This window comes from Nannobrachium achirus (assembly GCF_963921795.1).
Source record: "Nannobrachium achirus genome assembly, chromosome: 20".
Taxonomy (NCBI): Eukaryota; Metazoa; Chordata; class Actinopteri; order Myctophiformes; family Myctophidae; genus Nannobrachium; species Nannobrachium achirus.
The window spans coordinates 14,326,423-14,614,780 of NC_137827.1; the positions used below are offsets into that span (position 1 = coordinate 14,326,423).

Genomic DNA, 288,358 nt, shown 5'->3' on the forward strand with positions numbered 1-288,358 from the left:
AGATAACTATAACTATTAGATCGTTCACCACGGTATTTGTTTTATAGTCGGTGTGAACACTTCCATCCACTTGACTCATACTTATTATTATTATTGAAATGTCCATGAAAATGCCTGAATGTTCTGCTCAGAATGGTGTCGTGTTCAGGCTAAAACTGTATACAGTCATCTGTTATCTGAATATGAAATGAGTGGCGAGACATTGAAAACCTAGCAACATCACTGTGTGAGTACTTTTTCCACCACTGGCGTTTAGTTTATCCACTGAAGCCTCAGTTATACTTACGGTTGCGTGCCGGTTCCGTGCTCAGTATGTAGCAGTTCTACAAGCTCACGACGCGACGCAAACAAGACGCGTTGTGAACTTGTATAATATCAGCTATTTACAGCATGCAACACCAGAGTGCAACTAAGTATACATCAGGCGTAAGTAACAGGTGGTGGTTCACTTGGGTCGATAGAGCGAAATGAAAACAAACAGCATGATTGGCTCGAGTTTTATTGCCCTCCAGGGTGTTTGAATAAAATATTAAAGTGTGCTGGCAGTAGACCTGTACAGTAGCCTATAAACCCCGCCCGGCCAGATATGCAAACTGTAACGGATCAAGAAGGTGTTGTTGGGATTTTTATCCAGAAGTTCCTGTTTGTCACAGGAATTTATGATCAGGAAGGGAGGTCAGGGCAGTTGGCCTGCAGTCATTCAGAGGGGTTTGGACTTTTGAATGTTTTTGAATATAATAGATTATACAGTCAGTGTCATTTATTTTCCTGTCGGTGGGATGCTCAAAAACATGTAACAAAAAATGTGACTGTATTTCAGTAGTTGCACCGCACGTGTATATCGTCGTTGTCGGGTGAAAACCTTGTATGTACAAAACTGTTCGTTTTTTATAATTAAAAAATGTACTAAATCTACAAGCACACAATGGCTTGTGGTGCGAGGCATTGTGTGCTTGTAGATCTGCTGTTTTCACTACTTTTGTGCGACGGCCTTGTCTGAAGAAGTAGGGCTTTACTTCGCGAAAAAACGTACACATTTGAAACTTGGAGATACAAGGTTCTTGCCCGACAGTGACGATATGTTTTGTTTAACTCAAAATCAGTGTACTTCTAAAGTCAGTCACCTGACCAATGATGCTGTTAGTACTCAGTATTCTATTTATACATGTTATCATCATGACTATGGCCATGACTAACGACTCCGGTTGGCCAGGTATTCTACACAGTAAAATCCTTTAACTGATCCTTAAATCTTTGAATTATCCTTAAATCCTTGAATGAAAAAGCAGAGCTATTAATAGCACTGAGATTTAACACTTGTGAGAAAGATTGATATTTTTTTGTCCCTTTGACGTGTGTGAGTATAATTCCAACATGCTCATGTACACGTGTGTGTGTGTGTGTGTGTGTGTGTGTGTGTGTGTGTGTGCGTGTGCGTGCGTGTGCGTGTGCGTGTGTGTGTGTGTGCGTGTGCGTGTGTGCGTGTGTGTGTGTCCTATGTAGCACATCAATGCGACCATCAGCTCTCTTGGTGCGGGCTGGGAGGTTTCACGGGACAGGTTCGAGGCGCAAACGCCCTACGGTCCCAAGACCTTCACCAACATCATCGCCACGCTGGACCCCACGGCCCGGCGGCGCCTGGTACTAGCCTGTCACTTTGACTCCAAGTACTACCCGCCACAGTGGCACGGCAGAGAGTTCCAGGGTGCCACCGACTCCGCCGTGCCCTGTGCCATGATGCTGGAGCTGGCACGAGCCCTGGACGAGCAGCTCAAAGCTATGAAGGTATGAATATATAGTACAAAGGTTCCCAAACAGGTAAATATTGTGAAAATAGGCGATCTACGAGCTCACAACGCCTCGCGTTGTGACAAGCTGGCCTATTTGGTATTGGTACAGTATTAGTATTACAAAGGTGTTTGGTATTACACAGGTCTTTAAAGTAATTAACTGTAACTTTACAAATGTGCACATTTAACTCACTCACAGAGGATTTTGCTGTGTCTGTGTGTGTGTGTGTGTGTGTGTGTGTGCGTGCGTGCGTGCGTGCGTGCGTGCGTGCGTGCGTGCGTGCGTGCGTGCGTGCGTGCGTGTGTGTGTGTGTTGTTTGTGCATGTATGTCAAAATCCTGTGTCAAAGGTTATTTTCAGGCATTTTACTTTATTTGAGACATGCTTTTTATTACATGGTAAAGCCACTAGGTGGCAGCAGAAGTCCTAGAATAAAAGACAGAGAGTTTATTGATCCCATGGGGGAAATGCCCTATTTTAAACCTTGGCTATTTGAAAATAGCCGATCTACTGTACAAGCTCACAACACGTTGTCATCTAGATAGATAGATAGATAGGTAGATCTGCTATTTTCAAACATTTTTATACTTTTACTTTTGGTAGGCTACTTTAAGTATATTTTTGATGCCAATACTTTTGTACTTTCAAGTGTCATTTTGAACAAAGGCTTTTTACTTGTTAGGGTGCCCTCACACCAAAATACCTAAGAGAGTGGAATCCGCGTTCCGCCAATGCATTTCAATGATAAGGGAGCGTTTTTACTTAAGTATTTAAGTAAAACATTTGAATACTTTTTCCACCACTGTGTGTGTGCGTACGTGCCATGCAGAACTCCAGTCCACATCCAGACCTGACCCTGCAGCTGCTGTTCTTCGACGGTGAGGAGGCTCTGTTCCAGTGGACGGACACGGACTCCCTCTACGGCTCGCGCCACCTGGCCCACAAGATGGAGCTCACCCCCCACCCGCCCGGAGCCACCGACACCAACGAGCTGCACGCCATTGTGCGTAGGCCTGTCACGATTATGATAATTTATATGACGATTAATTGTCACTCAAATAATTGCGATTAACGATTTAATTGTGTTTTCGTCGTTGACAATTACATTTTGGCGGATATGACACATAACCTAAATATACAAATACATCAATGACATATTTGACAACTTTATACTTAACTTAAAGAACATTGATAGTGGAAATAGCCGATCTACAAGCTTCGCAGAAATCAGATGTTTGCCCCGGAGACCCAAACTAGACTTAAAATCTACCAGCCATATGAAAATTGGAGATCTAATATAGAAATAGCAGATCGATATTAAATTGGTAGAAAATGTATATGAAATCTATGAGAAAACGATATTAAATCTATAAGAAAATAGCAGCTCTAGAAGCTCACAACTCGTTGCAGAGTATAGATCTGCTATTTAGGACATGTAAAAGAGAAAAAACTGTGATCTACACTCCTCGTTCTCAGTCCCCTCAAGCCTCAACGTCCCATCTGATTTACACAGATTACAATAATCCCTTTACTGAGTCTCATAACGTTCATCCCCTTTGTTAAAGTCTCTGTGAGTTGGCTGCCCTCAAGCCACAGTAGTGGTTGTTGAGTAGTTGAAGTCATTAACCACTTACACCTAGGGGTGCATTAGTCCTCTTCTCACGCGCCACCACAGCGCTCAACCAGTCTTTTGAGTAGGAGCGTGCTCCGGCCTGACCGGCGTGCATGTGCGTGCACGTGCGTGCCCGCGAGATTGCGTTCCCATAGTGCTGTACTGTCACACTGTTACATGTATAACGCTGTGACAGCCTGCATGCAGATTAGCTGTTGGTAAGGCTACTTAAGGAAAACAAATGGCCAGCAGTTAAAGGCACTTATTCACACCCCATCAGATGCACAACCCATCTCCCATCTGGTCCCTCCATTCAGTACAATGCGTTGGTCTAGCCAGGGCAATGGCCTATGCATTCTATTGTCCTACTGTATATACGTGTCTTTCATAGCTTCAACTGTGGGGCATTTCTTAGAAAAGTTACAAAGACTAAAAAGTTTAAACGAAGCAAAAAATACGCCCCAATTCAAATGAATCAAGCATCAAACGAAAAATGAATATTTCATTATGCCGATCGGAGCGTGCATGTGCAGGCGTTTGCACGTGGCGTCATTAAAATAGCGTACCCCATTTAAAAGAAATCGAAAATCCACACTGCTTAAACCCCGGGGTCCCCCAGGGCTCTATACTAAGCCCCCTCCTAAAACATCACTAAAATATCTTCACCGAAAATATAGCTGACAAGCTGTTGTTCACCCCAGAATCGCTAGGGTTCATGTGGTTGGCTTATTTTATTGCCTACCATTTCTTGCCTCAACTCAAAGCATAAATAACCCCTCCCACCACATTCTCATGTGGGAAACTTAGTAGCTATACTGTCAGAATAAGTCATACATTTTGGCACTGTATTTTTCTGTATCCTAGCTATGGAGAGATAGCAACTAAAGTGTTTTTCAATGTATGGAGACATCGCTGTCAGGATGGAGATAAAGCAGAGACATTACGCATTCATGCGTGCGTTCGTGCGTGCGTGCGTGGTGGTGGTACTGTTATCAGGGAAAACAGACATGTTTTGTGTTGCACTGAGCAGTGCTGTCAGTGTGTTACACCGTGGGACACAATAATGATGTCACCAGCATGATGTCATGTCATCATCACCACACCTCACCACAGTGAATGGTAGTGATGCTCCCCGGCCTCCAGAAACGCATCTTCTCATGAGATCAATCTGTGTGTCTCTGTGTGTCTCTGTGTCTCTGTGTGTCTCTGTGTGGGCAAAGTTGGTAGGCTACACTGAATATGATATTTAGCACAAATTAAGGGAATAGTAAGGTTGATAACATACATTTTGTCTACATTTATTTTATCATCATTTGAAAGGCCAAATAATATATTCCAAATATTTAATCTAAGAGTCTGTATCTGTGTCTGTCTGTCTGTCTGTCTGTCTGTCTGTCTGTCTGTCTGTCTGTCTGTCTGTCTGTCTGTCTGTCTGTCCATCTGCCTGTCTGCCTGTCTGTCTGTCTGTCTGTCTGTCTGTCTGTCTGTCTGTCTGTCTGTCTGTCTGACTGAATGTCTCACTCTCTCTCTCTCTCTTTCTCTCTCTCTCTCCCTCTCCCAGGATCTCTTTGTGCTGTTGGACCTCATCGGGGCCCCCGGCCCTCGGTTTGGAAGTCAGTTCCCCAGCACTGCCCGCTGGCTCACCAGCATGCAGAACATTGGTGAATCAAATGTCTTGTAATGTAATACTGTACAAGTCTGTTACTGATGAGTATTGATTAAACCCCAACCTCTAGGTTTAACCGCTTAAACCCTTATACGCTAGACTGGAATCCCACAGTAGTCAGTACTAGCCACTGGCATTTATATATTTCCTCTATACCAAATCTCTTGAAAACAGACAAGCTCAGAGCACACACACACACACACACACACACACACACACACACACACACACACACACACACACACACACACACACACACACACACACACACACACACACACACACACACTTACTGTTTGTGTTGTATTGTTCCCAGAGCGTCGTCTTCACTCCATGCGTCAGCTGGTAGATCATCAAAACGAGATACAGTACTTCTGGCCAAACCTACCTGTTGGTTACGTGCAGGATGACCATGTGCCCTTCCTCGCCAGAGGTAAACACACACACACACACACACACACACACACACACACACACACACACACACACACACACACACACGACACACACACACACACACACACACACACACACACACACACACACACACACACACACACACACACACACACACACACACACACATACACACACACACACATACACACACTACTTCCGGCTTCCGGATGCTTCAAATGCCTCTGAGCAACTTTCATTGGCAGTCCACTCTCTTGTATGTATTACCTCTATGGTGGTACCAGATCACGGTGGCTCCCTTTAATGCAGTGGTTCTCAACCTGAGTTGAGTGAGAAAAAAATGTTGCACATTAGGTTAATCATCTTGGGACCCCCCAGACTAATATGGGGACCCCCCTGGGGGTCCCAACCCACAGGTTGAGAACCACTGCTCTAATGTTGTGGGTGTGTGTGTGTCACTCTCACTGGCTTTGTGTTTTTGTGTGGCCCTGCCAGGTGTGCGCATCCTCCATCTCATCCCCACCCCCTTCCCGTCCGTGTGGCACACGTTTGACGACAACGAGGCCAACCTGTGCCGCTCCACCATCGAGAACCTCAACAAGATCCTGCAGATCTTCGTCCTGGAGTACATCCACGCCCGGCCCGTGGACCCCACAAACCCACAGCATGCCCCATAGGCTTATATAGGCCATAGGCCCCACAGCAGTGGTGCCGCGACCACCAAAATAATCATATTTGAACTGGGGACCCCTCCAACCCGACGAGCACTAAGAGTTGCGGGATTGCATTTTGTATAACACGGTTCTATTGTGGAAATAGCTGATCTACATGTAGATCGGCTATTTTCTCAATTTTTGCCTGACAATTTGGCCAAAGTTTAATATATCATTTTAGAGGTATTAAAAAGTCCTTAAATTGTCACTTTAGAAATGTTAATCATCATTAAGTTAATCATCTGGGGACCCACCCAAAGTAATTAGGGGACCCCATTGGGGTTGAGAACCAATGCTACTGTATGGAGCAGTGTTCCATTTGTGGTCCCATGGGTGTCCTTGGGAGGGGGGGTCCCCAGCAAAATGTGTTAATATATAGCATCACATTCATTTTAACCACCACAGTCCCTTTATATTTTGGCTATTCAAAGATAGCAGATCCACAAGCTCGAAGCACGGCACAAAGTGATGTGCTTCAAGCTTTTTACATCAGATTTTTTGTAATATATATCTATATATAAATAAAATATATAAATAAAGTACTGGTCTGGAAAATGTTTGGATAATTTTGACATATTCTAAGATACATATTCTGGAGGTCCCTCTGGCACAAACCATTTTCACATGCGAGGGTCCGTGGCCAGATTTATATCATTTTGGGTGTCTTTAACTTGAAAAGGTTTGAGAACCACTGCTCCGCAGAACCTTCAAATACACAGAATACCCTCGTAGACCCTCCATATGGAGGTACTTTTACTTTACTGTCATCTAAATGACACTATGAAAGTTACAACTGCTCAGAATATTGAACCTGATGTTTTTAGTTGTTTTGAGCCTGTGTTTCACTTCAAATTGAATTGTTTTGCTTTCAAATGTTTTTTTAAATTGCATTGTTTGTTTTTAGTATATATATATATGTATATGTATATATATAAAAAGTACAATGTGGCCCCCAACCCAAAATGAGTTTGACACCCCTGATATAGACCCTCAGAACCTACAGAAGAACGCCCATACAGATGCCCAGCCATGTGGCCTTGAATTACTTCGACATTTCTACTTTTTTCACTGCATAGTTCATCTGTCGTTGTTATTCTATACGGTCTGAGGATATAATCTATGCTGGATTCAAGATGCGTGACAGTATACCAACAAATGACACACACACACACCGTTTCTCATTAAAAATGTATACACTTTGATCCATTGATTTATTTTGTTTTGTTTTCTTATGACATCATCTCGACTTCTGACCGCTCTTCTTCATTTCGCCCCCTGAGCCTCCTGCCCCCCCCCCCCCCCCCCCCAGGAACCACATCAGTACACTGGATACTCTGTTCTTTTCTCCTGTCACAGTGGTCTCTTTATGTAACCCCCCTTTATCACACACTAGCCTAGTCTGGAGGACACGTCGCCGTACCAATGCTAATGGTCCATGCAGTCTCATCCGATTAATCAAAACGATAAACCTTGATTGACTCTAGTGCTATTTTCCTCTTTTGTATGCAACCGAATCTCCTTCTATCTCTCTCTCTCCCTCTCTCTCTCTCTCTATTCGAGGACACATCATTGACATGCATCTCATATAGCATTTCCAGTCTAGATAGATAGAGAAACCATTTTAACAATACCAATTGAGTACCTGAGACGAATAACAGTCCAAGTCCATATATATATTTTTTTAATATATATATTTTTTGATTTAGCAGACTGTAAACCACAAACTAGTCATTTTTAATCTGTTAAATTGTTAATGCACTCACCCCTCATTTTGTTCAATTGTCTGTTTTAATGTTATCTGCTCCCTTTGTCTGCTGAATATTGCTTGTAGGCCTACAGACCTTTTTCCACTGTTTTTCCACTTTCCATAAGTATTATGTCTTATAATTCCTAATATATATATATATATATATATATATATATATATATATATATATATATATATATATATATATATATATATATATATGAGTTAAGTAAAAAAATCTAATTCAGCAAAATGAATTAAGAATTAACAGATTCAAAACTTCTAGTTTGTGGTTTACAGTCTGGTAAATGAAAAAGATATCTATATTCAAAATGTTAAAATATGGACTTTCTGTTTTTCGTCTCTGGTACTCATATTGCTTTTGGAAACAGTCAGAACCTGAAGAAAGTGGCCCCCCCATGCTCTCGCCTTAATGTCCAGAAAGAATCGTATATCTATCTCTCTTAATAATGTGGAATTCAACATAGAAATATTTATATATAAATATATACAGTATATACTGTATGTCATGGTGTTTAACGATGTGCTTGTGAACGTACAGCAAAGAGACATTTCCGTTTCTCACTGTAAAACTATCCATAATATTTGTAGAACGAGATCTGTCCAGAGCAGGAAGCGGGGTTGTTTGTATTATAACAACAATCTCTAATTCCTCATATCCTGTCAACATAGATGGCAGGATGGATAGCGTCCCGTGTTGATGTTTGGTGTAGCGACCAGTGTTTGTTTATATGGCATTATTATCCTGATACAGTAACAGGTCATAGAATAATACACACTGCCAAAAAGAAACTGACTTCCTCTATTTGGAGTCTGAAATAAATGTTGGTTGAAAACACGAGGATCACACAGTTCCTTATTTTCTTTGTTGTTATCTTTAAAAATGGCTTTGATGTTCTCTTGTTATCACAGTGGTGGTATTTCAGGGACCTGGGAAGAAGATAAAAGATTACTTTTATTAGTCTACAAGGGGAAATTATTTTCTCACACTCAGTTTTACACACTGAAACAGGGACGTGCTGGCCATTGGGAAAAGCGAGACAATTCCCGAACGGCCGGTTCATTCCCGGCCGGTCCAGGCCGGCCATTAGGAAAAAATTTAAAATAAAATGTCGGCTTTCGTTCCATTTTGGGGGCTGGGCGGCCAACTATAGTGCGCAATGAGGGCCTCTCCAACTCTTTTTCCCGGGCTGAATCAGGGGCCCAGCACGTCCCTGGACTGAAATATAGAGAAGTAAACGTGAAGAGATGGTGAAGAGTGATGGGCTGTTTGGGGGTTCGGTGCTTTGCTCAAGGACACCTCGGAGCGAGTAACTAAAGGCCTGTCCATAGTATCTCCGAAATGTTCGGTGATTTTGAATCTCCGACGTGCAAATTTCCAAACTCTAAATTCGGTGTAAAGGCCTGCCCATACTTTGACCGAAACCGCCCTTTTCGGTCAAAAGGTCCGGTTCGACTACAAAATGACGTCACTCGCGACTTCTGAAAAGCATTAGACCGAATGAGAGTTCGGAAATGTGCACGTCGGAAAGTCCAACTCACCGAACATTTTGGAGATACTATGGACAGGCCTTTTATGCTTTTTCAGAAGTGCGAGTGACGTCATTGTGTAGTCAAACCGGACCTTTTGACCGAAAAGTTAGTTTTCGGTCAAAGTATGGACAGGCCTTATTAAGAAGGCTACAAAATTTGAGTACTTTTCCCACCACTGCCTTTGAGTCAGCTGAGGTCTGCTATTTTCGGTGCTTCCACCAAAAGGCCCTTTTGGAAATTTCAGCCCCTGCCTCTCTAACATTCTCTGCACGTCCCTGGTTTGTAGTGTCGGTCAGAACCGCTCCAGAGGAGGGCCTCTGGGTGATGCACTGCTGCTGCAGGGCTTCCTCAACCTGCGGGTCGGGGTCCCCACATGTTTTTTGGAGGTTGGTCCTCAGATGACAGTGAAGTGACAATTTAAGGACTTTTAAGACCTTTTTAATACCTCAACAAAAAAGGAGAATTCTTGTGCAGAATTTCCACTTTTGTCAACAGAAGTGCCCTCAGGAGTGGACTCTTGCAGGGGCCCTCATTCAGTCCCTCTTTGACTAGCACTTCCTGGTACTCCAACATCAAAATGGCACTAAAAACTAAGCTCCAAACCTCCCAAAACAAACTGATTCGACTACTTCTCGACCTTGGGCCCATAAGCCACCTTTTTCCCCACACATTTTGCTAGCCTAAAATGGCTCAGGGTAGGGTTAAACAACAAAAAATGGGACTGGCTTTCAAAATAGTCAATGTGACTATGCCCTCTATACCCGCATATCTGACTATCAGAGGGTATGCGTGTGACATAATCATCATACCCGGAAGTTATGTGGGAACGCCTACTGAGTGGCAAAAAACTACTTTCTGGCAAAAAACTACTTTCTGGCCTTGACAGCCCATACATCCAAACAGAAAAGTCCTATCCGATTGCATTAAACAACATTGAACATTAAACTCACTTTGCCACTCGATTTGCCATTCATTTTATGCACACGCATACCCTCTATTTTGGGGGGGTCGCTGCCTGAAAAGTTTGGGAACCATTGCATTATTATTGCACTTCTCGAAATCCTGGCTTTTGAACAGCAAGGGAACACACATCAAACAGGTTGTGTTATCCTCCACACCTCTGAACGAGGAACACATATCTGTTAATGGGAGATCAGCATTCCTCTATACTCTCTCATCAGGCCGGGCCAGGCCACCCTCCCTCCACCAACCACCACCACGCCTCGACAACAATCCCATGATTCACTAATCCCACTAGAGCGTGCGGGGAGGGGTGCCCGCCCGGGCGCGGGGGGTCCTCCTCCCCTGAATTCCACACAACTCCAAATCCCCCTGCGATTCACCACACTCCCCCTTTGCACTCCCCTGGGAACCAGAATGTTGGGATATGCGACTCGACTCCCCCACTCCTCGCTTTCATTCAGACGGTGTTTATTATAGGACGCCTGGCAACAACACATCCCCATAACACATACTGTGTTCTGGAGGAGATTCAAGTATAGAGCTTGTTTAACCCTTAAGTTCTGTTCAGATTCACTACACCTTCGTTCTGTTCGGGTCATTTTGACCCGGGGGATATTTGGTTTAAAAGAAACAACACTAATATAAATTTTAACTTAACAAATCATCATGATACATTGACTTTGACTCAATACCAAACAATTCATATTATATATATGGTAAATGTTTGCATTTCTGCTTTGCTATATCACATTAAACACTGAAAGAGCTAGGCGTTTTTTACTGATTTAGCTAAAATTCATGTAAAAAAAAATACTTTATTTAATACTGGGCAATATTGCTCATGCTTATAGGAAAAAAATAAAATCAGAATGGGGCTTCGGAAGGGGGGTGTTAGACGTGGGGGTGACTGTGTGTCTGTGTTTTGGATTAATACTGTGTATATCTGTGCTTCCGGGTCAAAATGACCCGAACAGCACTTAAGGTTCAAAAAATATGAGGGGGGTGTAGCATGGGTGTAGTGCAAAAATATTTGTTTTACATGTTCATCTCAGAGGAATCTTTAAGGCCAGCGAGTTTCAGGTGGAAAAAAAATAAACTTCTACCTTTTTTTCCCAAATAAAAATGTAAACCGGGTCAAAATGACCCGAACAGCACTTAAGGGTTAAAATGCCATTTGTCAAACCACCATATCTACGCCTCTGACATGTTAATATTATACCATCAGATATGATTAGGAGACTCTTCCAGTTCTTGGAATCAGAAGTTCCCTCCAAACAGAGTCAAACAAAACCATACTATGTGACAGATTTGCAGTTTTTCCTTTGTTTTTGCTTAACTCATGCTCATTGATTACGCATGCCATAGAGACTTGAGTTAAATAATAATTTTAGTTTTTTGTCACATTCCTATTAAGACAATAATTTGATTACAACAAATTTACACCCATTGATTCCGGATGGGGACCCACACGCATTTGGGTCCACATCCGGAATCAGTGGGGGTAAATTTACTACAATACATTTTTGGTCTTAGGAATGTGACAAATACAAAAAAATATATTATTGAAATATATATAAATATATATATTATTGAACTCAAGTCTCCATGGCATGAGTAATCAATGGAAAAAATACATTTTGGGGTTGAACTACTCCTTTCTTTAATGTCTTCAGTTTATCCAGTGTCAATCATCCTCGAAACCTTCCTCTTTTATTTTGTTCTGTCTTTAGTTTGGTTCTTATTTATCTACTTCTTCTACACCAAGGCTTCCCAAACAGTTCAGGCCGCGACCCCCCAAAGTAATCATAATCTGAACTGGGGACCCCCCACCCTGACAAGCACTCCCCAGACCTGGGAACCACTGTTCTACACAAAACACAACAATCTTGGCCATACTAGACCACAGATCTGTTCATTTTGGAGAGGGATCCAACAGAAATATCACCACAATCCCACTCACCAATATTTCTCTGCAGTTTCTCAGTATACAGCAGGGACGTGCTGGCTATTGGGAAAAGCGGGACAACTCCCGAACGGCCGGTTCATTCCCTGCTGGTCCAGGACGGCCATTAGGAAAAAATTAAAAATTAAATGTCTGCGTTCGTTCCATTTTGGGGGCTGGGCGGCCAACAAAGTAAATCGTTACTGTCGGGCAGAAACCTCGTATCTCCAAGTTTCAAATGTATACATTTTTTTGCAAAGCCAAAGCCCTGCTTCATCATACAAGGCCATTGCACAAAAGTAGTGAAAACAGCAGATCTACAAGCACACAACGCCTCGCACCGCCGGCTGTTTTCACTAGTTTAAATCATTTTTAAAATGATAAATACAAAACAAACGGTTTTGGACATGCAAGGTTTCCAGTTCCACCCGACAACGACAAAATATAACTCATGTACTGTAATTGGCCCACTGGCTTGTCACTTGTCATGATCTGAAATGGCAAATCTTTGAGTAGCAGCAGCGCGCGCAATGAGGGCCTCTCCAACTCTTTTTCCCGGGCTGAATCAGGGGCCCAGCACGTCCCTGGCTGGTATACAGAGTGGTTCGGCTCAAGAATTTACTCAATATAAAAGTCTGAATGCACACACTGTCATTGTTGAGACCACCGTTCAAAGAGGTTCAGCGTGCTCAAACAAGAAAGAGAGAACGCAGAGGTAATTCTATAGCTTCACTGGTGCATTGTGTGGCCTCTACTACTTTATTGGCTGCCAGCAAATTGATGTGTGCCCAGCCAGGTGTAATAAGAGAGTAAAGCATAATTTGCGGCTGATTACAGTGCAGAGAGAGAGAGAGAGGAGAGAGAGAGAGAGAGAGAGAGAGAGAGAGAGAGAGAGAGAGAGAGAGAGAGAGAGCATGCAGAGCACAGTGGCTTCCAGCAGTCAGTGGTGTAAAGTAACTAAGTACATTACTTACTACCATTTTGAGGTATTTGTACTTTACTTGAGTATTTCCAATTTCCAATACTTTTACTTCTAAGTTCTACTCCACTACATCTCGGATCCAACTATTGTAATTTTACTCCACTAAATTAACTTGAAAACTTTAGCTACTAATTACTTTGTAGAATTGATTATTATTACAAAACATACCACTTCAACCCTATACATTACATTTTGGCCATTTGAAAATAGACGATCCAGCTATTTTCAAAAGATTTGTATACATTTGAAAACTTCAAATGGGACAATTGGGACATTCTGCATAAGGTCGGAGCACTTTCTTACTTTTGTACTTTTTTCAAGTACATTTTGAAATCCAGACTTTTACTTAACAGAGTAACAGAGTATTTCTACGATGCTTTTTCCACCATTGCCAGCAGTGATGGTGGGATGGGAGAGGCTGGGTGGGTGTCTCTGAACACAGGACACAATATGAGTCAGAGAAGTTCATTTTGGGTCAGGAAGTTCTGCAGCTTAAACAGTAAACCACCTGTAATAATAGACTATACTATTAATAAGGCACGTGCACACGTTGACATCAAAGGGTTAGGGCCCTTTTATCCGTCTGTAAAAAAGGGCCATCTCTACCTCTCCAGACCATGAACGCAGTTTTTACTATGGTGAAAGAAATGCAAATGCCCTCTTTCCATGCCATACCTGAAAGCAGCATTCAAGAGCTGTCCAAACTCTCCTGAACTTGAATAGGCCTACAGCATCTTATGTTGAAAGAATTGCCTTCTCTGTGTAGAAATCCATGCCATATGCCACATCTCCAGCATTGATAATGCTTAGTTCAGTGTGGTATCAATCAAGCACCGAAAATAGCCAACCTCCAAGCTGCACGACGCGTTGTGAGCTTGGAGGTCTGCTATTTTCTATATTTTCACCAAAGGGCCTTTTTAAAAGTTTCAGCCCCTGCCTCTCTAACATTCTCTGCACTTCCTGCTATTAATCTAAGGTAGTTTTTTTTTTTTTTTAGGCCAAGGACCCCTTAGCTGAAAGAGAGATGAAGCAGGGACCCGAATGAAGGGAATGTTCACGCTTTCTGCCGGAAGTGAACACATTAGCCTATTTTTGTTACATATTTCTTCCACTAATGCCATGGAGACTAGAGTTCAATAATATTTTTTGGTTTTTGTCACATTCCTAAGACAAAAATTTGATTCAAGTACATTTACCCCCTTTGATTCTGGATGGGGACCCGTTTTGAAACGGGTCCCCATCCGGAACGAATGGGGGTAAATGTATTGTTATCACAATTCTGTCTTAGGAATGCGACAAAAAACTAAAAATATTATTGAACTCTAGTCTCCATGGCATGAGCAATCAATAGAAAAAAAGTCATTTTGGGGGTGAACTACTCCTTTAACATTTTCAATGATATTACCTTATTGGATTAAGCCTGGTAGGCCTACCTAAATGAATGTGATACAACTGCACACATGAATTTCAGCCATGTGTGTGTGAAACTGAAGTTCCCAGAAGTTCTTTATTTCGCCACTAGAGTGTCAAACAGAGTGATTGAGACAGAGACAGACAGACTGACTGACTGAATCTCAGTCCTGCTGTCATAATAGTAGCCTAGTGTAGAATTGGGTTAGAGTAGGCTACCTGTAACACGGGCCGGTTAGCTCAGTTGGTTAGAGCGTGGTGCTAATAACGCCAAGGTCGCGGGTTCGATCCCCGTACTGGCCACAGTCGTTTTGAGCTGAGAAATGTTGACAATATTGAAGGACAGTGGCACGCGGACCCACAGGAAAGTTCATTCGAGCACGCACGCACACACACACACACGCACACACACACACACACACACACACACACACACAGGATTTCTACAATTCCATTTGCAACAACTCGCCAGCAGAGAGCACTAGTGAGTCACATTCAGATACGCAACACGAAATGTTGTGAACTGAAGTTTTATCAAAAATACGCCTGCCAAGTTGATAAGGAAAAAATATAGACCTATTGGCTAATAATAATAATAACAATAATAATAAAGGCACAACACCACAGGCCACTTTAAAATCCATGTAGTAACTTTAGGGGACCCAGTGGCAAAACATTTATTGATATATATAGCCTATATGTTGTAGGCTAGCTATGAGAAGAATTTTAGAACTAAAAGAAAACACAGAAAGCCCAACTTTAACCGTTGTCTAACTAATGCAAACACAGACCTAAACATATATAATATTAGTAAACCATTATCGTAGCTTTGTGTGTGACTGCCTGGGATCCCACAGATCTCGTTGCTCCTCCTCTCTTCAGTAGTTTCAGCTGAAACCGCACTTCTGCAACCTGATCCTCCACACACAGCTCCCCGAGCCCTGCCTCTCTCTCTCTCCAGAGCCCAGATCAGATCCATTCACTCCACTGTGTTAATGCTCCCACCATGTGTGCGTGTGTGAAGTGAATGTGTGTGAACCAGCCTATAGAGCACAGTTGTGAAGAGAGAGAGAGAGCAGCAGTGTATGGACTGGAGAAAGACACGACAAGAGTCTACTACAGGAGAACACAACACCGGGCTCAAGTACATGGATCTGCTGTCTGTTTGATAAATAATAATCCCACAGCAGTTGTGGGCATAATAATAACCCTCTTGCCAGACCGTGTGTGATATTGTTGTGCTTTGAACATGCAAGCTATGGATCCGATCACCAAGTGGACACCAAAGCAAGTTGTCGACTGGATGAAAGGTAAGTCCTCACACTTGGATATGTATTATTTTCAGTATATTTACTCAAGTACTGTACTTATTTTTCACTTTACTGGAGTAGCCTAGCTCCTATCTCCAATTTTCAATACTTTTTGAGCGGTGGTAGCCGCTCCTGTGATTCGCTTTCAAGATGTTACTGGCCGTGTATGTCTGTCGCCTGCCGTGTATGTCTGTCGCCGGCCATACCTCTCCTGACCACACACACAGACCACACACACACACACACACGTTAAAGGAGGGGCGCTATTGAGCAGGGCAGGCAGACAACACACACTCTCTCTCTCTCTCCCTCTCTCTCTCTCTCTCTCTCTCTCTCTCTCACACACACACACACACACACACACACACACACACACACACACACACAGCGCAACGGTGGGGGCTTGAGTGTGGGGAACACGCACCACTGAGGCAGACAACACACTCTCTCTCTCTCTCTCTCTCTCTCTCTCTCTCTCTCTCTCTCTCTCTCTCACGCGTTGGTCAGGGACCGCGTTGGTCAGGGACGTGCAGAGAATGTTAAGAGAGGCAGGGGCTGACATTTCTAAAAGGGACCTTTGGTGGACAATTCTCTCTTAAAAGGGCAGGGGCTCAAGCCCCGTTTGATGTCTGTGTGCACGTGCCTGACGACTGGCGTTGGTAAAAGCAAGAGCAGTATCATCGCATCGTCTATGCGAAGCGTGGAACAACCACGATGTGAAACGAGCAATTATAATCACACCAATGGATTATGTTTTCGTTTGAACCAAATTAGGTAGTCTACAGAGGGACGGAGGGAGTTTTACCGTGAACGTGGCTGCGTGCAGGCAGACTCGTGAGAGAAGAAATCCATGCTTTACACAGTGTTTTCGGTGGAGAAGTCTCGTAAACAGTCTGCCTTCCCGTCCCTACCAAATGAGTCGCCCGTTTCAGCTTGACTATTCTGAATCAATTAAAGTTACATTGTGTGAAACGTGAGCACGTTTAACTCAAGAGGCAAAGCACTGTCTGCTAGGCGGAGGACGGTCAGTGTAGGGAAAGTTCAGTAGCTGGAGGTTTATTCTTCGCTGTATGTCGGTGTCGCTAAACAAGCACCCTTTTAATTAATCTACAAGCCCACAACCTATTGGATCAGTGACGCATTGTGGACTTGTAGATCAGCCCACTTTTGCAGCGGCGAATGGAGACTTCTGCCTCGCGAGACCAGCCACATTTTAACGTTACACGCGAGAAGTGCTGCAGATTTGTTGTTTTAATTAAATATAAATTAATTCGAAGCTCTAGGGGTTGGTGGGTAAACCACCGCTCAGTTCACACGGGTGTGATTTTTTATTTCTACTCCACTACATCTTCGAGGCAAATATTATTATCTTTTACTCCACTACAATTATTTGAAAACTTTTACTACTGTTAGTTGTTGTTACTTACTAGTTACTTTGTAGATATACTATTACAAAACATACATTACACACGTGAACCCTACATATATTTCGGCCATTTGTAGCAGATCTACAAGCTCACAATGAGTCGAGCTTGTAGATCTCCTATTTTCAAAATATTTTTAATGCGTTTTGAACTTGACTATATGACTACTTTTAATTTTGGTACTTTAAGTAGGCTACTTTATACTTTTACTTGTAACAGTATTTAAGTAGGCTACTTTATACTTTTACTTGTAACAGTATTTCATTGATACTTTTACTTGAGTAAAACATTTGAGTCCTACTTTTCCCACCACTGTTTATGAACAAAATGCCGGGTTGGTTAGTCTACTAGCTGCTGCTGGTTGCCTTTTATCTCCAGTATCGTAGAAACTCGTCGTGTGACAACTTGCCTGACGTGTATTGGAAACAATGGGCACACAGCAACATTTCTGTTCACCTCTACCTATAATTTCATTATCTACTCTACTCCTCGACAAGTGACAACGACCGTTTACTACTTTCTTTGATACATTTGATACATCGTTGTTGAATGTTGCTACTTTTCTTGGTTGCCTGAAGGGAGCGCTGCACAGTCTGCTGTTGTGACAACAAGTGATGGATTTGATTCATTTTAGATTCCCTCTTCCTGCAACGACCTGCTGCAGGGCTCAAATCACTGATCACTTTGAAAACGTTTAGCCTAACAAAACAAATAATCTATTCTTTCATGGACCAATGATGCTCACAGCAAACGTTGAAGTAAAGTCTCTCTTTGACATTAAGGTGACTTTATTTCAACATTTGATTGTGTAGACTTTATTTCACCTTTGATTGTGTAGACTTTATTTCAACCTTTGATTGTGTAGACTTTATTTCAACCCTTGGTTTTGTTGGACTTTATTTCAACGTTTGATGGAAAGTGCTGACTGTATTGATGGAAAGTGCTGACTGTATTGAAAGCTTTTGATTGTGTTCACTTTATTTCAACTTCTGATGGTGAAGGGATGAAAGTATTTTAAGCTTTTGATTGCATGCACGGTTCTGTTGTGTAAGGGAAAATACCTAAAATAATGATAGTCCCAAGTAGGAATTGCGGGTTATGGGGATGGATGACAGCATCAAATAGCTATTGTTCTTTGAACCTGGGTGCAGTCATAGCTTTGGCATGTGCAGAGAGAGAGAGAGAGAGAGAGAGAGAGAGAGAGAGAGAGAGAGAGAGAGAGAGAGAGAGAGAGAGAGAGAGACCTCAGTGGTATTGGTATGCAAGCTATGGACGGAAATGACATCTCTACATTCAAACTGTGTGTAGACTAGACAATGGCTGAATGACAACATTCAAAACAAAACACCTAAAAAGTAAAAAGGAAGAAAAATGCCTGTTTACATGGCTACACCAGTGGTCACAGAGTAAGCAGTTTCCCATGGGCTTTAAAAGTCAAAGGGACACATTTCAAAACATCCCCCAAAAAAGAAGTCGTGCATGACTTGGACATCTAAAAGCTGTTATTACATATCTTTGGGGGCTTTGATCGTTCAGGGATAAAACGAAAAAAGAACCCTCTTTGATCATTATTTGACACCATAATCGCTTCACAGTACAACAAACTGCTGATTGAGGGCGATGAGCCCAAACTCTTCTCGCCGTTGCCTTGTGCTTGTGTGTGTGTGTGTGTGTGTGTGTGTGTAGTCGGTTGGTTGGTTGGTGTGGGGCTAAAAGGGGATTGTGGAGGGGTTAGTGCAGTGAAAAGCACCCAGCCAGGGGCATGTATAGGTGGGAGGATTAGCTGTGTGCACTGGCCCCTTCACCCAGCAGTCTTCTGAAACATCCTGACTCAGCATTACAGTATGTGTGTGCAGACAGAGAGCTGGTCTTAACCAGTGGCTTTGTGTGGCTGGGGCAGGGCAGCCAGCGACAGCCGCCTGGTGCAACAAGTGGACTAGTCTGAAATGACAACAGACCAGTGTTGCCAGATTTCGAGAGAGAAAGAAGCATGAACCACCAGGTAAAGGAAAACAAGCCCACAAGAAGCGACACATGAGCACTTTCCTGTGCCTTTTGTGGATATACATTGGCTGTTTGAAAATGGCTCACAGTCACAACGCGCAGTGATGGGTTGTGACCTGTCATTCGTTGTTATATGAGATACTTCAATGGTTTCCTATGGAAATAAGCTTAGTATTTTCTAGGATCTCCTTTTAGTTGACCTTGTACCAGTGAACTGTACCGTCATGAAACTGTACTTTTTCTCTATGCAAACTTCTAATAAAGTCTTCAATCAATCAATCAAACCTTGTAGACCTGCTTGGGTGGATTTATTTTTACTTTATTGAAACAAATCTTGTATGGGGGACCCTGACACTAGATATTTTCAGATGGGGGTCCGCGGACAAATACTCATTGATTTGGCGGTCCTTGACATGAAAATGTTTGAGAAACACTGGTTCAAGCAACATTAGAAAGCAAGCCAAAATAAGCAACTACAAGTTGAGAAACAAGCCCCAAAAATCGCAAACTGCAAGCTGCAACAACTATCAACATTTAGTACAAGCGACTTAACAGAAGAACAAGCCCAGCTTAAAATAAGCAGACTTGGCAACGCTGCTGACCATTCACGCGGACGTATCAACTCCAAAAACATGACATCTCTCTCTTTTGCTCTAGTAGTCGCCTGCCCCAGGCTGTTTCTCTCTCCCAGTCCTTTGTGTATTGAGGCACTTTGCTAATCAGCTGCTTTGTTTAGAGGGGGAAACAGGCAGCGGCCGCATGGATGTTTACTACCACCAGTGAAAGGGGGTTTTGGGTTCCATAACAATTCAAATGCTGTAGTTAATGTTTAGTGTGTGAGGCATGGTGATGGTGATGATGATCATGCTGCCCCCAGGCACCTTTCCTATGCTACAGTGGTCGGTCCAGGTTGTCGAGCTCGACCTGAAAGGTCATATACGCTGTGGTTTATACTTTAGAGTGCCATATGTCACACGTGGAGCTGCTTAACCTCGAGGGAAATGATGCACTTTAATTTGTAATGGCAGGGTATAGTTGGCTTCCTTTTCCACAACAAATGCCCAGAGTTACATGTTTAAGCTGTTCAAGCCCTTGAATTTGAAATGACTTGCAATTCATTACTTGAAAACCTAGCGTCCCCATTCTGGGCATGTCATAATAGGTCACCATTTGGCAAAATGAGGCGACCATTATCCGAAAACAGCAGAACGATCTACAAGACGCATCTTGGAGATCACTATTTTAACCAAAGAGATTTGGTGAAGACGTAAAAACAGTGCTCTAGGACCAAGAATAGCCCCCTGAGTGTCACAGGTCAATGAAGTACATATAGGGTCTAAGAGGTTGATCAGAATCGCAATGATTTTTATTGCCAGGTATGTTTTGCACATACAAGGAATTTGTCTCAATGAGGTATAGCAGGCCCAGGGCCAGGAAGCAATGGCTTAGAAGGTTGCTACCATATGCAAATGTGTGTTTCAAGCAAGTCTCTGACGATTTGCAACTCGGTAAAAACCGGTTTGGCTGATGCGCGAGGGAGGGGCAAGGTGGTCCGCGTGAGGGGGCCCGACTCTCCTGTGCCACCGGGCGTGAGGTACAGTAAATAAACCTCTCAGTTATTTATAACTATTGACTCAGAAATATTAATATAAGCGACACTATTATAAAGAATAAATGTAAGCAGGGACAGCTAGAAAAAATAATCGAAGATCTTAACATCGAATGTAACAGGTGACATAAATAGAGTATATGTGCCCACACATTCACGTTTATGTTGTGCTCGATTAGTCATGTTCCAAACATAGTCCTAAAACCCACAGCTTTCAGGGAATGTTTAACACAACACAACTTATCCTTGTCTTCCTCCTGCATTTGCACAAGACCACTAGGATCTACACACCGACAGACCTTTATTGCTCTCACAATCTAATCTAATCTAATCTTATCTTATCTTATTGTGAGGGAGTCACGTTTTACAGAGGCATCCCAAACATGCAAACTTGCAGAACCATTGGTTCAACAGTTGAAACAAGACACCTTTTTGGAGCGGTGAAAGCGCTCCCAATAGACAGGTATGTCCGTGGGTATGTCCGTGGGTGGGTGGGTGGGTGGCTGGGTGGCTGGGTGGCTGGCTGGCCGTGTCCGTAGCCTGTCAATACCTTAAGTGGCCACACACAACACACTAGTTAAAGGAGGGGCGCTGTTTTGTGCAGGCCAGGCACACTCACCACTCACTCACAGGCACAGTTTACTCACTCACTCACTCACTCACTCACATAGGGTACAGCTGCTCAAATTCACCGCTCCACTTCGAACCGAGGTTTGATTTTTTTTCATGCTTGGACTTTGGATGTAGGTTGATCTACGCAGCTTGAGTGTTCCATGTTCCATCCAGGGGCGGCAATGGCTCAGGAGGTAGAGCGGCCGTCTGGGAACTGGAAGGTTGCCAGTTCGATCCCGGGCTCCCCCAGAGTTGGTGTCGAAGTGTCCTTGAGCACTGAACCCCTAATTGCTCCCGATGAGCAGGTTGTTTCCTTGCATGGTTTCCTCCGCCTTTGGTGTATGAATATCTGTCTGAATGGGTGAATGAATCAATCATTGTAAAGCCAAGGAAGGAATAAACACACCATTTATGCACCATTATCCTTTTATATACTCGTCATGTAGTCGAGTTACAAAGCCCTCCTTAGGTTGGTGAAGAGTGGTGTATGAGGCAAGCAAATGATGGGGTTATTTTAAACAACGGGTCACAATTAGACCTGCTGCTCTAGTGGCCTGCATGCATATCAACAAGGTCACAGCAGTGATGATGCAGATCAGAAATCAAGTGGGTGCTGGTGGTTGTGTCTCACCTCTCAAGTAGCACAAAGGTGCCAAAGTGGTGATTAGTTTGTGTGTGGCCTGTGTGTGTGTGTGTGTACATGCTTAGTGACATCACCTGATGGGGACCCTCCTCAGTCTTATCAGTGGAGGTGATATTGAGGTGTGAGCGGTGACGGCCCCCCCTGATTCTTATCTGGCTCCAGCGGAGTGGAGGCTTCCTAAAAGTGGAGTGTGAACAGACATGAGCTCAGACAGCTCACCCTTATTAAGGCAAACACTGCCTCTGTCTGCTGTGCTGGAGAATGCTGCCTCTGGGCTGGCTGGCTGGCTCCACCGGCCCAGCGTAGCATAGCTCTCTATGTTTGGACTTCACGAATCCCCTGTAACACCCCTCATACTGTCTGCGTAGGCACCGAGGCATAGAACTGAGATTAGAATGTTGGGATATATCAGAACTAATGCAGTGCACGTTTGGGGTGGGGGGTGTGGTCGGCATTCGGAACATGTGTCCGTTCAGAGCACGGGACAGTTCTTAAGAAGCCATTTGATTGGCTCCAGTCTACCTAAGCAATCTACCTGCCTCGAAGTGTGAAGTCGGTTCATTGGACGAGCGGTTCTCCAGATATGCGAAGGGATGGTCATTGGTCAGACAGACGCACAATGCGGAGATTCCTGGAGTTAACCAGTAACCACTTCTTGAACCCCAGCATCCATATTCTGGGTGGGAGAACATCAGCCAAAAATAGATTGCATGCATGCATCTTCTCTTCTGGGGGGTCCCTGGCCAAATACGTATATCAGTTTGGGGGTCCTTGAGAACCACTGGTTTAAGTGGTGTATAAACGGATACAGGACAAGGTGGCTGTGCTCCCGCTGCAGCCAAATAGACTCATCAGTCCTGAACACTGACAGTCCTGTAAGTAGCCTGTGGTGAATTCTTCCCCCTTCCTGTGGCCTCAATCACACACAAGGAAGTAACGATGGGGCAGCGATTAGCATTCCATTGAAGATCTATTCCATTAAAGTTAAAACTTTACTCTTTTGTTGCCTGTTAGTTCCCAATCTTCCCATTCTATCCGGCTATTGCTGATCCATTGTGCTCCGGTGACGGGGCAGATCACTTTGCCATAGAAATGGGACCTTTTTGGAGTGGAGGAGAGGAGAGGCACTGTAAGAGGATTCTCCCCTGGAGAGGGGAGGTTGAAAGGGATCGCGGCGGTTTTGGTCCCTGATGGCTGTGCCACGGCCTGTTTCTCACAGGGCCCGGTGTCGCCGGCCCGATACCCCACACTGCTCCACCATATGGACGCCTCATCAATCGTTAATGCTCAATGTCACCGTTCCCATGCAGTGAAGATGACAGTGACGTTCAACTAAAGGGGGTTGTTGCGACCAAGACGGCAGTCAATATTGACAACCACTGCATTGCACAGTGATCACGTCTCACGTTGGAACTTCTGGGAAGCTTATGTTTACGTGCATTAGGGCTGTCAAGATTATGACATTTTACATAACGAGTCACTCAAATAATTCCCATTAACGATTTAATTGTGTTTTTGGCGTTGACAATTGTCGTTAGGCTTGTAGGCTTTGAAGTTGTACATGGCAGATATGACACATAACCTAAAGATACAAAGAAATGACTGACATATTTGGCAACTTTATACTTAAAAAAGAACATTGATAGTGGAAATAGCCAATTGAAAATGTTTGGAATAATTCTTCAACATGGAGACAATTATGACAAAATAATTGCGATTATGTCAAATAATTGCCATTAGACAATTGTGTTTATGTATAATTCGCCCATTGTCCCGCACCTCTTCACACCCATTGGTTGCTGTGTCTTGCGGAACACTCAGTGGGACACTCCATCCTCCTTAATTCAGTTGCTTCGTATTGTTATTCTGTGTGTTCAATTCTAATTTCGAACTTGGTTTCAGTAAACTGGAGCTGCTCAGTGGCAGTATAGTGACTCAGCATGTTTTTAAATGTTTTTATTTCTCCTAAAATTTTGTTTTAGCAAAAAAAGGCGGAACCAGGGCGGGACAAGGCAGATAGAGCCTGCTGGTTGGTCAGTCAGTGACCAAATAGAAGGCTAACAAAGGGTTAATTATTTGTGACAGGCCTACCTACACGGCTGTAAACAAAACAAAAAATCACACCCGTGTGAAGTGGAGCTCTGTGTGTGTGTGTGTGTGTGTGTGTGTGTGTGTGTGTGTGTGTGTGTGTGTGTGTGTGTGTGTGTGTGTGTGTGTGTGTGTGTGTGTGTGTGTGTGTGTGTGTGTGTGTGTGTGTGTGTGTGTGTGTGTGTGTGTGTGTGTGTGTGTGTGTGTGTGTGTTGTGTGTGGATCATGTGTACCGATTTTTGTGACATTTGAAGAAAATATGTAGGAAAAGGAGCAAAAAGTGTGTTTTGGAGAAAATTCAAGATGGCGTAAAATCTATCATGGCGCAAATGGGCGTGGCCTATATGGGGAGATGCGTCATGGCCCAAGGAATCCAGGGAAAACATATTTTTAATTTTCCGACCTACGGTTCAAGAGTTACAGGCCAAAACGTAAAGTGGGGTGTTATGGCGCCACCATGCGGCCAAATGACACAATTATTTTTTATTTAATCCTTGAAATCATTATGAACCTCCTCTCCAAGTCTTGAAACTCTAGCCCCTATGGTTTGCGAGAGACAAATAATTGAATGTGAGTTTTTGCGATTCCCATTATAAGTCAATGGGGAAAATTAATTCACTAATAAATTAATATCAATTAAACTATAGAACCTTTCTCTTAGAAAAGTAATAGCCCACGATTCCCGAGTAAGCCGGTCGATTTGACATATGGCGCGAGTGTGTGGTGGCAAAACTGTGGGACTAGTGGCGTGCCGAAGTTTAGGAAGTTCAGGCTACATACAGACAGACACACACACACACACACAGACAGACCCACACAGCCACGTATAGGGAGCCTGTGCTTCACACAGCTCCAAAAAACGGTTGATATTTGCATACAGCCAACGCCTATTTTCAATGCAATGAGAGTTGACCGCAGCAGTGGGTGGTGGTGGTGGTGGTTGGATGGGTGACTGTGTAACCATGCCAACCCGTGCCATGCAGACCAGTTTGCTTACACGTTCGCAAATCTCCCCCAGATGATCTGAGCTTAGTGGGGGCCTGCGAGCTATGTGGCCCCAGGCTGCCCCTAGGGAGAGAGAGAGAGAGAGAGCACTGGCCTGTAAAGGACCAGGCTTAACCCCACTGCGGGAATGAAAAGCACCGACTTGGGGTGGCACTGCGGGTGCTTATAGTGCAGACACGGGTCACATGCTGGCCTGGCCGGCCCGGCCCGCCTCCACAGTGTGCCGGCGCTGCCTCTGCCCACACTCACACTTATGTTTGCAATGCCATGATTATTGGCTGGAGGCTCGACGTGCTCCGAGTCGCGCGAACGGTCTGTTCATAAACACGAAGCCATGAGAGCAGAGCAGACTGCCACAAATATAACGTTTCCCCTCCACAGTCAACTGGTCAGAAGCTTTCTCTACACACTGCTGTCCGGGTGTGGAACGGACAGCCTACCTAGAGCGTGCAGTTGACTCCGTCACAGACGATGCATGGTCTTCATTCTTCAAGCCTTTAAATTCAGTTCATAGAGTTCATAGACATCTCCTCCCGACTACCCCTCATACTAACTGTTGAGCTGGATACATTAAATCTGACTTGGCTACTGTTCACAATTGCATCCAATTAAAACAAACCAAAAATGTCCTTAGTGTTAATTCAACCTGGAGAATGTTTTTTTTTTTTACTTTGTAGGATTCTGCCGTGTATATGAGTCGCGAGTATCAATGCCAACGTTCAAGGCACTGTGCTTGAATCGTTAACGCAAATACCAAAAACCTGTGGGGGGTGGTAGGATTGGGATGGGGGGGGGGGGGGGGGGGTAGTAGCTAGCCATGGCGTTATCAAAGCACAGCTAACGTGGCTGCGCTCCGATGACCGCGGAATATGTTAGGAATGCAGTCAGCAGGTCTCTTCCTTCCTGCTACCGAACCAAACCAAACCAGACACTGTGGGCGAATCAGCGTTCAAAACAAACAGGCCACACGTGATCCTTTGATCACTATGGGACATCCTTTTAAAAGCAAATGGTTGCTTTTAAAAGGATTTAAACGCCTTGAACCTTCAACGCGGTGACTGTCCCTGTCCCTCTCTACTAAATACACACAAATATCATCCTGCCTGTGCAGCGTGATGGACTATTAACTCATTCTGAGCCCAGGACATTAACGGATTAGGGGGTCCAGAGTGCCCCCTCCCGGCCCCATTAACGGCCGCTGTCTTATTTTGAAGGCCAGAAGTCTAGACCGGAAGTACTTCCGGTCTGACGTCATCGGATCGTGCGCCGGAACCGATGCGTGTCCACGTGGAGTTGTGTAATGGCCGACCGGGAGCTTTTATAACTGTGTAAAATAAGCGAGCATCTGCCTCCATCCTAGCTTCTAAAGTGTAGTTTTGAGATAATGGACATTAAAGATGAGATCGGCCGTCCACCTCAATGTTATGGGATGACTATTGTGTGCTCGTGGAGCCGTGATGATGACAAATCAGCGCGGATTTCGTCTCCGGAGCGTCGGCCATTGTACTAGGTATTTTTACTCGCCGTTACAGTAATATATTACTTTTCCCGCGACATCGCGTGGATGGCACTATAGATACTCTATTACTTTTCCCGCGACATCGCGGGGTTGGCTTTTAATGAGTTAATTATATAAGGCTGTGGCTCTCAAAGTGGAGTCTTTTTTTTGGGGGGGGGGGGGGGTACAGATATACTGTACAAGCTCACAGCGCATCACTTTGTGCCACGCTGCAAGCTTGTACAGCTGCTGTTTCAGATTTTTTAAAATATAATCTTTTTGGGGAAATTGTTCTTAAAAGACATATTTAGCCACTTGTAAGCATGCCCCCACCCACTGAAATTAAAATCTCTAAAACGATAGAAAGCAGTAAATGAAAACATTTGAACACTCATCTTTTCTTTTCTCTAATTACAATCTTAAAAAAAAGTTGTCTTTTAAGGAACCCTTAACAATTCTGGGTTCAGATAGAGGGTGCAGGGGGGGGGGGGATGTGTTTAGAACATGTCCAGACTAGTCCATATTTCACAGGGAGTCCCCACTAAGACAGGGCTCCTTTGTACGGCTAGTCTTCAGTCATTGTGTGTACAATGGCTGCTCCAGTGAAGGCATACAATATTATAGTTAACTATATACCATCATGTCATCATTAGCTACTTGTATTCTTTATGTATCTCAGTGTAATGAGACGGTGTCGCTGCTAAATGAGTGTTTGCTTGGTTGCTATCATTGTTTGTGGACTAGTCTGTCTGGTGGTGTCTGTCTCTCTCTTCCCCTGTTGATCAGGTCCATTTCAGTGTGTTGATGATGGATGGATGGATGGATGGATGGATGGATGGATGTAACAGCTGTAATGACCCAGGTTGTTGTGTCCCCTACCAGCATGGCTCTTTGTACTGTTCCCCCTGGGGATGTGATGTGAGGGGGTGTGACGGGATGAATGGCATGATTTACTTTGAACAAGGATACAGAAAACACCTGGAACTCCCACACACATGCAGTCTCTCTGGAAATTATTGTGTGCGTGTGCAGTTGGGATCCGGAACCGCATAGGAACCGGTTCCGACATCAAGGGACTGGAATCGGTCACATCACATTTGGAACTAGTTTTATCACACACTTAGAGAAAGAGCTGCTATGTGGACTTCATATCTGCTATACAATTACATTTCAAGGACACCCATAACTCTGAGAGTGTACAAATGGTACCAAATGGACCCACTTGGTCGTTAAATGGAACCGTTAATGAATCGGACCGTTAAGAGGCAATCGTCAAGGAACCGGAATCATTAAATTGGATTAAACGTGTGGCCTGTGCGTGCATTTGTGCGTGTGTGTATTTTTGTGACTGCCTCTGTTATTATGGCAGGGTGATAAAAGAATGTCTGATATGGTGCTGCTACTACAGCTCTGCCGAGCCTCAGTTCTTGCTTTAGTTTGAAGCTGTACAGTGCCAGACGGCAAGTCACGACTTACCAGGAGTCACACGAGGACACGAGTGAAGACCTCTGTTTCTCTTGTCTCTCTTCCAACACTAGTTCTTCCACTATCTAGCAAAAACAACACTGTCCCTTGTCCACAAGGTTGTGTGTATGAAATGCCCCTAGGGTCCTAACAGTTACATGCGGGTAATATCTTACTGTTCACCCGTGACTGAACCACCATGCTGCCAGCTGCTGTGTCCAAACTTGATCTTCTTCTCTTTAAAGCTACAATCTTGGGTCTTATTTGAATGAATACAAATATGATAGTATACTATATTATTACAATACAGCTAAGCATCTGGAATAGACCATATTCACCGGGCGGTACGTTAATGAATTGCCACCCCGGTTTTTCAATGCAAAATGCAAAACATGGTCGACCGGTGAATATGGTCTATGATCGGAGGTGGTGGCCTGGTCTCCCTACTCTTCCGTTAAGGAGATGGAAGAGTAGGGTTGACAATGTTAATAACGTTATTTGAAACAGAAGCTGCAGGACACTAGGGCCAGATTTACCCTGCAGCCAAATCCAGCCTGAATCAGATCTGACCCACATCCAGATTGGAATCTGATTCTTTAAACAGGTCACGTGACTCATTTACACCAATCAGATTCACATCTGGATGTGGCTCAGATCTGATTCAGGCTGGATTTGGCTGCAGTGTAAATCTGGCCCTAGATGTGCTGCCATCTTTGTTGTAGTTCTGACATTGTGTGCAGTTAATCTCTCTATGTTGGGAGAGAGAGCGAGAGATGCTCTTTCTTTCCAAACCTCACATCTTATTTTGAGCTCAAACTGCAGCCCACGTTTACACAAAACATCAGTTCACCTTTTAACTCTGAACAACGCTTCCTTTCTCCCTTTGATCCGGGGTCTCAATGGTCTCAGGCACAAAGGAGACGGGAGAGAAAGTTGCTGGCTTTAAGAGATCACAGGAGGAGAACTGTGTGCACCAACCAACCAGGAGCACCTGTGTTTGTTTGAGAAGGGAGGGGAGAGAGGTTGGTTGGTTCTGGAGCATAAGAGTGAATAATGGGAAACGGAATACTGTATAACGTACGTCTCCGCCGGGGGGGAAACCTCATACGTCCAAAACTGTTACTTTTCAGGATTCAAATTAAAAAAACGGCAGAAGTTGCAGATCTACAAGCTTGAAACACGTTGCTTTGCTCCGCGGTTCAAGCTTGTAGATCTGCAACTTTTGATGCTTTTGTGTGACACTGTCGTATGATGAAGTAGGTCGTTAAGGTATTAAATATGGAGATACGAGGTTCCTGCCCGACCGTACGTAATAAAGTACATGAAATATCCTGGAGTTTTTCCATTGGCCCCCTGGGGACAGCTTTGCACCTGTCCTTTTCTCTCTGTGTGTTTATTGGGTCTCGTTTTAACGTCACTTGGCAGCCAGTCAGCAGCTCAGCAACGTCTCTTTGTCGATGTCATGTGACTTGTCCCTTTCTTAATCTGTCATTACGGCAGAGATGGGGAAACCCATAGCAGGTGCACAGATGTGCAAACATAGTTCACCTGTAGCTCAACATTGGGTTTTTTCTTTATGGCCCTGAGTGTGTGTGAGCGAGCGTGTGGACTATATTTCTGAGGGCCAAATGTCCCCAGAATAAATACCAGTAAGACTCCCTAAATCGCGAGATAAGCGACCACCAGGTCGCATACCCAAACTTTAGAAGGCAATGGTAGCCAATGGAATATGTGAAATGGGACAGATCCATGTTGATGACATGACTTTAGAGATACTGTGTAACAGAAATGGCACTGTGAGGACATCGAGTGCTGCGCTGCGAGCTTGTAGAGCTGCTATTTTTTTGAAAAATCATGAACATTTGTGCAAATCTAAATATATATATAAATCTTTGCTTCTGGAAGAGGGGAGGGAGACATTCTTTAGGTATTTCTGTGGCCTAAGATTCGGTTAATGACATTCCCCCGCAAGATGACTCTCACTAATCTCCACACATGCACCCACACATACAGGGAGAACAGGACTGACAGCCCACCGCAGCCTCCTGTGTGATGTCTGACTAACACATTACTTTTGAATTTGAATCCTGAACAGTAACCGGTTTTGGACATTAGAGGTTTCCAGGGACGATATGAACATTCAAATATTAGTAGTGCTTCTATTCACATCTGCTGTGTCGCCAAATAAGAAATAAACGAGCAGTTACTGGGACTTCAAAGAAAACCACAACCATCACCGTTATCCACTGTTTGTTCTGTGCTGTTGTGGCGGAGAGAGTCGCAGCCCCAGCCTGAAGCCTCAAAAAGTTTAGTATCTCCCTCGTTCCATAGGAATATCCCTTTGGAGTAATGGTTATGATATTAGACTTTCACGCGGGAGGCCTGGGTTCAAAGCCCGGGTGGGGAGGGTTTGCAACACCTCCGTTACACTGTGAAGACCTTACTGTCTGTGTGTGTGTGCAGGGCATGACATTAAGGCTTGTGCTGTTGTCCGGGACAAGTAATAAAGTTGTCCTTTTGACAAGTGGCTCTTTATTTCACTTTTTCTGTGGACATGTGACTTTTGTGCCCAGACAAGTAAATCGGAAATGTGCCTCAAAAAGTTAAGATCAAGCCCTTAAGTGTGTGTGTGTGTGTGTGTGTGTGTGTGTGTGTGTGTGTGTGTGTGTGTGTGTGTGTGTGTGTGTGTGTGCGTGTGCGTGTGTGTGTGTTTTTGAGTTGGTTTTATGGTGCTCTTAGAAGCGTGGAGGATTCACAAATGATGCTCTCTCTGTCTCATTGACCCTCCCATGTCTTCTCCTTCACTGACCTGCATGGGCACAAGTTAGCTGTAAATCCATGTGTGTGCCCTTCTGTTCCACGGCTGGCTTTCCTCTTTTTTAGCCCCCTCCTCTTTCTGCTTTGACATTCCCATCCCATCCCCCACCTTGTTACAATCCCCCCCCCCCCCCCTTCTAGCCCTGACTCCTCACCCAATAGGCTATATGCGCAGCAGCCATATTGAAGAGAAGTTGGGTCTCTTCTCACTTCCTTCACAGGTGTTACCAATGGTACTAATGAAGGCTCTGTTCCATTTCATGTAGCACCGTGGTTCTCAAACCGTTTATTTCAAGGACTCTCATAACTCTGAGAGCATACAAATGGAACCAAATGGACCTGTAATTACAGGTCCATTTGGTTCCATTTGTATGCTCTCAGAGTTACACACAGCTTTTTAAGGGGTAATTTGGAACCCCCAAGTTACCCTGGACCACACTTTGGGTCCCACCGGTGTAGCAGAGTGTTTCCAGTGAGCCAACATGCTCAATATCATCACCCTGACTCTGTCTGACCAGAATGTAACAGAGCCTTCATTAGTATCATTAGTAACACCTGTGAAGGAAGTGAGAAGAGATCCAACTTCTCTCAAAAATGGCTGCTGTGCATAGAGCCTATTCAAATTTCAATTCAAGGAGGTTTATTGGCATGAGAAAACATACGTTTAACATTGCCAAAGCAAGTGTCAAAGTGTCACCCAAGTTCTCTCCTCTCCTCTCCTCATCTCCCTGGTCCTCCTGCTCCATATTTGAACTTTTTGTGTTTTGTTCGTAAATCAACGCCATACTTGATCACACTACAGCGTCACACAAAAGCACCAAGAGTTTTGAGCTTGTCGGCCTGCTGGTATCTTTGATACTTTTTCAAAATTGGAATCCTGGAAAGTTTGTACATACAAGGTTTCCACCCGGATACGCCAGCTCTCCTCTCTCACTCTCTCTCTCTCTCTCTCTCTCACGCCTTATTCTTTTGTCCCCCTTCCTCAAAAACCCTTCAACTTCCTCTAACTCCCCCCCCTGGCTGTTCCTATAGCAACCTGTGACTATAGCTGGTGCAGCCAGCCTCGGTACGTCAGCTCTCATGCCAGAAGGGTCCCGGAACGGACGTGGCGCAGATCATTACCAAGGCTGTGTGTGTGTGGGGTCGAGCTGGGTTCAGCCCGGTTCAGCTGCGGTACAATGCAGTGGCAGGCAGCAGGTTTAATAAATGCATGTGTCGGTAGGGTGGGAGACCAAAACAAAAGCCTTACTTTTCGGGAAATGTGGGAAAAAAGAGCCTGTGCGTACCACCACGGTATATCCAATGCAGTTGTCATTTACTCACAGAAGCTCTTGTTCGTGCTTTTCATTGCTTCAATATTTATAAATCAAAAATGTTTCAAAAATAACAAAAAATATAGCAGATCTACATGCTCACAATGCGTAAAAAAAAAAAGTAAAAGGTTGAAATATGGGGGGGCGGCGATGACCTGGTGGTTAAGGCGCATACTTAAGGCATATAATTAAGGCGTAATTAATGCACCCTATATTTTGTGTGTTACTCACTCCTCATCTCACTCGGATAGAAGGTTTCTGCCCAAACAGCAATAAAATGCTTCAAAACTCCAGTTATGGTGAGAAATGAACTCTGTGAACTTTTTGTCTGGTTACTTGGGTAAATCTTCTACTTACATTTGACCGGGATCAAGTCGCTTTGCAAGTTGCCGATCCGGTCTGGGTCTACTATAGGGCGGACACGGCACGTACGGAAGCGGCGCACGCATTTATGAGTCAGTGGAAATGACCGGATACAGAATGGATGGAGGCCCTTGATCAGAATCACACCGGTCAACCTGCTGGGAAATCACTCGACACCGTCGGCTGGACATCCAGCTGTTGTGAAGATTCTTTGGCGGTGGGTGGAAAATGTTCTTTTTAAGGTTTCTGGAGGAATGGCAGGTCCTGGACTCCTTACCGCAAGAGACCAATGAACTGCACCTACAACCGAAGGAACCGGGGAATGCGTCTCAAGCCTAATTTATACTCTGTAGTCCGTAGCATATAGGGTTGGGATCTGAATCCCTAGGAACCGGAATAGGTTCCAGCTCATTTGGAACCGTTTCCGAAACCGGGTTTTCAGTGGTGTAAAGTAACTAAGTACATTTACTTTACACTTTGGAGGTATTTGCACTTGGATCCATTTGTACCATCTCAGATTTACAGTACCCACGGTAAGGGTCCATTTGGAACCCCCTATATAGGAATCGTTAAAGGGAACCGATAGGGAATCGGATCGTTAAGAGGGAATCATTAAGGAACCGTTTGTTACAATTGTTACAATCCTGAAAGGTGGTGCATTGTTGTTGTTGTGATGGGGTACAACAGTTAAAATTAATTCTGGAGGAGGCGTCCGTGCTATAACCACCACGACACCATGAATGAACACCCTCTCCTGTCATTGTTTCATATTTTTAGAACGTCTGCGTCGTGACTCGCGAACAAGGCATTCTCAACATCTCAGTGACAATAGATATGCTATTTTCGACTTTACAAGGGCGATATGCTCGCCGCCGTAGACGAGTCTTTTGTTTTCGGGGGTTTCGAACCACCACACTTCTCCCACGTGAAATTATGGCTTGTGTTTTATAACAAACTAAATGAGTGGGACACATAACCCTGTTGTTTTTCTTTTCTTGTGGTGGTTTCCATCCAGGCATCCATTATGGTCCTATTAAACTCGCTCTATAATCAGCGAAGCCGGGGCCACCGTGATCATAAACGTGTAGAGAGAGGCAGGGGCGTCACAAGGGGTAGGAAAGTGGGACTGAGTTACTGGGGCCCAAGGTGGAGGGGCCCTAGTAACTTTATCTATTGAAAAATAGCAGATATACAAGCTCACAGCGCGGCACCGAGTGCCGCTCTGCGAGCATGTAGATCTGCTATTTTTGAAAAGTCGTGAAAATGTGTGAAAATCTTTGAATATTATGTATTTTTTAAGCGAACATTTCTAACTCAAATTTTGCTTCTGGGGGGTCCCTGGAACTAAATATTTTGAGATCGGGGTCCATGGCCAAATACATATCATCTTGGGGGTCCTTAATTAACATAGGTTTCTAGCACACATTTTCACGATTTTTCAAAAATAGCAGATATACAAGCTCGCAGCGCGGCACTCGGTGCCGCGCTGTGAGCTTGTATATCTGCTATTTTTCAATAGTTAACATTCATGGGGGGCCCCGCAGTGAATCCTTGTACCCAGGGCCCAGAATTTGGTGTGACGCCCCTGGAGAGAGGAGACCAGCTCTCGTTCACTGTGTGTAGACAGCGTGTCTCGCGGTGGCTAGCACTTTGAACCCAGGGTCACGTTTGATGATGGTTGTTACCTTTTGAAATATGGCAATTTTCTTTATTTATCACTATCTCATTCTCTCCCTCTCTCTCTGCCTCTCTCTCTCCCTCCCTCTGTCTTTGTTAAGAGAGGCAGTCTGTAATTATAGTTTAGCTCGAGGGACGCCTTGTGTAGGTGCCAGTAGAGTGGTCGCTGGTCCCTTTGGAAGTTCTGTTGTCCCCAAGCCTCTGGAAATTTACTGTATGAAGATGTAACATATGGGTGGTCCCCCCTCTCCCCAAACCTTTATGATCAAGATTTACAAAAATAGTTGACCAATTGCAAACCCCCCCCCCCCTCCCCCAACACACACACAACGTCTTTCAAGTGTGCATCAGGCACGCGCAAACATAGACATCAAAGGGGGCTTGAGCCTCTGCCCTTTTTTCCATCTGTAAAAAGTGCCCTCTCTCCAGACCGTGAATGCAGTTTTTACTGTAGTGAAAGAAATGCAAATGCCCCTCTTTCCATGCCATACCTGATGGCAGCATTCAAGAGAAATTGCCTTGGCTAAACTCTCCTGAACTTGAATGCAGCGTCGTATGTTGAATGAATTGCCATCTCTGTGTCGACATCAAGCATCTGCGACGCGTTGTGAGTTTGGAGGTCTGCTATTTTCGATATTTTCACCAAAAGGCCCTTTTAGAAATGTTAGCCCCTGCCTCTCTAACATTCTCTGCGCGTCCCTGGTATGCATTGTATCGCTCGCTTTCAAGAAAGCCCGGCTGTGGCTATCTTGGGACATTTTACTTGTGAGCAGACAGACTGAACCACAACAATATGAGCGTTGAGGGTTCAGGGAAGAGGACATTTTGTGGCGGGTTGGCGGGTGGAGGGACACAAACCAACGGGACTGGTGGTGTTTGGGTGGGAGGCGGGGGGTTTCTTCTAGATGTTTTTTTGCGGTCCTCTCTTGCTTTCTTTAGCTGCTGTTTATGCTCGACGCAGCGAGATGAGCAGCAGAAGCAGCAGCGCGGCCCGATCCTGAGCGATGGCTGTTTACGTTGGGGTGAGAGAGGCTCTCCTCCATCTCCATGCCCACAGCGCCTCCAAATCCCCATGCACACCGTCAGTGTTGCCATGTCTGCTTATTATAAGCGATATTGTTTTTTGGGGGGCTTGTAGTTGCTTATTCCTTTTTAATGTTGTTTGAAGCAGTGGTTTTTAAACATTTTTAGTTTGGCAAAGACCCCAAATTAATATGTATTCGTCTGCAGACCCCTCCATCTGAAAATATTTTGTGCCAGGGACAAGATGCAAGATTTGTGTTTTTTTTTTCAAAAATACTTCAAGATCTACAAGCTCACAACGGCAGATCTACAAGCTATAGATCATCTATTTCCAAACAACCCTAGCCTAGTAGTCGCTTCTTTTGGGCTTGTTTTCATGGACCATGGTTGCTTATCTCTCTAGTCTCAAAATCTGGCAACACTGCTCCCCGTTGTCTCTTTCTACGCAAATCGTGTGTATCTATTCTGCATCTAGCTTAAGGCAAGACCCAATTTTTAACTAAAATATTTGCTTTTGGGGCTCCCTGCCCTGGAACAATATATTTTGAGATGGGGGTCCGCAGCCAAATATATACCATTTTGGGGGTCCTTGACATGACAAAGTTTGAGAACTACTCATATAGCACCATCATTTTTTCAGAAAAAAGAAATAAAATTATTTAGAATACATTAAATAGAATCGGTTTATATCATTGGTTCTCAAACTTTGTGATGTCAAGGACCCCCAAAAAGATGTGTATTTGGCCGCGGACCCCCCATCTCAAAGTTTTTTCTGAATTTGGATTCTTGCCTAAAGCTATATGCAGAATAGATAACACGCATGCAAACCAAGTGTCGTTGTACTGACTGACAGACAGCAGTGTGTGGTGCTGGAGGAGGAGGCGGAGGAGGAAACAGAATGACACTCCAGGTGTAAACCGTTATCGTTATTATTCTGTTTCTCTCTCTGCCACGGCCATAACTCACACCACAACTGTTTGGGCTTCCGCTGCCTGGCCTGGGCTGAACTGAAGACACTTTGACTAATGTACCTGCTGCAGCCTGCTGCTTCCTCTCACTTCCTCTCCCCTCCCCCACCTCTCTATCTCTCTCTGTGTTCCACTAGAACAGGGGTTATCAAACCTTTTTAGGCCGTGACCCCTAAAATGAACATATTTGAACTGGGGACCCACCCTGACAAGCACTTGGAATTGTAGCTATTACATGTGACTCGGTTCCACAGATAAATATTGTGAAAACAGCAGATCTACAGAGCTCTACAGAGCTCACAACGCCTCACGTTGCGAGGCGTTGTGAGCATGTAGATCGGCTATGTTCACAATGCTCACCTCTTGCTTACTTGACAGCAAATATTTGGCAGTTTGGGTCCAGACCCCAAGTTTGAGAATTACTGCATGCGAGACCAGGCTTTTCTGTTGTTGTTTGGAGAGAACAATTGAAAAGAGTTAAAAGCATTAGTGCAGAGTTCATTAAAACCTCTGCTCTGTCGGCATCTCTCTATCTCTCTCTGTCCATCTCGTTTCCTCTTTTATCTGTGCCGATCAGCCTGTCCAGCAGGTCGTCATGTGTGTGACAGGACGGCCGTGTGACGGATCATGTGACGGGCCTCAAAATGCCTTCCTGTAACTCCTGCAACCTCTGCACTCCTCTGCTGTGACCTCCCTCACCCTCAGGGGGGCTCGCCTTTCATCTCTGCCTGCCTGCCCCCCTTCCCCTTTACCTACTCAGCGGTGGAGAAAGTACTCACATTTTTGAGCGGTGGTCACACCGTCTCCTTAGCGTGTGTGTGGCTATGTGTGTGTCTGCGTCTGTGTGTCTGTAGCCTGGCCTGCAATACCGCTGGGTGACCAGAGAGGTGCTGTTGAGCAGCCTTGAAATGTACTTACTCACACACACACACACACACACACACACACACACACACACACACACACACACACACACACACACACATACAGAGCCTTGAAATAAATGGATACCACTGCCCAGTTCACGCTGGTGTGATTTTTTTACTTATGTAAAAGTATCAATAATGCAACAGTCTTTTATTCAAAATGTACTTGAGTAAAAGTGTGAAAGTGTTGGCATCAAAATGCCAAAGTTTGTTGGCAAAAAAAAAAAGGAAAAAAAACCGCCTTGCGACGCATTGTGAGAGCTTGTAGTTCTGCTATTTTAAATTCTGGACTACTGTTGTAACAGAGTATTTCTACAATGCAGTATTGATACTTTTACTTTTAGTAGAACATGTGAGTACCTTTTCCACCACTGTCTTTAGGAACCAAACAGAGAGGGTCCTTGAAATAAGAAATGTTTTAGAGCCCCAGGGGCCCGGAGGTGGTGGTTGGGTGGGGGTTAGGTGGGGGTGCAGGAGCTTGAGGGTGCACTTCAGCCAAGACCCGTCGTGAACCCTGACCCCTCCCCCCCCCTCTCCTCATCCGTCATCGTCCATCATTCCGCCGACACGCTGACAAGGGATGCTTTTGTCCCGCCGGTGAAGTAGCAGTGTGTCGGTGGCTGGCACCTCGGCTGCCTCTTCTCGCTTAACGACCCACTGTGGAAGCGTCACATCAGTGGAGTGACGTCCACGATTCAAATGAGGGTTCATGCGCTTTGTTCGCGGCGAGGAAGTGTTGTTGATGAGATTAAAAAACACAGGCAAGGCTATAGGCCGGGGTCCTGCAGGGTTATAAGGCAGCCAGATGCAGTTAGGCTGTATACATGTAAGATAAGCCAGTGGTTCTCAACCTGTGGGTCGGGACCCCCAGGGGGGTCCCCAAATTATTTTGGGGGGTCCCCAGATGTTTAGCTAAATCATGTTAACATTGTGTTCCTACTCAACAGTAAACAGACCAACATGCAGTATAAATGTATCTGCACATTTCTAAAGTGACAATCTTCAGGACTTTAAAGACCTTTTCAGTACCTCTGGTGAAACATTGGTCAAATTGTCAAATATTATAGGCAGAAATTGTGAAAATAGCAGATCTACATGCTCACAACGCCTCGCGTTGCGAGGCGTTGTGAGCATGTAGATCGGCTATTTTCACAATGGAATAGATCGAATCAAACTAAATGTAATGCCAACTCCTAAAATTCCAAGTGCTTATGCAGGGTGGGGGGGTCCCCAGTTCAAATATGATTATTTTATTTTTAGGGGTCGCAGCCTGAAAAGGTTGAGAACCACTGAGATAAACAATAGTTCAGCATGAATAATACACATAGGTAAATGATCACAGGAATCAGTTGTCTAGTCTATTATGAACCAAGACTGGACTAGACTGACTGTCTGTTGTAAACCATAATCAATCTTAATAAAAACAACGACTGTATTGGGTGGGGAATTGGGGTTTCATTTACTCAAGCATAATAGATATTGATTGATTGAATACTTTATTAGTCAGAAATGTAAACGGCACGTGGTACAGTCAGACATAAAAAAAAAAAAAAAAAAAAAAAATCCAGGGGACTCGTTTCCATTGTGGTCCTACAGTATGTATTCAATTCACCAACATAGCATAAAGGAGGAAGAATAAAGGAAACATGGTGGCAGTGAATGACGCCACCTTTCTCCTTTCTATTTCCATGCTTATAGACAACATGCCTGGCCACCCCCCTACTTCCGACCGGAAGCCCTTTTTTGGGCTTGATCGTAGCGCGATTTCCTGTTTACGTTCATCTGATCTGATTCTCCTCTTAACTAATGAGACGGGATTGTTTTACTTTGTAATTTTACTTTGTAACTTATGTTAACAATGTCACTTAATGGCAACACTCATCCACTCTGCTGATAAATAAATGAGTTGTGACGATACACACCTGTTCTGCCATCATTCAATGTTATGAGTTGGAGGGAAAAAAAAAGAGATCTCAATTGAAACAATTGCCATAGGCTTTCTTGGGCGTATGCTTTTAGTTGACCTTGTACTAGTGTACTGTCATGAAACTACCTTTTTTCATATGCAAACTTCTTAAAAAATAACGCTATTTAAATTGTTTCAAAAGCTTTATACCCTGTATATATATATATAAAATGTCACAATGCGACATAGCTTTTTACACAATGCTGTACTCCCTCCAACTGCATGTCATATTATATGTTCGCCATTTTAAACTGTTTTTATTTTATTTGACACTTGCTTTGGCAATATAAACATGTCTTCTCATGCCAATAAAGCTCCTTTGAATTGAATTGATATAGGCCTACAAATAAACAGATTTGTGTATTTGAAAGCAAGCATTGAACCTAATCAGTATTTCATGGAAGCGAATGTTGTATGATTTCTAGCTAGCAAACCTTTTCCCTTCAGAACGCTGGTTGATCATGTCAAACGTTGTCATCTCCATTCTCCTCTGTTCTGGGATGAAGTCACAGTTGGCTTGTGTTGTGTGATATGCATTAATGTTTTTACAAATAGGCCTGTCAACAACTCAACCCACTCCAGAATAGACATAATACACATTAGCCCACCTATTATGTGCATCCTATGCTGTGTTCATTTCACTATATCACTGTAAATCATCGATTTAATCCTAATCAAGGCAATATAAATATCCATTCATATTTAATGCTCATTTAATCATTAAATCCTAAACTGTCACGTCAAAACAATGAATACATTTGGCTTTAATAGATACAAAAACAAACTGGATTAATTGAAAATGACAAGTGTTTAAAAGCATTCCTTCAAAGCATCATTGGGAACATTCCTTATCTCAATAACACAATATACAGTACAACATTTGAAACCCTCAACAGTAAAAAAAAAAAGGCATGGACAAGTCAAAGAAAAGTGTGTATAAATATTTTATTGCAATAAATATGATGAGGAGACCCTCACATCTGGCTTCATTGGTCCTGGACGTACAGTACAGGTCTGAAAGACAGAAAACAATTGCATTCACAGATACAACACAACAGCGAAGAGCTTGTATTTCAATTATAATCAATGTTGTGTTGTCACAAGTGAAAATAACTTGTACTTAGTTGTAACAAGAGTAGTCCCCATACAGTAAAAGATCGTAGCTAACAAGGCTAATTAGCTAGCATGAGAGTTTTACCTTGTTGTTGTTGTTGTTGTTGTTGTGAGTCGTGCTGCTTCTCTGGGGAGTTTGCTGAGTTTAGGATATGTTAAGGATGTCATCAATACTATTAACTGGTGTAGATAGAATAAAAACATCGAAGATAGCGGTGCGCTTGCATATCAAGAGACCATGACCGCAGTCACCGCACCATCTGACAGCTGGAAAAAAAACCTCCGTTGGTTTAACCCTTTCAGTTCATTGTCATAATCTTTTACTGCAGCGCTGGGCAGTGTTGCCAAAATTTGTGAGAGAAATAAGCCAAACAAGCCAACTCTTGCAATATAAATAAGCAAAAAAAACAAGATAGTTTAGGTAAATAAATTGACTTGGCAACACGTTTATATGCATGCCTGACAGAGAGAACCCGGAAGTTCCCTTTCGACTTGGGGGCGGGGCGTCCCTCCTGCAATCGGCCAGGAATGTTGTCTATAGTCATGCTTACTATTGTGCAGAGTCATCCCCCCCCCCCCCCCCCAAAAAAAAAAGAATACCCATTTGAACCAGGAAAAACCATGACAATGGCGGCCGTTAGAATTCGTACAGGCAGATGCAAATGCATAACGTAACTAGAAATCATTTATATGTAAAGCGGATTTCTTTAAAAAACGCGCACGCACGCACGCACGCGCACACACACACACACACACACACACACACACACACACGCGCACGCACACACTTGCCCTGAGTAGCTTGACTGCATACCCCACCATAATACTGTATTTAGATCCTATTTAGAAATGCATTATAATTAATTACAGCTTTAATGTTAGTACGTCTTGACTTCTGAAGCCATAATGACTAGTCTATGGTTCAACTTCAGGTGGATTCAAGCAGCCTCAAGGCTGTGAGCTACCTACCACTGGCTATATGAGCAATGAGCATGTTGTCACAATACCCTGCACGGGACGTCCCACTAGTCTAACCTCATCCTGTGTGTCCACTGACAGGACAGCATGAAGAGTGGCTGTTATTGTGGGCTCGCTGAAAGGCGAGACCAGTATGTTATACCAAAACTTTATAGGACAAGTTTATTGTCTTCAAAAAAATGACCAACAATACAAAGGCAGGGCCTTTGGCCAATGATAAGCAGCGTTCTTGATCACCACCACTATGCTGAAAGCGTATGTTCTCCCAGGCCAGTATGTTCTCCTGAATCTTTATATACTCAGGTTATTCTCCTCAATAAACTGGCCGACAGTACTAAGGCAGGGCCTTTAGCCAATGAGGGAGCAGCTAGCCCACACTGTTTCGTAGGAACAGTATTTCTAGTTCTATACTAGTGTCTTTATATCTCGTTACTTACGCCAGCAGAGCGCGCAAGTACCGCATTCGGTGCCGTCTGTTTCCGGCCGACAGCACAAAGGCAGGGCCTTTAGCCAATGAGGGAGCAGCATTCTCCGGTGACATCACCACCAACAAGTGCGACCTGATATAAATAACTGTCACTCTAGATGTGAGGTCACTGAGACGTAACCACCAACCAACCAAGTGTCGTCACATAATACCCACACATACCCACACATACCCACACATACCCAGCACCAATTGAAGTGCTTGCACGCTCAATGGCTCTCAGGTGCATTCACCTACTTTTATTCACACCCTCCAACCGACTGATGTCTGATCTTCATTGGACTGCCAGCCTGTCTGCACTCTGAAGTAGTCTGTTTGGTGGAGAGCTACCTTAATTGTTAAAAACAGATTCATATTTTTTTCGCACGCCAGTGTCGCACATCGAAAACAAGCAGACCTTCAATCGTCACAACACGTCTGCTAGTTTCGAAGTGCGATGCCGTCGAGCGGCGAAGCATAAATGAAGGCATTAGACTCGCCCATCCCTGTTCCCACTGTATGGTGCCCTTTCTCTCTCTCTCACTGTGTGTGTGTGTGTGTGCGTGTGCGTGTGCGTGTGCGTGTGCGTGCGTGCGTGCGTGCGTGCGTGCGTGCGTGCGCGCGCGTGCGCGTGTGTTCAGTCCTTTTGTTTTCATTCTGTGAAGTCATGCATCAGAGACCACAGCTTAGCGCTGTGTTTGTCTTTTTTTCCCCCTTCTCTCCCGTTCGTTCTAATTACAACTCAGCCCTGGCCCTGTGTCCCTGTGTCCCTGCCCTGGCCCGTCCCAGCCAGAGAGCCATTGTGAGGGAATGCAGAGAATTCCCACAGTGGAAGCTCCCCTCCGGAGAACAATGAGTGGAATTCCTCGTCGGTTCCCCACAGGTTCAGAGCCAGGGGAGAGTTACAACAGCCACTGCTGTTCTGTTCTGTCTACACCCTGTGTAGAATCCCCACTGGCCACTAAACCCCAGCGGGGATGTGTTGTGTACTTGTTATTGCACAAACAGCACACCGAGTGCCGCGCTGCAAGCTTGTAACTCAAAATTTCCTTCTTGGGGTCCATGGAACTAAATATTTTGAGAATTTTGGGGGTCCTTGACATGAAAAGGTTTGAGAACTACTGATTTAGAAGAAGGATTTAGAAGACATTTATAGAATCGGGTCAAAAATATATCAAAGACAAGAAAGGCGTGAGTGTGACTGACTGACTGACTGACTGACTGACTGACACGAGGCGGAGGTTTTCATACTAACTGCCCTCTGCGGTCGAAATACAAAATGTGTTATGAATATATTATATTCATGACATTTTCATTTATATTTTCATATATGATATGAAAATATATTTGAAAATGGCAGATCTACAAGCTCACAAGCTATAATATCGTGACCGGCTGTGCGCTTGCAGATCTATTCTATTTTCAAATATCCGATGCATATATTCATAGGTTTAAAGTGCTGCTCATGTGGCCTATTATAGTCGCTTCTTTTGGGTTCGTTTTCACGGACCTGGTTTGCCTATTTCTCTAGCAAAATCTGGCAACACAGCCAGAGCTCCCAGTTGGCGGACCGGGGAGGGGTGAAGGAGGTGGGTGGAGGCAGGCACGTGCACACATAGACATCAAAGGGGGCTTGAGCCCCTGCCCTTTTACCTCTCTGTAAAAAAGTGCACTCTCCAGACCATGAATGCTGTTTTTTTATTTTACTATGGTGAAAGAAACGCAGATGCCCTCTTTCCATGTCATACCTGAAGGCAGCATTCAATATCCAAACTCTCCTGAACTTGAATGCAACATCTTATGTTGAAAGAATTGCCCTCACTGTGTAGAAATCCATGCCATAAGCCACATCTCCAGTATTGCCTTTTTTAAGCTTAATGTGTTGTATCAAGCACCAAAAATAGCCGACATCCAAGGAGGTCGATATTTTCACCTAAAGGCCCTTTTAGAAATGTCAGCCCCTGCCCCTCTAACATTCTCTGCACGTCCCTGGGTGGAGGTGCGGAGGAGGGGGGGGGGGACTTTTTTTCCTTTCTTTCCGTCTGGGGGAGGAGGAGGTGAGGGACGGTTCAGTCTTTCTCTGGTGTAATCGAACCCCTGAGAACAGGCTGGCAGCACTGGAGCTGCATTCACACCGCTGATAATCACACACGTTTTTCTTTTCAACGGGACAGAACACGGACTGACTTTTGTCACACACCACTGTTGTTCCTAATTCTCTTCCAGTCTACCGTACCGTACCGGCGGCTATTCCTCCTCCGCGACCCCTCCCTCCCTCCCTCCCACACACAAACACACATGCGTATAGGATACAAGACTAGCTATCGTCATGACCCTGGTAAAAGCCCAAGTGTGTGTGCGTGTGTTTTGTGTTTTACTAATTCTGTACGGATGTGAAGCAGGAAATGTTTGAGATTATGACAAGAATAGCTGGGACCGTTTGAAAAAGGAAGGACCCGGCTGCTCACGGGGCCAAAAATGCACGCCTACTTGACTTATAAGTTATAAGTAGACCTGACGAACATAAAGCAACACTTTGACCCCTTTCTTGTGACCGCAGGGAGTAGTTTAGTGTGAAACCTGCAGCAGTTGTGTCACGCTGTCACTCTAAACTGTTACCCTTACTTGTCACCCTGTGTTACTCTAAGATCAGCTCAATTGATGTCCAGCACACCTGAAACTCTGATGAGTTTGTCTGAGTGTCTCAAAGTGTACAGATCTCCTCTGCCTTTTTTCCTCCTCACATGTGCTTTGAAGAGCCTTTGCTTGTAAGTTTACATGCAATTATGCTCGCCTGCACGCAATATTTATCGTCAACTAGAAATACTGTGGCTACGAAACAGTGTGGGCTCGCTCGTGACTATACTCTGCAGCGTGTTAACTGTCACGTGAAGCTCAACCAATACTCCAGCTAACACCACTCCGAGATCTTTTTCCACCAATTGCACCTCATTGGCTAATGGAACACGATATGCGGCGAAAAAAATGACGAAACCATAGTGTTTTCGCCTTTGAACTGTCTGCGGCGGAACTCACTATATAAACTAGACCAGGTCAACCTGGTTGTGCCAGACCCCCTGTCTGTCATCATCATTTATGACATCATGCCTTTTGTAGGCATGTCATCATCATGTCATCATCATATATACCCTTTATATAGAAAACCCGGACAGACCGACATTTGCTTATGTAGGCCTACCCATTTCATGGGTCTGGCAATAATGAGGATAACATAGTGTTCTCGCCTTTCAGGCGAGCCCACAATTAATGTCCACCCCCACCATGTCCCATATGCATATGTATATGTTGATGTGTTTCCTTTTTGCCATTTCCTGCGCTCGAGCTTAGGGAGTGTTACTTGTCTTCATATAATTAGTCCTCACTAATGTTTATCTTATAATGAGCATTAATCAGGACCAATTACACAAAGATCGAAGGTTAAAGGCTGTATACTCTGCGTCTCAGAGGTTAGTGGGCCGTCTGTGGACGTTTTCAGAAACCTTGACTACCAATGACGTAATCGGTGGCGGGGATTCCAAGCTAATGGCAAATGCAGCCCTTTTTCTCTTCCTGGAAGGTTTAGCGGGCTGAAATAGAAGCCATTGTTCTTGCATCGTTAAGAAAAATAAAACCTTTGAAATCTTGTTTGAAATGACCACCAATGATGTCATTGGTGCTATAGGCACATGTTCAAACCAGCCACAGTACACTCTGGAGACACAGAGCGCATAGACAGACATGGTACCGCAACACAGTGCATATTAGTGAGGACCCATATAGGGATGGGACGATACGCGATATTATCGTTTATCGTGATAAAAAAACACTCACGATAATTGTATCGTGGAGATTTAATTTATCGTGCTATCGTCCTCCGTCATACACTGGGATCAATTCACCTTTTATTTGCCGAGCTGCATATCACTTAAACCCTCTGCAACTGGTAAAAGGTACTTATAATATACATACTTGATACAGTCATTTTTTTTCACTCTATCAAATGTCTTTGCCAAAAAATAGCCGATCTACAAGCTCACAACGCGTCATGTTGTGACGCGTTGTGACGCGTTGTGGGCAATTCTTTGGCAAATGTTCCGCTCCAGGATAATGGATTTTGATTATCGCGATAATATCGTAAATCGCGATTTCTTTTGTCACAATAATCGTGATATGAAATGTTCATATCGTCCCATCCCTAGACCCATATATGGTCTCTGTCGGGTGGAAGCCTCTCCAGAACTGTTACTTTCCATGGATTCAAACACAAAAGTAGCAATAGTAGCAGATTTGCAAGCTGGGAAAGTTTCGAGCTTGTAGATCTTCCTACTCGTGAAGCCTGACAGCATATGGAAATAACGTAAAAAAAAAGACAAAGATTTTTCCTTTAAACCAGTGGGGGCGGAAAGCATTTGAACAGGCCATGGCTCTCTGGAGGAGGCCATCGCTTTCCCCTGTGCGCGTGTGGACATGGACTGTAGCTGTTGTGTTGTTCACGTACTGATTTATTTAGATCACATGGGTGTTGGTGGGTGGGTGGCGGGGTGGGTGGGGGGAACCCACAGTGAACAGCAGGGGCCCCACCCCTGAACATCCCCATAAACACACACACACACACACACGCACGCACGCACGCACGCACGCACGCACGCACGCACTTGCAGGCGAGCTTCCTACGTTCATTGATTATCCACTGAAGTGCTCTGATGCTCTTTCACTCTTAGAGGAGTCCTGTTCTCCTACCATATGTGGGGCTATCGCGTTGCGTTTTAGTCAATTGGATCAGCTTGAAGACATATGTGCGCACGTGCACAGACAAACATACACACATGTCATCAGCGCCCACACCCTAGGTGGGGTTGGCGATAGGGCCTTTCTGTGTGTGTGGAGTTTGCATGTTCTCCCCGTGTCTCCTAGGGTTGATACCCTCACAGAAATGCAGTAATCTGGTCTCTATAATGCCTCCCCCTGGCCAGCCGGGGCGCCTGATGGAGGCGAAAGGAACTGGTTGGAATAACGTGTTCCTTCCACACGTTACGTCCAAACCGGGGAAATCCCCCCCTGTCAGGTGAAAAGAAGCAACCTGGACTCCTCATGCATAGAAGGAAGCATGAGGTCAGTCCGTTGTCTCTCCAGGCGCGGCAGAGGGAGAGCAGAGCCCAGGATTACATAGGCAATTGGCACTTGGTGAAAATGGGTTACAAAATCGTGGGATAAAAATGATAGGAAAAAAAACACATGCACACGCACACACACACACACACACACACACACACACACACACACACACACACACACACCATTGTTGTCAATATTTTGTAGAGTACGGTATGTTTGTTAAGGTAGTCAGCGGCCTCAGCATTGTGTTTGACATTGTTGTCGTGCTACACAGTCACACCCCGGCGTCGAGGTCGGAGTGTATTTGCTAAGTGCTTAACAGAGACCATAAAGCTCTTGCAAAGCGTTTCATCCCGTCGTTGTTGGCCTTTTAGAATGCCTTCACACACAGTCCAGTCTACCGACGCCCCTCTGTCTCGAGTCCACACACACGCACACGCACACGCACACAGTCACGCACACAGTCACGCACTGTCACACACAGTCACACATGCACACACTTCACACTGACGTGACGTTCAGTGCAGTCTCCTTCTGTGATTTTGTGTTCCCTTTAGTGGAAATTGATAGTTCAGTAAATACACCCGACCACCATTGATCTCGACCCAGTAAATCTTTCATGAGCCCATAGTGTTGTTTTATAGGCCTGCGTGCCGTCGAGGAGGTGACAGTGATGCGTGGTCTAGTCTGTGTGCGTTGGTAGGGTGACGGGGGGCACGGATTGCCACAGGAGTGTGATTTTGACTGGAGGACACATTCCCCCAATCATTAGTTTCCCAAACAGTGGGTAGGGACCCATTTGTGGGTCATGGACCAATTTCTTATGGGTCACGAATCACGACTCGAGTAAAATTCCCATTTTCTTTTCCTGCATTTAAAAAAATATGTACCGGTATATTTCAAAAGTTTTTTTTTATATAATAAAATAAACATACAATATACATTTTAAAACAAACAAACAAACAAATCTAAGAAATCCAATGAATAAAAAATTATAATAATCTCAGACCCCTTGGATGGTAAATCACAACCTCCAGCCCTGATTTCTCACATGGTGCCACCATCAGGCAGATTTTTGCAAAACAAATTTTTGGACACTGCTGCTACAGATTTCAGCCTAAAATCACGCTAAGCGGTACACAGTATCGTGTCATCAACACGGATCTGTCCCATTTCCCATATTCCCTCCTGATTGACTACGATTGCCTTCTAAATTTTGTGTATGCCAAGTGACGGTCGCTTATCTCCCAATCAGGGAGTCTTACTGGTAATAATTAATTTGGTCTATTTGGTTCCTATTACATATTTTAGCTGGGGACCCCCAGGACCCACTTTGACTACCACCGGTTTAGGCCTAGATAAATGTTTGTCCACGTAATGCTAAGAATGTGATTTAGATAACATGCTGTTTAGAAAGATGCTAGGTTTGATGTTTGTTTACCTGGTATCCTAGTTACTTAGTGACCCTTCTTTGTTTTCCTTGTTTGCCCTCAATTTACCTGACCATTCACCAGAGGGGTAACTAAGTACATTTACTTAAGTACTGTACTTAAGTAAAATGTTGAGGTATTTGTACTTTCCTTGAGTATTTCCAATTTCCAATACTTTTACTTCTACTCCACTACACCTTGGACCCAAATATTGAAGATATTTGAAAACAGATCTACAAGCTCACAACATGTCTGCTATTTTCAGACATTTTGTAGTTTTACTTGTAGTACTTTAAGTACATTTTGATGCCACCACTTTAATAATTTTACTCAAGTTTGAATTCCGGACTATTACTTTACAGATTACTGATTATTTCTATATTGCAGTACAGCATATTGATACTTTTACTTATAAGTATAAAATATGTGAGTAGTTTTTCCACCACTGCCATTAGCCCTGTTGTTTGACAGAGTTCACGACATTCACTCCAATCTTGCACTTTGTAAGACGATAAGACTGCTAAAGACCTAAAGATAAGATAAAACGAGCATTTATTGATGTGTGTTGGATGGGTGCAGGTGTAGTTAGTACTGTAGTAGCAACAGCAGTGAGAACTATCGAAAGGGGTGCTCCACGGAGTGCATATCTCAACCAGGCTGGGTTGCCTAGCAGCCAGTGCTGTGTAAGTTATGGGTTGCAACTTACGGCGGTTTTGGAGGTGGTGTTGTGTTCATAATATATGGATTATTTTTGGCCTGCAGACATTATGAAACATAGTTTAAGTGCAGGTAAGAGTATAAAGATAAACATTTTATTTGAATTAATACATTTATCAATCTCCCCAAAAGCTGAAAAGAACGTAATGGGTATCTGGCTCAGATCCTCATACATTCTCTCTCTCTCTCTCTCACTCACTCACTCACTCACTCACTCACTCACTCACTCACACACACACACACACACACACACACACACACACACACACACACACACACACACACACACACACACACACACACACACACACACACACACACACACACACACACACAGAGCTGACAGTCTCTCTGTCTCTCACACATTTCAAAAATGTACCAATTAAATGCCGATGCAGATCATTTAGAACCCTGGAATTCCAGAGTCGAGGTGGTGAGTGAACTCAAGCATTAAGAGACACTGAATGAAAGTAAGAAGGGGATTGGTCCTCCATTCATCTATTGGAAAAAGACTCCTTCCTTCCTTCTTTCCTTAAATCCTCTCTTCCCAGAACCTCTGCCCAGGATCCAGTCTACAACAAAGGGAGAAAAAACAAAAAAACAAAACACAATTTACCCCTCAGCAAGTCCCGTTGTTGTAACCCGAACCTCCAGTTTCCCTTGTGCCCCATTCTTTCTTTTTCCTGGTCCACAATGATTCGGGACTTGGGAGCTTTGGGCTCCGTTCCACAGGAAATGCCTTCTTAGCGCCGCAGGATGGCGCGGACTTCACCTCTCTTTGGATCCAACTCCTTTTGTTTCCATCTAATCCCATTAACTAAGCGACGGGCCCGTTCTGGCCCGCCGGTACCAGGCACGTGCACACAGATATAAAAGGGGGCTTGAGCCCCTGCCCTTTTACCCGTCTGTAAAAAGTGCCCTCTCCAGACCATGAATATGCAGTTTTCACTACGGTGAAAGACGTGCAAACGCCCTCTTTCCATGCCATACCAAGGCGGCATTTAAGAGAATTGCCTTGTCCAAACTCTCCTGAACTTGAATGCAGCATCTTATGTTGAAAGAATTGCCCTCTTTGTGTAGAAATCCATGCCGTTACGCCACATCTCCAGAATTGACTTGATGCTTAGTTCAGTGTAAGAAGCACAGAAAATAGCCGACCTCCAAGCTCACAACGCATTCACCAAAAGGCCCTTTTAAGAAATGTCAGCCCCTGCCTCTCTAACATTCTCTGCACATCCCTGGCCGGTACACAGGCTGTAGCAGCGCTGTGTTTGTGTTGGTCTGGTACCAGGCCAACACAGAATCCCCCCTCTTAACGCACTTTAAAAGTGAATTCCCCTGCGTTCTGCTGGAATTGATTCTAATCAAGGAGGGTAAGCTTTAAAATTGTGTCAAGTCTAGTCTGGGAATTGTCATGCCAAAGAAACGAGGGAAAAAAATCCCCCTGGAGCCTAAGTGGACTTGACTTGTGTGAAGACTAATGGTTAAGGAGTCACGTTAGAATGTTCACGTTGGATTCGGCCGGAGATGCCTTGAGCTCACGTACGTCTCGGCCTGGCATTCTCGCATTTCTCAGGGTTCTGGAGGGGGTCGCTATGAGTGGAATTCCATGCAATTAACACATGTTAATGGTCTGCTACAGGAGAGGGTTTTTTTACGTGCGTGTGTGTGTGTGTGTGTGTGTGTGTGTGTGTGAGAGAGAGAGAGAGCGAGAGAGGGACAGAGAGAGACACAGACATGAAGACCCTATTCTTTCTACAGGGCACACCGATTAATAGTCTGCTCTGGTGTCTGCAATTCAATCTCCTGCTGGGAGCCTTTTACTAGCATGATTCACCCACGCACGCACGTATGCGCACGCACGCACGCACACAGACAAAGTTTCATCATGCATTGCAAGCACGATTCCATGAAGGCTTGATGAGGTGCCATTCACAAAGATATGGGCTCGCTGACCTTAGAACACACCCAGACTGGGCAGGTGGACACGGACACTCAAAACTATATGTTGTAATGAATACTATATGGATATAGATGGATAGATATCTATCTGTGTCTGGTCTTCATTCAGACGCCACCCACGACTAGAAAGAATGTGACAAAGTAAAAGACTCTTCTTCCAACCTTGGCTGCCGCTGGGGAAATGGATCCAGAGAGCCTGCCAAGGGCTGCCAGCCCCTGTTTCATCCGTGTGTGTGTGTCTGTGTGTGTGTCTGGATGTGTGTGTGCATGCACTTGCCTGTGTGGTATTGTTGGAAGGAGGGGGGGGGGGGGTGGTATTGCAGCTGACAAGTCTTTCAGAGATTCAGGGCATGGGTCCATATAGCTGCAGCTGCCCCTCACTGTGCCCTCTTTGACGGAGAGAGATGCCGTTTACTCCCACCGCCACGCACGCACGCACGCACGCACGCACGCACGCACGCACGCACGCACGCACGCACGCACGCACACACACACACACACACACACACACACACACACACAAACACAAAGGCCCGTTCTTCACCCTGTTGTCACAACACTACTTGAGGGTCCACTGAGAGACACATTGTTTGCAGACGTGTTTTTTTTTTCGCACAGAAAAAACAGACAATTTAATTTTTTAAAAGAAAACAGTGATTCTCTATGACCTCATGCACACCGGCTCCAATTTGCCATGCGGCAGGTGGCTGCGGCAGTGCGTTTTTTTTGTTTTCAGTTCGATTCGTGCGTCTTGTCGGTAAAAACTCATTGACTCCTTTTATGACTCCTTTTCGGATCCGCAGTGTGGATTCCGCAGAGCCTTGCACACCAAATCCAATGTGTTTTAATCATGCAGCAAAGGGAAAAAACGCAATGGTTGAAAACCATTGTATCGCGCCTGTGTGCAAAGCCCTTAACTGCAGCATCAACCCTGGCCTGCACCAAGCTGAGCTAATTGGATGTACATACATTTTAGCCTTAAAACACAAACACATGTCACTGGTTGACTGGCTGGGTCAGTCACTGATGTAAATTGGTTGGTTTGGCTGATTGGCCTAACGACGAACTAACCAGTACCACACATGCCGGAAAAAGGACTTAGGAAGCTTGCCGAAAGTTTTCGATCACCGAAACTGCCGCCATACTAAGATCAGTGCCCGTGTTCATACAGTATAAGATGGATTTCAAAATATCCAATGTTTGGCTATGTGAAAACGCGGTCATATTGCAATTGTACTTCCAGACTATGTAATGTAGTCTTATCCTTATGGCATGGCCTGCTTGGGAACCGGAAGGTTCACAGTTCGATTCCGGGCTCCCCCAGAGTTAGAGTTGAAGTGTCCTTGAGCAAGACACTGAACCCCCAATTGTCTTCTGCAAACCTTGTATGTCCAAAAGTGTTAATTTTTTTATTTATCATTTGAAAAATAAACTAAACTAGTGAAAACAGACGATCTACAAGCACACAACACCTCATGCCGCGAGGTGTACTTGTACATCAAGCTGCCTCACACTACAGAAACAGGAGATAGGCTCATGCCCTATGGGCCACATGTCTCGGCAAGGCTTACTTATACTGGAAAAGCACCATTTACCATAATTTGCCTAAAAGAATCGCTGTGTGTGTGTGCAAAGTTTGGCATTCAGATATGGCCAACGGTGGCAGAGATATGACTAGGGCAAAAGTGTGATGTGATGGACGGACAGACAGACTGACTGACAGACTGACTGACTGACAGACAGCTGATGGAGCTTTTCATAGTAACTGCGACTTGACGGTCGCAATAAAAGTGTATGCGGAAACAATAATTGGGGATTGAATAATACATAATAATAATAATGTAATTTGATTTGATCTGATCTGCATGTGTTGTGTGAGCTATTTTGGGTGCGAGACTCCAAAGCTAAACCAAGTACAAATTAGGCTTTAGACATCAGTGTGTAGTCCACCCTTGAATGGGCGCCTAGGCACAGCAGATCGTAACGCGAGCCAAACACAGTTCATCAGATGTTGGAGCCACAAATAGCAGCAAAGGGACACCCCCCCCCCCCCGACACATACACACACTCACACGCACACACACTCACACACAGACACCCGCACAAATTAATAATACCAGCCAGCAATTGTTTAACCGTTTTAACCGGCCCTCTGTTTATGGTATGTTTATTTAGCAAAGATAGTGGTCACACCTGTTCTCTATCTGAACTGTACTTGCGTGCACAAGCGCCTGCACACACACACGCAGCAGACACACGCAGAGACGCACGCGCGCGCACGCACGCACGCACGCACGCACGCACGCACAAAACACAAATGCTTGCCAAAAGGATGATAGACACAGGATTACATTTTCCAATGGGACTTGGTCTTCTGTATTTCCTCTCTGTGCAAAATCCAATAATAGATGAGACATTTCCCTGCTGAATAACAAAGTTAACTTAACAAAAAAAATGTCTTCGCCAGTATTAAAACTTAATGGATCCCCTGTTGTTGCTTCTTCCCCGTTCCTCTCCCAGGTCTGGACGACAGCCTCCAGCAGTACGTGACCAACTTCGAGCGGGAGAAGATCAGCGGAGAGCAGCTGCTGAAGATCTCCCACCAGGACCTGGAGGAGCTGGGCGTGGCGCGCATCGGACACCAAGAGCTGGTGCTGGAGGCCGTGGACCTGCTCTGTGCCCTGGTGAGTACCCTCACTGTACCCTCACTGTACCCTGCTCTGTGCCCTGGTGAGTACCCTCACTGTACCCTGCTCTGTGCCCTGGTTAGTACCCTCACTGTACCCTGCTCTGTGCCCTGGTTGGTACCCTCACTGTACCCTGCTCTGTAGGGCTGCAAGCGAACCTTCGGGGATTCGAACGTTCGTTCGTTACGTTGGCAATCGAAGTTCGAAATTAATGGGTTCAGGTTTTTTTTTTTTTTTTAAACGAAAAATAATTATCAGAATGTGATAGGCCTATTCAGAATATCACAGTAGTAGAGATAGCCAAATACGAAATAAGTTAGGCCTACCGGTAAACACTAACAGTTACTAATGGTGACCGTTATAGTAGTTATAAAATGCACCAGAACAGCTTGGAGCGATCAAGGACCGTGCTTCGCTCCAATTACGCTCCTGTTTGGGGCCGCGAACCACGCTGTGTGAACCTCGCTGACACACGCTTGATGACAGTAGAGTGAGAGCAGCCGAGCTGGGCATAGACAGACGTGTGTGCTCTGAACAGCGAACACCCATCCATGCACCCAAATATTAAACAGCCTTTCTCCTAAGCATGAGCAAAGATGGATTTTATTGCAACCCCCTAAAGGATCTTACTATAATGCGATTTCTGGGGTTGTTAGTCTTGTTACATCGAGACCAGTTCAGCCCGAACGCGACGCGCTCCGACGCTGTCACCAAGTCTAATCATCATCTGTGCAACTCCGCCATACATTGAGCCTGTTGGTCAACAAACTGCGCAACATTTTCTCCGATTGGGTTGGATTTTCCAAGTGTTAGCCTACGTGTTAATGCGGCCACGCATCCACGCGTTTTCAATGGTTAAAACAGCGCATTTAAAACATTTCCTACACTGTTTTAGCTGGTTAAAGGTACAGTACGTTCGATGGTTCGATTGTCCGAACGTTCGGTTTATATTCAATTGAACGAACCATCTAAGGTTCGATGGTTCGTTCGGAAAATCCCCCCGAAGTTCGAATCCCTAAAACAGGGCTAGATTACAGCCCTACTGCTCTGTGCCCTGGTTAGTACCCTCACTGTACCCTCACTGTACCCTGCTCTGTGCCCTGGTGAGTACCCTCACTGTACCCTGCTCTGTGCCCTGGTTAGTACCCTCACTGTACCCTGCTCTGTGCCCTGGTTGGTACCCTCACTGTACCCTGCTCTGTGCCCTGGTTAGTACCCTCACTGTACCCTGCTCTGTGCCCTGGTTAGTACCCTCACTGTACCCTCACTGTACCCTGCTCTGTGCCCTGGTTAGTACCCTCACTGTACCCTCACTGTACCCTGCTCTGTGCCCTGGTTAGTACCCTCACAGTACCCTGCTCTGTGCCCTGGTTAGTACCCTCACTGTACCCTGCTCTGTGCCCTGGTGAGTACCCTCACTGTACCCTCACTGTACCCTGCTCTGTGCCCTGGTTAGTACCCTCACTGTACCCTCACTGTACCCTGCTCTGTGCCCTGGTTAGTACCCTCACTGTACCCTCGCTGTACCCTGCTCTGTGCCCTGGTGAGTACCCTCACTGTACCCTCACTGTACCCTGCTCTGTGCCCTGGTGAGTACCCTCACTGTACCCTCACTGTACCCTGCTCTGTGCCCTGGTTAGTACCCTCACTGTACCCTCACTGTACCCTGCTCTGTGCCCTGGTTAGTACCCTCACTGTACCCTCACTGTACCCTGCTCTGTGCCCTGGTGAGTACCCTCACTGTGTGTGACACACAGCATGGGTCGTCGGGATCGTGACTCAAACCCACAACACGCTGTCAGGCATCAGAGCCTATGTGGTTTGCGCCGGGCTATCTTTTGGCTACAAGAATTGCTGTAGAGGGAAAAAAGGAGTGGGACAAAGTAATTTAGTTCAAAGGTCTTACACAGGGGGTCCGGGACCCCTAGGGGGGGTCCTCAGAGTTACTACAGGGGGGCTGCCAAATCTTTGTGTGATAGGATCATGTTTTTCACATTAATCACTTGAACATCCCTATTCTTAGTGGAACATTAGCCAAAGAATAGCAGATCTACAAGCTTGTAGAACGGCTATTTTTTGCATAGAGTTTTGGTTTAGAGGGAAAAGAGGTATTCAACCGATGATAGTGCTGTTGTATAAGAAATCCATGAACATTTTAAATCTACAACACAATTTTCTACGTTGTGTAGTGGGGGTCCCTGCTTCATCTCTTTCTCAGCTAAGGGGTCCTTGGCCTGAAAACGTCGAAGACCCCTGATTTAGTTCATAATTTAGGCATTGAGCAGATGCTATAAGTGTGAGATTGGACTGAGCAGAGTAACCGTGGTGTGAACTCTAGACGCTAGTCAACAAACAACAAGGTAAGCAGTCACATAGGTAGAGTGCAGCAGAGAGAACAATGCTGTGCCTCAAATAGACTAGGGATACCAGGTAAACAATAGACCTCTGGTGGACTCCGGTCAATGAAGTATATAGGTTTAAGAAGTTGATCATTGGAGATGAACAGGTTCTCCTGTGAAGTCTTTGAACAAAGCACAGGTTCTCTCTCTCTCTCTCTCTCTCTCTCTCTCTCTCTCTCTCTCTCTCTCTCTCTCTCTCTCTCGGTGAACCAAGCCCTCATTGTTTGTAAGAAGGGCGAGACTGTAGTTTCTGGTCCGGCAGTTAAAGGAAGCAGCAGGGCAGAACCATCCATCCATCGTCTCTCTCCCCCTGAGGACGTCAGTATCAAAGGAACAGAGAGGATATACGGGATGGAGGGCCTGGGGTTTGAACACTGATTGATTGATTGAAGAATTTAGATAGATAGATAGATACCTTTATTATCCCAAGGGGGAAAATTAGTTGCCCAGAGGCAGCACAGCAGTATAAGCCAGGTTATTTACAAAGTTACAGAGAAGTGAAAAAGATAAAAGAAAGAAATATTTGAAGTTTGCATAGGAAAAGGTACAGTTTTGTGACGGCACAGTCCACTGGTACGAGGTCAACTAAAACGCCCAAGAAAGCCTATGGCTTGTTTCAATTGAGATGCTTTTTTTTAAACTCGGATAACATTGAATGACAGACAAATAGAACACAGTACTATGCAGAAGATATCATCAGAAAAAACACAATGCAAAATAAATACAAAATGGTATTTACAATAGAAAGGTCAGGTGAGGTAAGGATAGACAATGCAAAATAAATGGTATTTACAATAGAAAGGTCAGGGGAGAAGTAAGATAGGCTTTGTTTTCATTTACAGAGTTTCGAGTAGCAGCCTCCTCTAAGTGGCTTTTCAGTGCCGTTTTAAAGGAAGGTAGGAATTTACATTCCTTTAGGCTCCTAAAATTCACATTTTAGGGGCATTGCAGGAGAACACATTTGATTCTTTTTTTTTGTGCCAAATCTGGGTTGGACATGATCTGTGGAGCGGCCTCTGGTGTTGTAATTGTGAACATCCTTGACATTTTGGAAGTATTTTGTCAGGTACAAAAAAAATTGGTTGTTTTTGAGATTACGTCCCTTTACCGCTGCATAATATTTGCATTCTATTTTGATGTAAGCTCTGAGAGTGTAACGGACATTAAAATACGCAATGGACGTAACGTCGGTGCATCAGAGCTCCCAGAAGCATTGTCAAACATTGTATGTAAACAATTGTCAAAAGTCTTCTTCGGGGAGCAAGGGAAAAGAGCTTGGATGAAGGGACGAGAGAGGGGCTCCAAGTGAAAGAGAACCAGGTTTTCCAGCAGATGGGATTGATTTTGGAGTTTTATCACTTCCTGTGTCATAAAGAGCCAGATTGTGGGGCCGTCGGCATTTTGATCGGTGTCAGCATTTCTCTTTGTGAAATCTTTAACGCTCTTTTAAAACGTGTTACATTACTATGGTAGGATGGTTTCTGTTGAGGAAGAAATGACCCCAACGGCCACAGGTTGTTTATCATCTATCTGGCTGTGCTCATGTGAAAAACCTGCTAGGAGGTCAAATATTATCTTCTGGGTCGGACCAGTACATCTTGTTGACCTTAATAGACGTAATTTAAGCACTGACTGCTGCCATCTCATCAAGGCCTGAAGGCCACAGAGGGGTTTTCTAGGATCCCTGTTGGCAGCAAGCACACATGTGAGTGTTTTGGTCTGTGGTTAGCAACCAGCTCCCATCACGTCTGTCTGTATAGCTTAGGGTTGGGGTAAAGGGAGTGTTAGGCCTGTATATGTGATGTCTGGATTGAGGGCAGCTACTTTGCCACAAGCCCCAAAGTGAGTCCCACGCTCGTGAGTATCTTTTGATGCCTAAGCCCTTACCTTTTATACTGTTGTGTTAATAATTGATTGTACAACTTAAAGACAGTTGGGACCGGGGTGTTCAGATTGAGCCGAAACCCCCCACCTCCTTTCGGTCTCCCCCGACATTACGTTCGCTTTCTACAGCTCACGTTCTCTGACTGTCAGCCCCTCCTTTCCGTTTCTTTTCATTATTTATGGGCCCACAACAAAGTGGAGTTGACTGTTTATCCCCGGGGCGGCTGTACGTTTAAACACTGTCTGGCTGCGTTGCAGACCACTGGCCACACCAACCCTGCATGGAATGTTGTGCAACCACTTCTATGCATCATGTCTTTGACTTCTATCTATGCATCATGTCTTTGACTTCTATGCATCATGTCTTTGACTTCTATGCATCATGTCTTCGTGATGTAAAAAAAAAAAAAAACACTGTTTCACCTAGGAGTGAAACCTACAGTCTATGGGTGAAATGGTTAATTGAAATACATATAAATATATTGATTTGAAGAAAATAATCAATTTTGGGGGAATGTCTTTTATTTTTTTTATTTTTTATTATAATATAATTGTAATGACTGGAAGCTGGGCGGCCAAGCGTCTATATATATGGAGATATCTGTATATGTCTGTCTTCGTCCATTTTATGCCCATATATGGAGATCTCTGTATCTGTCTGGCGGCCGAGCGTCTAGTCGGGGACCGGCCTACTCGGGAACGATGTTGTGTATTGGCTGTATTGCTTGCCTGTCCAGCAATGACCATTGTTGCTGGCGGTAGTGGCTTCGTAACTCGATCAACCAGGTGCCCAACAAGCTAGGATAATACACAACAAATCGTTGATTTGTTTGATTGTTTTGTGGTTCCCGTTCTGAACCAACTTTTACGGTTCGGAACCAACTCCGGTTCCCGGTGGAAAAGCTCACCTCTGGTTCATCCCATAGGCGGGAGAAAGAACCAGAACCGTTTCTTTGCCGGTGGAAAAGGCCCTATTATGTCCCCCGAACTTTTCTCTCCTGCCGGCGCTCTTGTACTTCACGATTCACCCATTCTCACACCGATGGTTCAGTGTCTTGCTCAAGGACACTTCCGAGAAGTTCTGACACTTAGCCACTAGCCAGGAGGAGCGGGGAATCAAACCTGGAACCTTCGCATTCCAAGGCGGCCGCTATTATACCTCCTGAGCCACTGCCGCCCATCATCACACACAAAAAGGACCGCTGCAGCCCCTGCCCGCTGCACATCTCTTCATGTCGTTCTCACTGCTTTTGAACGAAAACAGGGATGTTCTCCATGGGAATATTTTCCGACACATGGAATCCATGAGCACCAGGAGGGTGCATGAGGATCTACGTCTCAGCACTTTGATAGATCTGGTTGTCATAGCATAAATGTACCATACCGTGCTATACGTCCTATGGCCTGTATCATCTCTCTCTTACCGTCACGGTAATTGGGCCCAGATTTCCTGTCTCTTCTCACCCCTGGAACCATGGGATCCTGGCAGTGAGGCGAGGCCCCGAGTCGTTTCCCCCGGCCCTTACGACGGGGCTTCATAAATTTGGGCCTGCGTTCCTCTCTCCCAGTGTGGGTTGTTATGTTTAATAAAACCCTCCCAGGGCTGGAACTTTGTTGTTTCTTGTTCTAAAAAATGTGCGATCACTTTGGTGTGTAAGCGCACGCATGTTTATCATAATGTGTTTACGCACGTGCCGAGTGTGTCTGTGCGCGTTGTTCTGCAGTTATGCAACATAAGCAGGTTTCCGAATTGATTGCTGTTTTTATATTGCTGTTTTATCGCTATTTTTAACCACATCCACATGAATCCCCGTTCTTGGGTGAATATTTGTCAGAAATAGTGGATCTACAAGCTACACGATGGCTAAGAGATTTGTTGTAGTGGGGGAAAAAGTAGTGGACTGAGTATAACTATTGAGCCCTCAATGGATTGAAGTGGAGAAGTAATTTTTTCCATGCAGCGTGCACTTCTTTTCATCAGTCGAGAGTGAGGCAAAGACAACCGGAATCGTGGGCTCAGCTGAAGAAAACTGCCCAAAACAGACACCGATGGTGGGGTGTGATTGTGGCCCTATGCACCATCTAGGAGCCTACAGGAATAAGTCAAGTGCACACTTTATTCAACATTGCTTGTACTATATAGGGATGGGACGATAAGCGATATTATCGTTTATCGTGATAAACACTTGCGATAATCGTATCGTGGAGATTTATATTTAAATTCATCGTGATATCGTCCTCTGTCATGCATATCGTCCTCTGTCATCGTCCTCTGTCATGCATTTCTTTTGTCACAATAATCGTGATATGAAATTCTCATATCGTCCCATCCCTAGTACTATATCATATTTGACAAATTTGACCAGTTTATTTCCTTGTTCCTTTCTTCCTTTACTAATTCTCTAATCCTTGGCTCTTCTTAAAAGTTCAAACTGCATTTCACCCACTTTGTTACGTCTGGTAAAAGCTGCGAGGCGACGGCAACGTTGAACCAGAAGAATGTGAACGTAATCCACCACACTCAACCTCGTGCATGTTCTTCTTAACACCTTAAGGACCGAGGCAGCTCAACTAAATGAGTTTCGTCCGTCAGGGCTTTTCCTTATTAGAAGCGAGGCCTCCTCAACCCTCGGGCCCCGCGGGAGGAAGTGAGGCCCCTCCATTCAATTAGTTTTAACTGATGCAAGGTCACTGCTACTGAGTGAAGCCAGTCCCCCCCCCCCCCCCCAACACCCAACCCCTCTCCCCCTTCCCTCTCACACACACTTGCTCTTATGGGGTCAAAGTTCCTGTTGATGATGAACTAGTGGTTCTCAAAGTGGGGTCTGCATGGGGACCCCAGGTGTCCTCGAGGGGGTTCCAGGTGGTCCCCCTGCCCCCCCCCCAGCAACACAAGGAACTGTTTAAACCAGTGTTTTCCCAAACACTGGGTCGGGACCCATTTGTGGGTCACGGACCAGTTTTTATGGGTCGCATCACAACGTGTGGTGAGCTTGTAGATTGGCTATTTCCACTTGGGGTTTGGGTCCCGGGCAGAAATCTAATGGGTTTCGAGCAGTGGTGGAAAGTGAATGTAGATTTACTTACTGTATATAAGTTCACTTTTGAGGCATTTTGTCACACGCGTTGTGAGCTTGTAGATCGTTTATTTTTGGGCAAAGACATTTGATAGAGAGTGAAAAAAAGACTATATCAAGTACGTATATAAGTACATTTTACCAATTATAGAGGGTTTAAGTGGTACCGGATATGCAGCTCGGCAAATAAAAGGTGAATTGATCCCCCCGATATCGCGATAAATAAAATCTCCACAATACGATTATCGTGAGTGTTTATCTCGATATATGACAATATCGCTTATCGTCCCACTCCTAAAACATTCATGTGATTGACAGTTAAACATACAGTGACATGCAGAATCGTAAGACGATGATTGACTGCCTGACAGTTAGGAGAAACATTAACAGTCCTGTTCCCGCCAACCGGCCAGAAGCTATCAAGCTGGAAGAAACGGCTGTCCAGGGGCACAAAGGAAGAACATTTCAATTTAATCTAAGATGGGGCTTCCATAACCGTTGATGGTTTCTGCAGAATCCATCCCGGAAGCCGACACCTCTGTATTTCTCTCCACGGTTCCCAGCGGCCCAATGGTGGTTCTCTGCACGGTCTCAAACAACCGTAGAATAAAATGGAAAGATCATATGACCACAGTTGACATCCTTCATGTGAATGTGATTTACTGTCCCAGGGTGAAATGTACAGTGGATATACCCTTAAAGGACAATTCTAAACATATGCCCCCCTTGAGACGCCTATTGGTCACATCATTCTACAGGTCAAAGGTTTCAGCGTGGTTTCTTGACATTTTCGTGCTGTTGAATGAGCCTTAGCTACGTAGCTATGTTATGTGGCGGCGTAGTAGCTACTTAAAGTAGCTACGTAGCTAAGGCTCGCTGCAAAGGCGTGGTAGCCTGGTCGTTGGCACCTCCCTCCAGCAACAGCAGCTGGTCGGCCGACCTTAGAGCTCTGGGTGGAGAGGGAGTTGGAAAACGAGCTCTGCAAGCGACGGGGGAGCCAGCCCCGTTCGAATTTTAAAAACATTAAAATCTTAAAATCACTTCGGAAGTGGACAGGAAGCCAACAGAGCTGTTACAGCCATGTCAGCTGATACAGTGAAACCCCTTGGAGAGAGGGGTAGGAAACCCTGTGTTGTGACAGCCCCATTCTTTATCTCCGAGGACACTAAATCCTACAGTATATAGTTACTCTCCTAGAGCAGTGGTTCTTAACCTGTTGGTCGGGACCCCCAGGGGGGTCCCCGCATTATTTTGGGGGGTCCCCGGATGATTAACTTAATGTGAAACATTGTGTTCTCACTCAACAGTAAACAAACCAGTGTAGAGAGGGTATCTGCACATTTCTAAAGTGACAATTTAAGGACTTTTTAATACCTCTAAAATGACAAATTAAACATTGGCCAAATTGTCAAATATTAGAGGCAGAAATTGTGAAAATAGCCGACCTATGCTCACAGCGCCTCGAGGTGTTGTGAGCATGTAGATCTAGCAGCTATTTGTGTTATACAAAACGTAACGCCTCAACTGGCGTTTAACTGGGGTCCCCCAGTTAAAATATGATTATATTATGAAAAGGTTGAGAACAAACAGACCTACACGAAAATACACAAAACCAACTGCCCCTTCTACCATCTTGATTCCAGATCAGCTTATAAAAAAACTCCATTGAAAGAATGAACATTTGGCTTTAAATTGTATTGAGATGAAGTGCACTTGATTGGAAACACAGACTTTCCTCAGCTTTTTAGCTTAGCGGGCGGTGTGGGAGCACGTCCCTGTGGACATCTGGAGACCGGTGTGTGAAGCTGCTATAGTTGTGTGATTACCAAAGTACTAAAAGCTTAATTGAAACTCCATCGCACAACAATGTGTCGCGGTGCCGTGCAACACATTGTTACATTGTAGATCGGCAACACTGTCACTATAATCTCAGAGTATTGGTTACGCATTAGCCCAGTGGTTTTTAAAGTGGGGGTCCTTGGGGAGGGAGATGATTGGGGGGTTCCAGGTTGTCCCCAGAAAAAGTAGTTAATCAGAGCACAATCATTTTAACCACTTTATCCATACGTTGGCCATACAAAAATAGCAGATGTAGGCTACAAGTTCACAACACGTCACTGTGACTCGCTGCTGCCAGCTTAAATTGCATGCCAGGCCCGATAGTCCCGAGATTATTTCAATGTCTTTCCCTGCCAGGCCCGATAGTCCCGAGAATTTCCGCCATTTTGGGAAAAAAAAAAAAAAAAAAAAAAAAAACAATTTTTTTTTGGACCCCAAAAAATGTAGTAGGCATGATAGAAATCGTGAAATTGCATGTTTAACCCCCATAGCAACCCCATCTATCAAACATGGCAGCCATCTTTGTTTACATTTTAGGAAAACATAATGGCTTGTATCTCATGAATGCCTGAACGGATTTCCATTCGGATTTTTTTGTTTGAAAGCTGTGAGCAATGTGGACACACGTGGTGCATTATCTAGGCATGGGTGTGCATGATCCGTGCACTATGAATTACATGGAAGTCTATGGAGACCAGAGGCACCATAGAGTACGAAGGTATTGTTAAATGGCGGGGAATGTGTTAATATCTGCTATATATATATATATTTTGTAATCTTAAAAGTATCGAAACGTTCTGAGTAATTTCAATTTTTCAGATGGATGTCCGCGCCCAAATGCACATCAATTTGTGGGTCCTTCACGTGAGAAAGTATGAGAACCACTGTTCTTATCTACAGGGTATGTGTTAGGGCCGATGCATACTCCACTTTTAGAGCCAGGTTTATTTCTGTTCGGTTCGGGGGATTCACAAAAATAGCCAAATTAATGATGATTGAATGAAATTATGTTCAGATTCTTTCATAAAACCCCATATAGTCTCTCTGAGTTTTCATATACAGTAAGTAAATGTAAGACCTTAGCCTCAATCTTCAGTTTGTAGAACAGCAAGAACAATCATCATCATCATTTTGACATGTTATTAATGGTAAATGTTTAGGAAACGGCACTAGTTGTCATACTGTTTCACAATTAGGTCGTGAGCTTTATTATTTTTTGCTTTAATCCATGCGTTCATTTTCTTCACGTACCGTTGAGGACCAGGAACAATAACCATGAATAACCAGTTTATTGGATACAGTAAGCGGTTGCTGGCAGCTGTGCGTCACAGCTCTGCCATGACAGGAGTGAAGAAAGTTTAACACTTCCTCTCTGCACCTTTAAACTATCACTGTATTCCGCACATTCCTCCTAACACAGTGAATAATGAGCCTGTGTGTGTGCGTGCGTGCGTGCGTGCGTGACAGAACAGACACGTTGAAATTATGACTGACAGGGTAATTGTTATGTTTGATGAGAACATTACAGTGTACGTGAAGTCGTGAACCTCGACTGTGACAGAGTTCAGCTTAAAGGTGTATTCCGGGATTGTTGTATGTAACGTAAATGACTTTCATGTATATTTCTGAAGGCGTATGCTTATGCCCCGTCGTAAAGGAAAATGTAGGTATGTTTTACACCAATGTTAAACAAACATTTCCCAATGTAAACATGTGTATGACAGCACCAATATACAGTAAACACAAGTGTTAGAAAAAGTGTGTTTTTGGAAGAGATATGAAAATCCAACAAGCTGCTGTTTGGTACAAGGGTGATGAGGTTGATGAAAATAAAAATAAAAAGCCTGGTGCCCCTGCTGGCCTACTGGTCCAGGCGCATATCCCATAGGCTCTGATGCCTGACAGCATGTCGCAGGTTCGAGTCCCGATCCCGACAACCTTTGCTGTGTGTCACTTCCTATCTCTCTCCCCATTTCCTTTCTGTCTAAGAACACCCTTTAGATAGGAGTAATACTACTGTATACACAAAATACCTGTAGCGGTAATGCGTCTATGATTCTATTGGAGATGTCACAAAAGGGACCTAAAATCAGACAGCCCGTTCTGAGACCTGCTTACATAGATCTGCCCATAAACTGAGAAAGACTCAATGGTCAGAAATAGGACTTTGTGAGGATAGAACGTGCTGGTGGGACACCAACAAATACATAAAAATAGGAAAAATGGAAAATCATGGTGTAGTCCCTTTAAAAAAGTCGTAGAGTCCGAACGTGCAGCTTTCTGAACTCAAATTCGGGGTAATGCTTTTCAGAAGTTGCGAGTGACGTCATTTTGTAGTTGAACCGGACCTTTCCGACGAAAGAAAGGAGACCGTACGGACAGCCCTGTGAGTTTACTACAGCAGTGGTTCTCAAAGTGGATTCCAGGGACTCTGTGGGTTCCTTTAGGGGGGGTCTAAATTGACCCATACAAGTCTGTAACTCTTGACAAACCAAATGGAACCAAACCAAATGGAACCAAATCCATTTGGTTCCATTTGTACACTGTCAGAGTTAAGGAGAGACCTTGACATTTGTAAGTTTGAGAAACACTGTACTACATTACATCTCTTCACAGCTTGCCTGCACGGATCCTTGCTGCTTTTGAGCATTATCGTCTCTGCTGGGTGGAAACCTCATATGTCCAAAACTGTCATTGTTCAGGATTCACATTATTCAAACATAGCAGCGAAAAGCACAAAAGGTTAAATATGGAGATACATATGCGTTTCTGCCCGACACAACAACGTTATGGACCCTAGCACGAGTCTTTTGGGGGCGTGAACCAAGTGACAGCTAGCATCCTTGTTCCAAGTAGCCTATCATATTATTTATAGGCAAACTTTCAGCAAAATGAATGAACACTAGACCAATAATTTAACATTTAGCAAAAACTGGATAGACCTTCTGCTATTAACTCTCCCCACGCTTTGAACGTTAACGTTCGCCCCATTTTTTACAGAACCTCGATGCCAATGCGGCGCTCGTTCGTTCGTTCGTCTGATGACTGTAAGCTGATGAGGGGTCGCGCGGCCGTGTACTGTAAACACATTTTCCGCGGTGATGGTGTAAAAAATCCATTATGCGTTACATCAACGGAGACAATTTCACTTCCTTGTTGATTTCCTCTGGCCCGGAGCTCTGTAGCCAGTGACTGGTCTGAATCTACGGCAACACATAACAGGCACATTCACATTCATTCTCGCATGATGCCGCCCTCTGCTGCCTGGCAGACCAAAGTGCACTATTGCACAAGAAAAAAAAGGAAAAAAAAGAAAAAAGAAATGTGTCTATCTATCTACTATAACGTCGCAAAGGTAAGCCGCTTTTTGATGGCACCAGACCCAATAAATAAATAAATAATCTGGCAGTAGGAGAGTTAAGTACATTTTAAAGACTCACTGTGTGTGTACGCGTGTGCTTGCGCGCTAAAAACCTATAAAATAGAGGGGCGCTCCAGCAGGAAATCACACAGGCACAAGAATGCAAACTTTGCTCCCGTTCATAGGCGTCACGTGCACGCCCTGTGCGTCACGTGCACAGTTCATGCCGTCTTCACACCAGTGCAAGACTTCATGAACAGCAGAGAGGGGAATCTCCCCTCAGAGACAGACGGACGGACAGACAGACAGACAGACAGACAGACAGACAGACAGACAGACAGACAGACAGACAGACAGACAGACAGACAGACAGACAGACAGACAAGACAAACACGGCACACTTAAATCATGTCTTGTCAAACCATGTTAACAGTGATTACATCCATTCACGGTGCAGGAAACAACACGTTACCCCCTTCAGAATGAGACCGCAGCAGCGTTGTAAAACTCTCACACAACTAGGACTAGCATTATTATTATTGAGTGATAGCGGTCTTGGCGGATGTTTGACAGCTCTGACTCAAGGTGAGTCAAGGTGTTCACGTACCATTTAAACCTGTAAGACAGGGGTTTTCAGAGCTACTACAGGGGTCCTCCAGTCTTTGAGTGATAGAAACTTTTTTTCTCCTTTTTTGGAGCCGTGGGCGGAGCCCATGGTCTCCCTCTGAGTGGCAATGTGTGTCCTGTCTCACCAGTGAGAACTGTCTCGTTGAGTTCGAACAGTACCTTTTATGACCACACATGTTAAGGGAGGGGCGCTGTTTTCAGGCCAGGCACACACACGCACACACACACACACACACAGGGGGGAACACATAGAATCAAAAACATAGATCTGGAAGTGCTCAATTTCACGGCTCCACTTCGAACCAAGGTTTGATTTTTATATTGACTACTGACTACGGCAAAGAGCTTTCGTGTAGCAGACGAAGTACAGAGTCAAAGGTCAAGTTTATTAAGTATTGACCGTTCAAGTGGTTAAATGTCTGAAAACACAAATTGACATGAATCCAAAATACACTGATGATCATGCTGTCAAACAATGAAACTATATGGAATCTATGAGAAGATTGTGGGGGTCCCTGCTTCATCTCTCTCTCAACTAAGGGGTCCTTGGCCTGAAAACGTTGAAGACCCCTGCTGTAAGACCTGGGACGCGTCTGTGTCGGGTTAGACGTGAACCACTTTAACCGCTATTTTATGCTTTAGCTATTAAAAAAATAGCAGATATACAAGCTCACTGCGAGCTTGTACATCAGCTTGTACAATTTTTTGCAAATGCCTGGCACGATTTCTTTCTTCTTCTTTGAATATATCTTTTTTAAAGTGAACGTTTGTGAATATTTGCTTCTTGGGAGGTCCCTGGTACATACATCGAGATGGGGGTCTGCGGCCAAATACATATAATTCTAGGGGTCCTTGACATGAAAAGTTTTGAGAACCACTGACGTAGAAACATTCGACATTTATAGAATCGGGTCAACATAATTATTCAAAGGCTTTCACGATTTTTCAAAAATAGCAGATCTGCAAGCTCGCAGCTTGTAGATCTTGTAGATTATTATTATTTGCTTATATTGACATGCCCAAAATGGGGACACCAGGTTGAAAGTGGTTGATGTAGCAATGAAGAAAAATCATCAGCGTGAAGCAAACGTTGAGCACGTGCGTGAGAGAGTTAATTAAATGTAATCATGTGATGTCTGTCTTCTTAATTCATTGTTTGGGTGCGTTTTCCTCTTTCTGAAGATCAGACTAAGCTCCCCTGGCCCTTATGACAGCCCCTCTGGCCGTTGAAGACTAAACATAGACTCTGGAACAACCTGCCCGAGGATGTTGGGATGATCTTACTGTACAAACACTTGTACAGACTTGCTCTTCTCATCATGATTTTTAGGTTTCTCTTGTTGTGTATTCCCCCGCAGCGCACCCATCTCTTTTCTCTTTCCTCACATTGATTGATCAGTAACGCTGGAAGCATAACACAAAAAGCCCTGAGGGCTGGTTTCCAATGCGGTCCTGTATATTCAATTCATCAAGACATAAAGACATAATACTATACAAGAGATCATCAATACTAGGAGCAGTAAAAGGGGTTTTGCTCTTTCATGGCAGTTTTGAAAGAAGGGGGTCCGCGGCCAAATACAAATCTTTTTTGGGATCCTTGACTTGGCAAAGTTTGAGAACCACTGATGTAGCAACATAGGTTTTTCAGAAAACTGTTAGGATTTTGAAGACATTTGTAGAATCGGTCTATTGCGGTTCTGAAACTTTGTCATGTCAAGGACACCCAAAATGATATGTATTTGGCCGCGGACCCTCGTATCAAAATATTTTGTTCCGGGGACCCCCAGAAGCAAAGAATTGAGTTAAAAATGTTCACTCTGAATGCGGGTCTTGCCTCATGCTAGATGCAGATTAGATACACGCGGACATTCCACATTTTGGTGGCAGAGTAAAATAAATGTCTGGGTTTCCGAGGCTAGTGGTAGAGTAGCAGAATGAATTCATTCCCATATTTGTGCCTAATCCTGAGGGAAATGAGATCAACACGATAAACTAGAACAGGGGTCTTCAACAGGGGGTCCGGGACCCCTAGGGGGTCCTCAGAGATACTACAGGGGGGCCGCCAAATCTTTGTGTGATAGGATCATGTTTTTTACATTAACCACTTGAACCCTAGCATCCTTATTCTGAGTGGAACATTACCCAAAAATAGCAAATCTACAAGCTTACAACGCCTCGCAACGCAAGGCGTTGTAAGCTTGCAGATCGTCTATTTTTGTCAAAGAAGAGCAGTATTTGATGGTTCAACTGGTTAAGTGTCTGAAAATACACCTTACTCCAACATGATGACAATGCAAGTCAAACAAGTCTAAGCTGCCTTAGAAATCTATGAAAATCTTTCTTCTGCAACACAATTTTATACAATATGTAGTGGGGGTCCCTGCTTCATCTCTCTCTTAGCTAAGGGTTCCTAGGCCTGAAAACGTTGAAGACCCCTGCCCTAGAAGTCCAACACAAATCGAGGTTAAATTAACGCCATTCACCTTTTTTTCATTCCAGAACTACGGGGTGGAGACGGACAACCTGAAGAACCTGGTGGTGAGGATGAGGGCCGCCACCAACAGCCTCCACATGTCCACGTCGGACCGCAGGAAGAGCCCCTCGTACGACGGCAGCACGTCCCACAAGCCCCCCAACGACTTCCTGACCTCGGTGGTGGAGCTCATCGGAGCTGCCAAGAGCCTCCTGGCGTGGCTCGACAGGTAAACACAACCACTGCTATATCGTCTCTGTCAGGTGGGAACCTCATAAACTATGCACAAAAATGTAGGAAACATAACTTCGGTCCATTATACTGTATCTCCCCTTTAATAATACCAATTGGTATTGTGTTTTATATCATTTTTATCGTTGACCGTTACGAGGTATAGCTTGTAATCATCGGGTATTTTTGGAATGAGCACCACAGCTAAACGTGTGAGTAGCGCCCCCCAAGAAATCGACAGAATGGCCTGCAATAATGTTCTGCTGGCATTCTCGTCACTCTCGTTGTGGGCTTCCCTGACACAGAGTGTCGGCCAATATGTGTTGTTTTTTCTTTTCCTTATTAGTGTGGGAGAGTGCAATCATTCAATGCACCAAGCAACAAAAGTAAATACCAATCTAGAACAATACAGGACAGTAACATGCCATTTTGACACATTCTTTGGGGGCGCTACCCACACATTTGGCTGTGTTGCTCATTCCACGAATGCCCTGTGCATACAAGCTGTACCTCATTGTAAAGGTGATAAAAAATGATATCAAACACAATACCAATTAGTGTTATTAAAGGGGAGATATAATGGACCGAAGTCAAATTCAAAAGCAGTGAAATTAGTAGATCTACAAGCTCAAAACGCATCGCTTCACGCTGCGTTTTGAGCATGTGGATCTGCTACTTTTGAGTGACTCTGTAGTGGGATGAAGTAGGCTATTCCTTTTACCCTAAGTAAGTTATGGAGATGAGCGGTTTCTGCCCGACAGCAACGATATGCTATAACTACGTTTACTGTGACAGATTTATTTCCGGCATGCCCCCCCAGTGCAGGATGCCATGGGGTCAGTCACTAGGTCACTATAGTACACCATCAGGCTGCATTGGTTGGTGTGTTAACGACATAGACGTGAGAAATGCTTTATCTACATCCTTATCTTCATGCCGATCTACAAGTTAATAGCGTGATTAGAGCTTGGTGCAATACCGCCATACCGCGGTTAAAGCATACCGGTGTCTGTGTTGAGTTAATTAAAGCAATATATCCCTAACCCTATTTTAATATCTTTTTATTTTCCTTATTTTTAACTTTTTGGGGGAGATAACGCAATGCCGTCGGTAAGCAGTGATTACCGTGATAGCTAAAAATCCACACCACCCCAGACCTAATCGTGATTATTTTATAGTATAAATTAGGTTTTAGAGTCAGACTGTCCAGACTGAGACTTATTTTTAGAAATCAGATTTGAAACGCATTTCAAATCACCTGGGAATGATGTGGTTAAAATCAGATTCCGTTTGTAGGCAGGCCTATGTGTTTTTTTTGTTGTTCAGACTAAATCCAATCTGATTACAATCTGGAGATCAAAAATCTGGTTTGGTCTGCCAGTCTGAAAATAGAGAAGAACGACTCCCCTTTGCTCTCTAGTGACCATAGACACATTCCACTAGCGAGTGTCTCATGCTAAGATTATAAGTGTAAGCTACATTTTATGCTTTGGATTTTGTGGCTCAGAGATGTCATGATATGCAGAGTGGTTTTGATTTTAAACTACTCTTACATTGTATGTTACGCAAACATGACTGACAACAAAAGTATAAATTAGTTCTCAGAAGAGTTCTCAGAATTAGAGCGTTGAAACCTAGCGTCTGGGTTTTGTCGAAGATTTAGTGCAACACGATGAGTCTATCACATATTTCCGACATATTTGGGGCTGCATGGTGGTTTAGGAGCTAATGTTTTTGTTCTATTTTGGGGAATTGTCTGCTTTATTTATATAGGCCTGTGGAGAGCAAGAGGGAGGGAGGGAGGGAGGGAGGGAGAGACAGACAAGACGGGAGTCAGTCAGATTTAAACTTGCAACGCGCACAGAATATGTGGGAGAATCACTAACTCAGGGGTTCCCAACACAAGCACACAACGCCTCGCATCGCTGTTTTCACTAGTTTTGTGCGACAGTCTTGTATGATGAAGCAGGGCAAAAGACGTACACATTTGAAACTTGGAGATACAAGGTTTCTGCCCGACAGTGACGATATCTTAGTGATTATGTTGCGAGGAAAACGTTGAGATAATAGCCATTTTGGTTAGAACTGACTGAAAATAACTTTGTACTTCAAGTTTAAAATGATACTAAATATTTGTTCAAGTGTCCAGAAAAATTCCAAATATTATCAAATGATCTCGTGGCACCCCTGGACTGCCGTCGCGGGTGCCCCGTCACCCACTTTGAAAACCCCTGCCATAGTGTATAGCAGATGAAATAGTAGATATACAAGCTCAAGCTGTGAGCTTGTAGATCTGCTATTTTTGGCGGGCATGGAGTCCCAAGTTAACATTTAGCATTCAGTCACCAACAAACACGGCATCTAAATAGACTTGAAGACCTAGCAGCAACAGATCTGTCACAGTAAATGTAAAGTAGTCCTGCAAAGCCAATGATGCCGTAAAAGAAAATCACAATAATGTAGTGGGATAAACACTCCAATGCGCTCAAAGTAAAACAAAGTACATGTATACTTTGTCCGCACAGAACTTCTTCTGTTCCAGAAAGCCGGAAAAAACGAAAAACGTCTTTTGAAGTGTGCTGACCCACTTTTTGTCCTAATGTGAAATTAATTGCTGCATTCCACATTGGTAGCTACAGCTTGACAGGTTTTTGGGGGATATATACCAAGTGGGTTTGTTATTATATTTACAAAAGGGTTTTGCTGTTATTATGTGAAAGACCAACGGCATTCAGTCTGGCCGTAGTGTCCACATGCTTTGTGGTTGTTGTCACTGACTCTCTGTGTGTGTGTGTGCGTGTGCGTGTGCGTGTGTGCGTGTGCGTGTGCGTGTGCGTGTGCGTGTGCGTGTGTGTGTGTGTGTGTGTGTGTGTGTGTGTGCGTACGTAGGACTCCGCTGACAGGGATCAGCGACTTCACAGCCACCAAGAACAAGATCATTCAACTGTGTTTGGATCTCACCACCACAGTTCAACAGGTCTGCACGCTTGTTAGCTCCACCAACACACACACACACACACACACACACACACACACACACACACACACACACACACACACGCACACACGCACACACGCACACACACGCACGCACACACACTCTTTTCCACTGGAAGGCAGAACGGCCTGAGGTCATAGACACATGGGATTGTGGAAAAGTGAAGTCTGAAGCCAAGAGTCTAAAAGCTAAACACATTACAGCCTGTTGTTGATGTTTGGTTTGGGACTTCTTTTTTTCTCTTGCTTCTGTTAGCTAATGAGGAGACCTCCTCCTTAGCGAGGAGGAGACCCCCCTTAGCGCCCGCCTGCCTGGAGGGGGGAGAACGTTTAGCCATAATCAGCAGCTTTGCTTTTACGGTTTCATAAAAACCCCTGGTGTTCTTTCAAAGTGTTGCCTGCTAACATTCCGCGAGGCTCCCCTCTGGACCACGTACGCGCTAAGCTACGAGATATTTCACGTTGATGGGACACATGCACACCGACCGACCGGTCTGAAGCGCTCTGGCCAGATTTCGCGAGAGCAACAAGCAACGAGGTCGATAAAAAACAAACCGAAAAGAAGCGAGACCTATAATGGGCCACGTGAGCACTTTAAACATACACGTTGGCTTTTTGCAAATAGACGATCCACAAGCTCACGACGCATCGCCACGTGACGCGTTGTGAGCTTGTAGGTCTGCTATTTTCAAAAGAAAATCTTGGAAAAAAGTGAGTATATGAATATTATTTGGAAACATTTTAACATGAACATCAACAGAAATATGGTACAAACTATTTTTCTATTGGGTGAGGGTTATCAGACAAATATCTGAAAATGTTGGAGAACCACTGGTAATCAGGAACCCCCTCTCCCATAAAAAAAAAAAAAAAAAAGTCTCAACTATCAAAAAAACCCTCAAATATCAATATTTACAAGCAACTTTACAGCAAAACAAGCCCAAAGTCGCTTATAATAATAAGCAGACATGGCAACACTCACTGGTCTGAAAGCACTTCCTATGTGTTGGGGTTTGAATGTGTGGTTGAGGAGGCGGTCCTCCATCTGACTCTCAGAGCATCAGCACGTATCCACATTCCAACGTCTTCTCCATCTGTTGCCTTCTGGCATTATGTTCAGAGACACAGCCTGCAGTAGTGCAGTGCAGTCTATTCTCGTCAAGTTATAGAATTAGTTATGCGTGGTAATGTGTGTGTGTGTCTGTGTGTCACACACATATATCGTTGTTGTCGGGTGAAAACCTTGTATGTCCAAAACCGTTCGTTTTGCATTTATCATTTTAAAAATGATTTAAACTAGTGAAAACAGCCGATCTACAAGCACACAACGCCTCGCGTTGCGAGGCGTTGATAAAACCCTAACCCACAGACAGACGTAACCGCTTTCACTTACAAAATGAACAATCTCGTACGACGAAGAAGGGCATTAATTTATGAAATACCAGTAACACTCCCTAATCGGGAGATAAGCGACCGTAGGTCACTTATCTCCACAAATAGGGCAAAAATTTGTTTTGCCAAAATCTTCCTGATCCATGTTGATGACATGAGTGTAGACATACTGTGTAGTGATTTTCGTGATTTTAGGGCAAAATCTGTAGGAGCAGTGTCCAAAAATGTGTTTTTAAAAATCGGCCTGGAGGTGGCGCTATATGGGAGAGATTCATGTTGATGGGATGAGTGTAGACATACTGTGTACCGATTTGCGTGATTTTAGGGCAAAAATTGTAGGAGCAGTGTCCAAAAATGTGTTTTGCAAGAATCGGCCTCATGGTGGCGCTAGAAGTTGGCCATGTGAGAAATGAGGGGTGGGGTCTCCGCGCCGGCAAGGCGGACGAATAGGTACCGGGCCCGGCTGTCCCGGTCGCTCCTAGCCGGAGTTACGGCATTTTATGTGAGCTGCAGTGTAGGGGGTCCTCCACTGGGGGCGCCACCACTTTTGCATCCGTTCTGGAGCACCAGGAGTGGGTGGTCCCCGGGAATTCTCCGTGAGCAGCCCCGTGGGGGTGGTCATTTGGTCAGTTTAGCACATTTGGTCATTTTTTACATCTGGGGGTCCTCCAGGGACCTGGGGGTCCCTGGAGCTCCGGGGGTCCTTGGAGGTTGTAGTTTGGCAGGTAAGGAAGGTGTGTGCAAAATTTGGCATGGATCGGGGCAACGGTTGCGGAGATATGAGCAGGGCAAGAGTGTGACGTGTGAGGTGTGACAGACAGACTGACTGACTGACTGACTGACTGACTGACGGACTTACACTTTGTGCAGGGTTTGATAGTAAATGCGACCTACGGTCGCAATAATTCACACCGGTGTGAAGTGAGCCTTGCTTATGATCATGATGATAGACCCACATGACATCTCACCATTATATTGTCCAGTCAGAAAAGGGACATACGGTTACGTAATCACTAAATCAGTATTTGATACACTGTCCATTTTTGCATGGACATACATACATCCAAAGTCACATATATTGGAGCTGGCTTGCGCCGCTCAAAAACATTAAAAAATTTGGAATATGGAGATTTCTGCCCGACGACATGCTCGGCCTGGAAACAAACAACGCAGTGTAGAGGCCTCGCCTCCTGGAACTTTGTGTGATGGGAACCTTTTTTTCCTTAAAAATATACATTTTTTGAAGCGGTGAAAGCCGCTTCCAAGGAGTGGCTTTGTGTGTCCCATGTCCATATATGGTCATTTCAGTCCAGAATTAACAAGTTTTATCAAAAACTAAATGTGTGTCCCATGTCCATATATGGTCATTTCAGTCCAGAATGAACAGGTTTTATCAAAAACAAAATGTCTGTCACCTCATGTCCATATATGGTAATTTCAGTCCAGAATGAACAGGTTTTATCTGTCCTGTAAGTCCAGAATATGTGTGTAGTGTCCGTCCCGGTCTGATGATTGGATACTTTGAGGATTGGTCAAGCTTCACATGACAATTCATTCATTCATTCAGAATAAAGAATGTATCTATGTGTTCCAGAGTTCATAACTCTGGAACACATGTAATAAAAGTTCACCGCTTCAAATCGAACCGAGGTTTGATTTTTAAATTAACCTGAACCCTAGCATCCTTTATGCCGAAAAATAGCCGATCTACAATCTCACAACGCATTGCGCTGCGATGCGTTGTGAGCTTGTAGATCGGCTATTTTCGGCCAAGGGTCAAGTACTGAAGGTTTAAGTGGTTAAATGTCTGGAAATACACATCATCAAAGTTCAATAGTGGGGGGTCCCTGCTTCATCTCTCTCTCTCTCTCAGCCAAGGGGTCCTTGGCCTGAAAAAAACGTTGAAGAGCCCTGCTATAGTTTATTTATTAAGAATGGTGACCAGGATGCACCTGGGTTTGAGAGGTACAGTGTTTCACACCGGCAGTGAACGAGGGTTATTGCATCAAAATTAATTCCTCTCCCAGCAGCGGTACGGAGCCTGTTGCTTCACCGATGTCTGGGATTTCATCGACTCTGGTGATTTACTGCCGGGGTCTCGGCCCTGGTAGTCCTCCTGGGGAAGTGGGGGGTGTGTATTTCTCACGCTCGGCGTTTGATGTGGAGACGTTGCTGTGCGGCGCCGAGCAGAGCGAGCTCCTGCGCGAGGTGACCGCGCTGGAGCAGCTTTTCGTCGTTGTCGGCTGGAAACCTTGTATGTCCAAAACCGTTCGTTTTGTATTTATCATTTTAAAAATGATTTAAACTAGTTAAAATAGCCGATCTACAAGCACACAACGCCTCGCACCGCGAGGCGTTGTGTGCTTGTAGATCTGCTATTTTCACTAGTTTTGTGCGACAGTCTTGTATGATGAAGCAGGGCTTTACTTTACGAAAAAACATACACATTTGAAACTTGGAGATACAAGGTTTCTGCCCGCCAGTGACATTTTGCAGAAGTGTAAAGCGGTCACTTTAGCCCAGCAGCAGCTGTGAGTGGGGGGCCTCTCTCCGTTGGGATTACCTTAACCTCTCATTGGAATGACCATAAAACTTTACAGCCGGATTACACCGCAAAAACCTGAAAATATAACCGCCGAAATAGTGATGATGTGTCTCTCCTCTGTTATCAGTGAAATAATCACTTCCAGATTGAACTTCCAGTATAGGGATTTATGTCTAAAAGAGCGTCAGTGGCTCAGGAGGGAGAGCGATTGCCTATACGAACCAGAAGGTTCTCCGGTTCGAGCCTCCCTGACTCCTCCACTCCGGAAGTGTCCTTGGGCAAGGCACCGAACCCCCTAACAGCTCCCGATGAGCTGGTTGTTGCCTCTTCCTGACCTGTCAGTGTGTGAATGTAACGCATACAGTATGTGCAGCTCAATGGCCTTGTGGTTAGAGCAGGGGTCTTCAGGCGGCTGTATCTCAGGAGGTAGAGTGGGTTGTCCAATGATCCATGGGTCGGCGGTTCAAATCCCAGCTTCTCCTGTCTACATGTCGAAGTGTCCTTGGGCAAGACACTGAACCCCAAGTTGCCTCCGGTGAGCTGGTTGGTGCCTTGCATGGTTTCCACCGCCACCGGTGTATGAATGTGTGTGTGAATGGGTGAATGAAATGCACATTGTAAAGCGCTTTGTTTGGATAAAAGCGCTATATAAATGCACCATTTACCATTTTCAACATTTTCAGGCCAAGGACCCCTTAGCTGAGAGACAGATGAAGCAGGGACCCCCTCTACATGTTGTATAAAACAGTTTTAAACATTTAAACACTTAAATTGCTGATACTTTGTAAACTTGACCTAATACTCGGTACTTGGTCTGCTCTTTTTTTTACCTCCACCCCCAACCTATTTGCCAGAAATAGCAGATCTACAAGCTCTCAACACCTCACGCTGCGAGGCGTTGAGAGCTTGTAGATCTGCTATTTTCGGCCAAAGTTCTCCTCAGAAAAGGGATGCGAGGGTTCAAGTTAATAATCTAAAATAATTTTCCTATCACACAAAGATTTGGAGCACCCCCTGTAGTAACTCTGCAGACCTCCTAGGGGTCCCGGACCCACTGTTGAAGACCCCTGGGTTAGAGTGTCCCTGAGATTGGGAGGTCAGGGTCATACCAAAGACTTCCGGTGCCTCCCTGCTTGGCACTCAGCATCAAGGGTTGGAGTGGGGGTAAAGTCCCTTTGACATACTAGCGTCACGTCCGTGGGGGTGTACGCGGTACTTGTACATCAAGCTGCCTCAAGCTACAAAACAGATAGGCCCATTGGGCTCTCGTCCAATGGGCCACATGGCTTAGCAAGGCTTACTTCACTTAACTTGTAAAGATTGCGGATAAAAGGCGCTATAGAAACGCTGGCCCGTTTCATAGCTTTTGTGCCGCTGCACGGCGAAATCTAATCATGTATGAAAAATACATGCTAATTCGCATACCAGTGTCAAGACTAGTCACGCCTTTCCTTAATCCTTCTCACGATTACATTGATGAATGAGAGAGCGCTGCGGTGGGCAGGTCACTGAGGAGGGGGGGGGGGGAGAGGGGGGGCGTGCCACAGCCATTCGTTTTAACGACGGGGGAGGGCCGGCGTCGGGTCACGAGCTTCCTTCATGAACTCCGGCCAAGAATCTGCGCTTTTAGGAACAACTTAAGATTTATGTTTGCCGCTCTGAATGCGGCTTGTGTTGCGAGCACACAATGACATGGCGGCCATAAAAAGCTCGACGCGGCGGCCATCGCGGATGACTTGTTGAGGTGAGGGGTCATCCGTCCTCTGTATTTTGTTCGGGATAGAGAGAGGGGGGGGGGGGGGGGGGCGTTTCAAAGAGCGCAGTTTTCCCTTGATCCCCCCTGCTGTGTGCTGCGCTCTGTACTGTGTCTTCACTTCCTCTTCATGGAACTTTTTTTAAAATCTTTTTCAATGTCACATCATCACTCAAACAGTGGAGCTGGAATGGAGTGACGTGCTCATATATATCGTCTCTGGGGTGGAAACTGGATACCCATACCAGATTTGTTTTGTTTTAAGTTTTATTTTAGAGTGCTCATGTTGGCCTATTAGTCGCTTCCTTTGGGCTTCCTTGTTTTTCATAGACCAGGGGTCTTCAACGTTTTCAGGCCGAGGAGCCCTTCGTTGAGAGAGAGATGAAGCAGGGACCCCCACAACCCTTTTATAGATTCCATATAGCTTCATTGTTTGACAGCACAATCATTAGTGTATTTTGTATTCATTTCAATTTGTGTTTTCAGATATTTAACCACTTGAACTGTCAAGACTTAATAAACTTGACCTTTCACTCTGTACTTAGTCTGCTTTTTGCCGAAAATAGCCAACCTACAAGCACAACGCCCTGCAGCGCGAGGCGTTGTGAGCTTGTAGGACTGCTATTTTTTTCTAAAGTTCTCAGAATATGTAGTGGTTAATATAAAAAAGGAGAAAAAAAGGTTTCTATCACACAAAGATTTGGAGGTCCCCCTGTAGTAACTCTGAGGACCCCCTAGGGGTCCCGGACCCCCTGTTGAAGACCCCTATCATAGATTCTTCTCGCTAAAATAGGGCAGCGCTGTCCTCTTCTGGTGTCGCGCCAGAGGCCGCATGGCGTGCTGCACAGGGGGTCACGTGACCTCCCTCTGGTCGTGGGATCCAGTCCGTGGGCCTTAAAGGAGTAGTTCACCCCCAAAATGACTTTTTTCTATTGATTATTCACGCCATGAAGAGTAGAGTTCAATAATATTTTTAGTTTTTTGTCACATTCCTAAGACAAAAAATGTATTCGAGTAAATTTACCCCCATTGATTCCGGATGGGGACCCGTTTCAAAACGGGTCCCCATCCGAAACAAATGGGGGTACATTTATTGTTATCACATTTTTGTCTTAGGAATGCGACAAAAAACTAAAAATATTATTGAACTCTAGTCTCCATGGCGTGAATAATCAATAGAAAAAAAGTCATTTTGGGAGTGAACTACTCCTTTAAGGGATCCGAACGGTCTCTGTTCCTACTTCCTCACAGACATGAGCCAGATCCACTCTGACACTGAGTGACAGAGATGGGATCAACAGGTACCAGATGACCGCATATGAATTATGGTTAGCTTCATAGTATAATTGCCAAGTCATATTTCTTAGGTTTTCAGGAAAGAAGTAAGAATTGAATCACTTTCTGTGTAATTCATATACAGTAGGTGACTTGGGCCATCATGAGTAAGAAGCTAATTTTGCCTAAGTCATGTTCATCTCCCTTTACTTATACAGTATCTGCTTAACTCTACTCTCTTAACACTGCTTCACCCTGCCTTATTGCTTGTTACATTAATATATATATAACATACATTAATATATATATAGCTCTGAGCGCACTGGCCAATACAAACCAATATATGAGTGCGCTCCCGGACTGGTGCGCATATCCGAACGAACCCATTAAGTCAAAAACATTTTCTGCCCAAGTCAGTTTTGAATGTAACAAGCAATTCTGATTGGCTGAGGACATGGGCAATAAGGCACAATGAAGCAGCAGTGTTAGAGCAGAGTTAGGCAGAAATGTCAATTTGGCCAAAAAATTACTTAGGCAATTGTGCTAAGATATGTTCACATCATTTGAAGGTTTGGCAGGACATTATGGGATTTTTACACGTGCGTGTTTTGTAAAATAGGTTACATGGGTTTGTTGTTTCTCAGCCTCTACACAAAACAATATACTATATTTTTAGCTCTTTTTTTGTTTTTTGTTTTGCATAGTCGACAAATGTAGTCATCCACACACCAGAGATCTATTTCCAAAGAAATATGCAGTGGTGGTGTGTGTTTATGAAAGCTGTGCCAGAATTCTTTCCAAAACCACCATACCATCCTAGGTCCTTGGCTGACTTTTTTTTGGAAAAGTATCAAAAGGAGTGTGTTATGTATTATTATATATTTTTTGAATCACCATTATTAAGTCATCTGAGACTTTTAATAGTTTTTTTCTCCCATCATTAGCTCATTCTCAACGTTTACATTGGCGTCCCATTTTGCGCACAGGAAATGTCACATACATTATTATTATTATTACTCAAAAAGAGCTTAAGACACACACACACACGCACGCGCGCGCATGCATACGCGCCCACACACACACACATTGAAACCGATCTTTTCAACTGCACTGTCGTAAATATAATTTTGAGCTGGAGGAGGATGAACTCTTGTTTTGAAGTGGAGCCATTCCTCACGGCTGTGTGTGTGTGGACACGGCAGCTAAATCTAAATCTTTCTCGACGCAAACACGCAGCTATGGCGTGACGGTGGGGGCCAAGTCTGTTGTGTGAACACAGCAACACCAGACAGACACTCCTCACGGGTTGGAATGCGTGCGAGATCATCATGGAACTATGAATTTGGTTTTGCTATAACTGGCACGGCCCCCACCACGGAGTCTGCACAATGGATTTAAAAAAGAGCACCACACAACAGCAGGCTCCATCCATTAGACAGACACGTCTCCACATGCATGTTGTCACCACTGTGACGAGGGTTTTAGAGACAGATTCTATGAGAGAAATATAAGCAACCAGGTCTAGGGAAACAAGCCCAGAAGAAGCAGCTATACAGTAGTGTTGATTTCGTCGACTAAAACTATGACGAAAAATGTTCGTCGACTACCTTTTTTCACGGACGAAAACGAAATAGAAACTAATTAAAAACTAGGATATGGTGACTAAAACTATGACTAAATATATTGACAATTTTGTCAACAAATAAAAACTAGACTAACATTTCACGGTAGGGACTAGTGGAGAAGAGATCCAGTAGAACTAAAAGACAAGTCATCTTATGTTTGGTTGCACTCGGGTGTTGCGCTCTGAAAATAGCCGATCTACAATCTCACAACGCGTTGTGAGCTTGTAGATCGGCTATTTTCAGAGTGCAACCAAATGTAAAATCAGCCATCACGACGCCATCAAATGTTTTGGCGACAAAATCAACGGTACATTTAGTCGACTAAAATATTATGAAATTTAGTCGACTAAAACTAGGCTAAAACTAAAACATTTCAGATTTGCTGCCAAAATTAACACTGCTATACAGTAGGCCACATGAACACTTTGAATCGGCTATTTGCTCACAAAAACAAAACAAAAACAAAAAAAAAACTATCTGCAACTGCCAATATTTACTAGCAACTTTACTGGATAAACAAGCCCAAAGTCGCTTAAAATAAGCAGAAACACACTAGATACAGCTCTGTTTCTCCTTTTGCCTCCTGTGACAGTGAGTTAGTGACTCGTTAGTTAGGAGTTAGGACCCTCTGGGGGTTAATAGACTAGTTTAACCACTTTCAACCTGGCTATTTTGGGCATGTCATTCAAGGCCTTGGAAGATTTTCTAAAAGTTACAAGGACAACTCTTTTTTTTTTTGCAACAAGGGTTCATATTTTAGATTGTTTTCAGAGAAAAGAAAAGATGAGCGTTGAAATGTTTTCATATAGGACTACTGCTTTCTATAGTTTTTTATGATTTTGATTTCAGTGGGTGGGGCCAGCGTACAATAAGCCCATTCCCAATATGCACCGCAATCTTTCAGGGGCAGATGTGACTTAGTAATGTTACTGTAAATAGTAATAAAGAAATCGCTGGCTTATTGTGTCTAAAAATACATATTTAGTATGCATGCCCCCAGCCACTGAAATCAAAATCACAAATATTTCTAAGACGATAGAAAGCAGTAAATGAAAACATTTTAAAACTCATCTTTTCTTTTCTCTAATTACAATCTAAAATATGAAACTTTGTTGTAAAAAAAACAAAGTTGAATAAGTGAATATTGCCAACCTACACACTTGAAAAAACGTCGTTGTGATGAGGCCAAGATAGGGCTCAAGTGGTTTAGCGGCTTTCTTTTGTTGTTGGCAGATCTGTATCAGCCTGTGTTTTGATTGATGGTGGCCCTTTGGGGCATGCACAGCATACATACAGCCCATATACCACACAGCCAGGCACTAGGGGGGGGGGGGGGGGGGGGGGGGCCTCGAGAAGGCCCCCAAGGGGCCCCACTGCAGCAGCAGCAGCAGTAGTGTGCGTTAGGGATGGGACGATAAGCGATATTATCGTTTATCGTGATAAAAAACACTCACGATAATCGTATCGTGGAGATTTAATACATCGTGATATCGTCCTCCGTCATGCACTGGGATCAATTCACCTTTAATTTGCCGAGCTGTATATGTGATACCACTTAAACCCACTATAATTGGTAAAAGTTACTTATAAAATACATACTTGACACAGTCTTTTTTTCACTCTCTATCAAATGTCTCGTCCAAAAAATAGCCGATCTACAAGCTCACAACGCGTCGCAACGCGAAGCGTTGTGAGCTTGTAGATCGTAATTTCTTTGGCAACTGTTCCGCCCCAGGATAATGGATTTTGATTATCGCGATGATATCGTAAATCGCGATTTCTTTTGTCACAATAATCGTGATATGAAATATTCATATCGTCCCATCCCTAGTGTGCGTCCCCCTCCAGAGCCCACCCAGAGCCCCCCACCCCACCCCTCCTCTCACCACCACCAACAACACAGTTGTCAAAGGGAAGGCTGTTATTGCCTCAGCTGTGTACAGACCAGCTGTGTGGGGGACCCGTGCAGGAAGCCAGGGGCCGAGCCCTCCCTCCCAGCTGACACAGCCAGGTCCAGTGTTGGCTGTTCCCCTCCGCTTCATAACAACCATAGAACCAAACAGAACTGTTGCTGCTGCTGCTGTGTTCAGCCCCTTTTCCACTGACATGGCCCTACACCACACCACACCACTCCACACTGCCCACTTGTGCCAGGTTTTCCACTACAAGGACCTGGGTAGAGTGGTGTGAAAGTGGCACTAAACGTGGTACTAAAAAGTTTCCAATCCAGAGTAGGTCTGAGCTAGGCCAAACGGGGCCAAACGCTTCATAATGACTGATCACTCACAGACTTTTCATTTAGACCACCGGGATATAGTTGTAATACATGATAATAGATTATATTGTGTTATAATCAATGTTATAATCTATTATAATGTATTATAATTATCATAGTAATATATTCATCCATTATAGTGCATCATAATTAGGATAGTTGTAATACAAATTTATATTGTATTATAATCACAGTTAAAAGGGTCAATTTGTTTCTTACCGATAGGTTTTCTTTTGTGTAATGGAAAATGTAGATATTTGTATGTGGTGCGGTGTGGTGCGGTGTAGTGTCGTGTAGTGTCGTATAGTGTGGTGCTAAAGCTGCAGTCGAAAAGGGGCTTTTGTGTCTGACCTCCAGGAGAACCCCCGGAGACGTACTCGCAGTATCCCCAGTACAGCTCCTCTCCTCCAGCTGGAGAGAGATGTGGGTTGAATGTCTCTCTGTCTTCAGATCACATTCCTGGCTCTCTATACAGTATTTAAACCAAAAGGATAAGTACAGTACATTGTTGCTCTTTTATCGTAGATTATTACCCGGCTTGGTTGAACGCTTGATTCTGATTGGTCGAGCGCTGAAATCAGCGGTGAATTATGAGCGTATAATGACCGCTCCGCTCTATAATTCACCGCTGTCTAATCAAAGGCTCAGAGCAGCTGCTGTATTCAGGCTGCACTGCGTGGATTTCGTGCCGTATCCAACATGTCTACCATGTAAACAAACACACAGCGACATTTACAACCAAACGTTGCTCTGAAGAATGTTTTAAAAAACATTTGAGGCGAGAAATAGACGACGCAGTAACAGAAATGGATTCTATTTGATCAGCACTTCCTTGTTTTCCAAGGCGAGCGTGTTGCGCTCGGGGGGACGCACTTTCAGCCGTCTGTAAACAAGGAAACATTTTGTTTTGATTTTAGTTTTGAGTCAAATTATTAATTTTATGTATAGCCGTATAGCCTGGTAATAAGTGCTATAAGGTCTTGCTGCTTGGTCATTACGGCTTATATGGACACTTCGGGCTGATAATTCCCCTCGGCTCCGCCTCGGGGAATTATCACCCCGTCGTGTCCATATAAGCCGTAATGACCGCGCAGCAAGACCTTATCGCATACTTAACGCCCTACTTGATCATCATGCTACAGCGTCACGCTGAAGTATCAGCAAGTCCACAAGATTCACAAGCAGATCAACAGGCTCAAAATGTGTCACTTCGATTTAATCCTGGCACTCTTTAGGCGCCAGAGTGAAAACATTGTCTATAGCTGCACTTGCCAGCAAATCTGAGCGTTGTCACGTACCTTTGAAAAAATCATAGTTTACATAATATTATGTGTTGTCTCAAAATACTGAGGGTCTCAAAAGACAAAAAAAAAATTGTCCGGACGCGATAATCCGTTGGAGACATATAGGCAGTTGAATGTAGCTTGTTTTCGCCAAAAAGGATCACAAAGCATATAAAATGGAAATTAAAATTGTTGAGATCACTGGATTTGCTGGGATCATTGACCGACTGCAGACAAGCGCCCTCTATCTATACTATAATTTTGCGAATGTCTGAGTGAGTGTCTGAGTGAGTGTCTGAGTGAGTGTCTGAGTGTCTGTCACAGCGTTTCTCCTCAGTGGCTGGAGCAATTGATCTGAAATCGCATCACCATAAGCATATGAACACACCTGACATAACTGTGAAGCCCGTTTGTCACTTTCACAAATCGTATGCTGTATATTAGCATTTTTATGGTGTATCTACTATCTATTCTGCATCTAGCATGAGGCACATCTATTCTGCATCTAGCTTGAGGCAAAATGTTTAACCAGCTCTGTGTGTGTGTGTGTGTGTGTGTGTGTGTGTGTGTGTGCGTGTGTGTGTGTGTGTGTGTGTGTGTGTGTGTGTGTGTGTGTGTGTGTGTGTGTGTGTGTGTGTGTGTGTGCAGGCAGGCAGGCAGGCAGGCAGGCAGGCGGGTGTGTGTGCAGGCGGGTGGGCTGGGGGGGGGGGGGGAGGGGGGGTCGGACAGTATCTCTGTAGCCATTAAACGAAACGGGTTTCTTACATTGATGCTCCTACATCATGCAAGCACCAGTTAAAGTTACTTTCCATCCCTCATATACTGTGTGCACAGTGCACATCCCATAACCCACACACTGCACATCATTTCGGAGCTCATATCTTTGAACGGGTAAGGGCTAGTTATAGTAAACCAACGAAGTTACGCTTTGACGAGTGACTCGTCAATGGCAGTGTGAGCCTTGGGTCAATTGATGAGTATACTCGTCATTGGCATTAAGAGTTAACTTACAGATTGGTTAAAATGTACGTTTGGTTCATTAAAATAGGTTTCCCGGATTGCAACTTTATCACAATCCAGCCCCCACCACCACAACGTGTGATGCAGCGTTCTGTTGTTTACACACCCGTATGAGTTGACAGTAACTCCATGTTATCATAATTACCATCTGTCAGCATCCGAGAGGCAGAGTTGTACTTTGAATCTGGAAGCTGTTGCTTTGTGGTTTAAAAACCTTCACCTCTTCTGTGGAAAAGCTTCATTCCATCTTTATTTAGCCGGCAGCCCCCTGTATAATTCCCATGTCCGCTTATTATATTAAGCGACTTGGGGCTTGTTTTTCTGTAAAGTCGCTTGTAAATATTGCTATAGTTTTTTTAGGGATTCACATGTTTCTAAAGTGTAGTTATTTTGGGCTTGTTTCCTAAATGTTGTTTAAAACCAGTGGTTCTCAAACATTTTCATGTGAAGGACCCCTTATGTATTGTCCGCGTATCCCCATCTGAAAACATTTTGTGCCAGGACCCGTGTAACAGATTTGTGTTCCACTTTTTTCCTCCAAGACAATTTTGAAAATAGCAGATCTACAAGCTCACAACGCGTCGCGACGCGACTCGTTGTGAGCTTGTTAATCCGCTAATTTCAAATAGCCGATGTGTCTACAGGTTTACAGTGCCCACGTGTTAGTCGCTATACTTCTGGGCTTGTTTTCATAGAAATGGTTGCTTATTTCTCTCGCGAAATCTGGCAACGCCGACACTTCACTGTGTGTGTACTGTATATACTGTACTTCCTGCTCGGTGCCGTTATCTGACCCAGGGCTGTCATTCATTTGTGACTCAACAGGACTGCACTGTTTATGAGATGGAGGAGAAGATTCTGGAGGTGGTGAGTACCGTACACGTTCTGTTCACTCTCTATGTAAACATCACATCTCATGAGGGCCTATACATTGGAGTGAGGGTCTTTTAACCGCCTGAACCTTAGCATCCCTGATGTTCTGCGGGTTATAAACATTCTGCAAGCTCTGCTGTTAGGGCATTGCTGTGGCGGCCATTTTGTTGTGCCACAGATAGAAACCCCATTTGTTTTTTGGAGCGGTGAAAGCGCTCCCAATAGACAGGTATGTCCGTGGCTGGCTATGTGGCTGGCTGGCTGGCTGGGTATGTCTGTAGCCTGGCAATACCTTGAGTGGCCACACAAGTTAAAGGAGGGGCGCTGTTGTGCAGGCACAAACACACACACACACACACACACACACACACACACACACACACACACACACACACACAGATTCACCGCTCCACTTCGAACCGAGGTTTGATTTTTTCTTAGAGGTTTTGCTTAGACTTAGACTATTTCCAAAGAATATTGATATCATTCTTTTGGAACCAAGCCACCCAGGCTCCTATTGAATCATAACCATAAAATATTTGATTCTGTGTAAAAAATATGTAATTATATTATGTACTATATTGAATAAATACCCTTTTTTCTGTGGTTCTCAAATATGTATAACACAGAATCGAATGTTTCAGGGTCATGATTCACCAGGAGCATGGATGGTTTGGTTCCAGGCTTACAATAATGTATACATTATACATATTTTCAGAATTGCTAAATGATCTGTGGAACCACAAAATGGGCACCACTGCTATGCCCTATAGATCTTCTATTTTCGCCGAAGAGTTTTAAGAGGGAAATAGGAGCAGGTCAATTATACTGTATAGAGCCATGGGAACCCTAGTCAACTAAGTAGTATATACAGTACTACTTACTACTACCTACTTACCCTATATATCATGTATATATATATATGTCACCTGGATTTTCATCGTAAAAAAAATTGGTCCCCTGAAAAAAGTTTGGGAAACACTGCTCTATATTATAGAGGGTTTAACCACTTAAACCCCGGAAAACCTTTCGAAGAAAAATAGCAGATCTATCGTCTGTTTTTCTCTGCATAAGCTTTCCCCACAATAACGGAAAACTGAGAATACACCAGCGTAGAGCCCTGTGGGACTCCCCTACTACAACCACATGGGGTTTCAGTAACATGGACATTGTGTGACACGTGTGCATGGATGGAGTGAATGGAATGTGCGTGTGCGCACAACATGCACACATGCACATCAATCACTGCTTCCTGTTTCCTGTTTGACACTCTCCAGACTCCTCAGACTCGCCCTGGATTTCCTCTCTCTCTCTCTCTCTCTCTCTCTCTCTCTCTCTCTCTCTCTCTCTCTCTCTCTCTCACTCTCTCTCTGCCTGCATGACGTTTCTAGATATAGATAGATAGATACCTTTATTATCCCAAGGGGGAAATTTAGTTGTCCAGTTGTAGCACAGCAGTATACAGTTATTTACAAAGTTACAGAGAAGTAGGAAAAAATAGATAAGAGTAAAAAACAAGAGCAGTACAGTACCAAAAAAGAGAAGGTGCATCAAATAGAGGGGGCGAATTAAATATAAGTATATATACATAAAGTGTCTTACAAAAAGAGACCAAAGCAGTCAATGCTAGTTAGTGCAACAAGTATCTCACTGTCATTGTTAAACAAGACACATACTCAGAAACTACCAACACAACCCAATAGTGCAATGTCGAAAAACAGTGCGAAAAAAACAGAAAAACTAGGCAGCGTGTCACCGCAAGACGCACATGAGCACTCTCCCTGGAAGGTCCTTAGAGGTCAAAGTCAATACAGCAATAGTTCCAACTTAATAGTGCAAAGTAAAAAAAAAAAAAAAAAAAAAAGTGCGAAAAAAACAAAACAATAACAGCTCAGAGAAGAAGAAACTAGGAAGCATGTCACCGCAAGACGCACATGAGCACTTTCCCTGGAAGGTCCTTAGAGGTCAAAGTCAATACAGCAATAGTTCCGTCAGTCTAAGTTAGGAAGGAAGTCCTTTTCATTCGTCCGTTATGTGTCTCGTTGTACAGCTTAAGGGCAGCCGGTACAAAAGATTTTCCTAATCTCTCGCATCTCCGTCCTGGGTAGGCAAAGCGGTTTCTCCTCCTTCTGCTCTCCCTCTTATCAACTCTACCTTTATAGTCAGGGAAAATTAGCCTGTCAAATCTGGGAATAAATTCCTCACCAAACAATTTCTTCACCAATGTGTTCGTAAAGGTGTCTAGTAACATATCTAACAAAGATTGAAATTCAACATCCCTAGCAAAATGTTTGACAGCTAGGGTAATTCTGGGTCTCATTCACTTACTATACACTGTACTATAGGGGAAAAAAATCACTCCCAAAAATATGCTTTAAGTGGGATGTGAGGGGTCTAACTAGGTGTTTTTAATTATTATTGCAAGCATTTGTTTTGCACGAAAAACATTCCTTGGGCCAAAAATGGACCCCATACACCTTGTGAAAAGTGATGACTCATCACTAAACCATAGTTTTTTGTGTCTGTGAATGAGACTGAGAATTACCCTAGCTGTCAAATATTTTGCTAGGGATGTTGAATTTCAATCTTTGTTAGATATGTTATTTGACACCTTTACAAACACGGCCAAATACATGTAATTTTGGGGGTCCTTGACATGACGAAGTTTGAGAACCACTGATTTAGAAGAAGGATTTAGAATACATTTATAGAATCGGGTCAAAAATATTCAAAGACTTGCACAAATGGCAGATCTACAAGCTCGCAGCGCGGCACTCTGTGCGTGCTTGTGTGTGCCTGGTACAGTAGTAGCTGCATTAACATCGTTCACATAACATTTTATTCGTTAAAATACTTCTGGATTGCCGTTCCTTACGGTGCAGAGAATCCTAGAAGGGGGACGGACACAGGGGGTGATATGGGGGTCAGGTTCACCAACAGCTTGTGTGTCTCACTTTCAGTTCTTTAAACCCCCTTCCTCCCCCCCCCCCCCCCCTCTCCCCTCCTGTGTTTTCAGTCTAAGGTCTTAAACAGCATCTGCGACCAAACCGTGAGAACCACCTCGGACCCGCTGATGAGCCAATCGGCTTGCCTGGACGAAGTCCAGCTGAACAACATCAAGCCAGGGGAGGGTCTGGTGAGTGGTGGATATCTTATTATTCTGTTTTCATTCTTAAAACCTTTTTTTCCTTTTGTTTTCTAACTCTAAATCCACCATGTGTACAGTAGCGGCTCGGAATGGCCCAACAAAAATGCACGTCAAATCGTGAACCTCCAATTCTCCGCATGTTCGCCAGCCGTTGTTCTCCGATGTAACTGTGAGAATATCGTGTTTCTTTTTGGAGAGGGGGATAGGGTGATATAATGTCTGTTTCTTTTCTGTCTGCAGGGCATGTACATTAAGTCTACCTACGACGGGCTACATGTCATCACAGGAACCACAGAACATGTAAGTGTGTTGCATTGCATGCTGGTTTATTTGATTCTAAAACCATTATTTCGTTGTTGTCGGGTGGAAACCTTGTCCAAACTGTTCGTTTTGTATATATCATTTTAAAAATGATTCAAACTAGTGAAAACAGCCGATCTACAAGCACACAACGCAACGCCTCACATGTAAGTGTGTCGCATTGCATGCTGGTCAGTTGATTCTAAAACCCTCGTTTCGTTGTTGTCGGGTGGAAACCTTGTATGTCCAAAACTGTTCGTTTTGTATATATCATTTTAAAAATGATTCAAACTAGTGAAAACAGCCGATCTACAAGCACACAACGCCTCGCGGTGCGAGGCGTTGTGTGCTTGTAGATCGGCTGTTTTCACTACTTTTGTGTGACCGTCTTGTATGATGAAGCAGGGCTTTACTTTGCGAAAAAAGGTTTCTGCCCGACAGTGACGATTTACTCCCCCTTTACGTTTGAGCAGAACAGGATTGATAAAATCTCAGCTCCGCTGCTCGACAAGTGCAATTACACAATTTATCATTCACAATGTTGACATTTAGCAGACAGCTCTCGTCCAGAGAGGCTTGCAAAGTGCTCAAGGTTAGAGTAAATGTCATGAACTCTAGTCGTCAACAAACGACAGGGTTAAATTGTCATGTACTGTAAATGGAGTGAAAAGAGAAAACAACAAGAAGGGATGCGAGGAATGAGGAGTGCTAGGAGGCGATGTGAGTTTTGAGATTGTAGCAGATGTAGTTTTTTCTCGGTTCTGTTCAGCTAAATCTAAACGTTTCAGTTTTAAAGGACAACTTTGTTCTTTTACAACAAGGGTTCATATTTTAGTTTGTAATTAGAGAAAAGAAAATATGAGAGTTCAAATGTTTTCACTTACTGCTTTCCATCGTTTTAGCAATTTTAGCGATTTTGATTTCAGTGGGTGGGGGGGCATGCGTACAAGTGGCTAAATATGTATTTTTAGACACAATAAGCCGGCTATTTCTTTATTACTATTAACAGTAACTTTAACAGTAAATGGAAACATTTTAACACTCATCTTTTCTTTTCTCCAATTACAATCTAAAATATGAACCCTTGTTGTAAAAAAACTAAGTTATCCTTTAAGAGGTTTGAAATAACTCAATGTCTATGTAACTTTACTCTTCTTCCTGCTTGCTCAGGGGATAAATGTAAACTAAAATTCGCATCAGATCCTGTGTCTAAAGGTGAGACATGACCTTTGACACAATCTAAATGTCTCAATAGACGAGCAGGGAGACGAAATACAACCACCCCAAAAGTTATATTGTATAAACTTACTCTACCGTACAGATAATACAGTGATGCAACAACAACAATCTTGATCTAAATGTGAACATGAATGTTTATGTTGAAATTGTGGATAGCTTTAAATACTTAGGAGTGCAAATCTCTAACGATCTCTTAATGGTCTCTTAACTGCACCTCAGTTATAAAAAAGGCACAACAACGCCTGTATTTCCTGAGATGTCTAAAGAAAGCTGGAGTGTCCACAACAACACTGATTAACTTATATAGATCTACTGTTGAGAGCCTTCTCACAGGAAACATAACGGCTTGGTATGGAAGCTGCTCTGCAGAAGACCGTAACAGGAAACATAACAGCTTGGTATGGAAGCTGCTCTGCAGAAGACCGTACCCTTATTGACAGAGTTGTAAGAACAGCCAAGAGGATCATTGGTGCTGATCTTCCCACAGTAAGGAATATCGATAATAAAAGGTGCCTTGACAGGACCCTGAAAATAATCAGGGACCCCAGCCACCCCGGCAACGGTCTTATAACCATGTTACCTTCAGGCAGACGCTACCGTTGGGAGCGCTGCCCTGACAGGAAGACGAAGCATAAGGTTCGCACTAGTAGGCTGGTAAACAGCTTCTTTCCAGAAGCGGTACGATTTTTGAATAAGCAGCACTAATGCACTTTATTATTTATTATAGTATTGTTAAAGTAGCAGCATACCTACCTTTTATACTTTTTTTATACAACTGATACACTGAGCCGCTATGCTGATTGTACCCTTGTCTTTTTCTGAACTGTCTTGTATATGTTTGTTTTTGCTTCTGTGTGGCTTGTGAACAAGAATTCCAATGCATTTTAACTCATACAGTGCCTATCCCGGACTAGTTCGGGATATTCGGGATCAAAAACAATTTTTTATTTGCTATTTTACTTACCCCGAGCTGCTTGGAGCAACTTGGGTGGTCCCGGCTCGCTAGCCGCTAGCCAGCAAGCCATTCTACTCTGTCCGACGATATATTCCATTGAAAATGGTTTAAAATAAAGTTTAGACCCCCCCAATGTTCACCCAATGTTCATTGTAGGCGGCGCGACGTATTCCAGGGTGCCTATCCCGAACTAGTCCGGGATATTTAATGAAATGAATAAAAATGATAAGAGGCCTTCTGAAGCCTGGCCTGATTTTTGTAGCTACTAGCCGAAAGATAGCAACGTCCCGGCCGGACATTATTTGCGAACGCAATCGCCAATCTCCGCCTAATCCAATGAAAGACCACATCTTTAAAGGCTTATATCTCTGGATTGTGTCATAGGGAAGCGGCGCGAGGTTTATTTACGGCGAAATCGCCCAAAAATGATCTTTTAGATGACAAAATGGGAATAGCCATTCTGTTAGCATCTTCATCCGGGACATTTCCATGCCGTGCATGAACGTGAGCACGTCAGGTCCTGGAAGGTGAAGTCCTGGAAGCTAAAGCGCTTGCCTATGAGAGATGCGCTGGCATTCTTTGGCCCCTAGAGGGCGCTGGCACTCAATGAGTTAACACTTTGCAAGCCGGCCGTACTTGCCCGTACTTGTCCGGTCGGCTCAATTAGCCGCCCGTCTTTTCCCGTACTAGGTCATTAAAAATGAAATTAATGATATATTTTTTTTTTAAGTCGCCGGTCGTGCTCTGTCTCTTTAAGAAACCATCTGAAGGGTTAACGTGTCAGCGACGTCATGACGTCATGTGCATCTCACTGCCTGAAGAATGCATACCAGCTGTTGCGTCTCTCTGTATGCATGCAGGGTCCGTTAGTGTAGCCTTCCTCTGAGTCTTTTTCGATCAGACGAAAGACGAAATCAAGGCTTCACAATGAGTGGATTACATGTGTTTAGATCGCTGTGCGTGCATCGAAGACGGAATGTACTTTCGGGCGCTGTTTTTTATCGCCGTTTCCCCCGTTTGGCTCAACGCAAATGAATGGAGGAAATCAGCCTACTGCACCATGAATGTAAGTCGCCGGCCCTAAATAGCACTCTATACACGGATCGCTCGCTCGCACCGGGCGGCGGGCGCTACACTACGTGCTGTTAGCATTTGGTGCATTGTTTTTTTTAAACATGTTTATAAATAAATAGAAGATTGAGCGGCAGTACCTCTGTTCAGGGTTTTTTAACACATTGGCCGCCATTTTAACATTGACTGTATGGCTCTCCTGCCATTTTGTTTAATAAAAAAATTGATATATTTTTTTTATATTGACATTTTTCCTAAATTCTGTATTTTTTCGACAATGTCATACAGAACCTCAAATGAAACAGGACAAACTCTAGTCTCACCGAAAAATAAAATAAATAAATAAAAAGCTTTTTTTTCTATAGTTGCAGCCATCTCAAAATAGCCATTTTTGACCAAAATCCAGCTATAATTGAAAGAACTGGAGATATTGACCTTTTTGTGATTGATGGCTTTTCGAGCGAATAACTCAGTTGATATTTGTATTTATGGCGTCAGGCACTTATCAGATAAGTGTACTAATGTAATTATGTAATAGGAATTATTTTTAGAATTTTCTGTTTAGAAAAATGCAGAGAAAAATATTTTTATATGCTATGTCTGACCAAAAACAGCAAGTTCACATTGATATACTATTACTGCTACAGTATTCTACAAGTCTGCTACAAGTCACTTGGGGGCGCTGTCTCTCTGTTTCTGTGTGTAAATGCTAGTTGCGCTCTGTAGGCCTACAGGTGCACACACACACATTGACATCAAAGGGGGCATGAGTCTTTACAACCAGTAAGACTCCCTAATCGGGAGATAAGCGACCGTTGGTCGCTTATCTCCACAAATATCACAACCTCCACCTCTCACGTCATACGGGTAGCCATAGTTACACCTGGAATGTTGAATCTCCATATATGGAGATAACCTACGCATCACACAAAGTCTGACCTCACCAGCCCATACTTGGGCATGGACGACTTATATCTCCATATACGGAGATGGCCATATATGGAGATACGATGACATCACAGAGTCCACAGCTGATGATGTGGCGTGATGTCATACAATACACAAACAAGCCCTATATAAAGGGGCAATTCTCACCAGGGAAGAGAGCATTGCCTGGAATGTTGAATCTCCATATATTGAGATAACCTACGCATCACACAAAGTCTGACCTCACCAGCCCATACTTGGGCATGGACGACTTATATCTCCATATACGGAGATGGCCATATATGGAGATACGATGACATCACAGAGTCCACAGCTGATGATGTGGCGTGATATCATACAATAAACAAACAAGCCCTATATACTGATGCGATACGATGACATCACAGAGTCCACAGCTGATGATGTGGCGTGATGTCATACAATAAACAAACAAGCCCTATATACTGATGCGGAGATATGAGCAGGGCAAAGGTGTGACGTGTGACGTGTGACCGACCGACGGACGGCCGGTGGAGGTTTTCATAGTAAACTGCTCCCTGACGGTCGCAATAACACTTCTAGAATACACCTCTAGAATGGATTGCTATGACATTTGTTCAACAAGGTGATCAGCAATCTCTCAACACGTCGCTCTGCGACACTTTGAGAGCTTGTAGAGCTTGTAGATCTGCTATTTTCACATTCTAGCACATGTTAGAAAATGTCTCCCCCTGCCCCTAAAAAATCCTCTGCACTGCCCTGGCTAGAGCAGGGCAGACGCAGTTTGCTAACGAGGCGAGGCTGTAGTTGATCGATCGCTTGTTGGCTGTAGTTGATGCTTGTTTTGGTGGAGCGTGGGCCAGGGACCCCCACGCCCACCTGGTTCCCTAAGTGTTGGCTGGAGACCAGGGGACCCCCTTTGTGAGACCCCATCGACAGGGACCACTTGTCCCTGCAACTGGATCATGTGAACTTTATGTAACAAATGATCGGCTTATTGATTGATTTTACAATGTTATGTAACTCCGCACTGCTCTGGGAGGTCGGCGAAGCGTTGGACCCGCGGACCCCTTATTGGTTCCGTTAGAAAGGCGACCAGGGACCCCCACCTTTGCAAAGGCGATCATGGCTTGTTTGTGGACTAAATACCATTACAAAACTAATATTATAGCCTGGATATATGGATTATAACCCAGGGTGTGGATTCAAATCAACCATCATCATTATCAGGTACGTTTTAGAAGCATTTATATGGCGAATTGGCGATAATTGTGTGTTTTGTGTCTTGAGAGAGAGAGAGAGAGAGAGAGGCAGATCTCACTGATAGCACTGTTTTTTTATGGGACTGAACACCATCAGGGGGTCCAACAGGGACCACTGAAACAGAGATATAGTGGTCCTGGAGGGAAGCACACACACACACACACACACACACACACACACACACACACACACACACACACACACACACACACACACACACACACACACAGCTGTTCTCACACTTTTTTTTCTTCTCTTTTTTTTTCCGGCAGCCAGCCTTTTGAGCTCAAATGCGTCTTTTGCCAGTTCACTGTGGGTTATGGGGAGATTTATACATTTGTATTGCAATTTATACATTATTACAGTATTTTTTTCAAACACACTTACTTTGATGTGTGATATTTTAGGTTCCCTTTAAGATAAAAGGCTCAGACTTTGTGACGGGCTGTGGAAGAATGTAATTAAACATTACATTATATAAAAGCAAATTCTCGGGACTATCGGGCCTGGCGGGGAACGACATTGGGATTTTCTCAGGACTATCGGGGGAGGCGGGGAATGAGTTAAGGGGCTCCCTGTGGCTATGGAAGGGTTGTTAAAGTACAATATTTTCCTCTTAGATGTAATGTTAGAAGTAAAAATATAGAAATACTGAAGTAAAAATTACTTAAAGGTTTTACTTACCCTTAAGTACATGTACCTGGGGACCCCTGGACTGCAAGTTGAGAAGCACCGCATTAGTTCAGTGGTCCTCAAACATTGTATTAATGTTAAATGTATATTTGGCTTCGGATCCCCCATCTAAAAAGGTTTTGGGCCAGAAGAAACGATGAATGTGAAAAAAAGATTGTAGTCTTGTAATCTGCTGTTTTTAAATAGCCAACATACAGTAAATGAGTTAAATGTACATACAGTATTTTCATCTCTTCATAAAAAACAAACCCACTCATATCTCAAACTTTGTTATGACAAACAGAGAGAGAGGGACAGACAGACGGACGGACGGACGGACGAGGTTACCATGCATTTTTGAAAAGCTCTATATCTGTAGATTATATTTTGGTATGATAACCCTTTCTGAACTCAGCTAAATTGCTGTTATCAGCCACTAGAGTTGGTGTCCCATTGACTTTACTATACAGGGAAAAAATAATCTGCTTTAAGTAACATATGAGGGGTCTAACTAGGGGGTTTTCATGATTTTGAAATCAATTGCAAGCATTTGTTTTGCACTAAATACATTCCTTGGGCTAAAAACGTGGGGGCCGTTGTAGCCCAAGGAATGTTTTTCGTGCAAAACAAATGGGACACCAACTCTAGTGGCTGATAACAGCAATTTAGCTGAGTTCAGGGTTATCATACCAAAATATAATCTACAGATATAGAGCTTTTCAAAAATGCATGGTAACCTTTGCCACCTTTCGGATACCGACATCTCGTATGGCCCATGGACCCATGGACTAAAGTAGTCCATGTTACATTTCGTCGTTGTCGGGTGGAAACCTTGCATGTCCAAAACCGTTCGTTTTGTATTTATCATTTTAAAAATAATTTAGAATAGTGAAAATAGCCGATCTACAAGCACACAACGCATCGCATCGCGAGGCGTTGTGTGCTTGTAGATCGGCTATTTTCACTAGTTTTGCGCGACAGTCTTGTATGATGAAGCAGGGCTTTACTTTTCCAAAAAAACATACACATTTAAAACTTGGAGATATGAGGTTTCTGCCCGACAGTGACGATTTGCTGGTCACATGATCCAGGGATCAATCAGTTCTGTTGTCGTGCGTGCGTGTGTGTGCGTGTGTAGAGGGATTTGGGGACTCTATTTCTCTCTCTCACCCAGAGAAATGTGTGCTGTAATAAATGGAAACTGTTTCCATTAACCGTTGATAATCACAGCATATTAAACCTCCCAACAACCGGCTTCACCCGGCCCACCCCGCCCCCGGCCCTGGGGACAGAGACAGACTGGCGGTGAATAACAGTCGCCCGCCTGATTCTTCAAACCTCCGGGCATCGCCGTGGTTATGAATCACTGTCTGATTCATCATCAGCAGTGACTGGTGGTTGATCCTGTTTGACGTCTGTGCACACAGACATTTCAGTGCCACTCGTATTCATGATTTGTGTCTTATGATTTATGATTTCGTAGGAAAACACCTGTTCAGAAAACAAGTGTTTACGTACGGGAAGCCGGTCGGTTCGGTATAGGGGGTGGGCGATGATTTTGGTGGACCTCAGATGATTGACTTAATATGAAACACTCTTTTCTCACTCTACAGTAAACAAAGCAACATAAAGTTTAAGTGTATAGAGGGTATATCTGCACATTTCTACAGTGACAATTTAAATACTTTTTAATCATTCTAAAATGACAAATTAAACTTTGGCCAAATTGTCAAAGATTAGAGACGTTTTGAGCATGTAGATCGTCTATTTTCACAATAGAATCATGTTATACAAAATGTAATGCCTCAACTCAAGAACGCTCGCCACCAAAACACGTTCGCCCTGGGTCAAATCCGGCGGCCACCATGTATAAAGTGAATGGCAAATCGAGTGGCAAATCGTTTAAAGTCGTTAAATGCAATCTTATAGGACTTTTCTGTTTGGATGTATGGGCTGTCAAGGCCAGAAAGTCGTTTTTTGCCATTCAGTAGGCGTACCCTCTATTCCTTAAACGTAACCTCAGTAAAGCAAATAGAATAATACAAGAACTGCTCGGGGTGAGTGGTTTTTGGGCGAGTGCTCTGGTTAACACGTAAAGGAGTCATGTGTGTTTCTGGTTCAAACCTTTTGATGCCGAGAGCATGAGGTCTCTTCCTGTCTCTCTCCCCCGTCTTATCTAAAGATCATGTGGGTTTGTCTCGTACTGACCTATACCTCTGTTGTTCTGCAGTCCCCGGCTGACCTGACCAGGAAGATCCACGCTGGTGACGAGGTGATCCAGGTCAACCAACAGACTGTGGTGAGCAGCTCTCTCCACTCCTGGGACATGCAGAGAATGTTAGAGAGGCAGGGGCTGACAATTCTAAAAGGGCCTTTTGGTGAAAATATCGAAAATAGCCGACCTCCAAGCTCACAACACATTGTGAGCTTGGAGGCCTGCCATTTTCGGTACTTGATGCCACACTGAACTAAGCATTGCTTGACTGTACTCTGTGTGTGTGTGTGTGTGTGTGTGTGTGTGTGTGTGTGTGTGTGTGTGTGTGTGTGTGTGTGTGTGTGTGTGTGTGTGTGTGTGTGTGTGTGTGTGTGTGTGTGTGTGTGTGTGTGTGTGTGTGTGTGTGTGTGTGTGTGTGTGTGTGTAGAACATGTGTGTGTGTGTGTGTGTGTGTGTGTGTGTGTGTGTGTGTGTGTGTTTACGTGTTTCAGGTGGGCTGGCAGTTGAAGTACCTGGTAGGCAAACTGAGGGAGGACCCCAAAGGTGTCGTTCTGCTCCTCAAAAAGAGACCCACGGGCACCACGGGGTTCACTCCTGCCCCTCTGAAGAACATGCGCTGGAAGCCCCCAGTACCACAGGTAAACACAGTCACACACTCTCACTCTCAGGCCGCAATCACACAGATGCGTGAGACATCTTCTCCGTATCGTCTGAGAATGAGGGGGGGAGGGGAGTGTTCAATGCATTGTCAATGGAAGGTTGTTTGGTTTTTTGTCGTTGCCGTGTCTCTTGCTCAACCGAAAGCTGTCTTTTGGCCAAGAGACACGGCAACGACAAAAAACCAAACAACCTTCCATTGACAATGCATTGGACCTCCCCCTCATTCTCAAACGATACGGACACGATAGCTGTCGCAACTGTGTGTAGCCGGCCTCACTCTCTCTCTCACTCTCGCTCTCGCTCTCTCTCTCTCTCTCTCTCTCTCTCTCTCTCTCTCTCTCTCTCTCTCTCGCACAACATACCATGTTTGTTTAAGTTTCAACTGAAGGCAGTGTTGTCTGTATTATCCAACAATTATCAGCCTTTTTGGAGGGAGTTGGGTCCAAGACGAGTTGGGACATGCCTGAGACAAACAACACTCTGGTAGAGAGGCTGCTCATGGGAGTTTGTTGCTTGTCATCGTGTTGTTTGTCACGTTGAGAACACAAACAAACAGGATACAGTGGTGTGGTTCAGCGTGTGAGGTCAGATAGATCGGTGGTTCCCAAACTGATGGGTCGGTACCCTCAGGGGGTCCCCAGATTATTCAACAGTAAACACAGTCACACATACTGTATAACTAACATACGGCATAAGTGTATACTAGGGATATCTGCACATTTCTAAAGTTACAATTTAATGAGTTTTAGTAAGTAAGTAAGAAAGAGGCAAGCGTTGTGAACAATGCCTTGAGACGTTGTAGATTGGCTATTGTCACAATATTTATCTGAGGAAAAGAACTGGAGTGAAATCAAATGTAATGCCTACAATTCCAAGTGCTTGTCAGCATGTGAGTTCCCAGTTCAAATAGGACTATTTGGGGGGGGTTGCGGCCTGAAAAGGTTGAGACCCACGGAGATAGATGGCCGTGTTGTGGCAGACAGAGTGGTATTATCATCAGGAGGGAATTCCCTCTGTGGTTAGGAAGATTTTTTCTTTTTTTTTTTTGGTTTTAAATTCAATCATGTAAACTCCATTCAAGACAAAGAGAATTTGGAATAATTCACACAGGGTCTAAAACAAGTTGACCTTCTTTGAAAGGGTCAAAACCTCTTCCCCCACCCCATGACTTTTATTCAAATGGAAATAAAGTCTCGAACAGTGGCCAGCAGGATAAATGTGCGTGTTAATAAAGTTATGTAACTGTAATCCAATTTGCCGCCTCTCCCTGGTGTGAACAAATTACACTTGGCTTTTAGCCGCTTTCCTCCGGCACCTGAGTCCCGTCGTTAACAGGGCGCTGCTCCGCAGGGGGAAACAATAGCGCCGTAACCCGAGACAGGCTCTGACACGGCCCTGTCATGCCTTAGAGAGACCACTTAATAGCGTCTGAGAAGCAGCAGCGAGATCGGGAGATATCAGATCTGGACAGGGGCGTCACACCAAATTCTGGGCCCTGGGTACAAGGATTCACTGCGGGCCCCCCCATGAATGTTCTTCATAGGGGGAGGGGGTTTAACCCATTTAGACTGGGAACACATTATTACGCCTTATTTTGTGCTTTAACTATTGAAAAATAGCAGATATACAAGCTCACAGCGCAGCACAGAGGGCCGTGCTGCGAGCTTGTAGATCTGCTATTTTTGAAAAAGCTTGAACATTTGTGCAAGTATTTGAAAAACCTATGTTTCCCATCTCAAAATATTTAGTTCCAGGGACCCCCCTCAGAAGCAAAATTTGAGTTACAAGTGTTCGCTTAAAAAATACATGTATTCAAAGATTTGCACACATTTTTGTGACTTTTCAAAAATAGCAGATCTACATGCTCTTGTATATCTGCTATTTTTCAATAGCTAAAGTATAAAATAATTAAGGCCTGTCCACCTTGGGCCCTAGTAAATCGGTCCCACTCCCCCCCCCCCCCCCCCCCCCCCTTGTGACGCCCCTGGATCTGGAGTGGGGGTTTTCTGGGAGATAAACAAAGAGTGCTCTCTTCAACAAAGGTGGCCAATGTCAACCTGCTACTCGAGCAGTTTGTTTTGAAACAAGGGCGTCGAGGATATCAGAGCTCTCCATCTCAGTTTGGGCACGATAAGACGCTACCGGGGGGAGGCTGAACGCAGACAGATCACACACCGTGATTCAGGGGGGCCGTGTGATATGATATAGAGATAGTCCTGTAGTTATGTTAGTCAGGGGGCTGGAGACAGGAAAGGTTAGATCATCGAGCCCTCTTAATGTCTGGATGAATGGGATGTGTCATCGATATTATGTTGGCATTCTGTGCCGTCTATAAACACATAGCCCCCATCGGTATGTAGTAGTTTAGCACTTATCTTGAGGTCTGAACTGAACTGAATGGCAGTGGATTTTAGACCATCGCACAATGTTCACCAGAGTGTGGGGAGTGGGAAGCACAACGTTGGAAAATGAGTGTGGTTTTAAATATATGGTTTTTAGGGGGTTATTTTAGAATATTTCCATATATATGGTTTAGGGGGTTATTTTAGAATATTTCCATATATATGGTTTAGGGGCTTATTTTAGAATATTTCCATACCCCCAAACCAGGGGGGGTGACAGTATAATCAAGGAGACACACATGCACTTGTGTGTTATGTGTTTTATGAAGTCGCATTTTCTCCTCCTCGCACAGTTCTGTTGGGGTAGTTTCACAAGATAATGCTCAGCAATCAACTCCGCCCCTCCCGCCATATTACCCAATCAAATTAATTCATTTCAGTTACTGTACAGAAAGTACTACTTTCAGTACAGTAACTACAATAAATTAATTTGATTGGGTAATTTAACATGGGGGTACATGACATCATCAAACAATTATGCTAATTTGATAGCCTTAATTAGCTGTTTTGGCCGTGTAACGCTCACTTTAAGAAGCCAAACTGTGGGTAGAATATCTTGCACTCGTTGTTGTTGTTGTTGTTGTTGTTGTGGACGACTTTCGAGGTTGACAGGCGCGATTTTCTTCCCTTTTAACGTGGAGTTTTTGCGTGTTTATCATGCACGACTGTGCACGTCGCGGTCCGTCGTGGCCCAATTTCCAATACTTTTACTTAAACTTGACTACATCTCAGAGGCAAATATTGTACTTTTACTACACTACATTTATTTGACAACTTTAGCTGTTAGTTACTTAGATGTTTTTTTTACTAAACATACATTAGCCACTTCAGCCCTATATACGCTTTGGCCGTTTGAAAATAGACGATCTACAAGCTCACAATGCGTCGCATCTGCTATTTTCAAAAGAGATTTATACATTTTATACCTTTGAAACCACCACTGAATGTCTCGTCTTTGTGCTTCGTAGAACAACAACAGCTCTCTGATCAAAACCCAGTCTCCCTGCGGTTCGGCCAACGGATCCACCAAGAGAGAGAAGCCGGCCATCCTAGACCTCTACATCCCCCCTCCTCCCTCCATCCCCTACACCCCACGGTGAGTGTCTAAAGGGCCGTTTATAGTTCTGTATGCTGAATGTTGTGTACGTTTTGGGTGCGAGAGCACATACGTTAATTATGTCGGAATGCATAGTCCCTCTACGTTATGTGCAGGCCGACCCGCCCTCCGCTCCAATTCCACTCCCGTTGTACCTTTATTGCAACTCACAGCACAGAGCACACGAGAGATTCTCAGCACGCCCCGACCAGGATTTCACTCTAATGTCTCTGTCATCCACACAAGTCTTTTTATATTATACTTTTTGTCAGTTAACGTTATATCACCACTGCCAGTCAAAGATTTAAGATTCAAAACGCAAGTTGGCTGAATAAACCACACTCAGCTCAAGTATCCCCCATCTCTCGAATCTGGTGATTAATCAAACAGCGTTCAAGCCACAGAGCTTTCCATGTTGCTATCATGGAGGTATAAGAACGACATCTTTTCACTATTTTTGCAGAGGAAAAGTTATTTTCCCCACGGTGAGTGTCTTAGCAAGGTTTTATGTTTACCTTATTTCCTTCCTATTCCACTTCTTTAAAAGTTCCATTTTCGGTTTTCAAAAAGTGCTGCCTCAACAAACAAAAAAAACATCTTTATTAGCTCACTTGGGTCCATTAAACCTCCCCTTTAAAAATCTTACCATAAACCAGAGACCAACTCGGGCAACAAATGAGCTTGAGGCCAACTCCTACCCTCCAGCCTCCACGTGCGCTTTTTGGCATATCTATGATTCTATATAGGCTGAAGGCAACAATATGGAAATAGTCACTGGAGCCTATTGGAGCCTCTGCCATATCTTTGGTTCCGATCCTGATTTTTGGACAATCCTAGACCAACGATTACAGATGTTTTGATCAATGTTTTGTAAAAAAGAATAATAATAATTTGGGGTTACCGAACCACACATCTGCTGGGGTTCAAAAAAGAACCCTTTTTAGCTTTCTCTGTAAACCTGTGATGTGACATTGAAGGGGGACTGCCCATAAATTCGACATGATCTCAGAAGTCCGACTTAGGGTTGTTAGGGTTAGGCATACTGTAGTTTTACTGAGGTTAGGATTAGGCATAGTTTTACTGAGGTCAGGGTTATTGTTAAGGTTAGGTTTAGGTGGTCGAACCAATGCCATGTCACCACAGTGAGGTTGATTGTGTGACTGTGACTGTGTGTGTGTCCAATTGCAGGGAGTCGCGGACGAGCTCTTTCTCCAGCATCAACAAACGACCAAATAAGGGCAGCGAGTCGCCCAACTCCTACCTGGACCAGGAGTCGAGCCGGAAACGCTTCACCATCACCGACTACGACAAGATGGCCGCCGGCTACCCCATCGAGGCCAACGTGATTCAGCCCCGCATGAGGGAGCACAAGCCGTCCCGTGGTCAGTGCACTACCCTCAGGGGTTCTCAGCCTTCTCAGGCCCACCCTGACGAGCACTAAGATTTGATGCATTACATTTTGTATAACACAGTTCTATTGTGAAAATCGCGAGGCGTTGTGAGCATGTAGATTGGCTATTTTCGCAATTTCTGCCTCTAATATTTGACAATTTGGCCAATGTTTAATTTGTCATTTTAGAGGTATTAAAAAGTCCTTAAATTGTCACTTTAGAAATGTGCATATACCCTCTATACTAGTATACACTTAAACTTTATGTTGGTTTGTTTGCTGTTGAGTGAGAAAACAATGTTGCACATTAAGTTAACCATCTGGGGACCCCCCAAAATAATGTGGGGACCTGAGAACCACTGCAGTACCCCAACTAGAACGTTGCCATGTCTGCTTATTAGAAGCTACTTTGGGCTTGTTTTTCTGTAAATATTGGTAGTTGGCCCTGGCAGTTGCAAATTGCAGACAGGTGCTCTTTTATGGTGGTTTTGAAGCACTTCGTTTTTGATCTAAATAAAATAATAATAATATTAATATTAGTTATTATTGTTGTTATTATCATCATCATTAATCATAGTTGTTGTTTTTTTTACAGGTAAACCCCGACCTCTCTCCATGCCAGTGGACACGTGTCTTGGTGTGATCGATCCTTACGCCAAACCCTGGGCACAAGGGAGGAAAGGTACGTTGCTTCCGGTGCCGGTCGCACATCGTGATTCTTGTGTGTTTGTTTGGTGCTTTTGCTTTTGAGAAGTTTTTTGCCTATTCACTGAATATTCATCGACACTGCTCTTAACCTGTTTGGTGCCAATCCCGAGTTTCTGAGTTTGTATTGGTACCCTACCTGTGCCAACCCAGAGTTTCCCGAGTTTGGGACGTTTTTGAAGTTTATTTTTCAAAAATGTTTTTTTGACGTCAAAAACATTATTAGGCATGATCGCGATCGCGAAATTGCATGTTTAACCCCCATACCAACCCCATCTTTCAAACATGGCAGCCATGTTTGTTTACATAATTTAAAAACATAATGGCTGATATCTCATGAATGCCTGAACGGATTTCCAAGCGGATTGTTTTGTTTGATTTAATTGATAGCAACAAAAGTTTTAACACGGTCAATATTATGCTTGGTTTGAGACCTCCGGGATCAAACGTTACGGACGGAAGGCTGGTGGCTGAAAATAGGCAGTTAGCCGACAAGCTGCGTTACTTGTAGCTATTATCTGTGGACGTTTGTGCTGTGTGGCTGCAACTAGGCCTGTCACAATTATTACATATTACATTACATCGTCTAATCGCAATTATGTGACATAATCGCAATTATTTGGTCATAATCGTCCCCATGTTGAAAAATGTTCATATCTTTTCAAACATTTTCAAAAATTGTGGAAATAGCAGATCTGTGACGCGTTGTGTGCTTGTAGATGGGCTATTTCCACTATCAATGTTATTCTTAAAGTATAAAGTTGTCAAATATGTCAGTAATGTCTTTCTATATTTAGATGTGTCATATCTGCCATGTGCAACTTCAAAGCCTAAAAGCCAAACAGAGATGTAATTGTCAACGACAAAAACACAATTAAATCATTAATCGCGATTATTTGAGTGACGATTAATCGCGCCATGTAAAATGTCATAACCGTGGCAGCTCTAGCTGCAGCACAAACCCAGTGGTAGTGACCAGTAGGGATGGGTATCGTCTGCGATACTTTTAATGGTATCGATCACATGACGTCGATACTCTCGGGTATCGGTTCACGTAAAAACGAACGATACCTCGTTTCGATACTCTGGAACGCACCCCTGGTCGGTCGCATCTGTAACAGTTGGGCTACTGAGAGTTTAATGACTGCTTTAGTAGGCTACACTCGTTACTGTGGAAAATAGCCGACAATAGCCTATAATGTTTATTATTATGATGATTATCCAACATCTATACTCTCCGCTCCGCCACACTGTGTGATCATCATCATCACCTCTGCTCTACCGCAGCAGCGACTCACCACTCTTTCCGTGTTGAAGTTAAACTTAAATAAAAAGTATCGAAAATGGTATCAAAAAGAGTATCGTATCGATTCCCAGGTATCGAAAAAGGTATCGTATCGATTCAAAGGTGAACGATACCCATCCCTAGTGACCAGCATGGCTACCAAGAAGAACAAGGAGGGCATTGATGACATTAGTTTGACAAAGATTTCGTGCCAGGGGGCCCAATGTTTTTGATCTATTATAATTGAATAATAATATTAACCCATTTAGGCCTAGAATTATTGAATGCTTTAACCAGTGAAAAATAGCAGATATACAAGCTCACAGCGCGGCACCGAGTGCCGCGCTGCGAGCTTGTAGATCTGCTATTTTTGAAAAAGTCGTGAACATGTGTGCAAATCCTTGAATATATGTATTTTCAAAGTGAACGTTTGTAACTCAAAATTTTGCTTCTGTGGGTTGTCCCTGATACAATATTTTGAGATGGGGGTCCGTGGCCGAGGTTTGAGAACCACTGACATAGTAGTCTCTCAAGAACAGACTAACTGAGCTCCAGTTAAGTGAAAAGGACCTTTTCTTTGACAATGGCTGGCCAGATTGCTGACATAGAAACATAGGTTTTTCAAAAAGTCTTGGAAGGATTCAAAAGACACTTATAGAATCGGGGTAAAAATTCTAATTTTCAGGATTTTTCCAAAAATAGCAGATCTACAAGCTCGCAGCGCGGCACTCGGTGCCGCGCTGTGAGCTTGTATATCTGCTATTTTTCAATAGTTAAATCATAAAATAATGATACACAAAATGACGACGAACCTCTCCTCTGTGCTTCCTTCCAGGCGAAGACCTGCTGTACAGATACCTCAGCAACGAGCGGATCCCCACCATCGCGGAGGAGGCGCCGTGCGTGGCGCCGCCCTACAGGCCGGCGGGGGAGCGGCACCACCACAACCTGATCCGAGGGGTGGACCACATCCGGGGCAGCCGCTACTACTCCAACTCGGACCTGCACAACAGCGCCACCATCCCCTACCAGGAGGACGTGAAAAAGACCCCGCCCGTAGCCCCGCCCAGCTCCAAGCGCAACCCGGCAGAACGCTCGCTACTGGTCAGTTGGATTGCGCGGCTTAAGCTATTGACTCACTGATGATGCGCTTCCTGTTCCGGGGCTTACTTGTTCCTGTCTTTTGTCCTTCCTCAGACCTCTGTGAAGTTGGCACCCCATATGATGAAAACATATATACAAATTGTGTCATTCTTTAGTGCTGAATTTGTGCTGAATTGTGCCGTAAATTTTACAATTTGTGCTGGTATCACTTTTTAGTTATTCTACATAACACCACTGTTCTGCTCCTATGTTCTACTATTAAGCACTCTCCATCGACCTCTGCAGGCCACACCACTGTAATGCTGATAAATCTGCTAATTCATAACATATAAATATTTATATATATAAATATTTATAAAAACACAATTGATGATTTCAACGGCACAAATTAGAGCACATCCAGCACTAAAGAATGAGACCCTTTTTTCCCAATTTGGAACCAAACAATTGGGGGTGCAAGGCTCAGCAAAACTATAACTTGAAATATCTCAAAAATGATAGCAGCACAAATTATAACATTTATGGCACAATTGAGCACAAATTCAGCACTAAAGAATGACACCATTTTTATATATGTTTTCATCATATGGGGTGCCAACTTCACGGAGGTCTTCCTCAGTGCCTTTAAAACGTTTTTTTATACGTCTGGCTGTATTTTGCAGTTTGGGGCTCTCTCACACTCCTCTCTCCCCTTACCTCCATACCTCCCTGGTGTTTACTAGCACTACTACTACTATACTCCTCAACAGAACCTGCTTTTAGTAGTACTCACTGCGTTTTACATCAACCCTTTAACATTACCCACAACCCCCCCTCCCCCACACACCCTCTGTGACTACCAGCACCATCGCAAACCTCTCGGCGTTTCCTGGAGGAACGTCTCTGAACAATGTAGGAACACTCAGTGAGTTGTCGACTGAGGTGCCAAGGAGGAACATGGGAAATGAAGTCTTCAAGTCAGAGGTGCTAAGAAGAGTTTGTATTAATGTATGAGTGAGGACGCATTCAGGTTTTGGACACTTTAGCTTAATTTATACTCGATCGCACAACAGTGTTGCCTAGCCGACAAGAACTCACCTTCAAGACTCACGCGGTGCGTGATTGGCCATGCTTGCGGGTGGGAAGCCAGGTGGGGAGGGTGATCTCTGTTGCACTAGGAGGAACTCTCAACTCTGCAGCGCCTGTTGGGAGGAATAGTGCAGTGGTTTCTTTCTTTCAAGACCCAAATGAGAAATTTGGGTCTCGAGATTCTCCCCGGGACCCAAACATTGTGAGCTTGTAGATATGCTATTTTCACGACATATTAAACTTTTTTTTTATTCATTTAGAGAAATCTTTAACAATACAAATAATAATGATAATCTGGTGTTCTCTGGAAAAAAGTTTGAACTTCTTTTTTTTACTTTTTGAAAATGCTTTGAAATAATAATTTTAGTCAAAGTTAAACTTTTGTTGTCCCAAAAAAATAAATAAAAAATAAATAAAAGAAGGCCCGGCGACACGCAAATGTGTCCCGACCCACTGTTTGGGAAACAGAGGAATAGCGTGTTACTCTGCATGCCTTAACATCCTCACAGTGAGACGATTCATTGTCGGGTGGAAAGAAACGGCTGTGGACTCCCTGTTTATCAAAGGAGACACACAGGGGTTAAAGTTCTCAGTCCTGGGGACTGATTTCAGTCTTGAGGATTCCATAGGGGCTTTTTCTGAGATCAGTGCAGATCTGCAAAAAAGAAAATAATAAAAAGAATAATGCCTCCCCCTTGTAGCAATGGCCGCGGCTTGAACGACGTCAAAACGCTAATCAAGTGATCTACAAACTAAAAAGCAGTTATAATTTCAAGATATGAGTATTTGAATTTGCCAAACTAGCATAGAATACAACAGAACTTCAGAAGATACTTCTATAAAATGAAGCATGGATTGGCACACACACATTCAGTGAAGGCAGTTCAGAACTTCAGGGAAACACCCCAAATATTGGTGTGTGCTGCGCACGCCATGTTTCAAAAATCACATATTGGGACATGGTCTGAAAATAAATGTCAGCCTTGGGATTTCTTTTGGCTTTAACCCCTGGACACATGCTTGTCTACACCCTCACTAACCAACCAACTAGTAGGGGTCACCAAAGACAGACAGGGGACTACACAGCACATGGAGGAATTGGAAATTGAAGTTCAGTTCTTGTCGGCAGAGTATAAATTAAGCTTTTGGCCTTGTGTGATTGATGTCTGTCAGTGGACTCCTTTGTGTATATTTAATTTAAATCGGTTTCAGTCGAGAATGATAGTCTCTGGTACCATTGTTTAATATTTCACTTTACTCGCTGAGGTCTCTCGAGAAATTGATATCACTCCAGTCATGTGTGCTTTTTTCTTTTGGTTTCATTTGTGTACATACTTTTTAAAACTAACTAAAAGAAAAAGGAATATGTTCATGTTAGTGTAACTGTGCATTTATTTGACATGTTACTTTTTATATACTTTTTGTGATCGGTTTAACCAATGGTTGCCTCTTGTAAACTATGCATATGTACTGACAGCAGGGTATGGAAAAGGGCATTTTTGTTGTCATCAGCAAATATTTGCTATGGCTTTCAAAGCTTTGCACTGCACTCTACTTTCTACAGTATCCTGTCTTTCAGTGCCCTCTCTAATTAACCAGCTAAAAGGCTTTAAATACACAGCTGGTTACGCAGCCAATAACTGGGCCTTTTCAAAGAGTCCCATCTTTTTTGGAGACACTTGAGGTCAAATGGTCCTCAGTTAGTGGCACCATCGGTCAGTGTTGTGGAAAATGTGTGGGACACACAGGAGCTAGAATGACAGTATTGAAACACGTAAAAAAAAATAATGAATACAACTGTTCCTTGACCTGATTTTTGTACGTTTTGAATAGTATTGGATTAAAATGTGCAGTACATTTCAGTACCATTTTGTATTGTCTTCTTTTTATCGTTTTCATTTTTCCCCCACGGGTTTACTGCTGATATAATTAATCCATCAGTGCCAATCAATCAGTTATATATGATGATTTGATTTGATGCTTGTGAGTGTTTGGAAATCTCATCAGCATTTGAATGCAGATTGATAAACTTGAGCCCAGTTTATACTCGTACTGTAATACGACTGTATTAGCAGAATAGCTGATCTACAGGCCCACGCGGATCTACCATTTACACAGAACGTGAAACGCTGAAATGGTTCATGTAGTTGACATTGATTGATTGATTTAATACTTTATTAGTCAGAAATGTAAACAGCACATGGTACAGTAAGGCATTAAGGCTAAAAGTGTGTGAGTGTCTGGGAGGGTTGTAAAAAATATGTTTTTTAGAGCATGATTTCTGTCCGGGGACACAAACACTTCCAAGTCTTTCAAACCTGTGTAATGTAAATAAACGTCCACCTGTGTATATAGCTATATGGTCAGGTATTGGCCATGGCCCTCACCCTATCTGTGTGGAAGGGAGAAGGGAACACCTACGTACAAGAAACCTCCTTCCACCTTGGAGACGAAGAGCTGACCTCTGATCACCTAACATCACCCCCACTCCTTCTCCACCTGCCCCTCCTCTGTGCATGATGTTAACCTCTTTTATAACCTCTCTTCTTCTTCTTCTTGTTCCAATCCTTCGTCTACTTCACTCTGCTTTCCGCCTGCCAAGCTACGGACGCTTGCGGTCCGCACTAATTTGCACTTGCACGTACTTGAAAGTCCTGTGGTTCACCTAAAATGCTACCTGCATTCTTGCTTTAACCCGCTGCTATGTTTGCTCGCCTCCCACTAACATGCTACCTACGCCTGCATGACACGAAGATGAGTAACGACGTAAAACTTGGCATGCTGACTTGATGCTGAAACGCACGTGTCAATTGATTTGGCGTGTGTCACAAAATCAAGTGTGAATGAAAGGTGTGTGTGTAGGGTGAGTGGCAGTCGATTAGACTCTGATATGGTGTGAAGACACCCCTTCTGTGCATTGAGTTAATCCAGTGGTTCTCAAAGTGGGGTCCGAGGAGGACCCTCGGGTTTCCAAATGGACCGCTACTGGTCTCTAACGCTGAGTGTACAAATGGAACCACATTTGGTTCCATTTGTATTTGTTATGTGGGGTCCTTCTAGCCTCGCCTTTCTGGGGGAAAGCCTGGTGTTCGTTTACAACGGGCCGTTGATCCGGTTCTAGGCGGAAACCACAAGCAGAATAAGCGGCGATGCTTTGTTTTGATAGTTCGGCCAAAGTGTAGTCCGTCTAGGACTACAACATGACGTAAAGTGGTTTCAGCTCCCGACCGTATCAAACCCCGAAAAGACCCTAGGCTAGGGTCCTTCAAATGGTGACGTTTGAGAACCACTGACGATGCACACAGACGGGATCAGTCCAACATCCTCACTCCCTACAGGCACATACTGAACGATCCGCTCGCCTTTTACTCTTAAATGTTTCTGTTCTTGACAGAAGTTGTTGTGTTAACCCCATTTTATACTTCATTGTATGATGGTGTTGTGCAAAGAGTTCTTGCTATTTTTGCTATTTTTCGAAGTCTTAATACTAATAGCAATAATAGTAATTATGTACCAAACCTTGAACTCACCAAGAATAACATTTCTAATCGTGAGACAATGTTGAAGCAATAGCTGAAGGGTCTAAAGAAATATGCATGTATATTAGATGCACCAACACTGAATATTATTTGCAGCACAACTAGATCAAACAACTGCACAGCAATATGCCACGGTTGGACAGACAGAATCGGTGTGAGAGTGTGTTAAAGGGGGTTTGCTTTTGTTTAAAGAAAAAAAGGATGAAGTTCTATATTCCTTCCGATAGATACAGTAGATAGTAGTATCAGAGTGTTTATTCACTGTTCAGTAACAGGAGTCTCCCAGTCTCGCCGGCTCTAGTGACAGAAAATACATTTTCAGGCATTTTATGCAATCAGGAGAGAACCAATTTCAGTTCAGATTTAGTTTGTGTCGTCACTTCCAATTTCACTTGTTTATCCTGGATCATTTATGACTTCTCTCTCTTGATTGGATAACATCGGTATCCTGACCTTTAAATGTATTTTCTGTTTACTAAAAGAGCTGGAGACACAGGGAGACCCCTGTTGCTGGAAATATGGGTCATTAGCAGGGGGTCCCTGCTTCATCTCTCCCTCAGCTAAAGGGTCCTTGGCCTGAAAAATGTTGAAGACCCGGTAGACCCCTGCTCTACAGCAGTGGTTCTCAAAGTTTGGTCCGGGGAGTCGGGGACCCCCATGGGTCCTTGAGAGGGTTCCAGGTGGGGGGGGCTCCCCAGCAAAAGTAGCAATACAATCTGGCACGAAACATGTTCAGTCTGCGGCACGAAAACGTTTGAGAACCACAGTGCTATAGTATACAGCAATGATCACTATCAGAACGTATTGATTTTATTTTATTTTATTTTATTTTAATGCATGAATGGAGGCTCTCAGGTCTGCGACGTCCTGAAAGCAGCTGAGTGTGTTAACATGTTTATATGTATCACAGGGCTCCAACTGGCGCTCTAGCAGCGACTTTCTCAACAGGTCAGTAACCTTGTTCACACACACGCACGCACACACACACACACACACACACACACACACATACACACACACACACACACACACACACACACACACACACACACACACACACACACACACACTCTCTGTTATTAAGTCCACAGGTCGTCAGAAACTAGAGTAAGACATCTGACTGGGTTGGTTTCATCTACACACTATGTCATGAAGGCAGTGGCGTCAGTTCAGCAAAAGCTAAGGTATGGCAACATGACTGGTGTCTTGCAGTCATGTTGCCATACGTCATGTTGCCATACCTTAGCAACAGGCACGATGAAAAGTACATTTTATTATTTCCCCCTGTAGCCAAGGTATGGCAGCTGCCATAGCTTGCCATACCCAATTGACGCCTCTGCATGAAGGGTGTGGTGGAGACAGGAGGTCCGTGGGTTTTGGAATCTGGGTGTGCTTGAGAGGAGGGGGAGGGGGGGGGGTTGCTTTTTACTACCAGGGAAGACAAGCCAAGGGAACTACAAAACCAGCCATCGCGTTCAAGGAATTTGATACTGAATGAAATGAAACACTAGACGCCTGACTGTATATAATATACACACAGGCAACTTGCAGTTTCTTTGAGTAGGAGCCCTTAAGTAGGTTCAAGTAGGTTCAATTTCCCCGTCCCTGGTGTCGCGTAGGACACTGACTTGTTGACAATGTCAACAAAGTTATTTGACGCCGATGAACAACGGATTGTAGCATTAGGGTTTTGCTGAATCTTTAGAGATGTCACTATGCTCAAAGTGGATTTCCAGGGACTCTGTGGGTTCCTTTGGGGCAGGGGTTTTCAAAGTGGGTAACGGGGCACCCTGGGGTGCCGTGACAGCAGTCCAGACCAGGGGTGCCGCGAGATCATTTGATAATAGTTGGGATTTATTTGGACATTTAAAAAATATATTTAGTATCATATTAAACATGAAATACAACGTTATTTTCAGTCAGTTCTCACCAAAATGTCTAGTGACATGACGTGAAAATTATGAATATAATGTAGGGATGCCTCGGATGAAAGGGGTGCCTTGAGCCCCAAAAGTTTGGGAACCTCTGCTTTAGGGGGTGTCTAAATTGACCCATACAAGTCTGTAACTCTGGCAGTGTACAAATGGAACCAAATGAACCCTGAGTTTGAGAACAATGGTTTTTATATTAGGAAGTATAGCAGAAGGGTTCCCGGGTTCAATCCCGGCCGTTCCAGCCAGTCATCGCATCAAAGTATCTTTGAACAGGACACACACTGATGCACCACCTCACATGACCGAGTCCCGCCATCCGTGTTTATGAATGGCTGAACGGGGGGGGCATACATTCATTGTAAAGCACTTCGAATAGCGTGAAGATTACAAAGTCACGCTCTATGAATGCAGTCCATTTTACCATCACGATTCTCTCTCTCTCTCTCTCACTCACTCTACCCGATTCATAAATAGCACCACCCCTACATCCATAATGATTCATAAATAGCACCACCCCCCACATCCATAATGCGATGATGACGTTACAAACATCCGTGCATCCACAGGGGCGTCACACGGGGGGGGGGGGGGGGGGGGGGGGGAGTGGGACTGAGTTACTAGGGCCCAAGATGGAGGGGCCTATTTTATGCTTTAACTATTGAAAAATAGCAGATCTACAAGCTCACTGCGAGCTTGTAGATCTGCTATTTTTGAAAAGTCGTGAAAATGTGTGCAAATCACTGAATATATGCATTTTTTCAGCAAACATTTGTAACTCAAATTTTGCTTCTGGGGGGTCCTGGAACTAAATATTTTGAGATGCGGGTCTGGTTTGAGCACCACTGACATAGAAACATAGTTTTTTTTTCAAAAAACCTTTAGGATTTAGCACAAATGTTCATGATTTTTCAATAATAGCAGATCTACAAGCTCGCAGCGTGGCACTCGGTGCCTCGCTGTGAACTTTTACTGTATATCTGCTATGTTTCAATAGTTAAAGCACAAAATAATGCGTTCCCAGTCTAAATGGCTTAAACCCCCTCCCCTATGAAGAACATTCATGGGAGGCCCACAGTGAATCCTCCTTGTACCCAGGGCCCAGAATTTGGTGCGACGCCCCTGTGCATCCATACCGTGGCCCCTCCGGCGTCAATGCTGTTGGAAGTCTGGGCCCGGGGAGGAGTGACTCTCCACATTAACACTGTGATGGATGAGTAATCACAACCACGCGCCACGCAACACCCCTGCTCTCCCCGCACGGTTCTATTCTAAGACATAAGGCCTGGCACGTAAGACAACGTCACGGCCTGGCTGCTCACGCACACTTGGGACATACCGTACATACACATACTTCCGCCAGTAAATCTTTATCGTTTGCAGAGAAAAAGAAAAAGAAAAAACAGAGGCCAACCGGGTGCTCGAAGGAGATAAAAATGTCTTAAAAGCATATCGTCACTGTCGGGCAGAAACCTCGTATCTCCAAGTTTCAAATGTGTATGTTCTTTCGTAAAGTAAAGCCCTGCTTCATCATACGTAGACTGTCGCACGAGACTAGTGAAAATAGCAGATCTACAAGCACACAACGCCTCTGTCAGAAGTAATGTTGGAGAACCCAGAAGTATCAGTGATGTCAGTCATCTCCAAATTTGGGCACTGTTTCAGCATGCGGCTGTTACCATGGCGGGGACGGATGCGCAGTACAGGCAGCGTTATCAGTGATCTCAGTCACTTATCTCCAAATTTGGGCACTGGCCATGCCTTTTTTGCAAATATAACACATATAACACATGCAAAGATCTCATGAGGGTGAGATTATAACTATAAATCTGTCATAACACACTCTCTCTTTCTCTCGAGAGTATGCATTTGGACAGCTATTTATTCTGGGTGTGCATCGATTAGTTCGATGCCCAACGCCAACAGGTGTTTCGTCACACCCAGCTTCAAGTCGAATTAGTTTGACTTGGGGCAGGTGTGACTGCTTAAATCCGCCATCACCCACCCCTACAGATGTCAACTTCTGTTCTATGACAATTCTGTCCTCTAGAGAAAATGCCAGAGGCAGAACACAGACTATCATCTGCAAAGGTGTTACCCGCGCAAATGTGATCAGTATCTCCTCAACAAACCAGCACTTGTCTATAAAAGAAGAGGCAAAAATTTTAAATATTTATTGCTGTGGGAGAGAAGGAAAAACCTGTAGGGAACAGGCAGGAAAAACAGGCCCCAGACAAGTTTCTTTCCCCTGAAATTGCAGGGCGACGCCTTCTGCCATCAGTTGACGTAAATCTGAAGTATTTTCAGCGCCGCATGGGGGCTAGCATGTCGTCTGACTCGACCAATGCCGCTGCGCTGTGGCTGGTTGCCAGATATATTTATCAGATCCACTGACACACACACAGCCAAAAAAAAGAAAACGCCAGCCCACAGACCTGCCCGCAGGAGCTGTTTTGCCAGAGCCAAATCACAGTTGAGCCCCACTTGGAACGTAGATAAAGATAATGAGTGGTTATGAATAAGCTTGGGGAAGCGCTAAGTATGTGTTGGGAGATTTTCTTCCAGCCATTTTTGTCAGAACCAAAGTATGATGGTTAGCTGAAGCTTCAAGGACACACACAGGAGGAGGGGGTAATGTCTAATTTATGCTCCGTTGTGTGGCGTTGTCACGCTCCGTATATTGCGGAGCTGCAAGCTCACAACTTGTCTCCGTTGCAGCGCATTGAGAGCTTGTAGGTCTTCTGTTTTTGGTGCGTGGCACCGCCTTACGACAAAGTATAAATCGGGCAAGAAATGAATAATAGGTAACTCTGTGTTTAATGTAAATACTGTGAGGAACCATAATAACCTCTTACTGACATATTGTCACTGGTGGTCTGATTCAGACCAAACGCATGTTGTACATATTGTTCTCACTTCTTCCTTTTGATTTTTTACAGATATAGCCAGCCAAATATACGATCCTGGTCCTTCTCTCAAGCGGTAAGAATGTTTTGTTTGATCATGCCGACCCCTGAATAGTATGAGTCCCAGTGTGCGTGCGTGTGTGTGCGTGTGTGTGTGTGTTTGAGAGAGAGAGATAGATACGCACACAGACAAATGTTCAAGAGATATGTAAATGCTGTTTCATGTAACGGATCTATCACTAAAGTCCTGTGTCTAAAGGTTTTGTTTGGTGGTCAAGAAGCATTTTTATTATCTTTACAAGGCAGGTGTATTCATACAAACATGCGCACTGCACACATTCCCGTGCACGTGTTGTGATTGAGACGTTCCCCACCACAGTGCTGAGTAACTTCTCTACCCTTCACCTCTGACCCGTAGACAAAGGAATCCCATAGAATCACGCACACACACACACACACACACACACACACACACACACACACACACACACACACACACACACACACACACACACACACACACACACACACACACACACACACATTCCTCCGCAGGGGTCAGATGGACAGTCGGTCAGTAGTGACACGACAGTCGTGTGATCTTTGACAAGGCATTCTCACTCGTCAAAGGGGTGACTTCATGGCACAGACATCCCAAGAAGTCAAATGTTTGACCGGAAGGTGGTGGGTGGGGTGCAAATCCGGCACATGTTGACTAGGGGGGGATATGAGTTACGATCCTGTCCATATCGGGGCATTAACTTGAGCGGGGCTGAGTCGGCTGAAGTGGAATTCGCAACGCTCAGCACGGTGACTCGCTCACCTGGCGGCTAGCTCGGTGGTGCCTCTGGTGGCTCAAGTTCGCTTTAAACGGCGTGCCTCCGTCGTTTTAGCGTGTTTTTTTTTTAACCGACTTCCGCATTCCTGAAGAGCAGAGGTTTCCCGGGACGGCACCATTTGACGTTTTGACGTCACATTTGTCCTGAGATTATCAAAGTATGCATTTTGGGGAGTGAGAGCTGTGTTGTCTTTGATGGTCTTATTTGTTATTGTGACAAACAAGAAAACCTTGAACCTTCTGTCAACATTTGATGGACAGATGGATAGATGAGTGGGTGGGTGGGTGGGTGGACTGAGCAGTGAGCACCTGCAGTAAATATGTGTCATCAGTGCATACAGTAGCTCAACAGACCTCCTCAGCTCTGTTGTAGCAACCATAAAACCAGCACTCAAAGACATAATATGACACGTATATCGTCGCTGTCGGATCAGACTACAGCGTCGCACAAAAGCATAAAAAGTAACAGATACTGTAGATCTGCTGCTGTTGCTACTTTTTCATTTGAATCCTGAAAAGTAACGGTTTTGAACATGCGAGGTTTCCACGTGACAGAGACGATATATACACTCATTGTCGGGTGGAAACTTAGTATGTACAAAACCGTTCTTATTGTATTTATCATTTCAAAAACGACTTAAAATAGTGAAAATAGACGATCTACAAGCACACAACGCCTCGCGTCGCGAGGCGTTGTGTGCTTGTAGATCTGCTATTATCACTAGTTTTGTGCGACAGTCTTGTATGATAAAGTCTTGCCTTACTTTACAAAAAAAAAAACATACACATTTGAAACTTGGAGATACGAGGTTTCTGCGCGACAGGGACGATATGCACAGCATATACAGTATATAGTCATGCTTCATTATAGCAGGACCTCAACTGGGGTGGTGCCCAGTGTCCACTCCACTGCCAGCAGGGCAACCAGGCAATTACCCCAAACAGGATCTCATACTGTGGGCAGGGGGCCAGTGCCAATCTCCTTTTAGACCCACAACTGGACTGAGTGAGCAGGGGTAAAACCCGATACCGTCTCCACCCTCCCCCCCTTTACACAGCGTGAGACTGCCCCGGTGAAGAATGACCACTCTGTGACATCACCCCCCCCCCCCCCCACCCCCCACCCCACACACCCCACACACACACACAAACACACATGCATGCATTCTCTCTCTCTCTCTCACACATATTCTCACACACTCAACATGGCAGTACAAGTCTCGGGGGGATATTAGCTAAGTGCCGTGACAATTCCCAGCATGGATGGCGATGGGGGCATTGAGCCCCTCAGTGTGGCCGTGACCAATCCACACTCCCCCGAACCCGTCAGGCCTTTTGACATCACCCCCGTCCCCCCTCCTCTTTAACTGTCCCTTTACATGTACCCATAACACCCCTCTGAAATCATCCTAGGTTGCCGTGTTTGGACTTTTGCTTTTTTATCACAGAGAGACGAGCAAGAAAGACGTCTCCATTTGACATGCTAAGGATGCTTGTGCATCACGTTTGTAGGATCTTTTTTAAAAGGAGCGGCAACGTTTCTCAAGACAAATAGAAGTTTGGAAATCAGAGGGGATATACTGGAAGATGTAGTGTGTGTAAATGATAAATGGTGCATTTATATAGCGCCTTTATCCAAGGCGCCTTTTGGTGTGGAGAGGCCTTTACATACTGTAGGTTGTGCATTACATTCACCCATTCATACACCGATGGCGGAGGAAACCATGCAAGGCACCGACCAACCTGCTCACCGGGAGCAACTAGGGGTTCAGAGTCTTGCTCATGGACTCTTCGACACTAACTCTGGGGGAGCCCGGGATCGAACCGGGAACCCATCGGGAACCCTCCGTGTTCAACTCTACCCCTGAGCCACTGCCGCCCCTGTGTGTGTGTGTGTGCACGCGTGTGCGTTTAGCTAAATGACAGGGAGAAGGCGCTATTCATAATAATCAGTAATCACTGGAAGGAAGACAGCATTTTTGTGCTTGTGTGAAAACAGCGAAAGAGGGACCGGCTGTTAAGGCTGTACAAACCGTAGTAGTGCAGTAGTGCAGGAATTTGGTGTACTGGCTGGTTGAACCACGGTTGGTTCCAACCTTAGACGGGCTGACAGGCAAAGCCGACCACCGGCACCACATCCGACCCGCCTGCAGAGATAGATCTTCCTTCCATCCACACAAACAGGCCATGGCTGTGCCAATGTTATGGCTACACACACCCCACTGGCTCCCCACAGAGACTGAAGGCTGCTGATCGACTGCTGCTGCTGCTACACACTCTATCCCCCAAAACTATAATTTCAAACTCAAAGACCCCCAGTTTGATATGCAAAAGGACACAGACAGTCCCCTTCTGCAGTTATGGGGCTGTTAAGTCTGACATCATTTTGTAGGCAGAGGAGAACTTTTGGGGCCAAAAGGCCCCAGCGCCCGTGAATCTTTTTACTTTTTACTAATTTTTCTTCTCTTTGTTGTTGAAAGGAAAGTGGTAGAATTATACTTTAGTCGTTATTTTTGTCTCGGATCTGTTGAAATAGCGATGGGACAGACAATAAATCTGCTTGGAGCTCTGACTACAAAATTATGTCACAGCTTAAAAGCCCCATCTCTCTCTTACCCAATCTACACCGTAGAATCCTGGTTCCTAACTATTAGAGGCCCCTGGAACTCCATAAAGCAGTGTTTCCGTAGACTTTTTCATGCCAAGGGAGCCCCTAAATTGATATTTATTTGGCCACGGACAGGAAAAGAGAAGATTTATGTAAAAAGAAAAGAAAAGAAAAAAAAAATCTAAATAATAATAATAATAATATACAAATGTTCAAGTGACACGCTGTGAGCTTGTACTATTTTTTTATAGCCATTGTATAAATGGTAGTGGTTAAAATAATTGTGATGCTATATTAACTCATTTTACTGGGGACCCCCTGGTACCCCCCATGGACCCCTTTGATTACTACTGCCCCCAGAGGAACCAGTCTGGAATCTGAAACAAATAAGAAATAAATATAACCTCCTTAAAGAATTGACCTTATGGCAGCCACACTGACATGAAATGTGTAGGACAAACTACAGGACTGTTATTTGCATTCCATTCAAACAAAGTCCAGTGCTGCTATATGGCTAGCGCAGTAGTTATAAATTAGACTTTTGCCCAGGACCCAAACTAGTGAAAACAGCAGATCTACAAGCTCACAATGTCTGCTGTTTTCACTTTGTTTTCTAATTATTGATGGAATGTATTCGATTATTCTTTTATTTATTAATGAAATTACTTCATTCATCATTGCATCCTGTTCTTATATTTTTGGGGAATGTATTTTGAAAATATTTTTTAAGTGATAATTATTAAAAAACAAAATGCAGGAAACCAATAATTAAGGGACCCATAAAAATGGGTCCGCGACCCACACATGGGTCCCGACCCAGTGCTTGGGAACCAGTGGGCTAGTGCATGTTGGCTCATTCCCCATTTTCTCTTCGGAGATGAGTAAGCCTGGCTACGCGAGGCTGCTCATTCCCTGGAAAGAGCTGCCTGTTAGAGCTATCATTGCTAACACCTGTGTCTATTATGTCATGTCAATATGGCGGCTGTGGAAAAAGGTCTGTAGATTTTCTGTTTCAATATTTGTATTTGACAAAGTACAGGCTATGACACCACCAACGTACATGACAACACAGAAGTAATGATCTGTCTATCGTCCTTTCACATGTTAAGTGTTGATGCCAATTAAGCCAAAAATCTAATCTTCTCGACAGCAACAAGCTGTTACAGTTAGTATAGGTGGCCCCCTAGTGGGCATATAATATATGCAATGGTCATATTATGACCATTGCAACTTCAGACTAAACTAGTATGGCAATAGAAATGCAATAGAATACATATGTTAATCTTCTTGCACGTGGGATGTAGTGAAATGGACAACCGAAAACAGCTGCAGCATTGATTGGATGTCATTGCTCCTCTGAGTGGAGATGTTCACCAAGGTTCTGTCAGGTTTCCGGCAGAACATTAGTGCCAAACTACTAGTAGTAGGGCAGGAGAGAGGGGTCTACCAGCACCCCAATGACATGTTTTCGAAACCTGTTTTTTTTGGACCGTTATGATGTCTAGTTATGATTTCTGCTTGTTGCCGTCGCCAACTAATGTCCCATGGGGTTCATTTTTAACCTTTTCTCACAACTATTCCCAATCTGAACCATACAATGGTCATAACAGAAAATGCCATAACGCTTGATGTAAACAACCTACAGGGACAAATGAACACACTTTTCTATATGATTTTGACCCAGGGAATTCATTAAAGTGGTTATTTTTTACATTTAAGCACATCTTGACCCTATTTCAGGACAGAAACGGCGAAGAATAACCCAAAAATGTTCAAAACACGTCTATACTTCTCTTTGTACAGATGAATTAAGGTGTATTCTTTTGATACCACAGGTTTTTTAGGACCCTTATGATGTCTAGTTATGATTTCTGCTTGTTGCCGTGGTCAACTAATGTCCCATGGGGTAAATTTTTAACCTTTTCTCACATATCCCCAATTAGTGTGGGGATTTAGGGGAGCAAATGCTAAATTCGTGCAATTTTGACTTAAAGCGCGAAATTTTGCACAGATGTAGCCCAGGGCTTGCTCTAATGATTTAGCTAGGGCGCCCGAGTCTGCGACCTTCGGGGTCTCCACAGCGGTCAAATCAAGTTGGGCTTCCATTGACTTTCTATACAGGAGGAAAATACCCAGAAAAAAAATCTTTTTCACAGCGGCCAAATCAAGTTGGGCTCCCATCGACTTTAGTGATGAAAAGTGATGAGTCATCACTTTTCAGAGTTGTGTGGGTGCTGTGGCGACCCCGAAGGTCGCAGACTCGGGCGCCCTAGCTAAATCATTAGAACATGCCCTGAGCTACATCTGTGCAAAATTTTGAACTTTTAGACTGATTAGCACAAGAAAAAAAAACCCTAAGGCCTCCGACTAACATGAATACTCACCCATACGTGTATTGTTTTCTGAGGCCATTTCTAGCCCACAGAATGTTTTTTGTGCAAAACAAATGCCTGCAATGGATTCAGCATCATGACAAACCCCTAGTTAGACCCCTCAGATCCTCCTTAAATACCCAGAAAAAAAATCTTTTTCTGGGTATTTTCCTCCTGTATAGAAAGTCAATGGAAGCCCAACTTGATTTGACCGCTGTGACGACCCCGAAGGTCGCAGACTCGGGCGCCCTAGCTAAATCATTAGAGCAAGCCCTGGGCTACATCTGTGCAAAATTTCGCGCTTTAAGTCAAAATTGCACGAAATTAGCATTTGCTCCCCTAAATCCCCACACTAATTGGGGATATGTGAGAAAAGGTTAAAAATGAACCCCATGGGACATTAGTTGACCACGGCAACAAGCAGAAATCATAACTAGACATCATAAGGGTCCTAAAAAACCTGTGGTATCAAAAGAATACACCTTAATGTATCTGTACAAAGAGAAGTATAGACGTGTTTGAACATTTTTGGGTTATTTTTCACCGTTTCTGTCCTGAAATAGGGTCAAGATGTGCATAAATGTTAAAAATAACCACTTTAATGAATTCCCTGGGTCAAAATCATTTAGAAAAGTGTGTTCATTTGTCCCTGTAGGTTGTTTACATCAAGCGTTATGGCATTTTCTGTTATGACCATTGTATGGTTCAGATCGGGAATAGTTGTGAGAAAAGGTTAAAAATGAACCCCATGGGACATTAGTTGGCGACGGCAACAAGCAGAAATCATAACTAGACATCATAACGGTCCAAAAAAAACAGGTTTCGAAAACATGTCATTGGGGTGCTGGTAGACCCCTCTCTCCTGCCCTACTATAGTGTTAACATCATGGTGGCAGGTAGGTAGGCCTGTCCTAGATTCACTTCACCTGGACACCCTGCTTATTTAGGCCTAGAATTATTGAATGCTTTAACCAGTGAAAAATAGCAGATATACAAGCTCACAGCGCAGCACCGAGTGCTGCGCTGCGAGCTTGTAGATCTGCTATTTTTTTTAAAGTTGTGAAAATGTGTGCAAATCATTGAATATATGTATTTTTAAAGCGAACGTTTGTAACTCAAATTTTGCTTCTGGGTGGCCCCTGGAACTAGATATTTTGAGATGGGGGGTCCGTAGCCAAATACATATCAGTTTGGGGGTCCTTCACATGAGAAGGTTTGAGAACCACTGACATACTGAGCTCCAGTTAAGTGAAAAGGACCTTTTCTTTGACGATGGCTGGCCAGATTGCTGACATAGAAACATAGGTTTTTCAAAAAAACATAGAAGGATTCAAAAGACACTTATAGAATTGGGTCAAAATTCTAATTTTCACGATTTTTCAAAAATAGCAGATCTACAAGCTCGCTGTGAGCTTGTAGATCTGCTATTTTTTAATAGTTAAAGCATAAAATAATAATACACCATAATGTGTACCCGTTCTAATGAATAATTATAGACTACACCACTGTTTCTCAAAATGTCTCCCCTTAACTTAACTCTGACAGTGTACAAATGGAACAACTAACCCTAATGGGTTAATTTGGTTCCATTTGTACACTGTCAGACAGAGTTAGAGACTTGTATGGGTAAATTACAGACTTGTGTGGGTTCCTTAAAGGAGTAGTTCACCCCCAAAATGACTTTTTTTCTATTGATTACTCAGGCCATGGAGAGTAGAGTTCAATAATATTTTTTGGTTTTTGTCACATTCCTAAGACAAAATTTTGATTCGAGTAAATTTACCCCCATTGATTCCGGATGGTGACCCGTTTCGAAACGGGTCACCATCCGGAATCAATGGGGGTAAATTTATTGTTATCACATTTTTGTCTTAGGAATGTGACAAAAAACAAAAAATATTATTGAACTCTACTCTCCATGGCCTGAGTAATCAATAGAAAAAAAGTCATTTTGGGGGTGAACTACTCCTTTAAGTCCCTGGAATCCACTTTGAGAACCACTGGACTACACTTTAGTGTTACTTATCAAACATGATGAGACAACCAAGATTAGCCAAACTGTCCATTTCTTTACCCCATTTCAAGGTTAAAAACGCAAGGCATTTTGTCTAATTTTTTTATAGTTCCAAAAAGAGCTGAGTCAGTTCTCTACTGTTCTATGTCACAGAATAGCATAACACTTTATGAAGGGATGGTGCAGGGTGTTTGAAGCAACACATAATTTGAAAGAGAGAAAAAAGGATGTATATCCGTGTGTGTGTGTGTGTGTGTGTGTGTGTGTGTGTGTGTGTGTGTGTGTGTGTGTGTGTGTGTGTGTGTGTGTGTGTGTGTGTGTGTGTGTGTGTGTGTGTGTGTGTGTGTGTGTGTGTGTGTGTGTGTGTGTGTGTGTGTGTGTGTGTGTGTGTGCGCATTTGGGGCCAAATGTAGAATTTACAATTACACATCAGTGTGGAAAATGTCCTGGTCCCTCCCTCACAGGAGTTGTATTGTGTTTGCAGATTTGGGGAAAGATTCAGTTTGCTGTTGGGGCAAGGCATTTTGACGTTGGGTTTTATTTGGTCGATCTACAAGCTCACATTTTATGTGCTGCAACGCATTGTGAGCTTAGTATCTGATATTTTCGGTGCATGATGCCACGACAACACAACTTTTTTTTAAAACTCAGACTTTGGGGTTAGGCTTAATATAGGCAGGCCTATGTTAGTATTGGTATTGATTGATTGATTGATTGATTGATTACCGTATTTTCCGGACGATAAGGCACACCGGACTATAAGGCGCACTGTCAATGAATGGTCTATTTTCAAACTGTTTTCATAGATAAGGCGCACCGGACTATAAGGCGCACATAATAGACGCTACCGTTGTGTTATGCATCCAACAGATGGAGCTGTGCTAAAGGGAATGTCAATGTCAATGAATGATCCATATATAAGGCGCACTGGACTATAAGGCGCACTGTAATTTTTTGAGAAATTTAAAGGCTTTTAAGTACGCCTTATAGTCCGGAAAATATGGTACTTTATTAGAACTTCACAGGAAATTAAAAGCACATTCAGTACAGTTCAGATAGGATTTAAACCCAAGAAAGCACAATGGCTTGTTTACATGGTGGTCTTTTATTTGTACTCAATTCATAGATTTCATTGCAGTGTCAATGTTACCACTTAAACCCACACATCCGTATGCTATCGTAGGGAAAGCTTTTGCAGAAAATAGCAGATCGACAAAGCGTTGTAAGCTTGCCAATCGCCTTTTTTCTGAGAAAGCTTTCCCCGCAATAACAGAAAACAGAAAAGACACTAGTATAAAGCCCTGAGGGACTCCGGTTTAAGTCGTTGGTTTAAGTGGTTAATGTCCTCACAAGTAGACCTACAGTAAATGACGTTTGACACACATTGTGACACCATTGTGACATAGGTGGCACGGTACTATTTCACATGTCATTAGCACTCAGAGAGCTGTATACTCTTTCTTCACACTCACAGGCAGAAATACATGGCTTTCAAACACCCACTTAATCCATCACCCCCCTGCTTAGTGTTGTGGTGGTATGCAATGTTGTCCAACACCCAGTCAACAGACTCTGGAGTGGAACAGTCACCAGGTTGACAGCCTCGGCGGAAACCATAATGCTGCTGTGGTTGAGAGAGAGAGAGCCTTGTGTGTGCGGATAATAATAGCTTTTGGTAAATGGGTTGTAGTTAAATTATTTGAGCGAGCTGTGAGGAGGTTATTCCACTGACTTGAAGCACTGCGTGGAACTATTATTGTCTTCGGTATAAGGACCTTGATAGAAAACAGGTATGGATATAAACAAGCTACTTCCTTTTGTTCATGGGTTTCTTGCGTGGGTTGTTGTAGAGTTCAAATGGTGTTGAATGACTGAACGTGAACAGCTGGAGGAGGGCTTGAAACTGGCTCACATAACCTCTGTGGTTATGGTGCGTTCACCACCTACGAGCTACTGCAGAGGAGAGGGGGGGCCCTGACTCAGACTCAGACTAGGGCTCTGGTTGTAGTGCAGAACCCCCAGCCAGCCCCAGTTTCCCCCAAAGTTTGGGGGCTGGGATATCGTTGCTGTCGGGCAGAAACCTCTTACTGTATCTCTCCATATTCTAAGCCAGTGTTTCTTAATCTCTCAAATGTCAAGGTCTCCCCTTAACTCTGGCAATGTACAAATGGAACCAAATGAACCTATTAGGGTTCATTTGGTTCCATTTGTACACTGTCAGAGTTACAGACTTGTATGGGTCAATTTGGACCCCCCCCCCCTAAAGGAACCCATAGAGTCCCTGGAATCCACTTTGAGAACCACTGTTCTAAGCTTTTCTGTTTTTGTGAATTAACGTCCTGCTTGATCCTACTATGGTGTCACACGAAAGTATCAAAGATAGCAGATCTGCATGCTTGGACAGAGAGGATCTTGGTGAGATAGATGGTCTGACATTTTGAGAGTAGGGCTGCAATTATATTCTATTTTCGAGGTGATTATGACATTGATTATTTTTCTGATAAATCAAATGATACTTTGTCGTACAATACTGTCATGCACTAATACCTTTTGGCTTGAAGATCAGCAAACTTTGCAACTCGATAGTAAAAATTATAAAAAATTGATTAGTAAATGGTGGTCAAAATGAGTTTTTTTGTTTGGTCTTATGTGAGTTCAGTTACACAGGAGTGTTTTATGTCAGGATTGTTGACTACGGTTAATGGTTGATATTTGGTTTAGTGTGTCTGATACTTTCATATGGTCTTTAGAAATCAGGAACTCAGACAATGCAGGGAGGGGAAGTTGGTCAATAATGGCATGCTGGATTTCTCAATGTCACTGACGTCACTCAGTCTTCATTTAGAAACATTTAGAAAAAGAAAAAAAAAATCGAACCTCTGTTCGAAGTGGAGCTGTGTGTGTGTGTGTGTGTGTGTGTGTGTGTGTGTGTGTGTGTGTGTGTGTGTGTGTGTGTGTGTGTGTGTGTGTGTGTGTGTGTGTGTGTGTGTGTGCGTGCAACAGCGCCCCTCCCTTAACATGTGTGGTCAGAAAAGGTTACTGCAGGCTACAGACAGACACGGAGACAGACCCACACACACGGCCACGTATAGGGAGCTCCACACAGCTCCAAAAACACTCTGTCGAGGTGCACTGGCCATATATGGCCTACTTGTGCGCCAGCAGAGTGTGCAAGTGCTGCGATTGGTGCTGTTCGCTGCTGTCTGTATGTATGTGGGTGGTCAAGTTGGCACTTGCATAGCTGCATGTGCTATGTGCATGCATATATCTGTTAATTCATTTGACACAACTCATTTCAAGCCGTCTTCGTCGATATGTATACCTCGCATATACCTCGATATCGATAATATTTCGATATATTGCCCAGCCTTACCGAACATAGTACTTCCACGCTCTGGTGGCGGCAAGTAATAATCTTATATATTCTTTGGTTGCCAAATATCTTTTGAATGATATTTAGGTCATGGGCAACGTCAGCCTAAAAGTGAACCGCCTATTCAAACAAACAAAACTGCTGACGTACAGCAGCCTTTAGGCACGGGACTTGTGACTAATATGATCCATCACACGAATCAACATTTATCTCTTGAACACACGTACACTATCATCACCATTCGTTTGTAGGAGCCAATCTGTTTGGATGCTGTTTTGTCTTTCTTTCAAAAGTATGTCTGAGATGATGTTGCTGAAATTTGTCATTGTTGGGAATTGTTTTGGATAAAGTTGTGGTATGAAAAGGAAATGACAGTGACGTCACAGTCCCCAGTAGCTACACAAGTGTGACATCACTTCCCTCCGAGAAAAGGCTGGCTGTAGAACATTTCGTGGTTAATGCCAGTGTGTGGCTGTGCTGTGGCCCATAGCGTCATCCCCAACTTGTTAATTCATGGATACTACTAAATACTAATTTATTGTATCTTCTAACAGGCTGCGTTCCCCATATCTCTGTCCTCCTCCATGGCTGCAGATGATTACAATCCGGTAAGTGAACCTTTTTATTCATTACAGGGGGGGGAAAGGGTTATATTGAATGGACACTTTCATATTATGGGCAGAACTTTATCTAGTTGGCTACCAATGAAACACTGACACAAATCCTGTTTTATTAATAGTAACTTCTGCTTCTGTTATTTTATGGTCAAACAAGTGAAACATGCATTGTAACAATAGGACTGTACAACACCACTAGCTCGCTAACTGGCTAGTGTCTAATTTGGTTTCACAAAATGTAAGTACACATATAAGTGAAGAGGAGAGACAGACACTGAGGGTTGGGGGAACGAAAAAATAGAGAGATACTGAAGGAAGACTGAAAGTGAAGTGGTTGATGAGGTTGCTTGTGTGTGTACGTACGTACGTACGTACGTGTGTGTGTTGTGTGTACACAGAAAAAGAGAGAGTGCGCATAGCAGAGAGAATGCATGTGACACTTGCTGTGAGAAACAGGATGTTCCACAGCGAGTATTCGGGCTGTGGTGGTGTGTGAGATGAGCCGTTTGTCTTCTGTTCTCTTGTCCTGCTCTGACAAGATTGTTTCTTGTTCTTCTCCAAGGTGTCACTGAGGACCAAGTCTAAGAAGAAGAGTCGAGGAGGTAAGTTATCACCACTGTGTCGTGACCCGGGTCATGCCTTTTTGCTGTCTCTATGTCTGTGCCCTCGGCTGTAATTTGTGCCCCCTCTGTGGGCGTGTGTGAATGACATGGTAATTGGTGTGCATTGCAACTGGCAGAGAATGCACACAGTTACCGGACACTTTATACTTCTGGTTTATGTGGTGCCTCTGTGCACTGCCATGTACGTAGTGTTCACATGTTATCAGGAGTCAGTAATTTTGCCACTTTGTTGAGGTCTGTTTTTTCGAGGTCTATTTTTGTTGAGTGAAAGAGGTATAGGGCTGAACTTCTGGTCTGGTCAGGGGGCGTCATTTTCTCAGAAGTTCCTGTATTTTAGGGTTTTGTTGTTTTATATTTGTTTTATTAAAGCACTATGTTAAAATTACAAAGTACATTTGAAAGTTACAGTGTAATATGAATAAATATTTAAATTAAAATACAATTAGCTCATTTGCATTTGCATTTTCACATATTCGTCTGGGCGTTCTATGACCACATATTAACATTTTAATGGAAACACTATTTCACAGTTTGACATTTGAAGTTTTACCCCGCTATACAGTGGAACATATTCAAATTAAAACAATGTCACCTGATTTGCAATTCATACAAGCAATATTGAAATTAATATGGAATTTGTCTAACAAAATGAAAATGGCATTTGACATTTAATTTTCAAAGACGTACCTGTACCGTACTGACTGACTGACTGGCTATTGTGCATGGTGCACAACAGGCAGGCAGGCAGTCAGTCAGTCAGTCAGTCAGTCAGTCAGTCAGTCAGTCAGTCAGGTGTTATTGTCACAACACAATTATAGGTAACAGTGAGGTGAAACTCTTGTTTATGCAGGCTTCCACATTTGCAGCTCAGAGCAAGAAGAAAATACACATAATTAGCAGTAAGGAATGAAAAAAGCATGATAAAATCAGTATCTTGTAATAAAAGAGGTCCTAAAGTACATGAAGTGCAATCGGTACAGTGCAGTCAGTATATCATAGCTTTAAAGTTTATGCAGGCTTTCACAGTCAGTCTTTCATATTCAAGGTCCATGGCATTTACACACATGTGGACTTAGCCTTCTGTCTGTGTACTGTGAGCACATTTTGTCCATCTTTGTGCACATTCTCTGAAAGCTTACAGCTATGCACAAATCGGGGCAGTTGGTGGCTACCACCATCGTTGAGGCAGTGTAGCAACCCTGAAGTTCAAGCAAGACAATGTACCCTTAATTAATGGCACATGCCATTCTTGTCAGTAAACCTTTGACTCTTAGGTGCCCTCTTGTGGTGGATGTATTGCTTCACGTCCATGCCAACATAAAGGAGGCATGGAAGTATGTGATGGAATTGCAATTTATCAGTCCTCTCTCATTGAGGCGGGTGGACCTCATTACGTGATGGTGAAGTCTGTAGTGCTGCCTCTCAGAGAGGCACATGCATATGACCAGCTCAGTGGCCTTGTGGTTAGAGTGTCCGCCCCGAGACTGGGAGGTCGGGGTTCGTTCCCCGGCCGGGTCATACCAAAGACTCTGGGGAAAAATGAGACCCAGTGCCTCCCTGCTTGGCACTCAGCATCAAGGGTCCCCGAGACATACTAGCGTCATGTCCAGTGGGTGCACTTTTACATCAAGCTGCCTCACGCTACAGAAACGGGAGATAGGCTCCTGCCCTATGGGCCTCATGGCTCGGCAAAGCTTACTTACATGCACATGTCTGGTCAAAAGATTTGGAAGCGGTTCATTCTTTTGTCAGTTTTAGTGGTAGGGAAGTTATGGTACCTACTGTAGTAATTGCAAGTTTAACATCCTACATAAGTGAAGGCTACAAAAACAACAACAGCAACAACACAATTGTTTTAAACACTTTTCAAAAATGGTATCCTTTACAATGTTCGAATAAATGGCACTACACCAATGTATGTCTCATGGAAGGCCCATACAAGTATGTGAAAGTGAAAATGCAAATTGTATTATTCATTTTCATTTCACGTTTTTAATCAAATGACGTGCACGTACGCCACATAATTATTATGAGGAAACCTATCATGCTAATGTGGAATTAGATTACCTTATCAATAGTGCTCGGCCTGTTAGACCTCGATACTTGTCTGTTTAGTTCCACTTTGTAGTCGCTTTATGCTCTAGTCTACTTTAGTTGACAGGAAACTGAGGGCAGAGAGAGGTAATGATTTGCAACACAGGTCGTCTTCAGCCGATGTTGCAATGATGTGGTCCATGCTCAAACCGTTCACCTCGCAGGGTGCATCTCAGTCGGTTAGATTTGATATGGTTTCCTGTGTTGGTCACTGTCCTTAATGGTGGGTGCTTTCTCTTCTCTTTGCATTGTGTTCCGTTATTAGTTTGTATTCTGGGGCTGTAAGATTTAAGGAGTTTTAACATGTGTTTTCAATGCCACTTAGAGTTAACATTTCTCCTAAACAACCAACACTCTACCATTCTGCCTCAGGCAAATCCTTTGTTGTTCGTCTAGGCATCTACTTTGTTCAGTATAAGGCTGTTTAGTCGTGCGTGTGTTCATGTCCAGTAGGGATGTGACGATAATCGTTATTATTGTTTATCGTGATAAAAAACCATTCACAGTAATCGTATCGTGGAGATTTGAAATTATCTTGAAATGATCCTCTGCCATGCACTGGGATAAATTCACTTTTATTTAACGAGCTGCATATCCGGTACCATTAAACCCTCTCATTGGTAAGATGGACCTGGAAATAATACAGGTTTTTTTTTTCACTCTAGACCAAATCTCTTTGCCAAAAAAATAGGCGATCTACAAGCCCACAACGCGTTGTGTTTGCGACAAGTTTTGAGCTTGTAGATTGGCTATTTTTAGGCAAATGTTCCGCCCCTGGATAATGGATGTTGGGGGTTATTTTGATTATCGCGATAATATCGTAAATCAAAATTTCTTTGGTCACAATAATCGTGACATGATGAAACATTCATATTGTCCTATCCCTGATGTCCAGGCAATGTAACAATGAGCCGGAGGAGGATCTCAGTGAAAGAGCTGGGCCACCCAGACCACCAGGGCTGGCTGTACAGGAAGAAAGAGGGCAAAGGCTTCCTGGGCATCAAGTGGAAGAAGTACTGGTTTGTCCTGAAGAAGCAGTCTCTCTACTGGTACACCAACCACATGGTCAGTTCCCTTTTGACTCTATATGTCCTCTTACATTTGGTACATAAAAGGAAAAGTCGTATTTGTGTAATGTTAGAATTGCAAGAGGCTGAGCTTTTAAAGTTTTGTCAGATGTTAGGCAGAATTCACCCTTTGTTAAGTCCCCGCCCCTCTTCACACCCATTGGTTGCTGTGTCTTGGTGGGACACTCGGTGGGACACTCCATCCACTACCATTTTAATTCAATTGCTTCGTGTTGTTATTCTGTGTTCAATTTTAATTTCAAACTTGGTTTCAGTCAAATGGAGCAGCTCAGTGGCAGTATAGTGACTCAGCATGTTTTTATTTCTCCAAAAATTATGTTTTAGCAAATTCAACATAAAATAGGTGGGAACAGGGCAGGACAAGGCAGATAGAGCCTGCTGGTTGGTCAACCAGAATTGTTGACCCCATTGGGCAAAATTCTTATGAACTCATGACAACATTGCAAAACAGGGCAAACCACTGTATGATTAAATTCTGTGCCCAGTTTTTCATATAAAAGGAAAGGGCTGTTTAAACAGTGAAAACAGCCGATCTACAAGCACACAACGCCTCGTGATGCGAGGCGTTGTGTGCTTGTAGATCTGTTGTTTTCACTAGTTTAGTACATTTCATAGATGATAAATACAAAACGAACGGTTTTGGACATACAAGGTTTCCACCCGACAACGACGATATGCTATAAATATAAGGTGCTGGGAGTGAAAATTATAATGCAGGGGTGCCTCGGATTCAGATTAAAAAAAAAGATTCATGGGGTGCCCTGAGACAAAAAAGTTTGGGAACCCCTGTGCTACTGTATACATAGAGTATAGCAACAATTTTAAAAACAGCAAATCCATTCAGGCTAATGGATACTAATGTTATTCAATCAGGACAGAGAACTCAGACAGGATAGAGTTTAAACAAGTGAAACTAGAAGTGATGACACCAAGAAATGAGCAGACACAATTGGAACTGGAACACTATAAAAATGAAGCAGATAAATGTGTCCTCTCTCCTGATTGGCTGAAATGTTCTAAACGTAAATTAACCACGAATCTAATGTCATTGTACCGTTTTCAGATTCTATAAGTCGAGGCTTTTCCTCATAATACCTTAGAAACTAAATAAAACTAAATAAAAACTAAACTGAAATCAAACGTCAAACCACATCGAAAGCAATGATCTGTAATTGTACTGCAATCTAAATGATGGTAAGGGACGCGGAGAGAATGTTAGAGAAGGCCCTTTCTAAAAGGGCCTTTTGGTGAAAATATCGAAAATAGCAGACCTCCAAGCTCACAACGTGTCACAGCGGTGTGAGCTCTTGTGATTCTCTTGTGATTTGTGATTCTCTTGAATGGTATGGCATGGAATGAGGGCATTTGCATTTCTTTCACCATAGTAAAAACTGCAATCATGGTCTGGAGAGGGCACTTTGTTACACACGGATAAAGGGGCAGGGGCTCAAGCCCCCTTTAATGTCTACGTGTGCATGTGCCTGATGATGGTCAACTAGGTTTGGAAGGTGTTCTTTGTTGTCGTTGGAGAAGAAATGTCTTTAGAGCTGACAGTTGTTCAATCTGTGTGTTTCAGTCAGAAAAAGCAGAGGGCTTCATCAACCTCACCGACTTCATGATCGACCGGGCCATCGAGTGCAAGAAGAAATAGTAAGCTCTCTTTCACACTAGGTTCAGGGTTGTGCTTTGTTGTTACAGCTTGTGCGCTTAAGGTACATAAGAGAAACATGTAGCCTATATTTGTTCGGCTTCCTTCAGAAAATGCAGCAGCAGAGGCAATAATAATAATAATAAACACTATTCTCAAGAGTGAATTTTCCATCATTACATAAATAACCACTTTTTGAATTAGAAATGTATTGCTTTCATTTGGAACTGCATTACAAAGACATGGACAGGAAATAATTTGCTCAGACATTTGTAACTTCCTGTGAACATGAAATGTTTGTTCATTAAACCTGTCCAACTGTCTGCTGTGGTCTCTACCTTGATTTACCACATGAACCCTAGCCGCTAGCCTAGCATACCTACTCTGGGGGCCAACGTTAAGTGGAAATAGCAAATCAGCAAGTTCACACGTGGAGTTGGAATGTGTTATGAGCGATTGTGCAAGAAAGAGGTTAATATTGTGAAAATAGACAAGCTCTACAAGCTTGCAGTTTGGCTATTTTCAAGTTATCTTTTGGAACTATATGTAATGCCTACAATTCCATGTGCTTGTCAGGGTGGGTCAGATTATTTTGGGGGGTCACAGCCTGAATAATTTGGGAGACCTTGCTATAGAGCCCTGGGGGACCCTAGGTCAACTTTAAGATGAGTGTTAAAATGTTTTCATTTTCTGCTTTCTATCGTTTTAGTGATTACGATTTCGGGCGGTGGTGGCATGCGTGGAGGTGGCTAAATATGTCTTTTTAGACACAATAAGCCCATTCCCAAGATGCACTGCAAGTTTTCATGGGCAGATGTGACTCATGGGGGCTAGTAGTGTTACTGTAAATAGTAATAAAGAAATCGCCGGCTTACACTCATCTTTTCTTTTCTCTAAGAATATGAACCCTTGTAAAAGAAACTACCTTTAAGTCCTTTAACCCGTTGCTTGTCGTCCTCCTCTGCAGTGCGATCAAAGCCTGCCACCCGCAAGTCATGATGTTCTACTTTGCAGCCGAGAGCCAACTGGACATGAATGTGTAAGTCACATGACACGCCAAAGCTGGGGTTCCTTCCCAAGTTAAAAGGCATTGAAGAAACCGAGCAAAATATAAGCCATAATTCTACGATGATGCATGATGAATGATTGAATGTTTCCGTTTGGTTGTAGTTGGTTGAATAAGCTTGGACTGGCTTCCATTCAGTATGATTCTTCAGACAGGACAGCCGTTGCTGGTAAGTACTGTTACATATAGGCCCCATATACTGTAGGTTAATTACGGCCATCTGAGTAGCCATTAGCTGGGGGAAACTGAAACTGAATTTCTCACAAGATTAACAAAGTTCTCCCCTCATTGCTATCTTAATTTAAAGGAGTAGTTCACTCCCAAAATGACTTTTTTTCTATTGATTACTCACGCCATGGAGGCATTCCTAAGACAATAATTTGATTACAATAAACGTACCCCCATTGGTTCCGGATGGGGATCCAAATGCATTTGGAAAAAGATCATGTTGGGCGTGAACTACTCCTTTAAACAGCCAAACAGAAAGTTCCTTTGAGGAGAAACAGAGAAATTATTAGGCTTTAGTCAGCAAATTGAGGAACAGGGAAACTTAAGCCCGCGCCCCACAACACTGATGTTGACAATAATGTTGTAATGTTGGAAAAATCCCTATCACAATTTATTTTTCGATTGGGAATCCACACCCAAAATGCCTATTTTGTGTGTGTGTGCGTGTGTGTGTGAGAGAGACAGACAGACAGACAGACAGACAGACAGACAAACAGACAGAGAAGTGAGTCAGGAGACAAATGTTCAGTTCTGCTTGATTACAGTATATGTCATTGTGTGTGTGTGTGTGTGTGTGTGTGTGTGTGTGTGTGTGTGTGTGTGTGTGTGTGTGTGTGTGTGTGTGTGTGTGTGTGTGTGTGTGTGTGTGTGTGTGTGTGTGTGTGTGTGTGTGTGTGTGTGTGTGTGTGTGTGTGTGTGTGTGTGTGTGTGTGTGTGTGTGTGTGTGTGTGTTCAGAGTGTTACAGTGAAGCCAGTGACCATGAGGATGCTGAGACCACTGATGCGCCCCCGCCATACTGTGAACAGACCATACTGGGAGTGGCTGCGTTAGCTGACAATGACCAGCAGGTACAGTGGAGGCACCAAACCAGAATCACAGAAAATTTGTGATTATTCTTGTCGCTGTCGTTGATCTGTAGTTAAAATTGGTCATGCACAAATGTTTATTCTATCGTGTGTCAAAGTACCTGCCCACTTGAGGATGGCATGTCTTCGGGATTCCAGTGGGTCCTGTGGGATCCCTGCAGGATGGGAGTCGATTTTTTGTATTAATCCCGGGATTGGGACTGGACGGGAACGAAAAGTTAACGGGAGTGGACAGGAGCGGGAATCATGACAACCGACCCGTTTTTATATAATAAAAAGGAAATCTGCATGATACTTTTTTTGTTTTGCCATTTCTCTTAGCCCTACTAAAATGACAGGGTGAACATACATTTTAATTAATTCAATCAACCCCCCATGGGAGCGGGATGGGCGCGGGAGTCATTGTACCGGGAGTGGGACGGGATGGGATTCTTTTTCCTACTCTGGCCCGGGATTGGGATGGGACAGGATTCTTTTCTTTTCTGCGGCAGTGGCTACTGCCCACCACTGCAGAGTCTAGGGCAGGGGTCTTCAACAGGGGGTCTTCACAGCGCGAGGCGTTGTGAGCTTGTAGATCGTCTATTTTCGGCAAAGAGCTTTGGTGTAGAGGGGAAAAAGAGCAGACTAAGTACAGAGTGAAAGGTCACGTTTATTAAGTATTGACAGTTCAAGTGGTTAAATATCTGAAAACACAAATTGACATGAATCCAAAATACACTGATGTTTGTGCTGTCAAATGATTAAACTATATGGAATCTATGAAAAGGTTGTGTGGGTCCCTGCTTCATCTCTCTCTCAACTAAGGGGTCCTTGGCCTGAGAACGTTGAAGACCCCTGGTCTAGGGGATTGAATCCACCGCGGTGCATTTGGGTTGGCCCGGGTGGACGATTTCAGAGGATGCCAAGGCGGGGATGGTTATATTTAACACTGTGTGTACAGTGCAGGGCTGTCAACAGGGAATTGTTCCATGGGAGGAGTAGGATGGTAGGATGGAGGTGCTACGTGCTGTATGTGTCCTCCCCATGGGGGCTGACAGACAGAGTAGGCCAGTAAGGGGAAAACAGCAGTGAAATGTGTGGCTAAGGTTAAACGGCATAACAAATAAATTGGAAGAGGGGCACAAAAAAATTAAACCAAAAACAAATGTATGACTCCATGTCATGTTCCATGTCATTCGGTCATCAAAATGTTGCGCAGCTTGTAGATAGACTACTTTCGGTTATTTTTTTAAGATTGGAGCATTTGAAACGACATGTTCAGAGGCATTCCATAAAATCCCAATGGTCTGGGATATTTCATTAAAGCTGTGATTTCTTCACCTGGTTGGCAATGTTAATTGTTTAGGATAGGAAACAACTGCTAGTGTTGAGTTACAAATGTTCACTTAAAAAATGCATACATTCAAAGATTTGCGATTTTGCGCACATTTTCACGACTTTTTTACAAATCCATATGTATGTCCTCTTTGTCTCAGGAGGACACTCTTCCTCCGCCCTACGCCTCCCCGCTGCCCGGCGGCGAGGCTAACGGCTCGCTGTCGTCGCCCGTCAGCACCATGACGTCACAGAGCTCGGCCTCCTCGCTCGCCAAGCACCGGCAGTCCTGGTTGGACCTGGTGTCTCAGGCGGCGCCCGCCGCCGGCGCTGGCCCTGGGGAGACCACGACGACCGTGGTGTGTGTGTCGGCGCAGGTTCACACGCAGCATCATAATCAGCCCCCGCAGGTAGGGATGGAGCTTGAAACACGAGCCTGTTACAAACTCGATATAACACATTTATTAGAGTACCCGGAATAAATAAGCTTTGGGCTTATCAAGCCTGCTATCGAGCATATAGCGTCCCATGACATAATTTTTTAAACAATCAAGATAAGAGGCGATCAAGATATTATTACAGTACTATTCCTAACATAAAGCCATTTAACTCTTATTGCACATTAATGAATGGTTGTTTTAATGATGGGAAAAATAATTTTGGGCTGGCAAGGCTGGTGTCTCACTGGGCTGCCCCTCCCCCGGCACCCATGTTGGGAGGACCGGGGGATATATACTAGCTATAGTAGCAGGGCTTGACATTAACATTTTGAGGCACAGTGTCCTCTGGACAAGTACATTTTCCCATTCACTTGTCCAGGCACAAAAGTCACTGGTCAATTTGCCATTTCATTCTTTTTTTTTCTTTTTTTCCCCCTTTATTTATTATTATTATTATTTTTTTGGACAAATAAATAAGACCCCCTTGGCCCCCTCCACTCCACAGTCCATAGTCTGCATACAGCATAAAGCTGCTAGGAGCATCACAGAAAAAGTGAAACCAAATGCCACAAGTATATTTAATTATTTTTCCTTAAATCTTGATCCCATGATTTTGTAACCCATTTTTCACCCAGTGTCAAGTACATTTTTAATTAACTTGTTCATAAGGATTTATTAGTTGTCCCGGTCAACAGGACAAGCCTAATGTATATGAGCTTTTCTGCAGCGAAAAATAAAGTTGAGCCTCAATGCATGCGTGCAGCGTACTAGCTATAAGGAAAGATGTTAAATGTACTTGTGGCTTTTGGTTTCACTTTTTCTGTGACGCTCCTAGCAGCTTTGTGCTGTATGTAGACTGTGGAGTGGAGGGGGCCAAGGGGGTCTTATTTATTTGTCCAAAGAAATAAGGAAAAAATTTAATAAAAAAGACTGTGAAATGGCAAATTAACAGGTAACTTTTGTGCCTGGACAAGTGAATGGGAAATGTACTTGTCCAGAGGACACCGTGCCTCCAAAAGTTAATGTCAAGCCCTGCCTTGCAAGCCCCATTGTCACCTATTGGTCAGCCACAAACACAGTCACAACAACGGGCCAATAATAAAGGATACCACTGGCCAACAATAGAAGATTCTGTTCAGAATTTGTCATCTCTTCCCACAAGATTTTAGAAAACGCTAAATAGTGGGCTCCATAAAATCCCGGTTCAATAGGCATTATCAATAAAAAATGAACGAGCTCCATTCCTACCCGCAGGAGGAAGAGGACGAGACCCAGGCGTCGTTGTCACAGGAGACCTCCTCCCCCGCTCCCCTGGACCCCTCCTCCTCAGAGCCCCCCACTGCCAGGGAACAGCCCCCCACCACCGCCGAGGGACAGACGCACACGGAGGGCTCAGACACTGGCAATGAGGGTAAGGAGAGGCCGCTTGGTTCCGTTTTGTTAACCCCGTGAAAATATATCGTCGTTGTCGGGTGAAAACCTTGTATGTCCAAAACCGTTCGTTTTGTATTTATCATTTAAAAAATGATCTAAACAAGTGAAAATAGCCGATCTACATGCACACAACGCCTCGCACCGCGAGGCGTTGTGTGCTTGTAGATCTCCTGCTGGAGATAGTAGCAGGAAAACCTATAGGATTGCACAGCCATCCAGAATAGTACAGTCCATCTGGTCAGCATTCCTCAAAGACACCTCAACCCTTGTTTTGGTCCTTTGGACTTGCATAATCCTCATTTCCCCCCCGAGTCATCAAACAGAGATGTTGGGATGGGTGCTAGACTAGTTTCTAAGAGACATCATCTAAAAAAACCGATTTAAATATTTTCATTTTCCTAACCAGAAATCAGAGTTTTCACAATTACCCAATTAATAGCTAATAAATGCCCACTCAACCCTCCAATACAGTTCATATTTTGTTGTATTTCAGTAAAAACAAATAAATAAAATAAAATAAAATAAATGTATGCTGACATACATTTTTTTTGTAACTATTCACTGAAATACAACAAAATAGGAAATGTGTTGGAGGGTTGAGTGGACTTTTATTAGCTATTAATTGGGTAATTGTGAACAATTCTCAACTTTAAATGTTTTGCAACAATTTTATATTTCATACAATGTGGATTACATTTCAGTAATGAAAGTTACAGAAAACTATTTCTTTCCAGTAGTGTATAAAGAAAATTGCTCAAAGCTATGCCTAACCCTAACCCTAACCTTAACCTCAGTAAAACTATGCCTAACTCTAACCCTAACCCTAACTCATACAGTGCCAAACGACTTTTAGATCAACTTTCTCACTATGGACTTCCCTGCCAAGCGACTTTGGGCGACTTTTACTTTTTTTTTTGAATATTATTTTTTTTTTGGACCCCATTAAATCTAGTAAACATGATTTCAATCGCGATTTTGCATGTTCCACCCCCCATACAACCCCATCTTTCAAACATGGCAGCCATGTTTGTTTACATCTGAAGAAAACATAATGGCTATTTTCAGTAACTGAGACTATGCCTAACTCTAACCCTAACCCTAACCTCAGCAAAACTATGCCTAACCCTAACCCTAACCTTAACCTCAGTAAAACTATGCCTAACTCTAACCCTAACCCTAACCTCAGTAAAAATATGCCTAACTCTAACCCTAACCCTAACCTCAGTAAAACTATGCCTAAACCTAACCCTAACCTCTGCGCGCGTGATCGGAAAAGATGCGCTCCTTCAACCACCGTCTCCTACGTTTGGAATAATAGCCCACTGCGCGGGGGTCCGTCAACCCTCCACCGGGGTGTCTCTCGCGGACCGCCGGTCCTCAGGGGGGATCCCTCGCCGCTAATATTTATTAAGTTATTTAGGAAACGTTTTCTTTTTTTGTAATGTTATTTTCTAGTGTTGAATAATGGTTTGAAGAGTAAATTTCGGCAATAAGAATGAATGCAATACAGTTATTTATTATTAAAAGTTACTTTTCATTATTAAAACACTTTTTATTTTTTGGGAATGTTAGTTTCCGTGTTCAATAAAGGTTTGAAGAGGAATTCAAAGCCCACCTTTGGGACAGAGCAGCGTGCACGTGACATTACTGCCATGATTCTATTGGATAGTATGAACCTTCTGAATCCGCCTCCCGCGTTTGAATCCAGCCCCTATGAGCCGAAGTCCGCCCACCACTGGCCAACCCCCTTAGCCTGACACTCAGCCTGAATTGACATTTCGTTTCACTTAATTAAAGGGGTGTGGCTAGCGATTCAGTGTCTGGAACTAGGCTACAACCCCCTGGGTTCTGCGTACTGTCTCTATAGAGGGAGGTAGGTCGGTCGGTAGGTCGGTCGGTCGATATGGAAGGTCAATACGGTAGGTCGAAATAGCCATATGTTTTTCAGAAGAGTCTTTGGATTTAGAACAATGGTTTTTGAGAACACTGTTTCACAGAAATAGCAGATATACAAGCTTGAGCTTAGGCCTATGTATCTGAAAAATGGAAGAGGATGGAATCATAAGAGATTATATTATATTTCAAATCAAATTCATAAGATTGTTGGCTTTCCAATTTATCTATTTTCATTATCATGAGCTTGTAGATCGGCTGGCTATTTCATCTATTTCCACAGGGTTTTGAAAAGCCATTTTCACAGCCTGAGGCTGTTTAGGGAAAAGTTTGAGAACCATTATCAGATATTTGGAGGCATATTTAGAGCGTCAGATTCCTAATGAGCGTCAGTTGTGAATTTCTGTTTGCCTTCAAGGAAACCGAGCTGCATTTTTCATGCTGCCATTTCCACTTTCATCAAGACAGGGCATCTTTCCTCTTTTTGTGTTCTTGTGTAACAGTCTGTCTGGATTGACCAACACTCCGTGTGACAAAAGTTTGCAGTCTTTTAAGGGGGGGAGGGGAGGGGGATGTGTAAGTGACATTTGGATTAAAATACTGTGTTTAATAGCTATATTCCAATAACAATCATTGTCATACATGGCGTGTTTGTTCAGCAACAGGGGTTTCCCAGCTGAAAATACATTTGGGTAGGATATCCATTTAATCTAATCAGGAGAGAGAACACAAGTATACAGAATAAACAAGTTAAATTGGAAGTGATGAAACAAACAAACAATTATATTCTCCGGGCCTTTGGTGTTCCTGAGAAGATGGTGCAGATGGTAGCGGCAAGATATAGTCAGACTCGGGCCACGACGGAGAGGCTAAAGAGTTCTGAGATTCTTGCGGGCGTTCACGCTGGTCCCAACACAAACTAAGCGAGTTCATTCCATCACAATCACTGACCGACCTTGGCTGTGCAGATGCAGATGCCGTTGCCCTTGTCCAGTCCCTGAGGCTTTTGAAAACCACTGATTTAAAACGGTGGCGTCAGTTCAGCAAAAGTTAGGGTATGGCAAAGAGATATGGAAAAAAATCTGGTTTTGTCTGTTTTTTTTTACCCGGGTTTCTACGGTTTCTTGGGCTGGATATGGCAGCCTGGAACAGTTGTTCAAGTGCAGCTAAACTTGGCATGTTAGTAAACGTGCCACAATTAACAATAATGCATTGCACCTGTGCAGCTGACCTGCGGAACCTGGGAATATACCATTTTGTCAGGATGGGGAGAATACAAGTGTCGAGAATATAATTATAATAACTGGTAAAAGTGACCATTGTGTTAAGCACTTAGCATTTGTAGTTGTTTTACTATAATTTAACAATATAATAACCAGCACAAAGAGACATTCATGGATTTATATTTAAAAGTAACTTTTATTTCCCCCCCCTTGAACCAGGGTATGGCAGCTGCATACCCCTGTCATACCCAATTGACGCCCATGCTTTAAAACATTTCTGGAGATCGACTTTTTAATATGCAGTCAGTTTACATGAACGTATATTGCCCATTTCTTCCATTAGACGGGGACAGCTGCTCAGATGAAATGGAGAGGTTGTACATCCACCTGAAGCAGGCCAGCCTCTCACCCATAGGAGACCGGAAACCCTCCACTAAGAGAGACTTCAGAGCCTCCTTCATAAAACGCTGCAAAAACCAGACCATCAACGACAAGCTGCATCTTGTCAGGACCCTCAATAGCACGCTAAAGGTAGAGCATTACCCTTTTGTCTCTAAATCACCTAAAGATTTTAAAACCTGAATCAACTGTTCTTGGGATTACTGTAATGTCATATTATCCCATTATATTATCAAGTCTAAAGCTACAATGCCGGACTTGCTTTAATGAATAAAACTTAAAAGCTTAAAAAAATAAAAGTTTGATGGTTTGCTGTTTGGGTGGTGTTCTTTGTAGTTCTCTATTGTGAGAGGAAGACAATGTACAGAATGTGTATGTCCTATGTAGCAGTATCACAATGAAAATGTATTTTTCAAGGTTTTAAAGAACATATATTTGAAATTGTATTTAATAGTATAACAATAATACTGTTATATTATGTTATCAACGATGTCTTAGTATTTTGCCAATTACTTGAAATATCCTCACGGACCACCGGTTGGGTATGGCTGCAATAGCAGTATGTGGATTCTGTTGGATTTTACTTTTACCATCATCATCATTTACCTATTTAGACCGGGTACGCATATCTGTGTCACCACTTGAACCATTGAAAATTGCAGATATACAAGCTCACTGTGAGCTTTGAGAACCACTGACAGAGAAACAGGCAGGGTTTTTCCAGAAAACTGTTAGGATCTAGAAGACTTTTTTTGCAGGACTAAATGGGTTAATCTGACTCTTCTGTGCTCCTCTTCTCTTCTCTCTCGTGCTCTTGGCCAGTCTAAAGAGGCGGACCTACTGGTGCTGGAGCAGGTGCTGTCAGATCCAGAGCTGACCTCAGACAAGTTCAGAGAGTGGAAGGAGGCCAACTCACCCCTGCACCAAGAGATCTGTCTCAAACACGGCCAGGAGGGGGCAGCAGAGGAGCTGCCAGCCACCACCACCACCACCACAACAGCAACAGCAGCAGCCATGGCTGCCCCAGTGGTGGAGACCAGTTTATAAGGACTACTGAGCCCGACCGATGCCCGTCCTGATTTAGGAGCTTCCTAGACCTCCGATTACCCACGTTTTGACCGATCTTTATTACGGAAAAAAAGTGCAAAATCAGTTTAAAAAACGGATTAAACTCAAGTTTCTATTTGAGAACATTTATAACATATAATCAAACAAGTAAATGAACAATACATTCTTTATTTGGACACATACATTTGGTGGGGTGGGGGGGGGAGGGACTGAATCATCAAGAGAAATAAATAAATTCAGTCCTCCTCAAAAGTAACAATTCCTCGTCCTCTGCCAATACTAAATCTGGTACAGTGACATAATCCTAAACAAGGAAAGAATCATTTTCTGCATTAAAGGGATACATCACTTTTGCTTTTATTTCTGGGTTCATTTTCACATCTACTCCAACTCACTTGTGGCTGTTTAGACACCAGACATATTGCTTTATTCAATATTTAGATATTTGATATTCACTTGATTAGACACACCTCCTGTCCGATTTAAACAAACCCATTTACATTTCAATTGTGGTCGAGTGGTTATTGGTTAAAAAGTGGTAAAAACACGGACAATACAAACGTTAAAAAAACATCGGTCGGGCTCTCATAAGTACTGACTGTTTTTACTTTGTCTGGACCACTGGACTGCGTATGAATCTTCTGGACCTAAAAGAGAAAAAAGGCTGTACGCTTTTTCTTATGCCGTGCATGTGTATACACATTACACAACGATGCGTACGCACGTGCACTGCTCTGATCACACGTCTACGACGTCAGTGAAGATGGAAGTGCTACCCATGAAATGGACAAAGTCGGATGAAGAAGTTGTGCGAGCGTATTAATAATGTAAACACATTTTATGATTAGGTGGTCACAAGTAAAATGTGAAGTGACTGATTAGTATTACTTTTGACTGTATGTATGTATGACAAAATGTACACATTTTATTTTATTGTTATTTTATTGTACAGCTATTCTGTGGACGTTACATTTTAAAGATTTGGAATGATGAAGCGTGTCGGGGGGAAAACCAATGCATGGCTGGAAAAAACTCCTTTTTACAGTACAGTATGCATTGGTCATTAGTGATCCATGTTTTTTTTTTTAGCAGTTTTTACTCGTATATTGGTGCTATGCACTACCGCTGGCTTTCATCTTGGTTTCTCAGCGTTGTCTGGAAGCATTTTGTTTGTATGACGCTGTATGGTATTTATGTCATGATGAGACTTCCCATTTGGAAAGTCCATGGTGAATTATTTACCACAGGTCTATGCTAATAACAATAAATGTTTGACTCAGATTGTTAGGCTGGTATGCTGCATTTTAAGTGATTATTTAAGTGATATTTGTTTGGTTTAAAAAAAAAACTGAGCTCTATATTCTGATAGCAATCGTAATTGTATGGAGCAGTGGTTCTCAAAGTGGGGTCCAGGCCAGGGACGCGCAGGCTTCATTTAGGGCAGTGGTAACCAACCTTTTCAAGAGAGCATGTTTTATTCCAATGTGTAAGCCGAGATCTACCACTACAATTTGTATAAAAACTAGACCAGGTCAACCTGGTTGTGCCAGACCCCCTGTCTGTCATCATCATTTATGACATCATGCCTTTTGTAGGCATGTCATCATCATGTCATCATCATATATACCCTTTATATAGAAAACCCGGACAGACCGACATTTGCTTATGTAGGCCTACCCATTTCATGGGTCTGGCAAAAAAGAAAAAAGAAAAGAAAAAGAAAAACACAATAGAAAGACATCATATTTACTTTAGCTTTTTCTCACAGGCTCAATCTATTTGCATACATCAACACATAGGCCAGTAGTGTAAATACTACTAGCCTATGGGTAGTGTTCCATTGGTCATTGACTTGGCCACTGCCACGCAGAAAGAAGACGAAAAGAAATGTCTATACTGTAGGCTTGAGGAAAGGGCTGTAAATGTGAATCACTGGTTGTCGATGTTGAACCACTGGCCTCCTGGACACCAGGGTGAAAGCTGACACTGTCCCAAACCAGCACAAACAGGACGCAATACCTGCTGATGATCTGGGTCTTCCTGCTGCTCACGCTCAAACAAAGAAAAGAATAAATGTTTTGATTCGTCCTCCGCCGATGAGCCCAATGAATTCAAGGCTTTATAAAGCATCTTACTAGAAAGTAAGTAGAGTTAAGGGCAGCTTTATTATTATGACAATAAAAAAGGTTTGTGGTATCAAAGAGGTATAGTCATTTGTATATCATCAACGCAAAGGATGGTTACATCTACGGACAATGAATTGCTCCTCAAGGTATGGAGCCTCAAAGAGCGCAGCATCTTGGGCACAGTTAGTAGGCTACAACACTTTGGCACATGGACTGATTGGACTCCTATATCAAATTGAATCCATATGGTTCAAGGTGGTCTTTAATGTTACAACATGTGTACAGATACATATGAGTAACGAAACAAAAGACTACGTAAAAAAGAATCTACATGACAACATGCATACACTGGACAGGAGGGAAGGGGATGAGTTGGCGTTAATCCCAAGCCTTGCTTATCCTCTGTCTAATGCTTCTGCCTTGGTCAGCATGTTCACATGTCCAATGTCTGAGAAAAAAAACTCTCTTTAGCAGTCTGCTGTCTGTGGTCACGCACCACATAGCTATGTCCCATGTTGGGGTGGCTAATTGGCCCTTGGATGATTATGTGAGCTTTGCTGACACAGCGTTCAACTTCATCGAAGAAGGCATGAGCTGATGCACACGGCTATCCTCACAACCCTTTGTATTGCCAGTACAGAACCAGGCAAAGAAGCAACCAGTCATGCAGGATGCTTCTCGTTGGTGCCTCTGTGGAGGGCATTGGGGCCCCTGCTGGCCATATTCAGTCACCTGAGAAAGTAGACTGAGGATGCAGGCTTTTCATAGAATTCCCCACCAGGGTTCAAGTGCGTTTGATTTTTCTGACTTGTGCATTTGCGATTTTATATTTTTATCTCCATAATGTTTTGACTGTAATATGTCATTTAAGGGCTGCTATAATTTGTAATAATAATGCAAAATAGGAGTTATTTTATGAAATGGCTTATTATTTTATGAAATGGCTTATTTTAAAATTGGCTTTTACTCTGAAATACCACTGAAGTACCTTCCGTATATTCAGAAGATGTTTAACTTGTATATGCATGTATGCATGCATTTCATGTGTATGTATATTTGAAGCCATTTACACACAAGGTATATGCCATGTATACTGCACATTTTATGAAATATATGTTTTATATACAAACATACATATATTTATGGAGTGTTTCACTAGGGAGTGTGAGTGTGTCAAAAGCATCAAAAGCTAAATGCAATCATGGGAGACCCATAGCCCTACAAGGTGGTGGACATGACATCCTTTAGGAATCATTAGGATTGATTTCCTTGAATGCAGACTTCTTAGTGAGCTGGGCACTCATCTGGGAAGATGGAAATCTCTTCCCCTTGATAAGACGGTTGTCCTTGTTTCTTCTTTCTCCTGGATGTGAAGGAATCTCATCATCATGGAACGGGGTCGCTCTGCATGGCTGCTGGTTCTCTCAACACGTGTACGATTTCCAGCTCTGGGGGGGTCATGAACATGTTGCCTGCAAATGTGTCTACCAGCAGTTTGGACATGAACTCGAGGCCAAATCATTCCTCACGGCCCTCAGGTATTCCCACCAGTTGTTGTGACGGAAGCAACTGTCAAGGTCATCTAGCCGAGGATTCTATTTTCTCGTCCAAGGTCAGCTACATTGGGATGGTAAGTCTGTCACCATGATCCAACTTGGCGGTCTCTACCTCCAGCCTCCACCACTTTAGCTTGGCCTGTCTTGATTAGTCTTCCCTCTAAAACTACTCTTTATTTGGTTGACAGACATTATACAGCTGTTTCTAAAATGGTATCATCTTTCTGTGGAATTGAAATCAACTTGGGAGCTCTCCGTCTGATATCTTCCTCAGTCCTGTCATATTGGAATCTCCAGCCTCTTGCCTTGCAAAACTTTGGTAAGGTATAGGTAGAAGAAGTCACAGTAGAGGACGGTCTGGATCACACCGGCCACGATGGCGTTCATTTCAGCGAAGCCCTCAGAATGGTAACGCCAGATCCAATTGAGGATATAGAGGGCTCTGTAGAGACCCAGGCAGAACAGGTAGTGGCTCGTAATGGTCTCGGCCTCGCCTGACTTACTGATCATAAAGAGTTGGGGCAGGATCGCCACGGACTCCATGTAGACGGAGAACGTCCACAAGACCTCGATCAGAGTAAAGTGAGGACTCGTGAGAACGGCGAGGACTGCTACGGGACCAATGAGGAACTCCACTCTGAAGCAGTCGTGGTTGTCATCGTATGTCTTCTTGAACTTGTTGTAGATCAGGTAGACCGTCGCGTAGGAACAGACCACGTAAATGATCTTCATGCTGGTGTTGTACAGGGAGTGGAAGCGGCTGAAGAGATCCAGGTAGCGAGTGGTGAACACCAAAGCGAACAGGATCTGGCTTCTTCCGGATATACCTGCACACGACCTGCTCGTCCATATTTTGAGCAGCAGGGTGATGATGGCAGCAAGATGAGACAGATCTCCCGTTAGCCTGAACACGTTCATCGTCGCAAAGCAGTAAGTTATGAACGAACAGCTGTGTACGGAGATAGATGTCGATGCTTTAAGGCCTCCCCATGGATAGGTGACGTCATCGTCGACGTCACCCGCTTCTGATTGGCTGCGTTGCCACCCCATGTGGTCATGTGATTCAAGATGGCCACGGTGTGAATAAGGTCAGTGGTGTCACATACGTCATAGTACAACACCATATCCTATATAAGGTCGCTACACTACAACTGTGTCATTTGAACATTATGACTCACAGTCATAGTTTAAGATGATGTGCTATGTTGGTGCTGCTGCTGTTGCAACTGTTTCATTTGTAGCAGGTTATCTTTACAAGTGGTCAAGAGAATCCACGGGACGGGAACTTCTTGTGGCTGAAACAGACTTTTCCACCACCTTCAAAGCTCTCCAGAAGATCAACCTGGTGTTCATACCAGAGTTTGAGAAAGCCGCAAAGGAGAGAATGGCACTGATTGGCCAAATTCGGGCCATGGCCGAAAGGTTCGTCGCTGATGACCAGACGATGACAGAGATGAACATCAAGAGGACAGATGAGGATTTGAGGCTGATCGAGTTTGAGCCCGACATTCTTCCCAGCCAGGAGCTGCTGGAGAAATACAGGCGGTTCAGAGACGAAACAGATGAAATAGCACAGACGCTGACGAACATTTGGACTGAGAAGGAAAGGAAGTGGCAGGAGCAGAGAGAGTTGTGGTACAAAGAATGCAATGACAAAATACAGGTGATTGCAGACCTTCGGAAGAAGCAGAGTCTGGGCCAAGGAAAACTGGATTACTCCTGGAATAGGCTAATATCCTATGCCAAAAAGAGATGATTGAGAGAAAATGGATATTTTCTTTAATCCACCCATAGAACACTACTGAGTCAAAGTATCATGCAACATGTCCTTTTTTCAATCGATTTTACAGCGTAGAAGTAGATCCTTAAAGGCATCTAATCTAGAAGGGTCTGACTGTCTGTGGCTAATCTTGGAATCCCACCAATTAGCACCAAAGGGTTTGTACTGTATGTTTTTTTGTATGTGAAAACTATTCAGATTTTGTGAATTCATAATCTCAGATCCACCATCCTGCCATCCCACATATTTAGTCAGAACTGATCAATATGATGTCATCAACATGAAGTCAGATCCACATTGAAGCCAAGCTTATTATTTGACTCATCTTGTTTTTGTCAGACGTTGCTTGTTATGGACATTTCCGACTGAAAATTACTGGATATATTTGCTGGAAGAACGGTGGGTCTGAGATTAGAACTACACTAAGCTATAACTAGAAATGCACTCTATCGAGGTGCCAACTTGCGCAGGACAAGCAGAGTGCGCCATGAGGTGCGCCCACCATTGGCATCACCGCTTCCAAATAAGAACTGATATATTATGACCAATGACATCACCTGGAATACTGGTCCCTCATTGCCTGTTAATGATGACGTTGCCAGAGATGCTGCTCCCTGATTGGGCTATGGTCTTAAACAAGAGAGGACACCGACATGCATGCAAGCATACATACATACATACATACATACATACATACATACAATTCAATTCAAAGGAGCTTTATTGGCATGAGAAAACATACGTTTACATTGCCATAGCAAGTGTCATAAATAAAATAAAAGTCACACCCAATGTGAAGTGAGCGGTGGTCGTGCTTGCATAACGTCTTCAATTGGTAATTGGTGATGTAATACAGACTACACACACACACACACACACACACACACACACACACACACATTGCTGTGGCAAAGCGCTGAGGAAAACACATTGATATGACAAAATGCTGAGGAAAAAGACTAGGATATAAGTCTAGGATGTAAATGGTGATGTATTATGGCTACACACACACACATATTGCTATGGCAAAACGCTGAGGAAAACACATTGCTATGGCAAAACGCTGAGAAGTGGCTACAGATAGGTCTAGGGTGTAATTGGTGATGTAATATGACGTAATATGGCTACACACACACACACACACACACACACACACACACACACACATATTGCTATGGCAAAACGCTGAGGAAAACACAAATTGCTATGGCAAAATGCTGAGGAAAAGTGGCTACAGACACACGCACAGCCACACCGCTCAAAAACAGCTGAGAATGGGGAACATATATACATTTGGAGGGGGTACAGCATTGTGTTAACAGAGCTATGTCGCATTGTGACATTTTATATATACAGGGTATAAAGATTTTGCAACAAATAGCAGCATTATCTTTTCTCAAAATGCATTTAAAGGTAGCAGCTCTGTTTCATACTATACAGTATGTGCAGTATAGGTCTAGATGTCAATCCATGGTTTGTAGTCCTTAGGGTGGTTGTGTTTCTACCCTTCTTTTGTCGCAACAGTTCACAAATCTTGCTGTTGTATTTCTCCCAGTAGGTATGTGAGTTTTCCATCATTGGTCATGTTTTCAAACCCACTTCGGGTGTTTGTAATCTGTGGGAAGTATGTGTCTCTGATGTCTTGGTATAGTGGGCAGGAGTCTGTACCTAATCAAGGCTTTCCTAAGTTTTGGGTTGTTTACTGTGCTCAGATATTACATACATACATGCATACATGCATACATACATACATACATACATACATACATACATACTCAGCCGATTGCAGTACTTGCGCGCTCTGCTTGTGCAAGTAACTAGAAAGATGCAATTGGAAATTGCAAGTGGTTGCTGTTGTCCGTATTATATGCCTTGATATTATGATCTCACTTTGATTCATCATCACCTTTATTTATCCTCGGAAGTACAGTTGAGGGCAAGCCCTCATTTTCAATGTAGCCGAGGTTACAATACAGAGCAATCAAAAACACAATATCAAAACATTATAAATTAGACAAAGTAAATTACAAAAGAACAGCAATCAAGTGAAACATGTACAATCATGATTAAAAGGGTTAAGGATCAATCCTTTGAACTTGCCAAGAGATGGCAGGGAGGACAGTTTGTTTCCAGTTCCAGGTTGTTGGGCAGCTGATGAAAGCTGCCTCGCCCAGTACTGTGTGCGCTAGAGGAGCCTTCATTATAAGAAGATCACTGGATATGTACTATCACACGGTTCTAGCATGGAACAAATATATGAGGGGAGCATACATGAAATACTTTTAAATAGAAACAAGTACCAGTGTTTATCTCGCCTCTCGGTCAGAGAGTAGGCCTATATGCCTGCGCTCTCATAGAGTGCACAGTGGTGGGTACCAAAGGAATCACCACCAGTAATCCACCTTACGGCAGAGTGGTAGACAATGTCTCGGATTGGCAACCACAGCCAATATGATACACATTAAAAACTCATGAGTTAGATAATATTTCTTGGTTACTTTTCTGGGGGTAACCCATTTTTTGGGTTAGTGGTAACCCATACTTGGGTTAGGGGTCTAGCTTTGGGCCAATCAGGGGACAGACACCGCCCATAAACCTGTTTGAACATGGTTTGAACACTTTGATGTTTGTAGCCATCTGCAGTGCAGAGAGAGAGACAGAAAGAGACTGATATGGCTGATATATGTATCAGAAAACGGAGTGAAAGATCAAATCAGAGTCGGAGATGTCAGAAGATCAAACCATCATTAATGACTCCAGCTGTTGTGAGGAGCAACATTAGTTTTACTGCAAGCCTTGGTGAGTTCCAACTGTGTTATGATAACTTAGCAGCTAAGTGGCTAATGTTTGTATTATGCTGTGCTGGTATTCCTGTCAGTGGTGTAAAAAAAGTAGGCTAGAGTTTACAGAGTAAAGTATCAATATTGCAACTTAGAAATTATTTTGTAAAAAAAAAAAGAGAGAATTCAATTTTTGTAACCTGGGAGGGATCCTTGAAGGATGGGGTTCACAGTGAGTGAACCCATCACTATTGTTTACTCACAAAGCAGGTAGGTACTCATGTACTGACCAGCCTGTATACAGTAGTATAATCAACACAATAGCATTTAACATCAACTAAATAAAGGTTCAGAATTCTATCTAAAAAACCGATGCAGTCAATGCAAATACACCATCTTTAAATTTAGGAATGTGGACTATACTATCAACACTTATCACAAGTAAGCCTAATATATGTTTAATTATATCTATGTTAATCAAACATACAGAAGCACTATATGTTTGCTTGTCTTCTCTCTAAATCCTCCATGGTTGTCTTCATTTTACCAAAAGGTGGCGACAAAGCACTTTTACTACTTTAGGGATTTAGTATGTACTGTAACTTTATATAGAGAGTGTTGAAGTAATACCATAATTTTAGCACAGTAACTAACTAGAGAGATTATATTCATCATCATATCATAGTTGCCTATTTGTTCCACAGTTGGCTGTGAAATCCAGTGCAATTTCACAGTCAATCATATCACTCCCAAGCTCACTCAATCACTTAAGCCCTGTTTTATACATCTTTGTAGGATGGTGTCTTGTGGTGAAAATAGAAGATTTGCAATTTTTTTTCCTACCTGACTTGCCTTGGTAGGCCTACTACAGTGGCCTACGGTAAAAAGAATGTCTCATGAAATCCAGGATATATGATATAAATACTGCTATTAAACATAATGCTATATTTAAAGAAGTGCCTGTAGCGCTTTTATAATTACTTCACATACCTGCAGCTAAGGTATGAGCTGCCTTGTTTAATTGTTCTGGTAATATATTACAGCCAATAACAGTCCTATAGGACTGTTATTGGCAATGCGTAGCTGCTGCCATTGAAGGCCCCAGTCCGTTGTGTGTGAGGCCCTATGCATGGCAGCCTAACAACGTATCTATTTCATCAAAAATACCTTTACTGTTACCTGCTCTCCCTATGTTTCAAGTTCAACTTTGCCACTGTCAATGCTATGACACATGAATTTCCATCCGGAAATCAATAAAAGCTTATCTTATCTAATCCGAGAGATAAGAGAGGAACTTTGGAACTTGCTTGTGTCACGGGACAAAGCTACTCTAAACAGTAGATACCAGGCCTGCTACTGTGCCATGGCCTCTTGCTCTATGATATTCAAATGGTAAGCTGATGGTTAGGTGGGATAACAGCATTTGTTTCATGGGAAACGAAACTAAAAGCCAGATGAATGGAACAGTGTTCCATTAAAAAAAAAGAAGAAAGGTGTTATAGCAACAAGAGCCGTTTCATGCAAAACAAAACCAAGTCTAATGTCAGAATACAATCCAGATGCATCCAAACAATGTGCCAGTAGGAGCACAAACTAGTTTGTCAAGGTAGCTTCCTTCAATAGCGGTGGTTGCCATGAATGTGAACAGATACTGTAGTCTTTGTTGATGAGCAGGTACTCTAAGGTATGCCAACAATGGAAAAGACTTGAGTCAAAACAGATCGTTATGATTAGTGAATAATGAAGGGAATGCAGTGTCACAATAGTTTAGGTAGGTCTGATGGTGCTCCTTCTCAACAGATGACATGCCATGCTGTGGTCATACCGTTTACTTGACTCACATACCATACGCGTACGACGTGCATGGTACAGCAGTGGTGTATCACTGGTGTGGCTGTTTTTAGCTTGTCTATAAACGGACAATATCAACTACAAAGAGCCTCTACCCCAAATCTATTTGCCAAAAATAGCCGATCTACATGCTTGTAGATCGGCTATTTTTGGCTAAAGTTCTCCTCAGAATAGGGATGAGAGGGTTCAAGTTGTTCATTTATTTTAAAAGAATGGTCCTATCACACATAGATTTGGTGCCTCCCCCTGTAGTAATTCTGAGGACCCCCTAGGGGTCCCGGACCCCCTGTTGAAGACCCCTGGTGTAGAAACATACAAGGTTTAGAAGTGTTTTAATGATTAGGTGCGTGGTCTACCTATGTATTAAGTACATTTTGATGCCAATACTTTCGTACCTTTTGAATTCTGGACTTTTACTTGTAACAGAGTATTTCTACATTGCAGTATTGATACTTTTACTCTTTTCCACCAATGCAGGAGGACCCCCCAAATTGACACTTATTAGCCCACGGACCCCCATTTAAATTAAGAGAAGATGTTTACGGCTCTAGTCCAAAGGACCCTCAGTTTGACCCCCATGTAATGGTATTTCTCTGAGACTCCAATTCATATTGTTAAACCAATGTTAATTTAACTCTGTACACTCCATTTGTACACTGAGTTACATACCCGTAAGGGTCCATTTGGTTTCTGACTGTCATTTAGCTGGGGACCCCCTGGAACTCCCTCAAGGACCCCTGGGGGTCCCCGGACCCAATATGCAATACATATGTGTCAAGAAATAATTTCACAGTGAGCAAATAAGAACAAATATGAAAGTGCCATAGTGCGAAAAGTGTGGTCAACAAAATATGTCTCTCCCAGCTCACCCTGCCTCCAATGTGATCAAAACCAGCCTTGAGAGTGAGTAGGTGCGAGGCATCATTTTATAACCGCTGAGACACACCCATCCACGAGGTGCCTCCACCGATCACCATCTGTTACCCAGTAAATACCGATAATATAAGTAAGTAATATAATTAACTCAGAACTCCCTTCAGTCAAAAGGAGCCAGTTCTTCATTATAGCACCTACTGGTGGATTGTGTTGCAGCACTATTGCAGGCAAAAACAATCCAATGTTGAAGGTAACAACACAAATAAACACTGTTGAATAAACATAACGTAAATATGATAAAGAATAAACCAAGGGAATGAGATCAGTCACTGGTGCCCATGAAGACAACAGCGCACAAACTGAAATAGCCTAGAAATAAGAAATTAATAAATCACATTTATAGCATTAAAGAACTGATGGCAGCCAAAGTCAAAGACTCCCAAAATAATGTATTCGATTGATTGAAGACTTTATTAGATGTTTACATAGGAAAAGGTACAGTTTCATGACAGTACTGTTCACTGGTACAAGGTCAATGTACATGTTGACCTTGTACCAGGTTTCCCTTTCTTAGATGTTTTTAATGGTGTCTTCAATCAATGATTCTTTTTATGCAACTGTCCAGTTATTATTATGACTCATGTAGAAGTTAATGTAGGATTGAATATGTACGTGTGTTAGTGTGTGTGCTTGTATGCTTGCGTGCACAAACAATGTAGATTGGTTAAAAAAATGCTTAATATATATAGGCCTAGTGATATGAACATTCCAATGTCCTCATTTTTATTGTTAACTTACATCCCATATATTAAGTATACGAGAGTACTATTCTTGAATGTTCCTTTGTGGAGAGATCGTTGCTTCATTAAATTGTGAAGAGATTGTTGTTGCTTCAGAGGTTCATGTTGCTACTCAGACGAAGCGAGCAACCAACCCAGCCACAGCTCCAACCACAGTTGCTCCAGCGCTGGCTGCAGCTGCAGTGCCTGCCGCACCCATGCCAGCCATTCCTTTAAAAAACATGACATGGGTTTGTTAGTATTCTCAAGAGATGAGCTGAGTATCAATCCTGGTTGAGATTCTGTTTTTAATTTGAAGAGGCAGTGCCATAGTTTAGTACTTTTTCTGGTTTTCATGTGTCTAGGAGGTTGACAGTACTTCATTAGACCCCCTGGTGTGGTTGTTATGAGCAATGATGTATTCACTTTGTTTTTTGGGGTTTCTTCCTGGAGGCTGACACCTTGTGGGTCAAAAGTGCCGATCCAAAAACACAGGAAAAAATGACATCATATAATCATCCCCTCCCCTTTTACCTTTCACCCAACACTGTGGGTGTGGCTAACTTCAGCTGGGTCACCACCCACCATGACAACCAGGCATACTTAATGAACTGGTGGGTGTGGCCACATAAAAAACGAATTTTAACTCTTTCTGTTGGAAAAAAGAATCTTCCTTCTAGTTTAATCATAATACCTGATAATCATGGTTTGGGGGTGGGGGGGGGGGGGTGCACTGCATCTTTAACACACTCATATCGAGCTTGGTGTCACTGTCAGCTGTGCCTAGTTGGCACAGCTGGCTGCTATCTGTGCCGAATCATTGCCTTGTTATTGTTATTCAGGGTATCCATGTTCCTGCACTTTGCCCTGTGAGGCGTACCTTGTTTTAATTATTTTAAGTTAAGTCGGAGTTAAACTGTCCTCCTTGGTTTCCTGCATTTGGGTCCAAATACACCCAGGTCCCTGACAGTTTGCACTTTGTAGACTGATTTCTGTTTTGTTGTAGGTGGTAGAGGTTAAATAAAATAAAAACATAATCACCTGTTGATGTTAAAACCGAGATTGCAGACCCTGCCGCCACTGCCCCTCCATTTGCAAGGGCAGTTGCTGACATCCAAGACGCAGCGTAGGATCCAGCAGCGATTCCAACTGAAGTGAAACCCATGGTCCCCAGTACAACAGGGGCCAAGACCACACCACCTTAAAATGTATTGAACAGAATTTTGTAATGAGTTGTTGCGTAATAGCTATACTGGAATAAGCCAACATGCATTGAGCAATAATACAGAAATTAAGGATTTGATATTTTAAAATATGTCCATAGCAAAATGTGATAAACCTAAAATTTAAAATCTTACCTGCTGCACCCCCTGCGATAGCTAGTCCTGTGACTGGAAAGTAATAGAAACAAATGATTTCGTCATCATATGCATGCATGTGCAACAGTGTTGCCAAATGTACGATATATATTTTATTTGTACGATAATTTTACGCTCTGTACGATCAATAATTCCGAAAATCCCCAAATGTACAATAATGTTGCCATACCACTGAAAAGTGTGTGAATTTACTAAATTCCCTGTCTGATGATTCGGGATCCGGTTTGTCTTTTCAAAATAAAAATAAATCTGACCCTCGATCTGTACTTGGAGGCATTAAAAACACTGGTTGCGTCTTTCCAGTCCAGTTCTAGGGTTTTATTTGTGTAAGGTCCAGGAAATTCACCGCCTCCACGCAGCATATCGATGGCCAAAACACAAAACCTATCTGAAAATAGGTATTTGTTGGAAAAATGAAAAAGAAAATGTGTGTAAAAACGCAAAACCTCCTATCTACTATTTATAGGTAAAAGCCTATCTGCAGTTGACAACATGCAGATATGAGGTTTTTACCTAGACATAGTTAGGCATTTATTTTTGTGAAATAACACTTTTTACAGCACATTCTACAGGTCTGTTTCAAGTATTACCATTAACATTTTTTTTATCAAAGGTTTCACCACCTGACACCAATCATTAGCAATCAACAAGGCAATGCAGATAGGAGGTTTTGAGCTTCATCATTTTGCCACTTTTGCAAACCTGGTCATGTTCTAGTCACATGACATTTTTGGCAAAGTGAGGGGCAGAACGATCTTGCAGACAGACTGACCATGTGCAGCATAGCCTGTTGTCATCATTTCAAGTGAAATTTGCAGATAGGAGGTTTTGCGTTTTGGCCACTGATATGTGATGCGTGGAGTCTCAAACCAGGTTGTTTCTTTCTTACACTGATTTTTTGTGGACTTTTTTGTGAAATTACATATTTACACATGTGATTTATCTTTTTTGGCTGTGTACGATGGTTTTCTTTCAAATACGTTCATTTTAAGCCTTCGGTATGATAATTCAACATTTCTCATCTGACAACACTGATGTGCATTGAAGTTAAATAGGCTACATTAAGTTAATTAAGGTAATAAAAGGGTAACAAGATAGCTTGGCACCAATATGGAAGAGTGGGCACCTTGGTGTTAAATTGGCTATTCTTTTCCTAAATGTAAAAATAATAGAAGTAAATGTAAGTAGCCTATAGCCTAAATGATTAGAACGTGCTTTAACATTTGACAGTTAAGGTCTAATATTTCTACAATTGCATTATGGGGCATAATAAGTTGAAGGATTAAGATAAGTCGGATAATGATGTATCTTGCAGCATGTTCATATCATGTATACTTACTTTACATTACTTATTTGCCCTAGAAAAAGTTAAAAAAAAATATATATAGGCCTATATGCGTATATATCGAGGTGCCATATGTCCCTAGTGCCCACCAATCCAATAAAAGGGAAAAGGTGATGACTTAAGTGAAGTGGCAAGCTGGTGAAGAAGGCTAGCTTTGTAGTGTAATGTAAGTTGTGGACAATAGACGTGGTTGCGGGGGGAGGATGCGGAGAATGCTGGAAACCATCCAAACAAACCCAGGCCAGATCCCACTCAGGCTCAAGACTAGGGTGACCAGATGTCCCCCTTTGCATTGGGACAGTCCCACATTTCCATGACTTCAGGCGTCCCACAAATTGAGACCCTGTCCCACATTGAGACTGGCAGGCTCCAGTAATAATCAATGCGCAGGTGTTCATAGGTGAGCAGCAAGCTAGAGCTAGACACGTACAGCATTGCTTTCTCACAAATAAATTATAGGGTTGGGTATCCTCCTAATAATTGGATGCTTTAAGCCTGTTAAAATAACGTGAGAAATATCCCCTATAGGCTACAGCAGGTTACAAACAAAACGATAGGCAGTATCAAATGACCTTAAAGCATTTAACTTAAGTAGCCTAAGTTGCTATTAACCACCCCGCCTGCCCGTTCAACATTGTCCCATTTGTTGTTTGGATCTGGTCACCCTACTCAAGACTCTTCGAGCTATAGCAAGATTCTGCCCCTATGGGCAGTTCTTCCTGCTGGTGGCCATATTTGGGCTTTATAACACTCTTTATTGACTTCTCCGTCTTCTCACTCACTATTTGTACACTGTCAGAGTTACAGACCCCATAAGGGTCCATTTGGTTCCAATTACTAGACTATAGCTGGGTGGAACCCCTGAAACACCTTCAAGGACCCCTTCCCTCCTCTTTGAGAACCACTCGTGTAGAGAACGACCATAGGCTGACACAGACTGAATTTTCATTTCGTACCACATTTATGTTTTTAATGTGCGTGGCTAGCGATTCAGGCCAGGGTCTGGAATCTGGATCCAGGCTAGAATGAGTCAATGACCATTAGTCAAGGAATTTTAGCAGAATACCTGTCAAAGCTGGGAATAAATTCCTTACCAAACAATTTCTTCACCAATGTGTTTGTAAAAGTGTCTAGTAACATATCTAACAAAGCTTGAAATTCAACATCCCTAGGAGAATGTTTGACAGCTAGGGTAATTCTGGGTCTCATTCACTTACTATACACTATAGCCTACTATAAGGGAAAAAATTACTCCCAAAAATATGCTTCAAGTGGGATGTGAGGGGTCTAACTAGGTGTTTTTAATTATTCTGAATCCATTGCAAGCATTTGTTTTGCACAAAAAACATTCATTGGGACAAAAACAGAGTAATCACTTTTCACAGTTGTATGGGGTCCATTTCCGGCCCAAGGAATGTTTTTCGTGCAAAACAAATGCTTGCAATGGATTCAGAATAATTAAAAACACCTAGTTAGACCCCTCACATGCTACTTAAAGCATATTTTTGGGAGTCATTTTTTCCCTTATAGACCAGAATTACCCTAGCTGTCAAAGATTCTCCTAGGGATGTTGAATTTCAATCTTTGTTAGATATGTTAGTAGACATCTTTACAAACACATCGGTGAAGGGATCGTTTGGTAACAAATTTATTCCCAGGGTTTTATTAAAATTCCCTGACTACATAGATAGATTACAATTTAGAATTGCACCTTCTCTCTGTGTTGTGATGTTACGTAAGTTTAGGGGGGACTGCCCCATAGGTCGAACTCCCGTTGTGTCGAACATCGTCGGCAGGTTAGATAAATAAGATAATCACCCGCGTCACGGTTACTGAGGTTAGGGTTAGGGTTAGGCATAGTTTTACTGGGGTTTAATGGGGATTTTCCCGTTTAATGATGTTAAGGTTAGGTTTTGTGGATCGGACCAAAGGGTGTATTTATGTGGCGGAGAGAGTCGCAGCCCCAGACTGAAGCCTCTGTCTAGCCTGGCTCCAGCCAATAGACCCGCCCACTCTCTGAGTGAACTGCTTAGAGTCTGAAATCAGGCTACCTCTGTCTAGTATCTGCCCTCATTCCATAAGGAATCGGATATCCCTTTGGAGTAATGGTTAAATATTGGACTTTCACGTGGGAAACCCGGTTTCGAAGCCGGGTGGGGAGGTTCGGATCACCTCTGTTACATAACGCATAGCCTAGCTCCTAGCCCTGAATGTATTCAGGGCTAGCCTAGCTCCGTGAGTAAATATAAAACAGGGGGGAAAATGTTGGGCGGGGTCTATGGTCTGGAAGCAGGCTAGGAAAATGTAGTGGACTATCCAGCTAGACAAAACAAGAAAGGTCTTTCAAAAATGATTATGTTAAAAGAGACATATGTAAATAAAGTCAGGTATAATTGCAGCCTTTGTACTCACGCAGTCCCATCACTCTGGACCCAGTTTCAACTTTTGCGTATTCCACCTAAACACGTAACGTATCCGTTTGGACGTGGCTTATTTCTTTGTCTGAGCACAGTGAGCAGTCTGAGCACTGCTGTCTGAGCAGCTGAGGGTTAAGCTGCTACAGCTGTCAGCATCATTTCATGGGAAAATGAAACTTTGAACATCTGAACACAAGAGGGCACTGAAAGTACTCTTTTATGATACACAATGATGACACCTGTCTACAATGATGATCATGTTTGCACATTAATACATGGTTGATATCAGTTTTAAATCCATCCCGAAGTGTAAAATATTACCTATTTATTCTGAGGAGGCTTACTTTAGGTCTTTAGCTAACATGTTTGACCGATGTCAGAAGAAAAGGCAGTGTCTATGAAATGTGACCAAGTTATCAAATCATACCCCTTTCACAATACAAACCTGATTCGAACAGAAGATGGGAGGAGACGAGGAGTCAGTTTACTAGGCTAAGAAGTACTTGGGCAGGCGCAAATGACAACAACTATGTGCCATCATGTCCAAGGGGCATTGTATTCATTATATAATTATACTGTAAACATAGTATAGTACCTTAATACGTTTCACTATCACTACTACTCGATACATTTGATGTCTCCCTGGGCCCAAACTAGTGAAAATAGTTGATCGACAAGCTCACAACATGTTGCGATATGAAAAGGTACAAATATGAAATGTCATATATTGAAATACTCTCAAAGTAGAATTTCATGTTACTTTTAAAAAGTGCACAAATACAAAAACAATAAGGTTGTTTTTGTATTTGTGTGTGGTAATTTAAATAAAAGTTTAGAACCGCTGCTCCTTGACTTGAAAAGGAGCCAGTATAGTTGGTTCGGGCAGCTATTACGGATGCCTCCCGAGCGTAGCCCTATAGAGAGGTTCTATCTGCACGTCCCACTGGGAAGAGACCCCCTGGCAGACCAAGGACCAGATTGGGGGACATCTCACTCCACACTGGCCTTTTTAAACTACAAACTATTCTTATTTGTGCCCCCATGTTTTTAAATATTTTGTTTCACTTTCTTAGTTGTTTTTAATGGTGTGACGATTCTTTTTCATGCAACTGCCTATAGTTATGGTATTATGACTCATGTAGAAGTAAAAGTATCATTGAATATGTGTGAATGTGTGAACAATTGGTTACAATAATGCATAAAATACACAATGATAGGAACATTCCTCATCATGCAAGTCGACTTTTAATACTGAAACCAAATAGTAAATGAGCTAATTGATGAAATAACATTCAGATTCCAGATTTGTTTTTATTGTTAAATTACATCCCATATATTAAGTATACAAGAGTACTATTCTTGAATGTTCCTTTGTGGAGAGATCGTTGCTTCAGAGGTTCATGTTGCCTCTCAGACGATGAGTGCAACCAACCCGGCCAAAGTTGCTCCAGTGCTGGCTGCAGCTGCAGTGCCTGCCGCACCCATGCCCGCCATACCTTTAAAAAACATGACATAGGTTTGTTAGTATTCTCAACAGATGAGCAGAGTATCAAGCTAAATGTAATACTAATCAAATTAATCAATGAAATAACATAGAGACTAGAGGCCCACTGCACTGGAAATCAGAAGGTCACTGGACCCTTAGTCCTGACTGAACTCTTGATGTATTTTTTTAACGAACAGACGTCTACATACTGTATGGTACATATTGATAACTGCACTTGTTTAAATAATATCCTTCTCTTTCATCTGTTTGTGTCACATCTTGTGCTTGTCCCCTTTCCTCCCCTCTCCTCTTTTGGTTCCCTGGAGCAGACTCACCTGCGGGTAACGAGCACCAGAGACTATTTAACACCGTCTGTGGCTACTCTCTGTGCCGAATCATTGTATTGTTGTTTGTCATTCCAGTGTTCTGTGTTCCTGTATTTCGCCCTGTGAGGTTTTACCTTGTTTTGTTATTATTTAAGTAAAAAATATAGGTAAACTGTCCTCCTTTGTTTTCTGCCTTTACTTTGAGTTGAGTCGCTGCGTTTGGGTCCAAATACACCCGGGTCCCTGACAGTTGGCTCTTTGTAGACTTATTTATTTGTTGTAAGGTGGTAGAGGTTAAATAAAATGAAATAAAAACATAATCACCGGTTGACGTTAAAACTGCGACTGTGGACCCTGCCGCCACTCCTCCTCCACTTGCAATGGCAGTTGCTGACATCATAGACGCAGCGACCGAACTAGCAGCGATTCCAACTGAAGTGAAACCTATGGCCCCCAGTACAAAAGGGGCCGCGACCACGCCACCTTAAAATTAATAGAACAGAATTACATTTTGTAATGAGTTGTTGTTGGGTAATAGCTACTGGAATAAACCAACATGCATTAAGCTTAAAAATACATTGAGGATTATATAGGCCTAAAATTATTGAATGCTTTAACTAGTGAAAAATAGCAGATATACAAGCTCACGGTGCCGCGCTGCAAGCTTGTAGATATGTATTTTCAAAGCGAACATTTGTAACTCAAATTTTGCTTCTGGGGGTCCCTGGAACTAAATATTTTGAGATGGGGGTCGTGGCCAAATACATATCATTTTGGGGGTCCTTCACATGAAAAAGTTTGAGAACCACTGACATAGTAGTCTCTCAAGAACAGACCAACTGAGCTCCAGTTAAGTGAAAAGGACCTTTTCTTTGACGATGGCTGGCCAGATTGCTGACATAGAAACATAGGTTTTTCAAAACATCTTAGAAGGATTCAAAAGACACTTATAGAATCGGGTCAAAATTCTAATTTTCACGATTTTTCAAAAATAGCAGATCTACAAGCTTGCAGCACGCTGTGAGCTTGTATATCTGCCATTTTTCAATAGTTAAAGCATTCAATAATGATACACAATAATGTGTACCCGTTCTAAATGGGTTAAATACATTTGATATTTTAAGATATGTCCATATCAAAATGGGAAACCTAAAATAAAGTCTTACCTGCTGCACCCGCTGCCACAGCTAGTCCAGTTACTGGAAAGTAAGAGAAACAAAAATACTTATGCTCATACATGTGCAGTGACCCCACCAGACTGAGCCAACATGACTCCAACATATAAGTAAAATACAAGTAAGGTCATAAAAGTAATGACAAGTGAAGTGGCAGGCTGGTGAAGAAGGCTTTGTAGTGGAAAGTAATCCGGACAATCTGGAGGGGGGGTAACAGGAAAAGCCGACCTAAAACAAAGTCGAACCAAACTCGTTTCCCAACGGGTCGGTGGCCTTAATAGACAAAAATCTGATCTTTACTTCTGGGGGTCCCTGGAACAAAATATTTTGCGATGGGGGTCTGTGGCCAAATACATATCATTATGAGAGTCCTTGACATGACGAAGTTTGAGAAACAATGATAGCAGCATAAGTTTTTTCAGGAAAACTGTTAGAAGACATTTTTTGGAATATGCCTATCAGTGGTTAAGGACCGCCAAATTGTGTTTTTGGCCGCGGACCCCCCATCTCAAAATATTTTGTTCCACGGATGGACCCCTATCGCAAAATATTTTGTTCCAGGGACCACCAGAAGCAAAGATTAGATTAAGGTCTATTCTGCATCTAGCTTAAGGCCACAGACCCGTTGGGAAACGAGTTTAGGTCGACTTTGTTTTAGGTCGACCTTTCATGTATTCGGAGGGGGAGGATGAGGAGAAAGCTGGAAACAATCCAAACACAAACGCTCCCCATCCACTGACTGTACGATGAGCCAGCAACATGCAGGAGCACTGGGAGTGACTGACTCACTGCTCCTGTTCTTCCTGCTGGTGGCCATTAGGATTTATAACACTCTTTAGTCTTTAGTGACTTCTCCCTCACTATTTGTAAACGGCCAGAGTTACAGGGTCCATTTGGTTCCTACTAGCAATACTTTAGCTGAACCCCCTAAGTCAAGGGCCCCTGCTCTCCACTTTGAGGACCACTGGTGTAGAGAATGACCATAGACTACAATATAACACAATTTAGATTTGCACCTTCTCTGGGATACTGAGCCGGTAAAGCCTGGTAGGCGAGGTTACTGAGCCGGTAAGGTGTAAAGTGGTAAAAGTTCAAGAACTTTTGGATCTAGGCTACAATTATAAATTATGCTACTGCCTAAATTGATAAATACAGCAGAATACCACTACATGATATAAATTGACGAATAAAGATATATAAATTGGCAAATAAAGATAACAGAAAATGAAGCAGAAGGAAGTGCAAACAGCAGTAGAACTAAATAATATTATGTGGTGGACTGATCCTGATCTAGACATAATCTCGGAGCTGCGTAGCAGTGGATGAGGGGTTCCGAAAGGAGTTAACATAAAAGCTTACAAAATAATGGTCTTTCAAAACTAATTCAAGTCTTTTTTTGCAGATTTTGCAGCATTTGCAGCATTTGTACTCACGGAGACCCATGTTAGTTGTTTCTTCTTCTTCTATCTTTCGTGTCGATAGCTTGGAATTAGCAGTTCTCCAAAGAAAAGCAGAGGACTAATGAAATGCAGCTGATGATGGTTAGATGGGTTTTATATAGCAGCAGTGTGACGTCAGCATCATTTCTTGGGAAACGAAAACGAAACTTACTCTGAACACAATATACACAACAATGACACAGTAACCCTATTATAGTCTAATGACGCCATGACAAAACGCTATTTGTCCCAAAGTGACTCAAAACATTTCTGCTTTTTGTGTTCCCCATTTATAATAGTTTTTATAATATTTTGACACTCTCTGGCAATGTACACAGCAGGTATATGTTTTCTGATGCCAAAAGCTCTTTTGAATTGAAATGATACCATGCACTTTTTAAATGATGATTGAGATATACAAAACAAAAGTGCTTCAATAGCCCACTTGATCTAAATGAAGACATTTCACTACAACTGCAAGTTCTGCATGCATTCCTTGGGTAATTTTATCGTCTACTCAGTCTCAGGCTTTTGTGAGCCCTCCAAACAGTTTTTAAGTTTTGATTCAGTATAGATAATTCATTGTATCAGACACGCCTCCTTCCTATACAAACCCGATACAAACCCATTGTAAAGGGTAAACTTGTATTGGTGCTGATATAAAGGATGTGAACAAGCAGCACAGTACCTTCTGTTTACACCAGAGGGAGCCAAAGACCGACATGCTGTTTGAGCTGAGTTTCATGGAGTTGATACCGTGGTTGATGTGGTTCTGAAGAATGCCTACATTCTAAGTCAGCATGGCATATTTCAAGCTATGTTGAATACTCCTGCAGGCCAAGGCATATGTTTAAAAAACAACCAGAGATCTTATGCAAATCCTAGTCTTCTATCAAGTAGGCTAACATTATGCTCTTACTGGAGCAGCTAACAGAGTTACTTTTCCCTGAGCCCCTACATTCACGGATAGGTATCTCATATTTACCTCCCTGGGGATAAACTAGTACGACACCTGAGGGTGGAATGCGACCTCAGGGTGACATGCAACCTCGCCCTAAAGGGCAAGGTCGCGCCAATTCTTGACCATCTGGCCAACCACAGCGTTTCTCTGATGATTCTAGTTGTTGTCATTCTGGGGGGAGTTTGTTCATGTTTTTGTGAGGGTATCAACCCTAGGAGACACGGGGAGAACATGCAAACTCCACACAGAAAGGCCCTATCGCTCACACCCTAGGTTGGGTTGGCGATAGGGCCTTTCTGTGTGGAGTTTGCCTAAACATGGAGATGTGGTACAGAAGGACTCATATATGGGCATAAAAAGTATGTCATGTGACATCACTTCCTGTACAGACAGTCAGACAGACAGCCATTGACTCCGACCTAACAATGGCTACTGTCTATGACGGTAGTTCCATATGACATATTGGACTAGACTATCTCCATATATAGTGTTATCCACATCTCCATGTTAGGACTCATATATGGGCATAAAAAGTATGTCATGTGACATCACTTCCTGTACAGACAGTCAGCCATTGACTCCGGATTAACAATGGCTACTGTCTATGACGGTAGTCCCATATGACATATTGGACTAGACTATCTCCATATATAGTGTTATCCACATCTCCATGTTTAGACAGCCATTGACTCCGGCCTAACAATGGCTACTTTCTATGACGGTAGTCCCATATGACATGATGGACTGGACTATCTCAATATATAGTGTTATCCACATTTCGTGTAGCCGCCCTGTACAGGAAGTGATGTCACAACTCGCTGACATCACACTGACATCACAGAGGATACGGAAGGACGGTCACGAGGATACGGAAGGTCACTCAAGCGACATGGTTCTTCAGAGTATATGCGACCTTCGGTCGCAATAAAAAGGAGCCTTTTCCCAGCAAACGCATCTATTTGTTTTGCCAAGTAGCCTAGCTATATAATATTTCCACTCATACATATGGAATTTGACTTGGTAAAGGTTGGTGCATTGTAATAAACAGGAAGTGTGTGTGTGTGTGTGTGTGTGTGTGTGTGTGTGTGTGTGTGTGTGTGTGTGTGTGTGTGTGTGTGTGTGTGTGTGTGTGTGTGTGTGTGTGTGTGTGTGTGTGTTTCCAAAGTCATTTAGCCATATTGACATGATAATGATAAGAACATGAACCTTTTTTGCCAGACCCAGGGGGTCGGCCTACATAAGGCTTTGTCGGTCTGTCGGTCTGTCGGTCTGTCGGTCCCTCTTTTCCTCAGTGTGCCTGTGTTTGCCTCTGACTGCTCATCTGCCCCTCCCTTCCCTTGCTCGGCTGATTGCCTTGAGTGCCGTCACCTGTACGGGACCAGCTGAGTTGAGTTGGCTGACGAGCTGCTGAGACTATAAATTCCTGTGTGTTCATGTGTTAGTTCAGTGCTGCAAAACATTTGCCCCACAGCCATACTAGTGAAAACAGCCCATCTACAAGCTCACAAACATTTCCAGCTGCTCAGCCTATAAAATCCTGTGTGTTCATGTGTTAGTTCAGTGCCATACTAGTGAAAACAGCCGATCTACAAGCTCACTACGCTTTGTTGCTGAGACTATAAAATCCTGTGTGTTCATGTGTTAGTTCAGTGCCATACTAGTTTTCATTGCGGGTCTGGCACAACCAGGTGACCTGGTCTAGTTTCTATTGATTAGTCACGCCATGGAGACTAGAGTTCAATAATATTTTTAGTTTTTTGTCACATTCCTAAGACAAAAATAAATTTACCCCCGGATGGGGACCCGTTTCGAAACGGGTCCCCATCCGGAATCAATGGGGGTAAATTTACTCGAATCAGATTTTTGTCTTAGGAATGTTATGTGACAAAAACCAAAAAATATTATTGAACTCTACTCTCCATGGCGTGACTAATCAATAGAAAAAAAGTCATTTTGGGGGTGAACTACTCCTTTAAGTCTGTGGGGAAATTCAGATGTTATATTAGCAGTAAGAACACAGGATAACGGTACAGGTAAAAGTAAAGATGTATGAATATGTGAAAATAAAATAGACTTGGAGTGTGTCACCATGTGCACTGAGTCTGCCTGAGTTAATGTAGGTCTAACCTACAGTATATTTTACTAGTAAGATGCCTCGGTGCGACAAGCGACATCGCCCCTTTAGGGAGAGGTCGCACCATGTCTTAGCCATCTGGTCAGTGATGTATACTGGACCAGTTACCCATATATGGAGACCCCTGGTACCCATTTATGGAGATCCATGGAGATATACTGTGAGACCCCAAACATGCTTACTCGTTATGTGAAAATCCTATGATGTCTATCACATCTGACATCATAAACATAATCCTGACATCATACATACAATCCCTTTTATGCCCAGACATCGAGATCCCTGTCTGAACCAGCCGCACAGATATGGGCTATCTTCCACCATATATGGGCATTCCCATATTAAGTCCTGTTAGATATGGGCTTAATATTGATGACATCAGGGATCTCGATCCATATGGGCATAAAAGGGATTCTGTTAGAGTGGTTCCCATGACATCACAACATACAATCCCTTTTATGCCATCTGGCCAGTGATGTATATCGATGTCTCCATATATGGGCATAAAGGGGATTCTGGGGAATACCCATATATGGACTTTTACATTTATGGTGATGGTAGTCAGCTCCACCAAGGCCAGAGAGCAGAAGTGCATGCGAAAGCAACGGCACCAGGAGGAATGGCTGTGATGACACATATGATGTCACAGTGATGTGTCAGGGGAACCACAATGTCAGACGTTATAGACAGATACGGGCAAGCTGTGACCGTTCACATACTAAACTGAGACCTACGATCACAAACAATAAGTATATGTATAAGTATAAGTATAAATGTATGAGTGAATATAGGCCCATGCGTGAATGTACTGCACATCTATCGCCAATGGATATATGAACGGTTATGTCAAAAACATGTTAAGGCAGTCATTATATGTAAAAGTCTGATATATTTGCAGCCTGTAAACTGATTGATTCATTCCCATGTGGGGTTTCTAATAGCAGCAGCAGCATTTTGTTTGACGGAAAACAAAACCAAAATGTAACATGCTGACACAATCAGGATGGATTGCGGATGATGTGGTCCTGATGGCACCATCGGTCCGAGACCTTCAACTCTCACTGGATCTCACATAGTTGTTTTCCCATCTCCAGCCACAATGTTGGCATAGCTTGGAGCAACAGAGGTGTACGGTATGTGCCAATGTACCCCCATTTTGATAGCACCAGGTTCAACATCTATACTATAATTTTGCGAATGTCTGACTGACTGAGTGAGTGAGTGAGTGAGTGTCTGTCTGTCCCGGCGTTTCTCCTCGGTGGCTGGAGCAATTGATCTGAAATCGCATCACCATCAGCATATGAACACACCTGACATAACTGTGAAGCCCGTTTGTCACTTTCACAAATCGTATGCTGTATAATAGCATTTTTATGGTGTATCTATATCTATTTAGCCTACAGTACCTTTTGTGACCACACATGTTAAGGGAGGGGCGCTGTTGTTCAGGCCATGCACAATCACACACAAACCCACACACACACACACACACACACACACACGGGGGGGGGGGGGGGGGGGGGGGGGGGGGTTCTGGCCCTGTTACAGATGTTGTCCAAAATCATGCAGATCGGTACACAGTATCTCTGTAGCCGTTAAATGGAATGGGTATTTCTTACATTGATGCTCCTACATATTAGCATGCAAGCACCAGTTAAAGTTACTTTCCATCCCTCATATACTGTGTGCACAGTGCACATCCCATAATCCACACACTGCACATCATTTCGGAGCTCATATCTTTGAACGGGTAAGGGCTAGTTTTACAAATACAGTAATAGAGAAATGGTATAAAACTTTGTTTTAAACAATGAAAATGGCATATTGATGACATTAGGCAAGGCAATGCAACTTTATTTATACAGCTCCTTTCATACACAGAGGAGATTCAAAGGGGCTTTACAGAATAAAAACGAATACATTCAGAGTGCAACAATGCACTTAAAAAGATATACAAAAAATATATAATACATACAATTAAAAGTATATAAAATCAAATTTACAGTAGTTGGAAGCCCTACATCTGTTAGTTTCCTTGACAATCTCCATGGAGTACGACAACAGAATCCAAACCACAATTCATCAACACCTTCTAGCACTGTAAATGGTTATTTCACTTTAAAGCACTTCTGGTGTCATTTTCATGTCTAATCTGCAGTTTGTGTGAACCCCAGACAGTTTTTAAGTTGTTTGATTCAATATTTTCATTTTTCATAATATTCTTTTGATCAGAACTAGCCAAGTCACCTTCAAACTTTAACCTCATTGAAATAACACCTGAGAAGATCTATGTGATCGTCAATGTACAAACTGATGTGTAATGATCTATTTGGCTAGGATCGTTTTTCTTTAAGGATATAATGAGGTCTGGATGATGATTGCTCCATAACAAAAAGGGTCCAGCCAAAACAATAAAATAAAAAAGAAATTCTTGGAGCCACTATTCACACCCTTTTGGGTACAAGATTAAATATGTCTCACTAGAAGGGTTTGCAGATGAGTTCAGTCTGGGAGTAGTGTTGATACAGTAGATGAAATGTGTGTGTGTGTGTGTGTGTGTGTGTGTGTGTGTGTGTGTGTGTGTGTGTGTGTGTGTGTGTGTGTGTGTGTGCGCGCGCGCGTTGGTGCGTTCATTGGTGCGTGCGTGCGTGCACAATATAGATTGGTTACAATAATACTCTCAAAGTAGAATTTCATGTTACTTTTAAAAAGTGCACAAATACAAAAACAACAAGGTTGTTTAAATTGTATGTGTTTGGTAATTTAAATAAACGTTTAGAACTGCTGCTCCTTGACTTGAAAAGGAGCCAGTATAGTTGGTTCGGGCAGCTATTACGGATGCCTCCTGAGCGTAGCCCTATAGAGAGGTTCTATCTGCACGTCCCACTGGGAAGAGACTCCCTGGCAGACCAAGGACCAGATTGGGGGACATCTCCACACTCTACACTGGCCTTTTTAAACTACAAACGTGGTTTTACCACTATTCTTATTTGTGCCCCCATGTTTTTAAATATTTTGTTTCACTTTCTTAGTTGTTTTTAATGGTGTGACGATTCTTTTTTTATGCAACTGCCTATAGTTATGGTATTATGACTCATGTAGAAGTAAAAGTAGAATTGAATATGTGTGAATGCGTGAACAATTGGTTACAATAATGCATAAAATACACAATGATAGGAACAGTCCTCATCATGCAAGTCGACTTTTAATACTGAAACCAAATAGTAAATGAGCTAATTGATGAAATATCCAGATTTGTTTGTATTGTTAAATTACATCCCATATATTAAGTATACAAGAGTACTATTCTTGAATGTTCCTTTGTGGAGAGATCGTTGCTTCAGAGGTTCATGTTGCCTCTCAGATGATGAGTGCCAGCAACCCGGCCACAGTTGCTCCAGTGCTGGCTGCAGCTGCAGTGCCTGCCACACCCATACCCGCCATACCTTAAAAAAAAACATGACATAGGTTTGTTACTCTCAACAGATGAGCAGAGTATCAAGCAAAATGTAATACTAATCAAATTAATCAATGAAATAACATTCAGATTCAAGATTTTTGATTCTGTGTCAAACATGTGTTATGGTCATAAAACATGTTTCCAGGAGCCTGGATCAGGCTAGATGGCTTGGTTCCAGGCCTAAAAAATAAAATATATAGGCCTATTGATTTGATTTTTGGAATTCTCAATAGGAAAAATGAATGGGTTTTCTATCGGTGGCACCACAAAATGGCCACCTGCTATGCCCTAGCTGAGAGGGGAGACTAGAGGCCCACTGGAAATCAGAAGGTCACTGGACCCTTTGTCCTGACTGAACTCTTGATGTATTTTTTTTAACGAACAGAGGTCTACATACTGTACAGTACATATTGATAACTGCACTTGTTTAAATAATATCCTTCTCTTTCATCTGTTTGTGTCACATCTTGTGCTTGTCCCCTTTCCTCCCCTCTCCTCTTTTGGTTCCCTGACACTGACACCTGCGGGTGTCAGCCGTGCCTAATTGGGTAACGAGCACCAGAGACTATTTAACACCGTCTGTGGCTACTCTCTGTGCCGAATCATTGTATTGTTGTTTGTCATTCCAGTGTTCTGTGTTCCTGTATTTCGCCCTGTGAGGTTTTACCTTGTTTTGTTATCATTTAAGTAAAAAAATCAAACCTTGGTTCGAAGTGGAGCGGTGAATCTGAGCGGTGAATCTGAGCAGCTATACCCTGTGTGTGTGTGTGTGTGTGTGTGTGTGTGTGTGTGTGCGTGTGTGTGTGTGTGTGTGTGTGTGTGTGTGTGTGTGTGTGTGTGTGTGTCTAGTCTGCACAATAGTGCCCTAGAAGCGCTATGTGTTCTAGATCTGTTTTTGATTCTGTGTTTGATTCTACGTGTTCTAGATCTATGTTTTTGATTCTATATGATATAGATCTATGTTTTTGATTCTATGTGTTCTAGATCTATGTTTTTGATTCTAGGTGTTCTATATCTATGTTTTTGATTCTAGGTGTTCTAGATCTATGTTTTTGATTCTATGTGTTCTATATCTATGTTTTTGATTCTGTGTTCTAGATCTATGTTTTTACATTCTGTGTGTTCTAGATCTGTGTGTGTGTGTGTGTGTGTGTGTGTGTGTGTGTGTGTGTGTGTGTGTGTGTGTGTGTGTGTGTGTGTGTGTGTGTTTGTGCCTGCACAACAGCGCCCCTTCTTTAACTTGTGTGGCCACTCAAGGTATTGCCAGGCTATGGACATAGCCAGCCAGCCACATAGCCACATAGCCAGCCACAGACATACCTGTCTATTGGGAGCACTTTCACCGCTCCAAAAACATAGGTAAACTGTCCTCCTTTGTTTTCTGCCTTTACTTTGAGTTGAGTCTCTGCGTTTGGGTCCAAATACACCCGGGTCCCTGACAGTTGGCACTTTGTAGACTTATTTGTTGTAAGGTGGTAGAGGTTAAATAAAATGAAATAAAAACATAATCACCTGCTGACTGCGAAATTTGCAATGGCAGCTGCTGACATCATAGATGCAGCGTAGGATCCAGCAGCGATTCCAACTGAAGTGAAACCTACGGCCCCCAGTACAAAAGGGGCCGCGACCACACCACCTTAAAATTAATAGAACAGAATTACATTTTGTAATGAGTTGTTGTTGGGTAATAGCTACTGGAATAAACCAACATGCATTGAGCTTAAAAATACATTGAGGATTATATAGGCCTAGAATTATTGAATGCTTTAACTAGTGAAAAATAGCAGATAATATACAAGCTCACAGTGCCGCTCTGCGAGCTTGTAGATCTGCTATTTTTGAATAAGTCATGAAAATGTGTGCAAATCTTTGAATATATGTATTTTCAAAGCGAACGTTTGTACTCAAATTTTGCTGCTGGGGGTCCCTGGAACTAAATATTTTGAGATGGGGGTCGTGGCCAAATACATATCATTTTGGGTGTCCTTCACATGAAAAAGTTTGAGAACCACTGACATAGTAGTCTCTCAAGAACAGACCAACTGAGCTCCAGTTAAGTGAAAAGGACCTTTTCTTTGACGATGGCTGGCCAGATTGCTGACATAGAAACATAGGTTTTTCAAAAAATCTTAGAAGGATTCAAAAGACACTTATAGAATCGGGTAAAAATTCTAATTTTCACGATTTTTCAAAAATAGCAGATCTACAAGCTCGCAGCGCGCTGTGAGCTTGTATATCTGCTATTTTTTAATAGTTAAAGCATTCAATAATGATACACAATAATGTGTACCCGTTCTAAATGGGTTAAATACATTTGATATTTTAAGATATGTCCATATCAAAATGGGAAACCTAAAATAAAGTCTTACCTGCTGCACCCGCTGCCACAGCTAGTCCAGTTACTGGAAAGTAAGAGAAACAAAAATACTTATGCTCATACATGTGCAGTGACCCCACCAGACTGAGCCAACATGACTCCAACATATAAGTAAAATACAAGTAAGGTCATAAAAGTAACTAGAAAAATATTGTTCCTTCGAAACAATTGTGGGCTCGCTTCAAGCCAGAAAACAATGGCTATAAAAGTACAAAATGTCAAGATCGCAGGCAGTGCTCTCTTTGACGTTACTGACGTCAAAGATTGGTCCATTTTGTTCCAAAAATGTGTTGTGCAAAAGTTGACCCGCTGGTGGCGCTATAACAGGCCAATGTAAGAAGGGTGGTATCTGTTCCTTGACCTATTGGGAATGTGCTTGCAAGATTTCACGCACATTGCAGGCTGTGTTCATGATTTGAGGTGTTTTTGGCTTTGGCCACTTTATCGCTGCTTGCAGCTATATTCATTATTATTATTTTTTTTGTGTGTGTGCACTTCATAGGCATATTAGATAAAGGTCCTTAGATTGTGTGTAGAATGTTTCATGCAAATTGCAAAAAAAAATCCTAACGGGTTTAAGTGTTTCACAAACTGCTCAAAATGATATAGCGCCCCCCTTTGGCCAATTGGGGTAAGATTGGTTTTAGTGATATTTGGACTAACACTCTACATCTTTGCCAAATGCCATGAACATGTTACTTTGCATGTATGATTTAGAGGCAGAAGAATAATTTGCATAAAACTGCAATATTCATTGAATTTATTTTAAAAAGCATGTTTCAATTTTAAAGAAATCCGATCTGACAGATCTTTAGATATCGGTCCAAAGTTCACGTAAAAAAAGTTTTGTGCACGTGGAGCGAAAATTCCAGAATAAAAGCGGGTTTACGCGTTTTACAAACTGCTCAAAATGGCGGAAAATCAAAGGGCGGAGCTTACTTAACAACGACACAGATGTCTTCCGCTTGAGTCAAAGCACGCGTGTAACAAGTTGCATGTCTTCAAACGAAACGAGTCATGACTTATGCCCGTTTGAAGTTTGAATTTTCAAACGCTTCGTATAGCGCCCCCCTTTGGCCGATTGGAATAAAATTGGTTTCAGTGATACTTTGACTAACCCTCCACATCTTTGCCAAATGCCATGAACGTGTAACTTTGCATGTATGATTTAGAGGCAGAAGAATAATTTGCATAAAACCGCAATATTGATAGAATTATTAAAAAATTATATTTCACTTTAAAAGAAATCCGCCGAGATTAGTTTGACCGTATTGGTCCAAAGTTTATGTGAAAAAAGTTTTGTGCGCGTATCGAAAAAAACCCAGGAGGAGATAGATTTTTACTGTTTTTCATATAATTCCGAATTGTGGGAGACCTAAAGGTCAGAGGTCAAAAGTTAGAGGGTAAAAGTTGTTCGGCATGAGGAGACGCATACGTGTATACAGGTTTCATGACTGTAACTCAAACACAGCATGAGCTATACCTGTTCAAAGTTCGCACTTTCGAAGGCTTCCTACAGCGCCACCATTTGGCCGATTGCTATAGAAAATAATAGCACACTTCGCCACTGTAAACTGAACACATTGATGTTTTTATTTTCATTTTCTCACTAAGTATGTAGGAGTAGAAAGGAACCGAAGTTCCCGTCTACAGTATGATATGACTGATAGATAAATAACTAGAATTGACAGAGTCAATTTTGACAAGTGTGCCTGCAGCGCGCTAAACGCGCGACCTTGTGCAGCGGTTTGGACCGTGAGACCGTCCGCCGAGTCGTCCGCGTTTCGTCGTGAGAGGGTCGGTCCCCGTGAAAAACGCGTTCTGGCATGAAACGGTTACGTTTCGCGCGTTTGTGACGCCCCCTAGGGGTCGAAGTGGAAATGCTTTTGGGGATCCGTTGAGTATGCCACCCCCGACCTGTGGTTGAAATTCAGTGTCGACTCGACCTATTGTTTGTGATTTATGGCTATCGTTTGCGAAACGTGCCCCTCCCGCTAACTTTGGAAGCGTGTTACGAACGAACGGTACGGACTATCGACATATGCTTTGACTATGTTTATTGCGTGGCGTCATAGATCATGTGTACCGGTTTTTAAGACATTTGAAGAAAATATGTAGGAAAAGGAGCAAAAAGTGTGTTTTGGAGAAAATTCAAGATGGCGGAAAATCTACCCATACGCAAATGGGCGGGGCCTATATGGGGAGATGCGTCATGACCCAAGGAATCCAGGGAAAAAAGAATTTTCATTTTCCGACCTACGGTTCAACAGTTACAGGCCAAAACGTAAACTGGGCTGTTATAGCGCCACCATGAGGCCAAATGACACTATTATTTTTTATTTAATCCTTGAAATCATTTTGAACCTCCTCTCCAAGTCTTGAAACTGTAGCCCCTATGGTTTGCGAGAGAAAAATAATTGAATGTGAGTTTTTGCGATTCCCAATATAAGTCAATGGGGAAGCGTTACGTTTTGCGCGTTTGTGACGTTTGTGACGCCCCCTAGGGGTCGAAGTGGAAATGCTTTTGGGGATTCGTTGAGTATGCCACCCCCGACCTCTGGTTGAAATTCGGTGTTGACTCGACCTATTGTTTGTGATTTATGGCTGTTGTTTGTGAAACGTGCCCCTCCCGCTAACTTTGGAAGTGCGTTACGAACTAACGGTACGGACTATCGAAATATCCTTTGACTATGTGTCTCGCATGGCTTCAAAGATCATGTGTACCAGTTTTTAAGACATTTGAAGAAAGTATGTAGGAAAAGGAGCAAAAAGTGTGTTTTGGAGAAAATCCAAGATGGCGGAAAATCTACCCATACGCAAATGGGCGGGGCCTATATGGGGAGATGCGTCATGACCCAAGGAATCCAGGGAAAAAATAATTTTAATTTTCCGAGCTACGGTTCAACAGTTACAGGCCAAAACGTAAACTGGGCTGTTATAGCGCCACCATGAGGCCAAATGACGCTATTATTTTTTATTTAATCCTTGAAATCATTATGAACCTCCTCTCCAAGTCTTGAAACTGTAGCCCCTATGGTTTGCGAGAGAAAATTATTGAATGCGATTCCCATTCTAAGTCAATGGGGAAAATTAATTCACTAATAAATTAATATCAATTAAACTATAGAACCTTTCTCTTAGCAACTTACTAGCACACCATTCCCGCGTAAGCCGGTCGATTTGACATATGGCGCGAGTGTGTGGTGCAAAAACTGTGGGAGGAGTAGCGTGCCAAACTTTGGGGAAAAGTATGGACAGAAAGAAAGACCTAAATAAATATGAGCGAGAACAATAAGTGTCCCATGCTATGCATAGGCACACTTAATGACAACATCTAAAGTGTGCTCGCCTTATAGGCGAGCCCACAATGACAAGTGAAGTGGCAGGCTGGTGAAGAAGGCTTTGTAGTGGAAAGTAATCCGGACAATCTGGAGGGGGGGTAACAGGAAAAGCCGACCTAAAACAAAGTCGAACCAAACTGGTTTCCCAACGGGTCGGTGGCCTTAATAGACAAAAATCTGATCTTTACTTCTGGGGGTCCCTGGAACAAAATATTTTGCGATGGGGGTCTGTGGCCAAATACATATCATTATGAGAGTCCTTGACATGACGAAGTTTGAGAAACAATGATAGCAGCATAAGTTTTTTCAGGAAAACTGTTAGAAGACATTTTTTGGAATATGCCTATCAGTGGTTAAGGACCGCCAAATTGTGTTTTTGGCCGCGGACCCCCCATCTCAAAATATTTTGTTCCACGGATGGACCCCTATCGCAAAATATTTTGTTCCAGGGACCACCAGAAGCAAAGATTAGATTAAGGTCTATTCTGCATCTAGTTTAAGGCCACAGATCCGTTGGGAAACGAGTTTAGGTCGACTTTGTTTTAGGTCGACCTTTCATGTATTCGGAGGGGGAGGATGAGGAGAAAGCTGGAAACAATCCAAACACAAACGCTCCCGAGTCCCCATCCACTGACTGTACGATGAGCCAGCAACATGCAGGAGCACTGGGAGTGACTGACTCACTGCCCCTGTTCTTCCTGCTGGTGACCATTAGGATTTATAACACTCTTTAGTGACTTCTCCCTCACTATTTGTAAACGGCCAGAGTTACAGGGTCCATTTGGTTCCTACTAGCAATACTTTAGCTGAAACCCCTAAAGTCAAGGGCCCCTGCTCTCCACTTTGAGTACCACTGGTGTAGAGAATGACCATATAGACTACAATATAATACAATTTAGATTTGCACCTTCTCTGGGATACTGAGCCGGTAAAGCCTGGTAGGCGAGGTTACTGAGCCGGTAAGGTGTAAAGTGGTAAAAAAAGTTCAAGAACTTTTGGATCTAGGCTACAATTATAAATTATTATGCTACTGCCTAAATTGATAAATACAGCAGAATACCACTACATGTTATAAATTGACGAATAAAGATATATAAATTGGCAAATAAAGATAACAGAAACTGAAGCAGAAGGAAGTGCAAACGGCAGTAGAACTAAATAATATGTGGTGGACTGATCCTGATCTAGACATAATCTCGGAGCTGCGTAGCAGTGGAGTGAGGGGTTCCGAAAGGAGCTAACATAAAGCTTACAAAATAATGGTCTTTCAAAACTAATTCAAGTCTTTTTTTGCAGCATTTGTACTCACGGAGACCCATGTTAGTTGTTTCTTCTTCTTCTATCTTTCGTGTCGATAGCTTGTAATTAGCAGTTCTCCAAGGAAAAGCAGAGGACTAATGAAATGCAGCTGATGATGGTTAGATGGGTTTTATATAGCAGCAGTGTGACGTCAGCATCATTTCTTGGGAAACGAAAACGAAACTTACTCTGAACACAATATACACAACAATGACACAGTAACCCTATTATAGTCTAGCTAGCCCAATGACGCCATGACAAAACGCTATTTGTCCCAAAGTGACTCAAAACATTTCTGCTTTTTGTGTTCCCCATTTATAATAGTTTTTATAATATTTTGACACTCTCTGGCTATGTACACAGCAGGTATATGTTTTCTGATGCCAAAAGCTCTTTTGAATTGAAATGATACCATGCACTTTAAAATGATGATTGAGAATGTACAAAACAAAAGTGCTTCAATAGCCCACTTGATCTAGTAATGAAGACATTTCACTACAACTGCAAGTTCTGCATGCATTCCTTGGGTAATTTTATCGTCTACTCAGTCTCAGGCTTTTGTGAGCCCTCCAAACAGTTTTTAAGTTTTGATTCAGTATAGATATTCATTGTATCAGACACGCCTCCTTCCTATACAAACCCATTGTAAAGGGTAAACTTGGTGCTGATATAAAGGATGTGAACAAGCAGCACAGTACCTTCTGTTTACACCAGAGGGAGCCAAAGACCGACATGCTGTTTGAGCTGAGTTTCATGGAGTTGATACCGTGGTTGATGTGGTTCTGAAGAATGCCTACATTCTAAGTCAGCATGGCATATTTCAAGCTATGTTGAATACTCCTGCAGGCCAAGGCATATGTTTAAAAAACAACCAGAGATCTTATGCAAATCCTAGTCTTCTATCAAGTAGGCTAACATTATGCTCTTACTGGAGCAGCTAACAGAGTTACTTTTCCCTGAGCCCCTACATTCACGGATAGGTATCTCATATTTACCTCCCTGGGGATAAACTAATAAGACACCTGAGGGTGGAATGCGACCTCAGGGTGACATGCAACCTCGCCCTAAAGGGCGAGGTCGCGCCAAATCTTGACCATCTGGCCAACCACAGCGTTTCTCTGACGATTCTAGTTGTTGTCATTCTGGGGGGAGTTTGTTCATGTTTTTGTGAGGGTATCAACCCTAGGAGACACGGGGAGAACATGCAAACTCCACACAGAAAGGCCCTATCGCTCACACCCTAGGTTGGGTTGGCGATAGGGCCTTTCTGTGTGGAGTTTGCCTAAACATGGAGATGTGGTACAGAAGGACTCATATATGGGCATAAAAAGTATGTCATGTGACATCACTTCCTGTACAGACAGTCAGACAGACAGCCATTGACTCCGACCTAACAATGGCTACTGTCTATGACGGTAGTCCCATATCGTCACCTTATTAAACTAATGGCCTAAGTCATTTTTTCCGAAAATGAGTTTTTGGCCTAAATCACCTCCTGATGATGCTTGCCACCTCTGGTAAAAGCGCCGAAGTCCCAACTTAAAAGGCCTTCCTGTTACACCCTATTAAAACAATTGCCTATGTCAAGACGAGACAAACTCAAGACTTAGGCCATTTTATTTTGCCTAAGTCATAATAAAATGTGACTTAGGCCATTTTAACACACCTTTCAAAATGTCGTCTTCCAGGAGAAGAAACAAAAACATATCATTTCAAGATGTTATTTCCATGGTTCAGGCCTTGCCCCCTATTGGTTATAACTTTTACTGTAATAAAGGTTAGCGTTTTATGTATACAAGGTTGCACACACTTAGCGAGCTGGAGGCACACTTAACATTTCTTAGAAATGTTCTTTTCTAGTTGCCCTCACAGACTTCTAGGGGCCCTCACAGACTTCTAGTTGCCCTCACAGACTACTAGGGGCCCTCACAGACTTCTAGTGGGCCCTCACAGACTACAAGGGGCCCTCAGAGACTTCTAGTGGGCCCTCACAGACTACTATAGTTGCCCTCACAGACTACTAGGGGCCCTCACAGATTTCTAGTGGGCCCTCACAGACTACTATAGTTGCCCTCACAGACTACTAGGGGCCCTCACAGACTACTAGGGGCCCTCACAGACTTCTAGTGGGCCCTCACAGACTACTAGGGGCCCTCACAGACTTCTAGTGGGCCCTCACAGACAACTAGTGGCCCTCAACAACTTCTAGTGGGTCCTCACAGACTACTAGTTGCCCTCACAGACTAGCAGGGGCCCTCACAGACTTCTAGTGGGCTCTCACAGACTACTAGGGGCCCTCACAGACTTCTAGTTGGCCCTCACAGACTACTAGGGGCCCTCACAGACTTCTAGTTGGCCCTCAGAGACTACTAGGGGCCCTTACAGACTTCTAGTAGGCCCTCACAGACTACTAGGGGCCCTCACAGACTTCTAGTGGGCCCTCACAGACTTCTAGTGGGCCCTCAAAGACTACTAGGGGCCCTCACAGACTTCTAGTGGGCCCTTACAGACTACTAGTTGCCCTCACAGACTACTAGGTTCCCTCACAGACTTCTAGTGGGCCCTCACAGACTACTAGGGGCCCTCACAGACTACTAGGGGCACTCACAGACTTCTAGTGGGCCTTCCCAGACTTCTAGTGGGCCCTCACAGACTACTAGGGGCCCTCACAGACTTCTAGTGGGCCCTTACAGACTACTAGTTGCCCTCACAGACTACTAGGTTCCCTCACAGACTTCTAGTGGGCTCTCACAGACTACTAGGGGCCCTCAAAGACTACTAGGGGCCCTCAGAGACTTCTAGTGGGCTCTCACAGACTACTAGGGGCCCTCAAAGACTACTAGGTTCCCTCACAGACTTCTAGTGGGCTCTCACAGACTACTAGGGGCCCTCACAGACTTCTAGTGGGCCCTCACAGACTTCTAGTGGGCCCTCACAGACTACTAGTTGCCCTCAAAGACTACTAGGGGCCCTCACAGACTTCTAGTGGGCACTCACAGACTTCTAGTGGGCACTCACAGACTTCTAGTGGGCCCTCACAGACTACTAGGGGCCCTCACAGACTACTAGTTGCCCTCACAGACTACTAGGGGCCCTCACATACTTCTAGTTGGCCCTCACAGACTACTAGGGGCCCTCACATACTTCTAGTTGGCCCTCACAGACTACTAGGGGCCCTTACAGACTACTAGAGGCCCTCTCAGACTTCTAGTGGGCCCTCACAGACTACTAGTTGCCCTCACAGACTACTAGGGGCCCTCAGAGACTTCTAGTGGGCCCTCACAGACTACTAGTTGCCCTCACAGACTACTAGGGGCCCTCAAAGACTACTAGGTTCCCTCACAGACTTCTAGTGGGCCCTCACAGACTACTAGGGGCCTTCACCGACTTCTAGTTGGCCCTCACAGACTTCTAGTGGGCCCTCACAGTCTACTAGGGGCCCTCACAGACTTCTAGTTGGCCCTCACAGACTTCTAGTGGGCCCTCACAGACTACTAGGGGCCCTCACAGACTACTAGGGGCCCTCACAGACTACTAGTTGCCCTCAAAGACTACTAGGTTCCCTCACAGACTTCTAGTAGGCCCTCACAGACTTCTAGTAGGCCCTCACAGACTTCTAGTGGGCCCTCACAGACTACTAGGGACCCTCAGACTTCTAGTGGGACCTCACAGACTACTAGTTGCCCTCAAAGACTACTAGGTTCCCTCACAGACTTCTAGTGGGCCCTCACAGACTACTAGAGGCCCTTGCAGACTTCTAGTGGGCCCTCACAGACGACTAGGGAACCTCACATACTTCTAGTGGGCCCTCACAGACTACTAGTTGCCCTCACAGACTACTAGGGGCCCTCACAGACTTCTAGTTGGCCCTCACAGACTTCTAGTGGGCCCTCACAGACTACTAGGGGCCCTCACAGACTACTAGGGGCCCTCACAGACTTCTAGTGGGCCCTCATAGACTACTAGTTGCCCTAAAAGACTACTAGGGGCCCTCAAAGACTTCTAGTGGGCCCTCACAGACTACTAGGGGCACTCACAGACTTCTAGTGGGCCCTCACAGACTACTAGGGGCCCTCACAGACTTCTAGTGGGTCCTCACAGACTACTAGGGGCCCTCAGAGACTTCTAATGGGCCCTCACAGACTACTAGGGGCCCCTCACAGACTACTAGGGGCCCTTCTTCTTCTTTCGTGTATCATCGTCCTTGATGATTGGTTGACAACATTGTATTTCACAAGATTTCTTGTTACTTAGGGGAGGCCATGGGGCTGGCTGTTGTCTTCCCCCCTTGCTGACGTCGGCTTAGCCCTCAGAGACTTCTAGTGGGCCCTCACAGACTACTAGGGGCCCTCACAGACAAAAACATTTTGCCTAAGTCATTTACTGCCTAAAATAATTTGGCCTAAATAAGGTTTATAATTGCCTAAGTTAAAATGGCATGTTCAGATATTGGCCTAAGTCATTTTATCCTTACATGTTACATGATTGACATACACCTTTGTTTGTATGTCAATAGTCATATTTTTTCATGTTTTTTGGAATTGAAATAATTAAGAAATATAATATATTCTACATTTGGCACAGTTTTTTGTGTTTCCTGAAAACCTTGAAAAAATGACTTAGGCCATTAGTTTAATAAGGTGACGATATGACATATTGGACTACTAGACTATCTCCATATATAATCCACATCTCCATGTTTAGACAGCCATTGACTCCGGCCTAACAATGGCTACTTTCTATGACGGTAGTCCCATATGACATGATGGACTGGACTATCTCCATATATAGTGTTATCCACATTTCGTGTAGCCGCCCTGTACAGGAAGTGATGTCACAACTCGCTGACATCACACTGACATCACAGAGGATACGGAAGGACGGTCACGAGGATACGGAAGGTCACTCAAGCGACATGGTTCTTCAGAGTATATGCGACCTTCGGTCGCAATAAAAAGGAGCCTTTTCCCAGCAAACGCATCTATTTGTTTTGCCAAGTAGCCTAGCTATATAATATTTCCACTCATACATATGGAATTTGACTTGGTAAAGGTTGGTGCATTGTAATAAACAGGAAGTGTGTGTGTGTGTGTGTGTGTGTGTGTGTGTGTGTGTGTGTGTGTGTGTGTGTGTGTGTGTGTGTGTGTGTGTGTGTGTGTGTTTCCAAAGTCATTTAGCCATATTGACATGATAATGATAAGAACATGAACCTTTTTTTCTATTGATTAGTCACGCCATGGAGACTAGAGTTCAATAATATTTTTAGTTTTTTGTCACATTCCTAAGACAAAAATGTGATAACAATAAATTTACCCCCGGAAACGGGTCCCCATCCGGAATCAATGGGGGTAAATTTACTCGAATCAGATTTTTGTCTTAGGAATGTGACAAAAACCAAAAAATATTATTGAACTCTACTCTCCATGGCGTGACTAATCAATAGAAAAAAAGTCATTTTGGGGGTGAACTACTCCTTTAAGTCTTTGGGGAAATTCAGATGTTATATTAGCAGTAAGAACACAGGATAACGGTACAGGTAAAAGTAAAGATGTTATGTATGAATATGTGAAAATAAAATAGACTTGGAGTGTGTCACCATGTGCACTGAGTCTGCCTGAGTTAATGTAGGTCTAACCTACAGTATATTTTACTAGTAAGATGCCTCGGTGCGACAAGCGACCTCGCCCCTTTAGGGAGAGGTCGCACCATGTCTTAGCCATCTGGTCAGTGATGTATACTGGACCAGTTACCCATATATGGAGACCCCTGGTACCCATTTATGGAGATCCATGGAGATATACTGTGAGACCCCAAACATGCTTACTCAGTTATTCGTTATGTGAAAATCCTATGATGTCTATCACATCTGACATCATACACACAATCCTGACATCATACATACAATCCCTTTTATGCCCAGACATAGAGATCCCTGTCTGAACCAGCCACACAGATATGGGCTATCTTCCACCATATATGGGCATTCCCATATTAAGTCCTGTTAGATATGGGCTTAATATTGATGACATCAGGGATCTCGATCCATATGGGCATAAAAGGGATTCTGTTAGAGTGGTTCCCATGACATCACAACATACAATCCCTTTTATGCCATCTGGCCAGTGATGTATATCGATGACATCAGGGGTCTCCATATATGGGCATAAAAGGGATTCTGGGGAATACCCATATATGGACTTTTACATTTATGGTGATGGTAGTCAGCTCCACCAAGGCCAGAGAGCAGAAGTGCATGCGAAAGCAACGGCACCAGGAGGAATGGCTGTGATGACACATATGATGTCACAGTGATGTGTCAGGGGAACCACAATGTCAGACGTTATAGACAGATACGGGCAAGCTGTGACCGTTCACATACTAAACTGCGACCTACGATCACAAACGATAAGTATATGTATAAGTATAAGTAAGATAAGATAAGATAAGACGTTTATTTGTCACTGTATGAGAACATACAACGAAATGTTATTTAGTGCACACATAACACTGACAGCATCAGTAACAAAGAAAATAAAAGCAATAAGCAATATGCCATAAAATCATTTGTTTGTCAGTCAGTCATAAGTCCATAGTCCATAGTCTGTGTCAATCAATACAAGACCATCCATATACATGTAGTATCATAAAGAATAAAATATAATAGTATAAAAATTAAAGGAATAAAAGAAAGACAGCAGCCTCAGATAAGCTCATAGTTCATAGTAGTAGATAAGCTCATAGTTCATAGTAGTTCATAGTACATCTGGCACCAAGGCCAGAAAACCAGTTCATGTGCGTGTGCGTGCGCGCGTGTGTCTGTGCGCTCTTGCGAGTCCAACATGACTTTCACAGCCTTTGGATAAAAGCTGTTTGACAGCCTGTTAGTCCTGGCCGCAATGACCTTCAGTCTACCTGAGGGGAGGGTCTGGAACAGGTGATGTCCAGGATGTGAGGGGTCCTTGTAGATCTTTGAGGCCCGATTCTGGAGACGGTTTGAGTGGATGTCACCCAGGCGTGGAAGTGGAGAGCCGATGATCCACTGCGCCGTCTTAGTCACCCGCTGCAGATCTTTCCTCTCTGCATCAGTGCAGCTGGAGTACCAGACTGTGCAAGCATAAGTATAAATGTATGAGTGAATATAGGCCCATGCGTGAATGTACTGCACATCTATCGCCAATGGATATATGAACGGTTATGTCAAAAACATGTTAAGGCAGTCATTATATGTTTTACATATAATGATATATTTGCAGCCTGTAAACTGATTGATTCATTCCCATGTGGGGTTTCTACTAATAGCAGCAGCAGCATTTTGTTTGACGGAAAACAAAACCAAAATGTAACATGCTGACACAATCAGGATGGATTGCGGATGATGTGGTCCTGATGGCACCATCGGTCCGAGACCTTCAACTCTCACTGGATCTCACATAGTTGTTTTCCCATCTCCAGCCACAATGTTGGCATAGCTTGGAGCAACAGAGGTGTACGGTATGTGCCAAGGGTCTGAATGTACCCCCATTTTGATAGCACCAGGTTCAACATTTTACAAATACAGTAATAGAGAAATGGTATAAAACTTTGTTTTAAACAATGAAAATGGCATATTGATGACATTAGGCAAGGCAATGCAACTTTATTTATACAGCTCAACAATGCAACAATGCACTTAAAAAGATATACAAAAAATATATAATACATAAAATTAAAAGTATATAAAATCAAATTTACAGTAGTTGGAAGCCCTACATCTGTTAGTTTCCTTGACAATCTCCATGGAGTACGACAATAGAATCCAAACCACAATTCATCAACACCTTCTAGCACTGTAAATGGTTATTTCACTTTAAAGCACTTCTGGTGTCATTTTCATGTCTAATCTGCAGTTTGTGTGCACCCCAGACAGTTTTTAAGTTGTTTGATTCAATATTTTCATTTTTCATAATATTCTTTTGATCAGAACTAGCCAAGTCACCTTCAAACTTTAACCTCATTGAAATAACACCTGAGAAGATCTATGTGATCGTCAATGTACAAACTGATGTGTAATGATCTATTTGGCTAGGATCGTTTTTCTTTAAGGATATAATGAGGTCTGGATGATGATTGCTCCATAACAAAAAGGGTCCAGCCAAAACAATAAAATAGAAGTTCTTGGAGCCACTATTCACACCCTTTTGGGTACAAGATTAAATATGTCTCACTAGAAGGGTTTGCAGATGAGTTCAGTCTGGGAGTAGTGTTGATACAGTAGATGAAATGTGTGTGTGTGTGTGTGTGTGTGTGTGTGTGTGTGTGTGTGTGTGTGTGTGTGTGTGTGTGTGTGTGTGTGTGTGTGTGTTGGTGCGTGCATTGGTGCGTGCATTGGTGCGTGCACAATATAGATTGGTTACAATAATACTCTCAAAGTAGAATTTCATGTTACTTTTAAAAAGTGCACAAATCCAAAAACAAGGTTGTTTTTGTATTTGTGTGTGGTAATTTAAATAAACGTTTAGAACTGCTGCTCCTTCACTTGAAAAGGAGCCAGTGTATAGTTGGTTCGGGCAGCTATTACGGATGCCTCCCGAGCGTAGCCCTATAGAGAGGTTCTATCTGCACGTCCCACTGGGAAGAGACTCCCTGGCAGACCAAGGACCAGATTGGGGGACATCTCCTCACTCCACACTGGCCTTTTTAAACTACAAACTATTCTTATTTGTGCCCCCATGTTTTTAAATATTTTGTTTCACTTTCTTAGTTGTTTTTAATGGTGTGACGATTCTTTTTCATGCAACTGCCTATAGTTATGGCGTTATGACTCATGTAGAAGTAAAAGTAGAATTGAATATGTGTGAATGCGTGAACAATTGGTTACAATAATGCATAAAATACACAATGATAGGAACATTCCTCATCATGTAAGTCGACTTTTAATACTGAAAACCAAATAGTAAATGAGCCAATTGATGAAATAACATTCAGATTCCAGATTCCAGATTTGTTTTTATTGTTAAATTACATCCCATATATTAAGTATACAAGAGTACTATTCTTGAATGTTCCTTTGTGGAGAGATCGTTGCTTCAGAGGTTCATGTTGCCTCTCAGATGATGAGTGCCAGCAACCCGGCCACAGTTGCTCCAGTGCTGGCTGCAGCTGCAGTGCCTGCCACACCCATACCCGCCATACCTTAAAAAAAAAAACATGACATAGGTTTGTTACTCTCAACAGATGAGGAGAGTATCAAGCTAAATTTAATACTAATCAAATTAATCAATGAAATAACATTCAGATTCAAGATTTTTGATTCTGTGTCAAACATGTTTTATGGTCATAAAACATGTTTCCAGGAGCCTGGATCAGGCTGGATGGCTTGGTTCCAGGCCTAAAAAATAAAATATATAGGCCTATTGATTTGATTTTTGGAATCCTCAATAGGAAAAATTAATGGGTTTTCTATCGGTGGCACCACAAAATGGCCACCTGCTATGCCCTAATGGCAGTAGCTGAGATTTCCCATTGGAAATCAGAAGGTCACTGGACCCTTTGTCCTGACTGAACTCTTGATGTATTTTTTTAACAAACAGACGTCTACATACTGTACGGTACATATTGATAACTGCACTTGTTTAAATAATATCCTTCTCTTTCATCTGTTTGTGTCACATCTTGTGCTTGTCCCCTTTCCTCCCCTCTCCTCTTTTGGTTCCCTGGAGCAGACTCACCTGCGGGTAACGAGCACCAGAGACTATTTAACACCGTCTGTGGCTACTCTCTGTGCCGAATCATTGTATTGTTGTTTGTCATTCCGTGTTTCTGTGTTGCCATTTCGCCCGGGGATGTACCTTGTTTTAACATTATTTTAAGGTTAGTCGTCCTTAAACTGTCCTCCTTGGTTTTCTGCCTTTACTTTGTGTTGAGTTCCTGCGTTTGGGTCCAAATACACCCGGGTCCCTGACAGTTGGCACTTTGTAGACTTATTTATTTGTTGTAAGGTGGTAGAGGTTAAATAAAATGAAATAAAAACATAATCACCTGTTGACGTTAAAACTGCGACTGTGGACCCTGCAGTTGCTGACATCATAGACGCAGCGACCGATCCAGCAGCGATTCCAACTGAAGTGAAACCTATGGCCCCCAGTACAAAAGGGGCCGCGGCCACGCCACCTTAAAATTAATAGAACAGAATTACATTTTGTAATGAGTTGTTGTTGGGTAATAGCTACTGGAATAAACCAACATGCATTGAGCTTAAAAATACATTGAGGATTATATAGGCCTAGAATTATTGAATGCTTTAAATAGTGAAAAATAGCAGATAAGATATACAAGCTCACGGTGCCGCTCTGCGAGCTTGTAGATCTGCTATTTTTGAAAAAGTCATGAAAATGTGTGCAAATCTTTGAATATATGTATTTTCAAACTAAGCGAACGTTTGTACTCAAATTTTGCTGCTGGGGGTCCCTGGAACGAAATATTTTGAGATGGGGGTCGTGGCCAAATACATATCATTTTGAGGGTCCTTCACATGAAAAAGTTTGAACACCACTGACATAGTAGTCTCTCAAGAACAGACTAACTGAGCTCCAGTTAAGTGAAAAGGACCTTTTCTTTGACGATGGCTGGCCAGATTGCTGACATAGAAACATAGCTTTTTCAAAAAATCTTAGAAGGATTCAAAAGACACTTATAGAATCGGGTCAAAATTCTAATTTTCACGATTTTTCAAAAATAGCAGATCTACAAGCTCGCAGAGTGCTGTGAGCTTGTATATCTGCTATTTTTCAATAGTTAAAGCATTCAATAATGATACACAATAATGTCTACCCGTTCTAAATGGGTTAAATACATTTGATATTTTAAGATATGTCCATATCAAAATGGGAAACCTAAAAGAAAGTCTTACCTGCTGCACCCGCTGCAATAGCTAGTCCCGTCACTGGAAAGTAAGAGAAACAAAAATACTTATGCTCATACCTGTGCAGTGACCCCACCAGACTGAGCCAACATGACTCCAACATATACAGTATAAAGTAAAATACAAGTAAGGTCATAAAAGTAATGGCAAGTGAAGTGGCAGGCTGGTGAAGAAGGCTTTGAAGTGGAAAGTAATCTGGACAATCTGGAGGGGGAGGATGAGGAGAAAGCTGGAAACAATCCAAACAAACCCATCACATCCACTGACTGTATAGGCTACGATGAGCCAGCAACATGCAGGAGCACTGGGAGTGACTAACTCACTGCCCCTGTCCAGTTCTTCCTGCTGGTGGCCATTAGGCTTTATAACACTTTTTATTGACTTCTCCCCCTATGCTTCTCCCTCACTATTTGTAAACGGCCAGAGTTACAGGGTCCATTTGGTTCCTATTACTAGTAATACTTTAGCTCAGGGGTCTTCAATGTTTTCAGGCCAAGGACCCCTTAGTTGAGAGAGAGATGAAGCAGGGACCCCCACAACCTGTTCATAGATTCCATATAGTTTCATTGTTTGACAGCACAATATATTTTGGATTCATGTCAATTTGTGTTTTCAGATATTTAACCACTTGAACTGTCAATACTTAGTAAACTTGACCTTTCACTATGTACTTACATCTCGAAGTCTGCTCTTTTTCACCTCTACACCAAAGCTCTTTGTCAAAAATAGCAGATCTACAAGCTCACAACGCCGTTGTGAGCTTGTAGATCTGCTATTTTTGGCTAAAGTTCTCAGAATATGGACACTAGGGTTCAAGTGGTTAACATAAAAAAGGAGTAAAAAAAGGTTTATATCGCTCAAAGATTTGGAGGACCCCCTGCAGTAACTGTGGGGACCCCCTAGGGGTCCCGGACCCCCTGTTGAAGACCCCTGCTTTAGCTGAAACCCCTTCAAGGGCCCCTGCTCTCCACTTTGAGGACCACTGGTGTAGAGAATGACCATAGACTACAATATAATACAATACTTTAGATGTATTTGCACCTTATCTGGGATACTGAGCCGGTAAGGTGTAAAGTGGTAAAAGTTCAAGAACTTTTGGATATAGGCTACAATTATATGCTACTGCCTAAATTGATAAATTGCATATATAGAATACCACTACATAATATACATTGACGAATAAAGATATATAAATTGACAAATAAGGATAACACAGAAAATGAAGCAGAAGGATGACCAAGTGCAAACAGCAGTAGAACTAAATAATATTATGTGGTGGAATGATCCTGACCTAGACATAAAGCTTACAAAATAATGGTCTTTCAAAAATGATAACTAATTCAAGTCTTTTTTTGCAGATTTTGCAGCATTTGTACTCACATATGCCCATGTTAGTTGCTTCTTCTTCTTCTGCTCAGCTGCTGATGGTTAGATGGGTTTTTATATAGCAGCAGTGTGACGTCAGCATCATTTCTTGGGAAACGAAAACGAAACTTACTCTGAACACAAGAGGGCAGCAGGGCCATATAATAAGAATAGAGAGGACACCAGATAAGATATCCCCGCCCGTCCACTGTGTCATTGTTGTGTATATTAGGTTAATGTACACGCTTTTAACATTAACCTAATATACACAACAATGACACAGTCACCCTATTATAGTCTAGCTAGCCCAATGACGCCCTGACAAAACGCTATTTGTCCCAAAGTGACTCAAAACATTTCAGCTTTTTGTGTTCCCCATTTATAGTCTAATAGTTTTTATAATATTTTGACTCTCTCTCTGGCAATGTACACAGCAGGTATGCTTTCTGATGCCAAAAGCTCTTTTGAATTGAATTGATACCAGGCACTTTAAAATGATGAATGAATATACAAAACAAAAGTGCTTCAATACTTGATCTAGTAATGAAGAATTTTCACTACAACTGCAAGTTCTGCATTCCTTGGGTAATTTTATCGTCTACTCAGTCTCAGGCTTTTGTGAGCCCTCCAAACAGTTTTTAAGTTTTGATTCACAGTTATATTAATTGTATCTACACGCCTCCTTCCTATAACCCATTGTAAAGGGTAAACTTGGTAAAGGATGTGAACAAGCAGCACAGTACCTTCTTGAGGGAGCCAAAGACCGACATACTGTTTGAGCTGAGTTTCATGGAGTTGATACCAGGGTTGATGTTGTTCTGAGTCAGCATGGCATATTTCAAGCTATGTTGAATACCCCTGCAGGCCAAGGCATATGTTTAAAAAACAACCAGAGTTGTTAGACAGAGATACGGACAAGCTGTGACCATTCACATACTAAACTGCGACCTACGGTCACAATCAATAAGTATATGATAAGTATAAATGTACGTATGAGTGAATAGGCCCATGCGTGAATGTACTGCACATCTATCGCCATAGGCGATTTTAAGGGGTGTCCTAGGGTGCACGTGCACCCCCTGGCCGCCAGGCGGCCATTTTGATATATATATTTTTTTGTAATGTAACTTTATTTTATAATTATTAAATAAAACAGTGATCGTGATTTGTAAAATGTGCGCAAAAAGAGAGGTGGAGGGGCAAGTATAGTAGTTCACTCGACACTGACAGTAATGCTAATGAACGTGAACCAGAGGAGGTGGACGGAGCTTGCAGCAGCAGTGATCCAGCCACCGACATCACTGTGGAAGGCTCGCCGTTGCCGGAGACCGAGGCCCCGGTTCCTCCACAGCAAGCAAGCCCCACTCCAGACTCAACTGTTGTTACCCCAGGCCCAGACCCAGAGGAGCCAAATGAAGCCAACTTTGTTCATGAAAGAGACCCTTGCCATGGCCCGGATAAAGCCAAGCAGTTTTTGGCTTTGGGTCCATATCAGCCAGAAGATGTAGAATGTCCATTAAAGGCCGCTGGCGAAAAACAACGCAAATTCAGAAAGGAGTGGTTTAAAGATTTTGCCTGGCTGGAGTATAGCGTGCGCCATGACCGGGCGTTCTGCTTTCCATGTCGGGCCTTTGGTTCTGAGAACGCCGAGCAAGCTTTCAGGAGGACAGGTACATAAAGACACATCTCTGTTTACACAATGCTGTTGTACTCCCTCCAAGTGCATAGTCTATTATGTTCCCTTTTTTCAACTGTTTCGTTATATTGAAGAGAATGTGCGCAAAAAAAAAGAAATGGAGGACACGACACTGTTTGAAAAGAAACTTGCTTTTTTTCAAGAGAAGGGAATGCATAATTCTGATTCATTTGGTACATTAAAACACGTCTACACACTGTACCTCACCATACCAGTTACGAGTGCTTCAGCTGAGCGCAGTTTCTCTACTTTGAGACAACTAAAAACGTATTTACGGACAACCATGACTGATAAAAGAGTGTCAGATATAGGCATTTTACAGATTGAGAAAATACACGAAATTAAAGTGCAGAAAATAATTGAAAGGTTTGCAAGTGCCAAAACCCGGAGGCTGCAGTTCATTGTGTAATAAGGATGTGTCTACTATTTGTTTTTGTGAAATGCTTATTTGACACTGTAAATGACTGCTTGATTGCTTGATGAATGATGATTAACTTGATGTTTGGCTTTATATGTCCTGGCTGTGCTGCCTCTGTCTGCAAAATAAGTAAATAAATCCTATAGATAGACATATGGTGTCTAGAAAAAGAAGCACCTGTTTTACACTTTTTTTTGTTTATATTGTGTTACATTTGGGTACAAAATTAACTGCAGAAATCCGCTAAAACAACATTACAAAAGCGCTAATATCCGTCGTGCACGCGCGCTGCGCGCGCGTGCATGAGGTAATAGAGGTCGTGCACCCCCTGCTGGAAGAGGCTAGAATCGCCTATGTCTATCGCCAATGGATATATGAACGGTTATGTCAAAAACATGTTAAGGCAGTCATTATATGTAAAAGTCTGATATATTTGCAGCCTGTAAACTGATTGATTCATTCCCATGTGGGGTTTCTAATAGCAGCAGCAGCATTTTGTTTGACGGAAAACAAAACCAAAATGTAACATGCTGACACAATCAGGATGGATTGCGGATGATGTGGTCCTGATGGCACCATCGGTCCGAGACCTTCAACTCTCACTGGATCTCACATAGTTGTTTTCCCATCTCCAGCCACAATGTTGGCATAGCTTGGAGCAACAGAGGTGTACGGTATGTGCCAAGGGTCTGAATGAAGCCCCATTTTGATAGCACCAGGTTCAACATTTTACAAATACAGTAATAGAGAAATGGTATAAAACTTTGTTTTAAACAATGAAAATGGCATATTGATGCCATTAGGCAAGGCAATGCAACTTTATTTATACAGCTCCTTTCATACACAGAGGAGATTCAAAGGGGCTTTACAGAATAAAAACGAATAAATTCAGAGTGCAAGAATGCACTTAAAAAGATATACAAAAAATATATAATACATACAATTAAAAGTATATAAAATCAAATTTACAGTAGTTGGAAGCCCTACATCTGTTAGTTTACTTGACAATCTCCATGGAGTACGACAATAGAATCCAAACCACAATTCATCAACACCTTCTAGCACTGTAAATGGTTATTTCACTTTAAAGCACTTCTGGTGTCATTTTCATGTCTAATCTGCAGTTTGTGTGAACCCCAGACAGTTTTTAAGTTGTTTGATTCAATATGTACATTTTTCATAATATTCTTTTGATCAGAACTAGCCAAGTCACCTTCAAACTTTAACCTCATTGAAATAACACCTGAGAAGATCTATGTGATCGTCAATGTACAAACTGATGTGTAATGATCTATTTGGCTAGGATCGTTTTTCTTTAAGGATATAATGAGGTCTGGATGATGATTGCTCCATAAAAAAAGGGTCCAGCCAAAAAAATAAAATAAAAAAGAAATTCTTGGAGCCACTATTCACACTCTTTTGGGTACAAGATTAAATATGTCTCACTAGAAGGGTTTGCAGATGAGTTCAGTCTGGGAGTAGTGTTGATACAGTAGATGTGTGTGTGTGTGTGTGTGTGTGTGTGTGTGTGTGTGTGTGTGTGTGTGTGTGTGTGTGTGTGTGTGTGTGTGTGTGTTGGTGCGTTCATTGGTGCGTGCGTGCGTGCACAATAATATTACAATAATACTCTCAAAGTAGAATTTCATGTTACTTTTAAAAAGTGCACAAATACAAAAACAATAAGGTTGTTTAAATTGTATGTGTGTGGTAATTTAAATAAACGTTTAGAACTGCTGCTCCTTGACTTGAAAAGGAGCCAGTATAGTTGGTTCGGGCAGCTATTACGGATGCCTCCTGAGCGTAGCCCTATAGAGAGGTTATATCTGCACGTCCCACTGGGAAGAGACTCCCTGGCAGACCAAGGACCAGATTGGGGGACATCTCCACACTCTACACTGGCCTTTTTAAACTACAAACGTGGTTTTACCACTATTCTTATTTGTGCCCCCATGTTTTTAAATATTTTGTTTCACTTTCTTAGTTGTTTTTAATGGTGGGACGATTCTTTTTTTATGCAACTGCCTATAGTTATGGTATTATGACTCATGTAGAAGTAAAAGTAGAATTGAGTATGTGTGAATGCGTGAACAATTGGTTACAATAATGCATAAAATACACAATGATAGGAACATTCCTCATCATGCAAGTCGACTTTTAATACTGAAACCAAATAGTAAATGAGCTAATTGATGAAATATCCAGATTTGTTTTTATTGTTAAATTACATCCCATATATTAAGTATACAAGAGTACTATTCTTGAACGTTCCTTTGTGGAGAGATCGTTGCTTCAGAGGTTCATGTTGCCTCTCAGACGATGAGTGCAACCAACCCGGCCACAGTTGCTCCAGTGCTGGCTGCAGCTCAGTGCCTGCCGCACCCATGCCCGCCATACCTTAAAAAACACATGACATAGGTTTGTTAGTATTCTCAACAGATGAGCAGAGTATCAAGCAAAATGTAATACTAATCAAATTAATCAATGAAATAACATTCAGATTCAAGATTTTTGATTCTGTGTCAAACATGTGTTATGGTCATAAAACATGTTTCCAGGAGCCTGGATCAGGCTGGATGGCTTGGTTCCAGGCCTAAAAAATAAAATATATAGGCCTATTGATTTGATTTTTGGAATTCTCAATAGGAAGAATGAATGGGTTTTCTATCGGTGGCACCACAAAATGGCCACCTGCTATGCCCTAGCTGAGAGGGGAGACTAGAGGCCCACTGGAAATCAGAAGGTCACTGGACCCTTTGTCCTGACTGAACTCTTGATGTATTTTTTTTAACGAACAGACGTCTACATACTGTACGGTACATATTGATAACTGCACTTGTTTAAATAATATCCTTCTCTTTCATCTGTTTGTGTCACATCTTGTGCTTGTCCCCTTTCCTCCCCTCTCCTCTTTTGGTTCCCTGACACTGACACCTGCGGGTGTCAGCCGTGCCTAATTGGGTAACGAGCACCAGAGACTATTTAACACCGTCTGTGGCTACTCTCTGTGCCGAATCATTGTATTGTTGTTTGTCATTCCAGTGTTCTGTGTTCCTGTATTTCGCCCTGTGAGGTTTTACCTTGTTTTGTTATCATTTAAGTAAAAAATCAAACCTTGGTTCGAAGTGGAGCGGTGAATCTGAGCGGTGAATCTGAGCAGCTATACCCTGTGTGTGTGTGTGTGTGTGTGTGTGTGTGTGTGTGTGTGTGTGTGTGTGTGTGTGTTTGTGCCTGCACAACAGCGCCCCTCCTTTAACTTGTGTGGCCACTCAAGGTATTGCCAGGCTACGGACATAGCCAGCCAGCCAGCCAGCCACATAGCCAGCCACAGACATACCTGTCTATTGGGAGCACTTTCACCGCTCCAAAAACATAGGTAAACTGTCCTCCTTTGTTTTCTGCCTTTACTTTGAGTTGAGTCTCTGCGTTTGGGTCCAAATACACCCGGGTCCCTGACAGTTGGCACTTTGTAGACTTATTTGTTGTAAGGTGGTAGAGGTTAAATAAAATGAAATAAAAACATAATCACCTGCTGACTGTAAAACTGCGAAATTTGCAATGGCAGCTGCTGACATCATAGATGCAGCGTAGGATCCAGCAGCGATTCCAACTGAAGTGAAACCTACGGCCCCCAGTACAAAAGGGGCCGCGACCACACCACCTTAAAATTAATAGAACAGAATTACATTTTGTAATGAGTTGTTGTTGGGTAATAGCTACTGGAATAAACCAACATGCATTGAGCTTAAAAATACATTGAGGATTATATAGGCCTAGAATTATTGAATGCTTTAACTAGTGAAAAATAGCAGATAATATACAAGCTCACGGTGCCGCTCTGCGAGCTTGTAGATCTGCTATTTTTGAATAAGTCATGAAAATGTGTGCAAATCTTTGAATATATGTATTTTCAAAGCGAACGTTTGTACTCAAATTTTGCTGCTGGGGGTCCCTGGAACTAAATATTTTGAGATGGGGGTCGTGGCCAAATACATATCATTTTGGGTGTCCTTCACATGAAAAAGTTTGAGAACCACTGACATAGTAGTCTCTCAAGAACAGACCAACTGAGCTCCAGTTAAGTGAAAAGGACCTTTTCTTTGACGATGGCTGGCCAGATTGCTGACATAGAAACATAGGTTTTTCAAAAAATCTTAGAAGGATTCAAAAGACACTTATAGAATCGGGTCAAAATTCTAATTTTCACGATTTTTCAAAAATAGCAGATCTACAAGCTCACAGCGTATATCTGCTATTTTTCAATGGTTAAAGCATTCAATAATGATACACAATAATGTCTACCCGTTCTAAATGGGTTAAATACATTTGATATTTTAAGATGTCCATATCAAAATGGGAAACCTAAAATAAAGTCTTACCTGCTGCACCCCCTGCAATAGCTAGTCCCGTCACTGGAAAGTAAGAGAAACAAAAATACTTATGCTCATACCTGTGCAGTGACCCCACCAGACTGAGCCAACATGACTCCAACATAATACAGTATAAAGTAAAATACAAGTAAGGTCATAAAAGTAATGGCAAGTGAAGTGGCAGGCTGGTGAAGAAGGCTTTGTAGTGGAAAGTAATCTGGACAATCTGGAGGGGGAGGATGAGGAGAAAGCTGGAAACAATCCAAACATCACATCCCATCACATCCACTGACTGTAGATGAGCCAGCAACATGCAGGAGCACTGGGAGTGACTGACTCACTGCCCCTGTCCAGTTCTTCCTGCTGGTGGCCATTAGGCTTTATAACACTTTTTATTGACTTCTCCCCCTATGCTTCTCCCTCACTATTTGTAAACGGCCAGAGTTACAGGGTCCATTTGGTTCCTATTACTAGTAATACTTTAGCTGAAACCCCTTCAAGGGCCCCTGCTCTCCACTTTGAGGACCACTGGTGTAGAGAATGACCATAGACTACAATATAATACAATTTAGATTTATTTGCACCTTCTCTGGGATACTGAGCCGGTAAGGTGTAAAGTGGTAAAAGTTCAAGAACTTTTGGATATAGGCTACAATTATATGCTACTGCCTAAATTGATAAATACAGCATATAGAATACCACTACATAATATAAATTGACGAATAAAGATATATAAATTGACAAATAAGGATAACACAGAAAATGAAGCAGAAGGCTTCAGTAGAACTAAATAATATGTGGTGGACTGATCCTGATCTAGACATAAAGCTTACAAAATAATGGTCTTTCAAAAATGATAACTAATTCAAGTCTTTTTTTGCAGATTTTGCAGCATTTGCAGATTTGCAGCTTTTGTACTCACATATGCCCATTGCTTCTTCTTCTTTTGTGTCGCTGAGGACAGTAATGCAGCTGATGGTTAGATGGGTTTTTATATAGCAGCAGTGTGACGTCAGCATAATTTCTTGGGAAACGAAAACGAAACTTACTCTGAACACAAGAGGGCACTGGAAGAGCTCTTTTAACATTAACCTAATATACACAATGACACAGTCACCCTATCTAGCCCAATGACGCCATGACAAAACGCTATTTGTCCCAAAGTGACTCAAAACATGTATTTTGTGTTCCCCATTTATAATAGTTTTTATAATATTTTGACACTCTCTCTGGCAATGTACACAGCAGGTATGTTTTCTGATGCCAAAAGCTCTTTTGAATTGAATTGATACCAGGCACTGTAAAATGATGAATGAGAATATACAAAACAAAAGTGCTTCAATACTTGATCTAGTAATGAAGAATTTTCACTACAACTGCCAAGTTCTGCATTCCTTTTGAATTCTGGACTTTTACTTGTAACAGAGTATTTCTACATTGCAGTATTGATACTTTTACTCTTTTCCACCAATGCAGGAGGACCCCCCAAATTGTGACTTATTAGCCCACGGACCCCCATTTAAATTAAGAGAAGATGTTTACGGCTCTAGCAGGGATTCACAATCATTTTAATTTCCCCCAAAGGACCCTCAGTTTGACCCCCATGTAATGGTATTTCTCTGGGACTCCAATTCATATTGTTAAACCAATGTTAATTTAACTCTGTACACTCCATTTGTACACTGAGTTACATACCCGTAAGGGTCCATTTGGTTCCTGACTGTCATTTAGCTGGGGACCCCCTGGAACTCCCTCAAGGACCCCTGGGGGTCCCCGGACCCAATATGCAATACATATGTGTCAAGAAATAATTTCACAGTGAGCTAATAAGAACAAATATGAAAGTGCCATAGTGCGAAGTGTGGTCAACAAAATATGTCTCTCCCAGCTGTGATCAAAACCAGCCTTGAGAGTGAGTAGGTGTGAGGCATCCTTTTATAACCGCTGAGACACACCCATCCACGAGGTGCCTCCACCGATCACCATCTGTTACCCAGTAAATGCCGATAAGCGATAATATAAGTAAGTAATATAATTAACTCGGAACTCCCTTCAGTCAAAAGGAGACAGTTCTTCATTATAGCACCTACTGGTGGATTGTGTTTCAGCACTATTGCAGGCAAAAACAATCCAATGTTGAAGGTAACAACACAAATAAACACTGTTGAATAAACATAACGTAAATATAATAAAGAAAATAAACTCCAAAATAAACCAAGGGAATGAGATCAGTCACTGGTGCCCATGAAGACAACAATGCTGTCAACAAACTGAAATAGCCTAAAATAAGAAATGTATAAATCACATTTATAGCATTAAAGAACTGATGGCAGCCAAAGTCAAAGACTCCCAAAATAATGTATTTGATTGATTGAAGACTTTATTAGATGTTTCATGACAGTACTGTTCACTGGTACAAGGTCAATGTACATGTTGACCTTGTACCAGGTTTCACTTTCATGTAGAAGTTAAGTAAGCAATTTACCCCGAGTGAGAGGACATTATGCTCTGATAATGTCCTGTGTGAGGGGGTGATCGGACGAGGCGAAGCCGAGTCCGATAACACCCTCACACAGGACATTATCAGATGTCCGACCCCGAGTGGTAAATAGCTTTTCTACCACTTTTTCCCTTATACATGAAAGAAAACACATAGTTGTAACTTGCAAGGATCTTAAGTTACAATCATTATTGCCTATAAAACTTCCGCGAGACAGCAGATAGTTCCACCAACAACATCTTCTACTCACCAACAGATGGCGCCAACTCCATACTAATCCATGCGTCTAGCTTACAGCTAAGCTAACGTCAGTTAGAAGTACCGTTCCGGCCGTAAATAGAGGCTGTTCGCTTCCAGAAAGGCATAGGTTCAGAGAAAAGGGGCTTTAAAGTTGGCGGATTGCATTGGATCCAAATAAATCGGCGACTATAGCATGCACGTTAGTAAACATAGGACCGTTGCCACGGTCATTTGTTGGTTGGGGGAAAGGTGTTCCGACTACCTCCTGAAGTCCCCGGATGTACACTGAGGCGCATTGATCTCGGACAAGTCCTCACACAACTTTGCGGCAGTTGTTCTGTCATAACCTCCGGAATTTAGCCAATCAGAATCCAGTATTTGAACACGTGACTCGAAAAAGTGGTAGAATGTAGAATTGAATATGTAGGTGTGTTAGTGTGTGTGCTTGTATGCTTGCGTGCACAAACAATGTAGGTTGGTTAAAAAAAATGCTTAATATATATAGGCCTAGTGATATGAACATTCCAATGTCCTCATTTTTATTGTTAACTTACATCCCATATATTAAGTATACTTGAGTACTATTCTTGAATGTTCCTTTGTGGAGAGATTGTTGCTTCATTAAATTGTGAAGAAATTGTTGTTGCTTCAGAGGTTCATGTTGCCACTCAGACGAAGCGAGCAACCAACCCAGCCACAGCTCCAACCACAGTTGCTCCAGCGCTGGCTGCAGCTGCAGTGCCTGCCGCACCCATGCCAGCCATACCTTTAAAAAACATGACATGGGTTTGTTAGTATTCTCAAGAGATGAGCTGAGTATCAATCCTGGTTGAGATTCTGTTTTTAATTTGAAGAGGCAGTGCCATAGTTTAGTACTTTTTATGGTTTTCATGTGTCTAGGAGATTGACAGTACTTCATTAGACCCCCTGGTGTGGTTGTTATGAGCAATGATGTAATCACTTTGTATTTGGGGTTTCTTCCTTGAGGCTGACACCTTGTGGGTCAAAAGTGCCGATCCAAAAACACAGGAAAAAATGACATCATATAATCATCCCCTCCCCTTTTACCTTTCACCCAACACTGTGGGTGTGGCTAACTTCAGGTGGGTCACCACCCACCATGACAACCAGGCATACTTAATGAACTGGTGGGTGTGGCCACATAAAAAACTAATTGTCTCCACCAGCCTAAGGCAGGGGGAGAGTATGTTTTCACCCCTGTCCGTGCGTGCGTCCGTCCTCCGAGTTTGTTACCAGCTAATCTCCGGTGCCATTGGCCCGGACGCTGCCAAAATGAGCACACACACTCCCTGGATGCCAGTTCAGAACCTCTGCCCCACATTTTTCAAATGGCCCTGTTCTAGCGCCACCATGAGGCTGATGTTTGCAAAACACATTTCTGTACACTACTCCTACAGATTTTGGCCAAATATCACGCAAATCTCTACAGTCATGTGATCGACACAAATCTGTCTGATTGTCCATATTCCATCCTGATTGGTTGATATTGGCTTTCAAAGTTTGTAAAATTGGTCCATTTTGGACAAAATGCCTCAAATCACAAATGCAGAGTGCAATTACCATGAAATTGCGCACACAGGTTCCCACTAGGCCGAGGAAGAAATGCCACTTCAAATGTTTTAAATCAGCCTCATGGTGGCGCTATAACAGGCCGATTCGTGGTTTTACCTATAACTCCACCGATCAGTTTCAAACTTTGTAAGCGCACTCCCTGGATGCCAATTCAGAACCTCTGCCCCACATTTTTCACATGGGCCTGTTCTAGCGCCACCAGGAGACCAATTTGTGCAAAACTACCTTTTGGCCAGTAGGCCTACTCCTACAGATTCTGTCCAAAAATCTTGCAAATCGGTAGACAGTATCTCTACAGTCATGTGATCGACATGGATCTCTCTGATTGTCCATATTACATCCTGATTGGCTGAGATTGGCTTTCAAAGTTTGTAAGATTGGTCCGTTTTGGACAAAATGCCTCAAATCACAAACGCATAGTGCAATTAACATGAAAACGTGCACACACGTTCCCACTAGGATGAGGAAGAAATGCCACTTCAAATTTTTTAAATCAGCCTCATGGTGGCGCTATAACAGGCCAATTCGTGCTTTTACCTATAACTCCACCGATCAGTTTCAAACTTTGTAAGCGCACTCCCTATTAGTAGAGTCAAAATCTGAAGTTCTGTGACCATCCTCGGGGAAGGATGTTTTGATGATTGATGTCTATGGACCCTTTATAGAAGGTCCCTTGCAAAAATCATGGCATTTTCTAAAAATGAACTTTTGATCCCGATGACCTAGCATCATGTATGAAGACGCTTTTTCATACAAGTCAACCATGACACAGTGTGGGCAACAATGTAGGCTATACTACACACAGTGGAACAGCCTGTAATCAACAGATTGCTGTATCATTGTGTCAACATCTCCTTATTACCAGTAAGATGCCCTAAGGGCCTTCCCTAACACAGGCCTATTTTGGTCTAGAGGGGGCGGATCCACTGGCTGAAAACAGCCGGTAGATCCTATTGGTTCACGATCTGTGCCATGGCCCGCCTCCGCACTTCCTATGCCAGAAATTTCAGCAGGTTAGCCCAGGCTTTTATTTTTCTTCCTATCGCCAAAATAAAAGCCTGGATTTCTGAGGCTAACCATGAGTATTCCAAATATGACACCATTTAAATCATAAGACCTCCTTTGATTAGCATAATGCATGTTTAATTCGAATATTTTATGCATTATGTAACAACTCAAAGCAAACACGTGGTAATTTTCTGTTGCATTATTCCTGTACATCTGACCACAAATGAGGCAGTAAATATTCCAATAAAGTGCTCTTTGCTCATGTAAAAAGCTAGTATGTCCATACATTTTTTTTATGTATATCAATTATTATGACTTGTAGTATGTCACATACACATGGTCACATACCAAACGTATCCAAACTTTACAAGTCAACCATGAGGATTCAAAATCTGACACCATTTTAATCACAGACTTTTACAGACACAAAACACATATCAATCTGAATCAGAGCTGAAATGTCTTGGAAAGGATTCTCTGGAAAGAGGCAGAGCAAGAGCTGGGTGCCAGTGAGAAGTGGGTGACGTACCAGTTTAAATCTCAAAAGATGCCACCCTTTCCTACTGGCCAGAAGGCCAGTGCAGCCAATGAGTGCAGTCTGAGTGGGATACAGGGAGCAATGTATCTGCATTGGTAACGCTGCACTGGTAGCGCACCACCTACATGAGGTGCCATGTAGTGCCTCCAGGTTGAAATAGCGGATCAACTCTGGTTGGTCTGTCTGAGAATGAAACATCTGCCCACCTTAATTGCCTTGGCATTAGGACAGAGGCTATGCCTCAGACAAGAGGAGCCTTTGGCCAGTCTGCCTTTGCGGATGGCAATTGTCCAGTAGGCAGAGAAAAATAGAGCATAGGAGCATATGCCATCAAGCGAAGTTGTCTAATCCAATGCAGCTATCACGATTTGTATAATTTCCATGAGGAATTGGTGACACAAGCCTTTGTTCAAGGACTCCTTCCTGGCCGTTTTAGAGAGCATGCCCATGCCCCATTGCCTCAATGCCCTCAAGGAAGCAGAAAGTTACCATCCTTGTTTTGACTGTCCCTGCCTATACCATACAAGCCAAGTGTGGGGAAAGTGATGGTGAAAGTGAAGTGAGTCATTACAGGAGCCACTCCCCAGTCTACCAGTCAATCACAAGAGGCACTGGATATACAGAAGAAAGGCCTATGCTCTGGCTGCTACCAATGTGGAGAACCGTGACACATAGACCACATGTGGTCCACATCCAGATTTAAAGTTGGATCAGCTGGACAGTTCCTTGCGTGATCTACGGTGACACTTTTGGACAAAGACAACAATGTAGGCTATACTACACACAGTGGACCAGCCTCACTGTAATCAACAGATTGCCGTATCATTGTGTCAACATCTCCTTATTACCAGTAAGATGCCCTAAGGGCGAGAATGCTTCATGTGATATCACAATATCTCCAGGGCATGGCCACGTTACAGGCTACCTTCAATAAACCTACAGTACATGATGAATAATCTAACGTTTTTCATGCCTAAATTGCCTAATACATACTAATACAGACATAACCGATATGCATATATGGTAGAATGATGAAACAGCTATGCTCTAGGGTTGTCCTTATAGGACGATAACGAATGGCCTATTGAGTTGGGCTACCTGCAGATCATTCAGTTCAAGTACGGTACTAGTGATGGATATGAAGAAGTACGATTTATCAGGAGGAGGAAAAACGCACATCCAAAGAGAACAGTGTGACACAGGATGAGGAGGATGCAGACCAAAAGACAGGGTGAGGAAGAAGACAAGCATCGAGTTAACCAATCCGACGGGGAGGGGGAGATGCTGAAGAACGAGGAGAAGGAGGAAGATCCACAGCTGTTATTTGCGTCCTGTTTTCACTGGCGTGGGGCCAGGGCTCCTAGGAAAACTTTATCTTGAGCCTCGAGGGAGGCACAGGTACCCGGACATCCCAGATCCTGTTGGAGAAGTGTCAACACCCAGTGTCAACAATAACATGTTTGCAGTGAGGGAGTTTTATAGCATAAGGTTCATTCCAGTTTAATGTTCCTCCAACACCGCACCCACTCACCCAGGTCGGGTGATGCCATGGTTATGATTAAAATGGTGTCAGATTTGGAATCCTCATGGTTGACTTGTTTGAAAAAGTGTCTTCATACATGATTCTAGGTCATCTGGATCAAATGTTCATTTTTAGAGATGGCGCCGGGCACCATTTTGAATTTGACCCTTTAGCAAAAAATGCCGGGATTTTTGAGAGGGACCTGGGGGCTAAATCTTTTATAAAGGGTCCATAGAGGTCAAATCAATCATCAAAACATCCTTCCCAGAGGATGGTCACAGAACCTCAGTTTGAGATTCTACTATATAGGCCAAGGAAAAACCCTTTCCTTGCATTTTTCACATCAGCCTTTTATAGCACCACCTGGAGGCCGACTTATGTAAGACACATTTTTGGATATTACTTCTTCAGATTTGACCCAAAATGAACACAAATCAGTACACAGTATCTCTACAGTCATAAGATCAAGACGGATCTGTCCTGTATTAAATATTCCATCCTGATTGGCTAAGATTGGCCTCCAAACTTTGCAGGATTGATCCGTTTCAAACAAAATGCCTCAAATCAAACATAGCGTGCAATTGTAATGAAATTGTGCACGCACATTCGCAAAAGGCCAAAGAAGAAATTACACTGCAAAATGTTCAAATCAGCCTCATGGTGCCGCCATGAAAGGCCTAAGATTGGCGAAGAAAACATGCCACCCTTTTTACATTATTGCCCTATTATACCACCACCAGGACGTGTGGCTGGTGGAGACCTGTGCTCGGAAGAGCACTTCTTCTAGTTTTAACTCTTTCTGTACACTTTTTTTTGAAAAAAAAAAATCTTCCTTCTAGTTTAATGATATATGATATGATAGGGGGGGGGGGGGGTAAAAAATCATGGCACTGCATCTTTAACACACTCTATCGAGCTTGGTGTCACTGTCAGCTGTGCCTAGTTGGCTAATGACACCCCAGAGACTATTTAAGACTGTCAACTGGCTGCTATCTGTGCCGAATCATTGCCTTGTTATTGTTCTTCCGGGTATCCGTGTTCCTGCACTTTGCCCTGTAAGGCGTACCTTGTTTTAATTATTTTAAGTTAAGTCGTAGTTAAACTGTCCTCCTTGGTTTCCTGCCTTTACTTTGAGTTGAGTCCTTGCATTTGGGTCCAAATACACCCAGGTCCCTGACAGTTTGCACTTTGTAGACTGATTTGTTGTAGGTGGTAGGTAGAGGTTAAATAAAATAAAAACATAATCACCTGTTGATGTTAAAACTGAGATTGCAGACCCTGCCGCCACTGCCCCTCCATTTGCAAGGGCAGTTGCTGACATCCAAGACGCAGCGTAGGATCCAGCAGCGATTCCAACTGAAGTGAAACCTATGGTCCCCAGTACAACAGGGGCCAAGACCACCCCACCTTAAAATGTATTGAACAGAATTTTGTAATGAGTTGTTGCGTAATAGCTATACTGGAATAAGCCAACATGCATTGAGCAATAATACAGAAATTAAGGATTTGATATTTTAAAATATGTCCATAGCAAAATGTGATAAACCTAAAATGTAAAATCTTACCTGCTGCACCCGCCGTAACACCCCCCGCGATAGCTAGTCCTATGACTGGAAAGTAAGAGAAACAAATGATTTAGTCATCATATGCATGCATGCATGTGCAACAGTGTTGCCAGATGTACGATTTTATTTGTACGATAATTTTACGCTCTGTACGATCAATATTTCCAAAAATGCCCAAATGTACAATACTGTTGCCATACCACAGAAAAGTGTGTGAATTTACTAAATTCCCTGGCTGATGATTCGGGATCCGGTTTGTCTTTTCAAAATAAAAATAAATCTGACCCTCGATCTGTACTTGGAGGCATTAAAAACACTGGTTGCGTCTTTCCAGTCCAGTTCTAGGCTTTTATTTGTGTAAGGTCCAGGAAATTCACCGCCTCCACAGCATATCGATGGCCAAAACACAAAACCTATCTGAAAATAGGTCTTTGTTGGAAAAATGAAAAAGAAAATGTGTGTAAAAACGCAAAACCTCCCATCTACTATTTCTAGGTAAAAACCTATCTGCAGTCGACAACATGCAGATATGAGGTTTTTACCTAGACATAGTTAGGCATTTATTTTTGTTAAATAACACTTTTTACAGCACATTCTACAGGTCTGTTTCAAGTATTACCATTAACATTTCTTTTTATCAAAGGTTTCACCACCTGACACCAATCATTAGCAATCAACAAGGCAATGCAGATAGGTGGTTTTAAGCTTCATCATTTTGCCACTTTTGCAAACCTGTCAAAGGTCATGTTCTAGTCACATGACATTTTTGACAAAATGAGGGGCAGAACGATCTTGCAGACAGACTGACCATGTGCAGCATAGCCTGCTGTCATCATTTCAAGTGAAATTTGCAGATAGGAGGTTTTGCGTTTTGGCCACGGATATGTGATGCGTGGAGTCTCAAACCAGGTTGTTTCTTTCTTACACTAATTTTTTGTGAACTTTTTTGTGAAATTACATTATTTACACATGTGATTTATCTTTTTTGGCTGTGTAAGATGGTTTTAATTCAAATACGATCATTTTAAGCCTTCGGTATGATAATTCAACATTTCTCATCTGACAACACTGATGTGCATTGAAGTTAAATAGGCTACATTAAGTTAGGTAATAAAAGGGTAACAGGATAGCTTGGCACCAATATGGAAGAGTGGGCACCTTGGTGTTAAATTGGCTATTCTTTTCCTAAATGTAAAGATAATATAAGTACATTTAAGTAGCCTATAGCCTAAATGATTAGAACGTGCTTTAACATTTGACAGCTAAGGTCTAATATTTCTACAATTGCATTATGGGGTTGAAGGATAAAGAGTCGGATAATAATGATGTACCTTGTAGCATGTTCATATCATGTATACTTACTTTACATGGGCACTTTACATTACTTATTTGCCCTAGAAAAAGTAAAAATAAAGAAAAAAAAAATATAGGCCTATATGCGTATATATCGAGGGGCCATATGTCCCTAGTGCCCACCAATCCAATAAAAGGGAAAAGGTGATAGTGGCAAGCTGGTGAAGAAGGCTAGCTTTGTAGTGTAATGTAAGTTGTGGACAATAGACGTGGTTGCGGGGGGGAGGATGCGGAGAACACTGGAAACCATCCAAACAAACCCAGGCCAGAGGCTCAAGACTCTTCGAGCTATAGCAAGATTCTGCCCCTATGGGCAGTTCTTCCTGCTGGTGGCCATATTTGGGCTTTATAACACTCTTTTAGCGGTTTTCCATAGCATTTTTTAGCCCGACACTACACGACACGACACCGCACCGCATTTTATTTGTAGGTTTTCCACTACAGACAGTACCCCCCCCCCCCTCCTCCCCTCCGCTCCCGAAATAAATCAACGCCCCTTTCAACATTACGGATCTTTCTCTGTAAACACAACGGAGATGCTAACTTGCGCTAATTATTTTCTTTAGAGATGTGGTGGACAATATTTTAGATGCCACACACTCACACAGGTCTTCATCGAGAATACCATGCCGTGCCGTGGCGTGAATAAATATAAAACAGGACAAAAAATGTAGTGGACTATCCTGAGCTAGACAAAATAAGAAAGGTCTTTCAAAAATGATTAGCCTATGTTAAAAGAGACATTAGATGTAAATAAAGTCAGGTATAATTGCAGCCTTTGCCCTTTGTACTCACGCGTCGCAGTCCCATCACTCTGGACCCAGTTTCAGCTTTTGCGTGTTCCACCTAAACACGTATCCGTTTGGACGTGGCTTATAGTTCTTTGTCTGAGTCTCTGAGCACAGTGAGCACTGAGCAGCTGAGGGTTAGCTGCAGCATCAGCATCATTTCATGGGAAAATGAAACGTTGAACTTTGAACATCTGAACACAAGAGGGCACTGAAAGTACTCTATTATGATACACAATGATGACACCTGGCTACAATGATGATCATGTTTGCACATTAATACATGGTTGATATCAGTTTTAAATCCATCCCGAAGTGTAAAATATTACCTTTTTATTCTGAGGAGGCTTACTTTAGGTCTTTAGCTAACATTTTTGACCAATGTCAGAAGAAAAGGCAGTGTCTATGAAATGTGACCAATTCTGATATCTTCACAAATTGGTACCACCCAAGTGACCGTACATTTTTTACATTTTTGACTTCCTACATGTCTCTAGTTTACATTTTTGTATGATAACCCTTTCTGAGACCCAGCTTAATTGATGTTATCACCCGCTAGAGACCCAGCTTAATTGATGTTATCAACCGCACTTTTAGACTGATAAGAGATAAAAAACCCTAAGGCCTCCGACTAACATGAATACTCACCCATACGTGTATTGTTTTCTGAGGCCATTTCTAGCCCACTGAATGTTTTTTGTGCAAAACAAATGCCTGCAATGGATTCAGCATCATGACAAACCCCTAGTTAGACCCCTCACATCCCACTTAAATACCCAGAAAAAAAACTTTTCTGGGTATTTTCCTCCTGTATAGAAAGTCGATGGGAGACCGACTCTAGTGGCTGATAACATCAATTAAGCTGGGTCTCAGAAAGGGTTATCATACCAAAATGTAAAATAGAGACATGTAGGAAGTCAAAAATGTAAAAAATGTACGGTCACCTTGGGTGGTACCAATTTGTGAAGATATCAGAATTGGCCCCAGGCCTATGTGCCATGATGTCCAAAGGGCATTGTATTCATATTATATAATTATACTATAAGCCTATTGTACCTTAATACGTTTCACTATCACTACTCTAGTTCAGTAGTTCCTAAAACCTTTTGCTCGAGAAATTTGATGTCTCCCTGGGCCCAAACTAGTGAAAATAGTTGATCGACAAGCTCACAACACGTTGCGATATGAAGTTACAAATATGAAATGTCATATATTGAGATACTCTCAAAGTAAAATTTCATGTTACTTTAAAAAAAAAGTGCACAAATACAAAAACAATAAGGTTGTTTTTGTATTTGTGTGTGGTAATTTAAATAAAAGTTTAGAACCGCTGCTCCTTGACTTGAAAAGGAGCCAGTATAGTATGGTCCGGGCAGCTATTACGGATGCTCCCGAGCGTAGCCCTATAGAGAGGTTCTATCTGCACGTCCCACTGGGAAGAGACTCCCTGGCAGACCAAGGACCAGATTGGGGGACATCTCCTCACTCCACACTGGCCTTTTTAAACTACAAACGTGGTTTTACCACTATTCTTATTTGTGCCCCCATGTTTTTAAATATTTTGTTTCACTTTCTTAGTTGTTTTTAATGGTGTGACGATTCTTTTTCATGCAACTGCCTATAGTTATGGCGTTATGACTCATGTAGAAGTAAAAGTAGAATTGAATATGTGTGAATGCGTGAACAATTGGTTACAATAATGCATAAAATACACAATGATAGGAACATTCCTCATCATGTAAGTCGACTTTTAATACTGAAAACCAAATAGTAAATGAGCTAATTGATGAAATAACATTCAGATTCCAGATTCCAGATTTGTTTTTATTGTTAAATTACATCCCATATATTAAGTATACAAGAGTACTATTCTTGAATGTTCCTTTGTGGAGAGATCGTTGCTTCAGAGGTTCATGTTGCCTCTCAGATGATGAGTGCCAGCAACCCGGCCACAGTTGCTCCAGTGCTGGCTGCAGCTGCAGTGCCTGCCACACCCATACCCGCCATGCCTTAAAAAAAAAACATGACATAGGTTTGTTACTCTCAACAGATGAGCAGAGTATCAAGCTAAATTTAATACTAATCAAATTAATCAATGAAATAACATTCAGATTCAAGATTTTTGATTCTGTGTCAAACATGTTTTATGGTCATAAAACATGTTTCCAGGAGCCTGGATCAGGCTGGATGGCTTGGTTCCAGGCCTAAAAAATAAAATATATAGGCCTATTGATTTGATTTTTGGAATTCTCAATAGGAAAAATGAATGGGTTTTCTATCGGTGGCACCACAAAATGGCCACCTGCTATGCCCTAGCTGAGAGGGGAGACTAGAGGCCCACTGGAAATCAGAAGGTCACTGGACCCTTTGTCCTGACTGAACTCTTGATGTATTTTCTTTAACGAACAGACGTCTACATACTGTACGGTACATATATCGATAACTGCACTATTGTTTAAATAATATCCTTCTCTTTCATCTGTTTGTGTCACATCTTGTGCTTGTCCCCTTTCCTCCCCTCTCCTCTTTAACACTATTTAACACCGTCTGTGGCTACTCTCTGTGCCGAATCATTGTATTGTTGTTTGTCATTCCAGTGTTCTGTGTTCCTGTATTTCGCCCTGTGAGGTTTTACCTTGTTTTGTTATTATTTAAGTAAAAAATATAGGTAAACTGTCCTCCTTTGTTTTCTGCCTTTACTTTGAGTTGAGTCGCTGCATTTGGGTCCAAATACACCCGGGTCCCTGACAGTTGGCTTTTTGTAGACTTATTTGTTGTAAGGTGGTAGAGGTTAAATAAAATGAAATAAAAACATAATCACCTGTTGATGTTAAAACTGCGACTGTGGACCCTGCCGCCACTCCTCCTCCACTTGCAATGGCAGCTGCTGACATCATAGACGCAGCGTAAGATCCAGCAGCGATTCCAACTGAAGTGAAACCTACGGCCCCCAGTACAATAGGGAACGCGACCACGCCACCTTAAAATTAATAGAACAGAATTACATTTTGTAATGAGTTGTTGTTGGGTAATAGATACTGGCTTAAACCAACATGCATTGAGCTAAAAAATAAATGGAGGATTATATTATGAAATACATTTGATATTTTAAGATATCCATATCAAAATGGGAAACCTAAAATAAAGTCTTACCTGCTGCACCCGCTGCCACAGCTAGTCCAGTTACTGGAAAGTAAGAGAAACAAAAATACTTATGCTCATACCTGTGCAGTGACCCCACCAGACTGAGCCAACATGACTCCAACATATACAGTATAAAGTAAAATACAAGTAAGGTCATAAAAGTAATGACAAGTGAAGTGGCAGGCTGGTGAAGAAGGCTTTGTAGTGGAAAGTAATCCGGACAATCTGGAGGGGGGGTAACAGGAAAAGCCGACCTAAAACAAAGTCGACCCAAACTCGTTTCCCAACGGGTCAGTGGCCTTAATAGACAACAATCTGATCTTTACTTCTGGGGGTCCCTGGAACAAAATATTTTGCGATGGGGGTCCGTGGCCAAATACATAGGTCTATCATTATGAGAGTCCTTGACATGACGAAGTTTGAGAAACAATGATAGCAGCATAAGTTTTTTCAGGAAAACTGTTAGGATTAGAAGACATTTTTAGAATGTGCCTATCAGTGGTTAAGGACCGCCAAAATGTGTTTTTGGCCGCGGACCCCCATCTCAAAATATTTTGTTCCACGGATGGACCCCTATCGCAAAATATTTTGTTCCAGGGACCACCAGAAGCAAAGATTAGATTTCGGTCTATTCTGCATCTAGCTTAAGGCCACAGACCCGTTGGGAAACGAGTTTAGGTCGACTTTGTTTTAGGTCGACCTTTCATGTATTCGGAGGGGGAGGATGAGGAGAAAGCTGGAAACAATCCAAACACAAACGCTCCCCATCCACTGACTGTACGATGAGCCAGCAACATGCAGGAGCACTGAGAGTGACTGACTCACTGCCCCTGTTCTTCCTGCTGGTGGCCATTAGGATTTATAACACTCTTTAGTGACTTCTCCCTCACTATTTGTAAACGGCCAGAGTTACAGGGTCCATTTGGTTCCTACTAGCAATACTTTAGCTGAAACCCCTAAAGTCAAGGGCCCCTGCTCTCCACTTTGAGGACCACTGGTGTAGAGAATGACCATAGACTACAATAGAATACAATTTAGATTTGCACCTTCTCTGGGATACTGAGCCGGTAAAGCCTGGTAGGTGAGGTTACTGAGCCGGTAAGGTGTAAAGTGGATCTAGGCTACAATTATAAATTATTATGCTACTGCCTAAATTGATAAATACAGCAGAATACCACTACATAATATAAATTGACGAATAAAGATAACAGAAAATGAAGCAGAAGGAACTGCAAACAGCAGTAGAACTAAATAATATTATGTGGTGGACTGATCCTGATCTAGACATAATCTCGGAGCTGCGTAGCAGTGGAGTGAGGGGGTTCCGAAAGGAGCTAACATAAAGCTTACAAAATAATGGTCTTTCAAAACTAATTCAAGTCTTTTTTTGCAGATTTTGCAGCATTTGCAGCATTTGTACTCACGGAGACCCATGTTAGTTGTTTCTTCTTCTGTATTTCGTGTCGATAGCTTGGAATTAGCAGTTCTCCAAGGAAAAGCAGAGGACTAATGAAATGCAGCTGATGGTTAGATGGGTTTTATATAACCTCGCCTACCAGGCTTTCTCCCGAGAGAGAGCCTGGTGTTCGTTCACAACAGAGCGTTTGGTTTCCGCCTAAAGCGCGGAAACCACTAGAAGCGGCGTCGCTTTGATTTGGTTCCCTCCGTTTGTTTCCCCAATCCCTTTTAAAATGCTGGAAATGCTACGTAGTCTTGCCAGTCGCTACGAGTTGGATTAAAAGATGCACATACCAAACGAATTTTTCGAAAGCAAAACTACGCCTCATCAAGGTGTTTATTAGGTCGGCCCTAAAAGTATGTCCTTGGGTGTAGGGGAATATTTTGGGTTAAAACTGAATCCGGTTGATAGTTCCGGCCAAAGCGTAGTCCGTCTAGGACTACAACATGACGTAAAGTGGTTTCCGCTCCCGACCGGATCAAACCCCGTAAAGTGAAGTGATCCCAGACTAGCAGCAGTGTGACGTCAGCATCATTTCTTGGGAAACGAAAACGAAACTTACTCTGAACACAAGAGGGCACTGGAAGAGCTCTTTTAACAGTAACCTAATATAGACCTACACAACAATGACACAGTAACCCTATTATAGTCTAGCTAGCCCAATGACGCCATGACAAAACGCTATTTGTCCCAAAGTGACTCAAAACATTTCTGCTTTTTGTGTTCCCCATTTATAATAGTTTTTATAATATTTTGACACTCTCTGGCAATGTACACAGCAGGTATGTTTTCTGATGCCAAAAGCTCTTATGAATTGAAATGATACCATGCACTTTAAAATGATGATTGAGAATATACAAAACAAAAGTGCTTCAATAGCCCACTTGATCTAGTAATGAAGACATTTCACTACAACTGCAAGTTCTGCATGCATTCCTTGGGTAATTTTATCGTCTACTCAGTCTCAGGCTTTTGTGAGCCCTCCAAACAGTTATTAAGTTTTGATTCAGTATAGATATTCATTGTATCAGACACGCCTCCTTCCTATACAAACCCATTGTAAAGGGTAAACTTGGTGCTGATATAAAGGATGTGAACAAGCAGCACAGTACCTTCTGTTTACACCAGAGGGAGCCACATACCGACATGCTGTTTGAGCTGAGTTTCATGGAGTTGATACCGGGGTTGATGTGGTTCTGAAGAATGCCTACATTCTAAGTCAGCATGGCATATTTCAAGCTATGTTGAATACTCCTGCAGGCCAAGGCATATGTTAAAAACAACCAGAGATCTTATGCAAATCCTAGTCTTCTATCAAGTAGGCTAACATTATGCTCTTACTGGAGCAGCTAACAGAGTTACTTTTCCCTGAGCCCCTACATTCACGGATAGGTATCTCATATTTACCTCCCTGGGGATAAACTAGTAAAGCCGACATCATAGTCGCCTGGGCGGTGGAAGGCTTTACACCGCGGTGTAGTCTTTTCGAGTCTTTTTGAGTCATGAAACTACAACGTTACGTCATTCCTCGCGTGGAGAGCTTTACACCGCAAGTCCCAACACATCTCTCTGTTTTTACTATCAGACAGACAGGCTCTACACCCCGTTCACTGATTGGTCGATCTAGACCAGTCACGGTGTACAGGACTCCACCGTGAGTGACTATGATGTCCTGCACTTATTTTCTGACTTGAGGTGGATAGCTCTCCACCGTACACTCTGATACGGGCTTTAGACACCTGAGGGTGGAATGCGACCTCAGGGTGTCGCGCCAATTCTTGACCATCTGGCCAACCACAGCGTTTCTCTGACGATTCTAGTTAGTGTGGTTGCCAGGGCAACCACATTATTACTCTGGGGAATTTTGCAGTTTTTACAACTCTTAGTCTCATTGACTTGAATGGGAAACTCCATATATAGTGAGTAACTTTTAGGTATCTGACTTTTCCCATTGACTTTGAATGGGAAACACCATATATAGTAAGGTAACTTTTAGGTATCTGACCTTTCCCATTGACTTTGAATGGGAAACACCATATATAGTGAGTAACTTTAACGTGATGTAAGAGTAAGGTAACTTTTTAGGCAACCACACTCGCAATTTCCCAAATTGCAATTTCTCTAGTTGTTGTCATTCTGGGGGGAGTTTGTTCATGTTTTTGTGAGGGTATCAACCCTAGGAGACACGGGGAGAACATGCAAACTCCACACAGAAAGGCCCTATCGCTCACACCCTAGGTTGGGTTGGCGATAGGGCCTTTCTGTGTGGAGTTTGCCTAAACATGGAGATGTGGTACAGAAGGACTCATATATGGGCATAAAAAGTATGTCATGTGACATCACTTCCTGTACAGACAGTCAGACAGACAGCCATTGACTCCGACCTAACAATGGCTACTGTCTATGACGGTAGTTCCATATGACATATTGGACTAGACTATCTCCATATATAGTGTTATCCACATCTCCATGTTAGGACTCATATATGGGCATAAAAAGTATGTCATGTGACATCACTTCCTGTACAGACAGTCAGCCATTGACTCCGGATTAACAATGGCTACTTTCTATGACGGTAGTCCCATATGACATGATGGACTGGACTATCTCCATATATAGTGTTATCCACATTTCGTGTAGCCGCCCTGTACAGGAAGTGATGTCACAACTCGCTGACATCACACTGACATCACAGAGGATACGGAAGGACGGTCACGAGGATACGGAAGGTCACTCAAGCGACACGGTTCTTCAGAGTATATGCGACCTTCGGTCGCAATAAAAAGGAGCCTTTTCCCAGCAAACCCATCTATTTGTTTTGCCAAGTAGCCTAGCTATATAATATTTCCACTCATACATATGGAATTTGACTTGGTAAAGGTTGGTGCATTGTAATAAACAGGGTGTGTGTGTGTGTGTGTGTGTGTGTGTGTGTGTGTGTGTGTGTGTGTGTGTGTGTGTGTGTGTGTGTGTGTGTGTGTGTGTGTCCAAAGTCATTTAGCCATATTGACATGATAATGATAAGAACATGAACCTTTTTTTCTATTGATTAGTCACGCCATGGAGACTAATATATAATATTTTTAGTTTTTTGTCACATTCCTAAGACAAAAATGTGATAACAATAAATTTACCCCCGGATGGGGACCCGTTTCGAAACGGGTCCCCACCCGGAATCAATGGGGGTAAATTTACTCGAATCAGATTTTTGTCTTAGGAATCTGACAAAAACCAAAAAATATTATTGAACTCTACTCTCCATGGCGTGACTAATCAATAGAAAAAAAGTCATTTTGGGGGTGAACTACTCCTTTAAGTCTGTGGGGAAATTCAGATGTTATATTAGCAGTAAGAACACAGGATAACGGTACAGGTAAAAGTAAAGATGTATGAATATGTGAAAATAAAATAGACTTGGAGTGTGTCACCATGTGCACTGAGTCTGCCTGAGTTAATGTAGGTCTAACCTACAGTATATTTTACTAGTAAGATGCCTCGGTGCGACAAGCGACCTCGCCCCTTTAGGGAGAGGTCGCACCATGTCTTAGCCATCTGGTCAGTGATGTATACTGGACCAGTTACCCATATATGGAGACCCCTGGTACCCATATATGGAGATCCATGGAGATATACTGTGAGACCCCAAACATGCTTACTCAGTTATTCGTTATGTGAAAATCCTATGATGTCTATCACATCTGACATCATACACACAATCCTGACATCATACATACAATCCCTTTTATGCCCAGACATAGAGATCCCTGTCTGAACCAGCCGCACAGATATGGGCTATCTTCCACCATATATGGGCATTCCCATATTAAGTCCTGTTAGATATGGGCTTAATATTGATGACATCAGGGATCTCGATCCATATGGGCATAAAAGGGATTCTGTTAGAGTGGTTCCCATGACATCACAACATACAATCCCTTTTATGCCATCTGGCCAGTGATGTATATCGATGACATCAGGGGTTTCCATATATGGGCATAAAAAGGATTCTGGGGAATACCCATATATGGACTTTTACATATATGGTGATGGTAGTCAGCTCCACCAAGGCCAGAGAGCAGAAGTGCATGCGAAAGCAACGGCACCAGGAGGAATGGCTGTGATGACACATATGATGTCACAGTGATGTGTCAGGGGAACCACAATGTCAGACGTTATAGACAGATACGGGCAAGCTGTGACCGTTCACATACTAAACTGCGACCTACAATCACAAACAATAAGTATATGTATAAGTATAAATGTATGAGTGAATATAGGCCCATGCGTGAATGTACTGCACATCTATCGCCAATGGATATATGAATGGTTATGTCAAAAATATGTTAAGGCAGTCATTACATGTAAAAGTCTGATATATTTGCAGCCTGTAAACTGATTGATTCATTCCCATGTGGGGTTTCTAATAGCAGCAGCAGCATTTTGTTTCACGGAAAACAAAAACAAAATGTAACATGTTGACACAATCAGGATGGATTGCGGATGATGTGGTCCTGATGGCACCATCGGTCCGAGACCTTCAACTCTCACTGGATCTCACATAGTTGTTTTCCCGTCTCCAGCCACAATGTTGGCATAGCTTGGAGCAACAGAGGTGTACGGTATGTGCCAAGGGTCTGAATGTACCCCCATTTTGATAGCACCAGGTTCAACATTTTACAAATACAGTAATAGAGAAATGGTATAAAACTTTGTTTTAAACAATGAAAATGGCATATTGATGACATTAGGCAAGGCAATGCAACTTTATTTATACAGCTCCTTTCATACACAGAGGAGATTCAAAGGGGCTTTACAGAATAAAAACGAATAAATTCAGAGTGCAACAATGCACTTAAAAAGATATACAAAAAATATATAATACATACAATTAAAAGTATATAAAATCAAATTTACAGTAGTTGGAAGCCCTACATCTGTTAGTTTCCTTGACAATCTCCATGGAGTACGACAATAGAATCCAAACCACAATTCATCAACACCTTCTAGCACTGTAAATGGTTATTTCACTTTAAAGCACTTCTGGTGTCATTTTCATGTCTAATCTGCAGTTTGTGTGAACCCCAGACAGTTTTTAAGTTGTTTGATTCAATATGTACATTTTTCATAATATTCTTTTGATCAGAACTAGCCAAGTCACCTTCAAACTTTAACCTCATTGAAATAACACCTGAGAAGATCTATGTGATCGTCAATGTACAAACTGATGTGTAATGATCTATTTGGCTAGGATCGTTTTTCTTTAAGGATATAATGAGGTCTGGATGATGATTGCTCCATAAAAAAAGGGTCCAGACAAAAAAATAAAATAAAAAAGAAATTCTTGGATCCACTATTCACACTCTTTTGGGTACAAGATTAAATATGTCTCACTAGAAGGGTTTGCAGATGAGTTCAGTCTGGGAGTAGTGTTGATACAGTAGATGAAATGTGTGTGTGTGTGTGTGTGTGTGTGTGTGTGTGTGTGTGTGTGTGTGTGTGTGTGTGTGTGTGTGTGCGTGCGTGCATTGGTGCGTGCACAATATAGATTGGTTACAATAATACTCTCAAAGTAGAATTTCATGTTACTTTTAAAAAGTGCACAAATCCAAAAACAATAAGGTTGTTTTTGTATTTGTGTGTGGTAATTTAAATAAACGTTTAGAACTGCTGCTCCTTCACTTGAAAAGGAGCCAGTGTATAGTTGGTTCGGGCAGCTATTACGGATGCCTCCCGAGCGTAGCCCTAGAGAGGTTCTATCTGCACGTCCCACTGGGAAGAGACCCCCTGGCAGACCAAGTACCAGATTGGGGGACATCTCCTCACTCCATACTGGCCTTTTTAAACTACAAACTATTCTTATTTGTGCCCCCATGTTTTTAAATATTTTGTTTCACTTTCTTAGTTGTTTTTAATGGTGTGACGATTCTTTTTCATGCAACTGCCTATAGTTATGGCGTTATGACTCATGTAGAAGTAAAAGTAGAATTGAATATGTGTGAATGCGTGAACAATTGGTTACAATAATGCATAAAATACACAATGAACATTCCTCATCATGTAAGTCGACTTTTAATACTGAAAACCAAATAGTAAATGAGCTAATTGATGAAATAACATTCAGATTCCAGATTCCAGATTTGTTTTTATTGTTAAATTACATCCCATATATTAAGTATACAAGAGTACTATTCTTGAATGTTCCTTTGTGGAGAGATCGTTGCTTCAGAGGTTCATGTTGCCTCTCAGATGATGAGTGCCAGCAACCCGGCCACAGTTGCTCCAGTGCTGGCTGCAGCTGCAGTGCCTGCCACACCCATACCCGCCATACCTTAAAAAAAAAACATGACATAGGTTTGTTACTCTCAACAGATGAGCAGAGTATCAAGCTAAATTTAATACTAATCAAATTAATCAATGAAATAACATTCAGATTCAAGATTTTTGATTCTGTGTCAAACATGTTTTATGGTCATAAAACATGTTTCCAGGAGCCTGGATCAGGCTGGATGGCTTGGTTCCAGGCCTAAAAAATAAAATATATAGGCCTATTGATTTGATTTTTGGAATCCTCAATAGGAAAAATTAATGGGTTTTCTATCGGTGGCACCACAAAATGGCCACCTGCTATGCCCTAATGGCAGTAGCTGAGAGGGGAGAGACTAGAGGCCCATTGGAAATCAGAAGGTCACTGGACCCTTTGTCCTGACTGAACTCTTGATGTATTCTTTTAACAAACAGACGTCTACATACTGTACGGTACATATTGATAACTGCACTTGTTTAAATAATATCCTTCTCTTTCATCTGTTTGTGTCACATCTTGTGCTTGTCCCCTTTCCTCCCCTCTCCCCTTTTGGTTCCCTGGAGCAGACTCACCTGCGGGTAACGAGCACCAGAGACTATTTAACACCGTCTGTGGCTACTCTCTGTGCCGAATCATTGTATTGTTGTTTGTCATTCCGTGTTTCTGTGTTGCCATTTCGCCCGGGGATGTACCTTGTTTTAACATTATTTTAAGGTTAGTCGTCCTTAAACTGTCCTCCTTGGTTTTCTGCCTTTACTTTGTGTTGAGTTCCTGCGTTTGGGTCCAAATACACCCGGGTCCCTGACAGTTGGCACTTTGTAGACTTATTTATTTGTTGTAAGGTGGTAGAGGTTAAATAAAATGAAATAAAAACATAATCACCTGTTGACGTTAAAACTGCGACTGTGGACCCTGCCGCCACTGCTCCTCCACTTGCAATGGCAGTTGCTGACATCATAGACGCAGCGACCGATCCAGCAGCGATTCCAATTGAAGTGAAACCTATGGCCCCCAGTACAAAAGGGGCCGCGGCCACGCCACCTTAAAATTAATAGAACAGAATTACATTTTGTAATGAGTTGTTGTTGGGTAATAGCTACTGGAATAAACCAACATGCATTGAGCTTAAAAATACATTGAGGATTATATAGGCCTAGAATTATTGAATGCTTTAAATAGTGAAAAATAGCAGATAAGATATACAAGCTCACGGTGCCGCTCTGCGAGCTTGTAGATCTGCTATTTTTGAAAAAGTCATGAAAATGTGTGCAAATCTTTGAATATATGTATTTTCAAAGCGAACGTTTGTACTCAAATTTTGCTGCTGGGGGTCCCTGGAACGAAATATTTTGAGATGGGGGTCGTGGCCAAATACATATATCAGGGTCCTTCACATGAAAAAGTTTGAACACCACTGACATAGTAGTCTCTCAAGAACAGACTAACTGAGCTCCAGTTAAGTGAAAAGGACCTTTTCTTTGACGATGGCTGGCCAGATTGCTGACATAGAAACATAGCTTTTTCAAAAAATCTTAGAAGGATTCAAAAGACACTTATAGAATCGGGTCAAAATTCTAATTTTCACGATTTTTCAAAAATAGCAGATCTACAAGCTCGCAGAGTGCTGTGAGCTTGTATATCTGCTATTTTTCAATAGTTAAAGCATTCAATAATGATACACAATAATGTCTACCTGTTCTAAATGGGTTAAATACATTTGATATTTTAAGATATGTCCATATCAAAATGGGAAACCTAAAAGAAAGTCTTACCTGCTGCACCCGCTGCAATAGCTAGTCCTGTCACTGGAAAGTAAGAGAAACAAAAATACTTATGCTCATACCTGTGCAGTGACCCCACCAGACTGAGCCAACATGACTCCAACATATAAAGTATAAAGTAAAATACAAGTAAGGTCATAAAAGTAATGGCAAGTGAAGTGGCACGCTGGTGAAGAAGGCTTTGTAGTGGAAAGTAATCTGGACAATCTGGAGGGGGAGGATGAGGAGAAAGCTGGAAACAATCCAAACAAACCCATCACATCCACTGACTGTACGATGAGCCAGCAACATGCAGGAGCACTGGGAGTGATTGACTCACTGCCCCTGTTCTTCCTGCTGGTGGCCATTAGGCTTTATAACACTCTTTAGTGACTTAATTCTCACTATTTGTAAACGGCCAGAGTTACAGGGTCCATTTGGTTCCTATTACTAGTAATACTTTAGCTGAAACCCCTTCAAGGGCCCCTGCTCTCCACTTTGAGGACCACTGGTGTAGAGAATGACTAGCCATAAATTATAACTACCAGGAGATGTCGCTAATATTCGGACGTTATAAAGTCCGAATATTAGCGACATCTCCTGGTAGTTATAATTTATGGCTAGAGAATGACCACGGGTTTCTGGTCCACGTCACACTGATGGGTCGGTACCAAAATTAGCCAATAAATAGAAACCATCTACTGAGACAGTGACAGAGACGGTCGCATAGCACTATAGCTCCTACAAGCTCAAGGCCACTTGTGGTGAAAACTCACTGCAGGGCCAAATCGAACAACTAAAGGACAAAATGACGAAAAAGGATATCGAAGAAATAAAGACCTCACTCAGCCTTCAGGCTGAGGGAATGACCAAAATAACGGATTTGATGACCCAACATCAGTCTGACCTGATGAAGGAGGTCTTGGCTTTGAAGGCGACGGTCAAGGAAAGAGATCAAAAGATTGAAGAATTGGAGAAAAGATTGGATGAAATGGAACAATATTCAAGGCTGGCTGATATAATTATTTCGGGGCTGAAAGTTAAACCATTCTCCTATACCAGGGCTGCTGCCAATAGCCCCAGCACCCCGCCAGAAGAACAAGCAACCATTGAAAGGCAAGTCATTGATTTCTTTAAATCTAAGGAGATTGTGTTGGACCAGGATCATATCGCTGCTTGCTACACACTCCCAAGCAAGGATCGTAAAGCAAACCCTGTTATACTCTTGAGATTCGCAAACAGAAAACACAAGAATCAACTCCTGAGACAAGGAATGAAGCTTAAAGGTTCGGATGTTTATGTCAACGAACATCTAACAAAAAAGAATGCTGAAATTGCCAGGGAGGCACGCATCCTTAAGAAACAGGAAAAAATTCAAGGTATTTGGAGCAGAAATTGCAAAGTGATGATAAAACCAAATGGAGATACAGCCAAGGTAACAGTGGTACGTGATTTGAAGGAACTGGATGATTACAAATGAAAGGTGCTGTTTCTGTGCATGAGACTGTAAAACTCGAGGACTCTTGCAGCTTTGACTACCCTGGCAAAACGTCAAGATAGCTGCTTCTGTACGAGACACTGAAACTCTGACATTTTTATTAGTGAAGCAGAATTACCAAGACAAGAAAGAACGGGACAAATACAAATGAATTGTGCTTAATTCTTCCTGCCATGTGTGCCCAAGACAGCTGCTTCTGTATAACAGACAGTAAATCCCTTGTCTCAAGGACATGCCGCTTGATAACCCTGTAGCCAAAACACTGCGCCAACTCTACTACAGAAAAATGTCAAACTGACTCAGATAAAGAATGCAAAACACGGACTTTGCCCAGCCAAAGTGGATGTGCACGTACTGTAACCATATTTGAACTGAAGCGTAACAAAAGGGAGGCCACAACTGAATTAACCTGGAAAATATCATGGACAATGCGTAATCATGGACACAAACCTAGAAAAAAAAACTACATTCACTCTATCATGTTTCTTTACCTCCATTTATTATTACACTTATTATTATTATTATGATTACTATTATTACCCATATTATTAGTCTGTTTGTTTCTCTTTTCTTTTCTTAATTTTCTCTTACCTGCTATTAGGCTGATGTATGCTTAAATCCTAAACACTTTAAATTATTATGTAAGTAAAAAAAAAAAAAAAAAAAAAGTACATTCATTCTATCATGTTTCCTTTTTAGTTATTATTATTAGGGCCCGAGCACACACAGTGTGTGAGGACCCTATTGTAATTGCAAAGATTATTAGGGCCCGAGCACACACAGTGTGAGGACCCTATTGTATTTGCAAAGATTATTAGGGCCCGAGCACACACAGTGTGTGAGGACCCTATTGTAATTGTAAAGATTATTCTTATTCCCCCGAATAAATCGCTTTTTTGAGGCGCCAAACGTACTCGAAAAGTTGCGCAACTTTGCACATACATCACAAGTGGCGAAAAATTTAGTATTTAAAAAAAATCAAAAGGGGGCGTGGCCTAATGGCTCAACAGCGCCCCCTACGAAATTTCAACGCAACAGCCCCACTAAACGGTTTCACCTACACGTACGAAAATCGGTACACACCTGTATCATGTCCGGACTCACAAAAAAGTCTCTTGGCGCCATGTCCGAAACCAAACAGGAAGTCAGCCATTTTGACTAATTAGTGGCGTTTTGGCGCATTTTTGGCCGTTTTCACGGGTCGCACTTTAACTAACTCCTCCTAGGGGGTTAATCGGATCAACTCCAAGTTCGCTCGGCATACTCAAGACACCTTAACGATGAAAAGTTGTGCGAATCGTGAGTTTTCGTGAAACGGCGTGCCCGTGGCGAAGCGTCAAACTTCCTTCGCCAAACAGGAAGTGCCCTTCGCCAAACAGGAAGTGCCTCTAAAAATCATGAACCGTTTGTCGTACAGACTTGTGGCTAGTGTCATATGACTTGATTAAGTGTCCTTTACGTTAATTGGTTTACCTTAGCCCCGCCCCCTCTTCTGATTGGCCGAAACTTGATTGTTCCTTTTTTTTGCTATTACTCATCAACCGTTTGTCGTACAGAGTTGTGGCTGGTGTCATATGACTTGACTAAGAGTCCTTCACCTTAATTGGTTTAACTAAGCCCCGCCCCCTCTTCTGATTGGCCGAAACCTGATTGTTCCTTTTTTTGGCTGTTACTCATCAACCGGTTGTCGTACAGAGTTGTGGCTGGTATCATATGACTTGACTAAGAGTCCTTCACCTTAATTGGTTTAAGTTAGCCCCGCCCCTCTTCTGATTGGCTGCTGGCCTTGTGACGTGGGTAGAGCTGCGAGGGCCCGGTCATCGCTGCTTGCAGCTTTAATTAGGGCCCGAGCACACACAGTGTGTGAGGACCCTATTGTATTTGCAAAGATTATTATTATTATTATTATTTTCCCGAAAGTAAATCGCGTTTTTGAGGCGCAAAACGTACTCAAAAAGTTGCGCAACTTTGCACACACATCACAAGTGGTGAAAATGTACGTATTTAAAAAAAAATAAAAGGGGGCGTGGCCTAATGGCGCAACAGCGCCCCCTACAAAACTTCGTGCCTCAAGCCCCACCACACGGTTTCACCTACACGTACGAATATCGGTACACATCTCTATCGTGTCCGGACTCACAACAAAGTCTCTCGGCGCCACGTCCGAAACCAAACAGGAAGTCAGCCATTTTGACTAATTAGTGGCGTTTTGGTGTATTTTTGGCCGTTTTCACGTGTCGCACTTTAACGAACTCCTCCTAGGGGGTTAATCGGATCAACTTCACATTCGCTCGGCATACTCAAGACACCTTAACGATGAAAAGTTGTGCGGATCGTGAGTTTTCGTAAAACGGCGTGCCCGTGGCGTAGCGTCAAACTTCCTTCACCAAACAGGAAGTGCCCCCTCTTCTGATTGGTCCATACTTCATTGTTCCTTTTTTTGGCTGTTACTCATCAACCGTTTATCGTACAGAGTAGTGGCTGGTATCATATGACTTGATTAAGAGTCCTTAACCTTAATTGACGCTTCCTTCGCCAAACAGGAAGTGCCCTTCACCAAACAGGAAGTGCCTCTATAACTCTTGAACCGTTTGTCGTACAGACTCGCGGCTGGTGTCATAATTATTTTTTCCTCACATTTTTTTTTCTCAACATTTTTTTTTCTCAAAATTTTTTTTTCTCAAAAATTTTTTTTTCTCAAATTTTTTTTTTCTCAAATTTTTTTTTCTCAAAATTTTTTTTTTCTCAAATTTTTTTTTTCTCAATTTTTTTTCTCAAAATTTTTTTTTTCTCAAACATTTTTTTTTCTCAAAAATTTTTTTTCTCAAATTTTTTTTTCTCAATTTTTTTTTCTCAAAATTTTTTTTTCTCAAATTTTTCTTTTTTTCTCAAATTTTTTTTTTCTCACAAATTTTTTTTTGAGAAAAACTTTAAACTATCGTTAAAGTGTGACCCGTGATAACGGCCAAAAATGCGCCAAAACGCCACTAATTAGTCGAAATGGCTGACTTCCTGTTTGGTTTCTGATTGGCTGCTGGCCTTGTGACGTGGGTAGAGCTGCGAGGGCCCGGTCATTGCTGCTTGCAGCTTTAATTATTCTTATTCTTATTATTTTCCCGAAAGTAAATCGCGTTTTTGAGGCGCCAAACGTACTCCAAAAGTTGCGCAACTTTGCACACACATCACAAGTGGCGAAAAATTTCGTATTTAAAAAAAATAAAAAGGGGGCGTGGCCTAATGGCTCAATAGCGCCTCCTACAAAACTTCGTGCCTCAAGCCCCACCATGCGGTTTCACCCACAAGTACGAAAATCGGTACACATCTGTATCGTGTCCGGACTCACAAAAAAGTCTCTCGGCGCCACGTCCGAAACCAAACAGGAAGTCAGCCATTTTGACTAATTAGTGGCGTTTTGGTGTATTTTTGGCCGTTTTCACGTGTCGCACTTTAACGAACTCCTCCTAGGGGGTTAATCGGATCAACTTCAAGTTCGCTCGGCATACTCAAGACACCTTAACGATGAAAAGTTGTGCGAATCGTGAGTTTTCGTAAAACGGCGAGCCCGTGGCGTAGCGTCAAACTTCCTTCACCAAACAGGAAGTGCCCCCTCTTCTGATTGGTCCATACTTCATTGTTCCTTTTTTTGGCTGTTACTCATCAACCGTTTATCGTACAGAGTTGTGGCTGGTATCATATGACTTGATTAAGAGTCCTTAACCTTATTTGACGCTTCCTTCGCCAAACAGGAAGTGCCCTTCACCAAACAGGAAGTGCCTCTATAACTCATGAACCGTTTGTCGTACAGACTCGCGGCTGGTGTCATAATTTTTTTTTTCTCAACATTTTTTTTTTCTCAATTTTTTTTTCTCAAAAAATTTTTTTTCTCAAAAAATTTTTTTTCTCAAATTTTTTTTTCTCAATTTTTTTTTCTCAAATTTTTTTTTTCTCAAATTTTTTTTTCTCAAATTTTTTTTCTCAATTTTTTTTTTCTCAATTTTTTTTTCTCAAAAATTTTTTTTTCTCAACATTTTTTCTTAAATTTCTTTTTTCTTCAAATTTTTTTTTAATTTAATGCTAATGCTAACAAATGCTAATGCTAACACATGCTAATGCTAACAAATGCTAATGCTAATGCTAACACATGCTAATGCTAACAAATGCTAACACATGCTAATAATAACAAATGTTAAAAAATGCAAATGCTAATGTTAACAAATGCTAATGCTAACACATGCTAATGCTAACAAATGATAATGCTGATTCTTAAATTCTAATGCTAATTGGGTGCTACCCCTTGTGACGTGGGTAGATCTCCGAGGGCCCGGTCATTGCTGCTTGCAGCTTTAATTAGGGCCCGAGCACACACAGTGTGTGAGGACCCTATTGTAATTGCAAAGATTATTATTATTATTATTATTATTATTCTTCCCCCTAAAGAATCGCGTTTTTGAGGCGCAAAACGTACTCCAAAAGTTGCGCAACTTTGCAAGCACATCACAAGTGGCGAAAAATTACGTATTTAAAAAAAAAAAAAAAGTGGGCGGGGCCTAATGGCGCAACAGCGCCCCCTACAAAATTTCAACGCAACAGCCCCACTAGACGGTTTCACCTACACGTACGAAAATCGGTACACATCTGTATCGTGTCCGGACTCACAAAAAAGTCTCTCGGCGCCACGTCCGAAACCAAACAGGAAGTCAGCCATTTTGACTAATTAGTGGCGTTTTGGTGTATTTTTGGCCGTTTTCACGTGTCGCACTTTAACGAACTCCTCCTAGGGGGTTAATCGGATCAACTTCAAGTTCGCTCGCTCGATCGTTAAAGTGCGACCCGTGATAACGGCCAAAAATGCGCCAAAACGCAACTAATTAGTCGAAATGGCTGACTTCCTGTTTGGTTTCTGATTGGCTGCTGGCCTTGTGACGTGGGTAGAGCTGCGAGGGCCCGGTCATCGCTGCTTGCAGCTTTAATTATTATTATTATTGCACTTATCCTTTTATCATGTTTCCTTTATCTCCATTTATTTAATTACATTTTTTTGAGAAAAAAAGTAGATTATTCATCTATTCATTTATTTCATTATCACCAGAAGGTAAAATCGTATACTCTTATAACATATTCTGATTCCTGAATTGCTAGTGTTGATGTATATGGAAATTCTTCCAACATGTTTTTTCCCTTTTCTTAATTTTCCATTTATTTTTTATTTTTTTATTTTCCACTCTCTCATATCTGCTATGAGGCCGATGTATCCTTGAATTTCAAACATTCCTATAACTAATCACTGTATTTTACTCCTTGAATAAGTAGGATAGGCTTCTACAAGCTTTCAGCTTCAGCCTATTCCTTTTGACCACATGTAACAATGACTAAGTGGATGTATGACTTGTAAAAATGTGAGTGATCAAATAAACTAAACTAAACTAAACTAAACTAAAACCATGATGCAGCGCTCCCCAAAACAACAGGTTTGGGGATTGGTGGGAATTGATTACATGATACATTCAGCTGTGCATTTAGTCTGTGTAAAGTGGTAAAAGTTCAAGAACTTTTGGATATAGGCTACAATTATATGCTACTGCCTAAATTGATAAATACAGCATAATATAGAATACCACTACATAATATAAATTGACGAATAAAGATATATAAATTGACAAATAAAGATAACACAGAAAATGAAGCAGAAGGAAGTGCAAACAGCAGTAGAACTAAATAATATGTGGTGGACTGATCCTGATCTAGAATAAAGCTTACAAAATAATGGTCTTTCAAAAATGATAACTAATTCAAGTCTTTTTTTGCAGATTTTGCAGCATTTGTACTCACAGATGCCCATTGCTGCTTCTTCTTTCTCGTCGCTGAGGACAGTAATGCAGCTGATGGTTAGATGGGTTTTTATATAGCAGCATTGTGACGTCAGCATCATTTCTTGGGAAACGAAAACGAAACTTACTCTGAACACAAGAGGGCACTGGAAGAGCTCTTTTAACATTAACCTAATATACACAATGACACAGTCACCCTATCTAGCCCAATGGCGCCATGACAAAACGCTATTTGTCCCAAAGTGACTCAAAACATTTCTGCTTTTTGTGTTCCCCATTTATAATAGTTTTTATAATATTTTGACACTCTCTGGCAATGTACACAGCAGGTATGTTTTCTGATGCCAAAAGCTCTTTTGAATTGAATTGATAGTGATACCAGGCACTTTAAAATGATGAATGTTAATATACAATACAAAAGTGCTTCAATAACTTGATCTAGTAATGAAGAATGTTCACTACAACTGCAAGTTCTGCATTCCTTGGTTAATTTTTTCGTCTACTCAGTCTCAGGCTTTTGTGAGCCAGGCTCCAGACAGTTTTAAAGTTTTGATTCAGTATAGATATTCATTGTATCAGACACGCCTCCTTCCTATACAAACCCATTGTAAAGGGTAAACTTGGTGCTGATATTATAAAGGATGTGAACAAGCAGCACAGTACCTTCTGTTTACACCAGAGGGAGCCAAAGACCCACATACTGTTTGAGCTGAGTTTCATGGAGTTGATGATGTGGTTCTGAAGAATGCCTACATTCCAAGTCAGCATGGCATATTTCAAGCTATGTTGAATACTCCTGCAGGCCAAGGCATATGTTTAAAAAACAACCAGAGATCTTATGCAAATCCTAGTCTTCTACCAAGTAGGCTAACATTATGCTCTTACTGGAGCAGTATACAGAGTTACTTTTCCCTGAGCCCCTACATTCACAGATAGGTATCTCATATTTACCTCCATGGGGATAAATAAAAAGGAGCCTTTTCTCAGCAAACCCATCTATTTGTTTTGCCAAGTAGCCTAGCTATATAATATTTCCTCTCTTATGGAATTTGACTTGGTCAATGTTGGTGCATTGTAATAAACAGAAAGAAAAACAAACAGAAGTAAACAATCACACTGAACTGAGCGGTGGAGGCTGCGTGTGTGTGTGTGTGTGTGTGTGTGTGTGTGTGTGTGTGTGTGTGTGTGTGTGTGTGTGTGTGTGTGTGTGTGTGTGTGTGCGAGTGTGCCTGGCCTGAACAAAAGCGCCCCTCCCTCCCCTGTGTGTGTGTGTGTGGTCAGCAAAGGTATTGCAGGCTACATACAGACAGACACACATACATACATACATACATGCATAAACACAAAGCTCCGTATAGGAGTGGTGTGACCACCGCTCAAAAAGACAGACAGACAGACAGACAGACAGACAGACAGACAGACAGACAGACAGATCATTTCCAAAGTCATTTAGTCATATTGACATGATAAGATAAGAACATAAACCTTTATTAAGTCAGTGGGGAAATTCACATGTTATTTTAGCAGTAAGAACACGGATAACGGTACAGGTAAAAGTAAAGATGTACGAATAGGTGAAAATAAAATAGACTTGGAGTGTGACACCATGTGCACAGAGTCTGCCTGAGTTAATGTAGGCCTACCCTACAGTATATTTTACTAGTAAGAAGATGCCTCAGGGCGACAAGCGACCTCGCCCTTTAGGGAGAGGTCGCACCATGTCTTAGCCATCTGGTCAGTGATGTATACTGGACCAGTTACCCATATATGGAGACCCCTGGTACCCATATCCATGGACATATGCTGTGAGACCCCAAACTTGCTTACTCAGTTATTCATTATGTGAAAATCCTATGATGTCTATCACATCTGACATCATACACAAATCCTGACATCATACATACAATCCCTTTTATGCCCATACATGGAGATCCCTGTCTGAACCAACCAACCATATATGGGCATTCCCATGTGAAGTCCTGTTAGATTTGGGCTTAATATTGATGACATCAGGGATCTCGATCCATATGGGCATAAAAGGGATTCTGTTAGAGTGGTTCCCATGACATCACAACATACAATCCTTTTTATGCCATCTGGCCAGTGATGTATATCGATGACATCAGGGATCTCCATATATGGGCATAAAAGGGATTCTGGGGAATACCCATATCTTTTACATATATGGTGATGGTAGTCAGCTCCACCAAGGTCAGAGAGCAGAAGCGCATGCAAAAGCAATGGCGCCAGGAGGAATGGCTGTGATGTCACATATGATGTCACAATGATGTGTCAGGGGAACCACAGTGTCAGGCGTTATAGACAGAGATACGGACAAGCTGTGACCGTTCACATACTAAACTGCGACCTACGGTCACAATCAATAAGTATATGATTAGTATAAATGTAAGTATGAGTGAATAGGCAGATGCGTGAATGTACTGCACATCTATCGCCAATGGATATATGAATGGTTATGTAAAAAATATGTTAAGGCAGTCATTACATGTAAAAGTCTGATATATTTGCAGCCTGTAAACTGATTGATTCATTCCCATGTGGGGTTTCTAATAGCAGCAGCAGCATTTTGTTTCACGGAAAACAAAACCAAAATGTCACATGCTGACACAATCAGGATGGATTGCGGATGATGTGGTCCTGATGGCACCATCGGTCCGAGACCTTCAACTCTCACCGGACCTCACATAGTTGTTTTCCCATCTCCAGCCACAACGTTGGCATAGCTTGGAGCAACAGAGGTGTATGTGACAAGGGTCTGAATGTACCCCCATTTTGATAGCACCAGGTTCAACATTTTACAAATACAGTAATAGAGAAATGGTATAAAACTTCGTTTTAAACGATGAAAACGGCATATTGATGACATTAGGCAAGGCAAGGCAAGGCAACTTTATTTATACAGCTCCTTTCATACATCGAGGAAATTCAAAGTGCTTTACAGAATAAAAACTAATAAATTCAGAGTGCAACAATGCATTATTAATTATTAATGCAAATTATACAAAATATATATAATACATACAATTAAAAGTATATAAATCAAATTTACAGTAGTTGGAAGCCCTACATCTGTTAGTTTCCTTGACGTAACAATCTTCATGGAGTATGACAATACAATCCAAACCACAATTCATCAACACCTTCTTGCACTGTAAATGGTTATTTCACTTTAAAGCACTTCTGGTGTCATTTTCATGTCTAATCTGCAGTTTGTGTGCACCCCAGACAGTTTTTAAGTTGTTTGATTCAATATTTTCATTTTTCATAATATTCTTTTGATCAGAACTAGCCAAGTCACCTTCAAACTCCACATTAACCTCATTGAAATAACACCTGAAAGAATCTACGTGATCGTCAATGTACTTAACTGATGTGTAATGATTTATTTGGCTAGGATCGTTTTTCTCTAAGGATATAATGAGGTCTGGATGATGATTGCTCCATAAAAAAAGGGTCCAGCCAAAAAAAAGGAGCCACTATTCACACTCTTTTGGGTACAAGATTAAATATGTCTCACTAGAAGGGTTTGCAGATGAATTCAGTCTGGGAGGAGTGTTGATACAGTAGATGAAATGTGTGTGTGTGTGTGTGTGTGTGTGCGTGCGTGTGTGTGCGTGCGTTGGTGCGTGTGTGCGTGCGTGCACAATATAGATTGGTTACAATAATGCATACATATAGTGATTGTATCCTATATGAACACTCCTCATCATGCAAGTCGACTTTTAATTAACTTACATCCCATCCCCATATAATAGTCTATGTGAGCATTATTCTTGAATGTTCCTTTGTGGAGACATCATTGCTTCATATGTTCATTTTGCCTCTCAGAAGAGCAACCAACCCAGCAACCAACCCAGCCAGAACTCCAGACACAGCTCCTCCAGCGCTGGCTGCAGCTGCAGTGCCTGCTGCACCCAGACCAGCCATACCTTTAGAAACATGACATAGGCTTGTTAATATTCTCAACAGATGAGCAGAGTATCAATCTTTATTTAGCCAAAATGTAATTTAACACTAATCAAGCTAATCGATAAAATAACATGCAGATTCAAGATTTTTTTGACAATAAATCAATTCTGTGTCAAAACATGTTTTATAGCCATGAATCACCAGGAGCCTCGATGGCTTGGTTCCAGGCTATAAAGAAAGAAAAAGAAACGATATATAAATATTTACGAAATCCCTATGGGAAAAAATTGAGATTTGGCTCGCTCGGCGGTGTCTCACGTGGATCAAGGTCGCATGAGACGGTGTGCCCCCGTCATGGTTTTGTCAATGACTAATACATGGTCAAAGCAGCGTTGGCCGTGGCCTCGGCTCAGCTGCGGTCACGCAAGGAGCCTTGGGTCTGGCGCAGTGACTGGGGATCGTGAACTTTGGTAACAATCTCAGCCGATTCAACTTTGTGTCACGTCCTGGACATGGTCAATCTAGTCAGCAATTTACCTGTTGACTGTAAAACTGCGACTGTCGTCCCTGCCGCCACTCCTCCTCCATTTGCAATGGCAGCCGCAGACATCATAGATGCAGCGTAGGATCCAGCAGCGATTCCAACTGAAGTGAAACCTACGGCTGCCAGTACAAAAGGGGCCGCGGCCACAGCACCTTAAAATGAATAGAAATCAGAATTACATTTTGTAACGAGTTGTTGGGTAATAGCTATAGGCCCTACTGGAATAAGCCACAGGGGCGTCACAAGGGGTAGGAAAGTGGGACTGAGTTACTGGGGCCCAAGGTGGTGGAGGGGCCTTAAAGGAAAATTCCAGAATAAAACATATTAATCCTTAATCAGCCTTTTATCACGTCTGTACATACCTGGTATGATGGATTTTTATCATAGTCCTTCCAGTTTTTACTTCTCCTGGACTCCTCAGATCTCTCTCCCACAGCCAAACCGGCGGTCATTTGTGGTCCTCCCAAAGCGCTAATTTTCACCGCTGCAAAGTTACTTTTTTCTTCATAAATCTGCTATTTATAGTTCCAAGACAGCCAGTAATCCATTGTTTTATCGCGGGTTGAGGGAAATGGCCGTTGTTGACATGATCCCAATAGTACTCACAGAAGAAGAATGAAGTCTCGCGTCTCGCGTGATTACCGCGTTTCCTTTAGCTTTTTCTTTAGCGCAAAAGAAAGCTTTCTCCTGGAGTTATTACAGCCAGTATGTACACAACAAGGCATCGTGGTATATATATAAAAAATAAGAAAGCAGAAGAATATAATCTAGTTAGTCTATTGATCGCTAGAATCTAGTAATATGACTGAGAAGGATTCATAACAAAGCATTTTAACGGACTTCCTGTAGTCATAAGGTAATTCTATTACCTTTATTTATTTTATTTTTTCCTCAATACATTTCTTCGATTTTATTTATTATTTATTTATGGAATTACTTATAAAATAACTTTGACGTGTATTATTATTTGTAAACAATGTAGGCTACAATATAATCACAAAATAATCGTATTTTCCTCAAGACATTCTGCAATGCCTCACCAAATAAACTTTAGGTAAAAATTACCTCATGACCACAGAAACGTGTCTTTCATGAGGTACTTTTTACCTAACGTTTATTTGGTGACGTCAAAGTTATTTTATAAGTAATTCCATAAATAAATAATAAATAAAATCGAAGAAATGTATTGAGGAAAAAATAAAATAAATAAAGGTAATAGAATTACCTTATGACTACAGGAAGTCCGTTAAAATGCTTTGTTATGAATCCTTCTCAGTCATATTACTAGATTCTAGCGATCAATAGACTAACTAGATTATATTCTTCTGCTTTCTTATTTTTTATATATATACCACGATGCCTTGTTGTGTACATACTGGCTGTAATAACTCCAGGAGAAAGCTTTCTTTTGCGCTAAAGAAAAAGCTAAAGGAAACGCGGTAATCACGCGAGACGCGAGACTTCATTCTTCTTCTGTGAGTACTATTGGGATCATGTCAACAACGGCCATTTCCCTCAACCCGCGATAAAACAGTGGATTACTGGCTGTCTTGGAACTATAAATAGCAGATTTATGAAGAAAAAAGTAACTTTGCAGCGGTGAAAATTAGCGCTTTTGGAGGACCACAAATGACCGCCGTTTTGGCTGTGGGAGAGAGATCTGAGGAGTCCAGGAGAAGTAAAAACTGGAAGGACTATGATAAAAATCCATCATACCAGGTATGTACAGACGTGATAAAAGGCTGATTAAGGATTAATATGTTTTATTCTGGAATTTTCCTTTAATTATTTTATACATTAGCTATTGAAAAATAGCAGATATACAAGCTCACAGAGCGGCACCGAGTGCTGCACTGCGAGCTTGCAGATCTGCTATTTTTGAAAAGTTGTGAAAATGTGATATGTATTTTTTAAGCGAACATTTTTCTAACTCAAATTTTGCTTCTGGGGGGTCCCTGGAACTAAATATTTTGAGATGGGGGTCCATGGCCAAATACATATCATCTTGGGGGTCCTTGACATAGGTTTCTTGCACACATTTTCACGATTTCTTAAAATCGTGAAAATGTGTGCAAGAAATTTCTGTGAGCTTGTATATCAGCTATTTTTCAATAGTTAACAATCATGGGGGGCCCGCAGTGAATCCTTGTACCCAGGGCCCAGAATTTGGTGTGACGCCCCTGATAAGCCAACATGCACTGGGTGATAATACAGAAATTGAGGATTATGAAATACATTTGATATTTTAAAATATGTCCATATCAAAATGTGATGAACCTAAAATGTTGAATCTTACCTGCTGCACCCGCCGTAACACCCGCCATAACACCCCCAGCAATAGCTAGTCCTGCGACTGGAAAGTAAGAGAAACAGATTATTTAGTCAGCATATGATCATACGTCATGCATGTGCAGTGACCCCAGCAGACTGAGCTAACGATGAAATTACCAACACACATAATACAAGTTAGGTAATACAAGAGTAACTGGATAGGTGGGCACCAAGGAAGAGTGGGCAGGGCACCTTGGTTTTAAATTGGCAAATATTTCCTAAATCTAAAATGTATTTTGGAAATGTTTTGAAGTAGATTACAGTACAAATGATTAGTATGTGCTTCAACATTAGACAGTTAAGGTCTATTTCCACAATTATTACAAAACCAGGTATAGGCCTATCCAGTCATTTTAGGCCATAAGAAGTTTAAGGATAAAATTAAGCCTGAACTGCCTGATAATGATGTACCGTGCATTTTCACATTAATGTATACTTTATATTACTTTGTGACCAGTGACCAATTTTACATCGAGGTGTCCAGCTGTCCCTATAGTGCCCACCCATCCAATAAAAGGGGAAAATGTATGACAAGTGAAGTGGCAAACTGGTGAAGAAGCATATGAAGAAGGCTAGCTTCGTGGTGTAGTGAAAGTAATCCGGATAATTTGGAAGTGGTTGCGGGTGGAGGATGAGGAGAAAGCTGGAATTTGCCTGGAAACAATCCAAAAAACCCATTACATCCCACTGAGAGTGACTGACCCGCTGCCCATGTCGGGAAGTTCTTCCTGCTGGTGACCATTAGGCTTTATAACACTATAGGCTTTAACACTCTTTAGTGACTTCTCTACTTCTCTACTCTGACAGTGCACTATTTGCAGAGTTACTATCAATACTTTAGCTGGGGGACCCCCTGAAACCCCTTCAAGGACCCCTGCCCGCCCTCCACTTTGAGAACCACTGGTGACCATAGATAGATTATAATTTAGAATTGCACCTGGGTTACTGAGGTAAGGTGTAAAGTGGTACAAGGTTAAGAAATGTAGGATATAGTCAATAACTATATGCTACTACAGCCCATATTGATACAGCCTATAGAATACCATACAGATTATAAATGGCTGAATAAAGATAATACAGAAAATGCAGCAGAAGGATGACCAAGGGCAAATAGCAGTAGAACTAAATATTATGTGGTAGACTAATCCTGAGCTATAGGCATAGGCCTATAGCCAACAAAAATAAGAATGGTCTTTCAAAATCATGTTGAGAGCATTAGATCTAAATAAAGTCTGGTATAATTGCAGCCTTTGTACTCACGCAGTCCCATCACTCTGGATCCAGTTTCAAAAAAACTTTTGCTGAAAACGTAGCTGTTTGGACGTGGCCTTAGTTCTCGGTCTGACTCTGACAGTCTCTTGAGTCTGAGCAGCTGATGGTTAGCTGGGTTTTATAGCAGTGACAGCATGGCATGATGTCAGCATCATTTAATGGGAAATGAAAACGAAACTGAAAACGAAAATGAACACAAGAGGGCACTGGAAGAGCTCTTTTAACTAAGATGCACAGCCACACACCTTCAGGTCACCTGCAGAGCCCAAGGATGCCATTGATGAGGCAAAAGATTGCTGCTATTTGTTTCAAAATACAACAACGCAATATGCCATAGCTCTTTTTACACAATGCTGTACACCCTCCAACTGTGTGTATACAGTAAAAAATAAATACAACTAATAATCTATCTATAGTGTGGGCCAACGGCTACGTCATCAAGAGCGAGCCACGCCCCCCCGTACGAGCGCGGTCATTGTTTGGGTCAATAACGCGTCATCCCCCATTGGAATGCTTGGAATGCGCGCGTTTTGAATGGAATTTAAATACCCGCAGTTGTAAACACTTCACAAGAACGGCGAACAAGATGGAGAGAGCCAAGCTTGGACAACCAATACCTTACAAAGACAAGCTCAATAACGAAGAAAGAGAGCGTTATCTGAGCAAAATTGAGGACATTGCTGGACTCGACCCATATGAACAGGGTGAATGGTCAGAAGATGCTTTTGAATTGCTGCCGCCACTTACACGAGTGCACCTGATGCAGTACCTCATCAACAAGCTATTATACATTTGATTCATTCCATAGTGAAAAATCTCTGCAGTCCCATGTTTATTTCACCTCTGGGTGGGTGTACAAGCTTCACAGCGTAAACAGCAAAACCGTCATTCGTACAATGGTAGGTGACCACACAGTGCTACTGTACTTTCTCAACTGTCTGTGCAGAATAAAGTAGGCTAAAGTGTCTGTGTAACTTTCAAGTAGGCTTACAGGAAAATGTAAATTGAAAGCCATTAAAAAGCCAAGTACTCCTTCACAGTGACCCAGGTTCTTGACCAACAGGTTTTCATTAAATAACTACAGCATATGCAAAACACTAACAGTGACGACCCAAAGGCTTCTCTAGAAACATCAATTTACAAATGATATACAAGCATATGTAGGCAGGCTGTTTGTAAATCTTGAGGAGCTAACAGCCTGAGCTACAATGTGGAGATTACCACATTTTGATTGATTATTTTATTAGCCAAAAATGGTACAAGTACAGTTAAACACCCTGCCTAAAAGGAACATCTCAAATAAGACCTTTCACTGTCTGTTTTACGTTGAAAGACCTCTGTATTTAATTCATGGACATAATACATAAATACATTAACAATAAATAGTTTAAATACATAAAAACACACATTAAAAACAAGTGAAAATAGCCGAAAAGCAAGCATGCACACAAACACACATCTGAACAAATTATGATGTATTATTTTTTTCTTATTGTCATGCAAGTCAGACTTCATTGTTATAGACATGCTATTTAACACTGAAATGTGATTTTGTTTTGACTACTATTTGCTTTTGTTCCTGACTGTACACAACAGTAAGACAGACAGTTGCGAATGTGGATTGTATTAGTTGGCTTCACTTTAATATTTTATTTGTCAACTGTACTTGAAACTTGTGCACTTTATATTTTTGTTGTAAATAAAGGCATTCCGAACTGAAGTAATTTTCTTTCATTTCCTAATGTAAGTGGTTATAAATATATATTGTATTGAAAATTCCTATGATGACACGTGAATTAATAAGAATGACATGGTTTCAAGATTCAAGAATGTTTATTCGCAAGATAAAGTTACAACAAAAGATTTATTATCAATCGATAACATTTTGTCAACCATGGTGTCAAGTAACTACATTACCTCAATTGTACTTAAGTACAATTTTAAGCTACGTGACTTTACTGTAGTATTTCTAAGTTACAGTACTTCTAGCTCACAATGAAGCACATTGTGAGCTTGTAGGTCTGCTATTTTCAAAGGTTTTTATAAAACATGTGAAATGGGACAAACATGTGAAATGGGACTTTCTGTATAATGATGAGTACTTGCTACTTTTGGTACATTCTGATACCAATGACAGACAGAACACAGTAGTAAATAGTCATAAAAAATAAAGCATCAGAACATGTCTCTCTTGTAAGCTTATGTGCTCTGGAGTAATGACATGCCACAAGCTCAGTTAGACAAACCTTGAGAAAAACTCCTGTGCCTTAGTGAGAACTTCATTCCAGAATCCAGATTCCAGATCTGGAAAGATCCAAACAATAGCATTGTCTTTCTCTGTCCAGACCACGAAGTCACAGTAGTCTGATTCTGTCACAAAGATCTGTGTCTGTACTTGGCTGTAGTATGGGTGTTTTTTCTTCAGGGTGTACTCGCCATCAATTATGTGAATGTGGGCATTTCACTTCCAGACAGCCTTTAGCAAGACAACATCCACACTGAATGATGCCATAGACTTCTGGAAATGAGGGATTTAGTATGAACCCTGATGGCTCAACTCTGAGGTTCTGATGCTTAATTTTTGCAAAACATAATTTAACCACTTTGTATATCCCTGTATACATTTCGGTATTTGAAAATAGCCGATCTACAAGCTCACATTGCGGTGCTTTGTGAGCTTGTAGATCTGCTATTTTCAAAGGTTACTTTGTATACATTTTTAAAACATGTGAAATGGGACTTTCTGCATAATGAGTACTTGCTACTTTTGGCACAGTCTGGTACCAATACTTTAATGACAGACAGATAGAACACAGTACTATGCATTAGATGGTCAGTAAACAAATATATATTACAGTAGATCAGGGGTCTTCAACGTTTTCAGGCCAAGGACCCCTTAGTTGAGAGAGAGATGAAGCAGGGACCCCCACAACCTTTTCATAGATTCCATATAGTTTCATTGTTTGACAGCACTTTCCTCAGTATAATTTGGATTCATGTCAATTTGTGTTTTCAGATATTTAACCACTTGAACCGTCAATACTTAATAAACTTGACCTTTCACTCTGTACTTAGTCTGCTCTTCCCCCCCTCTACACCAAAGCTCTTTGCCGAAAATAGCCAATCTACAAGAGCGTGAGGCGTTGTGAGCCCTGACGTGTGACCTTCTGACCGTTGACATCACAGGTTGTCAACAAAAGTGGCTGCAACAAAATGGATGTTGGACGTGGTTATTCTTCCTGTTCTTAAATTGTACCAGTCAGTGGATAGATGTTGCTGTCTGGTCTTCTTTTCCACCACCGCTGCCTGTGTTGCCGTTACTGCTGCCTTGTCTTTGAGGCCCTCACAGTGCTGGCGCAGGACAGGAAGTTCATATCCAACGTTTCCTGGATCGTAGAGCTGCTTCAGGGACTTTTAGGATTGAACAGAGTCTGGGTAATGATGGTATTAGCCAGGAACTGTAGACAGAAATGGACTGCTTCTTCAGCATGACCAGGAGTAAACCTAGATAGATAGATAGATAAGATAGATTATTAGATAGATTGTCTTTTTTTATTATTTTTTTAAGTTACTCAACCAGCTACAAGGTAACACAAATCTTTTGGGGAGGTCTAAATTGACCATTACCAGTATGTAACTCTGACATTATACAAATAAAACCAAATGGACCCTTTGTATACTGTCAGAGTTAAGGGGAGACCATGACATTGTTGTTTGAAAACTACTGATTTAGACCAAAATGCAAGTTTAAATGAGTTCTGCAATGAATCTCTGTATAAACAATTCAACAGGATTTTTTTATATGGCTCCCTCATTGTATCACGATATATACGATATCTCTGAAAAGGCATATCGTGGAGACATTGTATCGTCTCAACGATATTTATCACCATATCGCCCAGCCCTACCTCCACCTCCTCTGTGCCCTCCATCTCCACATCTGCTGCTGTTGCAGGGCCAGTGTTGCTCAGTAGCTCTTCGCCTCTTCTTCCTCCGTTCAAGCCGGTGAGCCAATGATGCCTTCACTTCTGTGTGCCCCAGGTGTAAAGAGGGTGCCCAGTCAGGATCACACTCATCCATTTCCATGGCTGGTTTTCCTGAGGGAAAAACAACAATGTTGCTCATTAGTAGTGTAATTGGTCTGTGTCCTGTACTGCGTCTACTTCTCTTGTATTGATTTGATATGTTGTTTTTTTGTTTTATTACAACTTTTTAACAGCCTGCTCAGGGACTAGGGGTCCCTGAGAAATGTCATCAGACTCCAGGTTTTCTTCAGAATAGGTATGACACTGATTTACTATGACACTATGACATTATGGCACCTTAGTAGACCACTGACAGTGATTATCAAACGTTTTATTTTCAAGAACCCCCATAACTCTGAGAGTGTGCAGTTACAGTACAGTACAGTAACAGTCAGACCTGTAATGGTCATTTAGGGCTAGTGATTTATCATGTTGTATGTCCATGGCAAAAATAGAATGTTGTAAAAAGAAATGTCCACTACAAGCCAGCATGGCCATGGCACAGGAATCAGGGACTACTGATGAAAGTTTGGCTCTGGCTCATTTACATTAATCATGGTGATTAATGTGTCCCTAGTAAATACTAATAGTTATGTAATATAGTTATGAGTGTTGTTAATATATTAGGAAGAGAGAAGAGGAGCACTCGTCAAAAAAATGGTTCACATAAACATTCGTCTAGGGTGCACGGCTCAGGTGAACAATGAACTTAGAGCAAGGACGCCAGCACTCACTTTAGATAGACTCCTTCTTGTTTATTACATTGTTTTCCCCCAGCAGCCAGTACATGTGGACGTTTCGGCCTCGGAGGCCTTCCTCAGCGTGTAAACAATATATTAATCAATCAACTCTATGCACAGATAGGCCTAAGATTGTAACACGCTCATGTGGAACATGGGCTAACCTAGGGCTAACAGCTTGGCTAACCTAGTTGGAGGATTACATCTTTACTTTTAGTTAGCAGCGACAAAATGGCAGTTTATTGTGTTTGATAATAACTTACCTTTGTGAAAATGCCACGAACAAACAAAGCTGTCCTTGGGTACGTTTTTGAACGTAAATCCTTTGTCGTACGGCACGGCTGAGATCCAAAGCCATTCAACGTCTCTTGCTCAACTCGTCCATTTGAGCTCCATACTTTCTCTTCCATGCTGGAAAGCAAAAAAACGAACTTTGTCCTCCCCATTCACCGGAGGTCCACTTCTGCTATGGCACTTATGAACGGAGCAAACGTGCACCATTGTTAGCAAGTAAATGTGTATAAAATGTGAACGGAAGAGTCACTGTTTACACCGTCTCTGGTCTGTACTGTTAGTTTTTGTCCCAGAAAATGGCGGCCGCTGCCGCGCGACAAATGTTGACGCCCCCTTTTGGAAATTTTGGCCCACACTATAAATGCGAGAAGTCTCTGCGTGTCTGTCTGTCTGTGTGTCTGTAATCCGCGTATCTCGAGAACCGTTCGTCCCACCGGCTTCAGATTCGGCACGCGCGTTCCCCGCCGCGGCACGGAGTGCAGTGCCGGGTCTCGACCCGACCCGACGCACGGTTTTCCCGAACCGGCGCGAAACGTTCGGAATCTCCTTATGCGGGGTTGATTGTTGACATCAGGCTGTTCCGGAGGAAATCGGCGAAAGCTCTGACTCATTGTGACATCACTTCATAAAAGGCTCTGACATCACGTACGCCACATGAGTCAACAAAAAATCTCTGTGAGTGTGTATGTATAAAATGAATGCCCCCATATATGGGCATAAAATGGATTGCAGACAGACAGATACAGATATCTCCATATATGGACATAAATGGACAGAGGCAAACAGATGGTCAAAGATCTCCATATATGGGCATAAAATGGACGCAGACAGACAGATACAGATATCTCCATACATGGGCATAAATGGACACAGGCAAACAGATGTTCAAAACGGGTCCTATGACAACAGGTATAATGAGGTTTGCATTAAAGGGGGAACCGGCACTGTGTCTGCAACACAGTTGGAGGCACAGACAGATACTCCATATATGGGCATAAAATGGACGCAGATAGACAGATATCTCCATATATGGGCATAAAATGGACCCAGAACTATAACTGCAGTGATCTCCATATATGGACATAAAATGGACAGCGACATACAGACAGACAGATACAGATAACTCCATATATGGGCATAAATGGACACAGGCAGACAGATGGTCAAAACGGGTCCTATGAAAACAGGTATAATGGGGTTTGCATTAAAGGGCGGGGCATTCATTCCCTATTTACATTGTTCCGAGTTGGCCAGGTCGCCGACTAGACGCTGGGCCGCCCGAGCTTCTAGTAATAATAACTAGTAAGACGCCTCAGGGCGCCATGTGACCTCGCCCTTGTCCATCGGACCAGTTACCCATATATGGAGACCCCTGGTACCCATAAATGAGATCCATGTACTGTATACAGTACATCCCTTTTATGCCCATACATGAAGATCCCTGTCTGAACCAGCCACACAGATATGGGCTGTCTTCCTCCATATATGGGCATGAAGTCATGTTAGATATGGGCTTAATTTTGATGACATCAGGGATCTCCATGTATGGGCATAAAAGGGATTATTTTAGAGTGGTTCCCATGACATCACAACATACAATATATGTTGTGCCCATACATTGAGATCCCTACCAGCCACACATATATGGGCCATGTATTGGCCATATGGCCAGTGATATATATGTCCGGTTTGTTAGAGAAACAGTATGGTCGAGAAACGGAGCACTCGCCGTGCAGCACGGGGCGGAACAAGCGGTCGCCACAACAACGTCCTCCAGGCGGAGCCACTCGATTGTCCGCGACATTGCAAGCGGCGCGAAGGCCAGCGGACCTTCGCGGCCACTCGCGCCTGCGGCGCTCGGGGGCGAAGAGCGGGCCAGAGTTACGAAGCCGTGGTGGATGCAATCGTTATATTTATGCCCAGGCCGTAAGGCCTGGGCAAGCTAGGCTAGGCTAGGCTAGGCTAGGCTAGTAAATAAAGAAAGAGAGTCGCAAACGAGTGACGTCAGCGCCTTCACTAGTGAATGGCTGTCGTCGCCATCTGGTGGTGATTGGTGTGTGGTGAACGACAAAACAAGCGCTCTTACAATGAACGTCCTGAGTTACCCAAACATACTGTAACATATATATCTATGACATCAGGGATCTTCATATATGGGCATAAAAGGGATTCTGGGGAATACCCATGTATGGATGTTTTCAGGTGATGTCACAGTGATGTGTCAGGGGAATGACAGGAGTGTCAGGCGCGACCTTCAGAGATACACGGATATGTGGACAAGAGGTGCCGGACATCAGTGACATCAGAGTATGATGTCAGAGCGGCAAACCCATAGACCGTAAAAACGTGTACACGTCTACACAGACACTGACAAGCTAATAATAATAATTATATATATATATATATATACATACATACATACATACATACATACATAGGTTTATGATGTAAAGGTATAAAGCTCCTTGGAATTGAATTGATACCGGGCAATTTGAAATAATGAATGAGAATATCTAAATAATCAAAGTCGTGTACACTGTAGGGAGCTACAATGGAAAAAACTATGGCTCGTGGACCAACCGGTGACTTTGTACACGACTTCGTACATTTCCCATAGATTCTATGGGACTTGACCACTTGCTCCTGCCCTTCGTGTACACGGTCTGTGCCGTCTATAGTTTCTTAATGGGGGGCAGCAGAGAGCCATATGTACACAGGCCCTAGGTGGTGTCCACGACCAGTAGTTTTACATGAACCCTCAGAGGGACACTGTGGGCTTATCAAGTGGTCCGTGGTGGTTCTCAAAGTGAGGTCGGGGGACCCTCAGAGGGACACTGTGGGCTTATCCATACCTTGGCTACAGGGGGGAAATAATTAAATGTACTTTTCATCGTGCCTGTTGCTAAGGTATGGCAACATGATTGGTGTCTTGCAAGACACCAGTCATGTTGCCATACCTTAGCCTTTCCTGAACTGACGCCGCTGTGAACATGTGTACACAGCCAGCATATTACTCAATGCCAAACTTTGCACACACACTCCTTGCCTGCCAATCCACAACCTCCACCCCTCCAGGGACCCCCAGGGCTTATCTCCCGATTAGGACACTTTCCAGCATAGTGACATGCAGAACAAACTGTCCATATAGTATGGTTTACATAAAAGTCAGTTGTCTTTCACACACACACACACACACACACACACACACACACACACACACACACACACACACACACACACACACACACACACACATATATATATATATATATATATATATATATATATTTCATTTATTTATTTCATAAATATTTTTCATCACAATTGGGTTTGTGGGGAGCCATCCCTGCTTCAAGCTGTCACAGCACGGCACCAACACTTCAAACTAGTTAAAAAACCCAATACAGCAGATCTACAAGCACCTCACAGATCTACAAGCACCTCGCACATGCCAGGGACAGAGTAGGTTGGCCTGCATAAGCCTTGCTGTCAACACACTATACTACACCACTCAGGCCACCAAGCCAGGTGTGGTCAATTAGTGCCTTCTTTTGATCAGTGGCTTCTGCTTGATGAGTGGCACCAGTCTGTCTCTGTTCCCTGGTCAGTCAAGTTCACTGGGAGAGAATGTTTCAGATCAGTGCAAGTGTATTTGTTTTCCATTTGGACTTACTGTGTTTTGTTGGTACAGTATGCGTGCGACTAACTAATATTTCTGATAATTCCAATTTGTTTGTTGTTTAATTAGCCGGATTGTGAATGCCCTGCATTTTTCTTTCATCTTTAGAACCACACGTGTGTAACAAAACAGAGTGGTGATCATTTGGTGTGGGTGAAGAGAAGAAAAACATTTCATTAAAGGAGTAGTTCACCCCCAAAGTGACTTTTTTTCTATTGAACTCAAGTCTCCATGGCGTGAGTAATACATTGAAAAAATAAGTCATTTTGGGGGTGAACTACTCCTTGAATGTCAGTTTTGTGGTGTTTTGACTGGACACCCTGAGGATATTGCCAGATAGACAGACAGACAGACAGACAGACAGACAGACAGACAGACAGACAGACAGACAGAGAATTGTAGGCCTTGCATTTATTTGACTTGGTTCCAACAGATGGCGAAAATAGCTAATCTTCAAGCTCACAATGCCTCACTGTTTGGACAAAGAGTTGAGGCGTTACATTTTGTAAAACACGGCCTTGTGAAAATAGCAGATCTACATGCTCACAACACCTCACAACGCAGGGCGGCGTGAGCATGTAGATCTGATATTTTCACAATTTCTGCCCCTAATATTTAATTTATCATTTTAAATTGTCTCTTTAGAAATGTGCAGATAGCCTCTGTATACTGTTGAGTGGAAAAACAATGTTTCACATTAAGCTAAACATTTGGGACCACCCAAGATCATTTGGAGACCCCTCTAGGGGTCCCATAGTTGAACCACTGACTTATAAGGGGAGTATGGAGACCCCTCTAGGGGTCCCATAGTTGAACCACTGACTTATAAGGGGAGTATATGAGGCTGGATCCGTCTGGAACACTGCACTAGGCTCTCGCCAGCTCTGTAGCTCTCCACACTTGAACAGTTGTGTCCTTAAATTCAATTATAATAATTAACCCCTGTATATACGGGCAATAGTTTTACATGACTTTGTGTACACAGCCAATAGTTTTACATGAACATGTTCAGGCTTTAGTACTGTACTGTCTCGTGTAGCCCAACAGAGCCCATCACAGCACAACACGGCCCACCAGAGCCCAATACAGCCTACCAGAGCCCAATAGACTCCAGCAAACCTAAGTCCAGCCCAGTCCTGCCCAATAGGAGTATAGACCAGGGAAGGGGGGTAGTTAGATGACTGCACCAGACTCCACCAGGCTGCTCCATGCTCCAGCCAGCTCTGTAGATCCTGTGTACACGGCACTCCTAACTCGAAAGGTCAAGGAAAAGGGTCGTTTTAGGCGTCAAAACAGGCCCTTTGTCCTTAAAATGAATAAAAAAATCAAAAAAATATGTTTTGTTTCAGGCAGGACACACGTTTCATATTTGAAGCATGACCGATCTGATGGAATGGGTTTCGTGTCTCTCCGACACTTTGAACCCTTTACGATTGCGAAAAAGACACCGAAACCCGGATTTTTGTCCTTAAAATCAATAAAGAAATCTAAAAAAATCTGTTTGTTTTACGCAGGAAACACTTTTCATATTTGAAGGATGCCTGATCCGATGGAATAGGTTTCGTGTCTCTCCGACACTTTGAACCCTTTATGATTGCGAAAAAGACACGAAATTTGCACGCCACCAACACGATTACACATTCTTTCGGATAAAAGACACTTATTCTGACTTACTTTTTGACGCTGAATCCAACAAACCCGGTCTCGTGTCTCTACGACACTCCTAACTCGAAAGGTCAAGGAAAAAGCCACTGTGTACACAGGCAATAGTTTTACATGACTTTGTGTACACGGCCAATAGTTTTACATGAACATGTCTAGGCTTTAGTACTGTACTGCCTCGTATAGCCCAACAGAGCCCAGCACAGAACAGCACAGCCCACCAGAGCCCAATACAGCCCCCCAGAGCCCAACAGAGTCCAGCAAACCTAAGTCCAGCCCAGTCCTGCCGAGTAGGAGTATAGACCGGGGAAAGGGGGTAGTTAGATGACTCCACCAGGCCATTACTGTCCAGATCTGGCTTGAATAGGCCAGACCAGGGTAGACAGGACTGCACCAGACTCCACCAGGCTGCTCCAGCCAGCTCTGTAGATCCTTGCACATGCGATTAACCACTGTGTACACGGGCAATAGTTTTAAGTTTTACATGAACCCTCAGAGGGACACTGTGGGCTTATCAAGTGGTCCATGGCCGGTTCTCAAAGTGAGGTCGGGGGCCCACAGTGTCCCTCTGAGGGGACACGGCACAGACCGTGTACACGAAGGGCAGGAGCAAGTGTTCAAGTCCCATAGAATCTATGGGAAATGTACACAGGCGTGTACAAAGTCACCAGTAGTTTTACATGAACCCTCAGAGGGACACTGTGGGCTTATCAAGTGGTCCATGGTCGGTTCTCAAAGTGAGGTCGAGGGACCCTCAGAGGGACACCGTGGGCTTATCAAGTGGTCCATGGTCGGTTCTCAAAGTGAGGTCGGGGGACCCTCAGAGGGACACTGGGCTTATCAAGTGGGAGCACAAAGTTGGTGAGGGGGGTACTAGCTATAGTAGGATGATCAGGCTTGTCGAGGCCAAAGGGTGTACTAGAGTCTTAATAGGCACCATTAGGTTGTTCTAGGCCGTTGTCTGCCCTTTAGCTGCTCACACAATTGAGACCAAACACTGTGTACAGGAGCCTTAGTTTGTGTGTACATGACCAATAGTTTTAAATGGATATTTCTAGTCCATCGCACACCGCTGCCTTGTGCACCCTTGGTTGGTTCGTCTTTGTTTGGGAAGGAGGGACTTTGAGGATGTACCTCACTTTGAGAACCGACCATGGACCACTTGATAAGCCCACAGTGTCCCTCTGAGGGTCCCCCGATCTCACTTTGAGAACCGACCATGGACCACTTGATAAGCCCACGGTGTCCCTCTGAGGGTCCCTCGACCTCACTTTGAGAACCGACCATGGACCACTTGATAAGCCCAGTGTCCCTCTGAGGGTCCCCCGACCTCACTTTGAGAACCGACCATGGACCACTTGATAAGCCGACAGTGTCCCTCTGAGGGTCCCCCGACCTCACTTTGAGAACCGACCATGGACCACTTGATAAGCCCACAGTGTCCCTCTGAGGGTCCCCGACCTCACTTTGAGAACCGACCATGGACCACTTGATAAGCCCACAGTGTCCCTCTGAGGGTTCATGTAAAACTACTGGTGACTTTGTACACGCCTGTGTACATTTCCCATAGATTCTATGGGACTTGAACACTTGCTCCTGCCCTTCGTGTACACAATCTGTGCCGTGTCCCCTCAGAGGGACATTGTGGGCCCCCCGACCTCACTTTGAGAACCGGCCATGGACCACTTGATAAGCCCACAGTGTCCCTCTGAGGGTCCCCCGACCTCACTTTGAGAACCGACCATGGACCACTTGATAAGCCCACAGTGTCCCTCTGAGGGTTCATGTAAAACTACTGGTGACTTTGTACACGCCTGTGTACATTTCCCATAGATTCTATGGGACTTGAACACTTGCTCCTGCCCTTCGTGTACACGGTCTGTGCCGTGTCCCCTCAGAGGGACACTGTGGGCCCCCGACCTCACTTTGAGAACCGACCATGGACCACTTGATAAGCCCACAGTGTCCCTCTGAGGGTCCCCCGACCTCACTTTGAGGACCGACCATGGACCACTTGATAAGCCCACAGTGTCCCTCTGAGGGTCCCCGACCTCACTTTGAGAACCGACCATGGACCACTTGATAAGCCCACAGTGTCCCTCTGAGGGTTCATGTAAAACTACTGGTGACTTTGTACACGCCTGTGTACATTTCCCATAGATTCTATGGGACTTGAACACTTGCTCCTGCCCTTCGTGTACACGGTCTGTGCCGTGTCCCCTCAGAGGGACACTGTGGGCCCCCCGACCTCACTTTGAGAACCGGCCATGGACCACTTGATAAGCCCACAGTGTCCCTCTGAGGGTTCATGTAAAACTTAAAACTATTGCCCGTGTACACAGTGGTTAATCGCATGTGCAAGGATCTACAGAGCTGGCTGGAGCAGCCTGGTGGAGTCTGGTGCAGTCCTGTCTACCCTGGTCTGGCCTATTCAAGCCAGATCTGGACAGTAATGGCCTGGTGGAGTCATCTAACTACCCCCTTTCCCCGGTCTATACTCCTACTCGGCAGGACTGGGCTGGACTTAGGTTTGCTGGACTCTGTTGGGCTCTGGGGGGCTGTATTGGGCTCTGGTGGGCTGTGCTGTTCTGTGCTGGGCTCTGTTGGGCTATACGAGGCAGTACAGTACTAAAGCCTAGACATGTTCATGTAAAACTATTGGCTGTGTACACAAAGTCATGTAAAACTATTGCCCGTATATACAGGGGTTAATTATTATAATTGAATTTAAGGACACAACTGTTCAAGTGTGGAGAGCTACAGAGCTGGCGAGAGCCTAGTGCAGTGTTCCAGACGGATCCAGCCTCATATACTCCCCTTATAAGTCAGTGGTTCAACTATGGGACCCCTAGAGGGGTCTCCATACTCCCCTTATAAGTCAGTGGTTCAACTATGGGACCCCTAGAGGGGTCTCCAAATGATCTTGGGTGGTCCCAAATGTTTAGCTTAATGTGAAACATTGTTTTTCCACTCAACGGTATACAGAGGCTATCTGCACATTTCTAAAGAGACAATTTAAGGACTTTGTAATACTTTTAAAATGATAAATTAAATATTAGGGGCAGAAATTGTGAAAATATCAGATCTACATGCTCACGCCGCCCTGCGTTGTGAGGTGTTGTGAGCATGTAGATCTGCTATTTTCACAAGGCCGTGTTTTACAAAATGTAACGCCTCAACTCTTTGTCCAAACAGTGAGGCATTGTGAGCTTGAAGATTAGCTATTTTCGCCATCTGTTGGAACCAAGTCAAATAAATGCAAGGCCTACAATTCTCTGTCTGTCTGTCTGTCTGTCTGTCTGTCTGTCTGTCTGTCTGTCTGTCTATCTGGCAATATCCTCAGGGTGTCCAGTCAAAACACCACAAAACTGACATTCAAGGAGTAGTTCACCCCCAAAATGACTTATTTTTTCAATGTATTACTCACGCCATGGAGACTTGAGTTCAATAGAAAAAAAGTCACTTTGGGGGTGAACTACTCCTTTAATGAAATGTTTTTCTTCTCTTCACCCACACCAAATGATCACCACTCTGTTTTGTTACACACGTGTGGTTCTAAAGATGAAAGAAAAATGCAGGGCATTCACAATCCGGCTAATTAAACAACAAACAAATTGGAATTATCAGAAATATTAGTTAGTCGCACGCATACTGTACCAACAAAACACAGTAAGTCCAAATGGAAAACAAATACACTTGCACTGATCTGAAACATTCTCTCCCAGTGAACTTGACTGACCATGGAACAAAGACAGACTGGTGCCACTCATCAAGCAGAAGCACTGATCAAAAGAAGGCACTAATTGACCACACCTGGCTTGGTGGCCTGAGTGGTGTAGTATAGTGTGTTGACAGCAAGGCTTATGCAGGACAACCTACTCTGTCCCTGGCATGTGCGAGGTGCTTGTAGATCTGTGAGGTGCTTGTAGATCTGCTGTATTGGGTTTTTTAACTAGTTTGAAGTGTTGGTGCCGTGCTGTGACAGCTTGAAGCAGGGATGGCTCCCCACAAACCCAATTGTGATGAAAAATATTTATGAAATAAATAAATGAAATATATATATATATATATATATGTATATATATATATATATATATATATATATGTGTGTGTGTGTGTGTGTGTGTGTGTGTGTGTGTGTGTGTGTGTGAAAGACAACTGACTTTTATGTAAACCATACTATATGGACAGTTTGTTCTGCATGTCACTATGCTGGAAAGTGTCCTAATCGGGAGATAAGCCCTGGGGGTCCCTGGAGGGGTGGAGGTTGTGGATTGGCAGGCAAGGAGTGTGTGTGCAAAGTTTGGCATTGAGTAATATGCTGGCTGTGTACACATGTTCACAGCGGCGTCAGTTCAGGAAAGGCTAAGGTATGGCAACATGACTGGTGTCTTGCAAGACACCAATCATGTTGCCATACCTTAGCAACAGGCACGATGAAAAGTACATTTAATTATTTCCCCCCTGTAGCCAAGGTATGGCAGCTGCCATAGCTTCCCATACCCAATTGACGCCCCTGCATGTTCACCTCCAGTAGGTTGGGAAAGTAGCCTGCCACCCTGTGGAAATAGGCTTGAACTGCAAGATAGGACCCTAAAACAAATAAAATGGAATAAAAAAGCATCCGTAAGACGGATGGGCGAACAAGTGGTGTCCATACGTAGATGGGGTCCCAGAGGACATGTAGAGCCCACCCCCTTATTTTTCACACCCCCAGGGAACACACAGCGGGGTTTGGAAATTTGTCGTGTACACCAGCCCTTGATAGGGGTAATAATAATAATAACAATAATAATAATAAAGTGCTTCAATACACTTAATCTAATAAGCACAATACTAAAATGACCCATGAGGAATTTTCACTACAACTGCAAGTTCTGCATTCCGTTCCTGTTTAACTTGGTGCCATAGGTAAATGATGTAAACCAGCACAGTACCTTCTGTTTACACCAGAGGGAGCCAAAGACCGACATACTGTTTGAGTTTCATGGAGTTGATACCAGGGTTGATGTGGTACTTCTTGTCAAGCATTCTTTAATGACTGGAAGCCAGTTTTGGCATAATGATATTTCAAGCTATGTTGAATACTCCTGCAGGCCAAGGCATGCTTATCTTATTCAAGTCCTAGTCTTCTACCAAGTAATATTATGCTCTTACTGGAGCAGTATACAGAGTTATGATCCCCTACATTCACCAATAGGTATCTCATATTTATCTCCCCGGGGATAAATAAAAAAGGAACCTTTGCCCAGCAAACCCACCTATTTATTTTGCCAAGTAGCTATATTTCAAATAACATGGAATTTGACTTGGTAAAGGTTGGGGCATTGTAATAAACAGAAACAACAAATACCCCCAGCATGGAGCTCAGGTCATGATCAATATTCTCAGGAGGATTAACAGGAATGATCTAATTCATTTTTTCCTGATCTAATTCAGGATTTTGAAGAAATAGCCCAAGGTAGGTGAACAGAGGGTAGAATATCTATTTACAATTTAATCCTGAATGAAATCAAATACCTCTTAGCAGTCTCCACAATATAGTCCACTATGTGTTTCTGGACATTTATAAGCTGTTGTTGCTTACTATCAGTTAATTATGCACTTTTCTCAAAAAGTGCTTCACATAACAGACAGTTCAAGAAACACAGGATAAGATGTTGATTTCCCATTGTGATCCATGTTCCTTTTGAAAGCTATTGTAATTGACATGTCCTACAGTACTCTGAATTACACCTAAGAATCAATTCATAACACAACTTCACAACTGACATCCATATCGTTTTGTGCGTCTTGCTGTCGATTCCAGTGATTATGAAACTTGGAGGAACCATGCAACAACTATAGGCTACCATAATCAATTCCAAAAATAATCTGAGGCCCTATACAAACACTTAACTGAGTGATGCAAAAAAAAAGAAAAAGAAAACATGTCTAAATGTTGAATTATGTTTTGTTCACAGAAGTTGACTTTGTCACTAAACACCGAGGTGTCCTGATTCAGAGAGTGTCCATGGTGGAAGCCATCCTGGATTACCTCTTTGAGCAGCGTGTCATACAGCATGAGGAGTACAATAATGTCATGGCTAAGAGCACCAGTCAGGCAAAGATGAGGGACCTCATGAATCTCCTGGATAAACGTGGAGAGAAAGCCAAACTATTTTTCTACAAAGGCCTTGAAACAAATGAGCCATGGCTTCTCGAAGATATGAACTGAATCTAGAAGTAATGTAATTTAAGTAAAAATGTTTTTAGACGAGACATTGTGTTAGTCCAAGATAATGTTGAGGGATTCTGTCAAGAGAGAATTGAGTTGCAAAGCATTGGCTTTAATAGAACTGTTTTAGGAATAAAAGGCATGTTCTCTAAAGCCGCGGTTCTCAAAGTGGTGTCCAGAGACACCAAGGGGTCCTTGATAAGGTTCCAAAATGGACCCTTACTGGTATGTGATCTGAGAGTGTACACATGTACATTTTGTACACTCTCAGAGTGCTCTAAATCAATTGTACATTTCTCCGCTTTTCAGTCATCTTCAGTGTCACTCATTCTGCATTGTCTTAGTTTGGAATTCCCCATAAGGAATGTTATTCATCAATTTAGAAGGATGTAAGACCGCAGAGGCTCTGACCAAACAGGAACTTCTTTCAACGAGGATAGGTAAAAAAGAACCACATTACATCAGTAGAACTTCAGCAATCTTTCATTTTCTAACTTGCCAAACAACGTTCTTGGTAAATGATGTAAACCAGCACAGTACCTTCTGTTTACACCAGAGGGAGCCAAAGACCAACATACTGTTGCCGACTTGTTATAATGACTGGAAGTCTTTATTGGCACAGTGATATTTCAAGCTATGCAGGCCAATTAATATTATGTTTATCTTATTCAAGTCCTAGTCTTCTACCAATTAACATTATGCTCTTACTGGGGCAGTGTACAGAGTTCTGATCCCCTACATTCACCAATAGGTATCTCATATTTACCTCCCCAGGGATAAATAAAAAGGAGCCTTGGCCCAGCAAACCCACCTATTTATTTTGCCAAGTAGCTATATTTCAACTCACATGGAATTTGACTTGGTAAAGGTTGGTGCATTGTAATAAACAGAAAGAAAAACAATATGGAGGGAGAAAATAAGATGGACAGACAGACAGACAGACAGACAGACAGACAGACAGACAGACAGACAGACAGACAGACAGACAGACAGACAGACAGACAGACATGATAAGAACATAACCCTTTATTCAGCCCATGAAGAAATTCAGGTGTCATAGCACCTGTAAGAATGGAACACAGGATATGTAGGCTTGGCTTACAGGAAAAAGTAAGGGTGAAAATAAAGTGTGACAATGTGTACTGAGTCTGCCTGAGTTAACGCATATAAATGTACCAGTGAATATTTGTACTTGAGCATAGCAGCAGATCTATATACTTGTCTACATGATATAGTTATAGGCTATACATGATATGCTTATGCATAGCAACAGATGTATACTGTGCATGATATACTTATGGACGTCAGTTAAGGTACTAGGAAAAAAAAGAAAGGCCCCAAAAAGACAAGTCAGTGCGTTGTACCTGGGATTAAGGTGCAACATGTTGAGTGTGTGACGACCGCGTAATCCACATAAAGTATGCTGACACTGGTATAATCCGTAAAATGTCCATGAGGAAGAGCAAAGAAAAAAGAGGCTGATGCTGATATACGTATGTAGGCAGTGTCAGTCGGCCTTCAACAGTGGGTATCCGGATAATATATCCTGTGTAGCCTACAGTCTCTGAATATGAGTGAATATAAGTGAGTCTCACAACAAGTGTGCTTGGCACAGGCACCTGTCATGTTTCTGTAGAGTACATCCCAGTAGTCCATGTGTAAGTGTACCAAAGTTAGGACTCAGGAGGAGTCAGTATAATCCCAGAACAGTACAGAACATATTGGTGTCAGGCTTGGTTGTGACGCCTCATGGCCACTGCCACAAAGGACCGATCAAGCCATTCTACGTTGTACTGTACCAGTACACGATGACGAGTCTGTGGCTGAATGTGCTCCTCATCCCTGCTATAGCACATCATAGAGGGAATGGAGGGGGTTCTCTCTCTCGGTTGGTGTCCAGCTTCCTTCAGTCTTATTCCCCTCTGCAACCACCTCCAGATTGTCCAGTTCAAATCCAACTACAGAGTTAAGACTCCCTCACCAGCATCAATGTTCTGGGAGGAACATTCGCATAAAAATAGCAGTAGGCGAAGAGTTTTGGCATAGAAAAAAAGAGCGCACCAAGTACTAGCTTGTATAGAGGGTCTAAGAATTGGTCAGTGTCCCTTGTGTTATGTTACCTTCACCAACAAACAGACTGGTAGAACATCTGCCAGTCTGTTGCACACATTGAAGAACTTGAGCCTCCTCAGGAAGAACAGCTTCGCTGACCTTTCCAGCAGAGGGTTGGTGCTTCAGGCCAGTTTATTATTCATTCATGTATTCCCAGGAACGTGTTGTAGTTGTCCAGAGTACACCATCTCAATCTCCTCCCCTTGGATGGTGATACGAGTTTGTGGCAAGGGCCCCATCTTGCTCCACCGGTAGTCCACCAACAAAGCTGGTATATGCCTACTATGGGGGGTACTAAGGTGTCTGTGAAACCACTTCTCTGAACGCAAATGTTCATTGGAGGAGAAAAGTTATATGACCAATCATTTTGCAGTATCATGTTAATACTTCTTTGATGTATTGAGTGAACATAATTTAACGTTGATGGCAGAGGTTCAACTAGTACTACGATCCAAGTAAGAGGAGAAACATTTGGTTTGATGCTTTTTATTTTCATCCCCATTGTGACCCATAGTAGCCTAGATTTCAGAGTGTTTAATATCTCCAGTATTATTAATGACTGGGTGGCAGGTTTTGAGGGTGACTTATACTACAGAAAATAACCAAGCTACAAGCTCACAGCACACCACAATACATGTTGTGAGCTTGTATACCGACTATTTCAACCAAGTATGAATATTGCCTTTAGTGGGTAGTCTGCTCCGCTCTTTGCCCCTCTTTTATGCTCGTCTTCAGTGTTGGGTTTTGTACGTTTCACTCCCTTTGGTTTCTGTAATTTATTCACATTTGTGCTATGAATCCTGTGGTGCCAGATTTACTGATAACCAGGGTGATGCATGTTGTTGGTTGGTGACAGCTTTCACATGGAAAAAAGGCATTTTAACTTACCTGGTCATTGTGGATGCATCAATGTAGAATGTGCAGCATTAGTCCTGTATTTAGAAGGTTTAATCATAACTAATCAAAATAGGACGTTTTAGTGCTACAACTCTATCTAGGACCAAACGACAAAACAAACATCCAAAATGATAGACTTCCACAGCACAAACAAGGAGAAACACTGCTCTACAAGAACACAAAACAAGCTACTTCTTTAGTTTAGTTCGGCTTCCTAATTCCAGTGTATGTTCTTCTAACTCCAATCACCACTCATCAGTTCAAGACAAGGGCATCCGAGATGTGTGCATTGCTGAGGAGAAACACCCATTACCTACTTTACCTTGAAAGGCAAATTGTATATTATATAGTTGGATATGAATAGGATACAGAGTCACTGTTGACAGATTGTCACACAGAGGCTTGTTATGTTACAATAGCTTCCACATCATTCTACGGCTCTAAGTAGCTCATTGAAATCTATTAATGCCGTTACAGTATCTAACTCGCAGTGACGTAAGTACTCACATGTTTTACTTAAGTAAAAGTATCAATACAGCAATGTAGATATACTCTGTTACAAGAAGTCCTGTATTAAAAATATACTTGAGTAAAAGTATCTGCATCAAAATATAAAATACCCAAAAGTAAAAGTATTCGTTGTGTAAAATGGCCCAACACCGAACCAGATAGAAGTTCATGAATGACCTATGCTCCCCCAAGAGCAAAAGGGTTTAAGTCAAAATGTCCCATTTAAAAATGTAATGAGTTCAGAATTGCCAATCTAGAAGCTCGCAAACACATTGTGAGCTTGTAGATATGCCATGTTCAAATGGCTGAAATATACTGTACATATGGCTTAAGTAGTTATTGCGATTTGTAATAATCAAAATTTGCAAATAACTGTAGCGGATCAAAAGTGCAATATTTTCCTTTAAGATGTACCGAGGCAGATGTAAGAGATGTAAACATAATAAAATAAAAAAAACTCAAAACTCAACTTTGACATAAGTACAGTACAGCAGTGTTTCTCAACCACTGTGCCTGGGGACCTTTGGTGTGGTCAAGTGTGCCCCTTGAAACTGCTTGAAAGCCAGTATTGTAATTATCATTTTAAAAATGATTTAAACTAGTGAAAACAGCCGATCTACAAGCACAAAACGCCTCGCACCAATCTGCTGTTTTCACTAGTGTTGTGCGACGGCCTTGTGTGATGAAGCAGGGCTTTACTTAGTGACGATATTTACACCCCTGTATTATGTTGGTGTGCCCATGGATTCTTGGGACATGAAAAGGTTGAGAAACACTGCAGTACAATATCACTGGTAGGTCGTGGAAAAACTGGAAATCTATCACAACTAGATTATTCCCAAATTAAGCAAACAGAACAGCTTTACAGACACAAGACACACACTGCCATCCATCCTGTTGAAAATCATGAGGCAAAACACAGTCAAGCGGGGATCAAACATTTATTTACCCTTATTAAAAGTTACAATAAAACCATTAACATCTTTAAAACGATAGCAAAATAAAGAGAACAAAAAAAATATTGGCCAAAACATATTTACAGAGACAAATTGCAGATAAAAAGCTCACATTTTGTACACAATCCCAACCCCCTGCATCATAAACTGTGAAATGTGAACACTGCAAGACTCAAAAGCCTGAAATGTGGTTTTAGCCAGAAAATCAAAAATGCACAAAAAAAAAGAGACACCTCCTTTCCATCTCCCCTCCTAGGATTTCACTTTTCTATACAGAGCACAAAATACTTGAAATTTGGGGGTAAAACATAGGAATGTAGAATTCTAAAAATTAATAAGATCATTTTGAAACGTTTATGTGTCCATATAACAGTCATTTCGAGTGAAGGAGATGGTCTGCCCCGCTCCATAACCGTTGTCGAGTTTTAGATCCCAAAACGATGAGAAAGAAAAAAAGAAAATGTTATAGGGCTGCCACGCTGTAAAGAGGATGCGTCTCCATGAATTGGGAAAATAAGTCAGTATTCCTGATTCGCTCCACATCCGATCCATCACCTTCCCCACGCGCCGTTCCCCGTGTGTACCAGGAGGGGGCGACGCGTGCCAACACTTTGTTTTCGTCACGAGAAGGCCTGGTGAGATTCCGATTCCGTCAGTCGAAGAACTAATAAAAAAGGCAGTGAACTGGTGGTTGAATCAGCAGACGTGATATATATATCCTTCTCTTATTCGTCTTCTTGTTTATAACTTTAAGAACGTGGCACAGGTCTCTCATATATATATTTATATACTTTAATCTTGGAAAAACAAAAATCAGTTCGGGTGCCGTGTTGGTGGGGCGCGCCGCGGTCACTCCGCCTTGGCCTCGCCCTCGGAGGCCGCGGGTGTCGTGACCTCCTCGGCGGGGGCCGCCGCCTCCTCGGCGGCGGGGGCCTCCTCTGTGGGCGGGGCCTCCGCCTCGGGCGCCTTGGCTTCCTCCTCGGGGGCCGGGGCCGCAGCCGCCGCCGCCTCCTCGCCCTCGACGGCCGGCGTCTCCTCTTTGGTTTCCGTGGCGACGGTGTGGCCGTTCTCCTCGGGCTTGTCCTCCGCCGCGGGGGAGGTGGCGGCCTCTTCCTTGGCCTCCTCGCTGCCCTTCTTGCACTTCTTCAGGTTGATGCCCTTGAACTTGAAGGAGTTCTTCAGGGAGAACTTCTTCTTCTTCTTGCCGTCCTTGGCCGCCTCGCCCTCCGCCTTGGCCGCCTCGCCCTCGGCGGCCGGCGCCGGCTCGATGGCGTCCGTCTCGCCCTCCTTGGCCGGCTCGGCGGTGCCGTTCCCGTCGGCGGCGGCCGCCTCGCCGTCGGGCTTGGCGGAGACGTCGCCGTTGGTCTTCACGTGTCCGTTCTCCTGTTGACAGAAAGACCCTCTCGTTAGAACCGTCTCAAAAGGAAAAAATTACGAAGCAGTTTCAGTGGCAACATAGCTTGCCCGATTTCCTGAGCGACACCCTGTAGAGGGCGCTGCCGCCATTTCTTATAAAATTGTTTTTATTGAATTTTCAATTTTGCTGCCGCCATTTCTGCGGTGTAAACTGTAGTGTTAAGTAACTTGTAGCCTAAGTAGTGAAAAGTAACTTGTACTTAAGTACAATTTTGAGTATTTGTACCCCCCATTTTCAATAATTTTACTTCTACTCCACCACTAGCTGCTGTTTACGCCGCAGAAATGGCGGCGGCGCTCCCTACTGGGGAACGCTGGGGAAAACGGTCCATGTAGCAAGGGGATGTCACATGATATCAGGTCAATTTAGGCAGCAGATGCTTCACAATTCACATTTCAAGTCAAGGAATGAGGCTTGGAACAGGGCCACTCAACAGCTGTTCTTTGCACACGAGCCTGTCACGACCACATGGGGGCAGTCGCGGTGCATGGAAACGCCGAGGCAGCAAGCAGGGTTTGGAACAAAGGAAACCCCGTGACGCCTACTTGCTGCTGCTGCCGTTCATTTATAATCAACTGTTCCAACTGTGAAATGTATGATAATACAATGCGGCCGTATAGGTGAAAACATTGCCAGTAGACAAAGCCAAAAGCCCCAAGTTTTAGCTGACCAGTTAGCTAAATGTCCAACGTAAGTACATCAGTCGTTTAATCGTCTTTTTTAGTTTCAGTTAAAACCATCTGACATTAAATAACAGGAGTCTCTATATCCGATGTACAGGCGCAAAATTGCTACTGATTAGTTTGATCTCTGTCTTTATGTTGGGCCATATATTGGTGGCCTTCTCGCCCAAAAAATGAAAGAAAGAAAGAAATCAGTGCCCAAATTCAGTGCCCAAAACGGTTAAAAATAACAGATATTCAAGCCAACACCAGGTACTGTCGGCAAGCGACACATCACGGTGCGACGCCGTTGTCTTAATTCTAAGGAGCGTCTTTTATTCTAACGGAGAGCGCTTTGTCTGCAGCTCGGAATGCGCTCTCTCTCTGCTCTCTCTCTCTCTGGTAGCCTACAGCGCATCATTTGCATCCTTTGCACCGTTTCCCTTTTTGCATCTTTTGTTCGACGAGCGACCGAGAGCGGCACTCAAAAAGCCAGTCGCGTTAGATCCATCATCCAGACCCCCAAAAGGCATTTATACTCGCATCGAACGTTTATTTTTTTTAAATGTTTTATGTTTTAATGTGGATCTGTCAAACAAATCACCCACTAGACAAGACATTAACAATGGTGGGGGGATGTATGTGCACGTAGAACATGCATGGCCACCACTTAGGTAGCTTGTAGTCGGCATAGGAGCCCTTTTGCCGGTTATATTACTGGATTAAATAAACAGTATAAGTCACAATAAAGCAGGTGGCTTATTAATTATTGGCGTTCAAAGCTTGGCTGAATGTGATCTGCTCAGAAACAACGCACAAAAACGGCGCCGTGCCCGACGCACAAACCACGCAAGAAGTGGGCGTTGGGTTGGGTTGGTGGTGTGCCATGTGGATGATCAGTCGTTAAATCAGCTAGAGAAGAAGGGTCTGTTGTTATGTTAAAAGTTCCTTTACCTGTCCGTTTGCTTTAGCAGCTGCGGGGTCCGCGGCAGCCTTCGCCTCCACAGCTACTCCACCCTTGGCAAACTGAGCTCCCATTTTTTTATCTCCTCTTAGGTTCCCCTGAACTATAAACAAATAAAATAAACAAATCTAAAAGGAAAAAACCTCGATTTGGGCTTCGGAGAGATTTAAAAATCCAGCTCGGGGGTGAAGATTCCCAAAGAGAACGAAGAAAAGAAAAAGAAAAAAAAAGGAGAGACAATCCGAATCTGAACCCCTTTTTTTCCCCCGGCGTGTGTGGAAGGAGAGCGAGAAAATGTCCCTTTTTTGTTGTTACGCTCCTCACAGCAGCTGAGCTCCGATTGAAGAATGTCTGGGCTACAAGTGTGTGTATTTCAACCGTGCCTCAAACATCCAAGTGGGTTTGGCTGCAGACCACAGCAGATTAGGGGCGGATTGTGTGAGGGATGCTATTGGATAGTATGTTAGGGGGCGGATTGTGTGAGGGATGCTATTGGATAGTATGAGAATGACTCAATCCGCCCCCTATGACGTTGCACGGACGGGGCACCCTCCTGATGGAGGAAGTTCCCACTTTGCTCTGGAGAGTTTTTCAAAGGAGGGAGGGGGGGAGAGAGCCAGGGAGCCTGGAGCTCGGAGCTCCAGGGCCCAGGGGCCGGCCCCTCGCCGCTCGAGGCCGACCTGGGGGGCACTCTCGGTGGGGCAGGCCGGCGACGGCGCTGCCCCCCCGGCCCTGGAGCTCCGGAGGTGGTCGAGTATGCTGGTGCTGGGCGGAAAGTGGCCCAGATGGGTGTCTCTACTCGGGTTTGGGATGCAAAAGGTGGTCCCTGGTTCTCTGGAGGTCCCGGGGACCCCCTGAGCTTGTCTCCCCTGCCCCTGCCTTTTAGTGTTAGTCAGTGCTTAAAGTGGGCACTGAGCCAGGGAGCCTGGAGCTCGGAGCTCCAGAGCACCAGGGCCGACCCTCCACACCCTCTAGGCCGACTAGGGGCTCCCTCCTCGGCCACACTCCACCCAGCGCCGGCCTCTATACCAGCAAGCTCCATGGGGACCTGTGGATATTCTGGACTTAGAAAAAATCTCGCATCTATAGCAGATACCCAAGCTCGCCAAACGCTTTAGGCTCCTATTCAACCGCCCTTTGGGCCTCGCGCTCGAGCCTGGTACCGTCGGAACCGGCTCGCCGCCCCGCACACGATGGTGCCATCGCGGACCCCCGCGGACCCCCAGGGCCGGCGCCAGGCCCCGAAAACCGGGCCTGGCGACCTCCAGGGACCACCGGGGACCACCAGCGGCGGTCCCCGGTGGTCCCTGGCGGGCCTCCGAGCACCGCCGCCCGGGGACCCCCTCCAGGGACCCCCCGGGCCCACCAGCCGTTTTTCTTCTAAGTCCAGCAGGACTCTGAAACATTTCCCTCACAAGCCGTTTTTCTTCTAAGTCCAGCAGGACTCAGAAGAAAAACGGCTTATCAGTTTTTCTTCTAAGTCCAGCAGGACTCTGAAACATTTCCCTCACCAGACTTCCGCCCCGTCCGTGCAACGTCATAGGGGGTGGATTGAGATTCCAGGGGGCGGATTGAGTCATTCTCATACTATCCAATAGCATCCCTCACACAATCCGCCCCCCTAATCTGTGGTCTGCAGCCAGACATGTCTCCAAACATCCAGCGTAGTCTCCACCTATGGGCGTGGACAGCGCCGCTCGTCCAATGTGCTGCCGTGGGTTGAACTCCCCCCTCTCTCCCCCAGCAGTGGTGGAAAAAGTAGACTACTCAAATGTAAGTAGCAAGTAAAAGTATCAATATTGCAGTACGAAAGTAGGCCCTGTTGGCATAAAAAAATTAACTTAAAAGCAGTGTTTCTCAAACCTTTACATTCCAAGGGTCTCCCCTTAACTCTGACAGTGTACAAATGGAACCAAATGGACCCGTTAGGGTTCATTTGGTTCCATTTGTACACTGACAGAGTTACAGACTTGTAAGGAACCCACATAGTCCCTGGAACCCACTTTGAGAACCACTGACTTAATAGGCTACCAAAAGTAAAAGTACTCATTATGCAGAATGTCCCATTTCAAGTTTTCAAATATAGGCTATAGTGTATCTAATAGCAGCTCTACAAGCTCTCAATGCCTCGCATCGCAACATATTGTGAGCTTGTAGATCGGCTATTTTCAAATGGCCGAAATGCATAGGTTTGAAGTTGTTAATGTATGTTTTCTAATAAGAATCAATCTACAAAGTAACTAGTAACTTAAGTTTTCAAATGCATGTAGTGGAGTAAAAGTACAATATTTGGATCCGAGATGTAGTGGAGTAAAAGTAAAAGTATTGGAAATACTCAAGTAAAGTACAAATACCTCAGAATTGTAGAGCACTTAAGTAAATGTACTTAAGTTACCACTGATTGACAGTCCCTCAAACTGGGGCTGTTGTCCATCATTTCTCAATATGATATCTGCGACTCTTAATAATATTGACTAATCAACTAATCAACTTAACAACCAATTAGGCTTAAAACCTAAAACCATTTGCCACAACATAAACATCAAAACGGACGCAGCTCTCATTTCTGACAAATGTGAAGTGGCTACCCATCTTAACAAAACCTTTACCACCACAGCCCGTAAACTGGTCGAAAGACTGGTTGCCCCATCTGGGCGGTATGGTGTAAAATTTGTTAAAAAATTCTACAAAAAACTGGGCGTCAGAAAAAACAGTTTTAAACTTGCCACAGTGACAACAGATGAAGTGTTTAAAAAACTGAGTGCCCTACCTCAACACAAGGCCACTGGCCTTGATAAAATTCCAGCTAGATTTCTCAGAGATTCAGCCGCCACCATTGCTCCAATCATTACCCACATAATTAACCTTTCCATTGAACAGGGTCATGTCCCCCAGGACTTCAAACTAGCAAAAGTAACCCCCCTGCATAAAAAAGGTAGCAAACTAGACCCTGGAAACTACCGCCCCGTTTCCATTCTTAGCTCCATATCCAAAGTGATGGAGAAAATAGTCTACGAACAGATTGCAAAATATCTTGATGAGAATAATCTGATTTACGAGTTCCAATCTGGATTCAGAAAATCTCATTCCACTGACACATGCCTTCTCTATTTGACTGACCAAATCAAACGCGAAGCGGATGACGGCAAATATAGCGGCATGGTCATGATGGACCTCCAGAAGGCATTTGACACCGTAAATCATTCTATTCTGATTGAGAAACTAAAAGCCATCGGTCTTGACAGCGCAGCAGTGAGTTGGATGCAATCTTACCTGGTGGGGAGGGAACAGGTGGTGGAGATTAACGGTACCCTGTCCCCCCCTCCCAGTAAGCTGTGGTGTTCCTCAAGGTAGCATACTGGGGCCTCTGTTGTTCCTAATATACGTGAACGACATGGCATCTGCTTGCGACTGCAATCTGTTCCTGTTCGCGGATGACTCGGCTCTCCTAGTCTCGGGCAAGGACCACTTGCAGGTTGAAAAGACACTTAACTCTGAACTAAGTAAGATCTGCACATGGCTTAACGATAATAAATTATCAATTCACTTGGGAAAAACTGAGTCCATCCTCTTTGGAACAAATCATAACCTCAAAAAAGTTGATAACTTCACAATCAAAGTGGGTGACAAGGTCATAACACGAAAAAACGAAATCTCTTACTTAGGATGTATCCTTGAAGCTAATCTTTCCAGCGAAAAGATGACTTCTAAAGTAATAAATAAAATCAACCAACAAACTCGCTTCCTACAGAGGATCGCCCCAATGGTCAATTTCAACACACTGAAGACCATAGCTGGTGCAATAATCCAGCCCCTATTTGACTACGGAGTTCACGTATGGTATCGTGACGCCCCACAAGCCCTTAAAACTAAACTCCAAACAGCCCAAAATAAACTAATTAGGGTCCTGCTCAAACTTCCCTATCAGACTCACCTCACCGCTACTCACCAGTTAAGAGTGGGGTGGCTCAGAGTAGATGACAGAGTACAGCAACTTGCAATGGGCCTGGTGTACAAGATACACTACACCACTATGATACCAAAGTACCTGTCAAAATACTTTATAAACATTAAGGATGTCCATAATTACAACACCAGAGGCAGCGCCACAGATCACTTCCAACCCAGAGTCAAAACCAACAAAGGGTCAAACTCGTTTTTCTGCTATACCACCAAAATGTGGAAAGCCTTACCGAAGGCCATAAAGGAGTGTGGATCACTAGCATCCTTTAAAATTGCCCTGAAAAACCACTTACAGGCAGCAGCCGTTCGCAACTGGTAAAAAAATGAACCTAGCCCAACCCTACCCTCCCCTGCCCCTTCTTTGTATATACTGTTTGTTTAGACTTACTGTTTTCTTTTTTGTTTTTCTTTACATATCTACTGCATAGTACTGTGTTCTATTTGTCTGTCATTCAATGTTATATGAGATACTTCAATGGTTTCCAGTGGAAATAAGCTTAGTCTTTTCATGGATCTCCTTTTAGTAGACCTTGTACCAGTGAACTGTACCGTCATGAAACTGTACCTTTTCCTATGCAAACTTCTAATAAAGTCTTCAATCAATCAATCAATCGAGTTCTTGATGCAAACGTAGTTAAAGTTATAGGCTGCCTGCGTCGCCAACGACACCACACAGAACAGTCACAGAACGAATGCAGGAGCCAGATGACATCCTCGCCATGTCAGCCATCATCTTCTGAAGATGACAGTAAGCCATATTATGTCATATGAAAGCAAAGCAATCTGGTGTTGCAGAAACTGGTCAATCATACATACAGGCCCAAACATTTGATCAGTCCATAGGGAGTATTTGAGGGGAAAAGAAAGTCATGTTCATCGCCTTATGCTTGCATGACAGATGCTTGTCTCTAAAGAGTCAAGTCATTACATAATCCACTGCGAGGTAGCGGTAAGTGAACTGAACCGATAGTGGCACTGCTTGACAATAGAGACAGACAGCCTTACAGAGAATAGGAGGACATTGAATCATGAGTCCATATAGGCAGTCTTATAGTCCAGTTTTTGGGCCAGCTATAGTCAACTCCCACGGCTACAGCCATGACATTGCATTTTCCACGATCCAACTTCTACTTAATTCGCGGATGGTTCCCCCCCCATGTGACCGCCAAGAGATCAAAGGTCATAAGCTTTAAGTCTAGAGAGTTACGAGGGCCAAGTGGACCACTAGTCATGGGAGAGGGTCACCTATGTGTCTCACAGGGGCAAACGGACAGTTTCAGTCAGTTGTCCAAAAGCCCGGAGGCTCGCCCATGTGAAATGCCGGGGCTGCCCCGTCTTCAAGTCATTAATGTCGAATCTGGGGAACTTTAACAGTATCATATCCTGCCCTCGGCTACGAGCATGCATGTCGCGGAGATGAACCCGGGTTTTGGGAGAAAGGAAACTCTCTGTGCCTGTCATGTTTATAAGGCTTCATTAAGTGAAATTTATGATTTCCTCTTGTTAAAGCCTCACCGAGCCTTTCTGAGCCTCCCTGTTAAAATGGAAACTCTTTTTTTGTGTGGGTCCTTGAGTCTCCCTGCAATTCTCTGGCCTCAGCACCCCCCTCCGCACACGCACGCACACACGCACACACACACACACACACACACACACACACACACACACACACACACACACACACACACACACACACACGCACACACACACACAGTCACGCACACACACGCACGTGTCTCACCGTCACAGCCATGGTATGTATGGCATGCATACGCTGCCCAGAGAATGATCTGTGTCTCTTTTTCAGTGGGCTGAGCTTCCCAGAGTGCAGCACGCCCTCAGGGGTTCAACATTCCTACGCCACCACCACTCCCACCATTTATGTTGTAAAAAAAAAACCTTCAAAAAAACTAGATGAGGGGGAAAAGAGAGCAAACGTTCAAAAGATGTTCAGAATATGGCCCGATCCTCTTTTGAGGAAAACACACACACACATACACGCACGCGTGCACGCACAAACACACGCACACACACACACACACACACACACACACACATACACACACACACACACACACACACACACACACACACACACACACACACACACACACACACACCAGGCACGTGCACACATAGGCATCAAAGGGGGCTTGAGACCCTGCCCTTTTATGTGTCTGTAAAAAGTGCCCTCACCAGACCATGAATGCCGTTTTTACTATGGTTAAAGAAATGAAAATGCCCCTCTTTCCATGCCATACCTGAAGGCAGCGTTCAAGAGAATTGCCTTGTCCAAACTCTCCAGAATAGAAATCCAGTTTTTACTTTATTATCCTTAGTTCAGTGTGGTATCAAACACTGAAAATAGCCGACCTCCGCAGCGCGACGCGTTGTGAGCTTGGAGGTCTACTATTTTCTATATTTTCACAAAAAGGCCCTTTTAGACATTTCAGCCCCTGCCTCTCTAACATTCTCTGCACGTCCCTGACACACACACATGCACGTGCGCACGCACTCGCACGCACAGTCTTTATCATACTTTACGCATACCACAATCATGCCTTTGGAATGCCTCGTTGCCGTGTGATGTGGAGTGTGTGATATATACGATTTCACATATAAAAGGCCTATGATATATTAAAGGGACGGTTTTGTTCCGTAATATTGTCCGTCATGAATTAATAAGATGTCCTCCTTTTTTTTATAGGATGTTTCAAAAAGAGAGCCACTTACAGTTAACTCCACATCCCTGCCCTGAGAATGAGATTCATGTCGGACAGATACAGGTAATAAGAAACATTTAAACGATGAATCTCGAACGAAATTCCGGAAGCCTATACTGTCATGAAAGGATTCCCTGAGATTATAGTACATTACAGACAATAAAAGCTTTGCCATCGTTTATTAGCACGTGCACACACAAACAAGGGAAGACACATGCACGCACGCACACGCACTGATGAGGCCTAATCTCCTTGTGAGAAAAATGAAACTAGAGCAGGGGTCTTCAACGTTTTCAGGCCAAGGACCCCTTAGTTGAGAGAGAGATGAAGCAGGGACCCCCCACAACCTGTTCCTGTTGACAGCACAATCATCAGTGTATTTTGGATTCATGTTAATTTGTGTTTTCAGATATTTAACCACTTGAACCGTCAATACTTAATAAACTTGACCTTTCACTCTTTCACTCTTAGTCTGCTCTTTTTCTCCTCTACACCAAAGCTCTTGAGCTTGTAGATCTGCTATTTTTGGCTAAAGTTCTCAGAATATTGATGCTAGGGTTCAAGTGGGGACCCTACTTAGTACTTACCAATGTCACATCCAACATGGCAGTTCACCTCCTTCTCACCCCCCCCCCCCTTTCTTTAGCCAGTCAATGCCTCTGTTTGTGCATCTGCCCATGTTCCATGTCCATAACACAGGACAAGCTCCCAAATATCCACTAAAAGACTTCATTGTCTCTGTCAGCAAGCCAGCTGATGTGCATCGCGAGCAAAGAAGGGAAGAGAGTGATGTACGGAGGAGAATTATGGGAGATCGGCTGTTTTGCGGTAGATCGGCTGTTTTCACCAGCTTAAATCATTTTAAAAATGATAAATACTAAAACAAACGTTTTTTTTGGACATACAAGGTTTCCACCCGACAACGACGATATACTTGTTTTGTTTTTATTATTATCCAAACGATACACACTCCTCGATTATAGTACAGTAGTTTCAGGCCTAGACCGGAGGAGCAGACTGTCTCTCGGGGTCCCGAGTTTATTTGAGTTTGATGGAGTCACCTTGAACTCTGATCACTTTGTCAGTTTTGATGAACATGTAATTTCCCAGGTTCCCATACTTAAAACAATTCATGCATACAGAATCGCAACAACGACAGAGCAGTGCTGCATCCTGTCTGCCTCTTTTTTCCCATGTTTTTTTGTGAGTCAGAGATGACTATGTATGAAAATGTCTCGCGGCGCTGCACAGCCAAATACCACAATACCTATAGGAATTCAATCCGACCAGGCTCATAAATAGCTTCTTCATAACTCATTATGTTGAGGGCAGCGTTTATCAGAGCCATGGAATGTGTGTACACACACACAGCCTATGAAAAATTGTTCACGTTGCACAGTTTCATTTTATTGCGTCATTAATGTACAATAGAAGTCGATGTTATATTAAGACCAGCGTTGGACGTGATTACACGCATGGCGACTCAAGCGAGCGGCATGCATTTCCATTGAGCGGCATCTGATTTCAAGGAGAATCAGTCGCGAATCAGCCATCCTCATGGCCATGAATAGCGACGCGTAGGTTTTAAAAGAAGCCCCTTTGTGATGCAAATTAATTCGAACAACTGGCTTATTGACTGCGAAAAGGCCCTCGCCAGCAGGCACCCACAAAGCCGCGCACGGTAGACATGTTGTAAAGACGTATGTGTAATTGTTGTGGCTGGGGGGACCGTATGTGTGAAGAGACAGAGTGAAGAGACGGAGTCATTCGTTGCTGCCGCTTTGCCCTTTTTCTCCCTTGTACATAGTAGTGTTTTGGTATTTGTTGTGTAAATTCTTTATACCAGGTGTCTTCAACCGGGGGTCCGGGACCCCTAGGGGGTCCTCCAAATCTTTGAGGGAAAGAACATTTTTTTCCTCCTTTTTTATATTAACCACTTGAACCCTAGTGTCCATATTCTGAGAACTTTAGCTAAAAATAGCAGATCTACAAGCTCACAACGCCTCGCGCTGCAAGGCGTTGTGAGCTTGTAGATCGACTATTTTCAGCAAAGAGTTTTGGTGTAGAGGGGAAAAAGAGCAGACTAAGTACAGGGTGAAAGGTCAGGTTTATTAAGTATTGACGGTTCAAGTGGTTAAATATCTGAAAACACACATTCACATGAATCCAAAATACACAGATGATTGTGCTGTCAATCATCTCTCTGATTGACAGCTGCTCCATCTCTCTCTCAACGAAGGGGTCCTTGGCCTGAAAACATTGAAGAGCCCTGCTTTATACTGTGTTGATGAATTGAATACATATAGGACCACATTTAAAAAAAAAAATCTTTTTAGCCTCTGACTGTTACCTCATGCCGTTTACATTTACTAACAGAGTATTCAGTCAGTCAATCAATCAGCGAAGGAGGATGACCGCTGCTATCTGGACTCCGAGGTTTCAGTGTCTCGGTCACGCGTGGGCCGACTCCTCAGAGACCCGCGCTGACATTAATCACATGTTTCTTGTCTCGCTGATGAAGTGGTCTCGCATAAAGTGGCTCGGAAACGCAACCAGTGGCGTCAGTTCAGCAAAAGCTAGGGTATGGCAAAGATGGGAGTCCTCATGGATAAGAGGCATTACATTTTGTATAACACGGTTATATTGTGAAAATAGCAGATCTACATGATCGGCTATTTTCACAATGTCTGACACAGGTTTCTACGTTTTTTTTGGGCTGGATATGGCAGCCTGGAACGGCTGTTCAAGTGCAGCTAAACTTGGCATGTTAGTAAATGTGCCACAATTAACAAAAATGCATTGCACCTGCGCAGCTGACCTGCGGAACCTGGGAATATACCATTCTGTCAAGATGGGGAGAATATAATTATAATACTTTGTTAAAGTGTCCATTTTGTTACATTTTGCATTTGTAGTTATTTTACTGTAATTTAACAACATAATAACCAGCACAGATAGACAAAGAGACATTCATTGATTTATATTTAAAAATAACTTTTATTTTTCCCCCTGGACCCAGGGTATGGCAGCTGCATACCCCTGCCATACCCAATTGACGCCCCTGAACGCAACCCTCCCCTCAATTATCGAGGAGAGGACCGAATACATATCAGCTGGGTGTGTGCGCACACATTCTTGACCTGTCACCCCGTCTTGTCTCCCTCCCCTTCCTCTTCCTCTCTCTCTCTCTCTCTGTCTCTCTCGTCTAGTTGCCTGGAATCTTTTACACACAGACGTGCCCGTGGAGTGCGGTCGCCATGGCAACTGCTTCCTCCATCCATGTACCCCGGAGCCGTCCGTGTTACGAGGAGACGTGATGCTCGATCGGTAAGAGCCCACATGAGGAGGTGTGTGACTGTGTGCTGCTGGGCTTGTTTATTTGAGACGGCTGACTGTGACTCCCATGCTGTCCCCCCGATGCTACGATTCCCATTATGTGACTCATGACGTGACTTACTCCCATGCTGGACTCCCATGCTATGTCATCCATGGTATGCAAAGCCACATCGAAACCCTTAATTAGCCACCCTTTGCCTGCAAATATATCTTTATTTTCTCTTAGCATGGTCTCTCTCTCTCTCTCTCTCTCTCTCTCTCTCTCTCTCTCTCTCTCTCTCTCTCTCTCAATTCAATTCAATTCAATTAGATTCAATTCAATTCAATTCAATTTCAATTTCAATTTCAATTCAAAGGAGCTTTATTGGCATGAGAAAACATACCTTTACATTGCCAAAGCAAGTGTCACAAATACAAAATAAAAACAGTTGAAAATGGGGAACATATATACAGTTGGAGGGGGTACGGCATTGTATAAACAGAGCTATGTCGCATTGTGACATTTTATATATGTACAGGGTATAAAGCTTTTCGAACAAATAGCAGCATTATTTATTCTTAAAATGCATTTAAAGGTAGCAGCTCTGTTCCATACTGTATGTGCAGTGGGTCTAGATGTCAAGCCATGGTTTGTAGTCCTTAGGGTGGTTGTGTTTCAATTCAATTCAAAGGGCTTTATTGGCATGAGAAAACATACGTTTGCATTGCCAAAGCAGAGGTGTACACAGTACAATACAATCAATCAATAATACTGCAATCAAAATAAAATATGTACAATTGAAAGGGGTGAAACAGCTTTCATGTATCGAGATTACTCGATGCAGACAGAGCAGTGCAGGGATGTATGCACAAGGATCAGTAGTCTTTTAAGGTGGTTGTGTTCCATTTGACATCCTTCTCCTATCACAGCAGCTCGCGAATCTTGCTGCTGTGTTTGCACATTGTTGCACTTCACCCAGCAGAGTCTCTTTTGACACCCTCCTAGGTGTTTAGGCGTAGATCATTATATGCAAATCAGGCCAGTCGTCCCTTGTTTGCCTTTATTGTCATAACATGAAGGCAAGAGTGAGTCAATTACCATAAAGACTCGCCTGTTCACACTATCTGCAAGGCGGCGTAAGATCAAAACAGATGGTGTGAGTATAACAAAGGAAGATAATACGGGTTTTCACATGCGGAGAGGGGAGAGGCAGTGGAGTTAATGTGTGTATAATGTGTGTGTGTGGCACTCCCGTATCAGACACAGCTGCAGCATTACTGGGTCAGTGTGCCATCATCTTATTCATCACACAACCTACTTCTCGTCCTCTGCTCTCCCTCTTTATCCCTCCCTCGCTTTCTCTAGGTCTTCCCTCTCTCTCTCCCTCCCTCCCATGCATGCTGTCGTAGTAATTCCTAATGTATACTCTGTCGCACACAACAGTGTCGTTTGCCAAAATGGACCAGTCTCCAAGCTAACGGCACATCGCGGTGCAACGTTTTGTTATAGCTTGAAGCCTGGTTCTTCATGTTGTGCGATGGAGTTTAAAGTATCATGCATAGTAATACATAAGGACTGCAGGTTGACACAAGAAACGGAGGGGGAGAGAGATTTCTTCCGTTTGATGCCCGTTCTTTCTCCCTGTCCGTACTTGTCCGTATGGTATACGTACACCTCTCAACTGAACGTACTGGACATGTCCGTAGCAAGAAGTACCCGCGGCCACCGTTGTCAACCGTATAGGGACAGTAGCGAGAAAAAACCTCCTCTGTAAAAAGATTGAAACGATGTTGTTCTTATATCTCTATAATGATAACAACATGGAAAGCTATGTTGCTTGAACACCGTTCTCTCATTGATTAATCACCAGATTCGAGAGATGGGGGCTACTCGAGGTGAGTGTGGTTAGTTTAGCCAAAAGAGCGCTGAGAGTCTCTTGTGTGCTCTATGCTGCGAGGCACTTATGTGTGAGAGCGGGTCGGCACGCACAAACCGTAGACGAACTAAGCATGTCGATGTAATTACTGCACATACCCTCTCATCCAAAACGTACACAAAATCAACTATAAACGGCCCTTAAGAGAGACAAGCAGATATTTCAAGGCGGAGGAAGTTAAGAGAGAACGTACGTGTCTCTCAAAGACAGGTCTGTTGGCTGCCACGATGTTCACGAGTCTGTACTTCAGAAGAACATTTGTAGAAAACAGAGCAGATGTAATTTCCCTACTTCCATTTAGCCTGTGCATGGTCTTGTTTTATTTTATACTTCAAAAGTGTTGGAAGACGCACAATATCAGGACACTGGGTTTGAAAGTGCCTAAATTAACTATTAACTATACTAAATTAACTAACACTATCCGTGTTTACACTGTCAGTATCAAGTTGGTGTGACATTTACTGTCCAAAAGCACAACGCTGTTTGCTGAGTGTCATGGCTGTAAAAGTTGAAAGAAAGAAAAACAAATGGATGTGACATAAATGAATGTTTAAAGCTTTTTCACAATATACCATGAATAATGTATGGACGTGTAAATCATATTTCATAACCGCCTGCCATTCCTGCATATCATTCAAACACACTAACCATCTAGGCTACAACAACACACAACACATTCAAACACACAACCATCTCTCCTCCTTGTTCCTTCTCTCTGATTGGCTGGTAGCCTCTGGCAGGGACGTGCAGAGAATGTTAGAGAGGCAGGGGCTGACATTTCGAAAAGGGCCTTTTGGTGAAAATATCGAAGATAGCAGACCTCCAAGCTCACACTTGGAGATCGGCTATTTTCGATGCTTGATTTCAACATAAGATGCTGCATTCTATAGTTCAGGAGAGTTTGGACAAGGAAATTATCTTGAACGCTGCCTTCAGCTATGGCATGGGAAGAGGGCATTTGCATTTCTTTCACCATAGTAAAAACGGCATTCATGGTCTGGAGAGGGCACTTTTTACGGATGGATAAAAGGGCAGGGGCTCAAGCCCCCTTTGATGTCTATGTGTGCACGTGCCTTGCCTCTAGTCCAGGCCAGGGCTGTGACACTTCATTGTGATGCAGATGTAAGTGTGGACTGTGGAAGGGGGGGGGTGGTGTGGACTGTGGAAGGGGGGATGGGGTGGAGGGGGGAAGGGGGGACGGTGTGGAGGGGAGAAGGGGGGATGGTGTGGAGGGGAGAGGGGAGAGGGGAGAAGGGGGGGATGGGCAGTAGGATGACGGCAGCCCTGTAGGGGGTCCGGTCTGGTGTGGGGGGAGGGGAGGTAGAGCAGTAGTGATGGGAACTATACCGTTCATTTCAATGACTCGAGTAATTTACCTCAGTTCACTTTTGTTCACATTGGTCCAATGATTCGTTCGCCATTCACTTCAGTACATCTCTGGTTCTGTCCTTCCTTACCTAGTTCAGTCCAACGACGAAAGAGGAGCGCGTCTCTTTCGGGCGGTCAAAATGTTGCGACTGACCTGACTGAACCTCGATCGCGTCACCAGGCTCTCCGCGCCGTGGAAACTGAACGGCTCGAGGAATCATATAACTTTCGAGGAAGTGACGAGTTCGTTCCAGTTCACCAAAAAGAACGCCCAAACACTATTTAGCATTTCCCAAACACGGGAAACCTTTCTTACACTCTTCTTTTTAAACATTCTTACACTTTGACTTGTCTAATCTTTCAGAAAATTGTCACAAAATAAAAAAAAAGTAAAATAGCAGATCTACAAGCTCAAAATGTGTCCCACCGTTACTTGTTGTGAGCTAGTTAGATAGGAAATAGGGTTTAAAGGAGTAGTTCACCCCCAAATCAATTTTCTTCTGTTGATTACTCATGCCATGAGTTCAATAATGTATATATATACAGTATATCTTTTTGTATTTGTCGCATTCCTAAGACAAAAATGGCTTGAGTAATCAATAGGAAAAAAAGTCATTTTGGGGGTGAACTACTCCTTTAAGATTAATGAATGGTCATTCATTCATCAAGTATTTTGGTACAGTTCGGTACAAGGCCAGGAGACATTCAATTTCACTTTTGGGTTTTTCGAGTTGAAAACGTTCAGGAACAAGGCCAGGAGACATTCAATTTCACTTTTGGGTTTTTCGAGTTGAAAACGTTCAGGAACCGCTGTCGTAGAGACAGAACTCCCTCTTCCATCTTGAAATAAAAGACCTAAACCTACCGGTATCCCTAACCTTAATAGGACTAATGGGACGTCAGACTATGAAGATTTTCCCAGTTCAGCAACCATCAGTCTCGACAATGCCAAAGGGAAGAGAAAATATATTCCATGTTCACTGCACGTTTTCCCTCTTTCAGACTAATGCCACTAATACCCTACCTTATCGAGATAACTACCAGAGGATTAGTACTGCTATGGAGGTGAGAGGATTGTCTATCAGTGTACAGCAGTGGTGGGAAAGTAAGTACATTTACTCAAGTACTGTACTTAACTAACTTAAACCTAACCATATGGTTGATTATAGTGACTTTTCTGTTTCCTGTTGAAAATAGCCAATTGTGGCGCATTGTGAGCTTGTCGATCTTCCATCTTTCTGCGAAAGCTTTCTCCACAATACAGATGGGGTTTAAAGTGGTTAAACCCTTCCAGTTTTTTTCAATACAATACAATATTTTTTTTGCTATTTTACTTACCCTGAGCTGCTTGTAAAGACATTGGTGGTCCTGGCTCATCCTACGCTTTCCAAGGAGCCGGTCTACGTGCTCCGACGATTTATTCCATTGAAAATGGCCAGAAGCCAAGTTTACAGCCCCACAATTTTTACTGAATCAATGCTGTCGGCGGCGCGACGTTTCACGGGGTGCCGATCCCGAACTAGTTCGGCTTTTTATATAAAATGAATTAAATAATCGGAGGCCTCACCGAAGCATCGGCCCGTGAGAGAGTCGCGCCGCCGAATCGAATTCATTGTCACATCTTTGAAGCTCATTTTCTCTGAACTGTGTTCTTATGGAAGCGGACAAGGTTTATTTACGGCTAAATCGCCGAAAATCGGGCTTCTAACATGAGTGATAGCCTATGGCTATCTTGTAGCTATTTTCATCCGGGTCTTTTTCATGACACGCACAAACGTGAACACGCGCGTCACTGCTACGTGGGTCCCCATATGTTACAGTGGTGGTCTATGGGAGTGACTCTGGCACTCTGGCTCCCTCAAGTGGCCTTGGCACGCATCGAGTTAAGCAAACTTTGAGGTACTATTATTTACTGGGGTATTTCCAATTTCAAATCATTTTTACTTCTATACAACTTCACCTCAAAAAAGTAGGGTGACCATATTTGACCAGCCACTCAATGCATTTGTTCATGTTTTCTGATTGGTTAGGTGAGCATGTTTACATGAAAAGAACATGATAAATGTCTCTGCAACCACTGACAATAGTTACTATTATTGTAATTCTTCCGAAAACCAGGACAATTTTGTAGTGAATGTTGAAAACCGGGACATATTAGTGTTTTAGAGATATTTGTCGGGACACCGGGACACGCAGCTTGAAAACGGGACAGCCCCGTCCAAACCGGGACGTCTGGTCGATCGTTGTAGTTCATTCCATTGTAGTGCTTGTGTCTCTCTCTCTCAGAGTTTAAGGACACCGGACTATCGAGATTCGAAACATAAGGGCAACTTTTCATAGGGCCAAGGAGCCGTGCCGGCAACGGATCTCCGTGCTGTCGGATCGGATCTCCGTGCCGTCGGATTGTCGGCACGTCGGAATATCGAGATTTCACCCTACGGTCAACCTACCTCAAAGGCAAAGATACTGTATCAAAGATATATGTACTTTACTCCACTACAGTTATTTGAAAACTTTATTTTATTACTTTATTTGTATTATTATTATTATTACAAAACATACATTAACCACTTCAGCCCTATTGCCAAAATGACAATGAAAAATATAGAATAAAGAAAATATGTCAAATATAGTAGGGTAAAATATACAAACTTGCTGTAAAAAATATAAACAGATAAGATAGTAAGATAAGTCAAGATAACAAAAAGAAATCTCTCTCTTTCTTCTTCCAAGTACAATAGCAAGAAATCACAGCTGAGTGGCAAAGTGTCTGTCAGTCACTCAGAATATGTTACAGACAAGAGAGAGAGGGTCTCCTGGTCAACGCACCCACCAAAGCGTCAATACTTGGCTCATAGTGCTCTAATGAGCCGTGTGTAGCATGGATGCATCCACTCAATACACCTCTTGTCTCACTGGAAAAGACAGAAAGGTCAGTTTATTGTTGACCTCACACGCACAGTTGCGTTAGCTATGAATGCTTGTCAAACGCACGCACGCACGCACGCACGCGCGCACGCACGCACACACACACACACACGCTCAAGTTTACAGCCCCACAATTTTTACTGAATCAATGCTGTCGGCGGCGCGACGTTTCACGGGGTGCCGATCCCGAACTAGTTCGGCTTTTTATATAAAATGAATTAAATAATCGGAGGCCTCACCGAAGCATCGGCCCGTGAGAGAGTCGCGCCGCCGAATCGAATTCATTGTCACATCTTTGAAGCTCATTTTCTCTGAACTGTGTTCTTATGGAAGCGGACAAGGTTTATTTACGGCTAAATCGCCGAAAATCGGGCTTCTAACATGAGTGATAGCCTATGGCTATCTTGTAGCTATTTTCATCCGGGTCTTTTTCATGACACGCACAAACGTGAACACGCGCGTCACTGCTACGTGGGTCCCCATATGTTACAGTGGTGGTCTATGGGAGTGACTCTGGCACTCTGGCTCCCTCAAGTGGCCTTGGCACGCATCGAGTTAAGCAAACTTTGAGGTACTATTATTTACTGGGGTATTTCCAATTTCAAATCATTTTTACTTCTATACAACTTCACCTCAAAAAAGTAGGGTGACCATATTTGACCAGCCACTCAATGCATTTGTTCATGTTTTCTGATTGGTTAGGTGAGCATGTTTACATGAAAAGAACATGATAAATGTCTCTGCAACCACTGACAATAGTTACTATTATTGTAATTCTTCCGAAAACCAGGACAATTTTGTAGTGAATGTTGAAAACCGGGACATATTAGTGTTTTAGAGATATTTGTCGGGACACCGGGACACGCAGCTTGAAAACGGGACAGCCCCGTCCAAACCGGGACGTCTGGTCGATCGTTGTAGTTCATTCCATTGTAGTGCTTGTGTCTCTCTCTCTCAGAGTTTAAGGACACCGGACTATCGAGATTCGAAACATAAGGGCAACTTTTCATAGGGCCAAGGAGCCGTGCCGGCAACGGATCTCCGTGCTGTCGGATCGGATCTCCGTGCCGTCGGATTGTCGGCACGTCGGAATATCGAGATTTCACCCTACGGTCAACCTACCTCAAAGGCAAAGATACTGTATCAAAGATATATGTACTTTACTCCACTACAGTTATTTGAAAACTTTATTTTATTACTTTATTTGTATTATTATTATTATTACAAAACATACATTAACCACTTCAGCCCTATTGCCAAAATGACAATGAAAAATATAGAATAAAGAAAATATGTCAAATATAGTAGGGTAAAATATACAAACTTGCTGTAAAAAATATAAACAGATAAGATAGTAAGATAAGTCAAGATAACAAAAAGAAATCTCTCTCTTTCTTCTTCCAAGTACAATAGCAAGAAATCACAGCTGAGTGGCAAAGTGTCTGTCAGTCACTCAGAATATGTTACAGACAAGAGAGAGAGGGTCTCCTGGTCAACGCACCCACCAAAGCGTCAATACTTGGCTCATAGTGCTCTAATGAGCCGTGTGTAGCATGGATGCATCCACTCAATACACCTCTTGTCTCACTGGAAAAGACAGAAAGGTCAGTTTATTGTTGACCTCACACGCACAGTTGCGTTAGCTATGAATGCTTGTCAAACGCACGCACGCACGCACGCACGCGCGCACGCACGCACACACACACACACACACACACACACACGGGTCAAGCAGATGATGGATGCCTAGTTCACACACACACACACACACACACACACACACACACACACACACACACACACACACACACACACACACAGGTCAAGCAGATGATGGATGCCTAGTTCAGTTAAAGATAGAACTGAAAATTATATTTTGAGAGTATTTCATTTCTGTATAATTTCAGCTTATCCTTAACTTAAACAAAATGCTTAATTGTAACCACTTAAGCCGTTACCGTATAAACTTTGTTGCACGACCAACATTAGACGATCTACAATCTCACAACGCAACCTGTTGTGACTTCATATGAACGAAAAAAAGAAAAAAAAAAAAAAAACATCTCATGGATGCACCTGGGACGTAGCCTAGCTCAGCTAGACACAATCCAACCATGTTAAAACAAGGTGGGGATACTGCAGTTATTTAGCTGCATTGCGAGGCGTTGTGAGCATGTAGATCTGCTATTTTCACAATATTTATCTGTGGAACCGAGTTTTTGAATGATTGAAGACTTTATTAGAAGTTTGCATAGGAAAAGGTACAGTTTCATGACGGTACAGTTCACTGGTACAAGGTTAACTAAAAGGAGATCCTAGAAAAGCACTTGGCTTATTTACACAGGAAACCATTGAAGTATCTCATAGAGTCACATAAAATGTTATACCTACAATTCCAAGTGCTTGTCAGGGTGGGGGGGTCCCCAGTTCAAATATGTTTATTTTGGGGGTCACAGCCTTAAAAAGGTTTGAGAATCCCTGCTGTAATCTAATGGTCGGTAATTCCACTGAGATAACCCAGCCATCTTCTCCCCCTCCCCCTCCCCCTCCCCCTCCCCCTCCCCAGCCCTCTTCTGTCGGAGGGGCTTTTGGGCGGTTGGTTGCCTGGGGATCTCAGTTGTCAGTCATGCAAATGAGGTTAGGAGTGCCCAGCCTGGAGGGTGTTAGCTAGCTACTGTATAACCAACTCCAGCTTCCTCTCATTAGATCAATGACCATGAGCCCCACACACAGTAGTAGCCACCAGTGGTGGAAAAAGTACTTGTATTCCTTATTTAACTAAAAGTATCAATACTGCAATATAGAAACACGCCGTTGCGAGTAAAAGTCTGGAATACAACATTTACTTGAGTAAAAGTATTGGCATAAAAAAGTGACACACAACGTGTCACTTCGCGGCGCGTTATGAGCTTGTCAAGCTGACTTTGACCTTTGCTGTCACACCAACTATAGCGCTGAATATATAGCCGTGCATGACTAATGGCTAATAAAATAACTATTGTTTTTTTTCCCCCTCCAAAATCGGTTATTAACCCATTTAAAGGCCTGTTACGCCTATGCGTTATTCCTTTCAAGCTGGGAACGCCACTTTTTCATTTTGTTGTCTGTATGTATCGTTATAGAAACCTCTTATCTCAATATTTAAACTTGGAGAGTAAGTAAGTAAGTCTGTGTTATCTACTTGCATCATATTACTGTACACATACATGCTGGCCAGCCTTGGTTGTGCTCGTTCAGATGTCTGATGATCCCGCCTCGGTTCATTTAGTAGCCTACCGAGCGATAATTAGACTGACCTCAGCTAATTGGCCATACCTTAGCTTGCATCGCTGGGATCGCTTCCAATTTCGGGGTTTGATCCGGTCGAGAGCGGAAACAGCCTATCTCATGTTATAGTCCTCAAAGGATACTTTGACCAGAAAGATCAAACTGGAATCAGTTTTAACCCAAAATTGATTGATTGATTGAAGACTTTATTAGAAGTTTGCATAGGAAAGGTACAGTTTCATGACGGTACAGTTCACTGGTACAAGGTCTACTAAAAGGAGATCCATGAAAAGACTAAGCTTATTTCCACTGGAAACCATTGAAGTATCTCATATAAAATATGAGATTCCCTGCCCCCAAGGGCATAATTTTAGGGCCTACCAAATAAACCCCTTGATGCGGCGTAGTTTTGCTTTTGGATAATTTGTTTTGTATATGCATCTTTTTAGTCCAACTCACAGCGACTGGCAAGACTACACTAGGCTACCTTTTTTTTATAGAGATTTTTATTATGATTTTATGAAAGACATCACAGACAATACAAACAGTACATCAACAAGACGTAACAAGACAAACACACACCAGACTATCATGCATATATCAAACACGGGTAATTCACCTATCATATAAAAAGTACAAAAGTGCAAAAGTTAGCAACCTCTTGGAAAACACTTGGACACATTCTAAAAGCTAGGCTACACTATAGGCTACTTGAGCATTTAAATAGGGATTGGGGAAACAAATGGGGAGGACCAAAACAAAGCGAAACAACGCCGCTTCTTCTGCTTGTTTCCAGTTTAGGCCACGCCTAGACCGGATCAGACGGCCCGTTGTTTAACGAACACCAGGCTTTCCTCCGAGGTGAAAAGACTGGTGATTCGAGGTCAGTCTTTAGCACTCTTTAGGCTGCGGTCTGAAAGTGATGCGGGGAAGTGAGTGACTGATTGGAGATTGATCAGAGCTGAGAAAGAGCACTGCGTGGGGGGAGTTGAAGTGGGAGGTGGTCCAGGGAGTTGCGGCCAGGGGTGTCACAAGGGGGGGAAAAGTGGGATTGAGTTACAAGGGCCCAAGGTGGAGGGGCCTTAATTATTTTATACTTTAGCTTTTGAAAAATAGCAGATACACAAGCTCGAAGCGCGGCACTCGAGCTGGTAGATCTGCTATTTTTGAAAAGTCGTGAAAATGTGCTTTTTTAAGCGAACGTTTGTAACTCAAATTTAGCTTCTGGGGGGTCCCTGGAACGGAATTTTTTGAGATGCGGGTCCGTGGCCAAATACATATCATTTTGGGGGTCCTTCATATGAAAAAAAGTTTGAGCACCACTGACATAGAAACATAGCCTCGTAAACCGCCCACTTCCGGAAACCATTTCATCCTACTGGTTTACGGAAGTTGGTCGTTTACTAGGCTAATAGAAACAGGTTTTTCAAAAAAACCTTAGAAGGATTTAAAATATTCAAAGACTTTTACGACTTTTCAAAAATAGCAGATCTACAAGCTCGTGCCGCGCTGTGAGCTTGTATATCTGCTATTTTTCAATAGTTAAAGCACCCAGGGCCCTGAATTTAGCGCGACACCCCTGGTCCGCGCCGGGGGGGGGCGGTTTATTTACATCCGTCTCATCAGGGAATGGGTGCCGTCGCGCGGGACACGGGATTTACGGCTGCCGCATGTATTATTCCCCCGTACAGTCACTCCTTGTCAGGGCCTGAGAAACGGCCCTGGCAGGAAGATACATAAACATAAAGTGCGATGAATATATCTGCGGCTGACAGGTACAATATGAAACACACCTGCTTCCGAGGAGAAAACACATTTGTCAGATCTGAAGGGAGATGGCGTCTCTCTTTCTTTTCCACTTTTCTCCCGCTGGAGGCTTTTTACTAACAAGGGTATCATGAGCCTTTAAGATCAATGGGAGAGCGGAGCAAGGGCTCTGGTGATCTATACCCACAGAACCCAGTGGAGAGGTTAGTGATCTGCCAACTAGGAACCAGTGGAGAGGTTACCATAGGGGTGGGCGAAAACTCACAATATTCTTCCAAGCTGTATCACGATACACAATCTTATCACGATTGTTTTTCATATTGGTTTTTAACAGTGGTGCAATGGTGATTCAATGTTTGGGGGGTCGCGAACGTCGCTCAACACCTACTATACAGGTCTATTGATATGCATATACAGTAGGCTCGTTTCTTTGTTAAAACAGTTGTCGAGGTGTGAACTTGGGGGGGTGTGAGACCCCGGCTCAGAAAAGATATGGGTCGTCGGGGGCGTGCGACCCAAGACCACGGCAACACTGGTTTTTAAGTTCTTTTTTTTTCTTCAAGTTACTTAACAGTACAACCACCTACAAGTTAACAAAAACTAAGAGAAAAAGGAGTAAGAGACCAGTGGTCCTCAATGTGGGGTCCAGGGACTCCTTTTGGGAGGTCTAAATTGACCCTTACAATAACTCTGACAGTATACGAATGAAACCAAATGGTTTTAAAGTTTGAGAACTTCTGATTTAGACCAACATTTAGGTTCAAATGCATTCTGCAATGAATCTCTGTTTCTACCACTTTTTGTGGTCACATGTTCAGATACTGGATTCTGATTGGCCTAAAACAGTGGTAAATCAGTCAACAACCTTGAGTTTGCTCATGGACCCCGCCCACTGAAACAATTAATGATTGTAACTAAATAACCTTGCAAGTTACAACTGTTTTCTTTTATTCATATGGTAGAAGTGGTAGAAAAGCAATTTACCACTCGAGGGTCGAGGGTTGTGGGTTGTTTGGCACTCTGCTTCGCCTCGTGCCACAACCCTGAAACGGTGGTAAATCAGCCAACAACCCACTCCCTCTCATGGTATGGCTTACATTAACAATTCAACAGGGTTTTCTATAAGGCTCCCTCATTGTATCACGATACATACGATATCCCTGAAAAGGAATATCGTGAAGACATTGTATCGTCTCAACGATATTTATCACCATATCGCCCACCCCTAGTTTAGCATGAGGGACAATGGAGGTATACACTGTTTGTAAGGGCAAAATCGTGCTCTTTCGAGCGACCATCATTTTGACCGGAGGGTTAGCGACTCACTCCAAGGAGGTTAGGGTTGGGTGCAGGGTTAGAGTCGGGTGTCTAAAAGATGACATGTAGTAACAGCGACACGCTCCCGTTTGTAAGAGTGTAAAGATGTAACAATTAATACATAATATGTAATTCATTAATACAGAAGTTAGTAATGGTTACATTTGGTTACATCTATACCTTCTCAGAGTCCCACAGGGATAACATGTAACAAACGTACTCTTGGTGTTACAAAATGGGTATATTAACATTGAGGATTTCACAGTGTTTTGGAGACCCGGTATTATGACCAATTAAGGGACATTACTGGCAGGTTGTTTGAGAAGGTCAAGGAAGGGTCAGGCCTCAGGAAGATGTACCAAATGTTATCAGGTGGTCCTAATCACCTGATACCTACATTATCATCTCTTAGTATGGGTCTGTTATGCACTTTAGCTCTTAGCTAAAGTGCACTTTTAACCAAACCGATTCGGCCACGAATCGGCGACGGAAGAACGCGGAAAGCGTCGGTTGCCGACAGGGAGATCATCGGCAGGTTTTCGGCAGCGGGTCGGGAACGCTATCGACCAGTATCGACGGAAAACTGGAAGACTGGACTTGCTCAGTTTTGTAGAGTTGCCCCTGGCCGTCGGTAAGATTGAGGGAGTTGTAGAATGGACCATTATGTTTGCTACTGCTGCAAAACCAATCCAAAATAAGCCAGATACATTTTCCCATCGCACAGTTTTACTAAATGGCATATTCACAATCTCAACTCTCAATTTCCTATACTAATCAACTCCAAAGCAACGCTAGTAATAGTGTTGTGTGTTATTTTGGTGAGAAGAGGAAAAAACACAGCATAGAGGAAAAATCTCCGCTTCCCCCGTCCGTTTGCCAGATTCTGTGAGTAGAAACAAGCGATCAGGTCTATGAAAACAAGCCCAAAAGAAAACGACCAGTTTCACCTATTGAGCTCTATTACATTAGCTATTTTCTAAAAGAATGTTGAAAGCAAGGCCAAATAAGCAACTACATTTCAGAAACAAGCCCAAACAAAAGTAACCCACAACTAGCAACATTATAAGAAAACAGGATCAAAGTCGCTTATAACGAGCAGACCTGGCAACACAGTGCGCATGCACACAACTGCGTACAGTAACCACAGTCGGCGTGCAGTCGGCTGGAAAAAAATGTGCTTAGTTTTTTGCAGTTCTTTGCAGTTCTTTGCAGTCTGTGAACAGTTAGAAAGAGTCTCCTGTAATAGTTTTGGTGTGGAGGCACCGGCTCAGTAGTCTGTCTACTGGCTACCAGGAGTGCTGGTAGACCGTTCAGCACACACACGCACACGCACACGCACGCGCACACCGCACGCACACGCACACACCCACACACCCCGGAGCTGCATCTAAGCGGATCAGACCCAGTAGTAGAGGAGCCTATCAATTTCCGTAATTTTGGAATGTTAATTTTTGGAGACATGTATATCTTCATTCTTGGGGTTCTCAGAATGCCAAAAAAACATGTCTCCAATTTTTCTTTTTGGCTTTAGCATGTGTAATTTGCATAATTAGCCAATTAATCACCAAAAACAGGAAATGGCAATAACTTCGCTTCTAGGTAACTTATAAAGGTGATCTAAGAGTCTAAGTCCATGTTTGTGAGGTCCAGAAATTCATCTGTTACCATTGTGAAGTCATAAAACCTTTCATAATTAGCATAATTAGCATAAATGATGCAGAAATCAGGTGAACATAAGCAAATTGCTGCATTCTTTTTTTTTGTTTTAGTCAACTTTCAAAGCTTCTCACAGACTCTAAGATGTATGTTTACAAGTCCAGGAATTATTATCATCCTATAAATAATTCATGCAACCTTTTATCTGTGTAATAATTATGTAATAATCACACCGAAACCAGAAATCGCTATATTTCTTTATAAGTCCCTCATATAAAATAAAGAACAATATGAGAAATGGTCAGAGAATTATCAGATTGTTTATACTAATTTACAAAAAGTTTGGAAAACACATTTAAATAGAAGAGTCTCCATCTTCGTCGTCGTCATCTTCAATCCCCAACAGATGTGCCTTGCTTACATTACAACACACCTATTCATCTGCCCCACACATGCACATCTCAGAGCAGTTCGAATTTTGAGATCGACAAGAACAATCCGACATGCACTGGGATTTCTTGCAGACACATTTGATCAGTTGGGTAATGGCTGGAGCTGGGGATCCCATGTTGTGACTTGCACCAGTTGACTTCCCTCAGCCTCCCATCCATATTCATTTGCTGGTGGCATTTGTGGGTTAGGTACATGTCTTGATACCATACCATTGCCTGGTAATGGGCACAGGTAATGGCTTGATGTAATGCTCCTTGTGTAGGTGGCAGCTTCTCGGCTTTTAATTGTTTCTTTGTGAACAAGATTTGTAGTTTTGTACTGGGCTCGCTCAGCTGGCAAACAAATGCTTCAATCTTTTTTTTCTGCGTCAGAACTGAGCCTTTTTGTAGTACCTAGAGTAGCAAATATGCAGATACCACCTCCACAGGACAATGGTGTAGGGCTTGCCAACAGGTTAACTTTCCCTTGCCAGCAAAATGGCCTGTCCGGTCAGCTCCAGAGAAGGCATGGAACCCTGCAAGGCTGAAGTCCTCGTTTTACCCAGTGCCTGCACTACTGGCTCCAGTGAGATGATATACAGTATTTTTGTTTCCCTCACCGGTGATGAAATAGGTGTCCTTGCACAGCTGATGGTACTGTCGGATCGCAAGAACAAAGACATCAGTGTCCGGGGACTCAATGTAGAGCTGTGTTGCCCCTCTTTGGACAGCAGGCTGTGCAGGATTATCCTTTTGTCAGCCTCTTCCTGTGAGCTGTGGAGATGTTTTACATCCATAGTTTGAGTGGACATCTTGCCTTGACGTGATTATGAAAGGGTTTCCCCTGGAAGTGTTGGAGGGCTTTCTTAGCAAAATAGACAGTCAGCTCATCTTTGGTGTGGATAACTGACAAGAACTGTTTTTCTGACACCTTCCCTATCGGTGTGTTGTCTTCCACATGATAAGTGGTTGGGGGCTTGCCACCCTGGTGTCGCTTACGTGTGGCCTCCTTCAGTGAAGATGTAATGTCATAGCGGTCAAATACTACATGGGTCTCACTATGTTCTCTGGTCTTCCTATCCAGTGTGGCTATGAAGTGGTCAGCCCACTGGGAACATATCTTGATCCATGATGGCTTTCCCATTGCCTGTACCAATGCCATTGCATCTATGACAGTTACACTCTTAGCTGGCACTCTGTGGCACTCTGTGGTTGCGGTCACCAGTCCACTTCTCATTCTGCAGCTCCTTGAGAATGGTCATGAGCTTGCTCTTGTCTGTGTAGGGCCGAAGGTCACCAGTCACTGTGAAGAGAGCACGTGGTTTGGCAGTGAACTCATGCCGGCCAATGGCTTCTTTGAGGTTGATCTCTGACGTGATCGAGCAACTATCAGCATTCGAGCAAACAGTGACTTGTCATCCTTCAATTCACACCATTCTCGAGGAGCTGCAGAATGAGAAGAGGACTGATGACATTGGTGTTGATCAGCAACCACAGAGTGCTGCCACTGACAGCTAAGAGTGGCAGCTAACTGTCATAGATGGAATGGCATTGGTACAGGCAATGAATGGGAAAGCCATCATGGATCAAGATATGTTCCCAGTGGGCTGGACAGGGTAGGACAGGATAGGAGGCTGAGGGAGATCAACTGGTGCCTAGTCTAACCTAACGCAGACATTATTTGTTGGCTGGCGGATCTCACCAGGTCCTCCGGCGTCTCGAAATGACGTGGAGGGTGACATGACTCCTGCTGCTGTCCACTTTGGGTAAATGAGGAAGTGATCCGCGGTGGAAAACAAGTGATAAATCATAGCGATTTTATAATTATAATGGATATGCCTAAACATTCAACAAACCAGTTCACATGAACAATACTGATGTAAAATAAGATATCTGGATGGCTACATTTATTTTATACAATTAAAATGTCATGAACCAGCACAGTTATAGGGGGGTTTGCCCAGGCTTATTTTCCTTCTGATCGCCAAAATAAGCCTGGGTTTCCGAGGCTAACTGGTGCAAGTCACAACACGGGATCCCCAGCTCCAGCCACCATTACCCAACTGATCAAATGTGGCTGCAAGAAATCCCAGTGCATGTCACATTGTTCTTGTCGATCTCAAAATTTGAAATGCTCTGAGATGTGGTGGGGCAGATGAAGAGGTGTGTTGTAATGTAAGCAGGGCACATCTGTTGGGGATTGACGATGACAACGACGAAGATGGAGAGCCTTCTATTTAAATGTGTTTACACAACTTTCTGTAAATATTAGTATAAACAATCGGATAATTCTGTGACCATTTCTCATATTGTTCTTTATTTTATATGAAGGATATATAAAGAAATATAGCTATTTCTTGTTTCTGTGTGATTATTACATAATTATTACACAGATAAAAGGTTGCATGAATTATTTATAGGACTATAATAATTCCTTAACATTGGCCTACATCTTAGATTCTGTGAGAAGTTGACTAAAACAAAAACATGCATTAATTTGCTTATTTTCACCTAATTTTTGCATAATTTATGCTAATTATGCTAATTAGGAAAGGTTTTATGACTTCACAATGGTTACAGATGAATTTCTGGACCTCACAAACATGGACTTAGACTCTTAGATCACCTTTATAAGTTACCTAGAAGCAAAGTTATTGTCATTTCCTGTTTTTGGCAATTAATTGGCTAATTATGCTAATTACACATGCTAAACCCAAAAAGAAAAATTGGAGACATGTTTTTTTGGCATTCTGAG

The 288,358-nt window shown here is 42.9% G+C and overlaps 7 protein-coding genes and 1 long non-coding RNA gene across 10 annotated transcripts in view; 2 read left to right on the top strand and 6 right to left on the bottom strand.

Moving 5' to 3' along the window:
• Positions 1 to 7,400, top strand: part of qpct (glutaminyl-peptide cyclotransferase) — a 12,975-nt gene extending 5,575 nt beyond the window's left edge. The window contains exons 3-7 of the mRNA XM_080750430.1: positions 1,504 to 1,785; positions 2,620 to 2,793; positions 4,964 to 5,063; positions 5,385 to 5,501; positions 5,981 to 7,400. Coding sequence (XP_080606556.1) covers positions 1,504 to 1,785; positions 2,620 to 2,793; positions 4,964 to 5,063; positions 5,385 to 5,501; positions 5,981 to 6,162 — 855 coding nt within the window. The 3' untranslated portion in view covers positions 6,163 to 7,400. The remainder of the gene's footprint in view (positions 1 to 1,503; positions 1,786 to 2,619; positions 2,794 to 4,963; positions 5,064 to 5,384; positions 5,502 to 5,980) is intronic.
• An 8,645-nt stretch (positions 7,401 to 16,045) lies between these two features.
• LOC308305678 (connector enhancer of kinase suppressor of ras 3-like) lies at positions 16,046 to 144,217 on the top strand (the record flags this gene model as incomplete). The annotated part of the gene is made up of 26 exons (XM_080750516.1): positions 16,046 to 16,106; positions 53,808 to 53,971; positions 69,661 to 69,863; positions 72,755 to 72,842; positions 86,856 to 86,897; positions 89,920 to 90,039; positions 90,292 to 90,351; positions 98,709 to 98,777; positions 99,185 to 99,331; positions 102,724 to 102,851; positions 104,040 to 104,233; positions 104,837 to 104,923; positions 107,067 to 107,335; positions 112,853 to 112,890; positions 116,813 to 116,855; positions 128,539 to 128,592; positions 129,164 to 129,203; positions 132,214 to 132,383; positions 133,983 to 134,056; positions 135,022 to 135,093; positions 135,225 to 135,289; positions 136,085 to 136,197; positions 137,691 to 137,939; positions 139,224 to 139,380; positions 142,863 to 143,050; positions 143,741 to 144,217. 26 exons carry the CDS (start codon positions 16,046 to 16,048, stop codon positions 143,963 to 143,965), a joined length of 3,120 nt encoding a protein of 1,039 aa, XP_080606642.1. The 3' UTR covers positions 143,966 to 144,217.
• A 3,730-nt stretch (positions 144,218 to 147,947) lies between these two features.
• Positions 147,948 to 148,586, bottom strand: LOC308305942 (ER lumen protein-retaining receptor 2-like; the record flags this gene model as incomplete). Its single annotated transcript, XM_080750841.1, has 1 exon — positions 147,948 to 148,586. The coding sequence occupies one exon, from the start codon at positions 148,584 to 148,586 to the stop codon at positions 147,948 to 147,950; it is 639 nt and encodes a 212-aa protein (XP_080606967.1).
• Positions 148,587 to 155,407: 6,821 nt separating this feature from the next.
• Positions 155,408 to 161,001, bottom strand: LOC308305657 (interferon alpha-inducible protein 6-like). Its single transcript, XM_080750489.1, has 4 exons — positions 160,871 to 161,001; positions 157,093 to 157,125; positions 156,776 to 156,934; positions 155,408 to 155,965 (listed from the first exon to the last, which is right to left on the bottom strand). Exons 1-4 carry the CDS (start codon positions 160,878 to 160,880, stop codon positions 155,868 to 155,870), a joined length of 300 nt encoding a protein of 99 aa, XP_080606615.1. The 5' UTR covers positions 160,881 to 161,001; the 3' UTR covers positions 155,408 to 155,867.
• A 26,837-nt stretch (positions 161,002 to 187,838) lies between these two features.
• On the bottom strand, positions 187,839 to 213,420 carry LOC308305803 (uncharacterized protein). 3 transcript variants are annotated; one of them, XM_080750677.1, is made up of 4 exons: positions 213,295 to 213,409; positions 189,762 to 189,794; positions 188,891 to 189,022; positions 187,839 to 188,044 (listed from the first exon to the last, which is right to left on the bottom strand). In XM_080750677.1, the coding sequence occupies exons 1-4, from the start codon at positions 213,302 to 213,304 to the stop codon at positions 187,959 to 187,961; spliced, it is 261 nt and encodes an 86-aa protein (XP_080606803.1). In that variant the 5' UTR covers positions 213,305 to 213,409; the 3' UTR covers positions 187,839 to 187,958. The 3 variants fall into 3 exon arrangements, with proteins under 3 accessions (XP_080606803.1, XP_080606804.1, XP_080606802.1); XM_080750678.1 differs by lacking the exon at positions 213,295 to 213,409 and adding an exon at positions 191,154 to 191,181; XM_080750676.1 differs by lacking the exons at positions 187,839 to 188,044; positions 188,891 to 189,022; positions 189,762 to 189,794 and adding exons at positions 210,530 to 210,735; positions 211,548 to 211,706; positions 211,880 to 211,912 and having other exon boundaries at positions 213,295 to 213,420.
• On the bottom strand, positions 195,486 to 198,576 carry LOC308305818. The gene is made up of 4 exons (XR_013963139.1): positions 198,542 to 198,576; positions 197,629 to 197,661; positions 196,779 to 196,910; positions 195,486 to 195,646 (listed from the first exon to the last, which is right to left on the bottom strand). It is a non-coding gene; the product is annotated as an uncharacterized lncRNA (long non-coding RNA).
• Positions 213,421 to 219,451: 6,031 nt separating the features above from the next.
• Positions 219,452 to 228,749, bottom strand: LOC308305591 (uncharacterized protein). The gene is made up of 4 exons (XM_080750410.1): positions 228,721 to 228,749; positions 221,406 to 221,438; positions 220,516 to 220,674; positions 219,452 to 219,657 (listed from the first exon to the last, which is right to left on the bottom strand). The coding sequence occupies exons 1-4, from the start codon at positions 228,728 to 228,730 to the stop codon at positions 219,572 to 219,574; spliced, it is 288 nt and encodes a 95-aa protein (XP_080606536.1). The 5' UTR covers positions 228,731 to 228,749; the 3' UTR covers positions 219,452 to 219,571.
• A 29,110-nt stretch (positions 228,750 to 257,859) lies between these two features.
• Positions 257,860 to 261,256, bottom strand: marcksl1a (MARCKS-like 1a). The gene is made up of 2 exons (XM_080750391.1): positions 260,922 to 261,256; positions 257,860 to 259,271 (listed from the first exon to the last, which is right to left on the bottom strand). Exons 1-2 carry the CDS (start codon positions 261,003 to 261,005, stop codon positions 258,738 to 258,740), a joined length of 618 nt encoding a protein of 205 aa, XP_080606517.1. The 5' UTR covers positions 261,006 to 261,256; the 3' UTR covers positions 257,860 to 258,737.
• Positions 261,257 to 288,358: the final 27,102 nt, after the last annotated feature.

Coding starts and splice junctions, on each gene's coding strand:
- LOC308305591 (XM_080750410.1), bottom strand. Junction 220,675..221,405: donor TATTGCAGCGGGTGCAGCAG/GTAAGACTTTCT, acceptor ATTAATTTTAAG/GTGGCGTGGCCGCGGCCCCT. Junction 219,658..220,515: donor CGCAGTTTTAACGTCAACAG/GTGATTATGTTT, acceptor TTTTTTTTTAAG/GTATGGCGGGTATGGGTGTG.
- LOC308305657 (XM_080750489.1), bottom strand. Junction 156,935..157,092: donor TATCGCAGGGGGTGCAGCAG/GTAAGATTTTAA, acceptor ATACATTTTAAG/GTGGTGTGGTCTTGGCCCCT. Junction 155,966..156,775: donor CTCGGTTTTAACATCAACAG/GTGATTATGTTT, acceptor TGTTTTTTAAAG/GAATGGCTGGCATGGGTGCG.
- marcksl1a (XM_080750391.1), bottom strand. CDS start 261,005: ATGGGAGCTCAGTTTGCCAAGGGTGGAGTAGCTGTGGAGGCGAAGGCT. Junction 259,272..260,921: donor CTGCTAAAGCAAACGGACAG/GTAAAGGAACTT, acceptor TTCTGTCAACAG/GAGAACGGACACGTGAAGAC.
- LOC308305803 (XM_080750676.1), bottom strand. Junction 211,707..211,879: donor TGTGGCAGCGGGTGCAGCAG/GTAAGACTTTAT, acceptor ATTAATTTTAAG/GTGGCGTGGTCGCGTTCCCT. Junction 210,736..211,547: donor CGCAGTTTTAACATCAACAG/GTGATTATGTTT, acceptor TTTTTTTTTAAG/GCATGGCGGGTATGGGTGTG.